At 43.1% G+C, this 234476-nt stretch overlaps 2 protein-coding genes and 2 long non-coding RNA genes across 8 annotated transcripts; 1 reads left to right on the forward strand and 3 right to left on the reverse strand.

Moving 5' to 3' along the window:
* Window positions 1-44674: 44674 nt before the first annotated feature.
* Window positions 44675-57621, reverse strand: SC5D (sterol-C5-desaturase). Of its 2 annotated transcripts, none has more exons than XM_045894819.2 (5): window positions 57475-57621; window positions 49368-49585; window positions 48463-48595; window positions 46793-46893; window positions 44675-46260 (listed from the first exon to the last, which is right to left on the reverse strand). In XM_045894819.2, exons 2-5 carry the CDS (start codon window positions 49575-49577, stop codon window positions 45805-45807), a joined length of 900 nt encoding a protein of 299 aa, XP_045750775.1. In that variant the 5' UTR covers window positions 49578-49585; window positions 57475-57621; the 3' UTR covers window positions 44675-45804. The 2 variants fall into 2 exon arrangements, with proteins under 2 accessions (XP_045750775.1, XP_045750776.1); XM_045894820.3 differs by lacking the exon at window positions 57475-57621 and adding an exon at window positions 53342-54543.
* A 53-nt stretch (window positions 57622-57674) lies between these two features.
* Window positions 57675-112530, forward strand: LOC123856761 (uncharacterized). Of its 4 annotated transcripts, none has more exons than XR_010407087.1 (5): window positions 57675-57761; window positions 68064-68255; window positions 104236-104469; window positions 105141-105216; window positions 109529-112530. It is a non-coding gene; the product is annotated as an uncharacterized LOC123856761 (long non-coding RNA). The 4 variants fall into 4 exon arrangements; XR_010407085.1 differs by having other exon boundaries at window positions 57683-57761; window positions 104236-104381; XR_010407086.1 differs by lacking the exon at window positions 68064-68255 and having other exon boundaries at window positions 57703-57761; window positions 104236-104381.
* Window positions 112531-113977: 1447 nt separating this feature from the next.
* On the reverse strand, window positions 113978-135825 carry LOC135362421 (uncharacterized). Its single transcript, XR_010407089.1, has 4 exons — window positions 135411-135825; window positions 134576-135027; window positions 133400-133542; window positions 113978-114104 (listed from the first exon to the last, which is right to left on the reverse strand). It is a non-coding gene; the product is annotated as an uncharacterized LOC135362421 (long non-coding RNA).
* An 18371-nt stretch (window positions 135826-154196) lies between these two features.
* On the reverse strand, window positions 154197-223780 carry TECTA (tectorin alpha). Its single transcript, XM_064577320.1, has 23 exons — window positions 223717-223780; window positions 220398-220531; window positions 217465-217752; window positions 213562-213699; window positions 213046-213211; window positions 209055-209467; window positions 202931-203501; window positions 200366-200958; window positions 198436-199009; window positions 191309-191910; window positions 183335-183896; window positions 175177-175376; window positions 171056-171439; window positions 168862-169148; window positions 167135-167415; window positions 164087-164197; window positions 162732-162934; window positions 161562-161725; window positions 160864-161112; window positions 157373-157535; window positions 156146-156233; window positions 155755-155871; window positions 154197-155152 (listed from the first exon to the last, which is right to left on the reverse strand). The coding sequence occupies exons 1-23, from the start codon at window positions 223778-223780 to the stop codon at window positions 155052-155054; spliced, it is 6453 nt and encodes a 2150-aa protein (XP_064433390.1). The 3' UTR covers window positions 154197-155051.
* Between the last annotated feature and the right edge of the window lie 10696 nt (window positions 223781-234476).

Raw genomic sequence — 234476 nt, forward strand, 5'->3', positions numbered from 1 at the left:
ACAAGTATGTTTGTGAAGCTGGAATATGAAAAGTAAAGATAGAGTATGAAGCGTATGGAGTATGATGCAATAGATGCGAAGATAGTGTTTAGAAGAATAAAGATGGCACGAGAGGTAATGATTAATGGTGAGAACGGATGAATCGCCCACAATCAGAATTTAAGAGACTAATACGCAATGATAAGGAGTTTGGAATTATCCTGTAGATTATGTTGAGTCACTGATATTTCTTAGATAAGGAGATGACATAATCATGTTTGTATTTTATAAATATCTTATAAATCACAGCACATTATATGAAATTCCCTCTGGTAGCACCAAGAAGAGAGTGAAGGAAGTGCGGGTGAGACTAGAAACAGGGACACCACCTAGAGATGTATTTGTCAATTTCTCCAGTTAACATTCACAAAAGCCCAGTTTAAACTAGTTTAAGCTGAATACATAGATAAAGAGAGAGAAAGCTCTATAGTCCGTTGTAAAGGCTTCAGGCACAGCTGGATCCAGGAGTACAAACAAGGCCATCAGATCTCTCTCCATCTCTTTACTATGCCAGTTTTCTCTTTTCTTCGTGTTACATTTTGTCACAATATAGACAGATTGTGTCCACATGGCAGGAATGATGGTTGCTGGAACTCTCAAGACTGTATCTTGATTCAGAAGTGAAAGAGACACTCTTTCCCCCAGAATCCTTATATCAAATTTCATGGAAGCACTCTGATTGGCTCTGCATGGAACATATTCTCCCTGTGGGCGCCATGATTGTCCAGGCCCTAGTGATGTGCCCACCCCCATGGATTCAGAAGACACTTTCCCAAAAGAAAAGCTGGTTCAGTTATCAAAAGAAGGAGGAACTGAGGGTATATAGGACAGATGAAATTACATCTGCCACAATCAACTTCATTTAGGTAAAAACTAATGAAGAACTGGGCTTGTGGAGGAAGGGATAGATTCAATAACTTCTTTTTTTAAGATTTTATTTATTTATTTTAGAGAGAGAGAGCATGTGAGGGGAGGAGTAGAGGGGGAAGAAGAGGGAAAAGGAGAGAATCTCAAGCAGACTCCAAGCTGAGTGTCGCGTTGGAAGCGGGGCTCGATCTCACGACCCTGAGATCATGACCTGAGCCAAAACCAAGAGCCAGTTGCTTAACTGACGGAGCCACCCAGGGGCCCCAATAGCTTCTTAAGAACCAACGTTTAAAGAACGGTTTTTCCCGTACATGAGAGTTTCTGTGCAAAGGTGGTTACTTCTGGCCGCCAGAACTCAGGGGATGGGTTCGCGGAGCCTGTCTGGGCCCCTTGAAGTTCAGGCTGCCTGTCAGGTGACCGGTTGCCCTGCTAGTAGGTTGTTGGGAGGTGCTGATTTCTGGAGCGCAGCTTTCTTGCCAGGCTTGTTGGCAGAGGACACGAGGATGGTGGCAGTCCCCTCGGGCTTGGGGAAGGGCTGGTTGGCAAGGTTACAGGAGGCTCCCAGCTGCTAAAACTCTCTCAACTGGCTTCAGGGATTGAGAGAGACTGTGGGGGCTGCCAAGGACATGACATTTCTCATGCTAATTAGGGAGGGATGCAACAACCACAGTGCCCTGGATTTATGTTTTTATGCTGAACATCAGGCTTTAGCTGAGGACAAGTGAGAGCAAGGACCTCTGCTTTTGGAATCACTCCCATAGTTTACGCTCCCAGAGCTTTGGTGTTGATCTTCGGGCTTTCAGTGGCCACAGGGTGCCTGATGACAGCCCCTTCTCATGCTGCCCCAGTAGGGTCTCCTGGCCTATCCTTCCGCCTAGAGCGGACCAGAGCTGAGACTGGGAGGACCCCTGGCAGTCAGAGAAAAAAGTCATCTTCCTGCTCTTATTAGTGAGTTAAACTCACCCCTGACCCTGAACTTCTTGAAATCTGTGGGCATCTTCTGCAGAAGAAATGCCTTCTGTTTGCAAGCGATCCCAACGCTGTGTGTGTGTGTGCATGTGTGTAGGTATACAGGGTGCAGAAGGGTTTATATGGCCTTGGAAAGATGTTCACAACATATTGTTAAATGCAAAAGAAAGTTCCCAAACAGTATACTATGTACCTGATGTCGCAAAATGTGAGTACTTGCATGTGGGTATGTAGTTACAAAGTCTAGAAGAAAATACACTAAAATGTTAGTAGTGGTTTTCTCTGTATCATAAGATTCCGGGATGGTTTGTATATGTAGATTTTGAATTTGGGCTTCTTTTATTTATTCTTATTTTTAAATTTTTCTTTAATACAATGTTATTTTTTTTAAACACAGGTATTCTATTTTTTTCAAAGATTTTATTTATTTGTCAGAGAGAGAGAGCACAAGCAGGGGGAGCAGCAGGCAGAGGGAGAAGCAGGCTCTCTGCTGAGCAGGGAGCCTGATGTGGGGCTCGATCCCTGGGCCCCAAGATCGTGACCAGAGCCAAAAGCAGACTCCTTGCTGAGCAGAGAGCCCAATGCTGGACTCGATCCCAGGACGCTGGGATCATGACCTGAGCCGAAGGCAGATGCTTAACTGACTGAGCCACCCAGGCGTCCTTTAATAAAATGTTATTATATGATAATAACAATACTACTACTAGTAACAAACACAATCTAGTATCAAATCCTATCCTGATACCTTTTTCAGCATGAGATGAAGAGCAGTCAAGGTGGAATTAAGAGAAATCAAGACCCTTGCATTGGACTGAATGTTGATGTCCCACAGAATGTATATGTCGAAATCCTAACCCCCAATGTGAAGGTATTAGGAAGCATGCCCTCTGTAGGTGATTCTGTCATGAGGCCATGAATGGGATTTAATAGGGCCTTATAAAAGAGGCCCCTGAGAGCTCTCTCATCCCGCCTGCCACAGTTAGAAGTTGGCCGTCCAAGAACCAGGATGTGGGCTCTCGCCAAACACTGAATCTGCCTTGATCTTGGACTTCCAGCCTCCAGAACTGTAAGGAATTTCTGTTGTTTATCAGCCCCTTAGTCTATGGTATTCTGTTATAGCAGCCTGGACAGACTGAGACAAACTTGAATCTAAAAAGATTCAAAGCACCCTGGCTCTCCATCCTACGTGAGCTCTTGTGTATGTCTGTGTCTAATGAGCAAGGAATTCCAAGTGGGTGGCCCCATCTTGAGGATCGGCATTCCCTGAGTCTATCCATGCAGGGAGTGAGAGAGATAGGGGATAACTAAACTGACATGGGACTTGAGGTGAAGGTGGAGGTGGTTGGTATAGGGAGGTAAATACAAATATGAGAAGAATGTTTGCTGGCTGTGTTGACTAACTGGAATGACCCATGAACAATGTCCTTGTGATGGGGTGATGCCACTGGAATAAAATAAATGGAACCCATTCCATTAAAAAAATTTTTTTTAAGTTAGAAAAAGCCTTCTTATACTATATTACCCATCTCCCACCCAACCCCTATTTCAGGATCATAAACCCTACCACAAGAATTTGAGTTGCTAAGTTTTTTGGAGTCTGACACAGTTGGAAGTGTGAAATGCAGCCATCTGGCAGGCCAGAAAGCAAGTGGTTTTGAAATATTTATTTCCATGAAGCATTAGCTATGATTTTTAACCATGTACTGGGAGTTCTGAGCAGACTCAAAGCTTGGGGCTCTGGTCAGCCCATCAGAAAACTTTGGCTGAGCCATTTTTCCCCTAAAAGAAAGCAGATCTTAGGCTTAACGGCAAAATAATGGCTCCCCTTCTGCTTTGTAGGCCTTTTTGTATTTTTTGTAGGACTCTTGGTTGAGAGAAAAGTGTGCCGACGCTGAGATTAATAACCCAGGATACTCTTGTGGGCCCCGTGAGCTTTAAAAATGTTTTAGAGAGCTGGGTGATCAAGAGGAGGGGGGAAATGTCCATCTTAATCTGTAGCATGAGTTTAAATTTGGGGCTCCCTGGTAAAGTACCTACAAGGGCCATTACCTTTTATTATTACACAATAAACAACTCTTCAGTGAAAAGCGCCCACTGGTTATGGGAGGCAGGCAAGGGAAGGCAGTTCGGTACCCTCTGAACAATAGCCACATCCTGGACCCAGAGAGACAGCCTCCCCTTTTGCACCTGCTTGCAGAGATGCTCAGCTCTGAGTGGACCAGCCCCTTTCCCAGGATGGGACATGGGTCTGCTTATCTATATCTGGTAGAGTCATCATGTGCTACTGTTGTTGGAAAAAAATGGGAGCAACAAAGGCTGAAAGAACAAAGACTTTTTTTTTTTTTTTTAACATTTCCAGCTGAAGCAGTGAATATTGGATCACTTACATGGGAGATGTTCTTGGGGCTTTTCCAGATCGTTTCAAGAAGGCAGGTGCTTTCTGAAAATGAGCATTCTGCTTCTGGGTTAATTTTTGAAGGCCATTTGTGATTGATTTACTAGAGTGCTAATAATATTTTGCTTTCCTCTGTTTTTTCCCCCAAAGCATCCTAAACTTCTTCCCTAATCCTGTCTACCCAGCTCAGCTGTAGAGAGGCCAAAGTCACAGGCTGCATGGTATTTACAGTTTTATGGGAAGGTTAACTTACAGGCTGGTGGTTTTCCCCTAACCCTACTGTTGGGTGGGGAGGCGGATCTTCTGTTTAGAACAAAATTGCACCTGAGGTTTCAGGATTTGTATTAGGGGTCTTTTCTCCACCGTGGAAAATAAAATCCCACAAGAAAAGAGTGGTAGGTTAGGGCTGCAGAGAAGGTAGTAAGAGGTAGTATGTCAACTACAGCTATAACATAATAGCTGCCAAGGAGTAGTCAGATCCTATGCTAAGCCCTTGTCGTGGATGATCTCATTTAATCCGCAGAGCTCTGTGAGGAACCTACTATTACAACCACACCTATGGTCTAAAAAGGTTAAGTAACCTGCCCAAGTTTTTTTTTTTATTTTAATTTTTTCTTTATTTTATTTATTTTTTAAGGAGGGGGTAAGAGAGAGAGAATCCTCAAGCAGACAGCAGACTCCCCACTGAGTGCAGAGCCTGACTTGGGGCTCGATTCCAGGACCCTGAGATCATGACCTGAGGTGAAATCTAGAGTCTAGAGGCTTAACCGACTGAGCCACCGAGGTGCCCCTGTTTTAATTTTTTAAATTGAGGTATGACTGACAAAATCACACATATTTAAAGTATACAACGAGACGGTTTGACATATATATATGTAAATATATATATACACACACTGTGAAATGGACACCACGATCAAGTTAATTAACACATTTATCACGTCACATGGTTATCTTTTTTTAGCAGGGGCGGGGGGACAATGCTCAAGATCTACACTCTTAATAAATTTTAAGTCTACAATACAGTATTACTACCTATAGTCACCATGTATGTTAGATCTACAGAACTTACTCACCTTATAACTAAACATTTGTACCCTTTGACTAGTATCTCCCTGTTTCCCCATCCCCCAGCCTCTGGCCATTCTACTGTCTCTTTCTATGGGCTCTACTTTTTTTTTTTTTTAAAGATTTTATTTATTCATTTGACAGAGACAGAGATAGCGAGAGCAGGAACGCAAGCAGCGGGAGTGGGAGAGGGAGAAGCAGGCTTCCTGTGGAGCAGGGAGCCCGATGTGGGACTCGATCCCAGGACCCTGGGATCATGACCTGAGCCGAAGACAGACGCTTAACGACTGAGCCACCCAGGTGCCACTACTTTTTTTTTTTTTTTTAAAGATTCCCCATGTAGGTGATACCATCTGGTATATGTCTTTGCCCAAGGCTAATGGTAATGTAACAGGTTAATGATAACAGGATTTGAACCCAGATCATTCTATACAATAATTTGTGTCCCTACATCCAATACTATATTCTCTAGAAGGAGGTGGGGAGAAGGCATTTGACAATTACCCCATCTTCTTAAGAAATTGTCCTCTGAATTCTTAATCGCAGGAATCAAAGTGAGGATTGTTGGAGTGGGGGGTGGGGTGGGAGGGATGGGGTGACTGGGTGATAGACACTGGGGAAGGTATGTGCTCTGGTAAGCGCTGTGAATTGTGCAAGACTGTTGAATCTCAGATCTGTACCTCTGAAACAAATAATGCAATATATGTTAAGGAAAAAAAAAAAGAAGAAGAAGAAGAAGAAGGTAGCGGGAGGGGAAGAACGAAGCGGGGGAAATCGGAGGGGTAGACGAACCATGAGAGACGATGGACTCTGAAAAACAAACAGGGTTCTGGAGGGGAGGGGGGTGGGAGGATGGGTTAGCCTGGTGGTGGGTATTGAGGAGGGCACATTCTGCATGGAGCACTGGGTGTTGTGCACAAACAATGAATCATGGAACACTTCATCTAAAACTAATGATGTAATGTATGGGGATTAACATAAGAATAAAAAATAAAAATAAATAAATAAAAAATCACACACACACACACAAAAAAGAAATTGTCCTCTGAGTTAAAAGAACCATTTCCTGTCTTTAATCCAACTCCTAGCCCAGCTCTGGATCTAGAGCCCACACTCAGTCGTCTAGATGACCTTTAGTCTCTTTGCATTGTGGCTTATGGGTGTTCACAGAGCTTATTTGCTTAAAGGACTAAGGAATCCCCTGCCAGAGAATTTATCCTGAAAGAAATGGCAGCCAGAGGTGGGGAAATTCTTCGTGTGGTGCCAGCCACTGGGATTTGTCCCCTAATCCCATCTGAGTCCTACTGAGAACAAGGAAGGAGCTGATTATCTGGTCTATTTCCAGCCTTCTGTTGACATTACTATTGTGTCCACGTGGCTTGTTAGAGAAGTTGCTTAGAGCATCGCAGAAGACACCTTTAGGGTTGTTTGCCCAACTAGCCCATTTTCCCTGGCACTGCCATTTACAGCCACGGGGATGACTCTTGGCAGCCACAGTCCGGCATTGTGATGGTGCCCACTCCTCGCCGCACCCCACCCATGCTACCTTGGGAAGTGCAGACGTGGGCAGCTGACTGAAGCTGAACCAGTCAGACTCCCTTCCAGGAACTAGGAACTGGGACTGAGAGAAGGTTAACGGCAGGACCTGCAGCATGTAAACTTGGGAGTGATTTCCACCAAGTGGATTGATGCACCAAGCGAGCTGGTCTTCAGAAAGGGAAAAAAAAAAAAAGCAAATAAACTATTTACAGAGAGAAGAGCAGAGGCAAAGGGAGAAAGCAAATACAGATGGCTTTCCTGTCTCTGCTTGCAGTCCCCTTCCTCTGGCCCTTGGCTCTGCACACACCAAGTTTTGTTTGGTTTTTTAATAATAAATGAATTTTTTAATAAAGATTTTTATTTATTTATTTGAGAAAGAGAGAGCACAAGCGAGGGGAGGGTCAGAGGGAGAAACAAACTCCCCACTGAGCAGGGAGCCTGATGCGGGGCTCCATCCCAGGACCCTGAGATCATGACCTGAGCTGAAACCAAGAGTCGCCACTTAATCAACTGAGCCACCCAGGCACCCCAATAAATGAACTTTTAAAAAAGATTTATTTATTTATTTGAGAGAGAAAGAGAGAGAGCATGAGCAAGGGGAAGGAGCAGAGCCAGAGGAAGAGAGAGAATCCACAGACTTCTCCCTGAGCGTGAGCCCGACAAGAGGCTCGATCCCAGGACCCGGAGATCATGACCTGAGCTGAAAGCAAAAGTCGCCGCTTAACCAACTGAGCCACCCAGGTGCCCCAAGAATAAATGAATTTTTTTTTTAAGATTTTATTTATTTATTTGACAGAGAGAGAGAACACAAGTAGGCAGAGTGGCAGGCAGAGAGAGAAGGAGAAGCACGCTCCCGTCAAGCAGGGAGCCCGATGCGGGGCTTGATCCCAGGACCCTGGGATCATGACCTGAGCCGAAGGCAGACGCTTAACCAACTGAGCCACCCAGGTGCCCCGAAGGCAGACTCTTAATGACTGAGCCACCCAGGCGCCCCTGTATCTTAGTTCTTTTATTTATTTATTTTTTATTTTATTTATTTATTCATGAGAGTCAGAGAGAGAGAGAGAGAGAGAGAGAGACGCAGAGGCAGAGGGAGAAGCAGGCTCCCCGCCTAGCAGGGAGCCCAATGTGGGGCTCGATCCCAGGACCCTGGGATCATGACCTGAGCCGAAGGCAGACACCTAACCGACTGAGCCACCCAGGCGCCCCAAGACTAAATGAATTTTTATATTAAACCATCTTGAGATGGTTTCTGAATGTGCAACAGAGAATTCTAACTTTTCTGAGTTTTATGAGTTAGGGCGTAGTATAATCTATTCATTGAAACCATGGTGATAACTTTGTTTCCTCCATAGTTTCATTAATTTTGCTCAGTCCTGAGGCAACAGTTTATCTTCTTATCTCTTTCCATAAGGTGGGGAAGGAAGTATGGGGTCAGCACTACTGGGAGAGAAACAGCTTAACAGCAAATGTACGTTTAATAGCGAGCCTGTATTATTTTGGAATATGATTGACAACACATTATCTCACTCTTTTTTTCCCCCTTTATCTAGCCTACAACCCCGAAGATGCTAGGAAAACAAATCTTGCCCACAAAAGCACTTGCTCTTTTTATTTCCCTAAAATGTGAGCCAAGAAGACTGAAGGTCTTTGCTTTCATCACAAATCAAACAGCTAAGCTGAGAGGCCTCCGAGGGTCTCACAACCAGCCATGGTGAAGGGAGTGAGCATGAGTGAGGGCCAGGTGGCTCTGGGGATAAATAACCCAGCTGTAGGGTCAAAAGGACTCAAGTCTGATGCAAAGTTTCATGAGCCCCACTGCAGTCTCCCTCCTTCCTTCAAGTCCCCTGGAGGGATGGCCGAGAGGGTACCATCACACCTAAATTAGTTTTCTAGAGCTGTCATAGCAAACTACCACAGACTGGGTGGTTTATAACAACAGAAATGTTTGGTTTCACAGTTCTGGAGTCCAGAAGTCCAAAATCAAAGTGTTGGCAGGACCAGGCTCCATCTGAAGCCTCTAGAGGAGGATCCTTCCTTGCCTCTTCCAGCTTCCTTGGCTTTGGCTGCCCCGAGTCATGTCTGCCTTTGTCAGCTCAGGGCATCTCCCCGTGTGTCTTCACACTGTCTTTCATCTGCACCTTTGTATCCACTTTCCTTCTCCCTATCACGGTATCAGTTGTATCCGATTAGGGGCCCACCCTACTCCAATATGACTTCATCCTAACTAATTACATCTGCGACAACCCTATTTCCAAATAAGGTCACATTCTGAGGTACTGCGGATTAAGACTTTAACGTATCGTTTTCAGGTAGGGGGAACAATTCAAATCCTGACATCATCCATGAGGGTTTGGCAAACTTGAGCTTGACTTGAGGCAGTATATAAATGTCCCAAGGGGCTGACACCGTTGGTCTGTTAAGCTAGCTGATGAACCTCAGCAAATTTGGTGAACTGATTGGACAGCTTGTCAGAAGACAACTTTCATGAGGCCCCAAGGATAAGAATTTATCCTAACAGAGGAAATCACTGGGCATGGAGACTTATTTAGTAGTGCTTTTTTTTCTTCATTGTCTATAAAATAATACAGCATTTATAATAGATGGTGACTTAGATTCAGTGAAATCCAATCATACAAACTTGCTTGCTTCCCCTCTTTCTCAAAGTAGTTTATCCCAGTGACCTCAAATCAACTTCCTTAGGAAATGACTCTTCAACTGACTTTGAATTTATTATAAACAAATGATAGCTTTTGTCAAATGCCTTAATGAAAGAAAAGATACAGCATTTCCAGTATCTACCAGTCTAGTGACCGTGCTTTTTTTAAAAAAAAGGCATTAACTCAATCAGCAACTTTTCATTGAGCACCTAGTATATACTAGTTATGGTTCTAAATGGGGATATGTATTTATAGTAAAAAAACACAGATAAGGTCTTTGTTCTTAAGCCTTTTTCCCTAGGGTGTTGCTGTCCAATGGAAATAGAACAGAAGCCACATATGTAATTTTATTTTTTGAGTAGCCACGTTACAAGAAGTAGAAGGAAACAGGCGAAATTAATGTTAATGATGTGTTGTACTTAACATTTGCAAAATATTTTATTAATGAGGCATTTTATATCCCTTTTTATACCAAGTCTTCAAAATCCAGTGCATATGTTTACCTGCAGCACATCCCAGTTAGGACCTAGCACACATTCAAGTGCTTGATAACCACTGTGGCTACTGTGTTGGTCAGCACAGAGGCAGGGAGTGGAGAGATAATAACAATATGTGGAGAGAGATAATGAATAATGAAAAGAAATAAATAAGATTTTTAGATAGGGATATAATCTATGAAGAAAATAAAATAAGGTCATGTGATAAAGAGTGACTGGATGGGGTTCTTTTATTTATTTATTTATTTATTATTATTTTTTTAAGATTTATTTATTTTAGAGAGAGAGAGCATGCCTGCAAGCAGGGGGAGGGGCAGTTGGGGAGGGAGAGAGAGAATCTCAAGCAGACTCCCCATTGAGCACAGAGCCCAACCCAGGGCTCGATCTCGTGAACCCCCCCCAACCCCCTGACCTGAGCTGAAATTAAGAGTGCAATGTTTAACCGACTGAGCCACCCAGGCATCCCTCGATGGGGTTCTTTTGATAAAGTCTGTGATCAAATGGATGAGAAGGACCCTGCTATGCTACATTGAGGTGGAAGAGGGCTGGGATAATGAGAACAAAGTCTTCGCAGCAGGAAAGCATTTAGAACAGCGCAGGAACAGAATGAAGGTCAGTGTGGCAGGGGTAGTGTGAATGGATGTGTGTGCAGTGGGAGATAGGGGATGGGAGGGTGAGGGTGGAGAAGGTAGGAGGGGTGGGATGATAAGAGACCAGGAAGGAGAGGTAAGCAGCCATCTTGTAAGCACTGTAAGGATTTTGGAAAAGATGTTGATTTAAAAGTCTCATTTCTATGTGAAATCACACTTGTTTCTGGTGACTATGTTCATTTTTTAAGTATTCACACCCATTTGTTTAATAATCAGCTCTGGAATTTTGCTGGGGATTGAGATCTAGATTTTCCATGTGAAGTTTTCAAAAGCCATCTCTTTTCCCTTGTTGAACGTTGGGACATCGTCCTTTGGTGTATCCCTTAATTTCCGTGATTTTCCATAGGTCTCTTGAGTCCACACCTGTAAGTTCCTCCAGTACTCAGGGATGTAATCCAAATAGGTCTGGAGTTGTAAACACATTTTCACTGAGTAAATTCTTTTCTTTACCAGATTGTCTCACATTTTTGCTTTCATTTATCTTTTTAGAGTATTTATACTCTTCAGTTCAAAGATGTCACTTGATGGAGAAGGCAGAAATACAATAGCAACTGAACTCATTCTGCTTTCTACTGGTTCTTAAAATTGTACCATTTTCCCTACCTTCTTTTTTTGCTCTGAACGTACCAATCTTGGTTGGAGTTTTTTGCATGAGTTTCAGCTCATAGAGCGTATTGCTTTCTAAATATCGGCGCTTTCATTACTTCTTTGTCTTGGTATTTACAATAGTTGGTGGTGCATCTTCCTCCCATACCCCCACACATCAGGGCATTTTGACTCTTCAGTTTTCCTTATGTCCAACATTTGGACAATCCTTACGTTAGTTAGGACTGTCCATTGAAAGTTAGTAGAAATACAGCTCAGTCAATTTAAGCCAAAAGAAAATGGACGAGTTCGTATGATTGAGAAATTGACCCGTTTCAAGCACAGTAGGATCTCAAGTCTCAAAGATGTTAACAGGACTGTTTTTGGCTTTGGCGGGTTTTTTTTCCTTTGGGTTTTCTATTTATTTTCATCCTCAGGAGGCTCTTCGGCTTTCCCACACCAACAGAAGAAAAAAAAAAAGTCTCATCAGCAAAAATCAGTCGACAGGGGGATATGGTGTTCTCATGGGCCAGGTTTGGGTACAGGTCCCACTCAAGCCAGAAGGCCTGCAAATGGTAAAGGTGGTTCCTTAGGGAAAGATCTATCAGAGTTGTGTTGTGAGAGGAGAGTGTGGATATTATCTAAGCGCAAAATAACAAAGGGTCCCTATAGTCTGGTCACAGTGTGGCTGCTACTTGTTCTCTTCTCCCCATGCTCTTTGCCTGTTTAGCTGAGCTACATTAGATTTTTGCCTGGATTTTTGAAGAAAAGGCTCTTCGCTAGCCTTCTGGATTCTGCTTCTTCAACACAGCCAAATCACACAATTTCATGGGGGCACACTTAGTAGGAAAATCTATGTGAACACACTGCAACACCATGGACCTGATTCCTCCCAACTCCCCCTGCCCAGGTGGTGCCCCCCCAGGATAACCCTCTAACGTGTAGTTCTCAATGGGCCAGAATCTGCAGAGCCCACCAGACCAGGAAGAAAGTCAGGAAGCTCATCATTTAGAAGGGGCAGAGAGATACCATATTGAACAGGTGGGGCCTGGAATCTGATAGAACAAGAAAGAAGATCTGCATTGTATTGGACTAACTGATGTGAGGAACACAAAGCAATACAAGAAACACGGGCCAACCACAACGAACTCACAATATGGTAAAGGGAGAGAACCTCACAAGTATCTGTGATATATCTATGATATATGCAGGTATGTAGGAAGGGCCACACGATAGTCCTGTTCATATGTCATAGATGACTTGTAGCTGGAAGGATGAGGGAGGGCACCATGATAGAGATGACAATTGAGCTGGCCCTTGAAAGATAGGTAGGGTTTTATTGGCTAGGAGGAGGGGGCAAGGGAGGTGTGCCTGGCAAAGCGGGCGGCTCAAGCAAAGACATGGCAAGTTGGTAGGAGGTCAGAGAATGGTGAGTTGCCCAGATTAGCAGTGTCCTGGGTGGCTAGAGACAGACGCTGAGACCAAGTTTAGGCAAGACTGTGGAGGGTGTTGAATGCATTGGATTTGGGGGATTATGGAAATGTGGCACGTGACAAAAAAGCACAATTCAAAGGACAAGCAGATGTCCTCTGGTGGTCTGTAGAGCCATTTGCCTTTTCTGTGCCTTTTTTTTTTTTTTTTTAAGATTTTACTTATTTGAGAGAGAGAGAGATAGCGAGAGAGAGCATGAGCATGGGTGGGATGGGGAGAGCGAGAAGTAAGCTCCTCGCCGAGCAGGGAGCCTAACTTGGGGCTCGATCCCAGGACCCTGGGACCATGACCTGAGCCAAAGGCAGACGCTCAACCGACTGAGCCACCCAGGCACCCCCCTTCTAGGGGGGTTTCAGGAGAGCGAGAAGGAGAGCTCTTGAGATCTGGCGTGGGGAGCCCATCTCCCGACTGCTGTGTGGCTGGCATTCTCCTGCCATCTACGAGAGGGAGCCCGCCTCTACTTTGGTAGCTAGGACTCATGCCTCCAGAACAGATTTTAGAGCCATCCTGATATTGAAGCCTTATTCTTGGCCCCATCTTTGCCCCCTCCAGCCAGGCTGTGTTTATTTGGGGTTTTCTGGTGAAACTGAGGTGGCCCCAGGGGCGAAGCAAGGTCCTGGGGCAGGCAGTGGAGACAGCGTGGGCCCTATTTGCATGCTCGGTGTGTGGTATACTTTCCCAGCTGGCCAGAAAGGTCAGCCAGGGGATCTTGGTTGTGAAAATAGAAAGAGGCATAAGTTGCTGACTATTTCTTTCTTAACTCGTTCTCTCTCCCTTCTACCATGGGACTGGGAGTTGCGTTATGCTTCTTGCCAGGACTGTTCCTTCCTTGTCAACTGACTGCCTCTCTTTCTTCCCTTCTCAAAAGGAAGGATAGATTTCTTGGCTGTATTTCTGGTAGCTTCTGAAAGGCTTTCAATTCTCTGCTGACAGAGGCTAGCTTCAGTGTGACTCGTTCAGCATGACATGTTATGTGCGTCAGGACTTGGCCCCAAGGTGTCCCGGGAAACACGCTTCAGCAAGGCGGTCCCTGCTGTCCCCTCAGGGATTGCTGAAATGGGGGGGGGGGGGCGAGCAAGGGCAGAGTTAAAATACATCTGCGTGGGGTGAACTGTGTGACCGGTGTGGGCGGCTTCTCATTCTCCGTGATCCCTGGCCGCTTGGACGAGGTGACAGATGTCTCTTCCCGGTTCAGAAAGTGCTGGGCAGTGAACAGATGCCCAGATGTCCTGTGGGGAGGATTCATTTCTGTAAGACTTTCCAAGTCCTGGGCTGTATTTCACGAGCCTGCTCCTCCTCGTCCTCCTTTTGTTCTTTTGATGGGGTAGGATTCGGGGTCGATCTAAGAAACCAAAGGCAGATGCCTCTCCCCTAGCCCATCAGAAGAACAGGTACTAATCTGTGGGCTGGAAAGATGTCTGGACTTTGGTTGCAATATACTTGAGAAAGCCCCCTGCTCTGTGTGAAGGAAGCCCACGACTGATGTTTGTAAGAAGGAAGCCCACACTGCAGGTGGAGAGAGCATCTTACAGTCAGACAGACCCAGGCAAAAATCCCCAGCTCACCCACCAGCCTGTGAAACTGGCAAACCACGTTCAGAGCATCCGTTTCCATATTTGTTAGATAGGATACTAGCAATGCTCACATCACGATGATAATGGGAGGAATAAACAAGATAAGGCATGTAAAGGGTTTAGCACAGTGCTTGGTGCTTAGTAAGCCCTCAGGAAGTGATAGGTACGGCTGATATGAAGGCAGTGGTTTTGCCTTTATTGTTTGGCGGTGATTAACCGAAGAGGGGGGAATGGTCCCGAGGCAGGTCTCTGCACGCCCCAGACTGCTCTGGTTCCCACAGTCCAGGCAGCTGTTACAAAATAGCATTAACATGGGAGCTAATTTAACACAGTATTAATTTTAAGATGCAGCTGGGTCATCCCCAGGCTCCAGTGCCTTCCCAATCACGTCTGGCACACTGCCCTGGAGAGACAGTCCTCTCTGTGACTTCCAGATCGACCTCAGGAGGGTGTTGGTGGCTCAGCGATCAAAGGGTTGTTAATTTTATAAGCATACCATATTAACACACATTTTAAATGGTCTCATTAGTTTTTCTGCTGATATCCAGCTTTGAAATGATTGCTTTGACTGCAGAGCCCCGGCGGACACGAGCTCTCATTATTTTTAGGGGTAACACCCCCACACACCCATAAATCTAGGACGGCTGCCGTTGGGGTTTTTCTCTGTGGTTTAACTGGTCTATTATATTGGAGAGGTGGGAAGTCAGACACCACTGCTTTGATGTTTGGTTGGGATAAATGCATTAGAGCAAATCAGTTGCACAAATGCAAGAAGTGAGCAGGGTGTGTAGGTGAATAGAATCGAGTGCTACAGTGGACCACAAGCTGGAGAGCAATCGGCATGTAACTCAGTTGTGACTAACACTGATTATGGTAATTGTGTGGGTGTCTGTCCCTTATGCTCAGCCCAGTTAACCCCCCAAAGAAGCAACGTTACACAAAGTAAGGACTCAGTATCTCTTATAGAATTTCAAAGGAGATTTTATTTAAGGCCAGCCCAGGGGAATATCTTTCCAACAACCCTTTTAGCTATGAGTGCCAGAATGTTACATTTTTAATTTCGTCTCTCTACAAGTCTTAGACCATTACTTCTCAGGGATTTCTTTTAAAATAAAAGTTAAAAATTACTTTATGAAGCCTTGATTGTTGAAATACCTAGCTGTGCATGGTGCTGTGCTGAGCCCCTTTCAAAAACAAAGGTGGGGGGGAAGGGTGCAAAGCACTTGCACAAGAAGAGCCCATAGTTCTGGGGTGCTCTCCCCTATCTGCAGTCAGTGGTAGGCAGCAGCGGGGCTGGTGGTTAGCACTCTCTCTGTGGCTTCCCCCACCCCCTGCTCTAGAAGCACGCAGTCATGCAGGGGCACCCCCAGACCAGGCGTTTACATTCCTCCACCAGCCACAGAGCAGCCTGAAAAATGTTCATCTCTCTCTCTTTTGGACCGGTGCCTGGAACAGTGACCAGCTTCTTCAGGGGGGCAGGGGAGGAGGCATGAGGGATGGGAGCTGAAGACGCGGGGCCCGCCATCAGAATCAGGTCTCCCGTCAGAAACAGAGGCGATTCAAGGTCATTCTGCAAATTTACACAGCTGTCATCCTTGGCATGGAAACCTTGCCAAGGAAGCCACAGCTAACTCTAATCCATCCCGTGGGCAGATGACCGTGCAAACCCGACGACAGTCTGGGGACCTTCCACGAGGAGCACCCCAGCTGCCAATGCAGAGCAGGCACTAAGCCAGCAGGTGCAGGCGCTTTGCGGAGGCGGTTCCCTATTCTGGGTATCATCTGATCCTCGCAGCAACTCTTGAAGTCAATGTCATTATTCCCATTTTACAGATGAGGAAACAATTTGAAAGGTGAAGAGAGCTGTTGTCCTGGGTCTACTCAATAGGTGCGGGGATCGGGATTCAAGCCCAGATTCTCTCCGAAGCAATTCCAAATTTTCTAGGGCGACCCAGGTAGAATCTGACCAGTGGAGAAGCGGATCTGGTGCCACCTTACAAACTTAGTGTCACCTTGCAAACTCAGTGTCACCTTGCAAACTCAGGGAAAGTAGGGCCCACTAGCAGTTTTATTAACAACCGTCTAATATACTCTGGCTTTTGATTTTTCTTCCTAACACATGTAAGCGTTTGATCAAAAGGAGTCATTAATAGCATCTGATTGTGTGTGTGTGTTTAAAGATTTATTTATTTATTTATTTATTTATTTTAGAGAGAGAGAGAGCCCAGAGGAACAGGGGGTGGTGGGAGGGGGCAGAGGCAGAAGGAGAAGCAGACTCCCCGCTGAGCACAGAGCCCAACGGGGGACTCGATCCCAGGACCCTGAGATCATGACCTGAGCCAAAACCAGGAGTGGGCCGCTTAACCGACTGAGCCACCCAGGCACCCCAAGATAATATGTCTTAAAGTATATCAATGTGTTTGAGGTATCTTATCACAGAAAATTTAGAAATACAGAAAGAAAAAATAAAAGAGAGAAAAAATTACCAGTTGCTTATAATCTTACCAAAATTTAGCATTCTGGTATTTTTTCATTGTACGTGCATATAAACACATGACAAAGTACAAATTAGACTATAAAAAAATCCTGATTCCTATTATTCCTCTCAACTTTATATAATAAGCATTTTCCATATAATTAAGTATTTTTTGAGAGTAATATTTCAAAAACTTCCCACAGGTTCTGGGACATAGTAAATGTGTAGCTATTACTATTTATGACACAATATTCCTCTAGATGAGTGGACTATAATTTATTCGACTTTCTGACTTTGATGAATATTTAAGTTGCTACCTTCCCCCCACTATAATAAACATTTGTGTCAAGAACTTTTTGTAAATAAAATTGTATTTGTGTTTAGGGGCGCCTGGGTGCTCTGTTGGTTGGGTATCTGACTCTTAGTTTTGGCTCAGGTCATGATCTCAGGGCCCTTTTTGGCCTCTGCACTCAGCTCAGTCTGCTTGAGATTCTCTCTCTCCCTCCCTCTCTCCCTCTCTTTCTCCAAAATAAATACGTCTTTTAAAAAAAGAAAATATTAAAATTGTGTTTATCACTATGTTGTACACCTGAAAGAAATGTAATTTAGCCAACTATACTCAAATAAAAATAAAAATAAAATTAAAATGTTTCTAAGTTAATCATTAATTCCTTAGGCTAGACCCCTGGTAAAGAATTACAGGGTCAAAGCTTAGGCACTTTTTAATTTATTTGGGACACACACTGCCAAACTGCTTTCCTAGAAGGAGCATACCTGTTTAAATTCCCCCCCCCTTTTTTTTCCTTTAAGTAGGGTCCACGCTGGGCCTTGAGATCAAGACCTGAGCTGAGATCAAGAGTCAGAAGCTTAACCGACTGAGCCCCCCAGGCACTCCTACCTGTTTAAATTCTAACAGCATTGTGGGAGAGGGTCCGTTTCTCCATTTCCTTTCACACTGAAACTGGGTGAGAGTGTGACTTTGGTGAGAAGGGCTATATTTAAAAACAGCCTGACTGACCCCACATACTTCTCACCCGTGGAGGGACTCAGCTAACAGGTGAGTTGACCTTGAGACAATGCCAGTGAGATCTGGGATTTCCTCTTCAGGTAAACACTTTCGGTAGCTAACACGTTTCTGCCCTAACCTGACCCTTGTTATGTATCCCGAGAACCCCTGTGCTTCTTTTTATGGAATGTTCGCCCCACCGGTAATTACCTGCTTATCATCCATCCTCCCTGCTGGACTGCAAGCTCCACAGGACCTGGTCTCCTTCAGCACACTGAGGTCCAGCACAGAGCCTGGTAGGCAATGGGCATCCAGTGACCACTTGCAGTGGGAGAATCGCGGCTATGCATAAACATGCCCTCAGTTAAAAGCTATGAGCTGAATCATCCTCTTGTGGCTGTGGGGGTTTAAAAATGGAAAAAGTATTTCTTATATATGATCAAACAAGATAAGCAAGTTACAGGACATTCTGTACTTTATGATCCCAGGTCCGCAAGAGGGAGGAAGCAAGACAGAGAAAGAGGGAGGGAGGGGTAGCCAGAGAGCCAGAGACCATCACAGAGGTGGGGAGACCCAGGGAAAGACTTAAACCCTGAAATCTTAACAGTGGTCATCACAGGAAGGGTGATAAGTTTTCCTTTTTTGAGTTTGTCTGCATTTTCCAAAGACTCTAATGTATGTGAGTTGGAAGCATGTTTTATTACAATTATTACCAGATCTCAAATACTTTGAAACCTGTGTGGTATGAATGGTGATTCGGCAAATGTTACCTTATTCACGGAGCCCCTTGCATCAGCTGGAGCCACTTTATTTATGGGCCCTCTTTTCTTACCAGGGCTGTGATTTTTACTTTTACTTGCAGACCCAGGGTGGAGAGGGTACAGAAAAGCTCTCAAAGTTCCTAGCCTTCTTCCAGGCTGGGTTTCCCCAAGCCAGCCAATCTCTTCGGGAAGGCGAGGGAATGATCTTACTGAATGAAGAGGGGATCTAAGGTCAGCATTAAATAGATGTGTTGCTTTTCCCAGAGTTGGCTGGAAAGATCAAGTGACTTCCTCTAAGCGAGAAGTTACAATTCAATGATTAACAGAAATTACTCACAGCTTTACAGGCTCCAGTTCCTATTCCCCCAAGCGCTGGCCTCATTACCATCTCTCCTCTTCAGGGAACAGCAGTCAGAGAGCCCAGTCCCCAGGGAAGAACAGCAGACTTGCAGTTTATATGGCGAGACAGGTACTAAGGGGAGGCGCAGGTGGGGAGGTGAGGGCAGGGGAGAGGGCGGGAAGGGGAGAAAGGGAGAAATGACAGCCTCTATCTCTGAGGGGCTTCTATTCTGTCCAGTATTTCTATTTACTGTTGAAAATTTCCCTCCTCCTACCTTCCTCCCCACTCCCCCCTCCCGCCCCCCGCCCAGTGATTGTAGCATCCTATGGAGATAAATAAATAGTCCCTGGAAATACAGAATCCTGGCATTTTCTGAGCTCATATAGAAGGTAGAATTCTTTTCGTCAGACATGGTTTAGAATGTGTGTTTCTCTTTCTGCCTCAATTTCTGGGCCTGTGTGCATTAATCTCATCAAACACTGCCTCAATGCTCTGGCTAGTTGATCCTGGATCTTTTGCATACTGCCCTTGGCTCCTGGTATATAATGACTTACTTACTTGGTTTTGTATGGTAATTCACATCACAAATGATTATAATCCACCTTAGATGCCCTTTGGGGCTAAAGTGTGGTATATATTCATCTGTTCATTCATTTTTTTTTTTTTCCTACAGGTTGGGTAAAGGGTAAGCTGCTCTGACGAAAGCCTAGCCCTTTTCTTTCTAATATACACCCCTCGATGTAAGTGCCACAGGCTGGCAGGTGAGCAGGGGGCTCTGCCCCAGGAGCTCCTTTGAAAAGCCAGTTTCCTGAGCGTTGTGGACCCACCATCGAATGGGGTGATGTCACTGGGTGATCCAAAGAGGGCCAGAAGCATGTGCATTTCAACTAGGCAAAGTGAAAGAGTGAAACTCCAGAGCAAACTGGTTATCTTTTTAAAAATAATAATAACTTTATTTTTTAGAGCAATTTTAAGTTCGCAGCAAAACTGGGCTGAGAGTACAGAAAGTTCCCATATACCCCCTCCCCCAACACATGCAGAGATTTCCTACTACCAACACCCTCCGCCAGAGTGGGACATTTGTTACAATTCATGAGCCTACATTGACACGTCATTATTATCCAAAGTCCATAATTTACATTACAGTTCACTCTTGCTGTCGCACATTCTGTGGGTTTGGACAAATGTATAATGACATGTATCCACCATTGTAGTATCATAATAGTCTCACTGTCCTAACAATCCTCTGTGCTCTGCCTATTCATCCCTCCCTCCCCTCTAATCCCTGGCAACCACTGATCTTTTTACTGTCTCCATAGTTTTGCCTTTTCCAGAATGTAATAAACTGGGAATCATACACTATGGAGCCTTTTCAGATTGGCTTCTTTCACTTAGTAATACGCATTGAAGTTTCTCCCTGTCTCCATCAGTCTCCACCTTGCAGATGGTACGTCATGAGACTTCTCAGCTCTCTATAATTGTGTGAGCCAATTCCTCATAATAAATCTCTTTATATACATGTCCTATTTGTTCTCTTTCTCTGAAGAACCCTGACTAGTATATCCCGAAATACAAATCCTCTGTAGAATCCTAGAAACACAGTATCCCCATTTTGAGCTCCTTTTCTGGACTCTAAGTTCCTTGAGGGTGGGAATTGTACCTTTATTTATTGCTGAATTCATTCAACTACACATTTTTTCCAAATAACATAATTTACCAGTAAGGATAGCAATAAAATAATACTTCTCATTTATTTAGTTTGTATGCTATGCCAAGCACTAATGAGCTATGTAATTTATTTATCTTATTCAATTTTCATACCACAAAAGATGAATGGATAAAGAAGGTGTGGTTCATATATACAATGGAATATTACTCAACCATCAGAAAGGATGAATACCTACCATTTATGTCGATGTGGATGGAACTCGAGGGTATTATGCTAAGTGAAATAAGTCGATCAGAGAAAGACAATTATACGGTTTCACTCATATGTGGAATATAAGAAATAGCACAGAGGATCATAGGGGAAGGGAGGGAAAACTGAATGGGAAAAAATCAGAGAGGGAGGCAAACCATGAGAGGCTCTTGACTCTGGGAAACAAACAAGGTTGCTGAGGGGAGGGGGGTGGGAGAATGGGGTAACTGGGTGCTGTGATGAGCACTGGGTGTTATACGCAACTAATGAATCATTGAACACTACATCAAAAACTAATGATGTAATGTATGGTGTTTAACATAACAATAAAAAAGTATTAAAAAAAACTAACGATGTACTATATGTTGGCTAATTGAATTTAAATTAAAAATAATAATAATCATACCAAACTGGTGAGAAAGGTAGTAGTATTCTCATTTTGCAGATTAGAAAAAGACAAGTTATTTGAGTAAAGATACACAGCTATAAGTGGTAGATCTAGAATCAGAAACCAAATCTGCCTGACTTCAAGTCTTACTCTTTTTTTTTTTTTTTTTTTTGCTACTAATACCCTCAGTATACAAAACGCAGCTTTTAAAGGTCAATTATCAAATGAAGAGGCTTGTCTAGATGATCTCAGCCAGTCCATCAAGCATTTGTTAAGTGCCTACTATGTATCAGTCGATGTGCCAGGCGCTGGGAACACAAGGTTGAAAGGCATGATGTTTCCCTTAAGCGAAGGAGGCCAGTTAATAGACATTAACTTCACTAAGGTGAATGCCCTGGGAGAGACATGGGAGTACAGAGGAGGGGCCCATCCTGGCAATTCATGGAGGGTTTCTGAACAAGGTCCAATCTGACTTGAGTCTTGGAGGAGGAGTAGAAGGTAGACGGGTGGCAAACGTGGGGAGGATACTCTAGGGAGTCCAAGCATGAGAAAGGGCACACAGACATGAGGAGACATGGAGGGGACCCTCCTTCTCCTTTCCCACGGTTTATGTCCATGTGGAGGAAGTTCCCCTATCAATTCCTTCCCTTTCTCTCCCTTTACTAATCAGAGTGGCTTCTGATTAGTAAATCTGAGAAGAGTGATTTGAATATGCCTGATTCAGCTCTCTTTTCTTGTTAATGGTAGTGAGCTCCTTACTGGGAGCTCATGTTTGTCTCCTTCTGGGGTCCACAAAGAGAAAGTTCCCTTGTTTGCAAATAAAAGCCACTTTCTCTAGGGTAGACTTTATCTGTAATAAAGGGGGTATGTTGGTTTTTCACATGTGGTCTCCTTGTCATCTTACTTAATTGATTCAGAACTCTGGCAAGGAAGAAAGGTGCTCTGTAGTGGGCCTTCTAGAACACATGTAACGGGAATGTAAGGTGTAAAGTGAGAAGGGCAGAAGATAAGTTTCAACAGATTTGGAAGAGTCAGCTCATGGACTGCCTTTGTCTTAAAGGCCATGGATGGGATCCCTCTGACTTTGGTTTTAAGGTGGGGAGTAACCCACTCAATTGCATTCTATAGATTAGTCTCTCTGGCAACAGTGTAGAACATGGATGTTGGCGGGATGACAGAAACAAAGTCAAAGGTGGAGAGACGAATCTGTAAGTTACTACAGCTGTGTGTATCAGGGAAGGTGAGTTACGTCGGGGACAAAGCATAGAGGATGATCCAGTAGATGGCTGGGAGACCACATCGGTGAGATTTAATGTTAGTTCACTTGTGGTGGAATGTATTACAATAGTCTGGGATGAGTCCCGGTTTTCTGACTTCAGTAACTGAGTGGATTATAATGCCGGTTACCAAGAGAGGAAATAGGAAAACAGTCTGGTTTGGGGAAGGTGAGGCCATGATGCATGTAGTTTGAGCCATGCTGATTTTTATGTTCGGGATCTCCAGGTGAGATGTCCAGGAGCTTACAGTTGGGAAGGGATCTCAAGCCTAGTGGTGATGTTCGTCAGTCTGGAAGATTTCAGTTTGGAAGCCATCCAGCCTCCCTTCCAGGGAGGGGAAACTTAAAATCATGACTGTGTGAGGTAGAGTAGGAAAATAAAACAGTGGGCCAGAAGGAAACCCTTTGGGGAGGACAAACATTTTAAGAAGTTGGCAGAGGAGCAAGACCCCAGGAAATAGGATAGAAAGGAATGATCAGACATGCAGGAGGAGAATTATGAGAGATGTCCAAGACGTAGAGAATTTCAGGAAGAAATGAAGTCAAACACAGCAGAAAAGCCCAGTTAGACTAGGGGTGTCCAGTGACAATTTGGAGGTAACGCCCTTGAAAGCAGTTTGAGTTGAGCGTCATGGTCAGAAGCCAGATGCAGTGGGTTGAGAAGTGGGAAGTGAAGACCCCATGTAGAGGGGCTATTTTCAAGATGCTTGGCTGGAAAGCCAAGGGGACGTCAAGAGAGACTTTCTCCTCTAAAAGTGAGTCTTAATGTAGGGCTGAGGGCAAGAAAGTAAATTTATAGAAGAAGGGGCATTATGGATGGAGCAAGGCCCCAAAGAGGAAAGGAGATAATGAATGAAAAGCTGACATGGGGGTAGAGAGTAGGCTATGTGCATGCGTGCGTGCATGCCACAGGGGGTGGTGGTTCTCTTGAACAGGAGAAGAGATGTCGTCTTCCCTGAGACCCTGAAGATGAGGGAAGGGTGTTTCCAAATGAGGTAAGCATTGTTTCGCCGTTGAAGTAGCTTTTGGTGAAGGCTGAAGTTCATGCCCATGGCCTCAATTTTTTTGGTGAAACGGGAGGCAAAGCTACCTGCTGACATGGCATTGGGACTTGAGAAAAGCTTGGAGGTTTGTCATGAACACCAGGCAGAATGGGAGAGGAGACTCTAACCAAGGAAACGCTTATCTACACCAGAGTTGGCCTGGCTACAGAGGACCGAAGACAGGAGTTTCCCACAGACCGGGTGCAAATGGCAAGAGTGAGCTCCGTGGTGTCCGAATTATTAGCGGTGGCAGGGAGGGCATGAAAGAAATGGATACACAGGAGGTCGTCAGCAGGTGGTGGTTTTGTACAGTGACCCAGCTCTGCAACAATAACTAATATTTGAACAGCTCTGTACGTTTGGGGAAATGTTTTTGCAGACATAGTTCATTGGGTTTTCAAAGCAGCGCTGCGAGGCATATTTACTATACTCCTGCTCTGCAGAGACCAAGTGAGCCTCCCAGAAATAGGCCCTCACTCAAGGTCAGCCAAGTGGCCAAGGCAGGACTTCAAACCATAGTTTTGGTCTCCAGGCCTCATACACACATACAGTTGGATATTTCAAGACGTCAGTGATTCAAGTCAGAAATAAAAACATATACCATGGGTTGCTTTTTCTAAGAGTGAGGATGAGTCTTTTCTTCTCTCCCTGTGACCCTAAGTATGGGGCAGCCAGATGGCTCACTGATGTGATCATGGCCCACAGTGGTCCACGCGCACCCTGTGTTTGTTCACACCCACCCGCTACTCTTCTGCCTACAAGATTCTCCCGGTGGATGTCTCCCTGGCCAGTTCCTACATCTTTCACAACTCCCCCACCACATTTCTTTCCACAGACTAAGCCAAAGATGCTATTTTGTGCTCCTAATAGTACCCCAGGCTCTTCCCTTATTCCATCACATTGAAATTGTGGCCCATACACCTGTCTCTCTCACTAGATGGAGAGTCCTCTGAGACCAGGAACTGAGTTATGTCTCTTTCCATCTCCATACAAAGTGCCTTGCACAGTGCTTGGTGCAAATATGGGTCGGTCACCTGCAAATATGGAAACTATGACCCTGTGGCATGACTCCCCGTGGAAACCAACTAAGAACATCAGTTAGTCCTTCACACAGTCCGACTTAACTGTTCTTTTGCTGAGAAGGCAAGATGTGGCAGAAGTATTGAGGGGCAGATAATGAGCAAAGGCTTTCCTTCCTTCCCCCAGACTTGTCTTCTTGTTCACATTTGAAGGTCTAGTATTTACATCTATCCAGAACCTGACCACTTTTCCCCACCTCTACCACTGCTACTGGTCCAAACCAACATCATCTCTAGCCTGGACTATTGCAATAGCCTCCTCATTGGTCTCTCCGCTTTACCCTTCCCAGGGGACAGCCTGTTCCCCACACAGCACCAGAGTGATCCTGTTACGGTGCAGGTCAGATGAAGTCGCTCCCCAGCTCAGGAGCTTCGATGGCTTGTTTTCTCATGCTGGTAAAAGCCAAAATCCTTTCAAATCCTTTCCGTGCTCTAGGGGATCTGGCCCTTGCAAACTCGTCGACCCACCTTCTATTCAGCTACACTGGTATCCTCTGCTATTTTTTAAGGCACCAGGCCCACTCCCTCCTCAGGACCTTGCATGGCCTTCCCCTGCCTGGAATTTTCCTCCTCCTGACTTCATCATCCCTCTCTTCTTCTTTGCTCCCTTAGCTCTTTGGACTCGGGCATGTCCTTGGCATCACCACTGGCTCTCCATCACACATTATAACTTCTGACTCCTAACCCCTGACAGGGGCATCTATCCCCTGCTTTATTTTTCTACTTAGCACTCAACGCTGAGTGGAATACCACACATTGTACTTACTTGTTTATTTTCTGCCTCCCCCAGTGGGGCACGACTTAGAACCGTCTGGTCCATTTCTGTATCCCTCACGGGGAATGGCATCTGGCAGAGTGGGCACTCCATGAATATTGAGTTGAATGAATGATTTCAGATTCCTGTCTGACCCCTTATCTCCTGGTTGAAAATGGATGATTCTCCAATGGTTTCATACCCATTAATTTGACTTGTTTAATTAAAGTATATTCTTGTCAGAAGCAGAGAGCTGGTTTATACTCTGTGCCCATTGATTAACGTGGAGTGACAGCCCTCATAACTCAGCTGCATCTGTCCTTTGTCCCATCCACTCCTCAGCTCGTCCCCGCCCCACCACTGTTTCCTTGGCCTCCCTCTGCCTGTCCTGTTGCCTTATCTCGGGAAAACCTCATCACTCCTGGAGAAATTCTGCCTTTCCACCAGCTTCTGCTGATTTCATCCTTGCCTTTTAATCAGATAAAAGGAGGTGGGGGTGGGAGTGGAGAATGTACTCAGACCATCATACATCATTTTATGGAAGAGAAAGCCTGACATTTTCATTGGCAAATAAATCCTGGAGTTCTGGGACTGGAGGGGACTTAAGAGGTCAGCTCATCCATCTTCACACCTGTGGGCAGTTCTGTATTGAAAAACCAGCCCCCCCAAATGCAACTGTCAAGCCTTTTCTCTGACTATTCTCTAAGAAAGCTAGCTACTTCTCTGACCTCCTTTGATAAGACATTTTAGTATCTTAGTGGAAAATATAGAATTATTATGGAAGCACTTGAATAGATAGAGCCCGAGGCAGGAGGCTGGGCTGGGCTCCGAGGCCAGGCCACACTGGGTTTGAATTTTGAATCGACCCCTGATGAACTGGGTGACCTTGTGCAAGTGAACGTCCAAAAGAGAGATACTTATCAAGTCCTGAGGACTTTTTTTTTTTTTTAAAGATTTTATTTATTTATTTGAGAGAGAGAATGAGAGACAGAGAGCATGAGAGGGAAGAGGGCAGAGGGAGAAGCAGACCCCCGCTGAGCAGGGAGCCCGATGCGGGACTCAATCCCGGGACTCCAGGATCATGACCTGAGCCGAAGGCAGTCGCTTAACCAACTGAGCCACCCAGGTGCCCATGTCCTGAGGACTTTATATTCTTATGTGTGTGTGTGTAAATAATAAGTGTATATGCCCCACAGAGGCTGTTTCTCTTCTTCCTTTCTTCTATTCCTCTCCCCTCGCCTGCCCAAATGCATTTCATGTTTAAGGAACCAGCCAAGTCTTCATTATAGAATTTTCAAGTCCAAGAGAACCTCCCAGCCGGGTGATGTCCCAAACATTTGCAGAGGACTATCGCTAAATCATTCCCGTTTGAACATAAATACAGTCGATTTAGAGGACGGACGATGCAGGCTATGGAGACTGTATTGGAATCCCAGCTTCAAAGTGTATCTGCTGAGGGGGGCGCCTGGATGGCTCAGTCGGTTAAGTGTCTGCCTTTGGTTCGGGTCATGGTCTCGGGGTCCTGGGATTGAGCCCCGCGTTGGGCTCCCCTCTCCGCGGCAAGTCTGCTTCTCCCTCTGCCTCTGTGATATCTCTCGCTTTCACTCTCTCCCAAATAAATACATAAAATATTTAAAATACATATATAAATAAATAAAGTCAATGAGGTGCTTCTAAGTCAGTGGGAGGGGTTGATGTTTATTCTGCTAAAGAGAAGGGGTGAACGGGGCTCAGAGAGGTGGGGGTAGAAGGAGCAGTCTGTAGGAGGGGCTGAGGGTGGGAACCGGTCCTTACTGTGTAAACGCTGGATGCTGGCGTTCTTTTCTCCAGCCTGAAACAGGGCAGGCTGCCCCTCCCCAGGGCGGTGGTATCCTGGGTGGAAGAGGGGTGACAAGGGGAGCCATAGAACTCAGGGGGCAGTGTCGCTCAGTTTCTGTGGGTCTTCAGTACACATCTCTCCAGAAGTACAAGGGACAGGGAGGGAGGGCTGTGTGATTTCAATCTGTGAAAAAGCCATAGCGGGTCACCCTGACCTATCCAAATAAGGAGCTTGATTTGAGCCTAACAATGGTGTTAATAGCGTTGTCGAAGTGCTCGAAGAACGTTTTCATTTAGCCTGCAGACAGTTTTTTTAATTGTAAAACAAAAATTATAATGACTGTTGTCAAAAACATTAAAGAAGATTGAGCAAGAGAAAATGTTGGGAGACTACGACTGTATTACAATTCATCATGAAAGAGAAAGCCTGCTTCATATTGAAGGTGCCCCTGGCTGTTGAACACCCAGATGATTCCTGACACGGATCTTAGGTGTAATTGTTTTCTACACTAAAAGGTGGAGATGGGCCATTTAAAAATAATAATGCGATTCCAGTTACCAGGTCAGGTGACCGAGCCTGAAAAGTCCTTCCACGAATTGTTATGCTCTACTGAGACACCCAATTTGCTTTAATAACGTTTCAACTTTTAGATTGTGAAATATGAAGGCTAGCTGCTTTCTGAGAGCATTTCTGAATGGGTTCCTGAAATACTTGGGAGGACAGCAGGAGGAACGGGATCCTCCGGCTCACTCCCCAAGCCCCTGACACAGGGGCTCTCTTTCCTTCCGTTCCTACAGCCACCCCCAGGACCTACGAACCTAGCCCCTGCATCCTGCAGTTTCCTCTTTATGGGACAGTTTCTCCCTCTCCCAGTCTCTTGGTGGTTGGCTTCTTATCCAGTAAGTTCATGATTAAATATCATCCCTTAAGAGAGCTTTACTAGGGGCGCCTGGGTGGCTCAGTCGGTTAGGCGTCTGCCTTCGGCTCAGGTCATGGTCCCAGGGTCCTGGGATCGAGCCCCGCATCGGGCTCCCTGCTCCGCGGGGAGCCTGCTTCTCCCTCTGCCTCTGCCTCTCTCCCTGCTCATGCTCTTTCTCTGTCTCTGTGTCTCAAATGAATAAATAAAATCTTAAAAAAAAAAAAAAAAGAGAGCTTTACTGACAACGTCGTCTGTGACTCCAGCTTGCAGTATGCTGGTGTTCCAGAGCACGCATCAGCTTATTTCATGCTTGTTCCCTTGTCCGTGGGAGAGGCTACTAGACTCTAAGATCCGTGAGGGCAGATGGACAGGGTCCATGCCTGTTTCATTCCTCATTATGGCCCTTAGCATCTAGCACACAGGCTGTCATCTAGTGGAAACCCAGCAAATATTGGTTAAATGAGAGAAATAAAAGTTCAATATTTCCTTTTAATTTATCACACATCTATAGAAAATATACTAGAACATGGGTCCTACATAGATCTATGTAGGAAATTCATGCAACCTATTTAGCTGAAGATGGGTGGCTTTTGACCTTGGGTCATTCAAGACCCAGAATAAGATTGTCAAAATGTATTACTCAGTGACATCAGTCTTAGCAAAAAAAAAAAATATATATATATATATATATATATATATATTTGTCATGTCTCCTCAGGCAAGGCAACAGAAGCAAAAATAAACAAACATGACTGCATCAAACTAAAACGATTTTGCACAGCAAAGGAAACCATCAACAAAAACAGGAAGGCCACCTACTGAATGGGAGAAGATATTTGCAAACAATACATCCAATAAGGGGTTGATCCGAAATATAAAGAACAACAAAAAACCCCCAAACAACCTAGTTAAAAAATGGGTAGGGGATCTGAATAGATATTTTTCCAAAGACATACAGATGGCCAACAGGCACATGAAAAGATGTTCAACATCACTCATCATCAGGGAAGTGCAAATCAAAACCACAACGAGATACCACCTACATCTGTCAGAATGGGGCTAGTATCCAAAAAGACAAGAAATAACAAGTGTTAGTGAGGATGTGAAAAAAAGGGAACCCTCGTGCACTGTTGGTGGGAATGTAAATTGGTGCATCCACTCTGGAAAATAGCATGGAGATTCCTCAAAAAAATTAAAAATAGAACTACTGTACGATCCAGCAATTCCACTTCTGGGTATTTATCCAAAGAAAAGGAAAACACTAATTCAAAAAGATATATGCACCCCTATGTTCATGGCAGTATTATTTATAATAGCCAAGATATGGAAGCAACCTGTCCATCGATAGATGAGTGAATAAAGAAGATGTGGTACACACACACACACACACACACACTGGAATATTATTCAGCCATTAAAAAAAGAAATCTCGCCATTTGTGACATGTGTAGACCTATAGGGTATTATGCTAAGTGAAATAAATCAGACGAGAGAAAGACAAATACTGTATGATTTCATTTATATGTGGAATCTAAAAAACAAAACAATGGAAATGCACTCATAGATACAGAGAACAAACTGGTGGTTGTCGAGGGGAGGGGGGTAGAGGGATGGCTAAAATGGGTGAAGGGGATTAAGAGGTAAAAAACTCCAGTTATAAAATGAGTAAGTCACAGGGATGTAATGTACAGCATAAGGAATACAGTCACTAATATGTAATAACTTTGTATGGTGACAGATAGTAACTAGACCTATCATGTTGATCATCATATAATGTATAAAAATATCAAATCACTGAGTTGTACACCTGAAACTAATATCATACTGCCTGTCGATTATAATTCAATAAAGAGGGTATTACTCAACTAAATACAGTTTGATTTAAGGCTCATCTCCATTTGAGTGGTTGAGGACAGAGCTTTTTTACTTTTAAAAGAGAAATGAAGGACACCTCGGTGGCTCAGTTAGTTAAGCATCTGCCTTCAGCTCAAGTTATGATTTTGGGGTCCTGGGGTGGAGCCCCACATCGGGCTCCCTGCTCAGCGGGGAGTCTGCTTCTCCCTCTGCCCCTCCCCCCCCCGTTCATGCTCTCTCTCTCCTCTCTGTCTCTCAAATAAATAAAACGATAAAAAAAAGAGAGCAAAATGAAAATGCCCTCACCTTGGGCCCTTCATATCTACAAAGCTAATATCTTATACAGCATGGGGACAAAAAATCATGGTCCCTTTCCTTTCCTTATAAAACTGTGAAAGGTAAAGATCAAATCTCAGACTCTTAATAACAGCTGGATTACGAATCCATTGTGTGCCAGGTACTGGGACAATGCTACAGAGTCCTTGGCATAGTAATTCTCATTTTACTAATGATGAAAATGAGGCCAATCAAAATTAAATAACTTACCCCAGCCTCCAGACTTAGCAAGTGGCATGGGGCAAGATCCAAAGCCAGGTCTGTCCAATGCCAAAACTCGTATACTTAGCCCTATAACAGATAAACAGTCCAGCTGTGAACAGCATCGTCTGAGCCTGCACCACACAGAGCCAGCAACGAGCATCCTAGGACACAAGTAAAGAAAAAGAGAGCTGTCTAGGTTGTTACCTTTCCTTGGAATATGTCATCACAACACATACAACACATCCTGAAAATGCACCCAGCAAAGGCAAGGGTGACCTTTCTGAGTAATTAAATGCAGAAGAACAAGAGAATGAGATAACAGGAGTAGGTAGGCAGATTGGAAAGCCTTTGAAAAGGTGAATATAGTTCACTAGATTTTTAAGGAGAGGAGAAAGAGGGATGGAGGAAGGGAGCCCAGGAGTGTGGTTTCCAGGGTGGTCCTTCCTGGCACCTTCAATACCATTAAATGGATGGCCTGAAATAGAGCCAGGAAGGATGAGATGGATGGTCAGGCTATCATGTGACCCAAGTAATAGCCAACATTGGCTGTGAGCTTCTTGAGGACCCAGGGCAGTGACCTTCAGCAGATGAGTAAACCTTCTTTCCTCTTTGCTGTTGTGAATAATGAGCTCCACTGTGACAAAGGGACACGGGGCTGACGTCAGTAGTTGCTGGCACTTTCTCTGGAGTAGGACCCATGTGAGTATGTCCTCCCAGACTGTGCCACCCACGCTGAAGTCATTAGAGTTTATATTTAGAATGAGGTGAAGGAGCTTCTGTGCCCTTATATAACTGTGGGTTCCAGGTTAATCTCCCGAGCTTGCTACAGAGGCCAATGAATATGAGGGACTTTTTTGCAGAGAAGGTTCCCAAAGAGATAATATCTGAAGGAATATCGTAATGATACTTGGGGAACGTTCCTGTATATGTAGCTGGGTTGGAAATATAGGAAACTGTAGATTGAGTTCTAACAAAGGGAATTTGGTTCCTACTGCTGAACCATTTGGTTCCTGTTGTTCCTCCTATTAGGAAGACTCCATAAGTCTTTCTAGAGGACAAGCGCTTCCTCCTCTCGAAAGTGATACCACAAAAAAAGATCTCAGCTTCAGCTAGGAGGATTAACTCTTTCTGGTTCGGAACATTGAATTCTGCCTGATGTTAAGACAAGGAAACACAAATTTATGCTGCCTCCCTGTGCCCTCCCTTCCTCCCCCAGGGTGGGCTCCAGATGAATGAAAGTATGATTCATTTATTCTGTTGAATTCCTTCAAACTCTATTGGCTCTCTTTGTGTATATTCTTATTGGACCATGCTGTGATATTTAGTATGTGCTTAAGGTGGATATCAAAGAAAGCACCTGCTTATTGCCGGCATTTAATACAAGTATCTAATCAAGTTCAGGTTACCGTGCTAATTATCATCCTGTTCTATAAAGTTTAATAGTATTCTACTGCTATTAGTGATTATGTATTCATTCAACTGCTCAGAGGAAAAAAAAAAACATTAAATCTGGTTGTGTAAGGTGAATTGTTTTGATTCATCTAACCGTTAGATTTGATCATAAAATGTTTGTTAGAGTAAGATATACAATTCTGGTTTGAACTAGTATCTTTAGTGAGCCCACCATCCACCATAAATTTTCACGAGTCTCTTACCTTCATAGTCTGTCTTGACCATGAATTACATTTATCTAAATTTGTTGTTAAAAATACCACATTTTAAGAATTTTCTCTCTGCATCAAGTTCATGAATGCTTTTTGGAAACTTTCTCTTCATAAGGGGTATGTTGAAAAAGGTACCTTTTCTCCCTCGCAGAGAAAATGAGAGTGGCCAGACAGGAACACTTTCAAATACTTGCTAGTGAACCCGCAGATGTCCCAGCATCCACACCCATTCTCTGCTCCTTCCCTCCCAAGACAGCAGACGCACATTCCTCCTTCCCTCCAACAAGACTGCTCTCCTTGTACTCTGAATCTCAGCCTCGTCATCCTCCGGCGACCTCCGCCTGGACTTGCTTCAACTCCCTCCATGTAACCTGTCACTTCCTTCAGTACTTAAATATCCTCCAAGTTTCTTGTGTTTATAAAATACCCCCCACCTTGACCCAGTGCCCAACCATCCACCCCTGGCTCCATCTTTGCCTCACATTTGCTGCTGGACTTCTTGAAAAGCCATCTGTCTCCATGTCCTCACCAACCAGTCGCTGCACACCCCACTGCAGGCTAGCTCTGCTCCTTCTACCCTACTGAGCTGGCTTGTACCTTTGACCTCCCCGTGTTAAATGCACTAGAGGCACCTTAGCCCTGAGTTTCTTGGCTACTTGGCCACATTTGTTACCACTGACAGTTCCTTCCATGTTGAAGCGGTCTCTTACTTTGGTTTCTGCAAAGCAACCTCATTGCATGGGCTCCTTCCATGTTTCTTTGTTGGGTCCCCTTCTTCTGCTTGACCTTCTAATGTTATTGAGGTTATTGTGCCTGGTTCTTTTTTCACTCAACACATATTCCCTGAGCCACCTCTATCAGTGCTGTTATTAACATCTGTATTCCAAATCTATATCCCCGTGCCCCCCACCCATTCAAATGTATTTCTCACACACTGATCTTAACCCTTCAAGCCACTGAACACATTCTTCAGTGTCTTCCCATCACTCTTAGGATAAAACTGAACCTCCTTACCTTGCACACTCCAGCCTCGGTCTCTTCCCAGACTCCTCCCAGTATTCCATATTCCCACCGTGTTAGACCTCCTTCCTGGTCTTTAATGGCCCATGCTCCTTCAACTCTCGACTTCCTCCATCCAGTTCTTTCCATCTAGAACCTTCTTCTACTGGCCCGCCCACCTGTCACCTTCAGATCTGTGATGAACGTTGCATCCTTTTGGGAGACCTTTCCTCCCCACCAGGCTAAGTTCGGTCCCACTGCCTTGTGACCCCATCACATTTCTGTATATTTCCTATGAAAATATTCGCTATACTTTATTGATATTCCTGTTTAATTGCTCACTACTCTATCCCACCTCCTAGCCCAATGCCCAATATACACTAGAGTCTCACAACTACTAGTTGAATGAACAAATTTACCTAAAATATAGTAATTGCATGAACATTCATATCTAAGAATTTTCACATTCCTTCTGGAAGGCAGTCTGTGTGCAGTCTCCCATTTGCTAATCCACCACTAATTCCAAACCAACTTGTTCATCCAAAAACAAGTAGACTCTTTTAGAAAATTGTGGAGGAAAAGGCTGCAACACAAAATGACAGCTGTGTTCTTCTCCTGTTGTTGAAAAGGTCTCTAACATCTGATTTGAATAACGCATGGCTTGTATTCCCTTTTGATTTGCCTGCTAATTTGCACATATACTCTGCAACCTGCTTGGAGTAGTATGATTAATGGCTGATCATGAAAACACTGTCCTTTAAACATTTAAAAATGACTATACCTCTGGCTTTATTAACTCTTAGACCTAGGTTTTTCCAAAGGAGGGGGAAATACTGTGACTTCTAATGGAAAAGCAGGATTAACTATGCACACACTAGAGCTTCCTAGAAAAAAAAAATCGGGAGCATACTAATTTCATATAATTGAAAAAAAAAATCTTTTCGTATACCTCCTTCTGGGTGAGACACATGTAATTGGAATAAGGGTCTTCCTGGGGCCAGTCACGATGTTCATCTGTCTAAATGAATCTTGCCCTACTGATTTTTTAGTCCTGCCATTTTGTAAATATATTTGCCTGATGTTTTCTCTCTATACATCAGGACCCCATATAGTGGGAAATAGCCTAAGACCAACACGACGCTTTGTGAGAGGCCACAGATGACATTCACTAACCCATCAGAATGTGAGGACTCTCTCTGGTACCCCACACCACCGAGAGCGCTATGCTGCCCACGCGGAAGGGATGGGGGCGTGTGCACATGATGGATTTTATTTGGGGGATGTTGGTTTGTGTATCTCGTTGTTGAGCCTAAAATAAATGGCCAGGAATGGAGCGGTGGAGATTTAAACTCAGTCAAAAGGAACATTGCAGGCAGGATGCATCACCGCCAGCCTGGTCGAGAGGCGAGATTTTCTAAAGACAAGGGAGGGAGCAGATGACCTTTCCAGAGCCCTCCAGTCGGCAGATTTTATGATTCCGTGCACGTCCTCTGTCTAGACATGAAGTGTGGATGCTCTTGCTTTTATTGCCGTAGCATGGGGAAAAGCATAATCGCTCCACCTACAGTCTGATCGGGGAAATTACTCAGCTTCAGCCAGAAAAAACAAAAGCAAACAAACAAAACTGGGGAGAAGAAAACCCGCTGGGAAGAAGGTAATTTCAGTCTCTGATAGAGAATATTCCCTCCAAATTACATGTACTTTTACTTCAGCCTTTTATTTTTTTATTTTTTATTTTTTATTTTTTAAAGATTTTATTTATTTATTTGAGAGAGAGAATGAGATAGAGAGAGAGAGAGCATGAGAGAGGGGAGGGTCAGAGAGAGAAGCAGACTCCCCGCTGAGCAGGGAGCCCGACGTGGGACTCGATCCCGGGACTCCAGGATCATGACCTGAGCCGAAGGCAGTCGCTCAACCAACTGAGCCACCCAGGCGCCCTACTTCAGCCTTTTAAAATAATTGTCATTTTAATACCTGGGTTTTGCACAGTTATCAGTCTTCACTCCTATATTTGGCATCTAATCTAAGACCGTTGCAGGAGAAAAGGAAGAGATGGGAAATTTGGCTCTTCCTTTGACGAGGGAGGAACAAAGACCTGGAGGGGTAAGTTAGCTGCCCCATGTCAAGACCCAAGGGTCTGACTACCCAGTAGACAGGAGTGCAGGTGTCTACACATTTGAGACTGAGCCAACATTGCAGTACTGTCATCAAAGATTTGACCTCAAGTCCTCTCTCCTTCCATTCACATGTCGTGCTACTCACTCCTTTATATTTCAGGCAGCCTCAAAGTACACCTTGTCCCACATCTGGCCACCTCCCCTTCCTTACCTCTGTCTAGAACTTACAAACTTCCTTCCAGTTCCATCACTTTCCAGATCTTACCAGGCTCAGGTCACAGCAGCCCCATTATTCTTTCTCAGACACACCGAAGACCTGCCCGGCATGCTTCCCTTTCAGTTGCACTCATGGCTGCACCCTCTTTCCATCCGGGTCTCTGCTCAAATGTCACCCCCTCACAGAGGGCTTTCTCAGCTACCTTATCTAAAACAGCACCCCGGGAGTTCTTCATTCAACACCAATGAAATGTATTTTTAAACTTGTATTTATTCTGAAGGGTAATACATCTACTGAATGTTGCATGAGGCGCAAAGCCTTCCTCAACCTGCTGGGCATCCAGCTCTCGTGCCACATGGTCGCTGACAGGGAGTCTTCCTTGTGTGACACCACCTAGTGGCTGCAGGTCTGAATTACGGAACCAAAGGAGGAAGACAGGAAGAGGAAGAGAGGAAACACTTCCCTACCACTTTGAGTCCTCATTCTTGGTCCCAGCTAAATTCTAAGACTGAGCCTAACATAAGTCTTTCTCTATCAATAGGCACCGAATTTCTAATTACTACTTAAGTAGCTGGAAGCTTGGCATCCCTAAGGGAGTGGAAACTTCCTGTGCCAGCTCTTAATCTGGAAGTCTGATAAACAAATTCCTTCACTTCCTATAGGATGGTACTGGGAACAATAGGATTTTGCGGGCGCCTGGGTGGCTCAGTTGGTTAAGCGACTGCCTTCGGCTCAGGTCATGACCCTGGAGTCCCTGGATCGAGTCCTGCATCGGGCTCCCTGCTCGGCAGGGAGTCTGCTTCTCCCTCTGACCCTCCCCCCTCTCATGTGCTCTCTCTCAAATAAATAAATAAAATTTAAAAAAAAATAGGATTTTGCAAGGATTGCCCATAACTACCCAATAAGTAATTACAAACTCATCAAGGGACTACTTCTTCTGTAACTCCAGCTCTGCAAGAAAGTTTACATTTGGAGCTGACTGCACGATATCATTAGCATAGTTGCTTTAGAGGGAATTTGAACACCTGCTTTAGTGATGGTTTGTCTTTCTCTCAACCTTCTCACCAGTTGCCATGCTGCCTGTGAACTCACAATGGGACATTGAATAACTCAGCTTCTCTCTTTGGACTTGCTTCTTCTGCAAATAAAGGGTTGAACTCATGATCCCTAGTGTCCTTCCTAGGCCTAATATTTTGTGATTCCATCTAGAAGAAGGGTTACGATGTTAGTCATTCACCCCTGCAAGTGAATTCATCCTAGAGGCCTTAACCTAGAGAAAGAGACTGATTGTAGTGGGAGCTGAGCAGTTTTAAGAGCCTCATCACCTGAGGGAAGTAAAATAACAGATAAAAGGGCTTTGGTTCGCAGGTTTGAAATGAATGATAAGAAGGACAACCACTTACTGAGGGCCAACCAGCCGGCACTTTGATCAATGTTCTGTCAGTTCCTCTTTACCTTACAGCAGTGTATCCTAGCGCAGAACCAAAGGCTGTGAAATTAAACAGACCTCAGTTTAAATCCCGAGTTCAAATCCTGACTTTGCCATGCTTGCTCCGTGACTTTGCACAGATTACCTTCACTTTCCCAGTGGAGGTGGGTGGGGTGGAATTAGGGTGCAGAACCCTTTTAAAACCACTATCTCATTTTCAGAGTTCCACTTTTCCCCCATCAATGCCGCAACTTTAACAGACAAAACTCAGTAAGATGGGGAATTCAACTTGCTACCAGCACAATTCAGCTTTGACCTGCATTTCAGAAATTTGGCCCTACAACTATAGGAGATAAGAGTTTATTTTAGGGCAATCATAGAAGTATTTGGGTTCCTTAACTGGACCCTGAACTGGGAATTTAAAGTCACGAACTCAGCATCATCTTTGCCTAAGTTCCTTAGCACACTTAGAAGCAATCAACCAACCCCTTAACCTCAGCTTCCACTAAAATGTTCTATGCCACAAATACTTGGTCCTCCAGAGCCTTGCCTTCTGCAGGCCCTTGATTACAGGTAACTACAAATGATCATTTAAGTATCTGTTTTGCTACTGCATATCATGGACTTCCAATATCCCCTTTTGTTTTGGAAACAGGGTCATTAATGACTTTAAAGCTAATCAAATCAGAGAAGCAATTGCAGATTAACACAGCACTATTTCGGAGAACGGATTCTTTTTTTAAAAATTTTTTAATTCGGGGCGCCTGGGTGGCTCAGTTGGTTAAGCGACTGCCTTCGGCTCAGGTCATGATCCTGGAGTCCGGGGATCGAGTCCCACATCGGGCTCCCTGCTCGGCAGGGAGCCTGCTTCTGCCTCTGACCCTCCCCCCTCTCATGTGCTCTCTCTCTCTCATTCTCTCTGTCTCAAATAAATAAATAAAATCTTAAAAAAAATTTTTTTTTTAATTCAAATATGGTTGACACCCATTAGCTTCAGGTATCCAACATAGTGATTTGAAAAGTCTCTAGCGATCCTATTCTTAAGATTCTGACCACCAGAACCACTATCAGAGTCAAATCCTTTATCAGGTTTCCATCAAGGAAGCAAGGATTTGACCACAGGTAACTGGGAAAGCTGGTCACACAGTGTATATGAGGTGACCGATTCTCTGTCTGGTGTTGGGATCTGAAGTTTGCGGAGGAGGAAGTCAGGAAGAAAAGATAAGCGAGGTGGGCATCAGGGGGTGCCAAAAGCCAGCCAAGAACTTGGGAGGCTCTGCTGGAAATCGTGATGGCAGACTGGCACCTCTGTCGTCCTCTCACAACTTTGAGACGGAGGGCGCGTCAGAGGCTTAACCACACACATCGGGCCCAGAATCTGGAGAAGCTGAAGGGCCTGAGAGGGGAGCTGTGGTTGCCATGGGCCCAGATGCTGCTGTGGGCCAACCACGTGAGCCAGCAGGTGAGTGACAACATGACTGGGCGGCAACAGGGCTTCACAGACGGCGCCATCTTTCCAAGCAGGGAGAGTAAGGTAGGTGCCCCTCCATTTCTGCCTTCTGGATCTGCTGCCGAACGACGTGGTAGCCAGGCTAACCTAGAACTCTGTAGCAAAGTACTTCTGGGAAACCCAGTTCTGGCTTGGCTAAGCTCACATAATACAAGACCACCATATCACTGGTCACTGAAGAAATCTCCCTGGAAATAGAAAATACTTGGAATGGAATAATAATGAAAATGCAACATATCGAATTTTCTGGCAATCACAGCAGGCCTTAGAGGGAATTTTGTGGCTTTAAATGTTTATATTTTTAAAGGAAAAAAAAATTAAATCAATGATCTGAGCTTCTGCCTTAAGAAGTTGGAGGAGGGGAGAGGGAGGCAGCAGAAGAAAGAGAGGGAGAGGAGGAGAGTGACAGAGAGATCAACTTAAACCAGAATAAATAAAAGGAAAAAGAGGAAGAAATTAACAAAACTGAAGACAAGCAATAGAGAAAAATCAACAGAGCCAAAAGTTGGTTCTTTAAAAAAGATCCATTACATGTATATTCTCTCAGCTATACTGAGCAAGAAAAGGAAGAAAACAAATTATCAGTATCAGGAACTAAAAAAGAAACATCAGGACAGATCCTATAAGCATTGAAAGCATAATAGGGGAATGGTACAGACAACTTTATGGCAACAAATTTGAAGACTTAAGTGAAACAGAACAAATTTCTTGAAAAACAGTGTATCAAAACTGACGGAGAAATAAAAATATGAATAGCCTTGTATCTATTAAGAATCTGAATTCATCATCAAAAATCTTCCCACAAAGATAAGTTCAAGCTTGCTTTGGGACAGGCAAAGACTTCTTAGGTGGGACACAAAATGCAGTAATTATGAAAGATGTAAATTGATAAATCGGTCCTAATCAAAATTAAGTAATTTTTCTGTTTTTGATGAAAAAAACACAAGGGGGCGCCTGGGTGGCTCAGTCCATTAAGTGCCTGCCTTTGGCTCAGGTCATGATCCCGAGGTCCTGGGTGGAGTCCCTCATCAGGCTCTCTGCTCAGTGGGAGAGTCTGCTTCTCCCTCTCCCTCCCATTCCCTCTGCTTTTGCTCTGTCAAATAAATAAATAAAATCTTTTTAAAAAAAAACCCACAATTAAGGACATGTAAAGGCAAGCTACAGATTGGAATAAACATTTGTAATACATATATCTGACAAAGGACTTGTGCCAATATGTAAAGAATTCTTATAAGTCAATAATAGAAAGAAAAGCAACCTGATCTAAAAAGTGGCCAAACAACTTGAACAGATGCTTCACAAAAGAAATGCAAAACAGCCAAAAAGCATGAGAAAAGCTGTTTAACATCATTAGTCATAGAAAATGCAAATTAAGCACAAGGAGAGACACTACTCCATAAGCACTAGAATGGCTACAAATAAAGACCCACAATACAGTGTTGGTGAGGATGTGGAGGAAATGGAATTCTCATCATTCGTTGTGGGAATGTAAAATGGTACAACCACTTTGGAGAAGACTTTGACAGTTTCTTCTAAAATTAAACATGCATCTCCCCTAGGACTGAGCAATTATACTAACAGATATTTACCAGAAAGAAAGGGAAAAATAGATCCATACAAAGACTTGTCTGCTTGTTTGTAGCAGCTTTATTCATAATAACCTCACCTAGAAATAACCCAAATATCCATCAGCAGATACGCGGATAAATGAATTCTAATACACTTCAATGGCAGAGCAATAAAAAGGAACAAAGAATAGACATATGCAATAGCATGATTTCAAAACATGTAAGCTAAAAAAAAAGCTAAACACAAGAGTACATACTATCTGGTTCAATTTATAAGAAATTCTAGAACAGGCAAAATTAATCTCCAGAAGCAGAAAGTAGGTCAGTTGTAACCTAGGGCTGTGGAGAGATTGCAAAGGAGGATAAAACTTTTTCTGGTGAAGGAAATGTTCTGTATCTTCCTTGGGCTGGTGATTCCGTGGTGTACACATTTGTAGAAGCTCATTGAACCATGCAGTGAAAACGAGTACATTTTACTGTCTATAAATTATACCCCCATTAAGTAGACTAAATGGAAGAAATCCTAATGAAGGGGTGGACAAAAGCCCCCACAGCCAATTGCTCTCAGATATTGGAATGTGTACTACGTTTCCAGGGTCCTATTTCTTTCCTTGTTTGGGAAGCCAAGTGTTCCTTTAACTAAATGGCTTAGTGTGTAAAATTCTAATTTTAAAATAAAGAGATCACCAAATGCTTTACAAGAAGTAAATGAAAGTCTATAGTACAAATATTTTAAAGTTGAGTGATGGACTCTAGATATCATATGCTATTTTGTGGTTAAGTATGTTTAAGGATATTTGAATCCTGAGTTGTCAAGCAGCTCAGAAAAATGTGCTGAGTACACAAGTGTGCCTTTCAGGAGGGGATGAATCAAATACATTAAATTTCTTATCAAATGTTTAAGAAAATGTGATTAATCAAATCTGTAAACAGTGTTAAGTGTTTAGGAGCATTTAATCAGACTTCTGAGTTAATTGTTGATCAAAGAACTGAAAACATAATTTCTCTTACTATTGTACAAATTTTACTGTACTTATATTTTAATAAGAGGTGGAGCCTAGATTTAAGAAACACTACGACTTAAGGGTATTTTAATGAAGTATTAACATTAAGTATTTGTAAGTATTTTTTTTCATACCAAAACTCTGCTTTGACAGTGAAGCTCAATAACACAGTTCACACATGTCCTTCTTGCCTTTATGAAATTTAATTTCCAGGGAAGTTAAATATCTTCTGCTTTACCTCAAAACCTTGTAAACTGGCCTTATGGTTTACAGCAGTAAATAAATAAGATAAAATAAAATAAAATAAAATACAATAAAATAAATTTAGCAATAATTTAGCTATCTTACAATTCTTATAAAAAATTCACAGATCATATGTCAATTTTGGTTTTACTTATGATTTTCCTCTCTGCCCCCTATTTCTAGCTCACCCCCCATCTTTCACCCTCCAGTGTTAAAGTTGAAAGGACCCAGGGGCTTTTTTCTCCCAGCAATTGATTTCCACTGAGGGCCTATCCTAGGTGTAATGACAATAATCATTGAACCTAGAAAGCAGAGGCATTGAGCACAATTTACATGAAGAATGGCCTCTGCTGACATTTAATTGAGTGTTTCTAACCTATTTCATCTTATTAGGTGGGGAGGATTTCCATCAATTTACAGATAGAGAAACCAAGGTCATGCAATCAGCAAGTGGCAGAGCCAGGACTCATAACTGTTTAAGTCCAAAGCAATTAGTGTCTGTCATTCTTCTCAGGCGAATTACACTCCAGCTGAAGCTATAGCTTTGCCCTCCCTGGTTTGTCATTTCTTGGTGTAATCAACCAATAATTGTGAAGATCTATTTTTTTTCTTTCTGTATCCAGAGCACTGTTATGTAGTAACTGCACACAGATTCAATGAACCCTCTGATCGGTACTCAGACTACTGATTCCTGTATGGACAGAATCCAGGGTACTGGTGGGTTTTGTTGGTTCCCAGTGGAGATGGGGCTTTGGGGGGAAAAAAGGATAGTCCATCCTTGGTGAGGACCCATCTGATTGCTCTTTACTTTCCCTTTGACTCCTCCCAGGCACTCAGCAAATGTCAGCTAATGAATATGTAAGAAGTGAATTATTGGTTAAAAAGGCGGTGATGAAGAATCTACAGAAGAAATATTTGCAGCCCCTCGTGCAGTGTGGGGCACCTGGTAGGGGTTCATTCAATGTTTCCTGAAGAGAATGACACTTCCATTAGTTCCTTCAGCAAAGTATTTATCAAACCCCAACTATGTCTTTTAGGGACACACAGTTTAATACAGTGATGATTCACATACGGTCTCTACTTTGAGGGAATCTGGGGTCTAGAGTAACTAGGGTGCACTTAACAGTGTTAGAGGACAGAAAGCAGTAACTCTGATACAAGACTGCCAGTCAAGGATTTTGACTTTGAAGAAGGTGTGAAGACAAGGAAAGGAAGTTCTTTACCCCCTACATTGGGCTTGTTTCTTGGATATCTTTTTTCACGCTCTCCTCAGACATCTCATGGCCTCAAACTTTTCTTCTCTCTGGGTCAGTCCCAAATCTTCGTTCTGATTCGTCTCCCTACTTTCCCCCTTCTCCCCGGACACCATCTCTATTTAAATAACCTGCCAGCACTGCAGACTCCATGCATCAAAACCTGCACTCGGAATTATCTGCCAGGCCTGTCCCTGACTTCTTGAAGATGGGAAGAGAAAGAAACGTGGGCCAGGGCAATGAGAAGTAGGAAATGCATGGCATGTAGAGACAGGCAGACAGAGGAACATACGCAAAGAATAGGACGGCACCCAATAAAAGTCTCTGGGTTTTTGAAATGTGTTCTTGTACCACCTCCTTCCATTTCCTGATTTCTACCATAAAAGTGGAGAATGCAATCTTGACTTTCCCCTTCTGATCTTCAACTACAAAAGGTTCCAAGTCAAGGGGAAAAGCCTTTCACTTGATGTTCCTCACTTGCACGAATCCTGTCTGAATCCCTCTAATGGAGACCTGGACAATGCTGTAGCTTTCCAGAAACACTGCAGGACCACTTAGCATAATACTGCCTAATAAAACTAGAATTTAAGAAAAAAGGAGGGAGGGCAGAGACTCGTTTGATTATTACTAACATCTTTAGGAAGCCTTCCTCTCCCTATATATTATGTCCCTTCTTTTCTATTAGCTACACAGTAGTAAGAATCTAGAGGAAACTAACACTCATACTTGTAGTAATGGAATTAAGGCGCCAAGACATCCAGGGGACGGATAACTTGAAGCATTCTGGGGGCTCATTCATCTCTTCAAAGCCTTTATTGGGACCCCCAAAAGAATAAATTATGTGAGCATGGCAAACTGGCTAGCTGTTCCAGAAAGCAGTTGCCCTGTCCTCCCAGGCACAATTAAGGCACATTTCCCAGAATCTCTGGTGATCTGAGATGGGCCATTCGACAAAGTTTTGTCCAAAGGAACATGGGTCAGGGATATGCAGGACTTTCGGGCCCTCTTCCCCTGTAGGCTCCTCCAACAAAGAAGACTCTGGAAACTGGAGACAGGCAGCCCCAAGATGGAAGGAGCATGGGTCTCAGAATGACCATGGAAAGCTGTCCACTGACCAAAACACCCACATTGGGCTTTACAAGAGAGAAAAACCTCGGGAAAGTCATGCAACTGCATCCCAATTTCCTAATGTCAAGGACTTGTAACAGTGCCCGACCAAGAGTAAAAGCTCAATAAATATTAGCTGTCATTCCCAACGGTCCAAAACCTCGGGGATGCAGCAGAAGGGGTCCTAAGAGGGAAGTGTATAGCAATACAGGCCTACATCAAGAAGCAAGAAAAATCTCAAATAAACAACCTAAACTTACACCTAAAGAAGCTAGAAAAAGAACAACAAATGAAGCCTAAAGCCAGCAGAAGGAAGGAAATACAGATGAGAGCAGGAACAAATGATCTAGAAACTAAAAGACACCATACAACAGATGAATGAAACCAGGAGCTGGTTCTTTGAAAGAATTAATAAAACTGATAAACCTCTAGCCAGACTCATCCAAAAGAAAAGAGAAAGGACCTTAATAAAGAAAATCACAAATAAGAGGAGAAATAACAACCAACACTATAGAAATACAAGGAAGAAAACATGAAAAACACCAACAAATTAGACAACCTGGAAGAAATGGATAAATTCCTAGAAACATATACACTACACCAAAGATGAGCAGGAAGAAATAGAAAACTTGAATATTAGCTGTCATTATCACAGAAAACAAAGTTTACTTATTAATTTCCTTTGGGGGGGGGCAAAGCGGAGTACTGGAGGCCGGGGGGCAGTGGTCAGTGGAAATCACCGGCTGTATCTATCAGTTACAAAACACCAACTGGTTCTCTACTATGTTTAAGTAGCTCAACACTGTAATAGTAACTCAGAAAAAAGTATTTTCTTCTGGATCCCAAGCATTACATTTTATGACTAGTCTCCTGCTAAAACACTCAGATCTAATAAAGATACGAAATATAAAAAGAATGTGATACCCCCTTCTTTCTCCCCTTGACACTGAACATTTGGGGACATTTAAAAGTTCTGAAAATCCACGTCATTTCTGTAGTTTCAAATTGACACAAAATTTGTACAAAGAATACTCTGCTGTTACAATACTTAACTGATACAGTTTAATAATAGTAATAACCAACTTTTATTGATTTTACATAAATACCTTATAGAATGCCTTTTCCAAACCACGTTTTTCCAATATACTTATGCTATATAACATACAACATTTCTTTATGAAACTATTTGTTAAATCTTTTTGCACAGAAAGTGGGGAAAAGTGAGGGGAGAAGAGGGAAAATAAGATTTCAAAACTAATCTTCAGTGATCGGCCTAAATATTTGGCAATTACTTCCTTTTATAGGAAATTATAAGATGGGAACTTTGAAACATTATCAAAAGTGCAGTGCATCCATTTAATTAAAAAAGCAGTACTGTCAAATATATTACCCGGGCATCAAATTTCCCTTTCTAAATATATTCAGCTTCACATCATCTTATTAAATAATGGCTTAAAATAATAACCATCAAAATCTTTAAATAAGCCCAGATCTGGATTAAATTGTGGTAGTATCAGTATTTTTAAAAATTCTGATTTATTTTTTCATCAGTAAAATGTTAATATTTGACAACGTCCCCAGAGAATAAGCTTCCTGTGTGTAGGAAGATGATAATCTTATTACACCTGCTATTAATTAGGTCATTTACTTGGCCACGAATACGTTCTATCAGATTTTTTTTTTTTTCACACTGATGTATCCACTGGAACAAAATACTACAGGTAGTCATTATCATACCAACATTGAAGACTTAACCATTCCTGAAACAAGGAACCATGTTTATATTAGTATTTCTTTGTTATGATGCTTGGTCTTGGTATTATCAAGCACAATGTATTTTTCTTAATGAATATGGGCAGATTAAGGCAAAATGACATAACCTAGTCCCCTCAATAATTTATTCTCTATCCTTACAAAAACTGTTTTTGAGGCTATACAAGTTACAGATATGCTGGCTACAGAGACACGACACGTCCTTGAGACCAACACCTAATATGGTAAACATGAGGTTAAAATCTCGGTGTTCACAGCATTCCTTCCTTGATCTACATCACGATCATTCCTCAGCAGTACCCACAATGCGGACTCTCAAATACCATTTGCTTGCTATGTCTCTTGGTTGTATGTATGTAGATTATTTTTCCTTATTAAAAATATTTCATAATATTTAATAATAGGGCACCAATCTACTCAGTCTTTGTAAACTCCCCACTGAATAATTTTTCATTTTTACAACCATTTTCTGCATGCCTGTTGCACTTTTCTTCTGTCATCTTCTTCACATAACTAAGTGGTCCTTTCCCTTCAAAGGAGGAAGGATTTTTGAATGAGCCTCCAATTCTATCCCACAAGGTGAAATACTGTCCATAGTTATAGTCAAAGAACATGTGGTGGTCTGTATGATGGGCTGAGCCATTAATAAATGGCCTTAAAATGTGGGGAACACGGAAATCACCATCATGAATGGAAATCGTCCAGATGTTGACCAAGATGTACAAACTTAAGTAGACTACCTTGTGTAATGGGAAGATAAAAGGGTATATATGGTAAGGTAGACTCTGAAGGAAGCCATCCACAGGGTGAAAAGCATGACTTGCAAATGGAGTAGGAATCTTCCAGAGATGATGAGGTTTGTGTATGCGCTATAGAAGAAAAGAACACAGTTAAGAACCACCTTTACTTTTCAACTTGGCTTTTCATGCTCACATTGTAGAAATGACATAACTAAAAAAATCTCTTTAAATTCCACAAAATCACTTTATAAAATGCACCCCTTTAACTGAAAACAGTAACATGTTAACACAGCCCCTCCAGACCCATAAAGAACAAAAACAAAATGAACCTGGTATCTGTCAGGACTATGGCTACTCAGGTATTTAATAAGTTAGAGGAAATTCTTGGAAATAGAAAACAGAATTTGGGGGCACCTGGGTGGCTCAGTCAGTTAAATGTCTGCCTCCGGCTCAGGTCATGATCTCAGGGTCCTGGGATCGAGCCCCACTTTGGGTTCCCTGCTCAGTGGGGAGTCTGCTTTTCCCTCTGCCCCTCCACCCTGCTTGTGCATGCTCTCTCTCAAATAAATAAAATCTTAAAAACAAACTAGAAAACAGAATTTGTAACCATACACTGCTGAAATGTATATATTTTTTCTCTTTCCCCTAAAAATGACTCTACCTTATACACAAGTCTATGATGAAGGCCTCTGTGAATCCAGTAGATCAGCATGTCAGTGAAAAACAGGAAGGACAGTATACTAATAAAGAGGCGAATCCAGCCTAGGAGAGATAACAGGACATATCAGAATCAAGATCTGGCTTCCAGGACCAGAATTTATTTGGTACTTGTCCATCTAAGTGCACAAAATGTGAGCTTAGACTCAAACACTATAAACTGTTTTGGCTAATGCAATACATTATAAATTAATCTCCCTTAACTCCCTGGTATCTGCTGCTTTCCTCATTTCCCTCCCATAAAAACTTGAAGCTAAACTATGAAGGCAATTTCGAGATAGAAAAAGCATACACTTAAGGCATCTTTATTATTTAAATCTCTGAGCATAAATAACACCATTTATTTTTCCTTCATATTAATTTTCGTAAAACATATTTTTACATACTATTTTCCTGCTTAGAATTTTTATTTTCCACTAAATACCTCAAGCCTAGCGTTTACTCCATAACCCAACACTTTCTCATCTTTCCAACCTCACCTGTTCCTGTACTAAGCAGGCTGGTTTACTCAATGTCCTCCCAACATCTTGAAAGTCTTACCTCTGTACCTTGACTTGTTCTGTTCCAGGTATCTAGAACACTAGTTCTCCTTTTATTTTTACTCATAATCCTACCCACTTTTCAAGGCCTAGCCAATTCATCACCCTACTGTATAATTTTTGTTCCTTCCTTCAAATATCTTACTTGGACAACAGGTGTGTTGGTGCAAGCAAGCCTGGGTTCCAGTCCCAGATCCACCACTTCCCTGCTGAATGACCTAGGCAAGTTACTGTACATTAATTTACTCACCTATAAAAGGAACACGTCATAGAACTGATGTGGAATAAAACAGACTGATACATGTGAAAAGCTTAGAACTGTAGCTGGTACGTAATAACACTCAATAAATGTTAACTACTATTCTTACTTTCTAATACTAGATACTAGAGATGTATCTTCATTAAATAATTTCAGAATTTCACAAAAATTTAGTTTAGGCACTGCAGGGCTATCTATAATAGAAAAAAAGGAATGATCTAAAGGTCTAAAAAATTGGGGATCATTTAAATAAACTATGGATATCTACACAATGTGATACTATAATATACTATATAATGTCAGTATTTACTGACATGAAAATATGGGCATATATACTACTAAGGAAAAAAAAAATCAAAGTCCAAACCAGTTTATATGGTAGGGCTTCATTTTTGTAACAAATAATGAAGTAGACAGGCATAGAAAAGTGGAAAGATATATGTCAAAAGAGGTAGTTTCTAGGTAGCAGGATAGTGGATTTTAAAACTCTGTCTTTTCTGATTTTTTCTAATTATCATGTACTACTTGAGTTTTTTGTTTTGTTTTGTTTTTAGAGTCTGAATTCAATAAAGAGAATAGTGAATGAATGCAAAGGTCTCTCTGATCATATTCAGCTTTCCCTGGGCACAATTCCATCTACAACCAATACTTTAAAATTGATAGATTAGGAAATGTATGTATGTGGCAAGACATAATACACAAAAACAGAGCATTAAAAACAATTAAACAACTGGCAATTATTTTCAAAGAAAAAAAGAGGCAGATTGGTTCTTTAGAGAAGCCACTCTGTGCCTGACGTTCATATTATTAACTTACCACTGGGAAACTCTCCTACGTCATCATATAATTTGCTGTAACCTTTTAACTCCAGCAGGAACAGTGACACAGTGGGAATACTAATCCAGGGCAATGACTGGACAGTAAACGTAATCTCTCTATAGACTTGATTCTGAAAATGAAATGGCCAGTACTTAAAAATCACAAAATCTGTGTTAAACACACACCAGCATAAAATCATCTTGGATTTTTACAATCTCTTTTATATGAAGGAGCTTGCCGCCAAACTGTTTCTGTGAAAATGGCAATAAGTGGTAATGAGTGTGTAAGGAGAACATTCCTTTTGTAAAGAGCAAAGGCAATAAATACTTTAAATTCTGAAACTTTCTCTCTTTCCCACAAAATCTGCATGCTAGATTTCTATTTATGGATTAATCATGTCTTTCACGAATAATGTCCATCCCCAACCCTCTATTCATTTTTTTTTTTCAGTCCTTGGGAGTCACTGATAAATACAAATAACTGGAGTAGAAAAATGATTGTAAACAAGTCTACAATCTCCTATCTAGTCAAAAAATGGGTACGTAGTAAAAACATGTTTTCAGTTTGTGGAAGTCAAACATTAAAACAATTACACAAATGTGTGCATTTATTTATTCATCACTATTAGCAAAGAAATTCATTCCTATGTATCTAGGAAGACACAAGACACTTATAATTAAAAAAAAACAAATAACAAAAAAGAAAGTTGGGTTCATTTATTTGTTTAAATTAAGAGAAGGAGAGAGGGGATTAGCCCTACCAAAAACATCTAACCCATCTGAGGCTGGTTGCAAAAATTTTTACTTAATGGCTATAACCAGTTTAATTTGAAAATCTCACATACAAATACCTATTATTTTTACTGTAACAGTAGTTAAAAAGTAGGTAAGAAAATCACTTACCTTTAAAAATTGTGGATGCTTCATCAATGAATGATCATAGACAAAATAATAGCTCAGTGTTGCAAAGAAGAAATAAAGGATATAAGCACCAAGATTTGTTACAATCAGGAGACTAATAGTTTGTCGGAAGATGTCATCCTCAGACCATGAGGCTGGATAGAAGTATGGTGTAAAAAAATAATAATCTGCAGCATTGAGTACAAGATCCATCTTAGCCCCTAAAGGATAAACATGTGCAACAATTATTTACCCTTGCTGATAGTTCCCAATGCAAAAAACCTGGAAAAATTATACAAGAAGTTCCTGCTTTAATAAGCACTTACAGTATAATTCTGTGGCTAGCTACCAGAATCCCTGAAATGCCATCGTTAGAGCCAGAAGGGATCTTAAATATCATCTCTAGTCCAATCTCTTCATATTATACCCGGGGACATCAAAGCTCAGAGAAACTGAGGCCCAGAAAGTTTTTTTTCTCTAACATCCAGCTGATAAATGGCATCAATGTAGATCTAATGCCATCTTTGTGTTCTTTTCCAATGTCTCCTACGGCCACGTGGCAAGTAGTAAAGATGTGGAACGCAGGGCAGTAGATACTCAGATGTTCACTCCTTCGGCTACAAGTTTCAGTGGTACGTCTCTTCTGATTTCAGAGAGTTTTCCTTCAGTGCTGAGACTGAAAGATAAATTTGCTAGATGGATCTATGCTGCCACCTCAGGGACTATCTGTTCTTGTGACAGAAGGAAAGGCCACTCCCATCGACAGAACAAAAGGGGACAGATTCTTGACAGTAAGAACGAGAAGACACTTACTCCTCTCCCCCCAGTCAATACTCCAGATTGGGGGCTGGCAACTGCCAACTTGTAACTAAAAGTTCGAGGAGGAGAATGCACAAACGGGTTGTCTGCGAATAACTTAAAATTTTCAATTGCCTTCAGTCCAGCCTGCCTGGAGCTTGGCTCACCTGTATGTGTTAGTGAACTAGCCTGAAGATTTTTGCCCAGGTATTTTGTGAGGCTCATTCAAACACTGTGGACATGAATATATACTGAGATATCATTTCTTTGCTATTGGATTAATGAACATCCTACAGTTTGGTGATGTTCTCTGCTGGTACGGTTGTATGGAAATAGGCACAATCCTACACTGCTGTGGGCTTGCCAAGTGACGCAGTTCCTATGCAGAGCATTTAACAGTATGCTACTACCACGGTATTCCATACCGCTGCAGATTTATTCAGCACTCAGGCTGTCATCTGCTATTATCTCAGCTAATTCATCAGGGTTATGTTCAGCTGTTTCATGATCAGCAGAATCATTTTCACCATACTTTCAGACATTTTTCACTACATGGCTTCCTAAATTTCTGGCCCCTCCCGTCTTAACACTAACGTTTGTCCTCAGTAGAGCAGTTCTTCATGATATATCCTTGCTTGTTGCCTGATCAACAAAGCAATCAGTGGCATTTATTTACATTCTTGTTGTCAAATCCACTTAATCAAAACATGGTTAGCATCTTCATTTTCTCTCCTGGGCTGTGCTTTCCCATTTTTCATTAGTTCTTGGTCCTCACCACTGGTGTAAAACTTCAGCAATCTGTTTTTCCGGTCTCTAAGTCACACGGGGTGGTAATGCCCACGCTGTCTTCCTCAGTAGGAGGGCTCACAGACAACAGGCACAAGCTCCTACAAGAACTCCATGTCTGTATGGGGCAGGGGCTCAGTCGTCAAGCGTCTGCCTTCGGCTCAGGTCATGACCCCGGGGTCCTGAGATCGAGCCCCGCATCCAGCTCCCTGCTCCACGGGAAGCCTGCTTCTCCCTCTCCCACTCCCCCTGCTTGTGTTCCCTCTCTCACTGTGTCTCTCTCTGTCAAATAAATGAATAAAATCTTTAAAAAAATAAATAAATAAAAAGTGATCAACAGGGGCACCTGGGTGGCTCAGTCGTTAAGCATCTGCCTTCGGCTCAGGTCATGATCCCAGGGTCCTGGGATTGAGCCCCGCATCGGGCTCCCTGCTTGGCGGGAAGCCTGCTTCTCCCTCTCCCACTCCCTCTGCTGTGTTCCCTCTCTCGCTGTGTCTCTCTCTGTCAAATAAATAAAATCTTAAAAAAAAAAAAAAAAAAGAACTCCATGTCTGTGCCATTCCTAATGACGGATGCTTCCATTCATTCTGTTATTCAGATGGGCTATCTTTAACTATTTAAAACAATATTTCCATCTGCAATTAAACCCAAAGTAACAAAAATAGTCCCCGCAAAGAGCAGAGGTAGGGATATCTGACAGGTGCGCCAACACACAGTGGGCACCTCAGTCAGCTGGAGAAAGCGTGTGTCATCAAATGAGTTTGAGCGCCAGCCTTTAAAAAACAAAAACTTCTAGTTTTTCAGGGCTTTTCAGACTTTGAAACTGTGGCTAAGGGACTGTGGCCGTGCCTTTGTGTGACTTCATTGTCGTTTAACTCATGTATAAGCATTTGGATAGATTCTCACCTTATGCAATTTAAAACAATGCAACAATGATTAATCCAATACTGCATATATTTCTACAAGCAGAAGAGCTATGGCAAAGATCAAATGCGTCGGTAACTTTGGCAGACACTGCTAAATTGCTCTGCATGGGAGCTGCGTCACTTTGCAAGTCCACAGCAGTGTACGATCGTGCCTATATCCCTACAACCTTACCAAAAGAGAATATCATCAAACTTCAGGATGTTCGTTAATCTGATGGCAAAGAAATGATATCTCAGTATATAATTTATCTTTTTCTTAATATGAGTGAGGTTGAGCATCATTCCATATATTTAGCATAATTTATATATATTTTTCTTTTTTTTTTTAGATTTTTTTTATTCATTTGAGAGAGAGCACAAGCAGGAAGAGAGGCAGAGGGAGAGGGAGAAGCAGACTCCCCGCTGAGTCTGGAGCCTGACGTAGGGCTTAATCCCAGGACCTGGAGATCATGACCTGAGCTGAAGGCAGACACTTAATCATCTGAGCAACCCAGGCGCCCCAATTTATATTTTTTTCAGTGAAATTACGTTTTTATCCTTTGCCCATTTTCCCACTGGGTTTTTAGTTTCTTAAAATCAAATTCTAGAAGTTCTTTATTTATTAAGAGTGTTATCCTTGTTTGTGATATGAGTTGCAAGCATTTTTTTCCCCTCACTTTGTCATGGAAAGGTTTTTTTAAATATATATTTTTTATTTATTCATTTGAGAGAGAAGGAAAGAGAAAGCGCACAAGCAGGGGGACGGCAGGCAGAGGGAGAAGCAGGCTCCCCACTGAGCAAGGAGCCTGATGTGGGACTCGATCCCAGGACCCCGGGATCATAACCTGAGCCGAAGGCAGTCACTTAACCAACTGAGCCACCCAGGAGTCCCTGTCATGGAAGGTTTTAATTAACTAATGTCAAATGCCAGATATTAACATATATCCTTCATTATACATTGTTAATTCATTTAAATAACAAGTATCAAGCACTACACTAGGTAATGAGCATACAAATATTGAAAAGATACAGTCTAAATCCATCTGAAAGGTAAGGCAACTACAGAAACAATTACATCAATACAAGTGCTATAATAAAGGTATATACACAAATTCTATATAATCAGAAAAGACAACACAACTACAACAGCTTATAGTAGAAGGCTTCATAGTGACAAGAGCTGACTCTGGCTTTAAAGGACTTTATCAGAAAGAAAAGGTCAGGGATGGCCATTTCAAACAGAAATAACAACTTGCAGTTTACCTGGTGGCTCAGCTGGTTAAGTGTCTAACTCTTGGTTTCCGCTCAGGTCATGATCTCCAGGGTGGTGGGATGGAGCCTCAAGTCCCCGCCCGTGCTCGGCGGGGAGTCTACTTGAAGATTATCTCCCTCTGACCCTCCCCCCACTAAAATAAATAAATAAATCTAAAAAAAATAAATAACAACTTGCAAAGGCATGGAAAAAGTCGTGGTACATTCGTGACTCACTGGGTGTCGCTGGTGGGTGCCAAACAGTGAGACAGGGGTGAAGTAGAGGGGGTGGAAACTGTTCCAGGATAAACCTGGTAAAAGGAAACTGGTGTCAGGCTGTGAAGAGCTGTTGCCCTGCTAGGGAATCTGACTCTCCCTGATAACACGACGGGGAGCTACTAAAGGTTGCTGAGCAGGAAAGACGTTCTAATCAGACCCATATTTCATAGAAACCACTCCATTAGGAATATGAGTATTGATGAGCAGAAGAGAGAGAGACTACTTTGGTTGCTCCCGCGGTAGACTGACTAGCTCAGCAGCTCTGAGAACACACGTGCACCTACACCGGAGACTTAGCAACTAAAACCCCACAGGGCTTGATGACCAATTAAATACTGGAATGTGAACGAGGGAGAAATCTAGGATGGCTGTGAGATTTTAGCTGGCCTGAGTGGATGGTGATGTCACCAGAATCAAAAGAGGGAATGCTGGGAGAGCTGGTAGCTGGTAGTCCCCACAGGAACAGGGGCGCATAAGGAATGAGGGATTCAGTTTGGGTCTTAAATCTAAGTAAGCAGAGACTAATAAGCTTTAAGTCTATGCTTACTCTTAGACATAAGCAGGAGACTACATACAAATATGAATCTGAAGTTCCAAAGTGAGCTTGTAGTAGTTGAAACTGAAGCCATAAGGAGTAGAGACTGCCTTGAGAGATCATGTAGCAAAGAAAGCAGGCAAAGTAATAGCAGGAAACAAACAGTCTGAAACAACCTAACGACTGGAGAAGGATCTTGTGACACCACTAAAGGTGGGTTAAGAGTTTGCAGCCTGATCTGGATGTTACCTTGTGTCCCATAGCCCTAAATCAATACAGTACAGACAAGACTGCACAATGCAGCCCAAACCAACTCAAACAGTAACTAAGACTCTTATTTATTCAACCTTTAATATCAGATGCAAGTAATAACTTTCAAAAGATCTCAGTCCTTAACTTCAAGAAACTCTTTAGTTTTGCTTTTATCTGAAGACCATGCTACTTGTGTTAATTTGTATATTCCCCAGACATAATTGCTGTTACAGTAAACCAGTGCCTGGAAGGGAGGAAGAAATGTACTTCAGTCAATCTAGAGGCAGTTTAGATACTGTGAAATAAAACCTTTTTTAACTGTTTTTAGAATTTTGCTTTCAATTAATTCTATTTGTTGAATGTAATAATTAAATATTCATAAATATATCACTATACTTTCTGACATCTAACAAAAAATCTTCTGAAATCAGGAACAATATGACCTCAAAATTGCATTTCAAATTTGAAGTTTATATTCAAACCCACATCTGTAAAATTATAGAATTGTTGTTAAGGTTTAGAGACTAAGTCCCTAGTGTTTGGGCACCATCTGACAGAGAATTTAGTCAATAAACAGGAGCTATTATTATTGCTGTTATGGGGCCAAAGCTGAGTCAAAATTACTTTAACCTAAGGGAGAAAAAGGTGTCATTTGATTTTTCTTTGAAAAATAATTGGTGATATCTAATATCAATATTTACTATACACTTGGTACCATAAATATTAGCTCCTTCAACACTTTCAAGAAATCCTAAGAGTTAGGTACTAGTGTTACGGATAAAGAAGCTGGGCACAGGAATCTGGGTCATCTGGGTGGCTCAGCCAGTTAACCGTCTGCCTTCGGCTCAGGTCATGATCCCAGCGTCCCAGGATTGAGACCCACGTTGGGCTCCCTGATCAGCAGGAAGTCTGCTTCTCCCTTTGCCCCTCACCCAGCTCGTGCTCTCTCTCTCTCTCTCAAATAAATAAGTAAATAAAATCTTTAAAGATTTTCAAGTAATCTGCTTGGGATCATCAAGTACACAAATGCTGGGGCTGGAACTCAGACACATGCAGTCTGGTTACAAAGTCCCAAAGTTTGTTTAAGTTTTTATTTATTTATTTGAGAGAGAGAAAAAAAGAGAGAGAGCACACGCACACACAAGCAGGGGGAGCGGCAGACAGAGAGAGGGAGAAGCAGGCTCCCGGCTGAGCAGGGAGCCCAATGTGGGACTCTATCCCAGGACCCTGAGATCAAGACCTGAGCCAAAGGCAGATGCCCAACCTAGTGAACCACCCAGGTGCCCCTCAAAGTCCCAAGTTCTTAAACCAAGACTTGAACCAATTTCGACTGCCTCTTCATCACTATCTCAACTCTTCAGCTCCTTAATTTTTTAAATTCTCAGTGACTACAAACTCACAATTTTGCATATAATTTTAAGGCGTTTATACCTCCTTAGGTCAGGGCTCCACAGACCCTAAGTTAAATATCCCTGACTAAAACAAAAGCTTGTATTATTTTACCTTTATAGAAACAAAGAAAACTTTTTCATAAAACACAGTTATTAATAAAACACAATTAAGCTAGAATAACTGAGTCTACTATTACTTTGGCTTTACTTTAAAAGTATTGATAATAATAGTTCACATTTGTTGAGAACCAGGTATTATTTAAAAGCATTTTTTATGTATCACCTCGCTTAATTCTCACAACCCTACGAGGTAGGTAGAGGTAGGTATTTCTATAACTCCTACTTTATAAATAGGGAAACTGAGGGCAGGAGTATTTAAATAACTTGTCAAGTACCAAGTTACACCTGGGACCGTATATTCCAGAGTCTGTTCTGTCAGCTTCGACATTATGTTATCTCTCAACTTGTATACATACAGATGGGGAATTCTGAGTATCTCATGCTAATTACATTACATAATGAATGGAAAAGCATTCCATAAGTGATCAAGGATCATGTATTTATCTTTTTTTAGATGCTCATCATTAGAAACCTAAACACAGGGGCGCCTGGGTGGCTCAGTTGGTTAAGCGACTGCCTTCGGCTCAGGTCATGATGCTGGAGTCCCGGGATCGAGTCCCACATCGGGCTCCCTGCTCGGCAGGGAGCCTACTTCTGCCTCTGACCCTCCCCCCTCTCATGTGCGCTCTCTCTCTCTCTCATTCTCTCTGTCTCAAATAAATAAATAAAATCTTAAAAAAAAAAAAAAAAAAGAAACCTAAACACACACACACACACACAACGACGGTGATATAAAGACAGGTAACCTGCCGGAAGGTTTTGGTTAAAAATATCTGGCTACCACAAGCTTTCCAGGTTGGAAACTTTTCGTACTGACACTTGGAACTTCACCCATCTATACCACCTCCAAATCCATTCTGCTATAACATGTGGATTGCCAGTAGACATGATGTTTTCCTTTTACGATGCTAACCTAAAAGATTAGTCCTCTTCCCTTTTAGTCTTCCTTCTCAAACCGCGGACTGTTGTCCTCCCATCTTTTTTTTTTTTTTTTAAAGATTTTATTTATTTATTTGAGACAGAGAGAATGAGAGAGAGAGAGCACATGAGAGGGGGGAGGGTCAGAGGCAGAAGCAGGCTCCCCGCCGAGCAGGGAGCCCGATGCGGGACTCGATCCAGGGACTCCGGGATCATGACCTGAGCCGAAGGCAGTCGCTTAACCGACTGAGCCACCCAGGCGCCCTCCTCCCATCTTAATTACGTTGCAGTAACTAGGGTTTGCGCTGTAATGGTCAGGAGGTCACAGCCTAATTTCTTTGCCCCTTTAAAAGAGAAAAATCCCTCCAACACAGAAGGATATCCGTCTCAAAGTAAAGCATTAGTGTTCGCTGGACCGACTTCCTTGGATGAGCGCTCTGCAATAGCCGACATCACACATTTCGTTTTCTGCACGCCCATCTTTGTGCCTGTTTATTTCACGTGCGGGCCTCCTCGGCGCCCCGAAACCTCGTCCGGCCGGGCAGAGCCCCCACCCCCACCCCACCCAGGCCTCCGGGACAGCGGGTGTCCCCTGAGCCCCGCACTCGACGCACCACGGCCCGCGCCGGCTTCCGGGATGCCCGGCTGCCTGCCAATCCCTGCCGCCGGTCACCGATAGCCCAGCGCCCGCCGAGAGCCTGACACTCAGGCGGCGTTCCACCCACGCCCGCCGCTAGTCGGAAAAGGCCGGCCGCACATCTTCCCCACCTGGGACCCATCCTGCTGATTGTTCCCCATCCACTTTCCTCCCCGCTCCTCGCCCGTCCCCCTCAGGTGTATTCCGCCTCCTCTTCCCGCCCTCCAGCCACCCCTACCTCCAGAGGGTCTGTGGCCGACTCGGCCTCCGCGGGGACCTAGGCTGCGGGGACCACTGGGCGGCCGGCGGTGGTCAGCCAGCGGGCCAAGCCTGGAGGGGCGGAGCCACGCACACGCTCCTAGCGGCAGACGCCGCCAGCCAATCAGAGGCCGGCGGCATAAGCTGATATGACGGCAGATCGCGCGACTTGGCTGCGCGCGGCTCTCAGTGGTCACGTGGGCGCCGCGTGCTCGGCCACGCCCCCATCGTCCTCTCGTTGGAAGGAAGGGCGGGACCCCGGTTCAGGTACTGAAGCGGCGGAGGCTGGAGTTTCAGGTTTTGTTTTTGTTTGCTTTTCAGCTGCCACTGCGGGTGTAGTTCGGAGTCTTGCACGAAGCAGGTTTACTGTGTTTATGCAGACGTCCCTAAAACCGATGCTCTACCTTGAGGGAAATAGGTATTTCCTTTGAGTTGAATGTCAGAGGCATTTTCCTACTCAAGGAAGCTCAGTAACTGTAAAGCAATTACTAGTATTTCTCAATCGGGAGCCTGCCCTTTTATATAGCATTGAATGGCTGGAATTTGGCCGACCGAGTTTAGGTAGGTGTTTAAATGACAGGAACGTTTTCACAGAACAGAGAAAGCAAATCTATGCAGACTAAACGGGGATCTGTGTGGCTTGCTAGAGGTCTGCTTTGGTCTGGGAGTGTGTAGGTTTTTGTGTGTGTGTGGTTGGTGTTGTTTTGGTTTTTTGTGGTGTTTGCTTTTCTAAACGTAAATTGAGGTGGTCACACTTGTAAATCAAATTCCTGGGAGCCTCAGTGCAGTGCTTCTCAAAGGCCGACCAGCAGGGTCAGCATCATCTGGGCGTTGCTTGGAAATACAAATTCTTCGGAGCCGCTCAGACCTCCTGGATCAGCATCTCCCGGAGGGTCCCAGGAATTTGTATTTTAACAAACCCAAAGTGAGTCTAAACGTTTGTTAAAGTTAGTAAACCACTGTTCTAATGAATTTGACCAGTCAGAAGAGAATTTAGTCCTTCAGTTTTGCGCCCTCCAGAGTGATAAGTAGAAGAAAATGCTGGAAAGTGGGAGATGACTAAGTTTGGTAAAGATCCATTTCTGTTTCCTTACAGGACCATCAGAAGTACGACCATGTTAAGGGGAGAAATTATTAGACTCCAATCATAAAAACCTTTTATATGAATATTGTTTTAAATATCTGTGGCTTGCCTCCTAATTCATTTTTTAAATTGGCCTGTAACCGTATATTAGTTTCAGGTGTACAAAATGACTTGCTAACGGTATATTCGTTTCAGGTGTACAACCTCGACGTGAAATTGGCTCCTACTTTCCAAATCACATTTCTTGTTTACTTTTATTGTTTTCATTTAATCCTTTAATTTTTGAGAGTAAGATTTTTATGTATCATTTCTGAGGAACATAAAAATGTGGTTTGTTAACCTTAAAAATAAAACAGCCAGTTATTTTGCCAGCGAAATGGGTTTATTTGAGAATAGTAGAGGATTGCAATTTGGGACAAGCAAGCTATGGCAAAATCATAGGCAAATCCACAGAACAAAAGAGAGAAACTCTAGTTTATAGAGGAAAAGGGGAAGTTGGGAAGGCTGTTGTAATAAAAAGTCCATTGGAATAAACTGGGAGTTGGAAGTAGAATGGCTTTTCATTGGCTGGGTTGTTGCCAGGGCAGAAGGAAACCTTCCTCTTACCGGGGTAGTAAAGTAATAGCAAAAGTAAATGGGAAAAAAAAAAAAAAAAAGTAAATGGACTTGCAAGGTTAGGCTTTTCCTGTTGGGTCTGCAATTGACTCGGAGTGGTGGGGTGTGAGAGCTCCCCCTGCTGGCATCTGAACTCCATTTTAGTGAGATTTCCTTTCATTCTCACAGATTTAGAGGGTATTTAGTACAAAGGTTCCACATTTGTGGCTGCTGTAGGCTTGCCAATGTTGTTTGTTTAGTCCATAAGTATATTTTTCCCTTTACTTGAATTAAGTAATTTCACATTTTAGAAAAATGATCTATTGTGAAAGACTGGGAAATCTGACATTGAAATTATAAGCAAACCTCAAATATAATATTCTGAATAGCTAGAATTTTATCATTGAATATGTACTAGATAATACACCACCACCAGATGGTGATACATGCTATGAAGAAAACAAAAGGGTGAAAGGACCAAAATTGATGATGGCTGTTTTTTTAGATAGCTGGTCAGAGTCCGTTTCTCTGTGTGGGGAACATCTGACCAGAGTGAAGTTAGGGAGCCTCATTTGCTCAGAAGCTTCTAAACTGAGATTTAGAGTCTGAGTGTTTTTGATGAGCTGATAGGGCCACTGGCTCACAAAAATCTATTTGTGTGAATTTAGTTTTTAGATAGAAAGGAATATTCAAGAAAAAGGTAGGTGCCCAAGTATCCAAAAACAGAGGACGAGAAGATATTTATTCCTCAACCTGGTGCCATGGGTTAGATTTTAACTTCCAGTATGGTACTTAATATTTTAGGGATCAGAGATCCCTCTGAAAATTAGATGAAATCTATGATCTCTGTCCCCCCCTAAAGTACACATTGCATACAGTAGAAGCTCTTCCTAACTAGTGTCCACTTAACTAATGTTCTCAATAGCCTTTCTGAAATATGCCAGCTGATCCCTGGAAAATACTAAAGACACACAGCTGGTAGCCTTCACTTTGGTTCACTCCTGCGTATCTGCTTCCACCAATTGAGTGGAATGCTTAGCAAGAGTCAGTTATGCTTGTTACCAATCTATTGATTTCCGTTGTACTCCTCATAATTATGTAATTAAATTACACAAATTGACAAAATTTGAGTCTGCAAAGAAAAATAATTTGGGTTTTTTTTTTTTTTAAAGATTTTATTTATTTATTTGACAGAGAGAGGTAGCGAGAGAGGGAACACAAGCAAGGGGAGTGTGAGAGGGAGAAGCAGGCCTCCCACGGAGCAGGGAGCCTGACGCGGGGCTCGATCCCAGGACCCCGGGATCACGACCTGAGCCGAAGGCAGATGCTTAACGACTGAGCCACCCAGGTGCCCCAAGAATTTGGGTTTTTTTAAGATCGATTTATTTGAGAGAAAGCGCACGCGTACATTCTCACGCACAAGCAGGAGGGGCAGAGGGACAGAGAATCTGAAGCAAACTCCCTGTGAGTGTGGAGCCCATCAAGGGGCTTAATCTCAGGACCCCAAGATCACAACCTGTGCTTGGGGCTTACCCAACTGTGGCACCCAGGCACCCCAAGACTTGTTTCTATGAAAACCAAGAATGCTTTGGAAAGACAGCATAAAGATGAGTGCTAATAAAAATTGCTATTGAATTGGGTGTAGGCAAGGTGGTTATGAGAGACTAGAAAGACTTTTTCAAGCCCCAAATCTGGTAGGATTCTGCATTCAATTTGATTTGCAAGAGTCTTTAACTTGTCTCTACTGTGAACAAATTAAAACTGAAAATCAAATGCAAAGCACTAGACATATAGTTTAGGCAATAAAGACTGCCCAGAATTCCAGTCAGAGGGACCGTACTCAAAAGAAAGGCTTTGGGGAATGACTGGAGAGTAAATTGGTAAAAATAAAATTCTTAAGTTATGTATATATATATATATATATATATATAGACGAGGATGTAGGTTAGGCTTCTTGTGACAGACACCCAAAATAATAATGGTTTACTCCAGAGAAAAGTTTTTCTTTCACAGAAAAGTGTTAATTAACATTCTTGTCTGTGGTAACAAAAATTATATAAATTATAATGACCCCAACACAATATAAATTTATTTTTCACTTGAAAAACAGTTCAAATGGATGATCCTGGTCATTGGGTAGCCCTCCTCTAAATGGCATCCAAGTTTTTCCATCCTGTAGTTCTACCATTATCATAACTTTCTGTGTCTTATCTAGAGAAATGGGAAAGAGGGAATGGAACCTGCATACCCACTCTTTTAAAGCCTTGGTCTGAAAATTCCATACATCATCTCTCACATTCTGTTGGCTACAACTCCATGACATGGCTACATCTAACTCTTTGGGAGGCTGAGAAACATAGCCTTCATTCTGGTAGTCTGTTCAGCTAAAATCAGAGTTTCTAGGGGCGCCTGCCTTCAGCTCAGGTCACGATCTCATGGATTCTGGGATCGAGCCCCGAGTCGGGCTCCTTGCTCAGTGGGGAGTCTGCTGCTCCCTCTGCCTCTCCCTTGAGTGCATGCTCTCTCTCTCTCAAATAAATAAAATATTAAAAAAAATAAAATCAGAGTTTCTGTTGCTGTAATAGTTATCTCTTGCTTCGTAACAAATCACTCCAAAACATAATGGCTTAAAACAAGAAACATTTACTTCACGGTTTCTGTGGATCAGGAATCTGGATGTAGCTAAGCTGGGTCCTCTGGCTGTGGCTTGCTCAGAAGGCTGCAGTCAAGGTATTGACCATGGCTCTATTTGGAGAGAGTTGCTCCCAAGCTCACTCAGTTGTCTGCCAGCAGCCTCAGAAGATCCACTTCCAAGTTCACTCACAAGGCCACTGGCAGCCATCGAGTCCTTGTTGGCTATTGCCAGAGAAACTGACTTATTGCCATGTGGGCCTCTCCATAGGGCAGCTCATAACGTGGACGCTGGAACAGAGCAGGAAGGGGAGAAAGCAAGAGAATGAACAAGATAGAAGCCAGAATCTTTTTGTAACCTAATCTCAGATGTGATTTCTGTATTCTTTTTGTTAGAAGCAAGTCATAGGTCCAGCCCACATTCAGGGAAGTGGATTTCACAAGGTGAGAACACCGGGAGGCAGAGACCAGAGGCAGAGAATTTAAATAAGTTAGCCAAGGGCACAAAACTTGTAAGAATTAGAGGAAGAATTATGAGCTTTTCGTAGCTGGCTGGTGGGTAGATTGGCCCTCTGTGAGTGTTGGGCCCTTTTCCCCTGGATCATCAGTACTCACCAAGGACCCTCTGCAGGTCTCTGGGGTTCTCTCTGTGCAGCTCTCTCCTCTCTGGCACTCTGTCCATGAACTTGAACTGCCTTGGTATCTCCACACTCTTCACTCCATCTCCTCAGCTCAGGGAGCCAACTGGCCTCCACCTTAGTTCTGTCCCTACCCTGCATCCTAGAAACTCTCTGAGCAGAAAACTGGGGCAGTCGCTGGACTCATTCGTTTTCTGTTTTTCAGGCAACACTGTCCTTTGTTACCTGACATCCCGTGTCTTGAAAGCCTTTGATTGGTTGTTGTTTCAGGCAGGAGGGTAAATCTGGTCCCTCCTCCTCCATCTTGTCTACAAGCAAAAGTCAGAGCTCATGCTTTAAGCGCTTCCCTGTATCATCTTCTACAGCATGTAGAAGAGTGCATAACACTTTCGAGAAATTTGTGGCCATCCTTATCGCTATCCTGGGACCGCGATCCCATGTTATGGGGCTGCAGGCCGTAACTGAAGGAGTTTTTGTAAAGACTTCTGTGAATCACAGAGAACAAAACAAGGCCCCTTTAGGACCAGGTGACAAAACAAGACACACAGTGAGGAGAGGGGCAGCCTCCTCATTTCTTCATGGAACACAGCCCGACTGCAGTCCAGTAAGGGCTGGAGGGTATGCTATGTCATTTTAAACAACCTAGTCTATTTTCATCAAAGATGTGTGTGTGTATTATTTAAAAACAAATAATATATAATAGCTTATAAAGGAAAAAAAAAAAAAGCTGTCTCTACCTCTTAATCTTGCCCTGGCCAGGTAACTATTCGTTACAATTCCAGCTGTATATTATGCCATGTACCCATGTATTCAAACAAATATTAATCACGCTTGCTGTGCCATTTAGGGATATCTGTCTTTCTCACTTTGGAGCCCTGGGATTAGAACTCTGAGCTAGAAACAATGTTTTTATGGAAAGCTGGCCATGTGACTCCTGTTAAAAACTAAAATGTAACTGAGTAGATCTGAGGATCTATTTGGCTTTATCCAGCCACTCATGAATTGTGCAGCATCCCATCTAGCAAGTAGAGAGGAGCTCCAAGGCGGTGTACAAAACGGAAGGTTGTATAGGCAGGAGGAGGGTGAAACAAGGAAGTTAAGAGTAGATTGTTTCAGGCAAGGTCTCCTTCCCTTAGGGGAAAGCAGGGGGTCTTCTGAGGCAGATCACCTCACGAATGCTGATGAGGAAATCCCAGACTGATTGGCTTCAAATTCCACTCCTGGGAGGCTGAAACTGCAGTTTAGTTAGGAAGTCTTGGTGGGGCTTAGCAAAAGTGACTCCATTTTGGGTCTGTTGTTTCTTTTTAGCACTCCCTTGGATGGGTTCCATAACAATAGCAGGACATGGGATCATTCACATGCACCATTGAGGCACACTCATAAGTTCCAGAAACAACAAAGGGAGAGATTTTGTCTGAGACTGCGGGTGAAGGAGCAACCGGTCTGTGACATTTGAACTGTTAGTGTTGATGTGTTGTCATTCGTAACTGTGGGCTGGTGGGTCCTGAGGAAATTTGAGTTATAAATAAAAAATACATGCTGGAATAGAATAGTGCACAGATAGGATACTGACTTTCTCTAAGGAACTCCAAGCAGCTTCAGAGGTCGAGTTAAGACTTGAAAGAGAAATGGGAGTTCACTAGTGTCAGGTGATAGGTAGGACTAGAAGGGCAAGGAGTTGTCTGTACTGTGGGTGACAGCATCGAAGAGCATAGCATGTTCTGGAATGTGAACATGGGACTATAAAAGCTCAAGTTGAAAATTGTCTTATAAACGAGACCTTGAAGGATGGACTGATGAATGAGTTCTATTTGTTGGAATTCTTTTGAAGCCTGGGATGAATTTCTTCACAGGAGAATTTAATTAGCGTCTGCCAAGCTTCTGGGAATTCTACTAATCCAAGATCTCTCTAACTTAAATTCTCACTTTGAGGTCTTTAATACTACCAAGACAGCAAGGATTTGGCCCGAGGGCTGGCTTTCAGCTCTAAATTCCCCCTTTTTAAAAAAAAAATTTTTTAAGATTTTATTTTTAAGTGATCTCTACCTCCAACGTAGGGCTCAAACCTACAACCCTGAGACAGAGTTGCATGCTCTACTGACTAAGCCAACCAGGCACTCCTCAGTTCTAAATTCTGTCTGTGATTTCCTCCCTTTGCTCAGCAACAACATTTGAATTTATTTATTGACTCCTGTAGTCCCCTGGAGCCAGCGGTGGAAATTTTTTAGTGAAGAACTTTATCCAGACACCTAGGTCACCAAATAATCAGAAACAGAATGAAAACCATCTTTCTGATGAAAGAGGCTAGCATTCTATTTACCGGCATCTTACCTGCTGAGAAAATGATTTCCAAATTTCTGTGCTTTATAAAATTTGAAGAAAGGGAAGAACATGGAAATGGCTAGTCCAAATGACCGAGAGCTGGACTTTCCCAAACATCTTTTATTTGCTTACTGCTTTGCTTATCACCAGTGGATTTTGAATGCCAGAGCTAATTTATTCTGATCCCAAGGTTAGTATCAAGAACAATCGTTTTGAAGACTTGGGTCCAGTGCCGGTATGGTTACACGTAAAGTTTGTAACTTTGGGGATTCGTTCCTCCTCTGTAAAACGCAGAACGCTAATCCATTCTGTACCTAGTAGTTTGCTAGGGCTACCATAACAAAGTACCACAAACCGGGCGACTTAACCGAAATTTATTGTCTGACAGCTTCCGGAGGCTGAGAGTCCAAAATCAAGGTGCCCTGAAATGTTTAGGGAAGAATCCTTCCTTGCCTCTTCCTAGTTGGAGGTAATGGCTCTCAGTCCTTGCTTTTCCTTGCCTTGCAATTGCCTTACCTCAGCCTCTGCCTCTGTCAGTTACGTGGTGTTCTCCCTATGTGTATGTCCAAATTTCCCTTCTTATTAAGGACAGCAGTTACTTGGTGGGATTAGGTATTAGGGCACATACTATGCCAGTAGGACCTGATTTTCATTAACTGATTATTTCCACAACAATGCTATTTCCAAATAAGATTACATCCTGAAACACTGGGAGCTAGAACTCCAACATCACTTTTTTGTGGAATTCAGTTCAATTCATAACAACTATCTTCTAGGTTACTCCCTTCTCTGTGTTCCTCAAAATACATCATAGGTACTGTATATACCTTAGTTATAGCACTTATCCTTGTTTTAAAGGCTGCTAACCTTTTTAAAAAAAATCCAGTATAATTAACATACAATGTTATATTAGTTTCAGGTGTACAATATAGCGATTCAATAATTCTAAATGTTATTCAGCAATATAAACGTACTCCAAATCCACTTCCCCTATTTCCCCATCCCCCCACCCACCGCCCCTCTGGTAACCATCTGTTTGTTCTCTGTAGTTAAGACTCTGTTTTTTGGGGGCACCTGGGTGGCTCAGTCGTTAAGCGTCTGCCTTCGGCTCAGGTCATGATCTCAGGGTCCTGGGATCGAGCCCCGCATCGGGCTCCCTGCTCAGCAGGAAGCCCGCATCTCCCTCTCCCACTCCCCCTGCTTGTGTTCCCTCTCTCACTGTGTCTCTCTGTCAAATAAATAAATAAAATCTTTAAAAAAAAAAAAAAAGACTCTGTTTTTTGGTTTATTTCTTTTTAAATTTGTCGGTTTTGTTTCTTAAATTTCACATAAGTGAAATTATATGGTATTTGTCTTTCTCTGACTTACTCCACTTAGCATTATACCCTTTAGATCCATACATGTTGTTGCAAATGGTAGGATTTCATTCCTTTTTATGGCTGAATAATATTCCACTGTGTATGTGTATGTGTGTGTGTATGACATCTTTTTTTTTTTTTTTTAAAGATTTTATTTATTTGACAGAGCACAAGCAGGGGGAGCAGGAGAGGGAGAAGCAGACTCCCCACTGAGCAGGGAGCCCGATGTGGGGCTTGATCCCAGGACCCTGGGATCATGACCTGAGCTGAGGGCAGATGCTTAACCAACTAAGCCACCCAAGTGCCCCTACATATAATATCTTCTTTATCTATTCATCTACCGATGGACACTTGGACTGCTTCTATAATTTGCCTGTTGTAAATAATGCAATAAATATAAGGGTACCTATATCTTTTCAATTTGGTGTATTCATATTCTTTGATTAAATACCCAGTAGTGGAATCCTGGATCATATGGTAACTCTATTTTTCATATTTTGGGGAACCTCCTCCATACTGTCTTCCACAGTGGCTAGAGCATTTTGCATTCCCACTAACAGTACGCAAGGGTTCCTTTTTCTCAACATCCTCACCAACACTTGTTGTTTCTTATATTTTTGATTTTAGCTATTCTGACAGGTGTGAGGTGATATCTCATTGTGGTTTTGATTTGCATTTCCCTGATGATGAGTGCTGTTGAGTATCTTCTCATGTGTCTGTTGGCCATCTGGATGTCTTCTTTGGAAAAATGTCTGTCTATTCATATCTTCTGCCCATTTTTAAACTGGATTTTTTTTTTAGTATTGAGGTGTATCAGTTCTTTATATATTTTGAACACTACGCCTTTATTGGCTGTGTCATGGGCAAATACCTTTTGCCTTTCAGTAGGTTGTCTTTTTGCTTTGATTCTTTCCTTTGCTGTGTAGCTTTTTATTTTGATGTAGTCCCCCCAGTAGTTTATTTCTGCTTTTATTTCCCTTGCCTCAAGAGCTATATCTAGATGTTGCTATGGCCAGTGTCAGAGAAATTACTGCCTGTGCTCTCTTCTAGGAATTTTATGGTTTCAGTTCTCACATTTAAATCTTTAATCTATTTTGAGTTTATTTTTGTGTATGGTATAAGAAAGCAATTTTTTAAAATTTCCTTTTTGATTTTTTGGTTGACCCATTCATTGTTTAGTAACATGTTATTTAACCTCCATGTATTTATGTTATTCCAGGTTTTTTCTTGTGGTTGATTTCTAGTTTCATAGCATTGTGGTCAGAGAAGAAGCATGGTATGACTTCAGTTTTTTTGAATTTGTTGAGACTTGTTTTGTGATCTGTTCTGGAGACTATTCCATGTGTGCTTGAAAAAGAGTGTGTATTTTGCTCTTTTAGGATGGAGTATTCTGAATATATCTGTTAGATCCATCTGGTCCAATATGTCATTCAAAGCCACTATTTTCTTGTTGATTTTCTGTTTGGATGATCTATCCATTGTTGTAAGTGGGGTGTTAATGTCCCCTATGATTATTGCATTACTATCAATTACTTCCTTTATGTTTGTCATTAGATGCTTTATATATTTGGGTGCTCCCACGTTCAGTGCATAAATATTTACAATTATTATATCTTCTTGTTTGTTCATTTTGATTATGCAGTGTCCTTCTTTGTCTCTTGTTACAGTCTTTATTTTAAAGTCTGTTGTCTGATGTAAGTATTTCTACCCCAGCCTTCTTTTCACTTCCATTTGCATGATAAATGCTTTTTCATCCCTTCACTTTCAATCTGCATGTGTTTTTAGGTCTGAAATGAGACTCTTGTAAGCAGCATATAGATGGATCTTACTTTTTTATCCACTCTGTCACCCTGTGTCTTTTGATTGGAGCATTTGGTCCATTTACATTTTTTATTTTTTTTTTTTTTTTTATTTTTAAAGATTTTATTTATTTATTTGACAGAGAGAGACACAGCGAGAGCAGGAACACAAGCAGGGGGAGTGGGAGAGGGAGAAGCAGGCTTCCTGCCGAGCAGGGAGCCCGATGTGGGACTCGATCCAGGGACTCCAGGATCATGACCTGAGCCGAAGGCAGTCGCCCAACCAACTGAGCCACCCAGGCGCCCCTGGTCCATTTACATTTACTTATTGATAGGTATGTATGTATTGCCATTTTATTACTTGTTTTATAGTTGTTTTTATAGTTCTTCTCTGTTCCTTCTCTTGCTCTCTTCTCTTACAATTAGTTCACTTTCTTAGTGTTACACTTGGATTCTTTTTTTTTTTGCATATTAGCATTTTTTGATTTTTGGTTACCATTGGGTTTATATTTAATATTTTCTGCATATAGCAGCCTATATTAAGTTGATGGTCACTTAAGTTTGAACCTATTCTAAAAGCATTACATTTTTACTCCTCCAACCCCCCCCTGAAATTTTAGGCATATGGTGTCATATTACATCCTTTTATTTTGTGAATCCCTTGACCGATTGTTATAGATATACTTAATTTTGCTGCCTTTGTGCTTTCCTTACTCTTACTTTTGGTCTTTCCTTTCCACCACAAGAGTCCCTTTTAACATTTCTTGTAAGGCTGGTTTAGTGGTGATGAATTCCTTCAACTTTTGTCTGGGAAACTTTATCTCTCCTTCTATTCTGAATGGTAGCCTTGCCAGACAGAGTATTCTTGGTTGCAGGTTTTGTTTTGTTTTGTTTTGTTTCTTTTAGCACTTTGAATATATCTTGCCACTTCCTTCTGGCTTGCATAGTTTCTGTGAGAAATCAGCTGATAGTCTTATGGGGTTTGTGTTGTGTGTAGCTATTTTCTTTTGCTGCTTAAAAATTCTTTATTACTGCTTTTTGCTATGTGTCTTGGTATGGACATCCTTGGTTTGATTTTGTTGGGAGCTCTCAGTGCTTCTTGGATCTGGATTTCTGTTTCCTTCCCCAGGTTTGGGTAGTTTTCAGCTATTATTTCTTCAAATGAATTTTCTGCCCTCATGTTCTCTCTCTTCTCTTGCTGAGATCCCTATAATGTGAATGTTATTATGCTTGATGGTGCTGCTGAGTTCCCTAAGTCTATTTTCATTTTGTATCATTCTTGTTTCTCTCTCCCATTCAACTTGATTGCTTTCCATTACTCTGTTCTCCAGGTTGCTGATCCATTTTTCTGCTTCCTCTAGTCTACTATTTATTCCATCTAGTGTATTTTTAATTTCAGTGTTGTTGAGTTCTTCATCTGTGATTGGTTCTTTTTTTATGCTTTCTATATCTTTGTTGAGGGTCTCACTCTACTCTTTTGTCAAGTCCAATGAGTATCTTTATGACCATTCCTTTAAATTCTCTATCAGGCATATTGCTTATCTCCATTTTGTTTAGCTCTCTTGCTGTGATTTTGTCCTGTTCTTTCATTTGGGACATCCTCTTCTGTCTCTTCATTTTGTCTAACTCTCCGTGTGTTTCTCTGTGTTAGGAAAGTCATGAATGTCTTCTGTTATTGAGAGTGGTTGCCTTATAAAGAAGAGGTCCTGTAATGCAGTGTCCCCTGTTCACCAGAACCTGACACTTCAGGGGCATTTTCTGTGTGTGTTGCATGGGCCCTACTGTTATGGCTGAGCTGCTTTTCCCTGTGGTCCAGTTGGCTATAATAGCTCTCTCTGCCTGTTGTGGGCAGGATTTGGTCCCTGTGTTGTTAATGGGCCAGTCTGGGGCCACCCTGGACTTGAGTTGAGTCAGACCAGGCATTTGCCGGAGCTGTATTAGCACCAAACTGCAGGGCACTCTCCCTGTGTTGTCTCCTGAGAAGCTTTCATTGGTGGGATTGCGCCTATATACCCCAGGCATTTTTCAAACTACTGCTTCTATGTTGTGTCTCAGCAGGGCTCTTTGTTGTACTTTTTAAGGGCCGGGACTCCATTTCCTATCACCCTCTCAGCTCTTTCAGAGCCAGGCTTGCTGATTTTTAAAGTTCTAGGTGTTAAGCCCCACTGATTGTAAGAACTCATAAGTTCAATGCTTTGACCCACGATTTTAGAGAAATCAGCTTGTTATTTTACTTCTGTGGGATCTCCAGTATGGTCTGAAGCAGCTAGCCCACACGTACAGTTATTATAGTCCTCATTTCCACCTTAGTTTCTATTGCTTCAACTATGGGTAATGATTTTTAATATTGTTATTTTTCACTGAATTCCATGGATTACTAATGTCATTTTCTACTAGGAAAGCCATCCCTGATTACATGTGTAACCAGGAAAGAAAACCAATTCTTCATGATGTTCAGTTCTTAAGGATCTGTTTGTTGGAACCCATACTGACCTCAAACTCTTTATTAGTTAGGATTCAGGTGGGAAATCAGGAAACAGATATTTGACAAGAAGGGATTTAATACATGTATTTAGATACCCGAAAAATTACAGGAAGACCTGGAAGGAGTGAAGGTCAGGGAGAATGGCTGTGAGCTTACAGAAAAGTAGACAGTAGAAGCACAGGAAGCTGTCATAGATGATATCAGGTACCTACAGTACTGAAACAGGAAATTCACAGAACAGCTTCCTGGAAGCCAACCTTATATCTGCCCTCTGCCTACAAGTCTACCTGCCAGGGCTGGTAAATAATGGCTTTCCCATCTCTTCTGTTCTTTACATGTCCTACAAGTGCCTTACATTGGCCAATTCTAAACTCCACCCTAGAAAGGGATTCTTGGGAATGTAATGAATATGCTTCCAAATTTTACAGGTGAAGTGATGATTCCTCCATCAATAAAGCACATTCAACTGCTAGGGAATATTAGAGGCAACAATGAGAAGAAAGATTCTAAAACATGCTCAGAGGCCTTTGAACTAACAACATGAAAAGATGAAGGAAATGGTCCTCAGTTGACAGCAGACAATCCAGCACACTGTATAAATAGTTCCCAAAATATTCCATGGGATGCTGGTGCTATGATATGATTTGTCAATAAAGGATTTTGTAGCCAAATACATTTGGAAAAAAATCCTAAAACACTAACTCATTCTTAGAGAGTTATAGGACGTATAGTTATATTAAAGAATCTGAGAAAACCTGCATCCTTTTGAATCCATGGAATTCAGAAACCATCCTTTTGCCTAATCTAGCATTCCTCAATATTGTTAACTACTCTGGTTTCCCCCCCGGTATCTGTAGAACATTCTGAAAAACATACTTAGGGAAAGGCCAACAATGAACCATTTCTTTGGTTAGTTTTGTTGGCTTGTGTTAGGTCACCATTGACTAAGTGAAATAGGAAATTGCAAATATAGAAATCCCAAGCCACCATATTTGAAATAGCCTGAAGCAATATTAAAAACATGTAGCAGAAAGACTTATTCATATTGCAACAATTTGTATGCACGAAGTAATAAGGTGGGATATGTATGCCTGTCTGCAAGCAAAAGTTGAAGGAGCTCTTTACATTCTCTGAGGCATAAGAAACACTATAGTACATGGCATCAACATTTTCTAGACAAAGAGTGTTGTATAGTGTTGTATAAAACAATGGGAATATCTGAAAAGCATTCCTCCCGATCAAGGGGTGGGTACTAGTTCAAGTGTGTTTCATTACTTGCTACCAAAAAGTAATAGCTAATACAAAATCAATACGTGAGACGGGCCATGTAATATAGAGCTGAATCTAAGTGAAAGAAGCCAAACACAAGTGGTCACATATTGTAGATTTCATTTATATAAAATATAAAAGTAAAGTTTATATAAAATAAAAGAATAAGTCCACAGAGACAAAGCAGATGAGCAGTTGCCAGGGGCTACAAGAAGGAGAAATAGGGGGGACTACTTGGTGGGTAGGAGGTCCCTTTTGGGGTGATAGAAGTGTTTTTGGAACTAGGTAAAAGTGATGGTTGCACAGTGTTGTGAATGTACTAAATGTCACTGAATTGTACACTTAAAATGGTTAATCTTATATGAATTTTATGTTGATTTTTTAAAAAAAAATATAAAACTGATCAAGTCAAAGTGGGATGAGAGGAATGTAAGGAAGAACCCTCCATCCAAGGTAGGAAAGCTATCAGAGTTTGTTTTATGCCCAGAAGTTAGTTAAAACATTGTCGTCTTTTCTTGGTGGTTCTAGACTGAGTATCCGCCAAGCTGGAGCACTTGGTGATGTTCCAGTGAAGTAACATGGTGCCGGAATGCTAGCTCTTTCTTTCAGTCTATAGTAAAAACCCAAGAGAAGGACAGAGATGAGTGATATGTTGAGAAAGTTGCAGACTAAGCATATAGGCAACAGCAATACAAGTATATAATTTCGATAAGGAAGACATTTCTGCTCATAATGATTGATCTGAGGTTGCTGGCTGAGAGTCAGGAAAACAAGTATCTTATTGAATTTCAGCAGTAAATTGTGACACCCTAAAATTAGCATGCTGATTGTAAGTAAACTATGGGATATTAGTAAACTGGAAAAGGCACATCCATGTGTATTAATGATCTATTGCTGCTGTGTACTCACAGCCCCTGACCACCCTGCCCATTGCACCAGCCCCCACCTGTCATTCACTGATGCAATCATTGCTCTGCAGCTGGCACGGGACTTTCCGCCTTCTTTTATTTTTATTTTTTTAATTAAAGATTTTATTTATTTGTCAGAGAGAGAGAGGGAGAATGAGTGCACAAGCAGGGGGAGTGGCAAGCAGAGGGAGAAGAAGGCTCCCTGCTGAGCAAGGAGCCCGATGCAGGACTTGATCCTAGGACTCTGGGATCATGACCTGAGCCAAAGGCAGACGCTCAACTGACTGAGCCACCCAGGGGTCCCTCTGCCTTCTCTAGAATTTTATTTACCTTCTCTAGCTTATACCTATTTGAGGAAATTTTTAGTGGTGTATTAAAGATTACAATATACATCTTTAACTTACTATGGTTTATTTTTAAATAGTATTATACTATGTTGTAAGCAGTCTAAGAACCTTACAACAATATGATTTTATTTGACACCTCTTTTACATATTGCACTCTGTTGTGTATTTTACTTCTACATGTGCTATAAACACCATAAAACGCTATTGTTTGTGCTTTAAATAGTCCGTGGTCTTTTTTTTTACTTTTTGAATTTTAATGCCAGTATAGTTAACATACTGTTATATTAGTTTCAGGTGTACAATAGAGTGATTCAACAATTCCATATATTACTCAATGCTCAATAAGAGAAGTGTGCTCTTGGGGCACCTGGGTGGCTCAGTGGGTTAAGTGTGCAACTCTTGGTTTCAGCTCAGGTCATAATCTCAGGGTTGTGAGATTGAGCCCTGTGTGGGCTCCCTGTTCAGTGGGGAGTCTCCTTCCCTGCCTTCCTCCTTCTGCCCGCCCCCCCCCCACTCGTGCACACTCTCTCAAAAAGTAAATGAGTATTTTTTAAAAATAGGTATACTCTTAATCCCCTTCACCTTATTTCATCCTTCCCCCCACTACCCACCTCCCCTCTGGTAACCATCTGTTTGTTCTCTATAGTTGAGAGTCTGTTTTTTGGTTTATCTCCCCTTTGTTCATTTGTTTTGTTTCTAAAATTCCACATATGAGTGAAATCATACGGCATTTAACTTTCTCTGACTTATTTTGCTTAGCATTATACTCTAACTTCACCCACGTTGTCGCAAAAGGCAAGATTTCAATCTTTTTTATGGCTGAATAATATTCCATTGTGTATATACACCACATCTTTTTTATCCATTCATCAATTGATGGACACTTGGGCTGCTTCCATAGTTTGGCTATTGTAAATAATACTGCAGTAAACATAGTGGTGCATATATCCTTTTGAATTAGTGTTTTCATATTCTTTGGGCAAATACCCAGTAGTGGAATTACTGGATCATATGGTAATTCTATCTTTAATTTTTTGAGGAACCTCCATACTGTTTTCCAGACTGGCTGTACCAGTTTGCATTCCCACCAGCAGTGCAGAGGGTCCCATTTACTCCACATCCTTGTGAACACCTGTTGTTTCTTGTGTTTTTTATTTTAGTCATTTAGCAGGTGTGAGGTGATACCTCATTGTAGTTTTTATTTGTATTTCCCTGATGCTGAGTGATGTTGAGCATCTTTTCATGTGTCTGTTGGCCATCTGGATGTCTTCTTTGAAGAAATGACTGTTCATGTCTTCTGCCCATCTTTTAATTGAATTATTTGATTTTTGGTGTTGAGTTGTATAGTTCTTTATATATTTTGGATACTAGCCCTTTATCAGTAGCAAAAATAAACTATTAGGACTACATTACAATATTTGCCGAATATCTTCTCCTATTTGGTAGTCTGTCTTTTTGTTTTGTTGTTGTTTCTTTTGCCATGCAGGAACTTTTTTATTGTAATGTAATCCTAATAGTTTATTTTTGCTTTTGTTTTCTTTGCCTGAGCAGACATAGCTAGAAAAATGTTGCTATGGCCAATGTCAGAGAAATTACTGCCTGTGCTGTCTTCTAGGATTTTTATGGTTTCAGGACTCACTTTAGGTCTTTAATACATTTTGAGTTTATTTTTGTGTATGATGTAAGAAAGTGATCGAGTTTCCTTCTTTTGCATGTTGCTGTCCAGTTTTCCCAGCATCATTTGTGGAAGAAACTGTTTCTCCCATTGCATATTCTTGCCTCCTTGGTCAAAGATTAATTGACCATATAATCATGGGTTTATTTCTGTGCTTTCTATTCTGTTCCATTGATCTATGTGTCTGTTTTTGTGCCAATTCTGTACTGTTTTCATTATTACAGCTTTGTAGTGTATCTTGAAATCTGGAGTTGTGATACCTCCAGCTTTTTTTTTTTTTTCTTTTTCATGATTGCTTTGGTTATTTGGGGTCTTTTGTGGTTCCATACAAGTTTTAGGATTATTTATTTTAATTCTGTGAAAAATGCTGTTGGTATTTTGATAGGAGTTGCATTAAGTCTATAGATTGCTTTGGGTAGTATGGATATTTTAACAACATTTGTTCTCCCAATCTGTGAACATGGAATGTCTTTCCATTTGCTTTTGTTGTCTTCGATTTCTTTCATCAGTGTTTTATGGTTTTTCAGGGTATAGGTTTTTCACCTCCTCGGTTAAGTTTATTCCTAGGTATTTTATTATTTTGCTGCAATTGTAAATTGGATTGTTTTCTTAATTTCTCTTTCTGCTGCTTCATTATTAGTGTATAGAAATGCAACAGACTTCTGTATATTGATTTTGTATCCTGTGACCTTATTGAATTCATTTATCAGTTCTAGTAGTTTTTTTTGATGAATCTTTAGGGTTTTCTACTTAAAGTGTCATGTGTTCTGCAAATAGTGAGTTTTACTTCTTCCTTACCAATTTGGATGCTACCTATCTATCATATATTTATTTATTTCAGTACTATGCTGAATGAAAGTGAGAGTGGATATCCTTTTCTTGTTCCTGACTTATTGAAATGATCATATGGTTCTTATCCTTTCTCTTATTGATGTGATGTATCATGTTGATTGATTTACAAATATTGAACTATCTAAGCATACTGGGAATAAATCCCACTTGATCATGGTGAATGATTTTGTTAATGTATCATTAGATTTGGTTTGCTAGTATTTTGTTGAAGAGTTTTGCATCTATATTCATCAGATATTGGCCTGTAGTTTTCTTTTTTTTTTTGTGGTGTCTTTATCTGGTTTTGGTATCAGGGTGATACTAGCCTCATAAAATGAATTTGAGAATAGATATTAACTTTTCTTTAAATATTTGGTAGAATTACCTGTGAAGCCATCTGGTCCTGGACTTTTTTTTTTTTTTAAGATTTTATTTATTTATTTGTCAGAGAGAAAGCAAGCATAAGCAGGGAGACTGGCAGGCAGAGGGAGAAGCAGGCTCCCTGCTGAGCAAGGAGCCCAACGCGAGACTTGATCCCAGGACCCCGGGATCACAACCCGAGCCAAAGGCAGACGCCTAGCCGACTGAACCACCCAGGTGTCCTTGGTCCTGGACTTTTGTTTGTTGGGTGTTTTTTTTGATTACTGATTCACTTTCATTGCTGATAATTCATCTGTTTAAATTTCCTATTCCTTCCTAATTCAGTTTTGGGAGGTTATAGTTTTCTAGGAATTTATCCATTTCTTGTAGGTTGTCCAATTTGTTGGCATATAATTTTTCATAATACTCTCTTAAAATCCTTTGATTTTCTGTGGTGTTGATTATTTCTCCTCCTTCATTTCTGATTTTGCTTATTTGAGTTCTCTCTCTCTCTCTCTCTCGATGAGTCTGGCTAGAGGTTTATCAATTTTGTTGCTCTTTTCAAAGAACCTGCTCCTGGTTTCATTTATCTGTTCTATTGGTTTTTTAGTTTCTATTTCATTAATTTCTACTCTAATCTTGATTATTTCCTTCCTTCTACTGGTTTTGGTCTTTGTTCTTCTTTTTCTAGATCCTTTACGTGTAAGGTTATGTTGTTTATTTGAGATTTTTCTTGCTCTTTGAGGTAGGCCTGTACTGCTAAAACTTCCCACTTAGAACAGCTTTTGTTGCATCCCAAAGATTTTGGACAATTGTTTTCATTTTCATTTGTCTCCATGTATTTTTTTTATTTCCTCTTTGATTTCATTGTTTAGTAGCATGTCATTTAACCTCCATGTATTTGTGTTATTCCACATTTTTTCTTGTGGTTAATTTCCAGTTTCATAGCATTGTGGTCAGAGAAGATGCATGGTATGACTTCAGTCTTTTTGAATTTGTTGAGACTTGTTATGTGGCCTAATATGTGATCTCTTCTGGAGAATGTTCCAGAGCGTTCACTTGAAAAGAATGTGTATTCCAGTTTTAGAATGGAATGATCTGAATATATCTGGTTAAATCCATCTGGTCCAAAGTGTCATTAAAAGTTACTGTTTCCTTGTTGATTTTCTGTTTGGATGATCTGTCCATTATTGTAAGTGGAGTCTTAATGTCCCCTCCTATATTGTATTACTATCAGTTACTTCCATTATGTTTGTTATTAACTGCTTTAAGTATATGGGTCCACCCATGTTGGGTGCAGATATATTTACAATTGTTATATCTTCTTGTTGGATTGTTCCATTTATTATTCTGTTGTGTCCTTGGTCTCTTGTTGCTGTCTTTGTTTTAAAGTCTGTTTTGTCTGATACCAGTATTTCTATCCTGGCATTCTTTTCACATTTATTTTCATGATAAATGCTTCTCCATCCTTTCACTTTCAATCTGCGTGCATCTTTAGCCTCTTTGTAGGGAGTGTATAGATGGATCTTGCTTTTTTATCCACTCTGTCACCCTCCGTCTTTTGATTGGAGCATTTAGTCAGTTTACATTCAAAGTAATTATTTATAGGTAAGTATTTATTGCCATGTTGTTACTTGTTTTATGGTTGTTTTTGTAGTTCTTCTCTTCCTTTCTTCCCTGTTCTCTTCTCTCCCGATTAGTTGGCTTTTTAGTGATATACTTGGATTCCTTTCTCCCTATTTTTTTCATATCTACTACTGGTTTTTGATTTGTGGTTACCATTCAGTTTGTATATAAAAATCTTCTACATATAGCAGTCTATACTAAGCTGATGGTCGCGTAAGTTTGAACCCATTCTTTACTCCTCCCCCTCCCAATGTTTTAGGTATATGGTGTCATACTTTACGTCCTTTCATTTTGAGTCTTTTGACTGAGTTTTTACAGATATGCTTATTTTTACTGCTTTTGTGCTTTCCTTACCCTTGCTTATAGCCTTTCCTTTGCACTTGAAGAATCTCCTTTAACATTTCTTGTAGGGCTAGTTTATTGGTCATGAATTCCTTTAACTTCCATTTGCCTGGGAAATTGTTTATCTCTCTTTCTATTCTGAATGAAAGCCTTGCTGGATAGAGTATTCTTGGTTGCAGATATTTTCCTTTCAGCACTTTGAATATATTATGCCAATCCCTTCTGTCCTGCAAAATGTCTGCTAAAAAATCAGATGATAGCCTTAAGGAGTTTCCCTTGTATGTAACTGTTTTCTTTTCTATTTCAGATTAAAAACTCTCTTTATCATTACTTTTAGCCATTTTCATTACCCTGTGTCTTGGTGTGGACCTCCTTGGGTTGATTTTGTTGGGGGCACTCTGTTCCTCCTGGGTCTGGATTTCTGTTTCCCTCCGGGTTTGGGAAATTTTCAGCTATTATTTCTTCAAATAAATTTTCTGCCCCCATTTTCTCTCTTCCTTCTAGGATCCCTATAAGGCAAATGTTATTATGCTTGATGGTGTCACTGAGTTCTCTAAGGCTATTTTTGCTTTTAATAATTCTGTCTCCTCTCAACCTGATTTCTTCCATTGTTCTGTCTTCCATGTCACTCATCTGTTCTTCTGGCTCTAGTCTACTATTTATTTCACCTCATATATATATATATATATATACACATATACATATAAAATACATGTATTATGTATATATATGTATATATATACATTTTTAAAGATTTTATTTATTTGAGAGGGAGAGAGAGAAAGAGAATGTGAGTGGGGGGAGGAGCCGAGGGACAGGGACAAACAGACTGTGCTGAGCACAGAGCCCAGTGCAGGGCTTGATCTCACAACCCTAAGATCATGACCTGAGCCAAAACCAAGAGTTGGACACCTAGCCGACTGAGCCACCCAGGCACCCCTCCATCTCATATATTTTTAATTTCATTTATTGAGTTCTTCATCTCTGATTGGTTCTTTTTTATGTTTTCTGTCTCTTTTTCTCATGTCCAGTGAGTATCTTCATGATCATTACTTTAAATTCTTTTTTTTTTTTTTTTAAAGATTTTATTTATTTATTTGACGGAGAGAGACACAGCGAGAGCAGGAACACAAGCGGGGGGAGTGGGAGAAGGAGAAGCAGGCTTCCCGCGGAGCAGGGAGCCTGATGCGGGGCTCGATCCCAGGACCCTGGGATCATGACCTGAGCCGAAAGCAGACGCTTAACGACTGAGCCACCCAGGCGCCCCTCATTACTTTAAATTCTTGATCAGGCATATTATGTATGTCCATTTCACTTAGGTCTCTTGCTGTGATTTTGTCCTTTTCTTTCATTTGGGACATATGAAGATGTCTCCTCATTTTGTTTCTGTCTCTGTGTCATAGGAAAGTCAGCTATGTGTCCTGCTCTTGGAAGTTAGTGGCCTTATGAAGAAGAGGCCCTGTAGTGTCCTGTAGCACAGTGCCTCCTGTTCACCAGAACCTGGTTCTTCAGGGGTGTCTTCTATGTGTGTTGCATGCACCCTACTCTTGTGGCTTGGCCACTTTTTCCTTCAGTCTACTCATCTGTGATGGCTCTCTTTTCCTGTTGTGTGCAGTGTTTGGTCTCTGTGGTGTTAGTGGGCCAGACTACAACTGCTTTGAGCTTGAGTTGAGTCAGAGCAGGCTTTTGCCAGAGATGCAGATACCAAAGTTCAGGGCACTTTCCATGTGTTGTCCCTTAAGAAGCTTTCACTGATGCGTGGGGCATGCAGCCAGACTAGATGTCTGCCTCCAACATACTGCCAAGGCAACAGCTGGACTTTTGTGTGTGCTTATCTTCCCCTCTTTCCGGGGAAGGAGTCACTTTGGAGTGGTGCCAGCCGCTGTTGGGGCTGCTTGCACACTGCCAGGCCTGTGGCATCGCCCTGGATGGGCTCCAGGCAAACAGTATTGGAAGGCTCGGATTTGCCTTGTGGGCGGGGGAGCAGGGTGGCAAGTGTGGTGGTGTTAGCAAGGCTTGTGTGCTCCTTGTCCTCTGTAGAAAGGGCACTTGCAACACTGGGCCTGAGATAGGACTGGCTGCAGGGGTCACATCCACCAAACGGCAGGGGCAGTACAGTGGTGTTAGCAAATTAGGCTGCGAGTATAGGCATTGCACTGATTCCCACAGGTGGCCCTGTGTTTCTGCTGGGGGGTTGGGGAGGGAAATGATGCTTGCCAGCTCCTTTGTTCCCAGAGGAGCCTCCCAGCCATCTCTGTCTCTCTGGGGACATGCGCTGAGATTAGTAAGTAACCCTTCCGTATGTCCCAGGTGTTTTTGAAACTGCTGCTTATAATCTTCATCTCCATAGGGCTGTTTGTTGTGTTGTTTCTTTAAGGGTGGGGACTCAGTTTTCTATCCATTTTCCCAATCCTCCCAGAGCCACGCCCACTGATTTTTAAAATTCCAGGGTTTGGGTGATGGGTATGAAGGAAGGCACTTGTTATAATGAGCACTGGGTGTTGTTATCTAAGTGATGAATCACTAAATTCTACTCCTGAAACCAATATTACACTATATGTTAACTAATTAGAATTTAAATAAAAATTTGGAAAGTTGGGGCGCCTGGGTGGCTCAGTCGGTTAAGCATCTGCCTTCGGCTCAGGTCATGATCCCAGGGTCCTGGGATTGAGCCCCGAGTAGGGCTCCCTGCATAGTCAGGAGCCTGCTTCTCTCTCTGCCTGCAGCTCTCCCTGCTAATGCTCTCTCTCTCTCTCTGACAAATAAATAAATAAAAATTTTAAAAATTTTGGAAAGAAAAAAATAAAATGGAATTCCCGGGTTTAAGTCCCACTGGTTGTAAGAACTCATGAAAATTCATCCCCTCTTATTTTCAAAGCCAGATGTTATGGGGACTCATCTTCCTTGTGTGGGCTCCCCTGTGTAAGGATCTGTTTCTCTCCCCTCCCTGCCTGTGGGTCCCCCACCCCCAACAGACAGTCCTGTGATCTGTTTAACTCCCCACTGCATCTCTGCCCTTCCTGCCTTCTTCGATGGGGCCTCTTCTGTCTTTAGTTGTGAAGTTTGTTCTGCCAATCTTTGGGTCATTTTCTGGGTTATTACACTGATGTGAGTGTTGATCTCTTTGTATCTGTGGGAGGAGGTGAGCTTAGGGTCCTCATACTCTGTCATCTTCCCTGGAAGTCCATTCCATAGTCTTTTAAAGAAATGTAGCTATAAATGTATAATTCTTTAAAAAGATTAAATTTGTCTTTACTTACCCACATAATTTTCTTGTGTTCATTCCTTTCTTCAGCTCTGAGCTTCCATCTGGTATCATTTCCCCATAGCCTGAATTACTCTTTTAGTGTTTATTGCAATGCAGCTCTTCTGGAGATGAAATCTCTCCTCTTTTGTCTATCTTAAAATGTATTTTTCATTTGTTTTTGAGTGATATATTTTGCTGCATATAGAATTCTAGGTTATCTTTTTTCTTCTTCGGGCACTTAAACACTTTCCATGGTCTTCTGGACCACCTGGTCAGCAGTAATTCTGTTATTTCCCTGTATGTAATATATGTGGCTGCTTTTAAATTTTATCTTGGTTTTCAGCAGTTTGAGTCTGATGTGCCTAGGTGTACTGGGTACTCTGTGTGTGTGTGTGTGTGTGTGTGTATACACACTTCTGTTGCTTGGAGTTTGCTAATTAACATCTTTCAACACTTTTGGAAAACTCTCAGCCATTGTCTCTTCAACAATTTCTTCTACCCCATTCTCTCTTTTTCCTGGTATTTGAATTACATATATGTGTCTCATAGATCTCAGATACTTCATTGTATTTTCTTTCTAATTTTTGTGTTTTGGTTTATATAATTTCTACTCTCTTTGTTATAGATCATTTTCTTCCTCTGTGCCCAGGCTGCTTCTGATCCTATTGAATGAATTCTTCACTTAGGATATTTTCCATTTCTAGCACTTGCATTTCATCATTTTTATCATTTCAGTCTCTCTGCTGACATTCGCCATATGTTTGTGAATGTTGTCTAGCTTTCCTATTAGATCCTCTAACATTTCCACGGTTACTTTAGAGTCCCTGTCTCATAATTCCAATGGCCAATCCATCTCTTGGTCTGCTTCTTCCCTCTCATGATCATGAGCTGCATTTTCTTCTTTGTATGTCTCACAGTTTTAATTGTACATTGCATACAGTGTATAAAAGAATAGTAGAGGTTAAAGGAAATAGTATTTTCCCTGGAAAATTAATCAGCCCTTCTTCTGTCAGAATGCCTAGAATCCCTAGCTCTATAGAGGCACCAAGTAAGTACCAATAAGACCTCAGAAATTTCTTTGTTAATTTACAGACTAGACACCAGCTTTTTGAACCATGAGAGATCTCTCTCTGCTTCACAGCCTATTTTCTAACTTTTTGAGTCACTAGAAATTTCTGTTGGCTCTTCAGTTCCATCCTTATCTTTATATACCCAAGGAGAGCTCTCTCTGTTCTACTCTTCTGCTTTCAGTCTTTGGAATTTCCTGCTTTGCCCTCAGTAAAAGCCCAGAGTGCCTGAGAGAGATTTCTCTCCTCTTTCTGCCTTGCTCTTACACTTCACTGAGCATTATATTTACTTGGGAGAGGTCTGAGCACCTTATATGGGATCACTCTGAGCTCTTCTGTTCTTCTCTTAGCCTTTTGCATGTTATCCACGTGCCCTCTGTGAGGGCCTATGGTAAATAGCAGGCAGGTGCACACTCTGTGGTTGGGGCTCCTTGGGGTTCTAGTTCATCATGCTAGTTTACATGCAGTCATTAAGAGTTCATTAAAACGTGGCTGGCTTCTGCTTATCACCTACTATGATGATTCTTTCATCTTTCAGTGTCTCCACTAGGATGAAAACAACTATAGTTTTCTACTCTTAAAGGAAGGACTCTTTACTTTCTTTTCATTTAGTTAGATTTATTTTCTGTCCTCAGGTCTCCGCTGGGTTTAAAAACTATGATTTTGTAGCTTATCTGGTTTGTAATAATTAGGGTAGCACCAGCAATCTTTCGTGATTCGAAGTTGGAAGGTCTGGATTTTGCATTTTAATCGCCTCTAATCGACAGGAGGCAAAGTCTGGATCCAAAGAAGGGTAGGAAGTAGAATCCAAGATTCTAGTATAAGCCAGAACTCTAGAAAGGGTTGATGTAGAAACTAACCACTCAAAGGGAAACTTATCTGTTTAGGTTGGTTCTAGAATGAGTAGGAAAAGAAAAAAAGAATCTACTTTGGAATTTTGAACCATAAGCCCACACTCATGCTGTTTTGGGGACAAAATTCATGCTGACTATGTGGTCTGAATACTATCAAGCCAGATTTCATTTTAAAGTAGCTATAGATTGGTATTGTCCCTATGCTCCTGGCCTGGCAGGAGCAAAGCAAATCTTCCCTGTATGATTGATGAGTGGGTTTCAGCTCTTTCTGTACCTAGAACAGTCATGACTCATGGTCCTGAAGCAAATAGCAGCTCCAAAGCATTAGATACTAAACATACTAATGTTTTTGTCCTTTATGCATCCACTGGGCCCTCTCACTATTTTACTAAAGAACAGACTCAGGTGTGCTCTGAGAGGAGAGAAAGTAGATCTGCATCCAGTGATTCCTTAAGCTTGATGGCAGGCTGCATATCAAGATAGGATACGCTGCCAGTTTTATGAATGTCTTCAACATTGACAAGAGTGGTGAGGATTTCCATCTAATCTGTGACCCAAGGGTCACTTTGCTGTTTATCATTATGCCTGAGGAGGCCAAGTAGAAGTTCTGTGACATGAGAAAGATCTTTGTGGGCACCACCCAGATTGACAATCCTCTAGATTGATTTGGAGCTTGGCCAAATCAATTAGGCATTCCATCAAGTTTCGCTAGTCTGTGTATGTTGGCTGAATGTGCTAACGTGGGCCACAGAGAGAGAGCAAGACAAGCTGCTCTTGATGGGTCTCATGTGAAAGATGGCAGTAGCTTTGCCACCAGGCTTTCCAAAATACTCATCTTTGGAGAAGACGACAAACCATGGATTTCCCTGCCCAAAAGAAGGAGTAATTGCCCCACCATTGCTCAAGACAGACAGAGACTGTTATTCAGACAGAGCAATGGGTGAAATGATTTCCAGATAAGAGAAATTGAGATCTCCTTGCAGTTAATTAAGGATATACTAGCAGGGGTGGGGGGGTAGGGGGCACAAAACATTATTTTGAGAGAACTGCCACATAGGGAACAGGCACTCACAATTTTTTCTTAATTACTAAAGCACATGAAGAAACAAGCCCGAATAAATGAAAGTCAGCAGGAAGAACAAACAAAAAAACCCCTGAAGGGTCAGACTCCCAAGACTGATGTTGGAATTATTAGATACAGATTACATATCAACAGTGTTTAGTCTGTCTAAATTTTAGCTGCATAATGAAAATGAGAATCTTAAAAATCACAGTACTGAATGAAAAACAAGTCTAAAATTGGTAACACAGATAAACAAATTTTAGTCTATTCGTACAGCACCATATCATAGAGCAGTTTGAAAAAAATGCACTGGGGCTATCTATACATACCAACGTGGATGAATCTCAGAAGTAGAATGAAGAGTGAGAAAAGCATTTGAAAATATAATAGTTCTTTTAGATAAGTTTCAAAATCTAGAAAAATTAAACCTATTGTTTAGTGATACATCATATATTGTAAAACTATTAAAGGTATCTGCTAATTTATAATTCAGAATATTGGCCTCATATGGATGGAAGGAAAGGGAGAAGATCAGAAAGGGAGCTCAGTTAGCTTAAAAGATTTATTGGGTTAAGTTTTATTTCTTAAGACAGGAGGTTTAACACACAGGTGTTTGTTTTTATTAACATTAAGTATGTGAATATATTTTATTCATTATTTTGTATGAATGGTTTACTTTTTAAAACTCAAATCTTGTTTTAAGATCAGTGATCTAAATCTTTATTGGGAAGATTTCACTGAATGTAGAACTGCTTTTTCTCTGAAGACAAAATATCAAATAGGTCCATCTAGTGGTGGATTGCCGAATCTCAAACAGGGACACTCCAGCTTACAGGAATACATGAGGATGTAAGGCTTTCGCTCAAAAATAGCACCTTCAACAAATAATTCAGTTAAAAAATGGGCAGAAGACATGAATAGACATTTCTGAAAAGAAGACATCCAGATGACTAACACACACATGAAAAATGCTTAACATCACTCATCAGGGAAATACAAATCAAAACTACAATGAGATATCACCTCACACCTGTCAGAATGGCTAAAATTAACAACACAGGAGACAACAGGTATTGGTGAGGATGCAGAGAATGGGGAACCCTCCTACACTGTGGGTGGAAATGCAAACTGGTGTAGCCACTCTAGAAAACAGCATAGATGTTCCTCAATAAGTTAAAAATAGAGCTACCCTACAATCCAGCAATTGCACTACTATGTATTTACCCAAAGAATACAAAATACTGATTTGAAGGGATACCTGGACCCTGATGTTTATAGCAGCATTATCAACAATAGCCAAATTATAGAAAGAGCCCAAATGTGCATCAACTGATAAATGGATAAAGAAGGTGTAGTAAATATATACAATGGAATATTACCCATCCATAAAAAATGAAATCTTGCCATTTGCAATGCCGTGGATGGAGTTGAGAATATTATACCAAGTGAAATAAGTGAGAGAAAGATAAATACCAGATGATTTCACTCATATATGGAATTTAAGAAACAAAACAGATGAACATGGGGCGGGGGGAGAGAGAGGCAAATGGGAAAACAGTCTCTTAACTATAGGGAACAAACTGAGGTTTACTGGAGAGGAGGTGGCTGGGGGGTGGGCTAAATGGGTGATGTACATTAAGGAGGGCACTTGTGATGAGCACTGGGTGTTGTATGGAAGTGATGAATCACTAGACTGTACATCTGAAACACACACTGTATGTTAACTACCTAGAATTTAAATAAAAACTTGAAAAAAAATAGCCATGAGTACAAATAAAAAAAAAAATCATGAATCAAGTGACGAACTCTTTGTTTTCAGAAGCATGGTAAAACTTTCAGTTTCTCTCTAACTTGTTGAAAGATTAAAAATCAACTTTAGGCAATTTGTGGGACTCCAACCTCCCATCTGCATCACTTTTATCCCTCATTGGCAGATTTTTCCCCTTAGTTCCCAGTGCTGTGGCCGTTTCCTCCAGACCTTCTATTCTTTATTGCATCTTCCTTGCCTGAGCATTGGAGAACTCCTTCCCACCCCATTTTTTTGCCTAAGCTCAAATGCTGCCCTCACCTCTACTTTAAGGTCATGAGATATATTCCTGCAGCTATTCAAGATTCAGGACACTCTATATGTGTGAATAAATTCTCAAATGAAAATGCATAGAGGACAGAACTGTTTGCAGCACATGTTCCCATTTTTTAAAAGATTTATTTATTTATTTGAGAGAGACAGAGAGTACACAAGCGGGTGGAGGGGCTGAGGCAGAGGGAGAGGGAAAAGCAGTCTCACCACTGAGCAGGGAGCAACGCGAGGCTGGATCCCAGGATCCTGAGATCATGACCTGAGTCGAAGGCAGACGCTTAATGGACTGAGCCTCCCAGGCAATCCCCCCATTTGTATTTTTTAAAAAGATACATATGTATTTTCATATATAGAAACTATCTGGGGAAGAACACACAAGAAACTCATAACCTAGGCCTTTGGGGTGGTGGGGGGAGGACTCTGGGGAAACTGAGAAAGAGACTTTGTTTTTCTTTTACTGTCTTGATGCTGATTGAGTTTTTTTGCAATGTGCATATATTACTTCCTCATACAAATTTTAAAGGGAGGAAATGCTCTGTATTCTATACATGTAGATACTATGACACTGATAAACTTCCTACAGATAAAATACATCGATACTAATGGATTTTATTTATATCTTCTGCACTGGATATATTTGTGTAAACGTATATATTCATGCACTGTGGCTGGAGTGTAAGACAGACTTGGGTTGTGAGGGGAATGGTCTTGCTTGGATTGAAAGTCTCTCTCTTGTGTGTCTTTGGACATATTCATTGCATTTAATATTTAGCTGTGACTTTTAGCTTAGAATGATTTATCTTACAATCTTTTTTTTTTCCAATTAGGTCAAAAAAATTAGTTTACACTTTTTATTTACGTTTGAGGCTTGATACTTTATCAACTGCGTGAGATCTAACAGCAAACTCAGACTGGCACATAATCTTTGCAAAGATCTTATTTTAGACACTAACTGGAAGACACACCATAATTCCTTTTATCTTCGCAAACTCCAAAATGAATGTACAATCAAGTATCACCAGTGAAAATGCAAGTGTTTCTGAGCAAATATTTTGTAGTGGATGGAGTGCTTGATTCTTCAACACTCACTCTCCCCTTCCCATCGTATGGCAGCAGTAAGCTTTGAGGAACTTCCCTGAGCTCACTGATAGGCCCTGGTTAGGAAGCCAGTGACTGTTTCAAGGACGGAGCCCTACCATTGTTTGGGGGAAATGTAAATTGGCCCCCAAAGACTGAAGACAAAGACTTCCTTTTGGTGGCTTAGGGAGAGGCAATTTCTCTCCTCTGCTGGCTGTAAACAAAGGCCTAAGCAGGCCTCACTGTAACTGGCAACTGTCCTACAGCCTGGAGGGGAAACAGTCATGGATTGACACAGATCCTATGGTTATAGAGCAAAGAGAGGGAAAGAAGCTATATTCTTTTTTTTTTTTTTTTAAGATTTTATTTTATCCATTTATTCATGAGAGACAGAGAGAGAGAGAGAGAGAGAGAGGCAAAGGGAGAAGCAGGCTCCTTGCTGAGCAGGGAGCCCGATGCGGGACTCGATCCCGGGACTCCAGGATCATGACCTGAGCCAAAGGCAGACGCTTAACCATCTGAGCCACCCAGGTGCCCCAAGAAGCTATATTCTTGATGACACGAGCCCCTCAACCAACCAACCCTGGAGCCTGCCCCATCTCTGGACTTCATGTAAAAGCCAGCTGGTCAGTTTTTTATTGTTTGAGTCAGATTGCTTTGGTTGTTTTTTCCTATTCCAACTGAAAGCATCCTGATGCGTATTTCAGTAGAACAGTTAAGAAAAACCCTCAGTAAGTAAATGACACAGTATCAAGGTCGGATTTTGAGTTGAGTTACTTGAATATTTTAATTATAAAAGCACAAATATATTTCAGAGCATGGGTATTTATATGAAGGATTGGACTGTACATTCTCCCACTAGCATGGTGAGTGTCTTCCGGCCGCCAGAACCATGAGAACTAAAGGTCTGCTGCTGGAGCCGCCCAGCCTGTGGTATAGTGTTAGAGCAGTCCGGACAGACTAAGACCCCCACCGTGCATGGGTGCCAGCAGGGTCAGGTTCTTGGCGAGGCGCTCTTCCTGGTTTACAGTGGCCACCTTCGTTATTGCATCCTCACGTGGCAGAGAGACATTTCTTTCATGGCTCTTTTTATAAGAGCACTGATCTCCTTCACGGGGGCTCCACCCTCATGACCTTATTATTTCCCGTGGTCCTACCTCCCAATCTCATTACATTTGGGATTAGGACTTCGACATAGGAATTTTGGGTAGTCCTCGACTTCCAGTGCATAGCATGGAGTGTAACATGGGTAGTATTAAACGTTAAACCAGATATTCTATCGTGAGAGAGAAAGAACCCTAGATTAACCATTTAAGCCAAATCAGCACATGCTTAGGTGTTCTAACAAAACAATTATAATGCCATATTATTCTATAAAAAATACCATAAACTGGATGGCTTATAAACAACAAATATTTATGCCTGACAGTTCTGGAGGCTAGGAAGTCCGAGGTCAAGGTACCGGCAGATGTAGTATCTGGTGAGTCCCCTCTTCCTGGTTCATAGATGGCCATCGTTTTGGGTTTTGTTTGGTTTTCCCTATGTTCTCGTATGGAGAAAGAGGTAAGGGAGCTCTCTGGGGCCTCTTTTATAAGGGCACTAATTCCATTCACAAGAGCTCCACCCTCAAGACCTGTTCACCTCCCAAAGGCCCCTCCTTTTCATATCCTTACATTAGGGTTCAGCATATGAATTTTGGGAGGATGTATTTAGTCTGTAGCAGTAGGGCACTAGAGAAAGAAGAACGTCATGGAACTTTTCCAAATTGTAATAAAGTCAGTTTTAGATCAGGTTTTAGGAATTCAGTGTGTCCTGATACTTAAACTAGAAATCAGCTCTGTGATTCAGAAGCTCCATATAAGTTGGCTGGTTTTTCATCCATTTATCTAGCCACTCAAGTGATTGTAGACTGTAAACTTCTAATTAAGCTGCTTTCATGGTTTTAGATACATTCAAGCTTTCTGTTTTCCTTTGAGTCAGTTTTAACAAATACCATTTGTATCTGTAGGAAATGGCCCATTTTGTCTGCATTTTCTAATTTAATGGCAGAAAAGTTGTTCACAGTGTTCACTTATTTTTAAAATCTCCGCAGGACGTGTTATGACCCCTTTTCTCTTCTAACAACTTTGAATTTTTTCCTTGTCTTTTTCTGTACCAGTCATGTCAGGGTTTTTATTTTCTCCCATTTTAGTAATCTTTCTAAGCAACTATCTTGATGGTGTTAAATAATCTTAAAAAAGAGTAAAGAAAAAGGAATATTTCTTCCACACATTAGAACGTATTTTAAACCTAGGACTGATACAAAAACAGAAACTTCCAAGAGTATGACAGTGTAGAAAATCTATTAATATATGAAATTACACATGAAATTTAATCTATAATGAGTGTCATAAATGAGATTAATGTGTATACATGTTTGTGTACGTATATGCATATACTTTGTAAACCTCATCAATAAAGTACACGAACAATTCATTCACACAGAAGGAATATCAACTCATAACATTTTAAAATCTAATATTGTTAATCATAACACAAATCCAAATGGTAATAAAATACCATTTACACCTAATGAGAGAAAAAGTAAAAAAGTCAGTGTAATATCCTAATTTACATACGTCTTCAAGATAACGGGTTAGCTCAACATTTGTAAGAATGTTATAATTCATTTTGGATCCCTGTTTGACAATATGCATTAGAACCCATAGAAATAATATCCACATCTCTTGTTCTAATGAAGCACATAAGGATTTATCTTAAAATAATTCAAAAGATAAAACTATATTCATGATGTTTAATGCAGCATTAATCATAAAATTGAAAACGGGGGGGGGACCTCTAAATGTTCAATAGAGGGAGTGGTTAGGAAAAGCATCATCTATAAACTGGGTTAAACATGTGCTTCTTAAAAACTACAAATGTAGAGCTTGATGTGTATGTATCACCATTTATTGAGCACTTGCTATGAAGCAGGAAGCAATAGTTGATATAGATTACCTCTAAATCTCATAATCCCTCTGTAAATTAAGTACACTTCGTTCTCAGTTTAAAGGTTCTAGGCCCGGTGCTCTGTGACATTAAGTCACTTGTTCAAGGCTTGGTCCCATGCCAGGGCAGTGCCTGCCACACCCATGGCCCAGTGAAGGGGGAAAAGGCCCTGCTCACAGTCCTTACCATGTGATTTCTGCACCTGCACCCCAGCCACCCTTCCTACTGCCATCAGGGTTCGGGTCTTGCCCAAGGGCAGCCAACGCGAGGTCAGGCTAGCATTTTGTGATATGGTCTGTCACGGAATGTTCTGCTAGAGAGGAGAGGCATTATATCCGTTCTTGCTCTTTGTTTACTTTTAGGAATAATGAGCCAATCAGGCAGTTGTTGGGAACTGAAACTAGGAGAATGTGAGAAAGCTTAGAGGGCATTTGAAACTGGGTGCTACAGAACTAGACTGCTGGGTCACCCATGCCAGAAAGACTTGGTGGGTTCAAATGGCGCAGAAAAAAACTAATCAAAATATGAAGTAAAGGGAAATGGTCGTCAACCACACTGAATTCTGCAAACAATGACTACACTTATAAAATCATGCTCGTTATGTAGTCTAGTCCCTTCACAATCTTGTCGCTTCTCCAGGCTCATCTCTTAACTCCAGCTAGGTCAGACAACTCATGCGTCTATAAGCACACTGTGCCGGTTATCAGGTTATTGCTTCTCAGCTCCAGATTCACCCTTTGCCTGAATTAGTAAGTACTCTGTGCAGTCCTCTCCCTAGAATGCATTTTCGTTTGCCTAGCTTATTCCTTTGCATCTTCCAAGACTTCGTTCAAGAGAAACTTACTCTAAAAAGTTTTCCATGATCTTCTCCATCACGCTGAATCCACCTGAGCACAACTCCATGGAGACCCTCTTGGCTGTAAAGGCTTTATATCAGGAGAAGCTCATTTGAGTAATGATCAGATGTGCAATAAGCAGAAAACAGAAGAGAGTATTAAGTAGCAGCTGTTACAAGGACTGACTCAGGAATGAACATATCAGCCCCTAAAAGTGCTTCCTCAAGAGAGGGAGGCAGACATATGAGTTATAATGGTTTACACATCCTTATTTTACCTCCTGAGTTAAGGTAGGTATATAGTACATATGGATATATGTATTGTATGATGTATATATAAAATACTAATTATTATACTTCAATATATATGTATATAATTGAAAGCCTTAAGTGGACAGACTTTTTTTTTTTTTAAATCCATTTGTAACTGGGGCAAAACTGATCTGGCTCTAAATTAATGAGAATGACACACTATAATAGCAATTTGTGTTACAAACTGTTCTTGAGGCAACCATCTATACTACACAAATAAATTTGCCTCTGAAACTGCAAGACAACACTTTCCCAGAGTCCTACAGAGAATCCAGATGCAAATTTGCCTGGCTCGCTGCCTTTGCTATCTCTCTTTGGCTCACCACTTTGTGAGCAAATTTATATAGAAAATTTACAAAGCTGGCTCAGGACTCTAGTGTGAGGCAGAAACATAATAACAGCAATTTGTATTTATGAAAGTAGAATATTTGTCCTAAATGATCAGATCATTTCAAAATATGCTCTCATTCATTTACACCATATTATCAAAAGCTGAGAAGGCTTAAATATTTTAAAGTGATTTAAAGTAAGGGGTCTTTTCAACAGTCTACAGTAGTTTGAACGAGACATGGGTGTTGTAATTTGTATGTTCCTTAGGGAATGTTCCTATGGAGTAGTTCTTTCAACCCAGAAATTTTCTCACCAACTGATTGTTTGAAGTCCCATAAGGTTTTATTTCTTTATCTATTATGCCTATGATCTACCAAACACTGAGCTCAGAACTAGAAATAAGCGAAATCATAAGACCCAAACTTTGGAACACATAAAACTTACAGCTTAATTATTCTTTTCTTCCCCCAACTTTATGGAGATATAATTACATAGAACATATATAAATTTAAGGTGTACAGTTGTGATGGTTTGATAGGTATATCTATTGTGAACCACAGAAATGTTGGATGAACACATCCTTTACCTCACATAATTACCATTGTTGTTAACCTAAGAACACTCCAAATCTACTCTTATGGCAGCTTTTAATATTCAGTATGGTATTGTTAACCATGGTCACCATGCTGTGCATTAGATTCCTGGAACGTATTCCTTGTATAACTTGGAAGCTTGCACTCTGACCATCATCTCCTCAATTCCCCACCTCCAGTCCCTGGCAACCAAGGTTCTACTCTTTGCTTCTGTGAGTTCACCTTTTTAAAATTCTACATTTAAGAGATCATATAGTATTTGTCTTTCTCTTTCTGTCTGACTTAATTCATTTAGCATAATGCCCTCAAGGTCCATCCATGTTGTTACAATGGTAGGATTTCCTTCTTTTTAAAGGCTGAATAGACATTCTGTTGTATGTTTATGTGTGTATGTGTGTGTGTATATATAGTATATATATAATTTATTAATCTGTCGACGGACACTGGTTGTTTTCATGTCCTGGCTATTGTGAATGCTACTGCAGTGAACACAGGGGTGCAGATACCTCTCGAGACAGTGATTTCGTTTCCTTTGAATATATAGCCAGAAGTGAAATTGTTGGATCATGTGATAGTTAGAGTTAAAAAATTTTTTTTCCCATTTTTGATTTTTTGAGTAATCTCTACAGTTTTCCACAGTGGTTGACACCAGGTTACATTCCCATCAACAATGCTTAAGGGTTCCCTCTTCTTCGCATTCTCGCCAACACTTCTTATCTCTTGTCTTTTTGATGCTAGTCATTGTAACAGGTGTGAAGTGGTTTCTCATTGTGGTTTTGATTTGAATTTCCCTGATGACTAGTGAGGCTGAGCACCTTTTCATGTATCTGCTGGCCATTTGTATGTCGTCTGTGGAACAATGTCTATTCAGGTCCTTTGCCCATTTTTTAATTGGATTGTGTGTGTGTGTGTGTGTCTTTTGTTTTGCAATTAAGTTGTATGATGTTTTATATTTTAGATACTAACTCCTTGTTAGGTGGTTTGCAAATACTTTCTCCCATTCCATAGGTTTCCTGTTCATTTTATTCCTTGTTTCTTTTGCTGTGCAGAGCTATTTATTTTTATTTTTATCATTTTATTTTATCGTAAGTGTACTCTTAATCCCCATCTCCCCACCCACCTCACCTCTGGTAGCCATCAGTTTGTTCTCTATAGTTAAGAGTCTGTTTCTTGGTTTGTGTCTGTCTCTTCTTTTTCTTTGCTCATTTGTTTTGTTTCTTAAACTCCACATATGAGTGAAATCATGTGGTATTTGTCTTTCTCTGCTGACTTATTTCACTCAGCATGATACTCTCTAGCTCCATCCATGTTGTTGCAAATGACAAGATTTCATTCTTTTTTATGGTTGAGTAATATTCCATGGTGTGTGTGTGTGTGTGTGTGTATCACATCTTCTTTATCCATTCATTTATTGGTGGACAATAATGAATGTAGAAGTGTCCCCACCTCTTCAATTTCTTGGAAGAGTTTGATAGGGATTAATGTTAATTCTTTAAATGTTTGATAGAATTCATCCATGAAGCCATCTGGTCATGGGTGTTTCTTTGTTGGGAGGTTTGTTTTGGTTTGGTTTGGTTTGGTTTGGTTTGTTTTAAGTAGACTCCACACCCAATGTGGAGCCCAACACAGGGCTTGAACTCACGACCCTGAGATCAAGACCTGAGCTGAAATCAAGAGTCAGACACTTAACCAACTGAACCACCCAGGTGTCCCTGTTGGGAGGTTTTTGATTACTGATTCAATCTTGCTCAGTATTGGTATGTTCAGATTTTTTATTTCTTCCTGATTCAGTCTTGGTAGGTTGTATGTTTCTAGGAATTTATTTCTTCTAGGTTGTCCAGTTTGTTGGCATAATTGTTCATAATTGCTTCTTAGGATCTTTTGTATTTCTTTGTATCTGCTGTAATGTCACCTCTTTCATTTATAGTATTATTTGAGTCCTTTTTTGTTGGTAAGTCTAGCCAAAGGTTTATCAATTTTACCATTTCATAACACCAATTCCTAATTTTGTTGATCTTTTCTATTTTTCTGTTTTTTATTTCTGCTCTGATCTTTGTTATTTCCTTTTTTCTGTTGATTTTGGACTCTGGGCTTAGTGTGTTCTTTTTCTGATTCCTTGATGTGTAAAGTTAGGTTGTTTATTTGAGATCTTTCTTTTTTCTGTGCTCGCTTCGGCAGCACATATACTGAGATCTTTCTTTTTTCTTAATTTAGGCATTTATCACTATAAACTTTCCTCTTAGAACTGTTTTTGCTACATCTCAAGTTTTGTTTCATTGTTTCCTTTTTTTGTTTGGAGATTTTTTATTTCCCTTTTGATTTCTTCTTCACTAGCTGTTCAGAAGTGTGTTGTTTAACTTTCACATGTTTGTGAATTTCCTAGTCTTCCTTTTTTTATTGATTTCTAGTTTCATACCATTGTGGTTGGAAAAGTTACTTGGTATGATTTCAGTATTCTTTAAATTGCTAAGGCTTGTTTTGTGGTCTAGCATACGATCCATCCTAGAGGATGTTCCATGTGCACTTGAGAAGAATGTGTGTTCTGCTGCTGTTGGATGGGATGTTTTGTATATTTGTATATTTCTGTTAGATCCATTTGGTCTAAAATATAGTTCAAGTCCAGCGTTTCCTTAGTAATTTTCTGTCTGGATGCTCTTTCCATTGTTAAAAATGGGGTATTGAAGTTCCCTATCATGATTGTATTGTTGCCTATATCTCCCTTTATATCTCCTGGCATATACTTAATACATTTATATATAAGTTTATGTATATTAACTTTATAGGTTTACTATGTTCCTTTGGTGGTAGCATGTTTCCCTGATTTCTTCACCATCCCTCTAGCCTTGTATTAGATGTCTGTGCATTTGAAGACACAGTCATCTCTTCCAGACTTTATGGACTGATTTTGTTAGGAAAGACCTTTACCCCCGTTGGTGGGGACATGCCAGAGCATGTTGGAACCCTGGGTCTAGCAGTATAGAGCACCACATGTGGGGACTTGTGATGGTCCAGCTCAGGCTTCTGGGGTCCATGACATCAACAGCTACATGGTTCTAGACAAGGACTGCAGAGGAATTGCAGTGACTACAAGGCATATTGGAGTCCTCAATGGTGCCTCCAGGTCCAGTGGCCAGGGACCAGGGTGAACAGAGCTGGTGACGTGCAGATACTCGGTTGTGGGGACCAGCTGTAAATGCCTTGTAGCGGCAGGGGTTGGATCAGGCACAGAGGTGGTGGCCAGGGCCAGCGGCATGGTACCGCAGCTAACTGTGGGTGCGCTAGCAGCTGTAGGGGGTCTTGGCCGTCGGTGTGCACCCTGTACTTGCAGACTCACCCTACAGGCACAGGACAGCAGTCTAAGCCAAGGATGGGGGTCAGCCTGGGGGCATGCTCATGCATCATGGGAGGGGCTAGCTGCAGGGGAGCCCCATGGTGCAGACCAGTGCCAGCGACAGGGCCGGATCCAGGCCCACAAACACCTGTAAGGGCCCTGGCTTTTGGTGGTCACTGTTGTGGCTGCAGGATCTCTCCAGGGGTGTGCATGTGCTGGTGGAGGCTGGCAGTGGGAATCAGGCCAGGGGCATGTAGGTGCCCAGCTGGGGGGGCTAGTTAGCTCCAGATGTGCACGCAGGGGCGGGGTGTCAGCCACCAGCATCTCGGCTGGCATCTTGTACTCACGCAGCCACAGAGGCCAGGGTGGGCTCCCTACGTAGATACTAGTTCCGGGAGGGGGGCCGGATTGGGCCCAGAGCAAGGAGGGCATCAGGTAGGCGTTGGCTGTGATGGGGAAAACCTTTGGGGGAAACCCTCAGTGGTGAACTCTGTAGGTTCCACATTGGCTCTGTTGGTCATTGGTTTCTTCAGTGGCAAAAGCTACTGCTGTCCCCTGCGGAACAGTTCACTGGGGACCACAGTCCCTCCTGCTGTGTGGCTGCAACTGGAAGCCCTACTCTTCTTCCTTGCTCCTAGCTACCACTATATGTCACAGCCTTTTCCGCCTCTGGGTGTGTTGAGACCAAAGTGGGTCCCTTGTGCAGTGCCCCCCAAAGCTAGGGGAGCTTGTCACTCTCCCTGCTCTCCCTTTGCCAGTGAGGGAACTCTTGGTACTGTGCAGTATTAGCCTGGGGGGGTGCCATGATGCAGGCAAAGCAATCCTGTTCCTCCTTCCTCTTTTGTGTGGTGGTTCTCAGGTTTTTTTGTTCTGTTGTGGTGCTTGCTGAAGTTTAAGTGGACCCTGAACTCTATCGGAGCTATTTTTTTGTTTGTGGATAGCTGTCTAATTGTTGATCTTTGTGGGTGGATGGAGGCTTGGGGTCCCTTACTCTGCCATAGCGGCGATGACACCCAGCTTAATTATTCTTAGCAGTAACTTGGCACCTCTTCTAAAAATCAGATGTTTGCTTTCTAGCATGCTTTTAAAAGTATTATAGATTTAATACAGACTTATTTTAAAAATTTGAAAATACAAAAAAGCAAAAGGAAGAAAAAGCAAAAGGAAGAATATGAAGCCATCTGCAATCTTAACATTTAGGAATAGCTACTGTTAAAAATTTGGTACATCTTGGGGTGCCTGGGTGCCTCAGTCAGTTGAGCATTCCACTCTTAATTTTGGCTCAGGTCATGATCTCGGGATCCTGGGATCGAGCCCCATGTCAGGCTCCCTGCTCAGCGGGGAGTCTGCTTGTCTCCCTCTCCCTCTGCCCCTCCCCCTGCTCTCTCTCAAATATAAATAGATAAATCTTTCTTTAATTTTATTTATTTTTAAAGATTTTATTTATTTGAGTGAAAGAGTATGAGCTGGGAGAGGGCAGAGGCAGAGAGAGAAGCAGACTCCCTGCTGAGCAGGGAGCCTGATGTGAGACTTGATTCCAGGACCCTGAGATCGTGACCTGAGCCGAAGGCAGATGCTTAACAGACTGAACCACCCAGGTGCCGTGGTAAATCTTTTTTTAAAAATTGGTACATCTTGTAGTCTTTTAAAGTACTCACATTAAAATATAAATTTTATGTAGTTTATACAGACCTTATTTTCCAAATGAAACATAATGTGAATTTTCAAGTGGCAAAATACCCTTCAGAATCTTTATTTTAATGATTGCATGGTCATTTACACAACCATTAAATATTTTTATACATCTTATTATGTCATTTCCTCATTTCTCGCAGGTTTAAGTACAAACTTGGCAATGCCTCCAAGACTATTATTAAACTTTGCCTTGCCCCCATCTCATGCTTTCCTCCTTCACATTCTAGACTAGCTGTACTTAGTTTCCATGTATCATATTCTGTCTCATCTCCTGGACTCTATATATGTGTGTCATTCTAAGACATTTTTATTCTTTTTCCTCTTCATTCCCTCTCTCCACTTCTCCCACTCCTTTTTTCTAGTTAACACCTACCAATCTTTGATGGAGAGTGTGTGGATAGAAAACTAGAGGGAGGTCTAAGACTAAGTCCTTGATACCTCACTTATAAAAGCAGAGAACCAGGAGAAGGATGAAGAAAAAAAAGAATGAGAACTGGCCAAAGAGGAAAACCAGGAGAATACAGTATCACAGAAAGTAAGCAAGGAAAAGAAATGTCAAAATGTATAGGCCAACAGAACAGAGTCCATAAATAGACCCATGTCATATATTGCATATATTGTCAGTTGATTTTGACAAAAGAAATAAGGTAACTAAATGAGGGACAAAAATAGTCTTTTCAACAAAGAGGGCTGGAACAACCAGATATCCATATAGAAAGGAAGAACTTTAAACTTTACCTCACACCATATACAAAATTAACTCAAAATAAATCATGTACCAAAATGTAAGGACTAAACTACAAAATTTCTAGATGAAAACATAAAATATAATCTTTGAGATTTTGGAGTAGGCAAATAATTCTTAGGACATAAAAGCATGAATCATAAGAAAAAGTTTCATGAAATGAACATCAGAATTAAAATATCCTCAAACACCATTAAGAAAATGAAAAGACAAGTCATAAAGTGGGGGAAAATGTATGAATGTGTGATTTATTTAGAATATAAAGAACACTTGCATCTCAGTAAGACAAACAGCCCATAAAAAAATAAGCCAAAGCTTTGAACACTTTATAAAAAAGATATGCAAATAGTTAATGAGCACACGAGATGTTCAGCATCATTAGTCATCAGGGAAATGTAAGTTATAACTACAAGATACCACAAAACATCTATTAGACCAATTAAAATTTTAAAAAGTGACCATGACAAGTGTTGGTGAGGTGTGGAGTAACTGGAACTCTCATCATTGCTAGTGAGAATATAAAATGGTACAACCACTTTGGAAATAGCTTGGTATTTCTTATAAATTAAAATAAGCACTTATATTATGACCCAGCAATTCCATCCTAAGTATTTATTCAAGTGAAATGAGAATATATGTCCACACAAATACTGATACATGAATGTTCATGACAACTTTATTTGTAAAAGCCCCAGACCAGAAACATCCCAAATGTCTATCAACAGGTAGATACACAAATTGTAGCTTGTCTATACAATCTCCATATTACTCACTAATAAAAAGGAATGAGCCACTAATACATGCAGTAACAGATAAATCTCAAAAATATACTGAGCAAAATAAGTCAAAACAAGAATACATCATGTATGATTCCATTAATATGAAGCTCTAAGAAAAATCTAAAATACAGTAACAGCATTATCAGTTGTTGTTTAGGGTCAGGATGATTGTGGGGATGGATTGGAATGGGCACAAGGGTCCCTTTTGTGGTAGTGGTTAGTACAGAGATGAATATATTTGTCAAAATTCATCAAATTGTACACTTAGTATGTGTACATTTCATTGGAAATTACACATCAATAAACTTGAGTTTAAAAAATTGTTTTGGGGCGCCTGGGTGGCTCAGTCGTTGGGCGTCTGCCTTCGGCTCAGGTCATGGTCCCAGGGTGCTGGGATCGAGCCCCGCATCGGGCTCCCTGCTCAGCGGGGGGCCTGCTTCTGCCTCTCCCACTCCCCCTGCTTGTGTTCCCTCTCTAGCTGTGTCTCTCTCTGTCATATAAATAAATAAAATCTTTAAAAAAAAAAATTGTTTCAATTGCTCTTGAGACTTTAGGTAAATCAAGGACAGAGAAGGGGCTTTGGAAATGGCAATATTAGAAGTCATGGGTAATGTCATTAAGAAGACTTTCAGTGAAGGGGGGTGAGGACCAAAACCTGATTGAAGTGGGTTTATTTTGTTTAATATTGTTTTTTAATTTCAATATAGTTAATGTACAGTGTTATATTAGTTTCAGGTGTACAATATAGTCATTCAATTCTGTACATTTCTCAGTACTATTTAATCCCATCACCTGTATCACTTATCTCCCCCCCACCCCGTAACCATCTGTTCTCTCTTGTTAAGTCTGTTTCTTGGTTTGTCTCTTTTCCCCCCCTTTGCTCATTTGTTTTGTTTCTTAAATTCCACATATACATGAAATCATATGGTATTTGTCTTTCCTGACTTATTTCACTTAGCATTATTCGCTCTAGCTCCATCCACTTCTTTATCCGTTCATCTGTCGATAGACATTTGGGCTGCTTCCATAATTTACCTATTGTAAATAATGCTGAAATAAACATAGGGGTGCATGTATCCCTTTGAATTAATGTTTTTGTATTCTTTGGGTAAATACCCAGTAGTGCGATAATTGGATCGTAGGGTAGTTCTATTTTTAACTTTTTGAGGAACCCCCCATACTGTGTTCCAGACTGGCTGGACCAGTTTGCATTTCCACCACCAGTGCAAGAGGGTTCCTTTTTCTCCACATCCTTGCCATCACCTGTTGTTTCTTGTGTTGTTGACTTTAGCCATTCTGACAGGTGGGAGGTGACAGCTCATTGTACTTTTAATTGCATTTCCCTGATGATGAGTGATGTTGAGCATCTTTTCATGTGCCTGTGGGCCATCTGTCTGCCTTCTTTGGAGAAATGTCTGTTCATGTCTTCTGCCCATTTTTTAATTGGATTAGTTGTTGTTTGGGTGTTAAGTTGTATTAACTCTTTATATTTCTTGGGTACTAACCCTTTGTGGGATATGTCATTTGCAAATCTCTCCTCCCACTCAGTAGGTTGCCTTTTAGTTGATTGTTTCCTTCACTGTGCAGAAGCTTTTTATTTTGATACAGTTCCAGCAGATTATTTTTGCTTGTTTCCCTTGTCTCAGGAGACCTCTAGAAAAATGTTATGGCCAATGCCAGAGAAATTACTGCGTGTGCTCTCTTCTAGGATTTTTATGTTTCAGGTCTCACATTTAGATCCCTAATCCATTTTGAGTTTTTGTGTATGGTATAAGAAAGTGGTCTAGTTTCATTCTTTTGTATGTAGCTGTCCAGTTTTCCCAACATCATTTGTTGAAGAGAACTGTCCCATTGCATATTCTTGCCTCCTTTGTTGTATAGTTTCAGATCTCACACTGAGGTCCTCAGTCTATCTTGAGGGTTTTTTTGTGTGTGTATGGTGTAAGAAAGTGGTCCAGTTTCATTCCTTTGCATGTAGCTATCCAGTTATCCCAGCACCATTTGCTGAAGAGGCTTTTTCCCTTTGTATATTCTTGCCTCCTTTGTTGTAGATTAATTACCATGTAATTGTGGGTTTATTTTTGGACTCTCTATTCTGTTCCATTGATCTATGGGTCTATTTTTGTGTTAGTACCATACTGTTTTGGATTACTACAGTTTTGTAGTATATCTTGAAACCTGGAATTGTGATACCTCCAGTTTTGTTTTTCTTTTTCAAGATTGCTTTGGCTATTCAGGGTCTTTTGGGGTCCCATACACATTCTAGGATTGTTTGTTCTAGTTCTGTGAAAAATGCTGTTGGTATTTTGCTAGGGATTGCATTATATCTGTAGATTGCTATAGGTAGCATGGACAAGTTAATATTTTTTCTCCCAATCCATGGGCATGGAATATCTTTCCATTTGTTACCTTCCGTTTCTTTCACCAGTATTTTATAGTTTTCAGACCAAAGGTCTTTCACCTCTTTGGTTAAGTTTATTCCTAGGTATCTTACTGTTTTTTTGGAGCAATTGAAAATGGGATTGCTTTCTTAATTCCACTTTCTGCTGCTTCATTATTAGTGTGCAGGAATACAACAGATGTCTGTATATTGATTTTGTATCCTGCAACTTTACTGAATTCATTTATCAGTTCTAGTAGTTTTTTTGGTGGAGTCTTTAGGGTTTTCTATATATAGTATGTCATCTGCAAATAGTGAAAAGTTTTACTTCTTCCTTACCAATTTGGATGCCATTTATTTCTTTTTGTTGTCTGATGGTTGTGGCTAGGACTTCAGGTAATAGGTTGAATAAAATTAGTGAGAGTGGCCATCCTTGTCTAGTTCCTGACCTTAGAGGAAAGGCTGTCAGTTTTTCCGCATTGTTAGATGTGAGGTTTTCCGTATAAGGCCTTTATTCAGACCTACTTTGTTGAGGGTTTTTATCATGAATGGATGTTATATTTTGTCAAATGCCTTTTCTACATCTACTGAAAGGATCAAATGTTGATTGACTTGCGAATATTGGACCATTCTTGCAGGCCAAGAATCTCTCTTGATTGTAGTGAGTGATTTTTTTTTTTTTTAATGTGTTGTTGGATTCGATTTGCTAGTATTTTGTTGAGGATTTCTGCATCTATGTTCATCAGAGATATTGGCCTGTAGTTATTTTTTTGTGGTGTCTTTATCTGGTTTTGGTATCAGGGTGTTACTGGCCTCATAGAATTAATTTGGAAGTGTTCCTTCCTCTTCTATTTTTTGCAATAGTTTGAGACAAGTAGGTATTAACTCTTTTTTAAATGTTTGGTAGAATTCGCTTGTGAAGCCACCTGGTCCTAGACTTTTGTTTGTAGGGACTTTTTGATTACAGATTCAATTTCATTGCTGGTTATCAGTCTGTTCAAATTTTCTGTTTCTTCCTGTTTCAGTTTTAGTAGGTTATATGTCTCTGGGAATTTATCTGTTTCTTCTAGGTTGTCCAATTTGTTGGCATATGGTTTTTCATGATCTTCTCTTAGAATCCTTTGTATTTCCATGGTGTTGGTTTTTTCTCCTCTCTCATCTGTGATTTTACTTGGCCTTTTTTCTTTGAGTCTGGCTAGCGGTTTATCAATTTTGTTGATCTTTTCAAAGAAAAAGCTCCTGGTTTAATTGTTCTTTTTTTGTTTCTATATCATTTATTTCTGCTCTAATCTTTATTATTTCCTTCCTTCTACTGGTTTGGGGCTTTGTTTGTTCCTTTTTACCTCCCTTAGGTGTAAGGTTAGGTTGTTTGAGATTTTTCTTCTTGACGTAGGCCTGTATTACTATAAAATTCCTCTTAGAACAGATTTTGTTGCATCCCAGAGATTTTGGACCATTGTATTTTCATCTCCATTTGTCTCCACATATTTTTTTTATTCCTCTTTTTTTGGTTGACCCATTCATTGTTTAATAGCATGTTATTTAACATTCATATATTTGTGCTCTTTCCAGACTTTTTTCTTGTGGTTGATTTCTAGTTTTACACCATTGTGATCAGAAAAGATGCATGGAGGACTTCAGCCTTTGAATTTGTTGAGACTTATTTTGTGGTCTAACCTGTGAACTCTTCTGGAGAATGTTTTATGTGCACTTAAAAAGAATGTGTGTTCTGCTGTTTTGGGATGGAATGTTCTGAATATATCTGTTAGATCCATCTGGTCCAGTGTGTCATTCAAAGTCATTGTTTCCTTGTTGATTTTGTTTGGAAAATTTATCCACTGATACATGTGAAATGTTACAGCCCCCTGCTTTATTCTGTCAGTATCAATTACCTTGGTACTAATTGCTTTATGGATTTGGATGCTCCCATGTCCATGTTGTGTGTGTAAATATTTACAATTGACATATCTTCTTGTTCTATTGCTCCCTTTGATTATGCAGTGTCCCTTATCTCTTGTTAGTCTTTTTTTTTTTTTTGTCTGATCTATTTCTATGCTGGCTTTCTTCTCACTTCCATTTGCATGATAAGTGCTTTACATCCCTTCACTTGTAATCTGCATGTGTCTTTAGGTCTGAAATTATAGATGGGTCTTGCTTTTTTATCCATTCCATCATCCTATGTCTTTTGATTGGAGCCATTTAGTCCATTTACAGAAAAAATGGCATTTAAAATAACATAATGTAGCCATTCTGGAAAACAGATTCTCCTCACTCTTGGGGTTTGCTATATATCTAGGGTTTTTCTGAATTATGTAGTCTAATCTTTGTGTGGCTGAATTCTCTGATTAGCTTAGTGGTGAGCCAATAATTGGACACAGATTTCCTTAGATGCCTAGAACCATTGTCTTCCAGTCTTTGCAGAAGGGCTGTGTATGGGGGCAGGTCTTCAACATCCTGCCAAGCTGTTTACAACTGTTTTAGCCTTTACTTTCTGCTTGAGTGGAGCCTCAAGGGTACCCAGAAGTGAGGTCCTAGGACTCTCCCAGCTCTTTCCTGAGCATGTGCATCACACAACTTTATGCATCCATATTGCCTTCTAGAGTCCTAGGAACAGGTCACAGCATTTCAGAGACTGTCAATAGATATCTTATTCATTTTTCTTTTATCCCCCTGATTTTTGGTTATCCTATTGTGTTTTGAACAAACAGCTCCTTTCTGCATCTCTAGTAATTGCCAGGCTGCTGGCTTTAGCTGTGATTGTGGGCTCCTGGTTTTCATGGGCACCATAGAGTTGGAGGAGGGGGTGGTGGTGGAATGGGAATAGGGCAAGTTAAAATGCCACAAGGCTTACTGTTCTTGCCAAGATTTGGCCATTTTTTCTTGAAAATGCTTGACAGTTTCTGCCAGTGTTCTCATGGCTTTTAGAGAGAACTTTTAGATGTCCTGACTCTGCCGTTTTTAGTAATATCACCTGTGTCATCTTTTTATTTAAAACTGAAAATATATTGTCCAATAGGTTTTAAATAAGAGGTCTATTTATACTGAAAAGAACAGTGATGTAGTCTTCTAATAGTCAAATTTTTGTTTATTTGACAGAGACACAGCGAGAGAGGGAACACAAGCAGGGGGAGAGGGAGAAGCAGGCTTCCTGCCGAGCAGGGAGCCCGATGCGGGGCTCGGTTCCAGGACCCTGGGACCATGACCTGAGCTGAAGGCAGACGCTTAACGACTGAGCCACCCAGGTGCCCCGTAATAGTCAAATGTTTTATTGTGGAAAGAGATGTTGGGAAAAAGGCAATGAGGAAAGGATGAATTTTACATCCTGATTCTGTAAGTGCTCTACCTGGTTAGGAGGTACATGTAAAGATCAGCTTGGAGGGAGGGTTAAATGAAGTGGAAATATCCATATTCCTCAAGATTCATTAATAAATTGGGAATGTTATTAGGAATTAAGGTGGTCTCTGGCTATGTTAAACATCGAGGAATATTTTACTCTGGAAAATTCAACCTCCCTAAGCGCTTGAAAAAGTAAAAGGGCTTCCTTTTTTCCAACAAATTACAAATTAGAACAAAATCTCTCATACAGTGTCTCTTTAAGATTCTAAACTATCAGGCATTTAATCTTAAAAAGGTGTACTGGGTCACACCATTATCGGGCTGGTAGATAATAAGCACTGAAATGCAATGTCTACCCTCTAAAGCAGTGGTTAGTTCTGAGCCTTTTGCTGCCATGACATGCTTGATAAATGATGCTCTTATGTGGGAAACACTCTCAAGGGCACATTCATATTTTGACAAACATCTCCCAAATTTGGAAGTCATGCACTGTGATAATTTGTAATCATCAGAACAGTTAACTGCCCATCTGTAGTGGTGCCTCTTTGTGATCAATTGCAGAGATGAACTTGGGCTGTAGGGCAGGACCATTCTCAGCATTCTGCCTATAATGCCTTTCTCTTGTGTCCCGGAATTCATGGTTCTGTATATATTTATAATTTCAGCACTTTGGGCTCCAAAGACTTCAAGAAGATGACACCTACTCACCACACTCTTGCCTAGAAGACAATCAAATATTTGGTAGGTTTTAGATTATTTTGAAATATGAAAGTTAACCACAAGCATGGAGTCTAAAATTCAGTTCTGTCTTTTTGTATTTACTATTCAAGAACTAAGACAAGTTTCTGGTGAAGCATGACCCTTTGTATAAGCAGATGTTGAAAGGGGAATTCTTGTTTTCCATGCTTGAGCAGCAAGAACGGTAATAGAAGTTCCTGTGAATGGTTTTCATTTCTGTTCCTTTTAAAGTGTAATTAGAATGACAGTCTATCATGTAGGTTACAATATTTGCTGGTAAACAACTTATTCACATGTTTCTTCTGAAATGATAAGTGATTAAAATGCATGAGACCATTTTCTGGAATGAATCATTTAAGCATCCTTTCTGATGGTGGGAACTGAATTAGAAAAGTGAGAGCTTATACAACTTAAAAAACACCATATGAAGATACTTAAGTATATTTATGTAAGAGGATTTTTCCCCACCTCAAACATTTGCTAACACCAATAATTTGTTTTATGTAACATCCATTTTGAAAAATAAAAGCCATTTCCTGACCAGTGCCTCATAGCCCTTGGTGTTGCATTGTATCCTGGGCTTTCTCCTACCTTTTCCTGATTTTTAATTTAGGTGGAAAAAAGAATGGAGGGTGAAGGATTTGGGAACTGTGGAGAAGGGAATTCTAATAGCTCGTGTGTACTGAGAATATTGCATGAAAAGTGATGATTCCCTTTCTGCTTGGCAATGCAACTGAGCCTAGCTGACCTCCAGGTGTCTACCATACAATATCTACTCTGTGGAGGGAAAGCACCTTACCACAGAATGACCAGACTGTGTATCTTTACTGTGTAATAGATCAATGTTTTTAATTCCAAGGCCTCACAATATAAAAGTCTTACCCCTCTCAGATTGCAATGATTCCCAAGAGGAATGCACATTACATCCTTTGCAAATTTCTACCAGTCAAGAGGTCAGTCTTTTGTATAGTCTATATTATAAAAGAAAAAGATAAAATTATACATTTGGAAAACAAAAGTCATCTTAAATATGCTTTTATTCTATAAACAGTGCCCCTTCCCCAAAATGACAAAATGCATTGGGGGATGATGTCTTATTATCCATGGATGAGAATTACTGCTACAAATGAGTGGTCCCCAGATTCACTGGGGGTGGGCAGAACCTGTTAAACTTTACTAATAGTGAAAGTTAACACTGATACCAATCAGTTGAGAGTAAGTCAACACCTACCTGTGACATACTGAACCTGAGTGTTTTGAGGAAAGAAAGGGAATTTGAGTGTGGAAGGTTTAACAGTGGTACTTTCCTTCATTTGCTACTTTTTATCACATTGTAACTTAGGCAATTTACACTAATTTAAGTGGAATTTATAAGCCTAAGCACAACACAATAATTAGATTAAAATTAAGCATCTTTAATATGAAAATACCTGTACCATTAAGTTTTAGAGCCATGGAGTATTTAATGAAAAAAACTTAGGATCAAGCTAAAGCGGTTCTTAAAAACTTATGTTAGAAAAAAACAAAGCATTAGCTAAGCCTACACTTTGAGGAGTTAGGAAAAATAACAAAGAATGTAATAAGAACAAGCCAAAGCTAATAAAATAGAACACAAATACAATTAGAAAAGCTTTACAAAATGTTGATTATTTGAAACAATTGACAAAACTACCAAGATGGATTTAAAAAAGTAGTCTAATAAACCTCAGGAATGAAAAGATTGCTGCAGATGCAGACATTTAAAAAGATAATCCACTTAATGCCAATATTTATTTGAGAGAGAGCACAAGCAGGGGGAGTGACAGGGAGAGGAAGAAGCAGGCTCCCCACTGAGCAGGGAGCCCAATGCGGGGCTCCATCCCAGGACCCTGGGATCATGAGCTGAAGGCAGATGCTTAACAGAGCCATCCAGGCACCCCTAATGGCAATATTTAAAATTTAAATATGATGGAAAAATCTCTAGAAAAGTAACTGCTAGAAGTCAGTTCTATTAAAAGTAAAAATAGAGAACCAAAATAGTAAAAACTATTAAGGGAATTGAAACGATAGTTAAAAATTCTTCCACAAAGAAAACTCTGGGGCTATATAGTCTATAAAACAAAGGAAAATTTCTAATCTTCTAAAAATAATTGCAGAGAATTTTTTAAAATAGGAACTATTCTGGAATTCATGAAGATAGCATAATTTTGGTATACAATTCCAGTGAGGACAGTGTAAGAAAACGTATAGGCCGTTATAAACTTAGCAATAGTGTTCAAAAAGATTAATATTTCACAAGCAAGTTTTATGTATCCAAGGAATGCAAAATTGGAATACTAGGAAATGCACAATAAGGAGAAAACCCATATAGAATTCTATAGATGGGAAAGCATTTGAGAAAATTCAACATCCAGATGTAAAACATAGTAAAAATAAGGGACCTTCCATAAACTAATAAAGAATATTCACAATGGAGACAAAGTTTTCATTTGTATCAGCAACAAGACAAAAGCACCTGCCATCACTCCTATTAAGAGTGTCCTTGATATCCTACCTAACAGTAAAATAAGAAAAAAGGACTGGAATGAAAAATATTTTAATAGACAAAAGGCAATCGTATTTCAACATAGCACCAGTTAGAAGATCTATTTATCGGAGGGGTAGACGAACCATGAGAGACGATGGACTCTGAAAAACAAACAGGGTTCAGGAGGGGAGCGGGGTGGGAGGATGGGTTAGCCTGGTGGTGGGTATTGAGGAGGGCACATTCTGCATGGAGCACTGGGTGTTGTGCACAAACAATGAATCATGGAACACTTCATCTAAAACTAATGATGTAATGTATGGGGATTAACATAAGAATAAAAAAACCCCCACTATATATGCTAACATATAATAGGCTTTTAATTGATTTTAATAAAGTATTTAAAAATTAAAAAAAAAGATCTATTTAGAAACAAATACTGCTTACATTAAAAAAAAAATTAGGAAATTTTTTTTTTGAAGGTAAGAACCTCAGGAGGGGAACGAAAAGTACATTATTTGGAAAGATTTAAAACCTAAATAGAACATACTATGTTCCTGGCTAGGAAATCTCATAAAGATAGCAGTTTTCAAATGGATCTTTGGATTCAGTGCAAGTCCAATCAAAAACCCAACAGAAATTTCCCAAAACACCACAACAAACCTAAGTTTTGTTTGTATGAATGCCACACCTGTTATGGAACAGCAAATGCCAAAGAATGGCCAAGACACTCTTGATAGAAACTGTTAGGGAACAAGAAGTCCTGTCCCCTTCAGGGTTCCAGGGTGGACTAAGAATCAAAATGGACATGAGACAGATTAACAGGAAAAAAAAAAAAATTTAATAGTGTCCATATGGGGGAACCTACCCAGACATGGAAAGCCCAGAGACAGGCAAAATGGGGTGAACAGGTCATTTGAACTAAGGAGAAAAGGGTAGGGGGTCTGGGATTTCGGGGGAAAGGATTGTACTTCACAGGGTGATGAGAGAATTGTTTGGTAATTAGATGTTTACCCTGCCATACAGATGGCTCACTCGGATAAAATTAATCTCTGCCAGTAACTCTTGTTCTGGGGAAGACTACCAATTTAGACTCTTACATGTAGTTAAGGGAGGAGCAAAAATTTCTCCTGATCTCATAGGGTCTTGATTGCCTTCAGCTCGGAATAACCTTTATGCCAAAGTGGTTCATTTTGGGGCAGCCTGCCCTGGGCCCCTACAGTTACCTTCTTTGAAACTTCCATGAATTTTTAGACACAAAAGTTGAGCTGGTGCAGATATACCGAGGTAACTGCCACATCAGCATAACCCAGAAAATCATAGCGGCCACACTGAAAACGGTAGAAGGGCGGAGGTACTGTCAGCAACCAAACTAATCTGCAAGGCTAACCGCCAATGGGAGGGACACCACAAGCAAGGAGAGGAACAGACCCCACAACCAGGCACCCCAGACAGAGGGGTATCTACATGGGAAGACAAGTCCTCGTTTGGCTTTAAAAACCAGAGGGGCTTAACTTTGTGGGTGCTTAATAAGTGGGGCTTAACATCAGGAACCTTAAAAATCAGTGGGTTCAACTCAGGGCTGGAAAGCAATAGGAAATGAAGTCCCCACCCTTAAAGAGAACAGCATAACAAACTACGACCCCCAGATACAGCATAGAAGCAGCAGTTTGAAAAGAGCCGAGGGTCTATGGGGAAGGAGTTGTATTCACTCATCTCAGAACTGGTGGTGAAGGGGCAGGGATCTTTAGGAGACATCTCAAGAACAAAGAGCTGATGGTGTCTCTTCTCTCCCCTGCCCCCTGCCCCCAGCCTAGATACACAGACGCCAGCGGGAACCAGTGTGGAACGCTCGCCACCTAGCTTTTGCTAACAGCATGCCTTGCTCCTGAGTTCTCCTGAAGACTGTCCCATCCAACCTGCCTCACTCCAAAGGCCTCCCTCCAAAGCGATACCACAAGGGCCTCATTGCACAAACAGCCTCAACAGGGGTCAGCGCCACCCCGACGTGACTCTTGCCCTGGGGAGAGGAGGAGATACCCACACACACACACAGCAGTTCAATGGCAGCCCCAGCAAGGGGCGGCAGGCAGACGTCAGACTGCCTGCCCCCCCCCACCAACAGAAACCTCATAGGGTGGGGGCAGCACAAAGAGAACCCAGTAGTTCAGGGTCACTGCAGCCACCATAGAAGACTGGGGACAGACATCTGCTCTGACTCCTGACCTTGCCCACCAATGAAAGCCTCTTGGGGACAACAGAGGGAGAGAACCCTGTAGTTCAGCGCAGCCACAGTTCCAGCAAGTGGGCTGAAGGCAAGCATCTGGTCTGACCTAACTCAAGCCCAGAGTGGCCCCAGACTGGCACCTTAACAGCACAGGGACCAAACCCTGATGACAACAACTGGCCTAAAGGCAAATGTGGCTCAAGCAAAACAGTAGGGTGCATGCAACACACATAGGAGACACCCCTGGAACATCAGGTTCTAGTGAGGAGGGGACTGCACTACGGGGCATTTCAGGATCTCTTCATAAGGCCACTACTTTCAAGATCAGGAGACAGAGCTTACTTTAATACATAGAAGCAGAATTAGGAATTATGCCCCAAATGAAACAAGACAAAAAAGACAATTTAATGTAATTGTCATAAAGATACTCACTGGACTTAAGCTTGAAAGATCTCCATGTGACCTTCAACAAAAATAGAATATATAAAAAAGAGGAGTGCCTGGGTGGCTCAGTCAGTTAAGCGTCTGCCTTCGGCTCAGGTCATGATCCCAGGGTCCTGGGATCGAGCCCCACGTCGGGCTTCTTGCTCAGCAGGGGGCGAAGAGTTCTGAAACTAAAAATACACTAGAGTGAATAAGTAGACTAGAGGAAGCAGAAAAACAGACAAGAAGCTAGAAGACCGTAATGGAGAGGAACCAAGCTGAACAGGAAAAAAAAAAAAAAATAGGTTAAGAGAACTCAGCAACATCATGTGTAATAATATTCACATTCTAGGGATCCCAGAAGGAGAAGAGAGAAAAAGGGGCAGAAATTTTGATTAGGAAAGTTTTCAGATACTTAATCTGGGGAAGTATCTAAAACTTTCCAAAATCTAGGTCCAGGAGGCACAGAGAGCCACCAAAAAGAAAAAAAAAAAAAAAAAAAAGGAGGTCCACACCAACACACATAATTAAAATGGCAAAAAGTAGTGAGAAATTTAAAAGCAGCAAGAGAAAAAACAATTACATACATACAAGGGAACCTCCAGAAAGCTGTGAGCAGATTTTTCAGCAGAAGCTTTGCAGTCCAGAGGGGAGTGGGATGGTATGTTCAAAGTGCTGAAAGAAGAAAAACCTGCAGCCAAGAATACTCTATCCAGCAAGACTATCATTCAGAATACAAGGAGAAATAGAGTTTTTCAGACAAATAAAAGCAAAAGGAGTGCATGGCCACTAAACCAGCCCAACAAGAAACACTAAAGGGAATTCTTTGAGTGGGAATGAAAGGCCATAATCAGGTATAAGAAAATTAGGGAAGGAAACAATTTCTCAGGCACATGAAAACATAAAGTAGATTAACCAGTGTATAAAACCAGTATAGAGATTAAAGCACAAAAGCAGTAAAATCAATTAGATCTATAAAATAGTAAATAAAGGGACTCACAAAAGAATGTAAAGTATGACATCGTATACATAAACGTGTGGGGGTGGGGAGAGTAAAAGTTAACTTGTCCATGCTACCCATAGCAATCTACAGATACAATGCAATCCCTAGCAAAATACCAACAGCATTTTTCACAGAACTAGAACAATCCTAAAATTTGCATGGAACCACAAAAGATCCTGAATAGACAAAGCAATCTTGAAAAAGAAAAAACTGGAGGTATCACAATTCCAGATTTCAAGATATACTACAAAACTATAGTAATCAAAAACAGTATGGTACTAACACAAAAATAGACCCATAGATCAATGGAACAGAATAGAGAGCCCAAAAATAAACCCACAATTACATGGTTAATTAATCTACAACAAAGGAGGCAAGAATATACAATGAGAAAAAGCCTCTTCAACAAATGGTGCTGGGAAACCTGGACAGCTACATGCAAAGGAATGAAACTGGATCTTATACACCACACACACACACACACACACACACACACACACAAAACCTCAAAATGGATTGCGGACCTGTGTGAGATCTGAAATTATACAACAAAGGAGGCAAGAATATGCAATGGGACAGTTCTCTTCAACAAATGTTGGAAAAACTGGACAGCTACATACAAAAGAATGAAACTAGACCACTTTCTTATACCATACACAAAAACTCAAAATGGATTAGGGATCTAAATGTGAGACCTGAAACCTAAAAATCCTAGAAGAGAATACATGCAGCAGTTTCTCTGCCAGTGGCCATAATATTTTTCTACAGGTCTTCTGAGGCAAGGGAAACAAAAGCAAAAATAATCTGTTGCAACTACATCAAAATAAAAAGATTCTGCACAGTGAAGGAAACAACTAAAAGGCAACCTACTAAGTGGGAGGAGAGATTTGCAAATGACATATCCCACAAAGGGTTAGTACCCAAGAAATATAAAGAGTTAATACAACTTAACACCCAAACAACAACTAATCCAATTAAAAAATGGGCAGAAGACATGAACAGACATTTCTCCAAAGAAGGCAGACAGATGGCCCACAGGCACATGAAAAGATGCTCATCACTCATCATCAGGGAAATGCAATTAAAAGTACAATGAGCTGTCACCTCCCACCTGTCAGAATGGCTAAAGTCAACAACACAAGAAACAACAGGTGATGGCAAGGATGTGGAGAAAAAGGAACCCTCTTGCACTGGTGGTGGAAATGCAAACTGGTCCAGCCAGTCTGGAACACAGTATGGGGGGGTTCCTCAAAGAGTTAAAAATAGAATATCCTAAGATCCAGTAATCGCACTACTGGGTATTTACCCACAGAAAACAAAAACACTAAATCAAAAAGATACAAGCATCCCTAGGTTTATTGCAGCATTATTTACGATAGCCAAGATGTGGAAGCAGCCCAAATGTCCTTCCATAGATAAAGATGTGGTATAAATACAGAATGGAATATTACTCTGCCATAAAAAAGAAATTTTGACATTTGCAACATAGAAATATAATTATATCCTCTAGATCCATCTGAGTGAAATAAGTCAGAGAAAGGCCTATCATAGGATTTCACTCATAAATGGAATTTCAGAAATAAGAGAAACCAAAAAACATTGAACTATAGAGAACTGATGGTTATCAGAAGGGATGTGGGTGGGGATATGGGTGAAATAGGTGATGGGGGTTAAAAGTACACTTACTGAGCACTGAGTAATGTATAGAATTTTTGAATCATTGTATTGTACACTTGAATACTTTGTTACATTTGGATTAAAAATAAAGATGTAATTTTCTTTAAAAATTGAGCTGGTAGTTTCACTGAATTGGTCTCTTGGTCATCCTGACAATAATTAGTCTCTTGGTCATCCTGACAATAGTCAAACTCACTTTAGGAGGCAGTAAAGCAGGAGGCATTTCTATGGTCTATACATGAGCTGCTGTTGTGATTTCTCTGAAGTTTACATCAAGTCATTTATACTTCGTTCACAGGCCTTCAGGAAAAAGGGCAGTTTTAATTCTCAAGTTATTCCAAGTCAGCAAGTTGAAAGAAAAATAAAAATGTTAGTTTGGAAAGTTATAGCCAGACATTGGAGGATACTAGAAGAAATCAGGATCCAGTCCAGTTTATAATGGATAGCATTAAAATCTAATACCTACAAAGATGTAATCACCTGCATTTTTAAAAATGAAAGAGTTAAATTAACACTGGTTTGTGTGCAAAATTAGTTTAAAAACAAACTTGGCCTGAATATTTATGTAAGTGTAGCAGGAATACTGTTGGGTTAGGTGGATCTGAGATCTGGTCTGCCTCCGACTCCTCCCCCGAGATTGCCTTTATGCCGAGAATGGGATTCCTCATCAGACACAGAGAGGTCCGGCTCCTTTTTTAAACCCCGCTTTTCTGGAACTTTTCATAAGGTACCTCTAGACTGAACTTCTAACAGCATCTCATGGCCTGAAACCAAGCTAAATACTTGACATCAGACTTTGCCTACAATACCTATGGATTTGAGTAAATTCATCTCTTTGAGGTTTCTGCAACTGCCAGGAAGGGACCTTCTTTACTCACCTGGTAAGGCTGCTGGGAACTCTGTAATGAAAGTATCAGGCTGAGATTTCCAAGGGGCTTCACTTGCTCCATAAAGTCAATCTTAGTTTTTTTTTTTTAAAGCTGTCTGGTCATAAATGAATCTATGTATGTCTCTTGCAAATATTAAATTCCAGTCAAAGCCATATTTCCAGTTGTGTCCTAAGGAAAACATACTCTTATTGAACTTATGCAAATAAATATTGCCATAAAAATCTAAGAAAACCGAGAGACTGAATTCTCAAGGGTTCAGTTAGGGAGAAAAGATCAATGTTTCAATTTGTTCAAGGGTATATTTTATCAAATTGCTGTAAGTTAGCTTAAGAGAAAAAAGTTCACTTAAATCTGGAGAAAAAGATTGCTGGGAAGATGGCAGTGTAGGAGGACCCTAAGGTCACCTCGTTCCATGGATACAACTACTTAACTCTCACATTAGTGTAAATAACACAGAAATGACCTGAAGGCTGGGAGAACAGACTCTACAATTAAATATAGAGAAGCCACATTAAAGAAGGTATGAAGGGTGGGGTGCCTGGGTGGCTCAGCCATTAAGCATCTGTCTTCAGCTCAGGTCATGATCCCAGGGTCCTGGGATTGAGCCCCGCATCGGGCTCCCTGCTCAGCGGGAAGCCTGCTTCTCCCTCTCCCTCCCCCCGCTTGTGTTCCCTCTCTCGCTGTCGCTCTCTGTCAAATAAATAAATAAAAAATCTTAAAAAAAAAAAAAGGTATGAAGGATGGAGTCCTGGTGGGTTGCTAAAGGGACCATGGGCCATCTATGGGAGGGAGGGACCCATAGGCGCAGACAAGGGAGAGAAACAGACTATCACACTGAGGGGAGCCCACATGGGGAAGACAAATCACCATAACATTTGGTTTTGAAAACCAGAGGGATCAAATTCTGTGAGTTCTTACAACCAGCATGACTGAAGACCTGGAACTTAAAAAATGAGCAGGCTGAGTTCTGGGAGAGTCCAGAGGGTGATAGGAAGCTGAGTTCCTACCCTTAAAGAGACGGTACAACAAACAGCCCTGGGAGATACAGCATAGAAGCAGTTTTTGAAAATGCCTGAGACATTTGGGAGGGACTGTATTCATTTTGGAGCAGGTCCCAGAGGAGAGGGATAGCTAAGAGAATTCTCCAGGAACAAAGTTGCTGGCAGGTGCCATCTCCCTTCCCCATGCCACATCCAGCATAAATGTGCTGTCACCTGTGGGAACCACAGCAGTGTCAACATTTACTACCTAACTTGCTTACACCAAGCCCCATCCCCTACCCTTTGGCAGATCTGTCCTTTCCAGTCACACTGGTCTCAGTCCCAGTGCTACGGGTCCCCTCCCCCGGGACACTGGGGCAATCCCTGCCAACACCCCATGCATTTCGTGGGGCCTCGGTCCTGACAGCAGGCCCTGCAGAAACTGGAGGTGCACCCTGTGAAAATTGCACGCCACACCCACACACACTTTGCCGATATGCCCAGGCTGGTCCTCATCCCTTCTGTGGCAGGTCTCATTGCGCAAGCAGGACCAGCACACCACACCGCAGCTGGGGACCAAACACAGCCCAAAAGTCAGAGAGCACTCATGCAGATGAGGGGACTGATAGAAAAAAAGGGCCAGGACACAACAGCAAGGCACAAATAATATAAACAGCAGACAGGCCCCAAAGTGCCAGGTTCTGAGGACCAGGGAACATTGCACTGCAGGGCACTGTGGGACCTCTTCTTCATACAGCCATTATTTTCAGGAGCAGGAAACGTAGCCGACTTCCTTAGCACACAGACTTAGACAAGAGGAGACAGAGGAATAGGTCCTAAATGAAAGAACAAGATAAAGCCACAACAAGAGACCGAAGTGAAATGGGTATAAGAAATATGCCTGATAGAGAATATACAGTAATGATTATAAAGATATGTACTGGACTTGAGAAAAGAGTACAGGACATCAGTGAGACCCTTAAAAGAGATAAAAATAACCAACCAGAGATGAACACAATAAATGAAATTAAAACCCCACTAGATGGAAGTGTGCCTGGGTGACTCAGTAGGTTAAACGTCCAACTCAACCTCAGCTCAGGTCTTAATCTTGGGTCAGGAGTTCAAGCCCTATGTTGAGCTCCATGCTGGGCATGGAGCCTACTTAAAAAACAACAACAACAACAAAATCCCACACTAGAAGGAATAAATAGCAGGCTAGAGGAAGCAGAGGAACCAATTAGTGCCCTGGAAGACAGAGTACTGAAAAGTAATAAAGCTGAGCAGATGAGAGAAAAAAAAATTTATGAATAGGAGAACAGCTTTAGGGAACTCAGCAACTGCATCAAGCATTTTAACATTTGCATTGTAGGGATCCCAGAAGGAGAAGAGAGAAAAGGGGGAAGGGGGCAGGAAATTTGAAGTAATAGCTGAAAACTTCCTTAATCTGGGGAAGGAAACATATCCAGATCCAGGAGGCACAGAATTCGCCCAACAAAATCAATCCAGGGAGGTCTACACCAAGACACGTAATTAAAATAGCAAAGAGTAGTGATAAAGAGAATTTTAAAAGCAGCAAGAGAAAAGACGACCTTTACATACAAGGGGAACCCCATCCCCCCAACCCCTTGCCTGAGACTGTGAGATTTTTCAGCATAAACTTTGCAGGCCAGAAAGGAATGGGATGATCTATTCAAATTGTTGAAAGAAAGGAAAAAAAACTGCAGCAAAGAATACTCTATCCAGCAATGCTATCATTCAGAATGGAAAGATAGTCACTCAGACAAACAAAAGGTACAGATCATGACCACTAAACCAGCCCTACAAAAAACATTAAAGGGGACTTGGAGTGGAAAGGAAAGACCACAAGTAAGAGCAAGAAAAGTAGGAAACACAAAAGCAGTAAAAATAAGTATATCTGTACAAATCAGTCAAAGGACTCACAAAATTACAGTATAGAACCACATACCTAAAATGTGGGGTTTGGAGGAAGAAAAGAACGGGTTCAAACTTAAGCAACCATCAACTTAATATAGACTGCTATATGCAGAAGATGTTATATACAAATCTAATGGTGACCACAAATCAAAAAAACAGTAATAGAGGTGCCAAGAATAAAGAAAAAGGATTCCAAGTATATCACTAAAAACAGCCAGCAGATCATGAAAGAGGAGAGCAAGAAAAAGAAAGGGTCAGAGAAAAACTATAAAACCCACCACAAATAGGGGAAAGATGGTGGAGTAGGGGACCCTATTTCAACTGGTCCCTGGAATTGAGCTGGATATCTACCAGACCACTCTGAGCACCCACGAAATCAGCATGAAATGTAAGAAGATCTGGATCTCTACAAACAGAATATTGCAGGTGGTTGGTTTTGAGGTAGGAAGTGGAGAGCCGTGATTCTGCGGGCAGATATCGGAGGATAAACGGCAGCGGGAGGGAGCCTGACCGTGGGGATCCTACACCACCAGTGAGTGACAGCCTCACGAGCTGGGGACGGGGCACAGACTCGCAGACCAGTAGTGGCGGGGAAAGGACTGTAGGGCAGCCCCCCAGGGTGGAAACCCGGAGCGGCGGGGTCGTGTGCGTGCGTGAACTGGGAGCGGCTGGCGGTTTTAGAAGCACAAAGGGCAGAGATGTGCCCTGACCTGGAGGCAGGACTGGGACCGCTGCAGAGGGGCGCACAACCCAGGACGCTGCAGTTTATAGCAGCACAGACAGAAACGGAGACCGTGTGGCCTGGAGAGCTCACTGAAGAACAGACTGCGGTCTCTCTGCTCTGAGGCAGAGGGTTGGAAACGGTCTCTTCTGCTCTGACTCACGGAAGAGACGTGGAAAGCCGCCAGAGAACAAAAGCCCCAAAAACTGATTCCTGCTGAGCCCATCCCCCGCCACAGGGGCACAGGGCAACTCCATCCCAACAGGGTTGCCTGAGTAACAGCGCGGCAGGCCCCTCCCGCAGAAGACAGGCTGGGAAAACAAGAGGCCAGCAACCCTAAGGTCCCAAGAAAACAGGTGCATCTTGCTTGGGTTCTGGTCAATAATTTGGACTCTGTGCATTCCCTCAAACACCCATCAACAGAATGACTAGGAGGAGGAGCCCCCAAAATAGAAAAGACTCAGATTATGACTTATGCTGCAAATTTACAAATGGATGCAGATATAACCAAGATGTCAGAGATGGAATTCAGGCTAGCAATTGTGAAGACAATAGCTAGAATGGAGAAATCAATTAATGGCAACAGAGTCTCTAAGGGCAGAAATAAAAGGTGAATTGGCAGAACTTAAAAATGCTATCAGTGAGATCCAATCCAATCTAGATAATCTAACAGCTACGGTAACTGAGGCAGAAGAGCCAATAAGCAACCTGGAAGACAATATAATAGATAAAAAGGGAAAAGAGGAGGCCGGGGAAAAACAACTCAGAATCCATGAAAATAGAATCAGAGAAATAAGTGACACCATGAAGCGTTCCAATGTCAGAATAATTGGAATCCCAGAGGGAGTGGAGAGAGAGAGAGGACTAGAAGGTGTATTTGAGTAAACTGTAGCTGAGAACTTCCATAAACTGGGGAATGAAACAAACATTCCAGTCCTAGAGGCAGAGAGGACCCCTCCTAAGATCAAGGCAAACAGGCCAAAACCCCGGCATGTGATAGTAAAACTCGCAAGTCTTAGAACCAAGGAAACCACCTTAAGGGCAGTTAGAGGGAAGAGATTCCTTACGTACAGAGGGAGGAACATCAGAATAACATCAGACCTATCCACAGAGACCTGGCAAGCCAGAAGGGCCTGGCAAGACCTATTCAGGGTAATAAACGAGAAGAACATGCAGCCAAGAATACTTTATCCGGCAAGGCTTTCATTTAGAATGGATGGAGAGACGCAGAGCTTCCAAGACCAGCAGAAACTGAATATGTGACCACTAAGCCGGCCCTGCAAGAAATATTAAGGGGGGGGGGGTTCTATAAAAGGAGAAAGACCCCAAGAGTGATATACAACAGAAATTTACAGGGACAATCTATAAAAACAAGGTCTTCACAGGCAACATGACGATAAATAATTCATATCTTTCAATAATCTCGCTCAACGTGAATGGCCTAAATGCTCCCATAAAACAGCACAGGGTTGCAGATTGGATAAAAAGACAGGACCCATCCATATGCTGTCTACAAGAGACTCATTTTGAACCTAAAGATACATCCAGACTGAAAGTGAAGGGATGGAGATCCATCTTCCATGCCAGCGGACCTCAAAAGCAAGCTGGGGTAGCAATTCTTATATCAGACAAATTAGATTTTAAACTAAAGTCTGTAATAAGAGACACAGAAGGACACTATATCATTCTTAAAGGGACTATCCAACAAGAAGATCCAACAATTGTAAATATCTATGCCCCCAACATGGGAGCAGCCATCTACATAAGCCACTGTTAACCAAAATAAACAGTCATATTGATAACAATACGTTAATTGTAGGAGACCTCAATACTCCACTCTCAGCAATGGACAGGTCATCTAAGCAGAAAATCAACAAGGAAACAACAGCTTTGAATGATACACTGGACCAGATGGACCTCATAGATCTATACAGAACAGTCCACCCTAAAACAACAGAATACTCATTCTTCTCAAGCACATATGGAACTTTCTCCAGAATAGACCACATACTGGGTCACAAATCAGGTCTCAACTGATACCAAAAGATTGAGATTATTCCCTGCATGTTCTCAGACCATAATGCTTTAAAACTGGAACTCAATCACAAGAAAAAATTTGGCAGAAATTCAAACACTTGGAAGCTAAAGACCACTCTGCTCAAGAATGTTTGGGTCAACCAGGAAATCAAAAAAGAACTTAAACAATTCATGGAAACCAATGAGAACAAAAACACATCAGTCCAAAACCTATGGGATACTGCAAAGGTGGTCCTAAGGGGGAAATACACAGCCATCCAAGCCTCACTCAAAAGAATAGAAAAATCCCAAATTCACCAATTAAGTCTACACCTTAAAGAACTAGAGAAAAAGCAACAAACGATGCCTAAGCCACGCATTAGAGGAGAAATAATTAAGGTTAGAGCAGAGATCAATGAATTAGAAACCAGAAACACAGTAGATCAGATCAACGAAACTAGAAGCTGGTTTTTTGAAAGAATTAGTAAGATTGATAAACCACTGGCCAGACTTATCCGAAAGAAAAGAGAAAGGACCCAAATTAATAAAACTATGAATGAAAGGGGAGAGATCACGACTAACACCAAGGAAATAGAAACAATTATTAGAAATTATTATCAACAACTATATGCCAATAAACTGAGCAACCTGAGTGAAATGGATGTCTTCCTGGAAACCTATAAACTCCCAAGACTGAAACAGGAAGAAATTGACAACGTGAATAGACCAATAACCACTAACAAGATTGAAGCAGTGATCAAAAACCTCCCCCAAAACAAGAGTTCAGGGCCTGATGGATTCCCTGGGGAATTCTACCAAACATTCAAAGAAGAAATAATACCTATTCTCCTGAAGCTGTTTCAAAAAATAGAAACAGAAGGAAAGCTTCCAGACTCATTCTATGAGGCCAGCATTACCTTAATCCCCAAACCAGGCAAAGCCCCCATCAAAAAGGAGAATTTCAGACCGATATCCCTGATGAATATGGATTCCAAAATCCTCAACAAAATCCTAGCTAATAGGATCCAACAATACATTAAAAGGATCATCCACCACGACCAAGTGGGATTTATCCCCAGGATGCAAGGGTGGTTCAACTTTCACAAATCAATCAATGTGATAGAACACATTAATAAGAGGAGAGAGAAGAACCATATGGTCCTCTCAATTGATGCGGAAAAAGCATTTGACAAAATACAGCATCCTTTCCTGATCAAAACTCTTCAGAGTATAGAGATAGAGGGAACATTCCTCAAGTTCATAAAATCCATCTATGAAAACCCACAGCAAATATCATCCTCAATGGGGAAAAGCTGGGAGCCTTTCCCTTAAGATCAGGAACACGTCAAGGATGCCCACTCTCGCCACTATTGTTCAACATAGTACTAGAAGTCCTAGCCACAGCAATCAGACAACAAAAAGAAATAAAAGGTATTCAAATTGGCAAAGAAGAAGTCAAACTCTCTTTTCGCAGACGACATGATACTTTATGTGGAAAACCCAAAAGACTACACCCCCAAATTACTAGAACTCATACAGCAATTCAGTAATGTGGCAGGATACAAAATCAATGCCCAGAAATCAGTTGCTTTCTTATACACTAACAATGCAACTGTAGAAAGAGAAATTAGAGAAACAATTCCATTTACAATAGCACCAAAACCCATAAGATACCTCGGAATAAACCTAACCAAAGAGGTAAAGGATCCTTACTCTAGGAGCTACAAAACACTCATGAAAGAAATTGAAGAAGACACAAAAAGATGGAAAAATATTCCATGCTCATGGATTGGAAGAATAAACATTGTTAAAATGTCTATGCTACCCAGAGCAATCTATACCTTCAATGCCATCCCAATCAAAATTCCAATGACATTTTTCAAAGTGCTGGAACAAAGAATCCTAAAATTTGTGTGGAATCAGAAAAGATCCCGAATCGCCAAGGAAGTGTTGAAAAAGAAAATATGGGGGCATCACGTTGCCCGATTTCAAGCTATATCACAAAGCTGTGATCGCCAAGACAACATGGTACTGGCACAAAAACAGACATATAGACCAATGGAACAGAATAGAGAACCCAGATATGGACCCTCAACTCTATGGTCAAATAATCTTTGACAAAGCAGGAAAAAACATGCAATGGAAAAAGGACAGTCTCTTCAATAAATGGTGCTGGGAAAATTGGACAGCCACATGCAGAAGAATGAAACTCGACCATTCCCTAACACCAAAGATAAACTCAAAGGGGAAGAAAGACCTCAATGTGAGACAGGCAGTAACCTCTTTGACATCGTCCACAGCAACTTCTTTCAAGACACATCTCCAAAAGCTGGTGAAACAAAAGCAAAAATGAACTTTTGGGACTTCATCAAGATAAAAAGCTTCTGCACAGCAAAGGAAACAGTCAACAAAACAAAGAGGCAACCCACAGAATGGGAGAAGATATTTGCAAATGACACTACAGATAAAGGGCTGGTATCCAAGATCTATAAAGAACTTCTCAAACTCAACACCCAAAAAACAAATAATCAAGTCAAAAAGTGGGCAGAAGATATGAAAAGACACTTCTCTGAAGACCTACAAATGGCTAACAGACATGTGAAAAAATGTTCATCATCATTAGCCATCAGGGAAATCCAAATCAAAACCACATTGAGATACCACCTTACACCAGTTAGAATGGCAAAAATGGACAGGGAAAGAAACAACAAATGTTGGAGAGGTTGTGGAGAAAGGGGAACCCTCTTACACTGTTGGTGGGAATGCAAGTTGGTATAGCCACTTTGGAAAACAGTGTGGAGGTTCCTCAAAAATTTAAAGATAGAGCTACCCTATGACCCAGCAATTGCACTACTGGGTATGTACCCCAAAGGCACAAATGTAGTGAAAAGAAGAGCCATATGCACCCCAATGTTCATAGCAGCAATGTCCGCAATAGCCAAACTGTGGAAAGAGCCGAGATGCCCTTCAACAGATGAATGGATAAAGAAGATGTGGTCCATATATACAATGGAATATTACTCAGCCATCAGAAAGGATGAATACTCAACTTTTACATCAACATGGATGGGACTGGAGATTATGCTAAGTGAAATAAGTCAAGCAGAGAAAGTCAATTATCATACAGTTTCACTTATTTGTGGAACATAAGGAATAGCATGGAGGACATTAGGAGAAGGAAGAGAGAAAAATGGGGGGGCGGAATTGGAGGGAGAGATGAACCATGAGACACTACGGGCTCTGAGAAACAAACAGGGTTTTAGAGGGGAGGGGGGATTGGTTAGCCCCGTGATGGGTGTTAAGGAGGGCACATACTGCATGGAGCACTGGGTTTTATATGAAAACAATGGATCGTGGATCACATCAAAAACCAATGATGTATTGTATGGTGACTAACATAATAAAATTTAAAAAAATAAAAATAAATAAAAATAAGTCAATCAGAAAAAAAATGAGGGGTAAAATATCAAAATTTTAAATAAAGACATGTTTACTAAGTTAAAAAAGTAAATAAAACGTACAACAACAAAATGCTAATAATATATATCAATAATTACCTTGAATGTAAATGGACTAAATGCTTCCATCAAAAGACATCTGGTGATGGAATGGATTAAGAAACAAGTCCCATTTATATTCTGACTCCAAGAGACTCATTTCAGACCAAAGACACCTGCAGATTGAAAGTGAGGAGACAGAGAAACATCTATCATGCAAATGGATGTCAAGAGAAAGCTGGGCTAGCAATACTTATATCGAACAAAATACACTTTAAAACAAAGACTGTAATGAGACAAAGGACACTTTAATAATAAAGGGGATCCAACAAGATAGAACAATTGTAAATATTTATGCACTCAAACCTGGGAGTACCCAAACACATTAAACAGGTAATGACAGAAAGGGACTAATCAGTCATAATGCAGTAATAGTAGGGAACTTGAACACCCCATGTACATCAATGGACAGATCACCCAAACATAAAATCAACACGGAAACAGTGGCTTTCAGTGACACCCTGGATTAGATAGATTTAACCTATACATTCAGAACATTCCATCCTAAAACAGCGGAATACACATTCGTCTCAAGAACACATGGAACATTCTCCAGAAGAGATCACATATTAGGCCACAAAACAAGTCTCAACCAATTCAAAAAGACTGAAGTCGTACCATGCATCTTCTCTGACCACAATGCTATGAAACCAGAAATCAACCACAAGAAAAAATCTGGAATAACACAAATACATGGAGGTTAAATAACACGTTACTAAACAATGAATGGGTCAACCAAGAAATCAAAGAAGAAATAAAAAATTACATGGAGAGAAATGAAAATGAAAACAGTCTAAAATCTTTGGAATGCAGCAAAGGCAGTTTATAGCAATTTATAGCAATAAAAGCTACTCAAGAAAAAAAAAATCTCAAAGCACCTAACTTTACACCTAAAGGAGCTAGAAAAAGAACAAAAAAACCCTAAGATCAGCAGAAGGAAGGAAATAAAGATTAGAGCAGAAATGATTGATATAGTAACCAAAACAACAACAAAAACAAACAGATCAATGAAACCAGGACTAACACCACAGAAATATGAACAATTATCAGAGATTATGAAAAACTACATGCCAATAAATTGGACAACCTATAAAAAATGGATAAAATCCTAGAAACATATCAACTACCAAAACAATCAGTAAGAAATAGAAAATTTGAACAGACTGATTACCAGTAATGAAATGGAATCAGTAATCAAAAAACTCCCAACAAACAGAAGTCCAGGACCAGATGGCTGCATGGGTGAATCCAACCAAATATCTAAAGAGTTAATACCTATTCTTCTCAAATTATTCCAAAAATAAATAAATAAATAAATAGAAGAGGAAGGAATACTTCCAAATTCATTCTATGAGGCCAGTAACACCCTGATACCAAAACCAGATAAAGACAGCATGAAAGAAGAACTATAGGCCAATATCTCTGATGAACACAGATGCAAAAATCCTTAACCAAATACTAGCAAACCAAATCCACAACACATTAAAAAAACAAAACAAAAAAAACCCAATCACTCACCACTTACCACAATCAAGTTGGATTTATTCCCAACATGCAAGGGTGGTTCAGTATTTGCAAGTCAATCAACATCCTACATCACATCGATAAGAGAAAGGATAAAAACCATATGATCCTTTCAGTAGATGTAGAAAAAGCATTGACAAAATACAACATCCATTCATGATAAAAAAAAAAAAAAAAAAAACCCTGAACAAAGTAGGTCTAGAGGGAACATACCTCAATATAATAAAGGCCTCATATGAAAAACCCACAGTGAACATCATAATCAGGAAAAATAGAGCTTTTCACCTAAGGTCAGGAACAAGACAGGTATGTCCACTTCTCACTTCTATTCAACGTAGTACTGGAAGTCCAAGCCAGACAACAAAAAGAAATAAAAGGCATCCAAATTGGTAAGGAAGGAGTAAAACTTCCACTTATTTGCAAATGACATGATACTCTATATATAGAAAACCCAAGACTACACCAATAAACTGCTAGAACTGACAAATTCAGTAAAGTTGCTGGATAGAAAAATCAATGTACAGAAATCTGTTGCATTCCTATACACTAATAACGAAGCAGAACGGAAATTAAGAAAACAATTCCATTTATAAGTGCAACAAAAAATAGCTAGGCATAGACTTAACCCAAAAGGTGAAAAACCTGTACTCTGAAAACTATAACACACTGGTGAAAGAAATTGAAGATGATACAAACAAATGGAAAGATAATCCATGCTCATGGATTGGGAGAATATTGTTAAGAGGTCTATAATACTCAAAGCAACCTACAGACTTAATGCAATTCCTATCAAAATACCAACAGTATCTTTTCCACAGAACTGGAATAATCCTAAAATCTGAATGGAACCATGAGAGACCCTGAATAGTCAAAGCAGTCTTGAAAAAGAAAAAACTGGAGGGATCACAATTCCAGACTTTAAGTTATATTACAAAGTTATAGTCATCAAGACAATATGGTACTGGCACACACATAGACACATAGATCAATGGAACAGAAAACCCAGAAATAAACCTATGATTATAGGGTGAATTGGTCTTCCACCAAGGAGGCAAGAATATGCAGTGGGAGAAAGACAATTTCTTCAGCGAATGGTGTTAGGGAAACTGGAGAGAACATGCAAAAGAATGAAACTAGATCACTTTCTTATACCAGACACAAAAATAAAACAGATTAGGGACCTCAATAGGAGACCTGAAATCAGGAAAATCCTTGAAGAGAGCACAGGCAGTAATTTTTCTGACACTGGTTATAGCAACATTTTTCTAGATAGGTCTCCTGAAGCAAGGGAAACAAAAGCAGAAATAAATCAACTATTGGGACTACATCAAAATAAAAAGTCTTTGCACAGTAAAGGAAATGAAACTGAAAGGCAACCTACTGAATGGGAGAAGATATTTGCAAAAGACATATTTCATAAAGGGTTAGTATCCAAAACATATAGGGAGTTTATACAACACCCAAAAAAACAATCTAAAAATGGTCAGAAGACATGAATAGACATTTAGCCAAAGAAGACATCCAGATGGTCAAGACACATGAAAAGATGCTCAACAGCACTCATCAGGGAAATGCAAATTAAAAGTACAATGAGCTATCACCTCACATCTGTCAGAATGGCAAAATACAAGAAACAACAGATGATGGCAAGGATATGGGGAAAAAGGAACCCTCTTGCACTGTTGGTGGGAATTCCAACTGGTGCAGCCACTCTGGAAAACAGTATGGGCGTTCTTCAAAAAGTTAAAACTAGAACTACCCTACGATCCAATTATCACCTACTGGGTATTTACCCAAAGAATACAAAAACACTAATTCAAAGGGATACATGCACCCTTATGTTTATTGCAACTTCACAACAGCCAAATTTCCTAGTGTCCATTGATAGATGAATGGATAAAGAAGGTGTGGAATATATATACAACAGAATATTATTCATCCATAAGAATGAAATCCTGCCATTTACAACAACATGGATGGATCTAGAGAGTATAATGCTACACGATATAAGTCAGACAAAGAGAAATACCATACGATTTCATTCCTATGTGAAATTTAAGAAACAAAGAGACAAATAAAAAGCCAGACTCAACTATAGAGAATCAAGTGAGGGTTAACAGAGGGGAGGTGGGGGTGGGGGGAGCAAAACAGGTGAATGGGATTAAGAGTACCCTTAATGAGCACTTAGTAATGTATGGAACTGTTGAGTCACTATACTGTACCTGAAACTAATATAACACTGTAAGTTAACTACACTGGAATTAAAATATAAGTATCTGGAGAAAAACTTTAAAGAGTGTTTCAAACAAAAAGTCCTAAAAAGTATGATGAGGGAACAGAAGGCAAGCTGAGGACAAAGCAGAAGCTGACACCCTACACGTCCCCCTCCCCCCGCTTTGGGATACAAGTGACATTCCTCAGGCACTCCTGGCCGCCCTAAAAGAAAAACAAATGGTTAACTGATAGAGATCACAGTCCTGCAGGACAGGAGTCTCCCTCAGTTTACAAATGTCCTGGTGATTTACAAGGAAGCAGCTTTCTTATCAATAGCCTAACTTTCAGAGACCCATAACTCAGTTCCTGAAGCCCCATCGTCATCCTCCCCTCCCTAAAATTAAGGGAGGCTGAGGCAGAAGGAAATGTAAATAAAATTGAATTTCTTCTAAACCTAAAGCCCATTGGCAAGGACGTGTGATAGGAGGAATGCAACATTCCTCCAGGGAACTCCCAACTGTCTTCATGTTAGTGCCTCATTAGAGGGGAAAACAGCCTTGGCTTGACAAATAACCAGGCCTCCAGTATCCAGAGAGTCTTTAGCATAGGACAGTCCTTCTGGACACCCCCTTTTCCCTCAACTCCCCAGTTCCTGAGTATATAATCGGCCACCCCTCACAACCCCGGGGCAGCAGGTCTTTCTGCCCACGGGTCCTGTCCCTGTGCTCTAATAAAATCACCTTTTTGCACCTATAAAAGAGACGTCTTAAGAATTCTTTCTTGGTCATCAGCTCCGGACCTCACTTATATTCTAAAACTTCAAGTATAATCATCTTTCTTTATTCAGTCCCATATTATTAATTCTTGTTCTGCCTGAATCCAGTTTTTCTACTAGTTCTGGAAATTTTTACCTAAGTTTAGTTTTAGGATTTTGAGGTTATCGGAAACCTGTATGCTGCTTTCCCCCCCTCCATGAGTCCCACTGAAGATGAAGCACATTTGTAGGAATATTTTTATTCCTTTATAGGTCTGTAAATAATAAGACAAAATGGCTATGGCTAAAGATCTGATTAGAGTTCATTACAAGGTAACTGACAAGGAAATTTGGTAATTTTTGTTACATACAACACTTCAAGATACCATACCAGAACATCAGATTCCTAGACAAGTTAGAACACTGAACTTCATATCTATAGCAATGTAATCTAAGAGGGTTTAATATCATTTCACAATGCTTCCCATGTAATTTAACATATCAGATAAACCTAATTAGCTTAATTTCTCACAATTCTTTTTTCCTTGAAATGTGCCAGGGGCCCGCTGGAAAATTTCAGTTAGACTGGTCAAAAGCCTTCTGTTTAGAGTTTGATTTGAGGAAGTAGAGACAGACACACAGACACACAACCCTTCCCCCAAAAATGGTTTGGACATTTAATAGGATCACCAATCATTATGAAACAATAATTCTACACTGAAAGCTTACGGTCACTTTGGTTAAATGGCAAATACAGACAGTTATATATTTGTGAGCAAAATTTAGTGATTTTACTCTTAAGACTCCATTTTCTTAAGTAGTCAAAGATCTGATAAGTATAGCAAATTATTATGGGAAACAATCATTTTTTTAGGTAGATAACTTAAAAAGAAAAACTTGTTTACAATTTCTTATGAAGAGCAGACCAATAGTTCAAGAAAACTAAAGATTTGCGAGAGAGAGAGAGAGAGAGAGAGAGAGAGAGAGAGAGAGCAAGAGAGCGCACACACAAGAAAGCAGGAGGAGAGGCAGAGAGAGAGGAGAATCCTCAAGCAGACTCCCCACAGAGCATAGAGCCCAACTCCGGGTTTGATTTCACGACCCTGAGATCATGACCTGAGCCGAAATCAAGAGTTGGATGCTTAACTGACTTAGCCATCCAGGTACCCCAAGAAAACTTTATTAAAGAGAAAACAAAAACTTTCCATCAGTATGATGAGGGAACAGAAGGCAAGCTGAGGACAAAGCAGAAGCTGACACCCCACGACCTCCCCCGCCCCATGGGATATATGTGACATTCCTCAGGCACTCCTGGCTGTCCTAAAGGAAAGGAAAAACAACTTCTAGAGATCACAATCCTGCAAGACATGAGTCTCCTTCAGTTTACAAAAGTCTTAGCAATCTACAAGAACAAAACATTTCTATCAATAACCTAGCTTCCAGAAGGAAATGTAGATATAATTAAATGTCCTTATAATTTGCTGCCCATTGACAGATACTTGAAATGGGCAAAGTGCAATGTTCCTCCAGGAAGTTCCCAACTATCTTCATGTGTAATGCCTTACTAGAGGGGTAAACAACCTTAACTTGACAATGGCAAGGCCTCCGGTATCCTGTAGGTCTTAACATATGAAAATCCTTTTGAAAACCTCCCTTTTCCCTCACCTCCCCTAATCCCATAGTATATAATCAGCCATCCTTCACAACCCTGGGGCAGCAGCTCCTTCTGCCCGTGGGTCCTGTCCCCGTGCTTTAATAAACCACCATTTTTGCACCAAAGACATCTCAAGAATTCTTCCTTGGTCATCGGCTTGGACTCCACCCCACTGAACCTCACTTATATTCCAAAACCACATCAAGTATACTTTTGATATTAAAACTCATTTACTTCAATTTATCCTCTTAGCTAGTACTGACTATACACAAAATTTCTTTCCAGAGATTTTTCTAGATAAACCTCTTCGCTACTTACATTTAAACTTTGTCCCAAGTTTTCCCTCTTTCAAAATTGGGGCAAAATTTTCTTTTCCCCAACAAATATGTATTTTTATTCCTCAGACTTTCTCTCAAAAAACCACCTAAAAAACCACACCTTACTTTCCAGAGTTGTTTCCCTTATCATTTCCAGTAGTCTTACTTATTAGAATTCTTAATACTTCAAAACCTCAATTTCCAGTGAAAGCTAAGTAGTAAGTAATTGTGAACTATTACACCAGAACTCTTTACACTGGCAAATTTATGAATATATTTCACAATTTTTAGAAACATTTTTTCATTGTATAGTCTTGATGTGAGAAGCAAAGGCAAAAATAATTAAATTTCCTTACTGCCTACAGCCCACTGACAAGTCCTTGAAACAGGCAGAGTGACATTCCTCTAGGGACTCAGCTGCCTCGATGTTAATTAATACTTTGCTAAGGGCAAAAGGCAATCTTAGCCTGACTCCCAGGGTCCTGTGAATCTACTGTAAATAAAATTTAATTAAAATTAAAAATAAAATAAAAATTCATTTAGAAACTTCCTTCATCTCTACCCACCAAGATACATGTTGGCAATCATCCCAAGCATATGGCCCATCGATGCATATCTGAAGGGTCTGACTAGGGTTTTATTAGACAGTAATAAATGACCTTTTTCTAACAATAGCCAGCCTCCTCAAGGTCCTGGAAACCTTGCTTCCAAAATTCCTTAGGGACTTACACTATCCCTAACCCCCTCCCAACTTGAAAGTATATAATGGGCCACTCCTCATGACCCCAGTGCATCTCTTCTGCCCATGGGTCCTGTCCCTGTGCTTTAATAAAATCACCTTTTTGCATCAAAGACGTCTCAAGAATTCTTTCTTGGCTGTCGGCTCCGAACCCTGACTTCTTTCCTACATGAGTCTTTCAGTAAAGCATAGGCTTAGTAACAAACCCAAATTTATCTTTAGATTCTCTGTAGCAAGACAAAGGGAGATAAAATAATGCAACATTAAGTACTGAACATGGTTTATCTTATTTAGAAAGGATCTGGATGATCGATGAAATTAACTCATTTAACTTAGCAAAACTTAAAAATCTTAGGTTACCAAAGGCTATTTAAAAGATTATACACAGTTTTCTTATTTACGTCTAATTCACTTGTTCTTATGCTTAGACTACCCACAAAACTTCATGAGGCATTAGATAGGCATCAACCATTATTTTAACATTTTCTGACAAATTTTGCAAGACATACCATGAGCTTTGACTTTTAGTAAACACAAGCGGAATATAAGTTTTATACTTAATGCTAACTCCCAAATACAGGTCTAACTAAACCAACCACCTTAAATTAGTTTTAATACCAAATATTTTCCCAAATCACATGAAATTGAGAAACATTTGGGTTCGTTTCTATTCTTCTGAGTTTTAGGATGCCCAATCCTAAGTGCTTGCTTTCAAACCAACTAAAGTTCTTTTATGAATTAATTTTAGCAGTACTATCTGGAGGTAGAGAAAAATCTATTTACAACATACATGGACATACAAAAAAATACAGACAAGATGCAAACAAAATCTTAATTTTGTTTCTACTAATATTTATGGAGAGGTCATTACAGGTGCAATTTTTGAATACTTCCCTCTTTTTCTTCAGTCTCAGGAGACTGTGGGCTGTGTTTACATTCCAAAGACATAAAATTTATCATTTCAATGGACAAAAAAAAAAAAAAGAATTTTTAGAGTTTCAGGGTAATTGTTATTTAAAATTTACTTTTAAGTTCAGAACAATTTTGTAACAGCATCCTGATCTTTCATAACATTTATAAGCATTTTGAGAGGTTGGCAGACATAAGTGGGCTTTAACTTGTTTCCAGCATTTTAGTTCTGGTTTTGTCAAGATTCGTAAAATAAAGACAACTGTTCCTAATTCCCCAATGACCTGGATTGCAGCCTGAATATCAAAGGATTGGCTCATCCTTTTAACTAAATTTGCCTGTTTCTATCAGGAAGAATGTTAACTAAAATGGGAACCAGAAGATTTATGCCTCTATGAAGTCTGTATAAAGCATTTTTAAAAAGCCTTTTTTCCTGGGTGCATAACTTAATCTTGGCTTCTATTAGCCCCGGAGTATCAGCCTTTTGCACATCTATAGGAGGGTTTAGGAGGGATTTGGGCCATTCGTTTCTTGTGCAAAGGGAAGGTTGTAAATATAGTCAGATAACTTTTCTAGTTCCTCTCTAAATTCAGAAGAAGCTTTTGAAAGTAGAGGTAAAAGGCTTTATAACTTAAAAACTCCGCTGCAGTCTAGGGATGTGAATTCTTGCCCAGAGAGGAGGTGGGTGGGGGGTGGGGGGTGGGGGGTGAGGGGTGAGGAGGCTAGGATACACCTGCAAGGGATGTTGTGTGGAAATGCCCAAGGCCTGACAGAGCCCGATTCCGGCGCCCGGGGAAAGTAGGAGCAAAGCCAGCCTTCTTGCCAGTCTCAGGCACTTTTGTTAAATTCATTTTCTGGCTTCTAGCATTTCCACATGCAACCTATTACCTCAAACCTAGAGATTCAGGCCAGAGTGATCTGTCAATCTTGTAGGGAAAGGGAAGTTAAAACAGGCAGAGATGAGGGCAGATTTTTAAGAGGGGGACTTTACCTTGGATGGAGACATTTCTGTTTCAGGTCTAATTTGTTCTTTTATCTGATCAAGGGAGTCCCTAAGGCTAGCTGTTATACTAATAAGACAATGGAGAACTTTCCATTTTAAATATAACCAATTTAAAGGATTCATCATCTGGCCATTGAGGAGTAATATCTATTAATAGCGACCCATGCCAACAAGCCTTTTAATGGCTTAACCAAAGATGCAAGAGGCATCCAGAGGCACGGAGGATGCAGACCCACGATCTGCAAGTTTACTCCCGGAAATTAGTTTAAGAAAGCAAAGACCTTTATTTCACAGGCTACAAGGATAATGTAGTGAAAATGGGGGTCTCCGATCTCCCATGAAAATGTGAGACACCCCTTGTCACATGGGAAGATGCTTCTGGAATGGAACTTTCCCTGCACTAACGAGCAGTGAAGGTGGAGATGACAAGGGTTGTGCTGGGCTGAAACCTCTCATGATAAACACCCCTAAGAACGGGCACAGCCAGCCAGACAGCCTCAGGTCCCCGGTCTATTCAACTGGCCACCAAGGTACATCCCAGGCAGCGCACCCTCCGGAGGGGGGAGACCAAAGAGGATATTCTCACTGGTCAGAAAGCCAAGCTCTCAGGACATAGAAGAATATCAAAGAAAAAACAATTGTAAGTGCTTTCTCTAGGCCTTGGGTCTCTGGCAGCCACACTAATCGCAGGGAGGGCTGTGTGGGAGGGCTGGGGACTATGTGAGTTCTACAACGGACCCCAGCACGCATGTTTTCTTGAGGTTGGCGGCCGACCTAGAGTCCATCTAACCCCATCCTGCAACCAACGTACCCTGTCACTGGGGTCTTCTCGGGGTGGTGAGCACGCTTATAGCTTTCAAGTGCTCAACCCGTGCCCACCAATTTTGCAGCTTTGGCTTGTCAACATGTCCCCTTAGCGACAGAGGACAGACAACCTACGACACAGACAAAGGAAAAACCATCCTTCTCTGGGAGGAAGTGGATCAGTAACCAAAGAGCACGCTACCCAATTTAACCCAAGAGGAACCAGTTCCACAATTATGTTCTCCTGCTAATCTAAGTTTAGAAAGAGAACAAAGGACTCTCTCTCACCCCTCTCTCTCCATCGGACTCTGCAGACAGATATTCTGGGAAGCTTACCTCCTGCTGGCCATAAGTCAGATTTCCCAAGGACTGTTCAGCTGCAGCAGCGTCTGGGTGTGTGCAGGGAGTTAAAGTGTTCTGACTAGGCCACCTGTCGGGAAGAAAGGATTCCTGTGGCCTCACAGGTCCTTCTAGCTGGGCTAGGAAGTGACAGGAGACAGATTAACAGGGGAAAATAAAATTTAATAGCGTACAAATGGGGAATCCACACAGACATGAAAATTCCAAAGGCAGTCAAGCAAAATGAAGTATATAGGTCATCCTGAACGAAGGAGAAGGGGGTATGTGTCCGACACCCAGAGGAAAGGAATCCAATTCACAGGGCGTTAAGAAGAGCTGTTGCCCTGCCATACAGATGGGTCACTCAAATAAAATTTCTCTCTACTAATAATGCTTACTCAGGGGAAACCCACCAATTTAGGTTCTTCTATGTAGGTAAGGGCAAAAGTTTCTCTTGAGCCTTAAGGTCTCGATTGCCTTCAGCACAGAATAACATTTGTGCCAAAGTGGTTCATCTTGGGGCAGCCTGCCTTCAGTCCTTACAAAGGAGAACGGGGTGTCCTTCTAGGTGTCAAGATTATAAAGCCATAGTAATTAAGACAATGTGGTTTTTAGGGCAGGGATGAAGAAATAGGCCAAAGGGTAAAACAGAGCTCAGAAATAACCCACGCATACAAGGCAGGCATTGCCAAACAATGGTTTTGGAAGGTGGAGGTGGTCAGTGAGGTATCCTCCAACTTGAGAGGTCACCTTAAGACAGAAAAACAAAGCAAGCTGCTCCATACCATTTACAGAGTTTTATTCAGGGTAACTTAATGATAGGGCATTGGGCAGACAGACAATCCAGGTGGTAACCAGCCATTCTCTGCCCAGTCCAGATCTTAGTCCCCAGGTTTTATGGAGCGAGGGGCATGGTGGTCTGTGCACCAGTCAGCTCTACCAGTTACCAAAAGGGACACCTTCTGTGTGCCACTTTAGGGAAAAATCAGAACAAGACTTCCCTCATTCTGATCAGGGCCTCCATTAACCTCCACAGGGCCAGGAACACGTAACCCCTAGGGAAGTCTTCTCTTGGGCATGAACAAGATGGAGGACCAAAGATGGAGTCCGTGTTGTCAGCCATTCTACCCTCCACCCCTGAACTCTTTATGGCCTGTATAATCTCTTACATACCATTTTTCTGTGATGACCCTAGAGCCAGAGGGAGGGACTTGCATCCCTATGCCACAGTGGTAATGGAACACCAACAGGAGACGAACAGTACCACCCCCGGCTTTTCACCGTTCCTCATTCTTGAGGGAGAGGGGCGATGATCACTCTAACTACTTCCTGCTGAAAGGGGGCGTAGATGGGGATTTGAGGAATGAAACTGCCTTGCAGCCCATTGCAAATGTTCTCCAGTACGAAGCTGAGCTCCCATCCTTCGTGGAGCCATTATGTTGGTGCTCTCGTGTATAGTCTTAGCATCTTATTCCACATTTCATAACAAGGTCCATTAGGTCTGTTCAGTTAAACAGTGGCCCCATTTCAGGAGGTGGTCCAGCCAGTGGGCTTTCAAAGTCAGGCCTGTTGTGGTCAAAAATTAGCCAGATATACAAGGAAACCAGAAGAATGCAGGATCCAGCCTGGTTTTATAGGTAAACAAATATATGAAGGATAATTATCAGAACTAGAATCTAACAACAACTATAATGGTGTGTTACTGAAATAATTTTTCCCCCTCTCTAAAATCATCCTGATTTCTGGTTTTTCGTAAAACAAGTCCAGTTTCAACAAACTTGGCCTATTTATATAAGTGCAGCAAGAACAGCAAGTTGAGTTCTTTTAAAACTCATAAGGAATTTGAGATCAAGCCCCTAACAGCCTTTCAAGGCCAAGAGCCAAGCCAAACACATGCCATCAGACTCGCCTTCAAGATCTATAGATTTGAGTTACTTCCGCTCTTCTCAAAGTCCCTAACGTGTCCTGAGGTTCCTGAGGCTGCCAGGACGTGACCTTCCTAACTCACCTGATAATGCTCCTCGGAACTCTGTGAGCAAGGTACCAGGGTGAGATTTTTCCCAAGGGGCTTCATTGGCTCCATAAAAAAAGTAATAATCCACCTTAGTTCCTTAAAGCCATCTGGTCATCTGAGCCTTTGCAGGTCTCTCTCAAATAGGACATTTCAGCCACAGCCTGGGTAATATAACCAGTGTTTCCAGTGGTGTCCTATTGTAAGAACACATTCTCATTGAATTTATGCAAATAACCAGATTTCCCATTTAGCCACTATCATAAGTCCCAGCCAAACCCTCTTGGGTATGAGCTTACATCCAATTCATAACTCACATCTGGCATTAACGCCCCCAGGGACTACACTTGATTTACTACCATTTTTAACTTTAAGAGAGCTTCTTGTTGGTTAGCACCCCAATCCCATTGGCTTTTTTTTTTTTTTTTTAAAGATTTATTTATTTGACAGAGAGAGATAGCGAGAGAAGGAACACAAGCAGGGGGAGTGGGAGAGGGAGAAGCAGGCTTCCCATGGAGCAGGGAGCCCAATGTGGGGCTCGATCCCAGGACCCTGGGATCATGACCCGAGCCGAAGGCAGATGCTTAACGACTGAGCCACCCAGGCGCCCCCCTTTTCTTTTCTTTTTTTTTTTTAAAGGTTTTCTTTATTTGAGAGAGTGGGAGAGAGCATGAGTGGGGGAGGGGCAGAGGGAGAAGCAGACTCACCGCTGAGCAAGGAGCCTGATGCAGGGCTGGATCCCAGGACCCCAGGATCATGACCTGAGCCAAAGCGAGATGCTTAACCGACTGAGCCACCCAGGTGCTCCCCCCCCCATTGGCTTCCTTTCTTAGCCAAGGTTTATAAAGGTCTTGCTATCTGTGCTAGATAGTGAAAAAAGGTCTCCAGTAACCCAAAACACCAACAAAGGCCTGTAATTCCTTTACCAAGTTAGGGATTGGGGAAGGCTTGTATTTTCTCATCGACCACCCCCAGCATCACTTCTGTCTTACCTGCCCAGATGAACACCCAGGATCTTTCCTGACTAACCTGGTCCTTGGATCTTGTTGGTATTTACCTCCCATCCTCAGGACTCAGTACGCTTGTAATGGTATGGCTGCCTGAGACAGGGAGGATAAATCACAAGGTAACATCATCTATAGAAGGATAAAGCACCATCTCCACTGGCAACATTTTTTTCCAAATCTCTGGCTACCATCCTGTGACAAATTGTGGGACTATGGGGCAGTGCCTGGAAAGTCCATGGTCTCCCATTCCACAGAAAGGTGAATTGGTCTTGGGATTCAAGTCCTAGTGGAATGCTGAAAAAGGCAGTACTCAGGCCCAGTATGAAAGGATGGGTCTTAATGGATGCCGTGGTGTTTTGTTTTGTTTTCCCCTAACAATAAGGCTACATTAGGTGGCATGGGCAGGTGGGGTAAATTTGTGGAGTTTCCTATAATCTGTTGTCCTTCACCAGGGCCCATTAGATTTCTTTATAGGACAAACTGAACTACTGAATGGGCTTTGAGCAGGTCTGATCCCCCCCACCCCACCTTTGTAATTCTCTTTTGGTGGTAATCTCGTTATGCGTGCCAATCTGTAGGTACAGACTAATTGGTCTGACCTAGATAGTTTGTCCCCCATAACCATCAAAAGCCCGTATGTCTCCCTCAAATTTCGAGGGGTCCCCATAGATAAGTGTGCATTCAGCTCCAGTGTTTATTAGAGCCAATACAGCCTGTTAGCATGAGATCAATACACGGTTAATTCCACATGGGGCCTCTGGTGGCCCCCCTACCGCACGCACTCGAGGGCAAAATTGGCCAAACTCCTAGCCTGCAGGGCGCGGGCGTATCCAGGCCTGAAACTCCTCTGCGAGCCCTCTTCCAGGGAATGAACTGCCTTCCTTCGGGCAAAGCCTTTCCACAGTCTTGGCAAGACCAAACTGGGTTGTCTGTCTAGATTTTCTCTCGGGGTCCCAGATGATATTAGATCTCACCACAACTGCTTAAAAGACACCTCGATGGGCCCCCTTTCTGCCATTTTATTGTTGGCAGGATCCTTTCTTTTTCCTTTTTCAACCCCTCTCTTTCCCTTGGATTCCTTCCGTTCCACTTAAATCAGCCCCTGTAGAGGCCGCTGTAACCATGGGCCAATTAGCCACGGGCGAGGACAAATTAGAGAAGTCCCGAACCATGCCCCAGGGCTGACTCTGAGATTGGTCTTTCCTACCAGAGGAAAACAATTCTTTGGGCTTCTAAAATGCTGGGCATGCAAGGCAAGTTTCAATCCCCGTTCACACACAATTCCATGAAGTTCTTCCCCAGAAGTCCAGCGTAACGATAGAGGGGAGGGCACATGCCCTTCCTCGGGCTAGGGTATCTTACTGCAGCGTTTACCCAATTGATCAAATCAGTTAAGCGCCCGCGATTCTCACCCACGCGGGCGCACACCATCTCCACCACAGGGCAGGTGGAACAGCGGCTGAGGCCATCCCCGACATCCCAAACCCATCCAACACAACCCCATGTCCCCCAGTACCCCCCAACCTCAACAACCAAGCTGCCACCCCTCACTGGCCCCCCACCCCCACTTAAAGCAGCTGGTTAGCTCCACCAGTTCTGCGGCAGAACTTTCCCCACCCAGAGCCAACACCTCTCTCCTCTGTCCGGTGCGTTCTTTACTCAACGGCTCCCCCCGCTGCAGGGACTCACAATGCACACAGCAATGGCCAGGCTACTGCAAGACTTCATTCATTGATCCCCTGGGTGTTCTCTGGGCGTCCTCTACTCACACGCGGGTCCCAAAAGCTGCAGAGACCTGGCTGTCTTCCCATGTGGCCGTGGCTGGCCAGTGTGGAACTCCTCCCGACAGCGACCTCTCCCCTCCGTGGCCCCTCTGCCCACACTGGTTCCCTTTTCGCTCTCCTGCCTGGCCTGCCAGTGGTTAGAAAGTGGAGGAGAGCCAGTCAAGTATCCTCCAGCCTGAGAAGTCACTTGAAAAACTGAAGAACGAAGCCAGCCACTCCCCGCCACCCACACAGTATTATGCAGGGTAACTCACCGACCAGGACTCGGGAGGGCGAGGACCCAGCCTACAAACCGCCGTTCTCCACAACTTCTCGCCCTGTCTGACCCTCAATCCCCAGCTTTATGGAGCAGGGGCGTGGTGGTGAGGTCACGGGGTAGTTATCCAAATGGGCACCAGCTGTGGGCCAGAGGGTCTATACTCATTACCTAAAGTGGGGCCTTCTGTGTGCCACTTCAGAGCGGATCAGAACAAGCTTGCCCCCATTCCAGTGAGGGCATACATTATCCTCCATGGGGCCTGGAACACGTAGTCCCAAGGGAGGTCAGCACGGAGGGCCACAGACGGAGGCCGTGTTGTCAGCCCTCCCACAGCTGGAGCAAGGACAATTCGATAAACGGTGCTTGGGCTATTTGTTATCAACTGGAAAGAAAAAGTGAACTTATCCCAATCTCACACAAAAAATAAAACCTAGTAAATTAAAGACCTAAATATATAACTTGAAATTTTAAAACCTTTAGCAGAGTTTCATGAACTTGAGGTAAGAAAGGATTTCTTTACTACTAACCATTGATTGGTAAATCAATTATATTAAAATTAAGAATGTGGGGCACCTGGGTGGTTCAGCTGGTTAAGCGTCCTGCCTTCGGCTCAGGTCATGATCCCAGGGTCCTGGGATTGAGTCCCGCATCAGGCTCCCTGCTCCGCGGGAGGCCTGCTTCTCCCTCTCCCACTCCCCCTGCTTGTGCTCTCTCTCTCTGTCAAATAAATAAATAAAATCTTTAAAAAAAATAAAATTAAGAATTTATATTGCTTGCAAAAAAATAGAGGGAGGGTAAAAACAGTTCACAAATTGGGAGAAGATTTTTTTTAAGTAGTTAACATGCCCAGTATGGAGCCCAACATGGGGCTTGAACTCACGACCCTGAGATCAAGACCTGAGCTGGGATCAAGAGTTGGGACGCTTAACAGACTGAGCCAGCCAGGTGCCCCAGAAGATATTTTCAACATATGTAATCATAGAGATTACAGTCTAGAATATAAAAGAACTCTATGAATCCATAAAATGACAATTTATTAGAAAAATGAGCAAAAGACATCAACAGATGGCACAGAAGAAGAAACAAAACTGAGTCATAAATTCATATAAAGATACTTAACCTTAATAGTAATCAAGAAAATTTAAATTAGAAACACAAGATACTTTTTCACACTCAACAGATTGGCAATAATAAAAAAGCTTTCCAAAACCAGGTGCGGGCAAGGAGTCCAGTCGATGGCTTCTCTCATGCATTTTCCTCAAGGGAACAGTGGGATACAATCACTTTGGAAAACTGTTGGCATCACGTTGTAGAGCTGGACACCCCCCTATGAGCCAGCACATCCACTCCTGGATATATACCTGGAGAAACAAAAATGTGCATGGTGGCACTGTTCATAATAATAGTAATAGAAACCTGGATGCAATGAAAATGTCCTTTTGTAACAGAACGGTTCCTAAGTTGTGGATTGTTCCTCTAATGATGTACTATACGGAAGTAGAATGAATGAACTAGAGCTATGCACGTGAACACGGATTACTCTCCAATGATGGTGCTGAGTGAAAAAAGCAAGTCAGAAAACGCATATGGTATGATCCATCTTATATGTAGTTTGAACACAGGAAAAAGGGAAGTGTTGCATTGTTTGGGGATACATATGTAGTGGTAAAAATATAAGGAAAAAAGAATGAATGATTAAAAAGATAATGGGTATGTGCGGAGGAGGAGGGTTAGGTACATAGGTTTGACTGGGGAGAGCCAGGCGAAGAGGTTTCAAGGTACTAGTAATATTCTATTTTGTGACCTGTATAGTTGGTACATGAGCCTTTGGTTTATTATAATTCTTTATTTATCGTTATACACTCTCGTATATAGATGACATATTTCACAACAAAAAATTTAATTAAAAGTTTACGATTCTGCAAAGTGCGTATTTGGACACTTTCTTTGATTATTTACCAACATGCATCTCAAAGCTTTTTAATAAATCAGAAGTCACATTCATAAGCAAAAATAACATTAACACTAGAAAATCTTATTAATTTGCTGGTATTTGCCTGATGATTACAGAATTCCTGGATAAGTATTTAAAATTTTCAAAAATAATGAAGCCTATTCTATCACTTTGTTCTACTCAGATACTACTACATAATAATCATTTAAAACCTCATCCTTTAAAAATTTATGTATGCTTTATAATATACATAATAGTAAACTAGGACGGAGATCTAATTTTTTCACTAAATCACCAATACTAAATGGAGGCCCGCCTAAAAAATGTCTTACTGCCTAGGCAATCAAAACATTTAGAGACCATTGCTCAAGAAACAGGCAGTGTGGGTGCCTGGGTGGCTCAGTCGTTAAGCGTCTGCCTTCGGCTCAGGTCATGATCCCAGGGTCCTGGGATCGAGCCCTGCATCGGGCTCCCTGCTCAGTGGGGAAGCCTGCTTCTTCCTCTCCCACTCCCCCTGCTTGTGCTCCCTCACGCTCTCTCTGTGTGTCAAATAAATTTAAAAAATCTTAAAAAAATAACACAGGCAGTGTTCCTCTGACTGAAGATGCCCATGAGTCTCCTGAGCACCTGTTTATTTATTTTTTAAAAAGATTTTTATTTGAGAGAGAGAATGAGAGGGGGGAAGGGCAGAGGGAGAGGGAGGAGTAAACTCCCCACTGAGCAGAGAGCCTGATGCGGGGCTCCATTCCAGGACCTGGAGATCATGACCTGAGCCAAAAGCAGATACTCAACCGACTGAGCCACCCAGGTGCCTCTCCTGAGCACCTGTTTAAAATGCTGTCTCCTGGACATAACCTCCAGGATTCTGATTAAGTTGGTATGGAAAGAGACCCTGGGTCATGTATTTTTAATACACATCCCGGGCTATTCTGATGCTTGTGGCTCACTGGCCCCAATTTTGCAAGTCAAGCCACATCTTTACAGAGCTAGGTCCCCAGACTGTGCAGAATCGCTTTTCCTGAATGGAACTTTGACATGATGCCACTGACTTTCACGGAGGGGCTCTGTAAGAACGGAATGGCCCTTTTGAATTCATGCTAGCACCTAGAATAAAGATGTAATTGATGATATAATATATGTAGAGGGCAGATCATGGAGCCTAGTACAGAGTGCATTTTCAATAAATGGTGGCTTCTTATTGTTATAATTCTGTTTTATGTATTAATTCTTCTTATGAGAGCACTTAAGAGCAAGTTCTTTCTCTTAGTAGAGGGAAGAATTATGCTGTTCTTTATACCATGGCAATTTGACAGTCTGGTTCTTAGTTCAATTTATTTTGATACTTGGTTTAAACGGCTATCATAGCTGACAAAATGTATCTCCCACAGATATGTAGATCTCAACAGAAGAAGTGACTCATTGGTTGGACTTACTAAATGATTATACCTATTTTTCCTACCTCACTAGTTATTCTAAGCAATTTGTGTGTGTGTGTGTGTGTGTGTGTGTTTACAATAGACACTCAACCGAGTGACGTTTGCATTGTTTTCTAGGGAGCTTGGAACCAAATTAGTGGCTCTTAGCACCCAGGTAGAATTTCATGACGTGCAAAAAAGCATATAATTTTTCATACTGTTTTATATTCTTACCCTTCTCACCTACTTCTAAATAATGCTATTTTTTGGTTATTTCTGTATTCCTTTTATTGCTGAAAGAGTCGTTGGAAGGCGGTGAGAGGAAAGAAAGGGAGAGAGGAGTGGTGGGGAGGAACATGGCTGAGCGTGGCGGAGAGCAGGCATGGGTAGGCAGGAGGGAGCGAAGTGTCTTGGTCAGCCGGTTCCTACATTGTCCCGGTACCGTAATCAGAAGTCAGGGTCAGATATCCCATCCATATTACAGTCTTTTGTGGCTATTTTGCTTCTTCTCTCATGGGTATTTATCTACCAATTCTATATTCATTACATAAATACTACCAAATTAAGAAGCTCTTTTGTGGAGAATTATCTGTGATTTTTGCTTATGAAGTGGTCTCCATTGCATCCTGAAAGGTTTGAGATGCGTCTTTTCAACTGCTGGGGGAAAATTTCCAAGTGTTCAATTTAGACAGTGACAGGAGGGGCAGTCCTTTGCCCGTTTCTCTTGGATTCTTTTCCTGAACCTATAAAATTTATTTTAATTAGTCTTTTAAGTTTTCGTTGGTTGAATTTTCGTAGGTTAAACTATACTGTTACCATTCCAACTAGTCCTAATAGAACTTTGTGAGGATGGACAGTTTTGAAAAGAAGTTTCTATTTTTAAATGCTAGTTCAGAGCAGATTTTCATCTTACATTTCTACCTGCTGGTAACATTTAGCAAAAAAAATATCCAAGTGCAATAATAATGGGTCTGAAATGAGTGTGTTTACATAATTTTTAATAAATGAAAGCTACTCATTTTCTTTTCATCAATGCTTCACTGTTTTTAATGGCTTTTAATTTCTCATGCCTTTTTGGAAAGCCTACATGCTTGATAATTTTCCTTTTTAAATAGTACTTCATTATTCAGAAACACCAGCCAGCTGTAGAGAGTATTCCCATAAGAGTTATGTATGAATGCTTTTACAGTAAGTGGGCTAGTATTTTTAAGATGTTAATAACTTTGCTGATTTGGTCCCTCCTCAGGTTGCAGCTAAAATTAATGGGGGGAAAAAACCCAAACATTCATAGACTTTACAGGACAACCAAATAGTATTAAGGAATGGTGAACAAGTAAAACAGGTTTGAAATAATAATGGTATACTCTTGCTGACAATGAAAAGTAGTTTTACAAGAAGAAATTTATTCTTATACCTTTTTAATAGTTGATAATGTCACTAAGGAAAGAGAACTTGTAAAATGCCAGTTTTATTGGCATTCTTCTTTTTTTTTTAAGATTTTATTTATTTATTTGACAGAGAGAGACACAGCGAGAGAGGGAACACAAGCAGGGGGAGTGGGAGAGGGAGAAGCAGGCTTCCTGTGGAGCAGGGAGCCCGATGCGGGGCTTGATCCCAGGACCCTGGGGATCATGACCTGAGCCAAAAGCAGATGCTTAACGACTGAGCCACCCAGGCGCCTCTACTGGCATTCTTCTAAACACAATTCTCTACTAGCTTCTCTTGGGCACGTCTATCGTACAAGGCTAATTGATGACATTGAGATAATAATAAAGATTGGAAAAAACCCTACTATCCACTTATTATATACAAAGCCCATGTTAGGTGGCTTAGATTTGTCACTTCACTAAACACTCTGAACAACCACAGGGGACAATGGTATTATCCCTACTTGGTAGAATTTATGGGTTCTCAGAAAGATTAAAAAACTTGCCCAAGATCTTCTTGTACTCAACATAGTTGGCGACTCTGTTCTGCTTGAAATACCCTCTTTCCTGGGTACAGTCACATTTCCTCTTGGGCTCTCCTTGGCTTTTTCTGGCCATTCCTCAGTTTCTCTTCAGTCATTTCTCCCTCTCTTCCTAACCTCTCAATGTTGATCCTGTAGATTCTCAGGCTCCTTGAGATTGAGGCTCCATCTAGTCTCTCTCTCTCTCTCAACTCTGTCTTCAACGTAAAATGCTATCTAGATGTATATGATTCCTATATTTGGTTTATCACCATCCCAGACTAGTCTGACGACTTCCTGGCATATCTCTTACTGCCTACTTGACACCTCTACTTGGATCTCTTACAGACATCTCATGCTCAACATGTACAAAATTGAACACTTGATTTCTCCCTGAAACTATTTCTCACTAAGTTTCTCCATCTCGGTAAGTGACATCATCATCCACCCAGTGGTACAAATCAGAAACATTTTTGATTTCTATCTTTCTCCTATCTTCAAATCCAATACATGACCTAGTCCCATAGCTTGTTCCTCCAAAATAGAGCTCAAAGCTGTCCCTTTCTTTTCATATCCTTGGTCCTTGGGCTTTTGCCAATACTCCAGCCCTACACAAATACAGTAGTCACTGTACTTCCTGCTTCCTCCTCTCTCCAAATCCATCCTCCATATAGTATTTGGAATTGTTTTTAAAATGTAAATGGGGGGGATAAATAGGCGGAGCATGGAGGATTTTTAAGATTAGAGGATTTTCTATATGCTACTCTATTGGCAGGTACATGTCATTCTATATGCTTCATATCTGCACCTTGTCAAAACCCATCAGATCTACAACCCCCACAGTGAATCCTAATGTAAACTATGAACTCTGGGTGATGATGTGTCACTTAAGGTCATTGACTGTAACAAATGAACCACTCTGGTGGGGGATATTGATAGTGGGGAGGCTGTGCAAAGGTGTGGGCAGGGGGTATTTGGGAAATCTGTCTTCTGCTCAGTTTTGCTGTGAACCTAAAACTATTCTAAAAAATAAAGTATTTTTTAAAAAGATTTATTCATTTATTTTAGAGAGAGAGAGAGAGAGCATGTGCAAGCGGGGGAGAGGCAGAGGGAGAGGGAGAGACAGAATCTCAAGCACACTCCCTGCTAAGCGTGGAGCCTGACGCAGGACTTGATCTCATAACCCCAAGATCATGACCTGAGCTGAAATCAAGAGTCACAAGCTCAACTGACAGAGCCACCCAGGCGCCCCCAAAGTAAAGTATTTTTAAAAAGTAAACTGGATGATACCACTCTCCTGCTGCTTATAATCTTCTAGTGGCTTATAATTTGCCTTTGAAATAAAATCCAGGTGCCTTTTCGTGGCTGCCAAAACCCCTGCCTATCTCTCCAGCCCCAGCTATGCCAGTCTAGAACTTTCCGCCCATGCGGGCTCCTTCTCATCTCTGTGAACATGCCACTCAAGTCTCCTGGCCTTGCCTTTGCTCCAGCCTCTGTCTGAAATGCCTCCTCGGATGTGCCCTCCTTCATCCTTGCTTGTTTCCTTCTTTTTTCTCAAATCTCAGCTGAAGCAAGGCCATCTCCAAGGGCCTGCCTGACCGCTGTATCTAAATGAGAACTCCACCCCCATTTCTTCTCGAAACGTCCTCTTTGTTTTCTTCACAAGACTCTTCTCCACTCAACTCTAAATTCTATTGAGGGCAAGGACTATATCTGTTCTCATTTACCAACTGTAGACCTGACATCTGGCACAAAGTGGGCCATCGGTAAATATTTGATGAATCAATGAATGAAGGAATGAATGAATGAATGAAGTGCATCTGGCTAGCAAGTGGTGAAAGTAGGGTTCAAACCCAGAAACTGTATGACTCTATAATCTGTTCTGTACCATTATGCTGTGAGTAAAATTAATTCGTCTTTGGTGGCATTGTAGTGGGAAATGAATTTTATTATAAAAATCTAAAATTCTTTTGACATGGGATAATCCATCTGATAACCCTTCAGTGACAACAGAGTGCTTGGCTAGCCTCTATCCTCCAAATGAACGGTGCTGTTGGATAACGTAAAGTATGCCGTATTTGGCATTTTGTTTATTAAGATGCCCAGACGAGGTCCCCACCATGGTTCTTTCAACTCGACCAAATCCTCTGTGAAATCAGATAAAATGACTTTGGGAAAGTTATTTAACCTCTTCCGACCGCCAGTCCTTCATCTATAAAATAGCGAAACAATGACTTCGTGGGATCGCTTAGGAGGACTAAAGGAAATCATAGATAAAACGTCCTCACTACGGGGTTCGTCTAAGGTGAGCAAATAATAACTGTGGTTCTCTTTTTTAGAAAAAAAAAAAAAGTCTTAATTCTTCAGTTGATTGAAAAACTCTAATAATCCTACTTTAAGGCTAACTAACCAGGGTTCCTTTTTAAAGCTATTTCTAAGCTCTGACATGGTTCAGATGCACTGGATTGACATGCCAAGTCATCAAAAACTAACAATGACATAGAGAGAAGACAGGCGGGAGGGCTGCCCTTGCAGGGGACCTTCGAAATCCGCAGGCAGGCTCTAAATCTGGACCAACCAGATTCTCAATCTCCTCTGAGTTCACACTTTATTCCACAGGTAGCAACCGCCCTGGGTTTGAAGTCGGTACCATTCCTGCAGTTTGTGTTTGGTTCCTAAGTTTACATTCCCCACCAAGGCACAGCTTTGAGGAATGTACAAGAAAAATAGGGCAACATACCTGCTCTTTGCTAAGTTACTTTTCAAGAGAAGTTTGGTTCTGTTCATTGATTCTGCCTGGAAGAACAATAACAACAAAGTAAAGCAAAAACTGATATTTAGGGATGGGAAATTGTCTTTCTTTTTTTTTCCTTTTGCCTCACAGAACATTGCTGTCCAGGATTTGCCAAGCGCTCTACTTCATGTGCTTAATGAAAGTCATGGGACCCACTTTTCTTGAGATCAGTTGGAAAGGGATATTTCTTTCTTAGGAAAAAATGTCAGAATTTCTTTTCTCTCTCTCAGGTTTGGGATGTTATCGTGACAAAACCAGACAAGCTGGTGGAAGAAGCCACAGAGTTTTTAGAGAATGTGGAAATGTAAAAAATGGAATTGAATGGATTTAAAAAATTTAAATTTGTCATTGAAGTATAGCTGACATATAACATTAGATCAGTTTCCCGTGTACAACATGGGCAATCCAAAAGTTCTATACCTTACGAAATGCTCACTACCATTAGTGTATTACAATGTCATTGACTATACTCCCCATGCTGCACTTTTCATCCTTGTGACTTATTTATTTTATAATTGGAAATTTGTACCTCTTAACCCCCCTTCACCCACTTTGCCCATGCCCCCACACCCTCCCCTTTGGCACCCACCAGTTTGTTCTCTGAATTTATGAGTCTGTTTCTCTCTTTGTTGCCATTGTTGCTATTTGTTCCTTGGTTTTGTTTTTCGGATTCCACATAAAAGGGAAATCGTATGATATTTGTCTTTTTCTGTCTGGCTTATTTCACTTAGCATAACACTCTCTAGGTCCATCCATGTCATTGCAAATGGCAAGATCTCATTCCTTTTATGGCTGAGTAATATTCCTACTGTGTGTGTGTATATATATATATCCTTTATCCATTCATCTATGGATGGACACTGGGCTGCTTCCATATTTTGGTGATTGTAAATCCTGCTGCAATAAACATAGGGGTACAATCTATGTTTCCAAATTGGTGTTTTCATTTTCTTCAGGTAAATATCTAGAAGTGAAATTACTGGATCAGATGGTACTTCTATTTATAGTTTTTTTATTTTATTTTATTTATAGTTTTTTGAGGAAACTTTATACTGCTTTCCAGTGGCGTGATAAATTTCTAGTGCCTTCTAACTCCAGAAAAATTAAATAGACCTTTTGCTAAGTACTTACTTGTTTTGGAGAAGAAAAACTTAGAGCCAGGTACTGCCAATTTTAAGATTTATCATAATGATATTATTTCTTACAACTCACCCTGAGGCCTTATGTTGCTGAATACACCCCCCCACACACACACACAGAAACTGTAAAATTAATGATACCTTAGCTGCCCCTGATGACTGGAACTTGGGCAAAAGGGGATGGCCAAGGAAATAGTTTAACAACATCCTGGGGGAAAACTATTGGTGTTGCTATGTCTCTTATGGATTGGCTTTAATATTTATTTACTTACTGTTCAAGGTAATCAGTTTAATTTTTTCATTTATAAAATCAGTGAAGTCTATTAAAAGATAATTGTATCAAGACACTTTGTTCTTTTCTTCACATGAGTTTAGTGTCTACAAGGAATATTTTATTAAATTCAAACTTTCTTCCTTAGGGTAATCCTGTCTTTACATTTCATTTCTCAGTTCTGGGCTCCATTCGATTTTTACTCACAGCATTAAATCTGAGAGAGTCATTGTTCTGCTTCGTACAGTATTTCCAAATATCTCAGAAAGACAATTAAGATCATTTTCTCCTACCTTTTAATAAAGTCTACTTAGGGGTTTTGTAGTTAAAGTGAACTTTCCTTTTTTGACATTTTTGGAAAGGAAAGATATTTGGATGCCATCTGCTCAGTCTGGCTCCCTCCAGTTCCCATGGGAAGTCAGGACCAGCCCTGCCCCCTGCGTGCTCTCTACCATCCCCAGCTGTGCTTTGTTACGCACCAGAATGAAATGTTTCTTGGCCTTGTTACCTACAGGAATGAAATGTTTCTTGGCCCACCTTCACAAAACTGAAAGATTATGCCAACCATGTACATTTACACCCTTCTGGTGAGAGGGAAAAACCCAGAATGGGATTGGAATAGATAACGTGGGAATTGGTGAAAACGCTTACAATTATTTACACCAATAAAATAGCCATAGGAAGACTTTGCCAGTGATCAGTGACTCAAGGTCATGGTTTGGGGTGGCATTTAAAGAACCCATGTCTAAGAGTAGGCTCAAAGAGAAGGCATTTTGTTGTTTTTGTTGTCGTTTCTTTAACAGAGCACTTCAGAATGATGCTTCTTGGTAGAAGACTTAGAAATTCACCCACACAGCTTACGACATTTTATTATGAAATTTTAAAAATCGCCATCCAGTTTTAAGTTCTATAGTTTCATCCTCCCATCAAAGTATAGAAAACTCTAAAGCAGAGGAAGTAGAAACAGTTCACATTGATGTCGCTGTGAGGTTCTTTGGTGTCTATGAGTCACGGGTGCCTCTTTGGAGGTCAACCAGGAGAGTTGATTTGTGATGAATTTGTGTTTCTAGAGCATAATGCCTAGAAATACCATGAGGTCCTCATGTGTTGTGACTGTTGGAAACTGCTTTTCCTAAAATAAAAAATATTTAGATCCGTATAATGATGTATTTCCCAATGATTTAGGCAGCCTGGGCTTTTCAGGGTGATTTGCCTAAATAGCATGCATTTAAACTGATTGCAGTCATTGGGTAAATTGTTCACTGTGGTCCAGGGCTAAGATTTCTCTCCCTCTCTTGACTCAGTCCTTGGATTCCACTTAAAGTTAATTAACGAAAGTCATGGTTTATGAGAAGGACGAGGCTAAAAGTATGATTCAAAAATGCCAGCACTTGGGAGATGGGAATAAAGTCTACAGTGGCTGAGCATCTCCGGGCTCTGCTGACCTTGACTGAATATTCAGAATACTCTCACAGCTCTTCTTCGCTTCATTTTCTGCCTTGAATATTCCGATACGACACTTAGACATTTTCACATTATGTGTTCAATCATTTTCCCCTTGTCGAATTAGTTTGCCAGATTGCTTTCTGATCAGGATTCTGCAGGAGAGCAGGCTCCCTCCTTTGTGTGGACGCAGCTATTCCTTATAGCAGTTTGTGGTCATGGACACAGAGACTCATGGACAGTGTGATTGAATATACACTTGTACCTCTTTGATTTGAATGGTCCATGTAGATATGTAGAATACGTTTAAAGACCAGGACAGCCAGTTGCATTAAGAATGTTTATGGCAGTTCAGAGGAAAATACTGGGCACCATATATTTTCTGCCTTTGCTTAACATCTAATTAATAGCATATTTCTACGTGAATATAGTCTTTAAATCAAAAACTTCCATAAGTTCTGGATAGATCCAATGCAAAGACTTTCAAGACCTAAAGTAATGAAATATGTTCTCCCTTTTGATAGATTTTTGCCCAACTAGAAAAGGGTAATATCTGTGGATTTTGCTAAACTATCCCAGGAAGAAATTCAAGAGTAAGGGGGAAATTTTCAGACTTCTGTGTCTAGGTTTTTGGTTCCTAAAAGACTTAAAAGGCTACTATCATCCTCATTGTCTCATGACCAGTTGGAAATTATGAGATAAAAGCTACAGGCATGAGCACACATACTGGGCGGGGGGGGGGGGGGGGGGGGCTTTTTTCTTCAGTTAGTATTTTATGCCGGTGTATGTGAAATACCATTTCGAGTTAACACCCTTCCTCTAATTTCCCTGTCAAAATGCAGCATGATTTAGTATTGAACAATATTAAATATAGGTAGGATAGCACTGAAAGTTATGAAAGATGCTACATGCACATAAGGTACTGTGATTTCATCTAATGAGAGCACATCTTAGTTTTGAAACTATTTCACAATCAGTGTCATATGCTAACGGATAAAACAGTGGCTACCCCAGAGGCTACATGCAAACAGAAACAACAAAACGTACAGTGAATGCTCTCCCTTCATTTGTTTCCTTAGCAGATAGAATTTGCCGAGTTCTTCACGGAAAGATGAGTATTTTTGTGTTTTATTTCTATGTATAGACACAGAGCCCTGTCCCTCTGCCATGGAGTTGTCTTATATGAGAATCGTATTTCAGCAAACATAATTAAACCATCACAAACAGAGAGTTCCATTAGTCAGACCAGAGTTATGGCTGTTGTGCTTTGGATGCATTTGCAAGTATTTCACATTCTGCTGGGGGAAAAGAAAGACCGCTAAATATTTCATGGGCTTTTCTTGATCACATTGTTTATTTCTCAATGTTTTAAAGAGATACTTAATTTTTCCCGACAGCTATTTTTGTCAACACGCTGGAGATATAGATATTAAGGGCAAAATTTGCATTGGATGCTAAAAGCTGGTATTTTCCTGGAATGATGCGTACTTTGTGCATTAAAATAAATCTCACGCTGTTCCCCCAGAAAATATCCTTGGCATTTGATGTGTTCTCTAAAGTTATAATCTGGTAATGCTCTGCATCTAAGGTTTTGTGGAGGGGGAGAAATCGTACTTTGATTGGTATGGTTCAATAGACATTTGGGTTTCATGCAAAAAATAAAAAGAGGACACTAGAGGGCGCTGTTTGATTTTCTTTTTTCCCTCTCTTGTGCCTCAGATACCAGTGCATCAGGGCACTGAAAAATGCCATCGTGTTCTCCTAACCAGGGCCAAACTGCAATGAAATACAGGGTGTAGAAATCCCCTGAGTTCCAAGAGGGAGGTTGGAAGCTTCAAAATGGGGTAGATGCTAAATTAATTCAGCAATAGTAAACAAGTAATTCTTTATTACACTAAACCTGCATGATTGTCATCTTTTGAGAATCACTTAATTCCTTTGGTTGGAAGAAATTTTATTAGATTTCAAGCTCTCACTAAATGTCAAATGGTACTAAAAATAGCTAGAATATTAGACAATGTAAAACAATTAGTGCTCTCAAGTTTTGCCATCAGGACTTTGAGTAGCTCACATACCTACTACTGGTTAAGAAACTAATTATAGAATTCCCAATTGTCAGAAATGCCAGACCCCAAGATGTTGTTTCTTTTGATATCAGACAAATACCAAGTTAATAAGATTCCCAATTAACTTCCTTTTTAACCTTTGCTCAGCAAGCGCCTTATTTTTCCTCCCCTTCCTTGAGGCAAATCCTTTTGAGTGGCAGGAACAGGCAATGTTCTGGAGTTAATCTAAATATATACTGTCGTATGATTTACATTTGTATAGTGTCACTTTCTAACATAAGAATATTTGAAAAGAAGCTTAATATTCTCCTTTTCCAGAAGGAAAGTTTACGTATCACGCTGTGGAGTGATTTGTCTCAAGCAGAGAATTAGTAGAAGGGTCAGGATCATCTTCCAGTTCTGCCTTCCTGATAGTCAGCTAAGGGGCCTGTTTGGCTTTAGTTCTGTAAAAATATTTCCTTTGAATACAGATAGGAGTGATTGACTCAAAGATCACATGACAGCTGTCCCCAGGATTTCCAGTTCTTCTGCCTTCCGGGCTCACCGGAAGCTCGTTCTTCCCTGCTCTCATTACAGCTATGCAACTTGCTTCAGACAATGAAATGGGAACAGAAGTGATATGGCGTCCCTTCCCGGGTGTGATTCTCCCCTAGCCTAGGTGAACCCCCAAGCCTGGTGTTGAGCCGGCAGCATCACTAGATAATGAAGTCTCAAGAGATAACAAGTGTTGGCAAGGATGTGGAGAAAGGGGAACCCGGGTGCACAGTTGGTGGGAATGCAAATTGGTGCCGCCGCCAGGGAAAACAGTATGGAGGTTCCTCAAAAAACTAAAAGTAGGACTAGCGTACAATCCAGCAATTCCACTTCTGGGTAATTATGCAAAGGAAACAAAAACACTAACTTGGGACGATATTTGCACCCCAGGTTCACGGCGGTGTTACTTACAATAGCCAACCTCCGGAAACAACTAGAGTCCATTGAGGGACAAATGGATCAAGAACTGGTGATACACACACACATACACACACACACAATTATTTAGCCACAAAATAAAGAAGGAAATCCTGCCATTTGTGACAATATGGATGGACCTGGAGGGCATTATGCTAAGTGAAATAAGTCAGAGAAAGACAAATCCCACATAATCTCACTTAGACATGGATTCTTAAGAAAAAGAGAAAAGAAGAAGAGTTCATAGATAAGGAGAATTGCCAGAGGTGGGGGGGGGCAGTGGGTAAAATGAGTGAAGGGGGTCAAAAATGTACAAATTTCCAGTTATCAAATAAATAAGTCTTGAGGATGTAATGGATGACTATAGTTACATCTTGAGGATGTAACGACTATAGTTAATAATACCGTGTTGCATATTCTAAAGTCAGTGAGAGAGGAGATCTTAAAAGTTCTCATCACAAGAAAAATATTTGTAACCATGTAAGGTAACAGATGTTAACTAGACTTATCATGACGATCATTTTACAGGACCCGAGCCCACTGGCATAGACAAGAAAGAAACCTTAGTGGTTTTTTTTTAAAAAAAGATTTTACTTATTCATTTGAGAGAGAGAGTGCACACAAGCAGGGAGAGTGGCAGAGGGAAAGGGAGAAGCAGACTCCCCACTGAGCAGGGAGCCCAACGTGGGGCTCGATCCCAGGACCCCGGGATCATGACCTGAGCCGAAGGCAGATGCTTAACCATCTGAGCCCCCCAGGTGCCCCAGAAACCTAGTGTTTAAGTCACTGAGATTCTGGGGTGTTCTATTATGGCACCACAACCTAACTTCTCCTAATGATAGACACGCTAAGGATGTCAACCAAGTGACAAAACCAAAGGCCAAGAATAAAAGTGTGGCAAGAACAGGTTTAATTAAAAGAGTTAAAAAAAAAACCAAACCCCAAACTCAACAAACTATAGTCTTTTATTTAGAACTTTCTAATGACTTTGATAAGAAAATCAATAAAGGGAAGTTATTAAATATGAAAACACTTCCTCCTTATGTGTTTTTAGTTGAGATTCATTTCAGGAAATCAAGTAAAATAATCGATGAGATAGTCTTGTGTTCAACTCAGAATCTGTCTGATTGTGAACACCTAAACCTTCAACTGTGTCAACGAGACGGTTTTTCATGCGAAAATAGGACATGCACGGAACATTGATTTCTCTCTTGGTGAGGAAGCAGCATTGTGTCTCACTTGCAATAGACAGTTGGGTTCCTTAACCCCTCCCAATGCTCAGCATTTGCCCAGATCTCAAAATGTTCAAGCTGAAGTAGACACATCTTTTTTCTCCAACACCGCCAGCTACTCTCTTAGCCACCATGTGTAACTGGCAAGACACGCCAGAATTTGTTGACCCTCCCAGACGACTGGGAAGTCAAAGGACCTCAGCACAGACTCAGTCTACACCCTAACTTCTTCAGCCCAGTGCCAGTCAGTGTGGTGCCCATTACACGCAAGACAACACCGATCGTGTCCATACCCACGGTTAAGCATGCAAGGATTTATGCTCAGCTTTTCACAGAGTTCCCAGAAAAATGCAAAAATACCATCAGCTTAAATCCAAAACAACTTCAAAATAAACTTGAAGTGGGTTTTACTTTGTTTTGAACCTGAAAAAGAGAGGCAGTCCAGGGATTATATTTAGCAGGCCTCCGGTTTGCAGTTAATCACAGCGAATGCGTGTTTACGTACTATATAAAAAGAGGATGCTGCCTCTCTTCTGTCCTGCACCTTCATGTCCTGCTAACTCTCTGTAAGTACACACGACAGAACACATTCAAGCTCTGGCCAGTGGGGTCTACCTGGTCCAACAGCCGCTGCTTTTTTTGAAATCAGAGCATGCTATGTAGTATGCAAAGCTTAATATCAGTAAGAAAGATTCCAGTCACCAAGTACTGAGAGTACTTGAGCATGAAGTTTATTTAAGCATAAAACACATTAAAAATTATTTGGTTGATTTGTCAGAGAGAAGGGTCTGGGTCTGGGATGGGAGGTGGGGTTCCCCAGGTCTGCAAACAGTATCCCAAGTGGCCAAGCTGCCGTGGCGAGGTTGAGGGACGTGAGGGTAGGGAAGGAGCTCATCACAAACAGGAGTGAGCAACACATGCATATCGTAGATCAGACTCTTCCAAACATCATAAAGATTCCTTAGAGAGAGTCAAACCTTCCAGTCATTGCTTCTCAATATTGTTCCCACAGGCCCTTTCTCGGTAAAAAACTATGATCCAGAAACAGCACTGGTTGGACAGATTTCCCTGGTTAGACTTCTCTAACCAGAAGTTTTTTTTCCTTTACTGGTTGTTCATGGGAACCAAAGTTTCTAGTGACAACCGTTTGGACATTTGAGGCAAGATACCTGCTTTTGGGAGCCCCGTTGTGTACTTTGAAACAGGAGCTGGGAATTTCACACATTTCTGGGACTCTGACTATTGGAGGCAGGTGGTATCACTTTGAGATGCTGGACACTTTCAATCAGGCTTTGACTTAAGGGCACACACCTTTTGTCCTACAGGGAATTGAAGTGAGTAAATTACAGTACTTTATATAGCAACCTTGAGTTAATTATGAGGTCGTGCCTGATTTATAGACAAAATGCCATAGTGAAATCTGGGTCATGATGAGAAGCAGCGTCCAGACTTGAAGTTCAATGGAAGAATTAGAGGCTGTGAACAGAGAGGAACATAGTAAGTCCTATGAAGAAAGATAGCTCTTTGACAGGAATCAGAACTCTGTGGTACTCAGCTAAATGAATGAGCCCACTTCCTTCATTGCCAAGAACTCACTTTATCCAAAAGGCACTGACCGAGGCAGGAAAGAAGCAGAATCAACTCAACCTTTAGCAGAGTCCCGCTAACCTCAGGGAAACCCATGTGCTAAGGCAACTGCAAGAAATCTCGTTTGTTGGATCAACCATCCCAGTCCCAACCACAGCCCAGGTAGACTTGGTGACCAGATTTAAGGCCAATATTTGGTCCTTAAATAGTTGGAAAACTTTTTTTTTTTTTAATCACCTTAATCTTTTAGATAAAAGAACAGGGACCCAAAGGTTAAAAACATTCTATCTGTATCTGTATCAATATCTCAATCTGTATCTCCAAGATGGTGCTAGAATTCCTGGGCATTCCCGTCATCTTTCCATCTTAATTTCTGGAATTTTCATAGGTCAATTGCTGACTGAGTGGGCTTCACGAATGAACGTCTCCTCCTCGGGGGAGAGGGCTCCCTGCACCCCCAGCTGCCTGCCCAGGACAGGGGGTGCATCTACCTCTACAGCTCTGGCCATCCGCCTGCAGGGTCCCCGTGACACAGCTGCACAAGGGCCCATCGACCCGGCTGGTGCAAATCTGCTCACACCCTCCGTTGTGCTCACACCAGTCCAGCCCTGAAAAAGAGCAGCTGGTCAGAACAAGGGCAGGCAGGTCAAATCTTCGACGCCGCTCTCGGGGCAGTGCTTTAAAACAGAGGACAGCAAGAAGAAAAGCCCAGCGCCGCTGTGGTGTTTTCAGAGTCAAGGTAAAGATTTCATCGGGGTGTCCCTCCGCCTCTGGTCGGCCACCAGATTCACGTCGTAGTTGAAACATACCCAAGAGTTAGTCCGAGCCCTCAAATCCCACTGTTTTAATAATTTATAACGTGTTTCGGGGGGACATACATACTTTTTCTCCTAATAGGTCCCACTGAAATGATCTGTTCTTTAGGTTCTTTGGTATAATCTGTGGCAATCCTGGAATTTTGTGGGCAAGTCTGAAAGACAGAACACCAGAGGGAAAATTTCACACAGTTAAGCTGATAACTTATTCTTCACCATGTTTCCAACCTCCAAAAGAGGCAGTCGTTCCAGCCTCGAGCGCTATCACTACTCCGATTAATTAGAACCAATGCATTCTTGATCCCAAAGCCCACCGGGACTCTGGGCTTTATGTTGAACAGAATTAAATATATTGTCCACATAAGACTTCGATTCAAAGAGGCTCCCTTCCCAAGGATGAGGACTGTTGGATTGCATCCGGCAACAGGGTAGACAGCCGCATGTGTAAGTGGCTTGACCACAATTCACAGCTTGATTCTGCAAACGCCGGGGAAGCACAAAGCTGGAATGTTAAAGGTTAGGGAGCAGATCCTGGGGCAGTAAAATCTTAGGGACACTGGAGTCTGCGCATGGAAGAGAGGACTGGCTTGTCACCTCATTCCAGCAGCCCCTCCAGGAGCCCCTGCGGAGCCTCAGGCCCCGGTGTGGATCTGGATGAGCTGTAGGAGAGTCACTGTCTAAAGAACTCCTGGATAAAGTACCCTAAACCCAGGAGTTTGCTTCGATTGTGCGGTGGAGCTTGGCCCCCACTGGCCCCTTCAGATTCAGGTGGCCTGGCTCCTTGAGACTTGGGTGTGGGTGTGGTGGTCCTCAAACAGGGCCAGTTTTGCCCCTCCCTCCCCCGGGGCAGTTGGCAATGCCGGGAGGCATTTCGGGGTGGGACAACCAGGGAGGAGGTGCTCTTTGCCTCTAGTGGGTAGAGGCTAGAGATGCTGCTAAACATCCTACAAGGCACAGAACAGTCCCTACAACCAAGAACAATTGGGTCCAAAAGGTCAATAGTGCTGAGGTTTGAGAAACCCTGGTCTAGTGTTATGCCCATGACAGACTGACATTTCAGAGACAGAGAAGAGGAGGACATCATTCTACCGCATTCTCTCTCTCCTGTCTGACCAAAGAGGATTGCCGCTCCTAAGCATCTAGGGAGGATTTCGACTTAGCCACTTCCAGGGGCCGTGAGAGCCACAGAACTCCCAGGAGCCAGCCAGATCCTGGCGATCGTGATCCCCGTGCTGGGCAAACCGGGGGCAGTGAGAAATAGGGCGATGCATTTCATTTTCACGCCCTCACTTACTATTTTACAGGAGTACTTTTCGGAATCACACAGTGACACCGCGCAATGAAGATGAACTTCATCGTAATCCCCAATGAACTTGAAGACAGTGACGTGAAAGCGACAGGTTAGGGAGACGCCGTTCTCCTCGATGCCAATGGTGTTATCTTTAATGTTCTGACACCTATTCAGGAGAAAATGGAATCTTTGCTTCACACATTGGCTTCTATTTCATCTAAAGCCGTCATGATAGGTAAGAATGTCTTTGCATTTGAGAGTGACCTCTGGACTGTGTGGGTTTCTCATTTACTCCCACTCCCGTCTGTTTTCGTAGTTTGTTTTAAAAGCATCGAATAACACCTCAAATTAGTATCCTAACTGCAACTAAAAGCAGGATGACTGCAGGGACTGCCCCCAGTCTCCCCACGGCTTCGGTTTCTCATTCTGCCCCTCACGGAGCCCTGGTTTACTGACGCCAACTCAGCAAACGCCATCGGTCCTCACCTCGGCTGTACTTTCTCTGGTTAATTATCAGTGTGTGTGTGTGTGTGGGGGGTGTCCACTGATGAAAACCTTATTGGTCCACGTTAAAATAGGTGGGAGCTGGAGAAGGCAGAGCAGTCCCAGGTGAGCTAAGATGTGTGCGGCAGGCGGCCACCTCTCCTCCCCCTGCTGCCCCCCTCGTGGTATTGGGCCAGTGGGCAGTGACAGCCACCAGCCTCCCTCAGGCACACGTAGAGTTCCCCAAATGCATCACAGCCCCTTCTGCCCCACTGTCTTTCCGTATGAAGTTTCCCTAATCTGGAAGTCTTTCCACGCATGCACACTCCTGCTCTTTCCCCAGAGCCAGTCTGTGGCTCCCCCTTCTCAGCAGACACGCTCCTACCACAGACCTGACCAGGCGGGAACAGGTGGCCTTTTCTGGATTCCCGAAGCGCAAGAACCCGGATGTCGCCCTCACTGGGTCTCGAACACACTGAAGGGTCTACAGGACGGATCTAAATATCTTTGTGGATGAATGCATGAGTGAACGCATGAACTGCACCACCATGGCCAAGGTTGGCCTATAGGGGCTGAGAAGTTATCTAAAAATGATGAAGATAAAGAGTGACTTTTTTTTTTTAAATCTTTCCTTCCCGTACCCACAGGATTAAATAGCTTAGTGATAAGGAAAATTAAAAACCGGAGTTATCCTCCAGCATCCCCACACCTATTAGGTTTTGCAATTATTCTTCAAGGCGATCGTTTCTTAAATGTTTTGAAGTTAAAGCTTACTTGCCGTACTTTTCCTTGTCACTGTTATTCATTTGAATAATCTAAGTGGGTTCAAAGTTTCTAAAATGCTCACAACTCTCCAATCTTCACACAGGCCTTCCCTCTTAACCAGACCACCCCCTCCCAGACCGATGACTTGATATTCAGGTACCAGAAACGCATGGAGCAGAAGGAAGGGGTTGGGAAAGGAGCGACAGGCTCTGTGGATGCCTGCCTCTGTGTGAGCATACAAGCCAAGCACTAGAACCCTTTGTCCACCATCAGAGGAACAACTGTCCTTTCCTCTGTCCAGGTGCACGAAGAGGAGACAACAGCGACGGGCATGGTGGGACTTCTGAGTCACTGGGAGATGGTGGTACCATTGCTGCCCTCCACCGAGCTGACCCCCCACAATTCTGAAGTGAACCCATTTTGCTGCTCACACGTTCGTCACCGTGCATCAGTTTTCCCACTGGACAAGTTCACTGGGAACACAATAACCACAGCCCTCCAAGAAAGGTCAGAAGGACTCATGAATTAAAATTCCCCCATAGGATGAAAGCAAACAACAGTTTCATCTGGAAGGCCTTTGTTCAGACCCGGGGGAGGCTGCGATTTATGAACACGCGCACTCACTCACTCACTCTCCTCTCTGGGTCAAGTCTATCAAGCACTATTTAAAAACTCCTAAATGCCACTGCATCCTCCAAAGGAGACACAGGCCCTCCAACCGGGCTGGTGTCTGTACAGGGGCTCAGATCTGAGCTCTTTCACTTTAGGAAAGGACTTCGATGGGAAGGAGAGGCATCCAGGCTGCGAGCCACCGAGGAGTCACCACGTCCTTCCCTTTGCCTCTGAAAAGCCCAAGAACCAGCTCAGGAAGTCAAAAGCCTCCGCACCCCGTGACACAAGTCCTGTCCAGACGGTTAGGGAGGCTGTGTGTCATGATACTTGAAAGGGTTCCTCTCTGCCGCTGGCTAATTGAGTCACCCTGGGTGAACTGTGTACCTAACTTCTCTGCAAAGCCATGGATATTCAGTTTGCCCAGAACCATACCTTCTTCTGAGAAACTATTCCTTTTCAACCTTGAAGCTAATTGTAGTATCCACAGAGCTCCCTGACCACCTCAGGGTGGGTGTCGGCCCAGGCTAGTCATGGGGGTCAGGACACGGTACCCCCCAAAATCGGGCCCCTTGGCATACTGAGTATTTTAAGGTGAAGGAGTTTGAGAAAACAGCAGAGGCAGAAAGGTCACAGTGGCCTTCCCCTGACTCCACTCTCCTGAAGCAGGTCAAAAAGCCCTCAGGTGCCAGGGGCCCTCCCTCCTTCACAAAAGAAGCATCCTTACCTCCAAAGACAGAGGGACATCAGGAAGAATCCTAACCAAGAGGCTCTGCTAAGCTTCCCCCAGTTTACTACACTTACCACATACCCTTTGACCTCTCATACTTCTCCATGGTCCCTTCTTGGTCTAACCTAGCAGAAAGTTCTCAGGTTCGACCACTTCCTTTCTCCTCATTTCCTTATGGAGGCTTCTGTGTCACCTAAAACCCATATTAAATAAATGTGTATGCTTTTCTCCTGTTAGTCTGTCTTTGTTTAATTTTCACAGCTGGCCAGAACTACTGTTACTTGACATAACCAGTTTTTAAAAAATAAAAATAATTCTCATTATTGTGGTTTGGTCTATAGTCTTTTCTTCTGATTCATTCCTTCTGTAAATTTTGTTATATATCCACCGCGTTTCAGAAAACATAGTAGGTGCCAGGCATTTAGCAGTGAATAAGAAGAAACTCCTTGATTTTATAGGCTATTGTAGTTTCTTCCACTTACTCTCTTATTCTGTTCTATTATTCTAGTTCTTTTCAAATTTTGACAGGTGTCCTGTTCACCAACCATTCCTTCTCACGATACACTTTTGTGCAGGTGATCCACATTTCTCTCAAGCTGAAACTCGAAGTTGGCAGGACACAATCCCCTCTTGGATCACATTGCAAACAAAGCATTTTGTAGTTAATGCCACAAGGACTCGGGGATCTGCTACTAAGTTGCTCTGTGACTTTAAGCAAGTTGCTTGGCCTTCCTGAGCCTCAGCCTGCTCATTGCTCATCCAATGTGTACCTCACAGGCTGTTAAGAGCATTCTGGTTCATGGATGCACAATACAACATTAGCTCCCACTCTCTCCTCTAAAACCTGACGTGGACCAGTATTTATCTGAAAGGCTCTGAGGCTGTCCTCTGATAAGAGGCCACTCACCCTCCTTCAATGATGAAATATCGGAGTTTGTCATTGCTGTCACGGGAGGGGGTAGCATAGCATTTGTTCAGTGTCAGGAGCAAGTGTGTGGAGTCAGCTCCAACCACAAAGACCCCTACGTACAGCACATCTCGAGTTGTCAACACCACCTCACCCTGGCGGTAAGGATGTTTGTAGGAAGCATTTTTGTAGAGCGCCATCTTGGTGGTGAAGGTGCCTTCTTGGGTTGGAACTGTGAGGTTAATGACACTAAAAGGGAAACAATCATGAGGCAAGGGACCCCAAACAATCACATGTATTCAATTGCTACCATTTTCAAGCCGAAAACGCAGAGGGAAGGCAAAGCAGATAGCAAAGCGTTAAGTCCAAAATGGTACCCAAAATGGAAAGCCACATGTGGCAATTAAAATGAAAATTAAATAAAATTAAAAAAAAATCAATTCCTCAGCACCCCTAACCACATTTCAATTGCTCAATTTTGACATACAGCTACTGTATTGGATAGTAAGACAGTACATTTCCATCATTGTAGAAAGTTCTATTGCACAGTGCTGGTCCGAGGCATTTAGGTGCAGAAAATATGAACTGTTTCTTCCCTAGTGTTTCAAAGACAAATGCTAGCAAGCAATTTTGATTATGCTAACCTTGACTGTCAAGGAAAAGACAAAGCAACGCATACAGCCCATGAGATTCTTTACCTTAGCATAGGCTTCACAACAGAATCTAAAGAGATCTTGATATCCAGCTCATAAGCACACGAAAATTCCACATTGATCGTCCGGTCCCTAGTGATGATGTTGCCCGTATTGTTGGCACTTTCTATCCAGACTGTGTTTTTATACACGATATGAGTGCCATTGGACTGCAGAGCAAAGGAAGGTCAGAAATCATTACATGTGGGAGTATGTGGCTTGCATTTCAAATCCACAGCCCTGAAAGTGGAGAAATGGCTTCATTCCATACATAACCCAGAGGCTGGTATAAGTCAGAATGGAGCTAGCTTCAGCATTTACTAACAATAATAACGGAAGTATTGCAATAGATGTCAACAGCACCCTTCAGTCTGGTAACCTTGAGTGTCCACGGAGCTGAATCCATGTACCCTGAATTCTAACTACAACCAGCCCTAGTTATCTGTGGGAACCCAAGCTGGGGACAGCATGAAGTATTGCCATCCCAGGGTAATATAAATCTTCTTTTTCAAGTCCTAATCCAAAATCTCTCCTGCACCAAATCTTCTACCAGACTTTCCCACAAGGACCACAATGAACAAAGGCAAGTTGCACTGCTCACTCCTTTCATTCCCTGATAAAGTGCTAATGAACATGGTTATATATGTATATAATATATATACATATACATACATATATATTTTATAGGAAGGAACAGGAGGATAAGAAGGATAAGGAGGGTAACGGGAGGATAAGAAGCAAGATGCTTTGCCAACCTATACATTGGATAATGTGACATGAAAAGTTGGGACCTTGATGTATTTCTGCAGCCAACTGTTACATGGTGTCTGGGACACCCTTCCCCCCAAAAACGCTTCCTTTACCTGGAAGAACAAGAGAAGCATGAACAAGGTAACAAAAATTTGTCAACATGCAGGGCAAAGGATGACAGTGGACAGCGCAAACCGAGGACAGGAGCCTGTCACTTATCCTGATCTTTCAGTTCAATTAACCACTCAGCACCCGATGATTCTTCTCTCCTCGATGTCTTTCATGTCGGATATGTCTTGTGTTGTTTTCCACGGAGGATATTTCTAAGTAAACCACCCTGAAGTTGGCTTTAAAGATACCCAACGTGCAAACCCTCGGGGCTGTCACTACCTCAGCCGGATGTCCTTTCCGGCCCCAGGTTCTCACCTGCACGATGTTGCCACAATTCCCTTTGGTGTTGTTGATCTGAAAGGAGATGAAATCTTCCCCCTCGATGTGGGAACACTGTCTGTCATTGATCCTCACACCCTCCCTCTCAAAGCCGAGCTGGAAGAGTCTGCACTTCGATATGGACACTTCCATCTGGGCCGCCTTGCAGGTCACCTCTGCATCAATGATGTCATGGGAGTCTGCAGGGAACAGTTAGTATGAAAGGCAAGTCAGGGGGAGCTGGTGGCGCTGCAGGAGTGGGGGTGAGGTGTCCCATGACTGGATCCTTGAGAAGAGGCTAATGATCTTCACACAAAGGCTGGGCGTTTCTAATTAAGCTTTGATCTAACCAAAAGAGTACATGAAGTTATTCAAAGCAATAACCGGGATGCTGTAAAGCTTTTTAAAAAAGATTAACATGCTAGTAAAGTGTGTTTTGTCTTTTCTCCACAAACCTAGGACCTTGCCCCACTCTGGTTGGAGCTACTTTCCCCTAAGCTGTGTACCGCATCTGGCTTATCCTGGAGAGGCTAAAAGACGTGCCCCAGGGTGAGAGCAGCTCCGGGCAGGCCACTCCTGGAGCCCCCACTAGGAGATTTTTGACACTATTAGGCCAATTGACATTTTCTAGGAGTACATAAACACAAGCTAACGAGCACTAGAGAAGGATTTTATCTGCTCAGGTGAAGCCCTTGAACAGCAGCCCTCCTAGGGAATCTTTCAGTCAAGTAGGATGCTACAATTTAGCACATGCCTTCTGAGTTATTTGGTTCCAGCAAGGGCACGGGGCTGGGGGGCGGGGGGGGGGGGGGCAAAGCAGCACCCCCTTCAGGCCAACATCATGGGTGCACCCGGTGGGGACAAGGCCTTTCCTACCTTATGGGCACTGAGGTTAGGAGTGGGACACGGGGTCCTAGGTGTTTACTGTTTGCTTCAAACCCCGCAGTCTCTTCTTCAGGGCCAATTAATCTGGCTTTCAACCAGTCTTAAAGCACTTGGCACTCTCACTCTGAGGGTTTCGTGTTTGCGTCAAACTGCCTGACTTCCCTGTGAGACTCAAACATCAATTTGGATCTCTCTGATGTTGAATGGGGCCTCAGATGGAACTGGCTGATTCTATTCATGTACAAATTTAGGTGTTATCATTTATTGAAGAAAAGGCTGTAGCTACGAGGAAGTGAACATTAGCCTACTTTGAAGAAGTCAGATTGCTTCCTCGTTCTGCTTCAACGCTCATGAAAGCTTCACGGGGTGGGTCTCTAACTAGGGCGGCTGCATGGGCTCCACCCCTGGAGTCCTTCTGCGCGGCCGCCAGGCCTCTGCATCAGGCCCAGGCAGCAGGTGTCACTCACTGTTACCGTAGGGGGGCGGCTCCACGCAGCCACACAGCTCTCCTCCGTTTTCCAGCTCACAGGTCCGGTTGGGACAGTCCGCCCCCACACAGGGATCTTCAACCACTCCTGCTAAAAAGGAAAACAAACACAAACACGCACGACTTGATTTTCACACCCATGCTCGGCAGCAGGTGGCTGCACTCTGGACTTGCCACTTGCATGGAATTGGCCGGGGTCAGATGGCAGCTGAGGATGAACAGACAAGGCAACTTTCCAGGACACGATGACAACACTAGTGATCGGGGCCCTGGCACTGGGCTTTGGTATCTCCTCCAACCCTCACGATCGCTCTGCATGCGAACGAAGTACCACTTCACAGCTGCAACATGCCCAAGGTCCACACAGTGGAAGGTGAGTGGTGAGAATGGAATGCAGAGACACAGCGAACTGCCAAGATCTACCCTGATCCCTGTTCTTACCACACTGGTCTAACATTACACGCATTTGTATCTTCGCACTTACACAGAGTGGGGTCCAACCATTTATCTCCATCCTCCCTTGCAGCCAGCCTCCTCATAGTTGCTGCTCAATAAATATTTGTTAAGGATGAAAATTTTAGGGCCAGTAAAGTCCCAGAGAGGTCCTTCAGATAGGACTTGCTGGTCTGTTTTGATTCACGGTCTACTTTCCCCATAAACTTCTATGTACTTAATTTTATAAAAATTGACAAACCCAAACCTACACACAACTCGCCGGCACTGACTTAGATTAATTGTACTGTTTTGCCAACAAGGGTAAAACTGCAAGTAAAAAACAAATGTATGTGGAGTGCCATCATCATCATATTATAAACAATTATATCTGTAGCAGATGAGTCCACAGACCACCTGCAAGATCGTCAACTCCCCAGTTTAAGAAACACTAATTGAGAGCATTTTCTTTTAGATGCTCGTTTCTTTATTTAAAGAACCTTTCTCCCTATCAGATGTAATAATCCTCCTATTCATCATGGCATGGGATGGTGAGTGCTAAAGAAACAACAACTGTTCAATCCCAGCATGAGCCAAGTTAGCTTCAAGAATTTAAAAACAAAGCGAAACCCCATGCTGTCTCAGATACTTCTTCTGACTCAGCTGCCATGCCCCTCTGCTAAGTAACTCACTGTAATACGTGGGAGTTTTGGGATGGCTTGGCATTACCCTGTCTTAATTCCCAGAAAGACCACTAACGGAGAGCCATCAGCATAATTTAAGTACATTTATTTTTAAAGGCTTCCTTTTATAAAGATCCTTTCATTTGACCAGTGTGTCCAGTGCCTAGTGCACACAACGGCCACTCAGCGAATGTTACGGCTGATTAACACGACATGAAAACAGCCCAAGAGAATAACAAAGTGGGGAGGCTATAGCCCACAGAAGGAAAAAAAACACTTCCCTTACCAATATGGTGGTCCATATACCAACTGGCAAATAAGACATGCCCTTATACAGAGAGAAGTTCTTAAAGGTTCAAAACAGTTAATTTTAAAATTATTGAAACTATTGCTTATTAACACAACAGGGAAAATATTAAAGTTATCAAAAAATGTATGTTGAGGGGCACCTGGGTGGCTCAGTCGTTAAGCGTCTGCCTTCGGCTCAGGTCATGATCCCAGGGTCCTGGGATCGAGCCCCGCATCGGGCTCCCTGCTCAGCGGGAAGTCTGCTTCTCCCTCTCCCACTCCCCCTGCTTGTGTTCCCTCTCTCTCTGTGTCTCTCTCTGTCAAATAAATAAATAAATAAATCTTTAAAAAAAATGTATGTTGATTTCCAAGAGAGACTAGTAATTTGCTTGTTAAGAGTTTCTGAAATCAAGGGCACCTGGGTGGCTCAGTTGGTTAAGCGATTGCCTTCGGCTCAGGTCATGATCCTGCAGTCCCGGGATCGAGTCCCACATCGGGCTCCCTGCTCAGCAGGGAGTCTGCTTCTCCCTCTGACCCTCCCCCATCTCATGCTCTCTCTCTCTATCTCATTCTCTCTCTCAAATAAATAAATAAAATCTTAAAAAAAAAAAAGAGTTTCTGAAATCATTGGATACATATTCTAATCAACTACATTGTTTTTAGGTTCTGAATTAAGTGCATCCCTACTCCTGATCAGGTTTAGTCTGCAAATTTACTGACATGCATGCAGTCTTGCAATGTGCCAGTTTTTGTGTTGGTACCTGGATGCACACTGGGTTGGCAAAATACACACACTGTTGGCCACAATTACATACTGCATTAAAAAGACAGGTGATGACACATTTATATATGTTTATATACATATTTGCTCCATCTGTTTGATTAACTTAGTAAGAAAATGGCCAAATAATATAATGGATCTACACATCAAAATGATTTTCTTACTACAGAAAAAAATATAAGAATCTATAGATCTACTGGGTGACAGGCATTAAGGAGGGCACGTGATGTGAGGAGCACTGGGTGTCCTATGCAACTGATGAATTACTGAACTCTACATCTGAAACTGATGATGTACTCTATGTTGGCTAATTGAATTTAAATTAAAAAAAGGAGTCTATAGATCATTGGTTTATCAGCTAATTTAATATATGTACAATCCCTTTATAAATCCAACCACAGTTTCCTTTCAAGGCAGGCAGATAGAGTTGGTGCAATTCCAACTCAGCTTGCCACTTGCCACATGCCTTCCCTTTCTGAGCTGGGCTCTGACCCATGTTCAAGGAGGCGAGAAGAGCTGGATTCGAGATCTGAAGGCAGTCAGTATGTTCGTCCCTCTACCTCATCAGTTACTAAACGGGTGCTCCTCCAACCCAAAGAACCTCATCTGCCCAAGCTGGTGTCCCAAATTCCATAGCTGGAGTGGAACCACAGGCGAGTGAGGCTCCCCTGAAATGCCCCCGTCCCCATAGAATCTCTGCTGTAGCTCTCAACTCTTTGAGCCTGGGGACAGACCTATGGCTAAAGGTGGAGGCCAGCCAGCCAGACCTAGCCCAAGCGGTGTTGCCTGCAAGGCTGTTCTCTTAGCTCGAAAAGAACCCGCAGAAATAAAATAATTCTCTTACAGCAATTCTCCTTCTCGATCCACTCAGTGCTGAGGATCCCGAAGGAGCGACAGGACTCCCCATAGGCTGCCAGGGAGCCACAGACCTGGAACTTGTGGTGGTTGTAGCAGCCGTCCAGGTAGCAGGACTCGTAGAAGGGGAGGGGGTCGAGAAGCCCGTAGCAGGGCTGGAAGAAGCCCTTCATGTCCGTGAGCTTCAGGCAGTAGCCGTCGCCCTGCATCTTCTGGATGTGCACATTATCACACATGGCCGCGTACTGAGAGAACTGCAGCTCGTTGCAGCTAGGAGCGAGACGTCTGGTCAGACGAAGCGAGACCCAAACAGCCCCCCGAGATCCCCGCTGGGAGGGAAGACCCCACCTGTTACCTCATCTGCTAATCCAGAAGTCAGTGAAGTATGTGGATTCCAAATGCTAATTAGCTATGTGGTCTTAGGTAAATCAGGGCTACTGGCCTCAATCTATCCATCTAAGAAAGCGACACAGTAATTCCTATTGTTGCTATCGCCGGGAGAAGTGAGGGTAAACTAAAATAATGGGTCGGAGGCCAACGTGTCGATGAAAGGCAGATACCGATATGAAAACTGTTAACCTTCGATAGGATTGATACCATAACCATGAACAGGTATTGATATAATAACCAATAACAACCATAATAATAATGAGAGTTACTATTATTATTAATCAATAATAGTAATAATGATAGTTGGTATAGTTGTCTAGAAGCCTTCTAAACCACCTCCCATATAGCTATCAGAGACCAAAAGCAAAACCGTCACAAGAAAATTGGTATCCAGCTGAAATAGTTTATAAAGGAAGAAAAGGAAGGGAGGAAGGAAGAAAGAGAGGAAGGGAGGAAAGAAGAAAGGGAAGAAGGGAGAAGCTCAAACAGAATCGTAACTCCTCAGGAGGAGATTCTGGACTTTGCCACTTACAGGGCCCCTCATGTAATTCATTCTGCTCTAGCTTCCATTTCACCTAGAAAAGGAAGAGATTGGACTAGATATTGCCTGAGGTTTTTTCAGCTCTGGGTCCTATAATTCAGGATCGTCTAATTTATGAGATAGTATTCTGTTTATATGTGCGTCATTTCCCCATCTGGGCATTTAGCTGATGCTAAAGTACAAGGGATAGAACCTTTATAAAAGCAAAGAATCAGCATGAAAAAGAAGCATATCTATAGATCCAGAAATGTATTACAAAATTCAGCAGCTCAGAGGTAATCTGAATTAAGTACCTTTGGAATAACTTGTTTAACTCATTCTATCTCAACTGGCAAGAGAGGGGCCTCATAATAACTTTGGTGACTTCCGTTTTTGAAAAGGCTTTCCTGATCTCTGCCAAACTCTACCTGCATTCTGGTGAGAGTCACGGGCACATAATTAGACCCAGCCCTGGGAAGCAAGGGACTTTTTCTCCCAAGTCCCAGCAGGTGGGCAGCTGGTCAAGACCTCAGGGTTTAATCCTGGGCACCCGCTTCTGTTCGGCCAAGGGCTAGATGACATGAAGACTTGGAATCATATCATCTAAGCCCAGTTCCTTCCTCTGCCATTCAAGAAATTACTTAGGCCTCTGCTGTGCCTATTTGTCTCATGAAAACTCCCAAGACCTAGGGCTCAGCTCTTTGCAGGAGAGGAGTGGTGCTACTCTAGAGAGTGCATTCCTCATTAACACCTGTCATGGACACGGGGGGATGTGGGACACTGAGTCTAGCACCTGGAACTCTCACCTCTTCTGCATGCCATTGGTTTTCCAGCTCTGGGCCAGCACCACGCTGCTCACCACTGGCTTCCCCCGCAAGGTCACATAGTCATCGGTTAAGTCCCCATTGAAGTTGCCACAGAGACCACATACTTTGTTCTGCAGCCTCTCGCTGATGCTGATTTTTATGACGTTGAAACCATTGTAGTAGATCTGGATGTCGGGGCTGGTGTCTATCACCAGGAACCCCTCACTGCTGTAGATTTTGGTTGCCAGCCCAGTTATAAATGGAACATTCACTTGTGTGCCATTCACCTGTGGGAGAGGGGGTAGAGAAAGTAGATTATAGTAGGGGTTGGCAGTTGTTCCTATAAAGGGCCACTATAGATGTTTGTGGGCTTTGTGGGCTATATGATCGCTATTGCTACTCAACTCTGCCCTCAGGGCATGAAAACAGCCATAGACAATATGTAATTAAATTAAGGAGGCTGCATTCCAATAAAGCTTTATTTTTAAAAAAAATGGCAGCAAGTGGATTTGGTCAAATTCTGTAGCTTGCTGAACACTGCCTTAGAGTTTAAAGGCATTTACCCGTCATACTGTCCACAGTTCCCCCAAAGCAGCAAAACATGGAGGCAGAAAGATAAGAAAACATTATAAAAGTACAACCCACTACAAATGGCTGGATTTTTGTATAAAACTTTCCCCAGCAGAAACCAATTACTGAAATGAAATCCCAATCCTGTGCTAAGGAATGTCAAACACGGTTGAAATGAATCTGGGGATCACTGCCATGTTTATTGTTTTCTTGTGTATAAGGTCCAAACTGGAGGTCTCCCCCACCCCAACGGTCCTATAGGCACAGTATTTTCTGCATTCATCATTCACCTACTTTCTAATAGTTTCTTTTCTGAGCCCTTAGGACAGAACATAATGTGCTTTTCCTGTACTTACCAAATAAATTGATTCCCCCTCACCCCCGGTTATTAGTAACTTTTGTTTCTTAAAAAAAAAGCAGACCCCTTTTGCAAAATATGATTCTTTACCATTTTGGCCAGCTTGGAGTATTTTATTCAGCAATAATGTCAGTTTTGCTCTCTCGGGTGGTCATTTTGACTTTCTAGCTCCCGTATTCGGGAGCAATGCAGTTGTGTCTATGTGGGCCAATTTGTAAGAAGAACTGGAGTGTCAAAAACAGTAGCAGCTTTCACTGAAGTTAAAAACCAGTATTAAAATCCAGACTCTTCCTTTTAAGTTTGCAAAATACCGCCAGTCTTTTGCCTAACGCTGGACACTAAGCTATCTGATGATTTTCCAAACAAAGATACGCTCAATGCAATGAGCCAGTGGCGGAAAGCAGAATACACACAATAAGCTTAATTCTGGAAAACGTTAATGTGTGTGTCCTGGCTCTCTCCCTGCCCCTCCCCAGCTGGACTCACAGCACTGGGGACTGGTGCCATCTTTCAGGTCTGCCAGCTTGTGAGCAGCCTGGATTAGCTGAGAGGCTGGAGGTGGCTTTCCAGAGTTTATCAGAGCAAAATATATCTTACATGGAAGGGGCGGGAGGAATCCAAGTTGGGGAGCCATATCAGTTATGGCGGTTGGTTGGAGATTCACATTTATTTAATATGCCAGTCTAAGATTCACCAGAGACCAGCCAGCCAGGCTAAGGGAGGGCCAACCTAAGAGAAATCCACCGTATTCAGCCTCCCATTTTCTTTCGCTTGCTCTGTCGTCACGGAGCCCTCTGATAGTGGGGGATGCTCCATCAGGTTTTTAGCGAGGTCATTATTTTTATAGGCAAATGCTTGCCTTCTCCTGGCTTTTAGAAAGGATAGCAGAAATGAAAGAGCTCGTCTTGAGACAGCTGAGCAGAGCCAAGAACACTTTTAAAGGCTCTTAAAAACAAACAAGATGCTTTTTGGAAATTAATCCAGAGTCAAAGCTGCCTTATCTACCGTTTTATCACCTGAGACTCTATTAGCAGCCACGCTGTCATTAGTGGCCCCAGAAGGGTCAGCAAAGGACAAAACAGGGCCGCTTCTCAGGCCTGCAGAATCTTTAGACTTTCATTCCTGAAAATCTGGTCATCTGTGTAGGGCACATGCAGAGGAACAACCTACTATCCTCCAAGTGGGTGATCCGGAAAAACCGCAAGGTCCCCTACCAGGCCCTTGTTCCGGGGCACGTGTCTTAAGAATCAACCACAGGCTTGTCACCTTGACAGTGTCCCGGTCGTTGATGAGAATCTGCTCTTCGTTAATGTAGAAGTAGACGGGCGAGATGAGGGTGAGGTTGGGCGCCGACCACTTGTCGAAGTTGATGATGAGCTGGAAGGAGATGTCGGGCAGCTTCTGGCAGATGGTGGAGAGCACAAAGGCGCAGTTGGCGGGGAAGCGGAGGAAGGCGCCGTCGAAGGTGCGGAAGACGCCGCCGCCGGCCGCCAGGCAGTAGGACGTCTTGGTGCTGAAGCAGCCGCGCACCCCGTTGCGCAGTGCGCACTCCTCGCCCGACTTGCACTGGCGCGGGTCGCACTGGATCAGGTTGCGCCGGAAGCAGCGGCAGCGCCGCGTGCAGTCGCTGTTCCAGAACAGCTGCTTGGGCTGCAAGAGAGGTGGCGGGGTTGAATGCTGGCTGTGGGCAGTCCCGGGGGACCCCTTCCCCCTGCGTCCCGGGGGGCGCCCCCATCTGGACCCTGTCCCGGGCTGGGGGCTGGGCTGGCCTCCCGCCAAGGGGGCTGGAATCTGCAACAGGGAGCAGGAGGGGGTTTGCTGCCGTGTAAATGAGACAGCGGTTCCACGCCACTCGGATGCCAGACAACATGCCGTTTCGTCTTACTGGTTTCCGTCCAGAACTTGGGTCCCTTATACGGCTGGATTGTAGACCTAATCACAGCCAACCTGTGAATGTCTAGCTGTTAGGGGAAGTAGGTGAAGAGGAAAAATATTTGGTAGGAAAGCACCAGCTCCACCTCGAGGATGAAATTTCAGTTCGCTCAAGAATGATAAAAGTGGCCCTTCAGATCTTAACTAGGTTAAAAGAAAGTTACAACCACTTCCTATGATGAGTCATTTCAACATTCAGTGAGTACAGCCATTCCAAACTTTGTCTTTACCTATCTACTTGGAATTTCCTGTGGTGGCAAGGACCTCCATTCCTACGTGTTCTGAAGGGAGGGATCTAGAGAACAGGGAGGTTCTGGGCTTCAGTTCCAGCCCTGGACCCTACGTGTCCACCCTGAGGAACACTACCAACCTCCCAGAGCCTCCGTTTGCTCAGATCTCAATTGGAGGTAACAATACAGTCTTGCAGGGCAGCCCTGAAGATTAAATTAAATAAGACCTTATAAGGCATGTTTCCTGGCGTAGCATAAGCACTCAATAAATTGTAGATGCTATTCTTACTGGAGAAGAGCCACTCATGCTCTTTGAGAAGGTGAGAAATTACATAGTTACATAAAATACCTGTAGCAAACCACCATATTCCATGGTGGCAGCCTATAATTTCCTATTCTTCCCCAAACAAGCAATCATCTGTAGACCCAGTTGTACTTGGTGGAGTTTGTGCTCTTGAACTTGCCCTTGTTCTAGATTGAGAACTCCAGGGAATAGTTGGAAATTGGTCATGATCGTCCAGGTGGGGTGTGGTCTCAACAAGTAGACCGCTTCGAAAGACCCGTGATGTAGGCACTAATTCAATTGACCAGAACAGCACTCTCCAGAGATGTGCCAACTAGGCACAGGAAGGCCTCTGCTTCTGTCTGGTCACTGTTTCTGGCTTCATGGATAGACTTATTAAAATCCCAGCTATCACATATGAGTAATGATTGGATTCGAAGGTAAATAGATAGAGAACGAGATCTCCAGGACAAGTTTTCTCAGTGCAGTGCACGTCAAGATGCCACTGCTGATTCTTTCGTCCTCAAAGTGAAGTTATTCCTGGAACCAAGGCTTTCCTCCTTCCAGACCTGAAAAATATTCTGGGTGCCAGCCGCCTCACAAATTGACTTTATTTCTCTTATCAGATTTGCAGAATAATTGAGTGAATGGTCTGGCCTCTCTCTGATAAGAAGTCAGACATTACATGGGCAGAAAGAGAAAAATAACCTGGCATATGTGGATATGATAAAGGGTAAATAACTCATCCCCCAGGAGAACTTGATCATGAAGCTAGCTTCACAGGGAAGTCACTGGGCCCAGCATGGCTTTCTTTACCTTAGTTAGACCTGGCAGTGACAGCTGGGTGAGTACCCTACATGCTAATGGCTAGATGTGTTCTCCCTTTATTTCCAAAGAAATTTGTTGTATAACCAAACCCCCAAGCTTGTTTGAATAGTGGCAAGGAGATGTGGATTATTTGTTCTGTAAGTTTGCTACTTCCCAGATAGAAGCCGTTGTCAAAACCCACTGACTTTCTGATAAAAATTGGATAATCATGTTTATAGTGCTAATAGCCGCGGAGAGCTCTCTCTACCTGCGTTTCCTGAGAGTTCCAAGGGCTTTTATATGCATCATTTCATTAACACGCCTGGATTTTTTTATTGACAAAATGCTATTCAAGGGAATAAAAACAACAAACACAATAGCATCTCCCAATTACTGAGCTGCTAGGTGCCAGGCACCTGGCGGATGTTATTTCTACAACAACCATATGGAGCTGGTATTAGAGCCACATTTCATGGAGAGGGCACCTGAAGCTCAGGGAGATGACAGCTTGCTCAGTGTCCCTCCACCAGCGGTGTGGTTCAGCGAGGCTCAAACCTGGCTCCGTTCCATGATGCCATGGACACCCGGCAACCCTGTTGAGGGACGCATGACACCCCTAATGGATGCAGACTCTTCAGTAAGTCTCCGGACCCGGGAGCAGAGATTGCAAGAGTGCTTTTTCAGCTTTGAGTCTGGTTATCTCTCCTCCGAGACTGTGAAAAAATTGTTATTTTGTTATTTTTTTCTCACAAGTTCTGCCTTTGCCTTTCAAATAAGCGGTAAGAGCTATTTGAAAGCTCTAAGAGCTAAACCCACCTCTCCCCGGAAGTCTTCCTTGATTACTTTTCTAATCTTCTGCCCCACTTCTGTCTCCCTACACTGAAGCAGATTTCCCATTGAACATGAACCTAAAGCAACCCCCATATTCCCTCTCTTTTATTTACTCTCAGAATAAAGTCAACCTGATGGTTCTTGAACGAGGCGATGCATTTTTACAAAAAGGAGACATTCTTTATTTTTTGCCTAATTTATTTCTAATCCAGACGGTTCAATTAGATTTTTTTTTTTAAGTGCTGCTGTTCTTTTTCATTTAAAATTGGTTAGTTCTGTAGGGTATTATTTTTTACTCGTTGATAGGTTATTTTGTAATCGTTCTCTTGTTCTTTAACGTGCACGTTTCTCTCTCCTGAATAGACTTTTAAGTTCCTCAAGGCAGGGGACATGCTTTGTCATCCCCGGGAGCACCTCCAGCGCAGAGATCTGCAGATCTGCAGATAGCAGATACTCGATACTCTCCTCACCAGTATGAGATGTGCACGTCATTTCAGCAGAGACTGGGCTTGAGGCAGAACCACAGACTAAATACTTTGTCCAGGCAAGACCTTTTCTAGCTTAGTATTACGGCAAATAAAGAAAGATTTCAAAGTACAAAAAGTAAATGATTCAGTGAGCTGTTACATAAGGTTTTACTGAGTGACATCTACAAAGGGCATCTTCATCAGCTCTCTGCTGAAGCCCCCATAGAGAGGGAAGCAGAGGGCAGAATGTGGGGGGCACAGCACTAAGCAGTCCAGATAGAGCTCGCTGGGGGACGGTCCCAGAGTGACAAATGGCACACGGGGAGATGGTAGCCTTCACACGCGCTTTCACGAAGCTTCAATAGCCCAGAGAAGGAAGGCCATTCCTCTTGGCCTTGAGCGCCATATTTTCCAGTTAAAAATGTCCTTAGCTAAGATAGCTACAAATGTCAGATTCACAGCCACCATATTTTCCAACTATAGACACCCCAGAAGCTTTCACTGAGATTTACAGGACAGGAAATCAGAAGGGCCTAGAGAAAGGCATGGCGGGGAGAGAGACGCAAATGCTAGTGGAGAGCGCGGGCAAGTGTAGGGGGCCTCCCAATGCCAAGGACAGGAAGGGACTGAGGCCCAAGCACGTTTCCTCATCTGCTCCTCAGTGAGCAAGGGCCTCACCCGACCTCTCCTTAGCCTCCTTGCCCTGTCCCACCTCCCTGCAGACAAGCACCCTCTTTTCCTAACCAAGGGGGAGGACTGGTCAACCGTGACCAAGCTCTTGGGGTTGGAGGGAAATCTGAGCTGGCAAGGAGGGACGGGCAGGGCTGGGCCGCCTACCTCGTAGTATTTGCCGTCCGAGTAGCAGCCGCAGCTGTGGGGCGGGATGCAGCTCTTGCCATTGAGGACGTAGCCCGCGTCACACTGACAGCCCTCCACGCAGTAGTGGTTGCAGTCGCTCTTGAGGCGGATGGCGGCACAGCGTGGTTGGCACAGACTCACGCAGCTCTCATAGTGGCTGTTGGGAGGGCAGGTGACGGCTGGAACACAAGACACACGTCAGGCCTCGCCCGCTCACAAGGACCGTGCATGGTTTCCTTCCGGCCACGGCTTCCCCCACTCAGGGAGGCCTGGCGGGGGGTGAGCTGCCTCACTTTCTCACTACGACTCCCTCTGTTTCTGGAAAGCCTCCATCCGACTCATTCCTGCTTAAACGATGGACCACAGAGCGGATGAGGTTACTGGAGTTCCCTCACATAATCTTTGTCTTTTGCTCAGCTGTGTTTTTTTGAGGTGCGCTCTGACCTGCAACCTTCACCCCACCTCCCGACATGCATCTCGACTTCAGTCGGGCACCCCTCATGGCCGCTTTTAGACCCTGGCTCATATTGGTCTCCCTTGTGCATGCCCTCCTCGTCCTCTAGGCCTCCCCAAATTCCCCACTCTTCAAGTCCTAGGTGGAGACCCTCTTATTGGCAAAGCTCCCCCCACCCTTACACCAATGGCAACTCGCCTTCACCCCAGAACTTCCCCAGAATCTTTTCTAAACCAGGTGTGCATAGACTGTCCAAAAAGGGGCCCCTGGGCCCCTGGATTTCTGAGGAGGCAAGTGTGTGTTGTGTGTATGTGTGAGTGTGTGTGTGAACTATGTTCTACCATTTTCAAATGCGCGTGGATGCTCTTAGGGAAGGCAGTTAGGGTCCTGGTGAAGAGCATGACTCTGGAGCCAGCTGCAGGAGACTGGAGCCAGTTACTTAGCCTCTCTGGGCCCCAGCTCCTTCCCTGTGAAATGCACATACTTACAGCACCTACTTCATGGCTGGGGTGGGGGGAGGAATCATGTGAGCCTGCCTGGCTGGAACAGCGCTTAGCACATAAGTGTTCAGTGTTAGCCAATCACTAAAGACAGGTTTGCTTAAAAGTTCTAGGGAGTCCATCGTCTCTCATGGTTCGCTTCCCCCTCCGATCTATAGAGGCTATTACTTTAATCAGTGTAAATGAAAAACATGAGTACTATTATGCTGGAACTTCTCTATACCATATGCAGTACACATTTGGGGCACATTTTATTTTTTATATTACTTAATGGTAAAAATGGACTTTTTGGGTGCACAGTTCTATGGATTTTACATGTATAGATTCATGTAACCAATATCACGATCTACTATATATATTATTTAATTTAAAAGGTACTACCTGCCTGTGGTAGACAATGTAAGCCATACAAGTAAAAGTGCAACAGAAAAGCAACCTCCGGTAACAATTAGAGTTGAATCTTCTAGAAATCTTCTATGCATATACAAGTACCCAGGGGTGTGTGTGTGTGTGTGTGTGTGTGTATGCGCACGTGCACGTGCATGCATGTGTGTATTCCATTCCCATTTTTTTCACATGAATAGGAGCATAATATACATATATTCCCGCTCATTGCTTTTTCATGATGGTATTCCTTCCATTACCCTTGAATTACGGTTTTTGCACTGCTACCTGGTATGTATATTTTCTATGTTTATGATGATGCTGCAGTGAACATCCGTAGACATATATCTTTGACCTCATGAGTAAATGATTCTGTATAATAAAATCCTGGAAGTGGAATTGCTGGGTCAAAGGGTTTGTACGTTTAAATTTTTGATAGATGCAACCGAATGGCCCTATAAAGAGGCTGTGCCAATTCATCCTCCTGCCAGTGCTACATGAGGAGGTTTATTTTCGCACATCCTCGCTGACTGTTTAGCACCAAACCTTCTGACCCTGGGAAATGCGAAAGGTTAAATGTCATACATAAATATGACATATACATATCCCAATCCCGCACACACACACACATATATATGGGATTACTACCCAGAATATATAAAGAACTCGTAAAACTCAACACAACCACCACAACAAAAACTCGATTCAAAAATAGACAAATGGGGCGCCTGGGTGGCTCAGTTGGTTAAGCGACTGCCTTCGGCTCAGGTCATGGTCCCGGAGTCCCGGGATCGAGTCCCGCATCGGGCTCCCTGCTCGGCAGGGAGTCTGCTTCTCCCTCTGACCCTCCTCCCTCTCATGTTCTCTCTCTCTATCTCATTCTTCTCAAATAAATAGATAAAATCTTAAAAAAAAAAAATAGACAAATGACTTGAATAGACATTTCTCCAGAGAGGATGATATATGAATGGCCAGTAAGCACATGGAAATATGTTTAACATCACTAATCATCAGGGAAATAAAGATCAAAACTACAATGAAAAACCACTTCACACTCAGTAGGATGGCTACTATTTAAAAAACTCAGAGAACCCGGTGTTGGCAAAGGTGCGGAGAAATTGGAACCCTTGTGCACTTTGGTGGGAATGGAAATGGTACAGCTGCTGTGGGAAGCAATATGGCAGTTCCTCAAAAAATTAAAAATAGAATTATCATGGGATCCAGCAATTCCACTTCTAGATATATGCTCAAAAAATTGGAAAGAAGTTCCTCAAAGAGACCTTTATATGCTTATGTTCATAGCAGCATTTTTCACAAGAGCAAAAACATGAAAGCACTCCAGGCATTGCTGGATGGATGAATGGATAAGCCAATGTGGTCTATACATACCCAATGGAATATTAGTCAGCCTTAAAAAAGGAAGGAGATTCTGCAATGTACCGCAACATGAATGAACCTTGAGGATATTATGCTAAGTGAAATAAGCCACCCACAAAAGACAGATGCTGTGTGAGTCCACATAGAGGAGGTACCGGAAGTCTTCAAGTTCATAGCGACAGAAAACAGAACAGTCGGCTGCCAGGGGCTGGGGTGGGTGGGGCGTGAGGAGTTCGTGTGTCATGAGTACAGAGCTTCAGTGTTGCCAGATAAAAAGAGTTCTGGGGAGTGATGGTGGTGGAGGTTGCACAACAATGTGAATGCAACAATGTTGAGTACTTAATGTCACGGAACTGTAAGCTTAAAAATGGTTCAGAACATAAATTTCATGTTCTGTGTATTTTACCGCAATAAAAAAAATTGAAAAAAACCCCACTATATCCTTACTTAGTTTGCAGTTCTTCATGAGGCTGATCAGCTTTTCACTTGCTTATAATCCATTTGTATGTCTTCTTCCGTGAACTGCCTTTCTGTGTCCTCCTGCGCATTTTTGGTGTTGAATTTTTTTCTTACTACATTGTAAAAGCTTTTTAAAAATTAAAAATAGACTTCTGTCTGTCATGTGTTACAAAGTATTTACTGTTTGGCTTTTAAATTGCTTCTTCTTTTTTGGGGGGGGGACCTGTATTCGATTGTTTTTGCCGTGTGGAAATTTAAATTTTTAAAGTTGTCGAATTTATGAGGTTTTTCTTCTGGCTTTGGGCGTTTTGCTTAGAAAGGCCCTCTCTACTGCAAGATTAACAAATACAAAACAAAAATGCCTTTGTCTTCTCCTAGTACTGTTATAACTGACATTTTTATGTTTGATCCTGGTTCTGTCTGGATTTTATTTTTGAGTGAGAAGTAAAGCGGGGATTTAGCAATTCCCCCCCCCTTCTTCTTGTCCTTTGTTCCTTGCCTATTTATTAAAGAATACATTTTGTTTCCCCCAGTAATTTGAAATACCAGCTTTATGGAATACTAATTTCTCTTTAGTGTTTGGGCCCTATTTCTGGATTTTTCTCATCTTCCCACTGGTTCATCTTTCTATTCATGTCCCAGTGTTAACTTGGTTTTGTTACTGAAGCTCTACAATACATTTTAATATCTGAGAAGATACACCAGCTATTTAGAGATGCCCATTGTTCCAAGTATGCTGGTCCCATTTCCCCAACTGGACTATAACCTATTTTGCACCTCGGATTCTTCCGTGGCACCCAAAAGAGTCCTGAGAACAGGGCAGGTAGGGTTAATAAACATTTGATTCTTGAGAACAAACTTTAAAACTCCTAATACTGATTTTCTCCACCCAAATGAAGTACCGAGAGCTATGGGGGATGATAGCTCTACCCCTGGATTTCCACTGTGGTCATGAATGTGACTATTGTTGGGGCCGGTACACTGATTTCTTTAGCCTTTGTGCCTCGGCGGGGGCAGGACGACGGATCCCCCCGAAAAGCGATGCGGTACAATGCAGTGGACAAGGGCTGTGGAATTGGGCTGAGTGGTTTGAGTCCTGGATCTGCCACTAACTAGCGCTGTCACCTGGGCAGGTTACCTACTCTCTCGAAACCCATTTCCTCCTCTGTCAAGTGCAGATAATATCTCCCTCACCAAGTAGTTGTTAAGATAAAATGAGGTGTATTTTGCACAGCTCCTAGTCCACTGCCTGGTACTTCAACAACAGCGTCTGCTATTAATAGTGGGAACAGTTGTAGTAGGAGAAGAATTTATTCAACAAGAATTTATTGGATCTGCAGAGAAATCTGTAAGAGAACCCCTAATGACCGGACTTGGGATCCAGGACTCTGAATAAGAAAGGGAAAATGAAAATGATACTCAGCTCTGACTGAGCACTCACCAGGTGTCAAGCGTGGGGTGGCATGGGTTATGAGACATCATCCCACTTAATCCTCACAGTGGCCCACCAAAGTTGGAAGACACGCCCACAGACCTGATCTTGTACAGAGGTCCTGTACACTCCCCTGCAGCATCGGGGGGGGGGCGTCCCCAGGGTCCGTGGTCTGCCCAGGGTCAGAGAGGCAGCACCACCCAGCAGAAAGAGCACTGCCAGGAGCCGCTTTTCTTGGGAAAGTTCCGACCTTTCTCAGAGCTTCACTTTCCTCCTCTAGAAAATGAGACTTTTGGGCGCCTGGGTGGCTCAGTTGGTTAAGCAACTGCTTTCGGCTCAGGTCATGATCCTGGAGTCCTAGGATCGAGTCCCACGTCGGGCTCCCTGCTCGGCGGGGAGTCTGCTTCTCCCTCTCCCGCTCCCCTCTCTTGTGCTCTCTCTCTCTCATTCTCTCTCTCTCTCAAAAAAATAAATAAAATCTTAAAAAAAAAAAAAGAAAAGAAAATGAGACTCTTAATGGCACCTGCTTTACGGGATGACTGGGCGGAGACTACAAGCGAGGACTCATGTCGCACTTAGAACAGTGCCGGGCACAAGTCAGTGTTAGGCATTGATGATTTCCTCTCCTGTGGCTTACTGTACTCTCACCATCTACAACGCTAATTTAAGTCCCCCATTAAGGGGCTGAAGAATGACAGACTCAGCTGAATGAATTTTAAGGAGGGGTTAGTAATTAAGACAACGGACCTCCCTCTCCCCTTCTAAACCTATTTGTTCAACTTGGGTGAAGTTTTCCAAAGCATTCACAAATATGGTAATTGGGTAATAAATTATCCCATTGATAGGAACAGCCAATATCATTGAAAAACAACAGCACTCTGCCTTGTCACCAATAAGGGGTAAGTTTGACAGTTCCGGACTACCCCGTTTTCCTCCTGAAAACACCATGTCTCGTATCTCGACATGTGAGTGTTGAATTGGACTAATTCTTGGGGGGCGGGGGGATGTGAAGCCTGCCCTCACTTCTCAGACGTTCATGCCACATCCCCTGTGGTCACAGACCCTGTTGAAGACAGGCTTTCTGTGTTCACCAGTCTCTCAGATGGAACGGCTGGGTTAGAACTCAGTCTCCTGCAGCTTTTCTCTGCTTCTGAAATTCAAAATGGAAAACTCAGCTGCCTCCAACTGTGCCCGCCCCCCCATCCCCACCCACATACCTTCTTTAAAGTATAATTTTTCTCTTATTTTAGCATTTCTTTTTTTTCCCCAATCACTACAAGCATCTATCTCCTCAGGAACTCTTTTTCGGATCTTTGCCCCCATCCTGAAATGCCAAGGTCGGGGGAGGTCTAACTGGCCCTCATGCATCCTAGCCTCAGCCCTGCTGGCAGGCAGCTGGTCTAGGCAGGGATGGGGCCCAAGGCCAAGGGTGAAGCAGGACAGACTCTGCTTTGAGTGCCTTGGATAGAGCTCCCCATTACTATATATAAAGGAGGCAACCCATGTCTGTGTAGAACTTGAGGAGGGGAGAGGGAAGGGTTGCTGGTGGAGAGGCAGAAGAACAAGAAAAAATGGTCTTCATACCCTACAGAGTCTTCCTTTTCAAAACTGTTTCCCAATCCTGCACCATTTTTAGCCCTATGGGTCCAAGCTTGATAGAGGTAGGGGCATTTTCTTCCTCCCGGGTAAGGAAGAGGCTTCCCAACACAATTCCTTTTCCTTCCCGTGAGTGACAACAATTGAGCACTGTCATTTAAGGTGAGAGTTCTTGACATTACCCCCCTCTACAAACAGTTCTTGCCTATGATTTCCCTGTGCATGGCAGCTAGAAGCAATGGTTTTTGGCGTCCACTGTGTCCTGACCCCCATCCCAGCCGCCCCAGGGAGTAGTTCAACCACCACGACCTGGCTACAGGAAAAGAGAGAACTCCTTACAGAAAGTCTCAGGAGGAAGCAGGCAGTCTCTTTCCCAATGGAGTTTCCCCATCCCACAAGATATCTAGGTCCCCGGGTCCAAAGCCCGGTTTTCTGATTTAGGTGAAGGCAAGCTCTCTGGCTACCCCCGTGCTGACCCCAATGAATCCAGAGTAGCTCTGGGGACTTATCCAGACCCTGACTTTTTTACAAGCATATTTATTTCACTGCAGTCACCAGAGGACAATTCGTCCAGGACAGTGACTCCTGCTGGCATCATCCCCACAACCTCTCACTCAGAGACCAAGCCTGGCTGAAATGGTATTAGCATCTTTCTCTCTCTCTCTCTACTTCCTCCCGTCCTTCCCTCCCCCCCCCCCCCCAATCTGCATGAATCCAATTATGTGGGATGTAAACCAGCCGTGGGAACATTAAACTACAACCCTGGTTCTGGGTTTTCATCGAAATCACCCCTTTTCCAGGAAGGAAAGGGAGTTTATTCTTTGGGACCCCCACTGGATCACTTATTTAGAGTTCTGTGCGTTCAGCATCCATTTGTAACCTTTTCATACACTTAGGCCTAGAAGAAATTTGCTGTCGCTAATGAGATCGAGATGGGAAAATGGACCACGGCAGACCGGCCAAAGACCACTAGGGGTTCCTCTGCCCAATCTTTTCCTATTATGATGTGCTCAATGCAGACAAATTATTCTAGTACATAACACCAGTACAATGTATATGAGTTGACAGCCTGAGCTTTGGGGTTAGAAGGTCGAATCCTGACTTTGCCACTGAGATTGTATGACCTTAGGCAAGTTATTTAACTCCTCTGAGTCTCTGTTTCTCCCTGACTAATTGGGTTATTGAGGAGAATAAACGAGATAATGTTGATAAAGCGTTTAGCACTGGGCTTGGCTCAGAGCAAACCGTTAATATAACAGCAACACCACTTGGCATGCGAACAGTGTGTTATGCTTTCAACTACCTAATTTGATCCTCTGGATGTTTCTGTAGCATAAAGGGTGGAGGCAGCGGCATTATCAAAGCATCATCAGGGGGAAACTAAGAACCAGGGAGGAAAAGCAAATTGCTCCCAGGTCACACCAACACTTAAGGACCGAGCAAAGCTAGAATCCAGGGGCTCTAATTCTCCTTCTCATGCTTTTAACATTCTGCTATGTTTCGTAAACACAAAGACGGACACTTGACATATATGAATCCAACAGAATAGCACACTTAGAGAAAGCATGTAAATGACAAGCGCCGTGATGGGCCCATGAGGTTCTCGAACAAACGAGCCTACTAACTAACTCTTCCCCCCATTAGTCCTTTCTTAAAATTGCTGTGCCCTTGCCGAGTCTAAATGCCATATACGGTGCTCTGTGCTTTATGCACGCGATCTTATTTCGTCTCCAGAGCAACACATGAAATAAGGGATATTATTCCCATTTTACAGATAAGGAAATGGAGGCTCTGGGAGGTTACACATCTTGTTTCAGAGGTCAGATTCAATTCCAAGTGCATATCCTTAGAGGGCTCTGCTCCGTGGACTTCTGTGGAGCTGGAATAGTGGCCCGCCCACAGCAACTGAGGAGAGAGGGAGGGGGAAGGACTCACAGCAGGACGTGTAATTCCTCCAGCCGGTCACGGCGATCCCCTGAGTCTGGCAGGTGCTGGCGTAGTTCTGCAGCCAGCTGCAGGCGGTCTGCACCGCGCCCCCATCGATGCAAGAGTCAAACAGGCAGTTCTTGTAGAAGAAGGCGGGGTTCACTTTGCTGTGACACTTGGCGAAGCCGGCGTTCTGGTTGGGGATCAGGCTGCACAGCTGCTGCACCTTGGAGAACGCTTCCACCTTGGCGCATGAAGGGCAGCGGTCCCCGCAGCCAACCTGGCAGAAGGTGTCCCTCTTCACCCAGCTCTGCCCAAACTCACTGACGCTGGAAGCAAGCAGACCCATGGGCATCTCCAGATCATCTTCGGGGTTGCTGTTATAGCGGCCACACAGGCCGACCGTGCCATTCTGCATGCTCCGGGGGACTGTGACCGACAGGAAGCTCTTCCAGTCATACACGACCTTGAGGCCGAACTCTGTCTCCACCACCACGTGGAAGCCAAAGGAAAAGATATTTATTTTCCCTTGTCCCAGCTTCAGAGGCAGATACAAGCGTTCATTGTTGACCTACAGGAGAGAGAGGGTTGCGGGAGAGAAACACGGTTGGCCCAGAGAACACCCACCTCTCCGGACGAGCTGTCTCGAGAGTGGCAGCCCCAGAGGGGGGTCGGAGCAGGTTGAACGTAATCTTGGCAAGTAGTGTCGTTTATATCAGTCAACTATTATTATTAGGATCCGAACAGACTTAAATGACTATCCTTTGTAACACTAATATACCTCTTTATTTCCGTGCCTTCTGTTTACATGGCATTATTTCCCCCCAGGAGTTTAAACTGTTTTCTCCAAGGTAATGAGAGGGTAATAAGAATTCAATTAAAGTTTAGACTAAAATACCAAAATGTAGAACTCTGGTGTTTCTATTTCCAGCTGTATTGTGGATTTGTTTTAGGTAAACCCCAGTTTATTCATTCCTTTGAGATTGTTTTTTTCCACCCCCTAAAGAATGACTTGCCTTTGCTGGTCCTTCTACCTAGGATGCCATTCCTCACCCGTCAACCGCCCTCTCTGCCCCCAGACCCTGCTCTGATGTCGCCTCTTCTGTAAAGCAAGACTGTTGGAGCCTGTGGTGAGAATTAATCACTCCCTCATCTGGGCAGCCAGAATGTTATTTATACTAGTGTTCCTTTTCACCTTTGGCCAAGATCAAGCACGTGTGCACTGCTGTGGAAGCACGCATCACAATCTGCCTTATATTATGGTTAGTTGTCTACATTTCTGTCTCACCTACAAGACCATGAGCAACTTGAGGGCAGGAACCACACTTTATTGATCTTTATCTCAATCTTCCCCTCGCTCCCTGCTGGGTGCCCAGCACAATGCCTCATGCTGAGCGGGCCCTTGACACATGGTTCCCCTCATGTATTTTTCATTCGTAAAACAAGGAAATCCCTTAACATACAACCTTGGAAGTGCATTGCCCTTGCACTGCCCTGTTTCGATTCAGATGAGCCAAATCCTATAGCCCTGGCCTGGGTGGGTACCTGATAGGAAATAAGACTACTGTAAGGGCCAGGAGAGCAGGCCTCCCTCTCCAGAGAGATAGGTGGCTGCCAACACTGCTCCCTGACTAGAAACGCCTTCCCTTTTGACCTTAATCTCTCTTGTATCCGACAGCCCCCATCCCCACGGCTACTGCTGTGGTTCAGACCCTCACCACCTTCACCTTGACTACTGCATATTCTCCTGACTGGTCTTCTGCTCTGGTATTGCCCCTCTCCTCCCTTCACTCTCCACTGCCACTCCAGCATCTTTTAATGCAATTGAAAGCCATTAATCCAATACCCTCTCCACGGCTTGAGTAAAATGTCTCATACACTCGGCAGATCACAAAGGGCTCTCCAGGAGCTGCCCCCACATCTCTCAGACCCAACTCACTTACTTCTCCTAGTCCAGCAATACTCAACACTTTGCAGTTCCCCAAATGGACCAAGTTGTGCCATTTTCTTTGCTGAAAGTGTGATGGTGCTTTCTGGATCCTGCCCGGGGCCCTCATCCTCAGCCACCGTGACTATGGGCTAATGATAACTCACAGCTGGTCTTGGCTGATTGGAAGCCCAGAGGATTATGACCCCACTCCATTGCCCCCCTCCACTCCAAGGGTAGCTCTTGGCCAATGACAAACCCACACAGGGGACCAGGGGACCAACTCTGTATGCAGGTCATGTGCCAGAGCTCCTGGTGGCCCAGGCTGAATCTGGTCTCCAGCTCAGACCTCGTTCTTGCTGAGCTCTCTTCCCCTGGGGCATCCCCCACTTTCCTAAGGATCCCCAGCTCAGACTCTGCCTCTAGGGAACCTGACCTAACCCAGCAATGATGCCCTTCCCCTTGTCCTCCCTCTCTATGGGGCGATGTTCACGCTTCACATTGCAAGTCAACTATCTCCTCTTCTATGACTATTTATCTAGGCAGAATTTATTTATTCATTTGGCACCATTGTGTGCCATGCACTGTGCTAAATGCTGGAATAAAGCACAGGGCCCTTCCCCTAGTCACACTCATGTGGCAGAGAGAAGTACCTAAATCAATACTAAAAACATCATCTGATAAAAGCAATGATAAAGATAAATAGATGCACAGCACCAGACTCAGCCTGGGGACAGAATCAGGCATGCCTGCAAAAGATGATACACACACACACCTGGTCCTAAAGGATGAGTAGTGTTGGCCAGTCGAGGAGGAATGAGATGAAGAATAGGGAATCCCAAGAAAAGGGCACAGCCTAAGCACAGGTCAAACTGGAGAGAAAAAGCCTAATAAATAGGAAGAACCACAGCAAATTAGTGCTGCTAGAGCATAAAATATGGCCTTGGGAATGGTGGGACGTAAAGATGGGGAGGTGGGGAGGGCCTGGATCATGGAAGGCCTTGTACACAATATCACACCTGACAGAGGCCATGAGATCACACCTGACAAAGACCCCCTCACTTTGCAGAGAAGTAGCCACTGGTGCCTTCATAAGAGAACTTGAGTAGAGTGAGGAGACCAGAAGTCAGATGGCACAGTTCAACAGCAAATCGGAGCTATGGAAGCAGATCTTCCAGGAAGATCTCTCTTTCCAAGAAACTAGAAAGGAAGGGGAGGAGAGGGACTGAGTAGAAGCCGGTGGTGAATGGGCGTCAAGGTTTGCTTTCGAATGAACATGTTTATGGGTCGAAGAGAAGGACCTAACTAACACAGGAGGGAGAGAAGATGACAGACAGGCAAGATCCCCGAGAGGCAAAACAGAGATGGACAGGTGGGAGTGGCTGTGGAGGGGAGGGGATGTCTCATTCTCTGCACCTGGAAGGGGGGAGGTGAAGAGGATGGTGTGACAGGTCATTTCAGGAGTGCAGGAGGACGGAGGAGGAGGGAGATTATGCCTGGGGAGCACAACTTTCTCAACCAAGAGACCCAGAGGTGGCGATGTGGTCCCCGTGCAGACACAGATCACAGATGCGGAAGGTCATGGAGGGAAGGGGAGACCCACACCAGTAAACTAAAAGCTGTGCCTCTAAAGGCTCACAAGTACCAGCCTGCTTTTCCTCCTGTGTTTCCTTGCATTCTGCATTCTTGTCCGCGGGGTGCCAAGCAGGAGGCCATACCTTGGGGGAAGGCAATAGGATCAGATTCAAGCCAAAGGGCTTGCAAATTGTCACTGCCCAGGAGCACCCTGAGAAAGGAACCTCCTCCAACTCAGACAGGCAAGCTCGGCTTCTCTTTGCCTCTGAAGCCCCACGAATGCCACCTCCATCCCAGCCCTGCTGTACTGTCTCTCTTTGTGAGTGACAAACGGAGGGAAAGAGGAAGCAGAGGGAGAGGAGACCCCAAAAGGAAGAGGTTGGTATGAAGCAGAGCCTGATGACTGGAGCAGGAAGGCACAGAGGAGAAAGAGAACATTGCGTGGGGATGAGTGTCAGGAAATGTATTGCAAATACTTAAGCATTAGGAATAAGACCACATACCAGATCTTTAGCAGAGACCTTTCCTTTATGCAACTGGCCCTGATCTGCTCCTATAGCTTCTCCAGCTGTCCTGAGGTCTCCTCGCCCCCCACACTTTGTTTTCTTTTCCTAGAATGCTTTTATCTCATTCTCAGCCTGCCTGACATACTCCTTTAAGGCTAAGCTCTGGGTTACCTCTTCCAGAAAGCCTTCCCGGAAGCCCCCGAGGCTGGTGGAGGCAACCTGTGGGCTCATGACCCTCCACATGGCACATTTTTGGAGTGCTTCCCATTACATCCAGATAACCTGCTAACACGTCTGTTTCTGCTGCTAGACTCTGAGTTCTCTTGGGACAGAGGTCATGTCTGATTCATTCTGCTATCCCCAGAGCTTGGCACAGAATGGGCCTCAATATAAGCCCATCAAACTAACCTGAGCCGGGGTGATGCTCAAACCCTCTCTCTTCTCTGGTGGCCACAGGATTGCCAGTAAATAGAGACACTGGCTGTGAAGATCCTGACAGTCTTCCCCTTGTCCTGGTCCACGAAGCTCCTGGTTGTGCTGAAGCCCAGAGGCCACGGCAGGGGAAAGCCCGTCTCTGCGGAGCTCTGGCCATGGATGGCTGGGACGTGGACTGCTGTGGTGCCCCCAGGAGTGGCTCGCCTTCTGCTGCTCAACCCCATGACCCTCTCTGGGATATAGATAGCACGTTTATTTCTAGCATCCCTTGTCTTAGTGGTTTCCCTACATCCTTCAGTACTGCTTAGTGCAAGGCAAGGTCAGAGTCATAGAGGGACCCTGCGTCCCAAGGAATCACTTCCATGACACCTCCAGTTCTGGGAGCGCCAGCAGTAACCTGGGGGCCCCTGCTGTGTTTCCCCCAACACTTCACTGCACACTGTCATTGTGATGGTCATTATTCTTGTCTCCGGGAGAGATGGTGACTAATAATAACATCACGGGAAAAACAAATGCAAATTATTGAACAAGCAGATCCTGTAATGCATATTAATAATTCAAAGTAAATGCTAAAATCTATCCCTCAGGCCCCCAAAGAAAAGAACCTTCAAGCATCCTGAACTCGATCTTCATATCAGAGATTTGCAAGCTATACACTGTTTGCAACTTGAGCACTTAGGACTTCTGGGTGACTTAGAAAGATGGACCCTGGGAGTGCCTGGTGGCTCAGTCGGTTAAACGTTTGACTTCAGCTCAGGTCGTGATCCCAGGATCCTGAGATCAAGCCCCACGTTGGGCTCCCTGCTGAGCAGGGAGTCAGCTTCTCCTTCTCCTTATGCTCCTCCCTGCTGCTTGAGCTCGTGTGCGCTCTCTTTCTCCCTCTGTCTCTCTCAAATAAATAAAATCTGAAAGAAAGAAAGAAAGAAAGAAAGAAAGAAAGAAAGAAAGAAAGAAAGAAAGAAAGAAAGAAAGAAAGAAAGAAAGAAAGAAAGAAAGAAAAACAGACATGCCCTGGCTAGGACTCCCCCCTCCACCCCTTTAATCAATTCCTCCTTGATGCCCATTACTGACTCCCTGTTGTGGGTTGAGCTGTGCCCCCCCAAAAGATAGGCTAAAGTCTTAACCACCACCACCACCCCCCATACCTGAGAAGGTGACCTTATTTGGAAATAGGGTCTTTGCAGGTACATCACGTTGAGATGAGGTCATACTGGATCAGGGTGGGTGCTACACCCAAAGACTGGGGTCCATAAAGTAGGAGAGTGACTTGGCCCAGAAAACAGAAGGTGCAGAGGGCAGAAAGCCACGTGAAGATGAGGCGGGGACAGCAGTGATGCTGCCACAGGGCAACGATCGCCTACAACCACCAGAAGCTAGGAGCTGATTTTGGATTCGTAGCCTCCAGAACTGGGAGAGACTAACTTGCTGTTGCTTGAATCCACCTAGTCTGTGATACTTTGTGATGTCAGCCCCAGGAAATGAGTACTCTCTTCCCTCTCCATCACTTAATGGGGAAGAAGCCAGCTGTGTGATGCCCATCTTGCCTTTCGCCATGAACACATCCCACGAGACCAGGGCAGGATATATGCCGGGAAGGTGAGCTGACCCATCAGGGCCTTGGCCCCACAGCAGGGAGCAAGGGAGGGAGACACTCAGGGAGAGCGGGGAATCAGCCATCAGGAAAGAGAGCAGGGACAGTCCAAAAGAGAGGAAGTATTCACGAGGCTCCAGTGGTCTGCCTATGAAAATAACTGGGTCAGAAAACTGCCTGCGAGTCTCAGAGGTCCATACACCTAAATGCCGAAGAGTGCGGAACACGAGGCAGAAAATGCAATCTCCTAATACCCTGTATGAGACAGGACCTATGAGCAAATTATATTTTTAAAAGAAGAAAAAAAAAAAAACCCTAAAAGGTAGAATGATGGAAGGGTGTTGAATGTCAAGGAGATAAGGAGCTGCATGAAAAGGTATAAATCTAAGGGTAGAAATAGATCAGATGAGGAGAAAAACAAAATGACCCATGTGTTTGTTTTAACACATACGATGACAAAATGGTATCGAGGACCATTACTGTGATGGGCAGCCTCCGCTATCTAGACATCTGTGGGAAGCCTTATGTGGCTACAAGAAAGGCACCTGCTGTCTTCCTATCTTGCCTCCATGGCAATTTAATCCCACAGATCGATGAGGACATGGCCAGCAGCAAAATGGTAAGTCCTGGGGACCGTAGGAGAGAGGGGCTATTATGTCATCTCATTCATCCCCTGGACAAATGTGTTGACTGTCCTGACATCAGAGTCATTTCACATAAAGATGAATTAGGCAGAGCTCCTGCCCTCAAGAAGCCCACGACTAGTACCGAGCCAGTCGGATATGGGCACCCCCCCGCCCCCGGAATGACAATACGATTCATGCAGTCATGGGTATAGGGACCAACAGTTCTGGGAAGCATCGAGGAAAGCAGTCAGGGGTTTGGGTATAATATCCAAGGAAGGGAAGAGGAATGGGCCCAGTGAGTCCCCTGCCTTAGATGCCAAGAAGGCACATTTTCGGATAAACGGGAAAGGGCAGGCAGTTAGGAAGCTCAGAAGCTTCTGTCAGAGAGGGAGGGTAAGGCGATTCTAAGGAAGGAAAGAGATCTGGAGAGCTGCTCAGGGAACTCCCCTGTAAGAGCTCAGCATTTTTCAGAGAATGTATACAAGGTGAAAAGGAGTCCCCGTAGAGATAAATTACGCCACAGATCATCGAGGATCGTGCTAAGAGGCTCACGCCCCGTATCAGCCCCTCCCAAACCTCAGAGCAGGGCCACTGGCTGGTTTGTCAGTGCTCCCGGTTCCGCTCAAAGCAAGACCCGGGGGAAGGAGGGGCTGGGTCTTTTGCGGGGGGCTGATGTCCTCAGGCCTGACAGTGAGCACACAGAGCTCCTCCAGCCCTATCTGCTCCTGTCTTCATCAAGGGAGTGACAAAGTTCACTCCTTCCTATTTGAGGCCCAAGTAGAAGATTGTAGGAGGCCCCTGAGGGCTCCAGATGCCTGCAAGACTCTTGAACTCTCAGATCTCATGGGGGCCAACGGGGAGCCAGGAAGTGGTGGGAAGGAGGCCAGAGCAGGGAACTATCATCCTGGGCTCCACAGAGGGAAGGAGGTGGATCGGGCGGTAGTACCACTAACAGGCATCTAAGCCGTGCTAGGCACGTGTTCTCTTTTGCAGATGGAGTGACCACCCAAGGACACACAGCGGCAGCCCAGCTGGGATTCGAACCTCACTCTGTGCTCTCTCCAATATACTCTGCTACGTGAGGAAGGGTACCATTTCTGCTCCCAATTCGGTGCCTTGGGCAGAACATTTTTGTCTCTGAGGCTCAGTGTCCTTATCTGTAAGATAAAGAGAATCTCCAGGGTCCCTCTCTGCTCTAACATCCTAGGCTTCTCCTAGGATCCCAGGCCAGCCCGGTTCAGCTGCAGCCTGGCCCGCTGACCCAGGACCCCCACGCTCACATCCCCACAACTCCTTTCCTGCCGTCTGGCCTTGACTACTCACCAGCACTGTGTGCTTGTAGGCCCTGTGGATCACAATGCTGTAGCCAAACACGGTCACGTCCACCTGCTTGACCCACAAGGCCAGCGACGGGTCCCGGTCCTCGTTCTTGGCCGTGACGACAAACGTGGGCAAAGTGTCTGAGCTTGGCCTGCTTCCTGTGGTGCACAGGATGAGGGGGCAGCTGGTCTGGAAGTCAAAGGGGTAGCCATCAAAGGTCAGGTAGTGGCCGTAGCCCGAGACAATGCAGGAGGCGTCAATTCGGGGCCAACAGTAGTAGAGGCCTCCCTCCTCCAGGCAGTACTCGTCCCCCCTGCACGGGATGCTCTCGCAGTGGACCTTGTTGTCTGCGCTGTTGCAGGAGCAGAAGATCTGGCAGTCCGCATCCACCCAGAAGGTCTCATTGCTGGCGAGCTGGTGGCCCTCAAAGTTGCAGCCGCACTCGCTGCGGGTGACACACAGGTTGCCTTGCAGGGCATAGTCCTCGTCACAACGACAGCCCTCAGAGCAGCTGTCCACACAGATGGGGCCCAGGGCCAGCGTCTCACAGGTCTCCACACACATCACGCACTCCTCGAAATGGCTGTTCTCCGGGCATTCCAGAGCTGAGGGTGGCCAAGGAGAAGACAGGCTTGAGCAAGGGACAGGGGGCAGAGAGAGTGTGTGTGCACTCGCTAGATGCGTGTGGTATGCACGTGAACGCCGTGGGCTCAGCGCTACTGTCATCCTCGTTTGGGGTGATCAGAGGCTCAGGGAACCCCTCCTGTGCTCCTGGGGCACGTAGCTTTCTGTGTAGAAGATCCCAAGACTATGAGCCTCCGTGAGCACCTGCTACATGCCAGGCATCCTTGTAGACAGTTTGGCGTGACTTTACTCAACAGCCTGGGAGGTAAGCAAAGTCTTCTCATCTCTGTCTTACAGATGAGAAACTCAAGTTCAGTGACTTAACCTAATCCAGCCCGTAAGTACCAGAGAGATCCCAATCTGGATCTCCCAACGCTAAGTCCCCTGACTCAAGGACTCTGGAGGGAGAGTGACCCGGAAAGAACCAGTGCTTTGGGTCCATAGAGACCTGTGGATACCACCTCGGAGCTCAGTTTCTTCTTTTATTAAATAAAGATGATACTTATCTAGCACAGTTGTTCTGAGGATTAATGACCTAATATATTAAGTTTACAGTAGAGTCTCAATAAATAGAAAACCTTTCCCCTGTTCACACTTCTTCTAGTAGGATATACTTTATGAAGGCATTTTTACTCTACAAATTGCCTTTCTCTTTGTCTTTCATTTCTTGGCTCCTGGTGCCCTCGGGCCTTTTCTACCTCCTCACCGCCTTCTGCCCCTGGTCCCTCCCACCTTCTTTGCTCACATTCTTTCCCATGCCAGATGGGCCTCACAAAGCCAAATCCTACACATCTGTCAAGATCACTTCACTTGCACTACTGGGTATATACCCCAAAGATACAAACGTAGGGATCCGAAGGGGTACGTGCACCCCAATGTTTATAGCAGCAATGTCCACAATAGCCAAACTGTGGAAAGAGCCAAGATGTCCATCGACAGATGAATGGATAAAGAAGATGTGGTACATATATACAATGGAATATTATGCACCCATCAAAAAACCCTGAAATCTTGCCATTTGCAATGATGTGGATGGAACTAGAGGGTATTATGCTAAGCAAAATAAGTCAATCAGAGAAAGACATGTATCATATGATCTCACTGATATGAGGAATTCTTAATCTCAGGAAACAAACTGAGGGTTGCTGGAGTAGTGGGGGGTGGGAGGGATGGGGTGGCTGGGTAATAGACATTGGGGAGGGTATGTGCTATGGTAAGTGCTGTGAATTGTGTAAGACTGATGAATCACAGACCTGTACCTCTGAAACAATTAATACATTATATGTTAAAAAAAAAAAAGAAGAAGAAGAAGCTAGCAGGAAGGGAAGAATGACGGGGGGGACATCGGAGGGGGAGACGAACCATGAGAGACGATGGACTCTGAGAAACAAACTGAAGGTTCTAGAGGAGAGGGGGGTGGGAGGATGGGTTAGCCTGGTGATGGGTATTAAAGAGGGCACATTCTGCATGGAGCACTGGGTGTTATACGCAGACAATGAATCGTGGAACACTACATCAAAAACTAATGATGTAATGTATAGTGATTAACATTAACATAATAATAATAATAAAAAAGATTCACTTCATATTGCACTTCTGCCCAGAAGCCTTCCTTGATAGATCGAGTCTCTGAGTCACAAAGGATAGCACATAATATGGTAACAGCATGTGTTGCTCACCATGGAGTTCCAGGTCACCTTCCCATTTCTCTTTATTATATCTGCCTGCCAAAATTTGACCTGGGCAGGGCATGGATGAATCCAGGAGCCAGAAGAAATCTACTTAGAAGTCTGGGTAGTCTAGAGATCTGTGAATGTCCCCACTATCCTCTGGACAAAGGAGCCAATTCTTTAAAACTTTCTTTAGCTTTTGTGCATACTCTCACTCCTTAATAGTGTTTTACAACCCAAGGACAGAGAGGACACTACAAAGAAATAAATTGCACGATAATAATAACTCTGCCCACAAGTACCAACTCACCAGTTCTGCACTATGTACTGAGAGCCAATCTTTTTTCCTCTGGGCTAAAGGACTATCTCCACTCCCGTTGACTACAATACCATACGGCTTTGGAGTTGAAGGCTAGTTCAGCCCTGATTAAATATGTCCGTATAGAGGGATTTTCACATTTGTCTCTAAATTATGAATGTTATAACATCGACTGCAGGTTTATGGTGATAGCAAATAACATGACTTATTTAAATGGCTCTCACTTGATGACTTATTGTGTTGTCTGAATTTGTCTGAAAGTCTGGAACATACAGACGTGAAGTAATAAAACTTCCTCTGGCCTCTGAAATGCCTCTGTGAAATTATTTAATTGGGCAGCCTGGCTCTGCCAACATGAGGGTTGGTTCAAAATCTCGGAACACAGAAGCAGTGATTGTCTGTCTCTCGCTAGGCCCAGAGAAGATTGTGTTCCTGATTCGCAGCTGGTCTTCAGCCCATTCCCCAGCCTGCAAGACCCCGACCAGATTAACCCCTTAGTACCCGAGTCTTCCTTGATCAAACATGCACGCTCCGGTCCTTCTTGCCAGACCCTTGGCTGCTTTTGTCCACATGTCTCTCTCTCTCTAAAAAAGGCAGTGAAAAGAACTTCCCCCAGCTCTGCAGAGGAGGGGTGGTGAGGAGCTATTCTCAGCAACCATCACACCCAGGAAAAGAGGGAATCATCCCCATTCCACTGTGCTTTGCACCGCCGATGCGACCAAAGTATGCTCCGCGCACAGCAAAAGCAATCCAGAAACACTGCCTGCTGGACAGAAGTCACGGTCCGAAAGGACAGCAGACATGGTGACATGGCGGGGCAACAAAATGGATTTGGTAGGGGTCGGCCTCAGTAACCCTGAACCGTGAATGAGCTGCAACCAGAAAGCTGAGAGCAGGAGAAGGACAGAGATCATAGTAGATAAGCTGCAGAGAGGACCAGAGAGGATGTGGAGGCAGATTAAAAAGAAGGTTTGGGGAATGTATTACAAGGTCCCACTAGATGTGGTGGTCAGGAGAGACCTTGAAGCTTTTCTCCTTGTAGGTGACATATGAATGCTCCCAGAATTCCAGCTTCAGGATTCACAGCGTCTGCTATTCATCCCTCCCCAGTGTGGTTAAGGGTCACCAAGAATATCACTGCCTTTTCTGAGATGAGAGCCACCAAACCATCCACATGCTCCTTGGGCTCCCAAAGCTCAGAAACCAGAGATGTAAAAAGACAAGCCTGTATGTATGTGTGCAATGTGTGTGTGTGTGTGTGTGTGTGTGTTAGTTCTTAGCTCTAAGATGTTTCTGTTGAAAGGGCTTAGTGGCAAAGCAAAAATACCCCTGTAGCAATGGATAAGCCTCACCCCGATCTTGGTTCCTAGGAACAGTTCCCACCAGGGGAAATTAGGGCTTTTTGGAGCAATGGCTGATTCTAGTCTGGGGCAGGGAAGATTACAGGATGAACGTGGAGCATCTTGTTATACCAAAAAGTAAGAAAGTGACCAAGGCATGCCCAAAGGACATAAGAGGCAGCTCAAAGGGCTCCCACAGGCCAAATCCAGAATAATTTTAACACCAAAATCATGAACAAATATAATATGAAATAAAAATAATTGAAAAACTATGAATGTGTGTGTCCATATTGATAAGATAGATGATTGACACTTAGGTTGTCATGTGTCCATCCATAGCCGAATGGATAAAGAAGATGTGGTATATATACATACAATAGAATATTACTCAGCCATCAAGAAAGAATGAAATCTTGCCATTTGCAATGATGGAGATGGAGCTAGAGTGTATTATGTTAAGAAAAATAAGTCAGTCAGAGAAAGACAAACACCATATTATTTCACTCCTATGTAGAATTTAAGAAAAAAAACCAGATGACCAAATAAAGAAAAAAAGAAACAAAGAAAAAAAACAGACTCCTGAATACAGAGAACAAACAGGTGGTTGTCAGAAGGGGATGGGAGGAGGGGTGAAATAGACAAAGGGGATTAGAAGTATACTTACAGTGATGAGCACTGAGAAGTATATAGAATTGTTGAATCATATTGCACACCTGAAACTCATATAACACCAAATGTTAATCATACTTCAATAAAAAGATGATTGAGTAAGATGGTTGGGTGGATGGGAAAATGGATGATTGGATGGATGGATGGATGATAGGCAGACACACAGACGAGAAGGCAAGCCTCTTGCTTATAGCAGAATGACATCTGTACTTTGGTAAATAAGTGAACAGAGTGCTGGAGCTGGAAACCATTAGCTTGTAATCATCATGCTAAAAAGACTGATACAAGCAAAGATCATCAATGGGCACTAAATAGAGGAGGTGGATTTTGGTAGTAGCTTACAGTTAGCATTTTGCCCCATTTGCTTTATCATCCTCTCTCACACTTTCTCCACAGGATACTTGCATTGTCTTAAAGTATCTCCCCACCTGTAGCTGATTAGTTGTAAGAGAACAAAAACAATGTGACCACAGAATAGAGACATTTGACAACACCTGACCAGGGGACCACTGTGCCCATCTCCACTGAGAGGTTAGACAGAGCATGCACTGCATGTGACATGATACCATGAGGAAAACAGATGTCACCTACGCAGGGGTCTGAGAGGAACGCACAGCAGAACCTAATCACGAGGAAATGTCAAACCCAAATGGAGGGCCATTCTATTTTAAAAGGTGGGAGGCTGTATTCTTTAAAAATGACAATAAAAGAGAAGAAAGCTAAGGAATTATTCCAGATTAAAGGAGACTAAAGAGACATGAGAGCTCTACATACAACATGGGGTCTTAGACTAGATCTGTATTGAAGGGGGAAAGCCATAAAAGACATCATGAGTCAATTGACAAAATTGAAATGTGGATATAAAATGATTGTATCAGTGTTAAATTTCCTAAGGTCAGTAATGATACCGTGGCTCTGTAAATGAGTGTCATTATTCTAAGGAAATACACACTGAAGTATTTAGGGGCAAAGGGGTATGATGTATGTAACTTACTTTCAAATGCAGAGAGAGAGTGCGAGATACAATGATAAAACAAATGGGGCAAAATGTTAACTGTGGGTTAATCTGGGTAATGGGCACACAGACACTCATGCAACGTTTCTATAACTTTGCAATTATTTCAAAATAAAAAGTTTTGAGAAATAAACTAGAGAGCAGGAGATTAGTCAAGAGAGATGAACAGATGTAGAGGATGGAATCTTTTTTTTTTTTATTCTTATGTTAATCCCCATACATTACATCATTAGTTTTAGATGTAGTGTTCTATGATTCATTGTTTGTGCATAACACCCAGTACTCCATGCAGAATGTGCCCTCCTCAATACCCACCACCAGGCTAACCCATCCTCCCACCCCCTCCCCTCTAGAACCCCCAGTTTGTTTTTCAGAGTCCATCGTCTCTCATGGTTTGTCTACCCCTCCGATTTCCCCCGCTTCATTCTTCCCCTCCTGCTACCTTCTTCTTCTTCTTTTTTTTTTTCTTAACATATATTGCATTATTTGTTTCAGAGGTACAGATCTGTGATTCAACAGTCTCACACAATTCACAGCGCTCACCATAGGACATACCCTCCCCAGTGTCTATCACCCAGTCACCCCATCCCTCCCACCCCACCCCCCACACCAGCAACCCTCAGTTTGTTTCCTGCGATTAAGAATTACTCCTATCAGTGAGGTCATATGATACAAGTCTTTCTCTTTTTGACTTATTTCGCTCAACATAATACCCTCCAGTTCCATCCACGTCATTGCAAATGGCAAGATCTCATTCCTTTTGATGGTTGCATAATATTCCATTGTGTATATATACACATAGAGGATGGAATCTTAATGGTCGCATTGGTTTGGGTTTGGGGCTGATTTTTTGGTGGGAAAGGGATGGGTGCTGAAGCCCAGGTGGGGCAGTCCTTGCTCCGGGCATGGGTCCTGCCCTCTCGGCCATGCCTCCCGCCCCTTCTACTCACTCCTCCCCCTGGCCTCCCCCATTGCCCCGGGTGTTATATGTCAGGGCTTCTCAGCAATTATTCTAATTACTACTAGTACTGCTACCGCCCTGCTGAGAGGGGTCAGATACTTGGGGGACAAAATGAAAAAAAAGCAACGTGGGACTCTCTTCATAGCCATTGTCAGGCTTGCCCCAGGGAGCAGCGCTAATCTCTACTCCGTGAAAGGCGCTCTGACTGATCACCTTCTATGGAAAGAATGGAGCCGTTCTTTGCCAAGAAAGAAGGCCCTGATGGAGCCATCACAGAGACTTCTAGTCTTTGATATGACGCATATCCTCCGCTAGCTAAAACCAAGAGTCAATAGGATGGCTAATCCCTCCACGATGAAGAGACACCGTGTAAGCAGAAACAGAAATAAAGGTGAGAACCAGTCGGGTTTGGGGTGAGGGGCCTTCCAAAGGACACACCAGACGAGGAAGGTACACACAAGCACCGGACTGTCCTTAAGCTCAACTCCTGCCTCTCCCAGGTGGCCTCCCGCATCACGGAGCCCCGACTTACGGCAGAAGTCATAGGTCCGCCAGGGGCCCACCTCCACATCGGCGTTCTTGCAAGCACTTGCATACCGTGCCACGGAGTCACAGAGTTCCGACTCATTACCCCCGCTCTGGCACAGGCGGAAGAGGCAGGTGCGGTAGTAGGCGGTGACATTGACCACCCCGTGGCACTCAAGGAAGGAGCTGTTGGAGGGGTCATTGATGATGCCACACCTGGAGCGGCTCCGATAAAATTTGAGCAGCTCCGAGTCATTGTTGCAAGCCTTCAGCAGGTCCCCACACTCCCCGTTGCAGATCTCCTCAAAGGTTGTCCAGCTTTCCAGGAACACCGCCAGGTTGTCCGTGCACTTGCCAGTGGGGAGACAGAACTCATCGCTGACGTTTGCATTAAAGAAGCCACACAGCCCGCCCGTGCAATTGAAATAAACGGTGGAGAGCTGGATGTACAGCAGACCGATGTCCAAGTATTGGATGGTCACAACACCCCTGGACTCGACCGTCGTGCTGTTTTTGTTTCGATAGATTTCCAGCTTCCCCAAAGGATGGAAAAAAGGTAATTCCACTTCCTGACCATTCAGCTGAAAAACCAAATCACTATCATCAATTCCAGATGCACACAGTGTACCCACAGTTTCCTAGGTTCTGAAATAAAGACATGGTTCTGCCCCGTGACTCTCCCTTTGAGAAATGTCAAGAATCTGGCGGGCTATGGAAACCACACAGACATACACAAACTGTTTCCGCATGGGCATCTCTTGCTTCTTTCTTTCTCAGCTCCTCTGATTCAACAGACTTGCTGTTTATTAGCGTATACATAAGACCCTAAGGTAGCCCCCAAAAAGAGTGAAATGTGAGCAGAAGTTGTCTTGACATACATGTGGCTTCTTCCTTCTGCCTGGCAGCTCCTTTTCACTGATGGCACCCTTCCTTCCCCACATTTCTGGCTCCTTCCTTTCCTTCAAGTTTGACTGTTCCTGTGCCCCAGCCCCTTGGGAGCATAGAGTTTCTATCTAATTGTCTAGTTGTCCACCCACCTATCTCTACTTTTTACTATTCTTTGAATAAATTAATCTCTGCCAGTGTGTCGATGGGAATGAAAACATCCTCTTCAGTCCTTGGACATGTGTTTTCTGATCTCCTAGCACAGGACTGCATTGACTTCTGTTTTCTAAATTTGACTTCCTGTGATATTACCAAATACGTGCTGGGCTGGGAGTGGGGAGATCTGCCCTCCCATCATGCCAGCTCCATCACCACTTAGCTGTGAGGTCCCCCATCCCCCACTGAGCCCTTTGGGATCTTCATGCACAAACAAATCGTGGCACTGGATGATTCCTAATGATCCTTCTAGAACGAATGATCTGGATGCCCAATGATGAATATTTTAGACCAGGTCAGAGGGGCAGGAGGTGGCCCTGTGGGTACTGTCTGCATTACCCCACATGGGTTCCCATCTATAGGTAGGCGAGTCCGTATAGTACAGGGTAAAGAGCACAGGCTTTGAGGCCAGCCTGCCTGGGCTCAAATGCCACTTTATGGCTGTGTGTCTCTGAGGAAGTTATATAACCTCTCTGTGCCTCAGTTTTCTCATAGGTAAAATGTAAATGAGGATGAAAACATACCCCTCACCGGATTCGGTGTGACCCTGCTTAGAATAGTGCATGGCACATAGTAAGTGTCCGGTAAGCATCGGCTGTTACAGAGAAAGCCAGTCCTGCTACAGCGATCCCTAATTTGCGGGATTCCAGCCTCACTCCGTTTCACCCCCCTGAGAGACTGACTTGGTGCTGAACGTTCGGAAATGCCCCCACTTCAGAGTCATTGCCTTCCTGGAATCCACTCGTGGTCAGAGGCAGAAGGGCACGCCTGAAGACTATGGCTCCTTCACTTGGCGAGACTCATCAGAAAAGCCGCAAGGGCATCAGGAGTCTTACCTTGACTTCCGAAGCCCCGACTCCTCCTATCTTGACCTCCTGGTCGGCCACTAGGATGCGAAGTCCTCGCAGCCATGCGGGCCCCGCGTCGGGCTTCTTCTTGTTGATGTCGATCTCCAGGTAGTCGGGCCGCTCGGGGCAGGTCTTGAGGAGGGTGTAGGAGAACTCGGCGGGGAAAGCATAGGTGGCGCCGTCGAAGGTGTGCAGCACCTGGTTCTGGCTGAGCAGGCACATGGTCTCGCGCTTGGGAAAGCAGCCCTGGTAGCCGTCCTCCACGGCACACACCTCCCCGCCCCGGCAGGTCTTGTTGAAGCAGTAGACGTCCCCATCCTCCTCACAAAGGCACTGCACCGTGCAGTTGGCCGTGGCCCAGAAGAACTCCCCCATGGTGTAGTAGTGGCCATCGAAGTCACAGCCACACTTGTGCCGTGGGACGCACTGGCTGGTGCTGAGCACAAAGCCCTCGTTACACTCGCAGCCCTCCGTGCACGGCGTGGTGCAGCTCTGGGAGGCCGTCAGGTCAGCGCAGGTGTCCGGGCAGCTGCTGGTACACACGGAATAGTGGCTGAAGCTTGGGCACTGCACCATGGACACTGACGTGGGGGAGAGGAGAGAGCGGGACAACAGGTGAGTGCCCCAGGTGCTAGCCACAGGGATCCAGCACCCACAGGGAACGGCGGGAAGGGCGCTCCTTCTGGACCGCTTAGCTCCTAGAATGGGGGCGCAGCGGCCACTCATCAGGGAAGAGACTTGAGCTGGTGTCTGTAGAAACAAGCTCCACTGCTTTGTGATAGCCACTGGGAAACGCGATTGTGAACTTGACTCTCATTTGGTCATCCTGGCTGAATTAAACTTCAGGTTGCTATCCTAACTAGACAGATTGTTCAACACTGATTTATTATTGGATGATCTACAACCAGCAAGATGTTCTAAGATCTTCGAGTGATGGACATATGAGTTGATCTGATCTTAAACAGCATGGCTCACTCTTAGAAGGAAATAAATCCAACTTGCTGGACAAATGAAAAATGTAACCGTGGGAGGAGCCACTTGAAAACGTGAGATTTCTAACAGGGAGGTGCTCGAAATACCTAAGTGACGAAAGAAGACTGTGAGAATGAATACTCTGGGATCTTAAAAATAAGACAGAACCTTGGTTATCTGAAAACAATGTGTGTGCTTGTTCCTCCAGGAGACTGGGTTGGAACTAAATGCCTCCTCAAGGCCCTTCTTGCCTCAGAAGCCTCTGGTTCTTATTTTAAGAACATCTGAGTCTACATAAATGTTTGAGCCTGGTTCAATCCAAGAGTCAGGGGCTCAAGGGATTGGTAAACTAGCTGTCTGAATCTACTAGAATTCCTCCCACTAACATGAGAGAGGGGTGGGGAATGTGAAAGACAGGAAAATAGTACCACCAGGGGAAAAAGTAGCTATTATGGGTGATTTAATTAGGCAAAGTGGATGCTCTTAGATTATACAAGGATCTTAGATGATACCAAAAAAGCCATCTTCAATCTCAAATTGAGTCAGGATTTGGATGTTCCAGGCATAATAGAGGTTGGTCAATCACACAACCAAGCAACAAGAAAACAGTCTCTTCATGGTTTGATCAATTCTCAAAGAACTGAATCTGATACATGATGATTTTGTGAATCCAACCTACACTGATAGGAAAAAAAAATCTCCCTTTAGCCTTGGAACTGAAAGAAACTTTGAAACCTTCTTATCTGCATAGGAATCTAAAATGCATGGATATAATGTTCTGGGTACTCTTGTGGAGAAAACCAAGGGCCAGGAAAAAAAAAGACCCACAGAATTCCAAGAAGCTGTTGTTTTGTTTGCTTATTTTAAAAATTTATATAAACAGGATAAGAGAGTTTAAGTGGGATAGAAAGAGAAAACAAGACAACTAAATGGTACAAAATGTTTAATGTAAAAGGTAATTCAAAAGAAACTGAATTTCCCCACACTGTTGGGGCTTTTCCTAACCACTTAGCATTTCAGATAAAGGGCTTTCTTTCCTGATGTTCTTTGCTCCCTGCCGCAGCCCTTTCCCCACCAACACCAGTGGGTCAGAGGAAGGCTATGGAGCCAGAGACACAGAATCTAGAGGGATGGAAGGTGGAGAAGAAAGAGCCATGGGACAAATGCTGTTGGTTCCATTTGGGAGGTGAGTTATTTCCCCCAAAGCTGCTTTTGATTACTCAGAGCAGCGACTGTGTTTATTCAATGGCCACAAAGATCACCGCCTCCTCCTCTGAAAACCCCACCATCTTGCCTAAGTCTGGAATAGCCATCCCTGGGACCAGACCTTCCTGTGGCCAAGCATTTCCTGCCACGTGTTCCGTGTTTCTGGACCACTGAAGCTCATCAATGGCTTCTCGTTTTCTGACTATGGTATTGGGTGGGTGGGCATTGACCATTCCTAATGTCTGGCTATATTCAGCTCACCCTCACTCTTGGGCAATTGGTCTCAACAAGGAGATTTTTGATGGAGCCCAGAAACCCCCTCCCCAGCCTCCTTGCACCAGCGCAGCCTTCCATTTGGGCAGGATGCCAGCTTACCACACCCCGTCTGGACTCGCCAGTCTCCGATCGGAATGCCCAGGGCTTGGCACACGAGCGCGTAGGCTTGGATGGCCTGACAGAGGAGCGTCCCGTTGTCCCTCACACTGCACAGGTCGTACACACAGCTGTGCACAAAGGCCGTGGGGTCCACGACAGTGCCACACTCCCACAGGGGGCCGTCCGTCCTGTTGAGGAAGCCACAGTAGTCGGGGCCAAAGAGGAGAGCTTCGGTGGCCGCGTCACACGCGGTGCAGTTGTCCACACAGCCTGCATCACACTTCCAGTCGGCGTGGTAGACCCGCCAGCTCTCTCCGAGGTCCAGGATGGACATGGCCGGCCTGCCGTCCGGGCGGAGGAAGTCGTCCAGGGGGTTTTTATTGTAGTTCCCACAGAGGCCGCACGTGGAGTTTATATAGGAGCCTGGGATGGAAATGGAGGCGTAGTGCTGGCCGTCAAACGTCACTAAGAGCCCAAAATCCGTTTCCACGGCAGTAGACATGCCACTCTGGTAGATTTTCACCGCCCCCAAGTCTAACGTGACCGGCAAGGAAGTCACTAGGTCATTAACCTGCCAACAACAGTAATGGTAAAAGGCAGGTGAGCAGGTGCCAGGGCAGTGGGTCTGGCTGAGGTCAGGAAAGGGAGGCAAAGCAAGTCAGTGCTCCAGAGACAATGCCCCCCCCTGAAACTGCTGGGGCTCCAGTAAGCTTGCCTTCCATGAAGCCCGAGGCCTGGGGGAGCCCACAGAAGCAGGGTGGCGGGGACCAGAGGAGCACAGTGCAGGCTACGGAGGAAGACATGCATGGCCACTACCACTCGAGACTCCTCCGGGGACCAGGTGGCTGTCAACCCTTCCTGGCTGGCTCTAGGGCTAGCTTCAAAGCTTTTCACAAGAGACTAGTTAGCCTGTCTTTCCTTTCCTCTAAATTCATTCCCTTAAGTCTCAGCTGAAGTCACATATTTCCCATGACCTAGTCACTGCCTAGAGCCCTCCTTGACCCTTCCACCCAGCTGAAATGTGTACCGTAAACTGGTCCCCACACTTTAGCTTGGAAGCTGCCCTGGTATTATTCTCTGAGTGTTTCACTCTGTTACCTCCTGATGCCAGGGCTATGTCATGTAATCATTCCCAACAACCAACAAATTTAAATGCCTACTGGGTACCAAGCATTATGTGAGGTGCTGAGAAATAAAGAACAAAGAATATAGTTGTCCCTGCCCCTCATGGAGGTCTCAGTCTACTGAGGAAGAGAGACACAAATAGGTATTTATACTGTTTTAAATATGCATTAATGGATCATGCAATGGGAGAACAGTAAATGAATCCTATATCCAGCCTCAGGGAGTCCTACAACTTTTTGGAGGCAGTTAAGCTTGCCCTGGGTCTTTAAGGATGAAGAGAAGTGGCCAAAGGAAGGGGGGAGGGCAGGGAATTCCAGGACAAGAGAATAAAGGCAGGGGTTTAGAAACAGCTACATGAGCATGGGGACATTCATCAGGGTGTTACTGGATGGCGGGGGGGAGGGGTGGCCAGAGATGAAGCTAGAGACACGGGCAAGGTCCATGGTCTGTTCATTCAATAAATGGCGATTCAGGCCTTTCTGTGTGTCAAGCACTGTTCAGAGAGTTGGGGATTAGCAATGAGTGAGACAGACACAAATCTCTGCCCCACAGAATGTATATTTTGGTTGAGGAGGCCAATGACAAACAAACAAAATAAATAAAATAGATGCTAGGGAAGTGCTAGGAAAGAGGGTTTTTAACTTGAAAGAGGATGGTCAGAGAAGGGGATGTTTGAGATAAGGAAGCTAACCACGCTGTTATCCTGGGTGAGAGTGGATACCACGGAGGTGACAGCCAAGCCCTAAGGTGGAGTGTGCCTGGGTGCTCCCGGGACCTCAAGGGCTGGCATGGCTGGAGCAGAGACAGCAAGGAGAGGGCGGTGGTAGGTTATGCCAGAGAGATAAGAGCAGCCAGAACAGGGAGACCTTTGTTGGCCATTGAAAGGACTTTGGTCTTGACTCTGAGCAAGATGGGGAGCCAAGAGGGTGTCCAGAGCAAAAGACTGACATGATCTGACTTCCATTTTAAAAGAATTCCTCTGGCCTCTGTGTTGGGAATAGACCTTGGAGGGCCCTTTAAGCCATGTTTTAAAACAAAACAAACTCCACAAAAACAAAAACAGAACAACTTGGATTTCTATTCTGCAAACAAGGCCCCCAAAATGTTTTAAGTAAGGGAATGACAGAGTCAGATTTGCATGTCAGAAAGCCCACTCTGACCAGCATGTAAAGATGAGAAGCAGAGAAAACAGACAGGGAGCAGATGCCAAAGTCCAGGGGAATGGAGCATGAGGGCCTAAGCTATGTACTGACATTCAAGGGTGGGACGAGCTCATGGAGTCCACTCAGCAAGACATGTGGGTTTTTTGCAGTGGGGAGAAAGAAGTGGGGGAAACAGTTGAGAGTGAGTCCCACGTGTGTGGATCATGTGAGTAGATGGCTTGGGAAGCCTCCAGCAGAGAGAGCTCACTTTCTTCTTTTTTTACACTTTGCCATGCCTAGCACCCACAGATATCACGTCTGTGTCTGGGATGGGATGGTTAGCCCAGCTCAGTCCTCGGTGGGACAGCCTGTAAGTGCACTGAACCCATAGTGATTTCAGGCACCCAGGAAGGTCAAGGGTCTTCACGGCCTCCATTGTGCTACTCTCTGAGTTTTCTAGGAAGTGAGGCAGTAGCCTGTCCAAACATCACTCCAAAATTTACCGTGGTAGATGCCATGTGCAATTGCCTATCTCTAGAGATGAGTAGGACTAAATGGGGGAGGGGACAAAAAAGTAGGCTTGGGAAATAAGCCACCCTACAGAGAGCTACAAGTAGAAAGAAAAACCTGGGGATTGATTGATCCATCCTTGTCTTCTAGGTAGCAGGTTAGCCCACACAGGCGGGAAAAGCCATACTATGAGGAAGGTCCGCTTGCAAGAGCACTGGATGACTTTTACGTGCTGTCCATGCTGAGATGGAAATGAAGTCTTCCTCAAGGTTGGTATAATTGTAAGTTCCAAATATGCCTGTTGCCAAGCGCCCTCCTCCACTTTCACTCAAGCTTCTGCTAACAAAGGGCAGTCTTCCGTGTCTCGAAATAGGAGCCATGGGGTGGACCGTCTCTGGATATTCCAACGGTCCCCTCCTCCACCCGGTTTCTCTGCATCAGATCTAGACTGACTTAAGCCCTAGGCTGACCACAGGCACCACCTGGCCCAGTTTTTACCTTCCTTCCTGGTATGTGTTCATTGCACTCCCGTTCACTCCCACACGAAACGTGTCTCAGTTTAAACCACAGATTAGAGAGTCACTGTGTTTGTCCCCCACAGTGCTCAGAGGAGGTGGTCCTGGGTGATTTCTTATTTCGTTCCTCCAGTCCCACGTCTCAACTCTCGACTAGCCAGCAGGAGATGAACCTCACCTCTTCGCCTCTCTTCTTTGCCCCGTATTCAAGTCATTTCCTCTTTGACAGGATGTGGGTAGGGGGGAGATTAGGAGAGAGAAGGAGAATTGTAGAAGCCTAAGCTCTCAGAACTCAAAGGGATTTTGGTGGTGATGGCAATGTGGGAAGCGCCATGTATAAAGCGCCTACTGTGTGCCAGGCTTTGTACTAGATATCACACATGTGGCTGTTCCTTTTCATCCTCGTGACAAACTTAGAAGGACCTTAGCATCTTCCCCTTTTGCAGATGTGAAAATTGAGGTTCAAGGCTTGAAGACTGGTAGGTGACAGGGCCTGACTCTCAGCAGCTGGGTTCCAAAGCTACTGCTCTCTGCTGCCTCGGTCCCAGTGATGGGTAGAGGTAGCCAAGCCCAAATGTAGCCCTAGATCCCTGCCTCCTAGACACTATTACCCCATTTTACAGATGAAGAAAATGAAGCTCAAAGCACGCTCAGCCGACAGGGGCGGCACAGACGCCGAGCAGATCTGACCCCAGGGTCTGAGTTCTTCATCACTACCCGCTATTAGGCCTCGATGGTCTTTTCACTGCAGCACCCTAAACTACTTGGGTTTATTTTGGGGAGAAATAGGAAAACTGAGCAGTATTAGCTAGAAGGAGACATTTATTATATACGGATTTTAGCTGGCTGGCTGTAGCCCCCATTAGCATATACAATCCTAAACTGCTTATTTTGTTATTTGAGAACAATCCAAAGAGGGGAAATCCATAGACAGAAACCAGTCCCCAGCATATGGAGAAAGGTGATCTGTACTTTGCAAGAACAGATCTTGCTGGCCATTCCCAGCCAGGCCAAGCATGTCTGCAGAAGTCAGCTGCCTCACAGACATTTCCTTCTTGCTTCCCATCCCTCTCCCTGCCTGTCCCCACTTCACCCTGGGTGGGGGCTCCGCTGGCCACACAGCCACCCTCCCAGCAGAGCAGGTGTATCCAGAGACACTTGGAAGCCATTTGGCAAGAGGAAAAGGAAGCCATTGTTAGCTCTCAGTTGCAGTCACATAACCTTTTCTTTCTGAAACATTTACATTCACATCCACATCTCCCTATCGCTACAGAAAATTGAGGAATCCATGCCCTATGCTTGGACGACGGAGAAGAGCCACACAAAATTAGCAGAGCTGCTGGGCCTGAAAGAGATGACAGTGTCCCTTTCCTTCTGAAAAAAGAGGCTGACTGTGAGTGAGAAAGAATTTTAATCAAAATGGAAAATAGAGATAAAGCATAAAGCTTTCTTCCTCACCTACGGATATTGTACACATCATCCCCAGAATTCAGGCGAGCAGGGGCATGCTGGAGAACGTTTTTCTAGCTTGAAATCCTCTACAAGGATAAGTATCGAGCTCAACAGCATGATAGAAATTTAAAAGGGAGAAACTCCACACTTCTGTACCCAAAGTCTTACCTTGATTTGGTATGCAGAGCTGCCTCCAGAAAGACTAACTAAATAACAGGCAAACTGGGATTGCGGCGACAGTAAAAGCTCACTTTTCTAATTATGACCAGGATAAGCGGTACAGCCCTACGACGGGCAGAGCTGGGAAAAGTGGAATTGGTTCTTTGGTCCTGCCTTTTGTTGGACATGCTGTGTTCATTAAAACTACAACCCATTTTTTAAAAAAAGAAAGAAATCCTTGCATTGGCTTCAGTTCTGGTTTGTAATCTCCATAATGACCTCCAGGCATGGAGATAAGGACTGCGCGGGGCTGAAGCCATCAACCCCGCGTGGTCTCGGCTATTATCGCTGGAATAAATACATGGTTGCAACAAGGTTGGCATGAAGATTATGAAAATTGGGGCCTCCACCAATTGAGTAGTTGCTAGCGGCTTTTTGCTCTCCCTCCTTTATGGATGCCCCTGCTTGAAATCCAGGTGGACGGTGACAGGAATCATTTGCATATGCTCAACAGACCAGCAGAGAGCCACCTTCTTCGCTCTTCTTCCAGGCAAGAGTGGGGCTCCCATGAGAGGGTGTTTGGACAAAGCTTGCACCGAACCTCCCCCACCCCCGCCTCACTGAAGAGTTCACCAAGCCCACTCGCGGTGCCTGCACGTGCCTTTGGAAACACCGATCAATTTGGAGCTTTCTCTAACAAGGAAGAAGCAGCTCTTGGGCAAACAGGATGGGGGATGGGTGAGGATTGTTAATGACAGGCTGTACTGAGTTATTAGTGTGTACTCTATGTTTGCACCATCTCCTGGGCATGACCCTGTGGCTACCACTATTGCAAGCCAGGTCCATGAGACACCAAGCTTACCTCTCCTCCCAGTTACTTCTGAGCTTGGACATGTGTGTGTCTATGTGTGAGAGTATGTGTGTGTATGTGTGCACATGTGTGTCTGTGTATACCCATGTTTATGAGGTAACTAGGAATGTAAATGTACTTTAAGTTATAGAGCAGATAGGCATATCAAGGAGAGAGCTTAGGTTGGCTCTTGTACAAATAAAATTTAGCCTCGTAAAAAAGTTTTACAAGATATTTGCAAGGAAAGAAGAGCCATGCATCTCTTCGGTATAAACATCACACAGCAGAACCAGCAGATCTGAGAAAGTCTTCCCCGGGCTAAAGAATCTCCAGCTTCTCCATCTTTCCAGGAGGGATAGAGAGGGTCTCACCTTGACTTTTCCGAAGCTTCCTTTGGGGATGAGAATCTTGTAGCCGTTGACCTCCACGGAGAGCTCCTTCACCCAGGAGACAGCTGAGCCCCCGCGGTGTTCGTTCTTGGCCTCCACGCTGAAGAAGGGGAGGCTGGAAGTCTGTAAACACTGTCGGGCCAACAGGTAGGCACAGGAGCCTTGGAAGTGGAAGAGGAAGCCATCAAAAGTGTGGTAGTGAGGCTCCCCGAACACCACACATGTGCTGGTCTCCATAGGGTTGCAGTAGAAGAATTTGCCTTTGGGTTCGCACACTTCGTAGGGGCTGCAGGAGGCCTCCTGGCAGTAGATCTCATTGTTGAAATCCAGGCAGCGACACTTGATGGTACAGTTCAGGTCATCCCAAAATACCTCCCCTCTCCGAAGGAACTGTCCTGGGGAAGAATGACATTAAAGCCAACAAACTGAGCACTTACCCTCTGTGCCAGGCATGGGGCTGAGGCTTTCCCTGCATCATACCATGTAATCCACACAAGAACCCTCTTTGGCAGGTGTTATCGACCTCACTTGACAGAAAAGGGAACTGAGGCTTCAGAGCACTCAGCCACTCAGGGGTGAAGCCAGGTTCCAGACCAAGGCCGTGGGCATCCCGTCTACCTCGTGGCATCATTATCTCCACGGCTGGTGAGCACATGCTTGTTGAAGGAAGGACATGTCGCCTTAGTCCATGGCAAAGGCTACGACCCACAGGGGTCATATCCTTCCCTTCAGGAATAAGAGGAAGGGTATTCCAGAAATAGACCCAGTTTACCCTGGTAACTTAGCAACACAGTTGCTTCATGGGCTAATTTGTTGACTCCTTCACTCACCCACTCACTCAGCAAACATTTGTTGGGGGCCCTGTATGTACCAGAAGAGATCAATAAGCATGAATCAGGAGTCAGCCACACAAGTTTAAGTCCCAGGCTCCCTGGGAGGATTCTGAAAATGGCTGAACTCTGACTTCAAGGGCTCGTAAATCCTGCAGACACTGCTTAGGCAGAACCTGCATTATATAAGTTGTCTTCTTTCTCACCCCAGGCCTTGTCCAAATCTAGTACTTCTCTGTCTTTATCCATGGGGGAGAACTTCTCGACAGAATCCAGGTCAGGAGGAGAATGGAGTGGGGGTGGGGAGGGGTGTGCTGATTAGAAATTATTTACTACTATGTATTTGGTAGACAATCAGTCTTTAAAACCATTTCCCTAAATAAATGATTTCCCCCCACCGAAAACTTCAGACTTTGCCAGTTGTTAATATCGGCCTTCAATGGAAATAGAAGTGTCTCTGGGCTGGGACCTGTGATCTTGTCCTTGGTTGGGTGTCAGAGCCAAGAGACCTGGAAAGTGGTCCTAGCTGTGCAATCAGCTTCCAAGTCTACTGGCTAGCTTCCATCTGCCTCAGGTTTCCAACCTGTAAAATGTGGGCAGTGCTATTTGCTCGTCCCTGTCCCATGGGGAACAGTGAGACTCTCACAAGCGGGCACATGTGGAGAGAGGGAGAAGCATTTGTAAATCGATACCTGAAAAGGGACATATCAAAGACACAGCATTAAGAAACGTAAATAATGTCATATGCCAGGAGTTCATGGTAGCTTGAAACTGTAGTTTGGAAAGATGTCTCGCATTCTGTTACAAAACTGAATACTTAGTGAAGAGCATGGGCTGCAAGATTAACCCAAGCAGAAGGCATGGCTGCCTCAGGAACAGTCCATTCGGTGTCTGTGTAACAGCAACAATGATGTTTCATACCTGTTGAGAATAGAGCCCAAATATGGGATAATAGATTTATTCACATTCCCAGCAGGTCATATGCATCAGCCCTGAAGGCGGGCGCTGAAGCTCAGTGCTCTTTGGCACTGGTCCAGGCTGCATGCATTTAGACAGCCTCCACTAAGTATGGTTTCCAGCCTCTGTTTTTTCAGGCTTCCAATAAATGAGAGGAAAATGCCTTTGAACAGAGGAGGTTCGGACCAAAAGGTAGACTCGCTGAGATAATTTTGTTTGCAAAATGATGATATAATAAACCAGCTCGATGCAAATTTCCCCCGGCTATCACCCAGGCCAAACCCAATTCTCATTAGATTGATATATGTACAGTGGCGCATATAAATGCACAGCTGTCTGTAGAAGGATATTGAATTTGTCCTGTATGTGAAACCCAAACCCATAATGCAGGGGGGGAAAGAATGAAGTCAAGGTGGAGACATCGTCCGTGGCTGGCATCTGACCAGCTCTACAGCTCTGCAAGCCAATGTTTTCCATTATCACGGCATTTCATTCCCAGGACTCGGGCGAGAGGCTGTCACTGGGCACTTAGGTTGCATGACCGTGGCCAGGCAGCTCCGTGAGGCCTGGACACAGGGGCGGAGGCGCTGGGTAGATCCCTAGTCCAGGCCATAAAGGGGAGAGAGATAATGTGGTATTGGTTTGGCATCTCTCACAGACCTTAAGGGAAGCTGTCTTGCACTTTGTAAGGGAGGAGGGCACCATCTCTGAAAGATGGATGAGCTTTAGAGCTAGGTTCTTTCCCACCCAGCTCCAAAACATTTATTTGCTATTCGGAACATGGAGGACTTCACAGAGTCCACAGAGACAAGGATGCCCAGGCAGGGACATCTGTACAGATGACCTTTCATTAGAGCAAAAGTCCAGAGGTTTGGTAAGCCTGACTGCAATGCAGCGAATGGGGCCAAGAGCGTGGGCATTTCAGGCCCGGGGAACGTGGTTTTTCTTTATATTACACTGACTGAAGCCGAGTCAAAAGAGAAACCTGAGGCCTCCCAGAGCTGCTAGGACACGCGGGTCCCCAGACCATGCTTTCTATCGGAGGGGACAAGAGATCACCTAAAATCTGCATCCCAACCCAAAACTTTCTTAAACATCTGCAAACCTTGTCTCCAGGGTCTTCCTCCGTGCTTCCGCAGCCCCCTCCCAATGCACCCATCACAGTATGTCCTATATTGTCATCCTTATTCCCGTGGCTGTCTTCTCTACCAGCCCTGTTGTGGGAGTCAGAGCGCCTTCATCTCCAACACCTAGTGGAGTGGCCAGCACCTTTTTGGGGCTTTCAAATGTTCTTTGGAAAGAAGCAATGGCTGGCTGGCTAAACGGATAGATGAGTAGACGGTTGGGTAGATGGGCAGAGAGCTAGATGGATGATTTCCTACTTCTAGTTGCTGGAGTGGAGTTGCCTCCACTCCAGAAATACCAACAGAAACACGGTTTCCTGAACACTTTCCGACACGTGAGCCAGCAGGAGCCTCTAAGCCAGGATGTTCTTGGGAGAGTCCTGGGCTGTTTTGCACAGGCAAAGAGGTTTTGATAGTTCAGAGAAGGCCCCAAACTTTGGATGTCAATGTAAAGAAAACTGAGGGAGGCTCTTACTACCTCTTGATCACACAGACCTGACACCAGCTTTGATTGTCCCCCAATTCCTGCCTGTTTTGCTGCTACAGAGAGGAGTTGAGGAGAAGCCACCCTAAAGAGGATGACATTCTCTCCCCTTGCTTTCTAATCATACTAGGAAATGCTGATTTGCTCTCGTGGAGACTTGGCAACGCTCCAAGCTCGCCCACTCCTGCGGATCTACAAAGTGCAGATGGCAGAGCAGGAGTAAAGAGGGGAAGAAAAATGGAAAGGGGAGGGGAGAAATGGCAACAACAATAACAACAAAAATAATGTTAAGCAGGAGGGCTCCCTTCTGTCCCTCTGGCTGAGCAATCACTCGAGAGCCATGTCCACGTTGGAGTTATTTCGGAGACTACAGAAACCACTGTGGAGCAAATGCAGGGTTTCAGCTCCTGATGTGATGAATGTGCATGCTAAAATTACCTTGATCTCCATTACCCAGCTGAGAGATGTCAAAAGAGGAAGGCATCGGGAATGAGCCTGCCCCCGTGGCTTAAAAGCCTGCCTGTCAATCTACACTAAGCAAACCCCACTTTGCCATGGAGAAGAGGAAAATCCTTTACCTCTGGAGGTGCAGCCATTGGCTGGGTCAATTTCCTTCCCATCAACTTTAAATGCCCAGCGGCCTGGAAAGTTGACGTTCGTGGTCTCTTGGATATTCACGATATCAGGGGTTCTTGACCCTGGGAGGCTGAAGAAATTGGTGAGGTTTCCACCATTAAATCCTGCCTAGAGCACAAAAGGAAGACGAGACCTGAACACAAACACCACCCTTGTTGGTTAACTGGCCCCAGCACCTTATTTGCAGCATCCGGCACACTGAAATCAGGAGACCCCTTCTCCTGGAGTCCCCGGGGCCACCATTCCAGGTAAGAAAGGCTTGCCTCACTCATGCCACACCCCAATGAAGATATCAAAGATGGGCAAGATTAGCCTCTTGCTCCACCTGCAAAATCAGACACATTTCTCTAGTTAAGAGCTAGAGAAGCTTGGGAGGATTCCCTCCAGGAGGCCGAGCAACATAAGCAGAGAGCAGTGCTTAAGAAAACGTGATGGAGATGAAATGGAGAGCCACCTACCTGTGCCATCACTCCCCCAAGGCCGGTCAGGGGGTCGCCGCCACTCGCCGTCCCAGTGGTCCAGTTGATTTCATAATAATTGAAGAGCGTGAATGTATAGGATCCATCGGACACCAGGACAGCCTGGAAGGTGTTCACCTATGGGATGGATGAGAATGGACGGTCTCATGACTTCCCTCCCTAGAAGGTCCTCTCCCCAGCCCCCTCTCCCCTGCACCCTCCCTACCCCCAGGCAGCTCAGAGCTTCTCCAATGCCAGCCCTCATACTCTGCCTCCCCTCTGAATTTGTTCTCGCCCCCACTGGGGAAAGCAAGACATGTGGGAGCGTGCACCTGAAAGAGAAATTGCCTGAGAAGAACCCAGAGGCTGACTCAGCGCCCCTCTTACCAGCTCTGATTGGAACCAGACAGGAAAGTCGGAGGCCCGGCTCAGCTTGTGATAATGCATGAGCACCTATAGATGGCAGCATGAGAATAAACTATAGGAAGTGGTCCAGGCCGGGGAAGGGCTGCGCAAGCACCTGTTCCCAGAGCAGGGTGGGTGGGGCGTAGGGAGATGGGGAGGAGAGCCACCAAATCCTCCTCAGTGTGACTAAGGCCAAGGTCTGCACTGTGTGTTCCCTCGCTTCCTAGAAGACGCCACAAATCCTGGTGAGGGGTCTTCCGTTTTTAAAGTGGAAGTTGGAAAATGATTTTTAAAAAGCACTTTGTGGGAAAAAATTGGTCTTCTAATTGAGCATTTATGTATCACTTTGTATCTGCCAAATTCTCAACACCCGTCTGTACCTCAGATCAAGGATAAGGTGGGCAATTTTCCCATCCGAGAGCTTAAAAACTGAGGGCTAAGGGAAATGAATTGCTGGAAATTTCACAAGGACCCAGTAACAGAAAATGGGATTTGAGCTGGAGCCCCTAGTCTGTCTCTTCGTGTGTTGTCATTACGCGCTGTCTTCATTTTAACCTTCTTAGGATAGAAACGTTTTACAAATCCAAACAGGCCTTGCACAGTTTCCAGAAACAAGCTATAGCAAACTCTGTCCTTTACTATTTCCCTTTGTTAACCCCTACCCCTTGACACAGGTTTTCAGGCAACGTAAATAAAAGTAGAGTTAAAGGAGAGGCTGCTTTGACCTTTTCCATTCAAGCCTTGTACTTTTCCCAGCTGCCTGATACCATGCTGGTTAACATCCAGTCAGACACAGAGGAAGACCCAAATCCTTATCCTGTGTAATCAGACTGGGGTAGAGGATCTTGGAAGCCCCAGATCTCCCATCCTAGACAGTCCCAGGGAGGGAGACGAGGTGCAAGGGAAGAAAAGCCTTTTTTATAAATGAGAGCTCTTTCCTCAGGCTTTGTTCTGGCCACAGCTGATGGCGTTTATGATAGAGTCCTGGAGGTATATGCTTCCATTCTTTGGCCCAGCTCAACAAAAGAGTTAAGTGGGGCGCAGAGATGCACGAACAGTCAGCTCAAGTTTGCTCTAAGATCACCGCAGGGTCAGGTTCTGGAGTCAGGCATCAAGTCAAGGTCACACAAGGTCTAAAGTGCAACCCTCCTCCAGACCAGGATTCTCCTTCAGGAAGTAAATCCCTTCTCCTAAAATAAAATTGGAAAGATCTCTGGACCAAGTGGATCTTGAGAACAACCCAGAAGTCACCTCAAAACCAACCAACTACCCTAAGAATACTACAAGGGATGGCTCACCCGCACGCACGTTCTGGCTTGCTCTCACATAACCTACACATACGTATCTCTTCAAAATTTGCTCTAAGACTCCTCCAGATCCATTTTTGGACAGAAGGGAGGGGGGTGGGGGGATGGGGTAACCGGGTGATGGGTACTAAGGAGGGCACGTGTGGTGATGAGCACTGGGTGTTATACGCAACTAATGAATCGCTGAACACTACATCAAAAGCTAATGATGTACTATATGTTGGCTAACTGAACATAATAAAAAATAAATTAATTAATTAAAAAAAAAGAAACTATGTTTTCAATTTTTGAAAAGCCCCTTTATACTTTAGAGGACTTTCAGTGATGCCTGGAGGAGCCAGGTCAGGAATTGGGAGTTAGAAGATGTTAGTTTGAACCTTGCTTGGCCTCCTGTGAGGTTCAAATCTCTTTGTTTGTCCCTTGGGCGAGTCACTTAACTTCTTAGGCCTATTCCCTCACCTTTCAGGCAGAGAGAGTTCCGTTTACTACACAACATATTGTGGGATGATACACATAAATAGCTTATCACTGTAAGCCCTCAATAAATATCAGTTTTCCTTCCTTAAAGTAAACGTGTCCCCTTCCCTCTCTCTCGTTATTGGGCTTCCATGGCACCCTCCGCCTCTAAGAGACTTCTCATGCCAAGTGCTTAGTTGGCCTGATGATGTGTGTTCCTACAGAGGAGGGGAGTTCTGGGGTGATGGGAGATGGGAGACGAGTCAATTTCAAAGATCAGGATGGATGGACACGTACCATCTTTTCTCCAAGGAGCCCAAAGCACTTAGATGCTACCTCATTCATCCTCATTGAAAGAGTTCTTACCTAGCCCAGAAATTTACTCCAAAGTATAAAGCAGAAAGTATCTAAATTATCTTGCCATTTTTATGGCCAATGGAAGTTTTTTTGAAAAAATGGTGGTCAGCATTTGATGGGCACTTCTCTTTTTTTTCCACCCACTGACACTAGAATTTATCGATCACTGGCATTCTGCATTTTAACGTTGTAAGGTATGAGGTTTAAAAGACATAAAACATCACCCGAGGAGTCGTTAGCAATCCATAACATGACAGAGGGAAATGTATGCTTCTTGAGAGGTTATTTCCAGCCAATGCATCCACTGTTTAAACTTGTGTCTTTCTGTTCTCCAGAACCTCTTAGCGATAAAATGCACCTTCATGCTCTGGTCAGAAGGTGCTAAAACACATCGTGCTCACCAAGGGGCAGCCAGGGATGGCTGGCCCTGCGCTTGTCCACCTCTGTCTCTATCTCAGGAGTTTCAATTCCATCCCTAAACAAATGACTCATTGCCAAGGAAATTGGAAAACAGATGGAATTGGAAATAATGCTAAGAAAGCAGAGGGCAGATTTTTGAGTGTCTTTGCTTACTGGAAATTATACAGTTGGAGACATGTCTACAACTTCAAATATCTCCACTGCCAAAGTCACCCAAATGAACCACAGGCTTTCGTGAAAACCGTGTTCTGTCCGTTTATGTAGAAAGTTGATTATCTCTGTGATAATGCCAGTGATAATCTTTCTTATTTGACTTTTATTTGACTGTTCATTTGGGATTTCAGAGCAGACGTTGAAACTTTATTCATGAAACGCTTTCACTGCCCACTTCAATTAGCATCAAATATGAATAATTCCAGACCTGGTCACAATAAAAAAAAAAAGGTCATAACATAATAAAATGAGCCAGGTCATTTGTACCCAAATCCAGCCCTCTATTTCCTTCTTCCTACCAGGCTTTGTGAAAAAAGGGGGGAAAAAAGTGGGGGAGGGAGAAGGAAATTAACCGATGGAGAGAAGCATTTGTGGCTCTGGCAAGAATAAAGGACCTTTGGGTTCCTGACGCGTCCCTGATCATGTGGCCTGGATGAGGTCCCAGGGCCTCAATCGCTCTCCTGCAAAACAGGAATGCTACCTACTGCAAGAAAATTGTGGAGGGGCTCTTTGTCGACATTCATAGCGATGAGTGATTGGGATGACATGTCTGAAATATCACAGCTGACTGGCCTGGTTAGGCATGATAGCTCCCTCTGCTCCCTGGAAAGTGGATGGCAAGACTCATTGGTTTAACTCAAGAAACTGACACTCCTCCACTCTCACAATTAGACTGCGTCACTGAGGATGGACGAGAGTTAGATGTCAGGACATGAAGCAGGAAACGGAGAATGTGAATTATTACAGGTGTGGTACTGCTGCCTCCATAAAACGTAACTTCCTCCCATGTCACAACGAAAACCCAAGAGGCAGAGAAGGTTGCCATGTCTCTGAAGTACTTCCGGATGTCCTTGGTGGCTCTCTTCAAGATGACAGTGTCCATGGTCTCTCGGTAATAGATCTCGCCTCGAATTCCGTTGTGAGCATCGGCCCAAAAGGGAGCAATGAAGGCCCTCCCATCCGTCAGGGGAAAGGACTCTGGCGTGAACTGGCTCACTAGCACATTGAAGGAGACTACTCCGTTGTTATTAACCTGTGAAAATAAGACAGGTTTGGCACAGCGCATCTGAAAATGTGACAACTTCAGAGTCACAAACCAAGACAGACGTTCACCTAATCGTATGAATGAAAACAATTTTTAGGTGACCGAATTAGAACCCCCAAGCACCAGCTTCCATCGCTCAACTAGGAGGTTCATTTACTTCCAGACGACTCATTGGTTTTCTTTCACTTTCAATTTGTGGTCAGTTTCATTTCTTATTAATAATCGGTCTCATTTTCATGTTCTTTATCCTATCTCTATTTACACTAATCAAATGTGTGTGTGTGTGTGTGTGTTGGGCCAGGCAGGAGGTAATGTGGACCGTAAAAAAGATCCAGCATCACAGATGCAAGATAGATAGAAAAACAGAAAAAACCCATGGGAGCAAAAAGTTTAATTAAAAAATTGTCGAACTGTATATTAGACCTTGATTCCTAGTATATGACAAAAGAAGAATGTCAGTAAAAGATAAATCAAACACTCCATTATCGAACTCAGATCTCAGGATCAACCAGGTCCTGCTCTGGATGAGGCATTTAAAGGACTTCTATTGATTTGATTGACTTCACAACCACCCTGTACCCAGAACAAGCACGAGGTTACAACCTACAGATGCCCAATTCCATTAAAGCTCTGGCAGTGTGATTCCTTCTTTGTATAATCTCTGCATAAAAATGGACACATGAAGTCTTTACATTGTATATATAAATGACTATCCTATGGTGACATCTTCATGATTTGCAAAAGACTTAGTAAGCTTATTAAATGACTAAACCTACTGCAAATCACAGCCAATATGTATACTCCATTGACACAGACCTGTACACAATTCAGCCTCTGCCTGTGTCTGCAGCTCCACGAGATTGATTTAACCCTGTAGCTTGTATGACTTCAACAGCAGAAATGTCTGGGATGGGGACACTTGCAATTCCTGGATACAGAAAACCTGGAGATCACTTTCCTATACATTTCAGTTGTTTGGTATGTTCCTATTGATTAGTAATATAATGGACATTAACAGTGACCCAGATCCCAGAGGGAAGCTATCAGCACCTGGGCCAAAGGTCCATCAACCTGTTTTGGAAGCAAGGGTATGGGGTTTGGAAAGGAAGCTGGAGACCCAGCTGCAAGGATGTTAAGAATCTATCGTCTGCAAGAGATAGCAAACAACCCAGAGGTTTGAAAAAGATTGCACTAGTCAAAGAACTGGAAACCCTGGGAACAATTTGCCCTTAAATAAGTCTGCTCCAAATTAAGGACCCTCCTTTTGCAAGGGCAATAATTGTTCAGACTCCATAGTACGACAGAGGAGAGAGAGGAGCTCAATGAAATATGTATCTTCTAGAGGGCTGGGAGACTAAGGCTTCCAGAATGGAGGTCCTGTCCACCTCCCTCATCTCCAAAGTCAGCTCCACACATTCTGAAACTTACCATCAGCTATTATAGAACAAGGAGGCTCTGCTGTAAGTGGAACCCAAAAGGCATTTTGGGATGCCAGAGCAATGTGTTTGCTAGGGAGGAGCAGCTATCTTTAAAACACAGACTAGCAGAGGGAGTTGGTATTGACTCTGGTGTATTTTGCTTATATTCCATAGTTAAGGTCAGGGGTTCTCAAACTTTTGTGGGCATCAGAATCACCTGGAGGGCTCATGAAAACCCAGATGACTGGGCTCCCTTCCCAGTTTCTGATTCAGCAGGTTGCAGGTAGGCCCCGAGAAGCGGCATTTCTAACAGGCACCGAGGCAATGTGGTTCAAGGACCACTGGTTAGGTAATGGACAAGGGAATTATTTTCTGATGGGAATCAGTCCTGAGCTATACAACAAAGTTTGGGGAATATAGAGGTCCCAGATGCAGCGATGGCCAGAGACAGAGGCGTGGGAATTTCAGCTCTTCCTTCAAGGCAAGACGCAGAATAGAATAGGGTGTGATAGAATGGACATAGGGCTCGCCCCATGCTTTAAAGCCCAAGATAAAGACAGGTTCAATTGCTCTGAACCTTCTCAATGTGCAACAGTCTCACAAGCAACAAACTCAGGGATCCGAAGAAAAATAGCCTGAGAACACAGGTGCCCAGGAGGGCTCTGACAGCAAACAGTACCATTTCTTCATGCAGGTTTGATGATGGGACCCCGTGGCATATCTCAGACCCAACAAGGATGGCCCATTCTGCGAACAATTTATATATAATAGTTGATTACCCCTCTACTATGCTCTGGCTCTGTTCCAAATTGGTAGGAAGCCTAAGAACAACAGATGCCTAAACTTTTCACACCCCCAGAAGGGAAAGAAAAATGATATTGCTCCTATTGTAGTTCAGTGTATCTTTTTATCTTGTTGAGTAGCAGAAATAATGTTCATGGCATTGGGGCCTCTGCTTCACTTCTGTGCTTAATCACCCACAAAATCAATTTATTGCCCTGTATACTCCTCTACTATGAACATTAGCCATTAAATATACCTTTGACTTTCTTAATCATAAAACCTATCAGCTCATGAAATCTCAGAACTTGTCGTTCTGGCTGCTAATAAATCTTCCATTCCCGGAGTCCTGGATGAAGGTATTTAAAATGTTTTCCTTAATGACAAACAAAGGGGAGAGCCAGAGAGCCACAGCTGGCCTGCCCCTCCACTTACATAGATGGTGCGGTAAGGAACGCCAAAGAAGAAAATGGGGGTGGCCAACTTAATCTCAGATGAGCTTCCGTCGTCTACTTTAGGGGTTTTGGTGTCATTTTGCCAGAATGGATACATGAGCTCCCCGGGCTGAGCTGTCAAGAGAGATGGTAGTTAGATAGATGGCAGAGCCGTCTTCTGCTTGGCAAACTACTTCCCTCCCACCCGCTAAAGCCAGCTTCTTTCAGTAAGTCTTACAAACAAAATGCAGTTCAGACTGCCTTTTCATTTATCCTAACCCTAAGCTGTACACAATGCATTATCTTCTGCCTCTGGAAAGGGGAGAATGGGAGCGATGCCATTTCTCCTTAGGAGAAATCACTTCAGGCTTCATTGCTATGCTTCCATACATTCTGGAGAGAGCAATGGTTAAAACTGGCTGGAAGGTTGTTAAATCACCCCAGCCTGGAGCTCTCAGAACCCTGAGAGCCGGCCTCTCGGTCTGGCATGGTGTAGGACAGCTTCATCTCCCACCACATGGCAGGTTGAGAGAAGGTGGCCCTATGGCTATGAACCTCCCTGCTGGCTCCAGCATTCTACTATAGTGTCTTTTCCTGAAAGGAGTCCCCTCCCTCCTGCTACACAGTAGGGGAAGATACCGGATCCCAGAAGGAAATAAACAACAGTTGGAACCAGGACAGAAGTGGGAGGAGAGAGTTTGTAGTAACTGGCCTGTGAATGACCTCCATTGAGCCCTGGCCCTGCAAGAGGGCTCTCTGCCCAGCTCCTGTTTACAAAAGACAGACATGGGAGCCTCTGGGACAAGGGAGGCTGGGCCCCGAGAACCCTTGGGAGAGGATGCATGGGGCTCTTACTCATTACCCCGGTGAAGGGTGAGAGTCATGGCACAAACACACACAGCTCCCCTCCGGTAAACCACACCACCACCCTTCCTGGCAACCTGGCTTATTCCTCAGAAGTTTCTCGTCCCAAGGCTTGCAAAGGGGGCCCCGTTCAGTGAGAGAAATTCAACAATTTTCCCAGGGTCTACGTTACTCATGATCAGGTCCAATGGCATCTAGGACAGAACCTACATTTGGGGTGCATCTTTTCTCTGCCGCCATCCCTTCTTCTCTTGAATGAAAATAGAACAACAGAACATCATCTTTTCTTCCTTTTTCTTTAAATTGTTTGTTAGTTTTCAGGGACAGTGGCAAATCCACTAGGGGCTTCTGGCCATAGTACTCGAGGTAGCTCCTCACTGTAATCCAGATGCTAACACCCCCTTCTCGGGTCAGGGCCTTTCCTTGGAAAGTCCCCGCTCTGTGCTGATGGAGCTGAGAGGCCGGCGAGCACCTGGCCGAGGACCATCCTGCTCCTTTGGGAGTTTTTATCGAGGATACAACAGCTCATGGAAGGGAGAATGCAGAGTGGTCAGAAGGCAGGACAGCAGTGCCTGGCCAAGGGCCAGCTTCTCTCCTTCTGGAGCAGGGAACCAGAGAGATCTGCCTGGTCGGAAAGCTAATCTGTTTCCAGTGGCTACCATCAGAGGAAAGTGGGGAAACTAGCCCAGTTCATTAGTGCATAAGCATTGGTCCCCAAGCCCTGGAAGTTTCTGGGAAGCCAACCAAATCTGAATCGTAAGGAATGCTGTAGCTAGTGCAATTAGAGGGGCCCTGAGTCGACGTTCTTTATTTAATGCCACAATTAGTAGGCCAAAAGGGCTCTTTAAAATTCGTATTTACACAGAAGTAACAAATTCCAAATTCCTAGAAGGTAGGATTTTTTTTTAACCTCTTTATAATCCCTATCATATAGCATTATGCGTAGGTACTTATTATATGTGAAGGGCGATGTACTTTCTCAAATTAATAATAACAAATCAAATCATGTCATGGATTTATCCTCCATGGGGAACGTTTCAGGAGTCATGTCCAAGCATGAATAAGAGCTGGAATTCACACTGAATTGTAATCGTTTTAATGAAAAGATTAATTCATGTTTTGGGAAGTGTTGGCCCATCTGCCTAGGAGAAGGAAAATCCATACCTCTCATGGAGGAGAGAAGAAAGTATGGTCCCTAACTTCTTTCTCTGCTCCAAAAGTAAGGCAAATATGCAAGATTCTTCTCTTCATGAGTGATCCTAACTAGTTCATGATTTTAAACAGGAATGAATTGACTACTCAAAATTTTTTATTTTAAGAAGAATACAAATTGTGAAGAAACCCAATATCATAAATACTTGATCAATATGTGTTGAATGAGAAAGGTGCTTTATAAAGGGAAGGAGGTTGAAACTACAGTAGTTTCTACCTTCAAAGCCACTACTATTATAAAAATAGAACGTGTACATGGCCTATCATTAGCATCAGAGTTAATTAAAGAAAGACTGTCCCTACCCATGCTGGCTTTAGGCTGAGAATTTCACAATAAACTTAACTATGTTCCCAGAACTTTTTTTCCCACTGAATAAAACACAATTTTCCTAGAGCAGGAGTAGGAGGCTAGGGTCTGTGGGACTCTCATTGTTGTTATGCAGTTTCACATTGTCGTTTATATAATATTACTGTTTAAGTTTATCCAACCCTGGAAAAATATTAGGGCCACGCATGTCTCACAGATCTGTATACTTAGACTTGTAATCACGTGCCACTAACCTCAACAAACAAAACAAAGAAAGGTGCCTTAGAATTTTAGTCATAAATGTTTCAAATCTATATAGACCTTCCCATCTTTCTTGTCTAAAATACAAAAATCGTAGAAAGAAACGTTTGTGATCTCTCGCCTACCCTGGGGCAAAGTTACACAGAGAAGAAGGAATCACGGAGGGGAAGAATTTTCTTGTTTCACTTCCCAAAAGTTTTAGATTTTTGCCATTGTAAAAGGCCACTGATTCACAAGTTAAAGACATTAATGCCATCGGGACTTCTTGATTTGAGCTAAAACAAATGTGTTTTTAGAAAACGCTTTAAAACTTATGCCACAATTAAATGTCCTAGTTGGGATCAATCATCAGGTATGGGATGCACACATTACCTACACCATATACTTTTAATGAAAACTATTCACATTATTTTTGAAGACCTCTTCCATTAACATGGGGCAACCTGGCATATATAAATTGCGTTTGAAGTTAAATAAGAAAAAGTAAGAATATAAGTGAACATCATTCAAAGTTAATGTATTTTGCCCTTGACAACAGAATTTGATTCACATTTTTCTTGTTGTATCTGCAGACACATGTACAGCTGCCCTGACAGTTACAGTTCCAACCAAAGTAGCTCCTTATAAATTCAAGAACACGCTAATCAAGAGCTTTATGGAATTCTGTAGTACTCACCTTGGTGCCGTACGAGTGCGAAGATGAAAGAGACCCAAATTCTAAGTAATGATGAATAATTCATCCTGGAATTTTAAAAAGAAAAAGAAAAAAAAATCCCCAGCTTGCCAGAGTAAATAGAACACCAGGTGTGTTTGGTGTCAAATCCCAAGACACATCACAACCATCATAGAATAAATTCACATAACAACATCAACACTTCTGCATCAGGTTGAAATTCCCCAAATGCTGGCAGGTCCTCCTAAGTTCAATGCTTCATGAACAAATTAGACTCCCCCTAGGAGAAGCTAGTTTGGAAGTATAACAAGATCATCCAAATTGTCAGGAAATTATATGGAATCAATGAGGGTGGCAAAGAGTAAAGGAAACCCAACCATCCTGCAGCTACCAAGCACAAGAAATAGGACCAAACTCTAAAGATGCAGGTCCTGTGTTGTGTCTCTAGAACAAACATCCATCCTCTCTAAGACCTGGCTCTCCTAATTTTTAAAACAGCTTTCAATCAGGATCAAATAAAAGTCGATTAAAGCACAATGTGTTTCTGCAGTTAGTGAGTTTGGCCATCACCTTCTCTATAGTAGGGAGCCAATCCAGCAAATTAATTAAAGAAGGAACATCACAAAAGTGAACTCGTTTTCATCTTAGTTACGATCAGTTGAACTGGCAGCTTTACCCTCCATTAGGAGCGTGGATGGTCTGTGCCCCTCCACAAAGCTGAGACGCAAACACCATGCAAGCTCCAAGTTCTGCATACACCTGCGCGAGAACCAAGTGCATGGGAGAGAACGTGCAGTTTGCTCCCGACAGATTTCTCAAAAATAAAAACCCTCCTCCTATTATTGGAAGCTATTGCAATTCCTCAGCCAAATTTCCATGGAAAATCAGTGGATTTACCCTGTGAGAGCTTTATTGTAAATCTTCAATGTCAGACGGACACATTGAGATCTCAAGCACATAATAAATATTAGTCCATTTGCTGAAAATGGTAGTAAGACTAGCAGAGATCACACATAGCTATAGCAGAGTGAGAAGCCGTGTGAGGTGAAGACTTAAGCCCTTAGGGAAACAGTTCAGAGAGCAGTAAGGAGGATGCATTTAAGTATTTGTATTTATGAAAAAATGTCACTAACCTGTTCTGTAGAGACTGGAAGAACTGTCAGAAATATTAAGCCAAATCTTGGTAAACCAGGTAAAAATTAGGTAAAACAAGAATTCATGTCAGTTCTCTCCTACTTGCTGCCAATTATTTCTGATTCCTGAAATGATGTCTGAATCCCCTCCTCGTAAAACCAAAAATTCAGTTAGTCCTGCGCTAGAGTCAGATAAGTATTAGGTTGCAATCAAGTTTTTTTCTATTGATTAAGGAAAAGAAAATCTAAAGATCAGTTTCAGGATTGCGTAGAGAGGTTCTTTTCCTGAAAAACTAGACCTTTCTTTCCCCCTCTTAAAAAAAAAAAAAAAAGTAGATTCAGATGGAAATGTCAGGTACTTGGAGCTGAAACCTTGGTCCTTTCTGATCAGAATCACTTTGCACTGAAAAACACAAAAGAAAACCCCCCTTCTACCTTTGTACCCAAAAAAAAGGCAACTGTATAATGTTACAGAATTAGCATCCACCTCATGGGATTAGAACTGCAAACAAAGCTGCTGCCTCTAACATTTAAATGAAGTTGGTTTTCTACTAACATTTTTTTTGTGTGTGTGTCTCTGGTTTTGAACAGTAGCCACAGATAGACTCTACTCTGGTTTTTTCACAGGTATGCATGAAGTACTTAAAGGCACTTTTTCAAACTTTTCTAGGTTTTATTCCTTCCCTTTTCTCTCTGATATGCCACTGTGCAGCATGATAGGGCCAGGGCACGATCCTATAAAAGGGAAGGAGGTAACCAGTGTAAGGCATGCTCTTTCACCAGGAAAAGAACTAAACTGTGTCCTGAAAACCTCCATTGAGGCCCCAGGAGGGTCCTCGGAGGGAGAAGGTGGTGACAGACCCCTCCTGATGAAAATTTGCAGTAAGTAAATAATTTAAGAGGCATTGTACATGTTAGATTTGATTCAGGATGAGGAAAACAGCCTAAAGGCATAAACTAAGACAAAATATTCAAAAATTACTCCAGATTTTTCTCTGACTAGACATTTAAATGCCCATTGTATGAAAAACTGTAATTCCAGTTTTGAGCAAGTTGTCCTAAAATGATCAAGAGTGCTTGGGGAACTAATATTTTAGTCTACCTTATTCAACATTTTCCCCCAAACCTATGATAATTTAGTAGGTTTTGCACATTAAGCCTACTCTATTACTACTATTATGAACCCTCCACGTAGATTTCCTTACAGATGTCAAAGGACTTTTGCATCTGAAAGGCACATGTCTACATAACAGAAAATCTAACTTTTAGGGTGCTGATTTAAAATAAAATTAAATGCAAATCTAAGACCTCCTAGAAAAGCATTCTCCTTGCCCAGTCTGTATGAAGACTTTACTCCTGTAGTCAACCTAAATGTCTTAAAGCAAAACGTTTGGCTCTATTTGAAAAACTGCTAGTGACATTTAATTGCTTTGGTTTTCTTTCTTTGTGCACTCAAGGAAATTAATATCTCAGCCCTTTTGACCCCTATTAAATGCATCCTTGAGACAGCACTGGGATAAATCCCTCTGGGCATAACCAAGTACACAAGATGGTGGTGTAAGTGAGTCAGAGTGACTTTGAGAATCTGGGTGCGGGCTGGTGCCAGGTGCTTGAGGGGAGACTGGCCTGGCTTATCACTGGTTGGGCTGGGAAGCTGGTCAGTGAGTGTGTGTTCTGGGTATCTGCTCAACGGTCACAGAAGGGGGAATGACAAAAATCTTCTTTTCTGCCATGTCATGTGGGCAGGAGGGCTTGTTTTGTTGAAGGTGCGAAGTGAGCGAAGATTTTTGACAAGATGTAGACCGAAGGTGGTGGTGGGGTGGGGGGGGTGGGGTGGGCTTGGAGCTAGTAACCCAAGATGCATGCACTTTGCAAAGATGGCAAAGATTGATGCTGCTTTTCAGACAGCAGGAAAGACGCCTCAAACAAAACCAAAAAATGTAACTCCCTAAAAACAAGTGGAATGGACCTTATGTGCTGATTGTTTTTGTTTTGTGTTATATTTCCTAGGTTTCCTGTACCTTTCCCATGAAAGAGATCGTCAGATTTGAGCCAGTGGGAATTGATGGAGTGAGAAGTGTGGTTGGCCATCAGTCTCCAGATGTTAGCTCCTTCAGACTTAGCCTCAGTGGAGGAGCAAAAGGCATACTCTTCCTGGGGCGGCCCCCAGCCAGTGACTGGGCAGGAGGTAGAACAAGAGTCCAGCACTTTCCACCCAAAGCAAGCCTTCTCTAATGAGCAGTTTTGCTCTGGAGAGCCTAGTGCTCAACAGAGGCAGCTCCAGTATGCCAAAATCAGGACCTAATTGGAAAAATCTTGTGTATGTATATTTAATGCAATATAATTACATATATAGATTATATATCTGTACATGCTCATACGTGTGTGTGTGTGTGTGTGTGTGTGATGGCATTATTTGGGTAGATAGATTTTGACTCTCCAGATTTCTCAAAATTTCCAAGCCCTCAGACATGTCCCACTCCACCTCATTAAGAGCTAACATTTATCCTAGCACAGGAAGACAACAGAGACGATTCATGCCCCTCAGAAGCTGCTCCCATCTCCTCTTCTGACTGCCAGGCCTATAATCAAGGCCAAGTGGCAGCAGAACCCAGCCAGGGACATGTTGGGCCTGACGAGGGAGGAAAGGGGCCACATTCCAAAGGAATTACAGGACCTACCAGCACATTCTGGCATGGGACAGGGGAGGGGAGTATCCATGGGACTGGATTGTGAGGGTGCTCAGTCAAGGAGACTGGGCCATAACAGAGAATAAAGGAAGGTTTTTGGATTTGGGGGCACTCTCTAGGGATACAGGCCTTAACATGCAAGGACCCCAGGGGGTGGAGCAAACTCGCTGCTAGGTCAGCTCCTGGAAGCCTGGAAAAAAAGTGAAGGCCCACGCTGAGTGATGCTGAAATGTCTGGATTACTGTGGCAGATGGTAGAAGGGATTAAAGGCTCAGAGAAGCAAACATGCTGGATCAGATATATTATGTGAGTCTGGGAGACCCACCAAATGATCATGTCCCATGCTAAGTCCCAGAGGACAGACACATCCTCCACCAAAGCCAGCAGAACTATACTGGTGAGAGAAGCACTAGCATCACTAAGAAACTCAGGGGTGGCTCCCCTCTGCAGGCCAGGGCTGATGGCGGGACAGGTGATCATAAAACTTGGCTACCTGATAGCAGTGGAGGAGATGGGCTCCTGAAATGATAGAGACCAGGGGGCAGCACTCTACTACCTGAAGTCAAGGAGGTCATAATCTTCATAGTGACCAAGCAGATCAGAGTGGCAGCCAAGGGGGCCCGATCCATCGAGAGTTAAGGAGATGATTAATAGAGCTTGGCATTCCAGGGCAAAGTAGATGAGCCGCTGACAATGGGATTGCTTACCATATATAATTAAAAAGTACAAAAATTGTTGATCAAGCGACTGAGGCAGTTGTCTTCCCACCCTCCAAATGTTGGATCCCTTGCTCAGATGATAGATCTGAGTCAGTTTTCAAACATGGATCCTGTACACTAAAAAGGTAACCAGGTCCCCAAAGAGAAGGAAACTTCAAGACCATGACATGTATGTGTGGTAATGATTCTCCCACTCCTTCCCCCAAAGACTTATGGCCATTTACTCTAGGGACTCTAGTAGAAAGAGATAAGAAGAATTCCTACATAGTTGGAGGACTGTTGGATAAGGGGTTTGAGTTAAGATTGATACCCAAAGTCCCTGGTAGAGTGGGAATACCTAGGGACTAGGAAAAAAAGTGGTTCTGCCCAAGTCCAGCTTATAGTGGGTCCACAGGGGCTATGGACCCACCTGGATGTCATTTTCCAAGTCCTAATTGTAATTGGGATTGTAATTGTACTTGGCCCATTGGGCCTTTTGTCTTTGATGTAAGAACTATCCTAGCAAGGAAGGAAATGGATCTCCCCACTCCAGCTAAGGTAGCAAATGTAAGAGTACTGCACTGGGGGTCAGAGGAGGATAGTAAAGATCAGCTCACTCTTATAGAGCAAGGGTGGTGGACTCTACCATATTTCCATTTAGCTGGCCAGGATGGATCCTGAAGAATGACTGTTGACTACTGCAAGCTCAATCAAGCAGTAGTGCTAATTTACAGCTCCTCTGTTAACATGGTATCTTTGCTAGAGCTGATTAATATGGATTCAGGTACATGGTATGTGGCCATTCATTCGGCAAATACTTTTTTTCTCTGTCTGAATCAGGAACAAGAATCAGAAGTAGTTCACATTCAAATGGGACAGATAGCAATCTACGTGTATAGTTTTGCCCTGGGGCTGAGATATGGACCATTTGGATCCTATAGAACATCACTTTGATTCATTACTCCGGTAACATCAAGCTGACTGGGCATAATGAGCAAAAGAAGGCTACAGCCAAGAGGCCTTGGGAAGACACATGCGCTCCAAAAGATGGGAGATAAATCCCTCAAAGATCCAGGGCTAGTACCTCAGTAAAGTTTTTAGGAATCCAGTAGTCAGGGACCTGCTGAGACCTCTCCTCCAAAGTAAAAGGCAAATTACTATATCTTGCAACCTCTTTACAAATAAATTCTTCCTTTTTTGTTGGTTTCCTTGGGTTCTGGAGGCCACATATTCCATACCTAGGAAAACTGCTCCAGCCCCCATTCCAAGTGATATGGAATTCAGCCAACTTTGACCTGGGCTGAGAGCAGAAATAACTTTGTAGTAGCTCAAGGCTGAAATGCAAGTAACCTTGACACTGGGTCATATGTTCAGTAGACCCTTTGTTGGAGGTGTCAGTGGTGGAAAAAAAGATAAAATGGGGAGTTTCTTGCAAACCCTAGTGGGAGAACCACAATGCAGGCACCTGGAGTTTTAGAGCAAGGTCATGGCATCTGCAGCAAAGAATAACCACATCTCCTGAAAACCCACTCGTGGCATGAAACTGGGCTTTGTGATGGAACATTTGACCAAGATACAAGTGACCATGTGTCCAGAACGTCCCATCATGACCTGGGTCCTATTGGATCCCCCAAGTCATAAAGTCAGGTGGATCCAATAGCAATCTATCATAAGATGGAGATGGTAAATCTGGGACTGGCAATGGCGAGCTGCCTGACCAGTAGCACAGACTCCACACCACCTGCCATAGCTGCACCAGCACTCCCCTAGCCCAAATTACACATACGGCTATATGTGGGGTGGGGGGTGCACACAATGAGCTGAAAGAGGAGGAAAAAGCCTAAACTTGGTGTATGGATGACTCAGCTTGGTGTGCGTATGAAAGCCTAAAGCAGATGGTAGCTGTTACAGCCTCACTCAGGGGTAGCTTTGAAATACAGCGATAAGGGGACATCTTCCTAATGTGTTGGAACTTGAGGCAATATATCTTCTCATGTACTTTGTGTCAAAGGAGAAGTGTTCTGAGGTCAGACCATACACAGCCTTGTAGGTAGTGGTGAATCATATAGCCAGCTAGATAACGACCTGGAAGAATAAAGCTTGGAAAATCAGTGACAAGGAGCCTGGAGTAGAGACATGTGGATAGACAGATGGGAATCGACACGAAGTGTGAAGATCTTTGTATCATATGTTAACACCCGCAAAAAAAAGCATCCACTACAGAAGAGGGACTAAACAACCAAGTAGACAAAATGACTTCGCCAATTGCTGTGAGGCAGCCTCTGTCAGTGTTGGTACAATGGGCGACATGTATGAAGTGGCCACACAGCAGGGATGGAGGTTATGAAGAGGCCCAGGAGCAGGAACTCCCATTTAGCGAGGCTAAACTAGCTTCCATTGCCTCTGAGTGTACAACCTGCCAATCACAGAGACTAAAGCTAAGCCCTCCGCATGTCTCTGTTCCTTGGAGAGACCAGCTGGCCGCTTGGAGGCAAAATGACTACATTGGAGGGGTCGGTAGCTCCTTCTCCCAGGAGTAGACCTCTACTCTGTGTTCTAGGTTCACCTTTCCTGCCCACAGGACCTCAGCCATTACCATTAATAAGAGGCTTGCAGAATGCCTGACCTATAGGCATAGAATTGCATCCTCCTGGAGGTGCCACCCTCCAGGATACTGCGGATGTATCGAGACCTTTGTGTGATGCAGTCAGTGTCCCCCGTAGGAAGAATACATGGATCTGGGAACCGACGTGTGGAAGCAGAGGTGGCCTTGCTTGCCACTACTCCCAGTGATAACTGAGGGACTTTGTGCTTCCCACCCCTTGTCTCTGGGTTGTGCAGTTTGACATCGTCATCCCTGAGAGGGCACACTCTCACCAGGGGACCCAGCGGGAGTCCCATGGAGCTATACACTATGGCTGCAATGCTGTGTGGGCACTTGGGCTCTGTGTTCAGAGACTAGCTGGGAAGAAGATGGGCTACCATCCTGTTAGGTGTCACTGACCTTGATGGGGGGGGCTGATGTCACATGACGGATTCAAGGGATAATGTGTGTGGGGCTCAGGTGACCCATTTTGGTGGCTCTCAGTACTCCCTTGCCCAAGTCTGAGCAGCATATGGTTCCCAGGGGCTCAGGCTATGTAGGAATTAGGGTTTGGGAGAAACCACTAGGTAAACACAGACCAGCAGAGGTGACAGCTAAGGTGATAAGATGGACAGTCGAAGAGGGAGACAATAGGTACCAGTTGTGCCCCTGAAATCAATTGCAGTGACAGGGGCTATGGTTCATTCCCCTAACTTCCCTCTTCTAAAGTTCCACTCAGGAAGAGAGAGCCCCCAGAGCATGAGAGGAGCTGGTCCTCATCATGGAGAACTGGATCTATACATTGCATGGAGTGGTCTGTGGTAGATACAAAGGTGCACGGCTCAGATCCCCCATCAAGAAAGGAAATGCTTTCCTGCCACAAGGAGTATGGTTAGCTGACAGCTTCCAGCCATTGGCTCCTTCAGGATTTACATCAGTGTTCAAGCTGAAGTTATGTTCTCATTGTGTTTCCCCAACTGATGACTGAGAAAAGCGTTGGTCGTGGGCCCCAGGCAGGACTCCTCCTTGCTCCAGAGCATCATACTGGGCTGGCAGACTGTCAGGTCTACAGCATGGTCTGTGGCCTCTCCTTGTACCCCTTCACTTTCCCAGGGGTTATTCCCCAATAAGCCCTTTGCACTTCTAACTCTACCTTAATGTCTGCTTCCCAGAGAACTGAATCTGGGATGCTGGTGTCTTGAATAAATTTGCAAGCCCTCTACAACGGAATGTTTTGCTTTGTTGTATGATCTGTCATGGAGGTTCCAGATATTTCTGTAGTGTAGTTGTTTCTACCCCTTAATCACTGATTCGATGACATTCAACCTCCTAGATCGAGTTCAATAAGGTGGCCACATCTAAGGCTATACTTACATTCTCCCTGAAAAATGGTAGTTATCCATAGCAGGATCCTTGAAATGGATGAGGTCATGTGGAAGCAGTTTTGCTCCTGAAGACTTCTCCTAAACAGTAAAGACATTCAGAATGAAATGATTCTGAAGGGCATCACACATCTGGATGTTTACTTCTCTTACTGCCTTGGAATCCTCATTCTTAGACATCTAGATTAATGTTCATAAAATGGGATGTTCACGTAGTCTGTTGGGTTTTAATTTTTTCTGAATTAAAAAAATTAAAATTTAATCAAAGTATAGTTGACATATAATATTAAATTAGTTTCAGGTGTACAACATGGTGATTCAACTATTATATACATTACAAAATGCTCACCACAATAAGAGTATTACAATATTCTTGACTATATTCCCTATGCTGTACTTTCAATCTCTGTGACTTATTTATTTTATAATTGAGTGTGTGTACCTCCTAATCACCTTCACCCCTTTCATCCACCCCCTCTCCTTTGGCAACTACCAGTTTGTTCTCTGTATTTATTTACTTAATTTTAAAGATATCATTTATTTATTTGAGACATAGAGAGAGAGAGAGAGCAAGAGCAGGGGGATAGACAGAGGGAGAGGGATAAGCAGACTCCCTGCTGAGCAGGAAGCCCAATGCAGGGATCCATCCCAGGACCCTGGGATCATGACCTGAGCACCCAGGTGCCCCTGTTCTCTGAATTTATGAGTCTGTTTCTCTCTCTCTGGTTTTGTTGCTCATTTGTCTTTTTAGATTCCACATATAAGTGAAATCATATGGTATTTGTCTTTCTCTGTCTTATTTCACTTAGCATAATACCCTCTAAGTCTATCCATGCTGTCATGAATGGCAAGCTTTCCCTTTTTTATGGTTGAGTAATATTCCACTATGTATACACACCACACCTTCTTTATTCATTCATCTATCAATGGGCATTTAAGTTGCTCCCATATCTTGGCTATTGTAAATAATGCTGCAATAAACATATATCTTTTTGAGTTAGTGTTTTTGTTTTCTTCGGGTAAATACTCAGAAGTGGAGTTACTGAATCCTATGGTACTTCTCTTTTTAGTTTTCTGAGGAAGCTCCATACTGTTTTCCAGACTGGCTGTACCAGTTTGCATTCCCACCAACAGTGCATGAGGGTTCCCTTTTCTCCACATGTTCACCAACACTTGTTATTTCTTGTCTTTTTGATACAAGCCATTCAGTAGTTTTGTTTCTTAAAATCAAAGTAAAAAAAAAAAATCCTGATGTAAAAATTATTTCTAAATTTTTTCATATAGATTAGTATCATGGTAATAATCACTTAACTGCAAGCTGAAAACATCAGGAGTTCAAATTGTAGCACAGATGATCTGGAATATGTTTTTTAAAGAATTAATATTATTTGCCTTTAAGGATTATTTCTTTTTTGGGCTGGCCTTATTCATTCTAGACCCTGAACTTGGACTAAGCTAAGAAATATGGCTTAATTACACAAAAAATGGCATTGGCTCTTTGAAAACCACATTGAATGACATTAATGTTTATTAACTAATCAGCAAGATTTTCTAGATCTAAGATCTAATAAAAGATGGTCATCTCTGAAATCCAAATAAGCATTCAAAGATATTCTGAAAGCAACTTTAGTATCTGTATCTAGCCAAGAAGTTTGGAAGAGTTAATTCTAAGGAGACCCATATAATCAAAAAAGCTCACAATTGGCATTATTCTAACATCCTTGCCAGCACATTAGCAATAAAGCTGGAAAGAGTGGGGGGTGCAGACACACTATATTCCCTATTCACCACGTAGTACCAAGTAGTTCCTCTAAAAGAATTTCACTGATCTGTAAGAAGCAGCTCTGATCAAAGCTTCCTGTAGACAATAAGCAGAGGGTATCAGGGCTATTAATCCATCACTTTTCAAGAGCACTCAGCTGAAACAAATTCTCATACATTGTTACGGATAAATAATACATATACCTTCTCCTGCAGAGGGGAAATCTCACCAATGATTAAAAATTAGATTCCAGAGGAAAGATGGCTCATAAGATAGACGATGTGCATGGCTCATGCAAATCTATGTGTTGAATTCAGGTGCCAAGCTTTGCATGCCTAATTGGGTAGAACCCTATCTTAGTTGCACAAACCAGGATTCATATATCAAGAACAAGATCAGTAAAGTCTTTGACTTTGCAGGGATGTGACAAATAATAAAGCCAGGAAAAAAAAATTCTTTTTATGTATCTCTCATGGAGAACAATTTGGCAATATCTACCAAAATTATAAACACA

Source organism: Mirounga angustirostris, unplaced genomic scaffold, assembly GCF_029215605.1.
Source record: "Mirounga angustirostris isolate CCGP_5_RB_7025 unplaced genomic scaffold, mMirAng1.0.hap1 SCAF_13, whole genome shotgun sequence".
In the NCBI taxonomy this organism is placed as follows: domain Eukaryota; kingdom Metazoa; phylum Chordata; class Mammalia; order Carnivora; family Phocidae; genus Mirounga; species Mirounga angustirostris.

What these genes read in the sequence shown, in the direction of transcription:
- SC5D (XM_045894819.2), bottom strand. Translation starts at nt 49,577, where the DNA reads ATGGATCTTGTACTCAATGCTGCAGATTATTATTTTTTTACACCATAC. An exon ending in AGCATCCACAATTTTTAAAG is followed by an intron (nt 48,596 to 49,367) that starts GTAAGTGATTTT and finishes TTTCATTTTCAG; the next exon opens with AATCAAGTCTATAGAGAGAT. An exon ending in CGTAGGAGAGTTTCCCAGTG is followed by an intron (nt 46,894 to 48,462) that starts GTAAGTTAATAA and finishes TATCTCTCCTAG; the next exon opens with GCTGGATTCGCCTCTTTATT.
- TECTA (XM_064577320.1), bottom strand. Translation starts at nt 223,780, where the DNA reads ATGAATTATTCATCATTACTTAGAATTTGGGTCTCTTTCATCTTCGCA. An exon ending in TTCCTTACCGCACCATCTAT is followed by an intron (nt 217,753 to 220,397) that starts GTAAGTGGAGGG and finishes TTATTTTCACAG; the next exon opens with GTTAATAACAACGGAGTAGT. An exon ending in CCTACAAGCACACAGTGCTG is followed by an intron (nt 183,897 to 191,308) that starts GTGAGTAGTCAA and finishes TCTCTCCTGTAG; the next exon opens with GTCAACAATGAACGCTTGTA.